This window comes from Ictidomys tridecemlineatus, chromosome 6, assembly GCF_052094955.1.
Source record: "Ictidomys tridecemlineatus isolate mIctTri1 chromosome 6, mIctTri1.hap1, whole genome shotgun sequence".
Classification (NCBI taxonomy): domain Eukaryota; kingdom Metazoa; phylum Chordata; class Mammalia; order Rodentia; family Sciuridae; genus Ictidomys; species Ictidomys tridecemlineatus.
In genome coordinates, this window is record NC_135482.1 from 61,536,410 (window position 1) to 61,817,692 (window position 281,283).

General features: G+C 40.8%; 9 protein-coding genes and 1 non-coding gene across 74 annotated transcripts in view; 4 read left to right on the forward strand and 6 right to left on the reverse strand.

The window, feature by feature from the left end:
- Atp5mc2 (ATP synthase membrane subunit c locus 2) overlaps window positions 1–3,714 on the forward strand; it is an 8,364-nt gene extending 4,650 nt beyond the window's left edge. For both annotated transcript variants that reach the window (XM_078014536.1, XM_040280535.2), the window contains exons 3-5: window positions 871–948; window positions 1,422–1,615; window positions 3,455–3,714. In XM_078014536.1, coding sequence (XP_077870662.1) covers window positions 871–948; window positions 1,422–1,615; window positions 3,455–3,569 — 387 coding nt within the window. In that variant the 3' untranslated portion in view covers window positions 3,570–3,714. The remainder of the gene's footprint in view (window positions 1–870; window positions 949–1,421; window positions 1,616–3,454) is intronic.
- A 23,590-nt stretch (window positions 3,715–27,304) lies between these two features.
- Window positions 27,305–130,933, forward strand: LOC101960773 (cyclic AMP-dependent transcription factor ATF-7). 8 transcript variants are annotated; one of them, XR_005731819.2, is made up of 14 exons: window positions 27,305–27,463; window positions 51,276–51,344; window positions 96,709–96,805; window positions 101,547–101,665; window positions 106,602–106,739; window positions 109,805–109,962; window positions 111,273–111,372; window positions 111,994–112,107; window positions 112,721–112,873; window positions 116,509–116,706; window positions 118,360–118,468; window positions 122,839–123,181; window positions 126,573–126,611; window positions 128,628–130,933. XR_005731819.2 is itself a non-coding variant. In XM_021726212.3 (12 exons), the coding sequence occupies exons 2-12, from the start codon at window positions 51,297–51,299 to the stop codon at window positions 128,720–128,722; spliced, it is 1,329 nt and encodes a 442-aa protein (XP_021581887.1). In that variant the 5' UTR covers window positions 27,305–27,463; window positions 51,276–51,296; the 3' UTR covers window positions 128,723–130,933. The 8 variants fall into 8 exon arrangements, 6 of the variants coding, with proteins under 6 accessions (XP_021581887.1, XP_005325115.1, XP_021581885.1 ...); XR_013422903.1 differs by lacking the exon at window positions 126,573–126,611; XM_021726212.3 differs by lacking the exons at window positions 122,839–123,181; window positions 126,573–126,611.
- Window positions 92,690–92,820, reverse strand: LOC120888779 (small nucleolar RNA SNORA38). Its single transcript, XR_005732466.1, has one exon. It is a non-coding gene; the product is annotated as a small nucleolar RNA SNORA38 (small nucleolar RNA).
- Npff (neuropeptide FF-amide peptide precursor) lies at window positions 129,856–131,933 on the forward strand. 2 transcript variants are annotated; one of them, XM_040280561.1, is made up of 4 exons: window positions 129,856–129,994; window positions 131,291–131,384; window positions 131,510–131,631; window positions 131,753–131,933. In XM_040280561.1, the coding sequence occupies exons 2-4, from the start codon at window positions 131,310–131,312 to the stop codon at window positions 131,853–131,855; spliced, it is 300 nt and encodes a 99-aa protein (XP_040136495.1). In that variant the 5' UTR covers window positions 129,856–129,994; window positions 131,291–131,309; the 3' UTR covers window positions 131,856–131,933. The 2 variants fall into 2 exon arrangements, with proteins under 2 accessions (XP_040136495.1, XP_005325114.1); XM_005325057.5 differs by lacking the exon at window positions 129,856–129,994 and having other exon boundaries at window positions 131,082–131,384.
- Window positions 131,934–132,168: 235 nt separating this feature from the next.
- Window positions 132,169–137,420, reverse strand: Tarbp2 (TARBP2 subunit of RISC loading complex). Of its 7 annotated transcripts, none has more exons than XM_005325053.5 (9): window positions 137,119–137,410; window positions 136,408–136,577; window positions 135,583–135,685; window positions 134,907–135,002; window positions 134,110–134,182; window positions 133,781–133,898; window positions 133,366–133,493; window positions 132,743–132,944; window positions 132,169–132,596 (listed from the first exon to the last, which is right to left on the reverse strand). In XM_005325053.5, the coding sequence occupies exons 1-9, from the start codon at window positions 137,169–137,171 to the stop codon at window positions 132,439–132,441; spliced, it is 1,101 nt and encodes a 366-aa protein (XP_005325110.1). In that variant the 5' UTR covers window positions 137,172–137,410; the 3' UTR covers window positions 132,169–132,438. The 7 variants fall into 7 exon arrangements, with proteins under 7 accessions (XP_005325110.1, XP_005325112.1, XP_040136492.1 ...); XM_005325055.4 differs by lacking the exon at window positions 137,119–137,410 and adding an exon at window positions 136,872–137,019; XM_040280558.2 differs by lacking the exon at window positions 135,583–135,685 and having other exon boundaries at window positions 134,907–134,985; window positions 137,119–137,412.
- A 1,110-nt stretch (window positions 137,421–138,530) lies between these two features.
- Window positions 138,531–156,726, forward strand: Map3k12 (mitogen-activated protein kinase kinase kinase 12). Of its 4 annotated transcripts, none has more exons than XM_005325050.5 (14): window positions 138,531–139,053; window positions 149,668–150,149; window positions 150,578–150,761; window positions 150,948–151,139; window positions 151,411–151,569; window positions 151,705–151,863; window positions 153,246–153,354; window positions 153,622–153,731; window positions 153,856–153,972; window positions 154,091–154,228; window positions 154,375–154,996; window positions 155,183–155,253; window positions 155,344–155,611; window positions 156,017–156,726. In XM_005325050.5, the coding sequence occupies exons 2-14, from the start codon at window positions 149,705–149,707 to the stop codon at window positions 156,113–156,115; spliced, it is 2,673 nt and encodes an 890-aa protein (XP_005325107.1). In that variant the 5' UTR covers window positions 138,531–139,053; window positions 149,668–149,704; the 3' UTR covers window positions 156,116–156,726. The 4 variants fall into 4 exon arrangements, with proteins under 4 accessions (XP_005325107.1, XP_077870663.1, XP_021581876.1 ...); XM_078014537.1 differs by lacking the exon at window positions 138,531–139,053 and adding an exon at window positions 143,198–143,214; XM_021726201.3 differs by lacking the exon at window positions 138,531–139,053 and having other exon boundaries at window positions 155,344–155,603.
- Window positions 156,727–157,122: 396 nt separating this feature from the next.
- On the reverse strand, window positions 157,123–182,587 carry Pcbp2 (poly(rC) binding protein 2). Of its 34 annotated transcripts, none has more exons than XM_078014570.1 (15): window positions 182,391–182,575; window positions 180,083–180,225; window positions 178,966–178,989; window positions 178,839–178,871; window positions 178,267–178,383; window positions 175,349–175,480; window positions 172,777–172,905; window positions 171,683–171,757; window positions 169,749–169,841; window positions 168,536–168,577; window positions 167,203–167,275; window positions 166,642–166,680; window positions 165,660–165,712; window positions 164,400–164,569; window positions 157,123–157,946 (listed from the first exon to the last, which is right to left on the reverse strand). In XM_078014570.1, the coding sequence occupies exons 2-15, from the start codon at window positions 180,149–180,151 to the stop codon at window positions 157,910–157,912; spliced, it is 1,086 nt and encodes a 361-aa protein (XP_077870696.1). In that variant the 5' UTR covers window positions 180,152–180,225; window positions 182,391–182,575; the 3' UTR covers window positions 157,123–157,909. The 34 variants fall into 34 exon arrangements, with proteins under 34 accessions (XP_077870696.1, XP_077870694.1, XP_077870695.1 ...); XM_078014568.1 differs by having other exon boundaries at window positions 171,683–171,769; XM_078014569.1 differs by having other exon boundaries at window positions 165,660–165,715; window positions 182,391–182,574.
- Window positions 182,588–190,888: 8,301 nt separating this feature from the next.
- Prr13 (proline rich 13) lies at window positions 190,889–194,311 on the reverse strand. 4 transcript variants are annotated; one of them, XM_005325037.5, is made up of 4 exons: window positions 194,164–194,311; window positions 193,568–193,606; window positions 192,819–193,192; window positions 190,889–191,530 (listed from the first exon to the last, which is right to left on the reverse strand). In XM_005325037.5, the coding sequence occupies exons 2-4, from the start codon at window positions 193,584–193,586 to the stop codon at window positions 191,489–191,491; spliced, it is 435 nt and encodes a 144-aa protein (XP_005325094.1). In that variant the 5' UTR covers window positions 193,587–193,606; window positions 194,164–194,311; the 3' UTR covers window positions 190,889–191,488. The 4 variants fall into 4 exon arrangements, with proteins under 4 accessions (XP_005325094.1, XP_005325095.1, XP_077870710.1 ...); XM_005325038.5 differs by having other exon boundaries at window positions 194,156–194,307; XM_078014584.1 differs by lacking the exon at window positions 194,164–194,311 and adding an exon at window positions 194,122–194,145.
- A 5,133-nt stretch (window positions 194,312–199,444) lies between these two features.
- Amhr2 (anti-Mullerian hormone receptor type 2) lies at window positions 199,445–206,930 on the reverse strand. 6 transcript variants are annotated; one of them, XM_021726199.3, is made up of 11 exons: window positions 206,422–206,930; window positions 205,953–206,135; window positions 205,540–205,731; window positions 205,205–205,282; window positions 204,892–205,004; window positions 204,546–204,776; window positions 201,901–202,015; window positions 201,596–201,768; window positions 201,245–201,392; window positions 200,963–201,099; window positions 199,445–199,933 (listed from the first exon to the last, which is right to left on the reverse strand). In XM_021726199.3, exons 1-11 carry the CDS (start codon window positions 206,468–206,470, stop codon window positions 199,715–199,717), a joined length of 1,638 nt encoding a protein of 545 aa, XP_021581874.2. In that variant the 5' UTR covers window positions 206,471–206,930; the 3' UTR covers window positions 199,445–199,714. The 6 variants fall into 6 exon arrangements, with proteins under 6 accessions (XP_021581874.2, XP_040136498.1, XP_077870669.1 ...); XM_040280564.2 differs by having other exon boundaries at window positions 204,892–205,022; XM_040280565.2 differs by lacking the exon at window positions 199,445–199,933 and adding an exon at window positions 200,304–200,487 and having other exon boundaries at window positions 204,892–205,022.
- A 131-nt stretch (window positions 206,931–207,061) lies between these two features.
- Window positions 207,062–258,083, reverse strand: Sp1 (Sp1 transcription factor). 6 transcript variants are annotated; one of them, XR_013422902.1, is made up of 7 exons: window positions 257,961–258,083; window positions 256,754–256,917; window positions 254,816–256,328; window positions 227,162–227,330; window positions 221,530–221,729; window positions 208,716–219,952; window positions 207,062–207,177 (listed from the first exon to the last, which is right to left on the reverse strand). XR_013422902.1 is itself a non-coding variant. In XM_078014542.1 (7 exons), exons 1-6 carry the CDS (start codon window positions 257,965–257,967, stop codon window positions 208,742–208,744), a joined length of 2,082 nt encoding a protein of 693 aa, XP_077870668.1. In that variant the 5' UTR covers window positions 257,968–258,083; the 3' UTR covers window positions 207,062–207,177; window positions 208,716–208,741. The 6 variants fall into 6 exon arrangements, 5 of the variants coding, with proteins under 5 accessions (XP_077870668.1, XP_077870665.1, XP_077870667.1 ...); XM_078014542.1 differs by having other exon boundaries at window positions 208,716–208,770; XM_078014539.1 differs by having other exon boundaries at window positions 207,062–219,952; window positions 254,816–256,184.
- Window positions 258,084–281,283: the final 23,200 nt, after the last annotated feature.

The following is a 281,283-nucleotide window of genomic DNA, read 5'->3' on the forward strand; positions in this document are numbered from 1 at the left end:
AGTGACTGATCCCAAGATTGCACAGCTGATAAAAGAGTTAAAATTGGAGTGTAGATCTATCTGACTTTAAAGACCTAGCTGTTACTTACTATGTGTGTTTTGAAGATATTGGGGTTAGTTAGTAAAGGCTACCAGGAAGAGGTAAATGTTGAGTGTGGATTTTTGAGTTTATTTTCCAGAGGATGTGAAAGATGCCCCAAACCTTGGCTTCCTTTTTGTGGGCTGGCCATTATCAGATAATTCCAAGGCTTAATTTTTTTCTTGTTCTTAAGGACTGTAAAAAGGTACAGCAAGGGTTTACAATAAAACTCTTTTAGCCCAAAAGGAAGTAGACTTTCTTAAAGACTAAGAACAAGAGATATGGTGATGTGTCTACCCCTACTGTTTGGTGGTACTAAGAATTCAGCCCAGGAGTACTCTTCCATTGAGCCACATTCCCAGCCCTTTTTATTTTTCATCTTGAGACAAGGTCCACGAAGTTGTCTGGACTGGCCTCAGTCTTGGAATTCTCTTGCCTCAGCCTCTGGAGTTGGTGGGATTATAGGTGATGCCACCACACCAGTGATGGGGGAATGTACAGTTTGCTAAAGCTGGGCATCTCTAGTCCCAGCTGCTTGAGAGGCTGAATCAGGATCACTGCTTGAGGTGAGGAATTCAGGGCCAGCCCAAGCTACACAGCAAGACCCTATCTCAAAAAAGCAGACAGAATTTGCTAAGACAAAGAGTAATCCAAAATTCTGACTAATTGTGAAAAGAATGGAAGGGGCACCAGAGAAAAAAGATTTTATCTATGAAGTAATAACTTGTATGGCTCTGAAAGTTCTCTCCACAGCCTTCCTGACCTTCCTGCCCTTGTGTCATTCCCACTAGGTCAGGAGCACCTCTCATCTGCTGAGCCGACCACTGTCTGCAGTGGTTCTGAACCGACCAGAGACACTGACATATGAGGTACCTTAACAGGTGGAGTTGGGACTGTGGTTTGGGGGTAAAAGGGTATGGAAGGTTACCCGCCAGAACCAGTAGAGGGAGTCCTGAGGACAGTCATCACAGAATAAAATTCTGGAAGAATCAAGGCCATTGGTTTAGGTGTAGGTGGAAGACAGGTAATACCTTGTATGTTTTTGTGTTTCGGTTTTTCTGGCAGTACATGCCTATATGTGCTACTGCTAACTGCTATTACTTAGCCTAGTCTAATTGACTTTAGGTCCCACATTACCAAGAAGAGGCCAGAGTCTCTGTCCTACACTTCTAAAATATTGAAGGCATTTGAAGTTCACCTCTGCTTGCCAGCATTTTCAGAAGTTTTCCAGGGAGACTGTAGGATTTGGCATCATAGAGGGCTTAAAGGGTAAAAAATGTTTCCAAAGCAAAAACGGGATTTCAAAAAAATCTTTTACCTTCTTCCTATCTCTTCTTCACAGAGCTTCAGCAGCTTGGCAGTCCCATGTCCCCTGACCTCACTTATCCCTCACCGCCGCTTCCAAACCAGCACCATTTCAAGGGACATTGACACAGCAGCCAAGTTCATTGGGGCTGGGGCTGCCACAGTTGGGGTGGCTGGCTCTGGGGCTGGGATTGGGACTGTATTTGGAAGCCTTATCATTGGTTATGCCAGGTAAGATAAGTTGGGCCCATTGTCTCTGATATGCTTGCCAAACTTCTAGGCAGAAATATTAGGTAGTCTAGAGTTGTACTATGCTAAACAGCAGCCACTATATAAAAAATACATTTCAGTTCCTCAGGTCATACCAGCATATTTCAAGTGTTCAGGAGCCACATGTAGGTAGGCACTACCATATTTGACAGTGCAGATATAGAAGAACATTTATATCACTGAAGAAAGTTCTGTTGAACATCTTTGGTATAGAACAGGGGTTGGCAAATTAAGGCCTGAAGGCAAAATTTGTACCAGTCTGGTTTTCGATGGTTGCGTTAAGAATGATTTTTTACTTTTTTAAAGTTTTTGTTTTTAAGCTAAAAGAAAAGATTTTTCAGTGGTCTTACTATAGGGAAGTGATAAATGTTTAAGGTACTGGATATGCCAATTATTCTGATTTGATATGTATCAAAACATCATATTGTACTCCGTAAATATGCACAATTATTAGGGATGGGGTTGAGGCCCAGCGGTAGAGTGCTCGCCTAGCATGTGCGAGGCGCTGGGTTCGATCCTCAGCACCACATAAAAATAAATGAATAAAAATAAAGATATTGTGTACAACTAAAAAATATTTTTTTATATGCACAATTACTATGTTTGCATCAAAATTTTTTTAAAAAAATTAAAAGGTAACAGAACCATATGTGGCCCACAAAGCCTTAAATATTTACTATTTGGTCCTTTATGGAAGAAGTTTGCAATCCCTGGTCTATAGCTCATTCAGTCATTCAGCATAGTGGCTTTACTGCTATCCCCACGCCCCTCACTCCTGGGAAAACTGCCTCTGCAGCTGGCCCTGTTGGTCCCTGACACTAGGGACTGTTTGATTCCTACCAGCTCCAAACAACTCACTGGTATAACTAAATTAATCCCTTAGAGACCAGCAAGTTCTCTTAATGTCTTTGGGGAAATAAAGTTATTTTTTAGGATTTGTGTTCAACAGAAAGCCTAACTGCTTCTGTGTCTATAATACTGTTAAAAGATGGTGTTGCTTTACCCATTAAGACTTCCCTAGGTTTCAAGAGTAAGAGAAATATAAATTTTCTGGCTATTTTGGATTGAAAGAAGGAAGTCAGTCCCCTGGCTCAGTGTTTTTCTAATTGTGTCTATAAAGCCCTGGGATCCTGAGGATGCCCCAGATTGTCTTAAAGAATGAAGGGGAGACCAGACAAGCATTTAAACTGTCCCACTTTTTTTTTTTTTTTTTTTTTTTTGCACTACTTCAGTTTGGTTTTTGTTTCTTATTGTGGTTCTGCTGCTTAAAGTTTGAAATACTGCTCTAGAAAGACCTTACCACTCTGGATACTTTTCTGTCCTATTCGGGCCATGGATTTTAACTTTTTAAGTTACAATGATACAGGGGTAATCCACTGGAGAAGGTAATGTTGGTACCTGGGTTGTGTTATAGGATTTTGGATTTTCCACTTCCCCCTCATTTAGTCCCTGCAGAGACATTGGTGAATCGGGGCAAGAATTTGGACATAATGGTGTCATCTGAATGGCTTCTTGCATAAGATAAGTTTAAAGGCCAGGCTTCATGGTGCATGCCTGTAATCCTAGCTGCTCAGGTGGTTTAGGGAGGAGGATTATAAATTCAAGGCCAGCCTCAGAAACTTAGCGAAACTCTGTCTCAAAACCAAATTTTAAAAAAGGTTGAGGATGTACCTTGGTGATAGAATGCCCAGTACCACCACCAAAAAAAAAAAAAAAGAATTTTCCCTGAGCCTACCTAGATGTTTATCCTTTTCTTTGTATGTACTAGAAATTCAGTATTTTCTTCTCCCCTTCTCCCAGGAACCCTTCTCTGAAGCAACAGCTCTTCTCCTACGCCATTCTGGGCTTTGCCCTCTCAGAGGCCATGGGGCTCTTTTGCCTGATGGTGGCCTTTCTCATCCTCTTCGCCATGTGAAGGAGCAGTCTCCGCCTCGAATTCTTTCTCCCATGTCTTGTCTGCCCTGTATGTCCCTTTTCCTATACTTCCTCAGGCAATCTGGGGAAAGTGGTTGGCTCAGGGTTTGACAGAGGGAAGACAAATAAATACTGTATTAATAAGATGTTTCTTGAGTCTCCTGTGTATATTTCTTTTCCACAGTTGGCTGAGTATCTTGGTGAGAGTACAAGGTATGCAAGGTGATGATGGTTCTAAAACTCAGCAGGGTCTGGCTGAGTTCAATTGCTCTTAATTGTGTTTCAGGGAAACCTCATTTGAAATAGCTCTCCTTTTTAATAATTACCACCTCACATGACCTCTTATTTGCCTTAAAGGATTGGGGTTAGTAGCAACTACAATCCTGGCTTAAAATGATGATGATTAATTCATTTTCTGTTAACCATCACTGTCACTGTCCTAACTCAGTCCCTTGTTGTCAGTCACCTGGTCTGTTGTAAGAATCTCTTATTGGACCACTTGCCTCCTGTTTCTGCCCTTTACTTTTTACTTGTACCCACTACTGCCAGGTTAATTCTGTAGGACTGGTTTTTGTTTACCAACTCAAAAACAACTTTCTTAGCTTTATATTTTTGGAGGTTTTATTTCTTTAAGATGGGGTCTTGTTTTATTGCCCAGACTGGCCTGAAAGTTCTGGCTCAAGGGATCCTACTGCCTGAGCCTCCTGAGCTGAGAGGAGACTATAGGCACATTCCATCATGTCGGGCTTATCTTTTTTTTTTTTTTTTTTTTTAGTTGTAGATGAACACACAGTATCTTTTCTTTATTTTTATTGGTGCTGAGGATCTAACCCAGTGCTTCATACATACAAGACAAACACTATACCACTGAGCTACAGCCCCAGTCCCCAGGACTATCTTTTATTCTTACCCACTTAACCCGAAGTGACTGTCATTTTTCAGATGCTTTCCCATCCTTACTTCTGCTCATCTTTGTTTTCTTTCTCAGAATCTTTGCTTACTTTCCTCTTTTTTTTTTTTTTTGTGGTGCTGGGGATTGAACCCAGGGCCTTGTGCATGCGAGGCAAGCACTTTGCCAACTGAGCTATATCCCCAGCCCTGCTTTCCTCTCTTAAAGACTTGCTTAAATGCTCTCTCTTCCTGCATGAAGCTATTATCTAATTTCTACCTACCCTCAGTCAAATGAGCATTAACCCCTATAAAGGGCTATAGAGCATATTGTATCTTGTTTATAATACTATGGTCTATAATCTATGGATTTATGTGCACGTGGACACTTAAATCTCCCAAATAAGGTTGTCGATTTTTTGAGGCTGAGACTCATGTTCATGTTCATATCCATAAAAGTATTTAATATAATTTATCTCAGCATGTACTTAGTCACTTTTTTTTTTTTTTTAATTTTCTCACCTGATTCATTCTCCCTTCACAAGTAAGGAACCAAACTTTGAGAGATTGAAATGTTTTATCAGAGGCATTCACTAACAGGGAACTCATACAATCCAAGGTATAAGACTACCATATTGTTGGTCTTATGGGACTCTTCCCAAGAAAAATGTTGCTGGTGACTATTAAAAATGTAGAAAGAAAAGGGCAGAGAAAACAAAGATAAACTTTTTTTCTGTTAAAAATGACTCATGAGGTCTGGGGTTGTGGCTCAGAAGTAGAGCGATCGCCTAGCATGCGTGAGGTACTGGGTTTAGTCCTCGGCACCACATTATAAAATAATAATAAAGATTGTGTCCACCTAAAAAATAAAAAAAATAAAAAGCCTCATGATCTGAGCACAACAATCAGGAGCAGTATTACATGCTTGTGATTCTAGTGACTCGGGAGGCTGAGGCAGGAGGATTACAATCAGGAAGAAAACACAGATACCTTCTTAGGGGGTGAGGATTGAGCTAGGGCCTTGTGCATGATATGCAAGCACTTTACCACAGACCTGTGGCCCCAGTGCTATTCTTAAAATAGATACCTGATGACTGAGGAAGGGGAAAGGCAGGAGAGCCTTCTACCAAAGGTTTAAATTCAAGTGAATTAAAACAAAGGGAGGCCCGGCCAATGCGTGCCTTTTGGGCTGGGGATGTGGTTCAAGCCATAGCGCACTCACCTGTCATGCGTGCGCCCGGGTTCGATCCTCAGCACCACATACAAAACGAAGATGTTGTGTCCACCGATAACTAAAAAATAAATATTAAAAAAATTCTCTCTCTCCCTCTAAAAAATAAATAAATAAATAAATAAATAAAACAAAGGGAGGGCTATTGCTTATTTCCAAATATGTATATACTTCCCATCACCTCTGGGTTGGAGGAAACACAAATCAGAATCTGTGCTCATGAGGTCCACACCCCAGATAATATAGCAGTCTGGAAGCAAACTGGAAAGATCCCTCTTGATCCTTAATCAAATTTCAAAGGGGCAAGGATAAATGATTTGGAGTGATCTGCCTGGGGACTTTTAGTTACTGCTTGAACCAAAAGTAAAACCACTAAAGTCAACTATGTTATAATTTCTGAAAAGATGTTAGCACATATCCAGTTATTTCAAGCTATGTAAGATAGAGCTTATTCAAAATTTAGCCTTTAGAAAATACAGGAAATTTGCCAGGAATGGTGGCACATCCCTGTAATCTCAGCAACTTGGGAGGCTGAGGCAGGAGGATACCAAGTTCAAGGTCAGCTTCAGTAATTTAGGGAAACCCTCAGCAACTTGGTGAGACCCTGTCTCAAAAATAAAATAAAAAGGGCTGGGGATGTAGTTCAGAGGTAGAGCAACCCTGGGTTCAATCTCCAGTATTTAAAAAAAACAAAAGTTATTTGCTTTTCTTGCAATTGTTCTTTTCCATGTTAATTTTAAAATCAGCTTAAGGGCTAGGGTTGTAGCTCAGTGATAGAGTGGGTTCAATCCCCAATAGCCCCATTCAAAAAACATTATATGTATGTGAAATTCTAACTTTGTCAACTCTGTGGCCCCAAGTACATCTTGAGGTTTTGGTGCTGAGAGTTGAACCCAAGGCCTGAAGCTTACTAGGCAAATGTTCTACTGGATTGAGATGTATCCCCAGACCTTTAAAAAACTTTGACTGTTATATGCATTTATGAGTGTCAAAATGAACCCCACTATTATGTATAACTATAATGTACTAATTAATAAAACAAACATGGGCTGGGGCTGTAGCTCAGTGGTAAAGAGCTTGCCTTGCATGTGTGAAACACTGGGTTCGATCCTCAGCACCACATAAAAACAAATAATGACATTGTGTGTCCATCTACAACTAAAATATATATATATTAAACAAACAAAAAAAAAACCTCTACAGTAAAAAACATGAGTTTGAGACAGAGTCTTGCGAAGTTGCTGAGGCTGGCCTTGGATTTGCATTCCTCCTGCCTCAGCCTCCCAAGTCACTGGAATCAAGCATGTGCTACTGCCCCTGGCTGCTGTGCCCAGATCAAAAGGCATTTCTAACAGAAAAGGTTTATCTTTGTTTACTCAGCCCTTTTCTTCCTTCATTTTTAATAGTTACCAGCAACATTTTGCTTGGGAAGAGTCCCACAAGACCAACAATGTGATAGTTTTATACCTAGGATTGCACGAGTTCCCTGTCAATGAATGCCTCTGATAAAACATTTCAACCTCTCAAAGTGTTAAAGTGTTTCTTTACTTGTGAAGGGAGAATGAATCAGGTGAGAAAATTAAAAAAAAAAAAAAAGTGACTAAGTACATGCTGAGATAAATTACATTAAATACTTTTAGGGATGTAAAGATGTGTTTTATTCTTCTTCTTTGTCCTTCCTTCAGAATTTAGTTTAGGTAACCACTTAACAACTTAGGTGTGTACAAGCAAAGCTTGGTGGCCCATGTGTTTTTGTTTTCTCTGAGGTAAATGACGAGATTGTTCTGCAAGAAGCTTGGAGGCAAATTTATTCAGGAGTCAAGGCAACCTGGATCCACTCGGCTTCAGGCCCCAAGAGACATCTATTGGCAACCCAAGTTGCCAACAACTTGGGGGTAGAGGAGAGCTGTGTTTAGTGGAGAAACAGGGTTCAAGAGCAAATTTCTGAAGAGCTCTCCAACTTTGATTTCAGTTCTAATTTCTCTAATAGCACTGGCTATTGAGACACTGGGCAGATCATTAACCAGGAACTTTCTAGGACCTCTGTTTCTGCACATTTACTAAATAGGGGTAATAATATTCATCCCAGGGATCAGCATGTGCCCACAAATGTGCCTTAAGTATTTAGAAATGATAGTGTCATTAAAATTCAACCTGTAATCCTACTTGCTCAGGAGGCTAAAACAGGAAGATCCCAAGTTCAAGGCCAGCCTCAGCAATTTAGCAAGGCCCTAAGCAAGTTGGTGAGACCCTGTAATAAAAATTTAAAAATTTAAAAAAAAAGAAAAAAGGGTGGGGATGTAGTTCAATGGTACACCTTGGTTCTAATGCCAGTAACCTGCCCTCGCAAAAATTCAATGTATACTGACTATAATTTGCTTTCTCTTTCTTCATGGCACTCCAAGCCTATAATAACCATTTTTAAAAAAATATTTATTTTTTTTCAGTTGTAGTTAGACACAATACCTTTATTCCATTCATTTTTATGTGGTGCTGAGGATTGAACCCAGGACCCTGTGCATGCAAGGTGAGCGCTCTACCACTGAGCCACAATCCCAGCCCCCCTATTATAACCATCTTATAGGCAGCTTCTCCCTCTTATGGTTGGCATAGAGAAGGGAACTGACCATTCAAATTTAATTCAGATGGGAAACATCCAAGGAGAGAACCCAGGTATGCTGAAGGCAGCGAGACCCACTTCCCTCTTCTTCTTCTTCTTCTTTTTTTTTTTTTTTGTTTTTTTAAACACTTATTCTTTTTAGTTGTAGGTGGACACAATACCTTTATTTAATTTTTATGTGGAGCTGAGGATCAAACTCAGTGCTTTATGCATGCTAGGTGAGCGCTTTTCCTTTGAGCCACAACCCAGCCCCCACTTCCTTCTTCTTAATCCTTAGTTATTTCAAGAGTTGATTGTGTGCAGGGATTAAACATCTGTAATCCCAGCAAGTCAGGAGTGGAAGCAGGAGGATCACAAATTCAAGGCCAGCCTGGACAATTTGGCAAAGCTCTAAGCAATGTAGTGAGACCCTATCTCAAACAAAATAAGAAGTTGTGGGTGCAGTGGCAGATACCTGTAATACCAGCAACTCAGAAGGCTAAGGCAGGAGGATCGTAGGTTCAAAGCCAGCCTCAGCAATTTAGCAAGGACCTGTCTCAAAATAAAAAGGGCTAGGGATGAGGCTCAGTGGCTTAATGCCCCTGGGTTTAATCCCTGATACGAAGAAGAAGAAGAAGAAGAAGAAGAAGAAGAAGAAGAGGAGGAGGAGGAGGAGGAGGAGGAGGAGGAGGAGGAGGAGGAGGAGCTGGGAATGTAACTCAGTGGCAAAGTACCTAGGGTTCAATCCAAAGAAAGAAAAGAAAGGAAAAAAAAAAAGGAAGCATGGGGCAGAAGATGTTGTATAGAATACTAAACATGAGGAAAGGCCTTTCATGTCAAATGTTTGACTTCTCTTATTAGTGTAAAATGGTTAGAGATAGTCTATTTCCACTTCCCCCCTTCCTTCCCCAAAGAGATACTTTCATGTTTTGAGTAAGTGCTATAATAGGCAGAATTTGTTTTTCAATGACCCCTAGGAGCTAGGGGTATAGCTCAGTGGTAGAATACATGTAAGAACCCTTAAGTTTTCAATCCCCAGCATTGCAAAATAAATAACTTTTTAAAAATGTCCTGCTCTAGGGATGGGGTTGTGGCTCAGTGGTAGAGCACTCGCCTAGCATGTGCAAGGCCCTGGGTTCTATCCTCAGCACCACATATAAATAAAGAAAATAAAGGTCGTAAAAAAATAGTCCTGCTCTATCTCCAAAACCTATGAATTTTCTTTCTTTTTTTTTTTTTTTTTTTTTTTGGTATCAGGGATTGAACCTAAGGGGGCTTACCCTTTTTAATATTTTCTTTTGAGGCAGGCTCTTGCCAAGTTGCTCAGGACCTCACTAAATTGCTAAGGATGGCTTTGAACTGCAATTCTCTTGCCTCAGCCTCCCAAGCCACCATACCTTACATATGTGCACCACCATACCCTGCCAAAGCCTGTGAATTTGATACCATTCCCCTGGTTATGTCATATGGCACTGTTAACTTAGGGAGGTTATGTGTATGGGCCTGATTTAATCATATTAGCCCTTAAAAGCAGAGAGCTTTCTAAAGCTCATGGCATTAGAGGAAATCACAGATTTGAAGACAGGATTTAATGCACTATTGCTGGCTTTGAAGATGGAGAAAACCATATGCAAGGACCAGAAGTGGCATTTCAGAGCTGAGAGTGACCCACTATCAAGGACCTAGAAAGGAAATGAGGGCTTCATTTTATAATTGCAAGGAACATAATTTTGTTAACAACTTGAAGGAGATTGGATGTGTGAGACTGGAAGTTCCTCCTCAGAACCTCCAGAGAAAAGCTGAGCACAGACAACTCCTTGACTTGGTTTGGTGAGATCCTAAATAGAGAATCCAGTCATTGCCCCCTGGATTTGTAATCTAGAGATAGTAAATAGATGTCATTTTAAACTGCTAAGTTTGTGGTAACTCGTCATGCAACAATAAAGTTAATACAAGTATAACTATTCCAATCTGCAGTAGAAGGAGTGAAATTTCATCTAGATCTTGAAAGGAAATGCTAAAAGTTATCTGCCTCCTAAATTCATTGAATCTTATCTAGCTCAGGGAGGCTAACCAGAAAAGACATTAAAACCAAAAATGGATGGCATGTTCCTTTATATAATTTTTTCTTCTTTTTTTTTTTTTTAGTACCAGGGATTGAACTCAGGGGCACTTGACCACTGAGCCACATTCCCAGCCCTTTTTGTATTTTATTTAGAGACAGGGTCTTACTGAGTTGCTTAGCACTTTGCCTTGCTGAGGCTGGCTTTGAATTTACAATCCTCCTGATTCAGCCTGCAGAGCTGCTGGGATTACAGGCGTTAGCCACCATACCTGGCATTTTTACATAGTATTTCACTTGTGTAAAGTAGGGGGTTTTGTCTTTCATGTTCAAGAATCATGACTTGTTTCTCCAGGTTATCTAAATAGGAAGTGATAGAACAGAATAGGAACCGGTGACCAAACTCTTTGCACTATACCACTCTGCCTCCTGGGGGCCAGGGTGTCATTGGAAGAGTGGGAAAGAAATCTGGACATATTCTGAGGTTTCTCAGTGAAGGGGATTGATCCATTTTTCTTATAATTATTATCCCTGCAGTTATCTAGCAAACAGGTAGTATTTTGCTTACTCCTGGTTTCATTTTACCCAACTGTTCATTTTCTGGGTTCCTGGGCAGGCTCATCTCAGTTGGCTCAGCTCTGCCCCTAAGATGGATATTTTTAACCATTGTATATTACAGCCTTCCAGGAACTGTGTAGCTACTTTTACAGAAAACTACTCTACATATCTTGCTGGTGGGGGATTGGGGGAGGCAGGATGGTTGGGTTTGTGTATATGTGTAGGGATGGTTTCTGAGCCCAAACAGACTTGCAGCCCCTCTACGCCTTCTCCATCCCAGTCTCCCAGCAGCTGGAACCAAAACTTTGAAGTTGTCAAAGCTAGCTGAAAAGCTACAAGTAGGTAGCTCACAACCCTCTTAGCAACAGAAGAACAGTCAATAGGGATTTAAGGTAGGGAGAAAGTTCAGCTCAGGGAAGGTTTGTACAGTACAGAAGACAAGATTTGCAGAAAGCAGCTTGGCCTTGGAGAGTTGACCAGATTCAAAGTCCCAGAATCCTGGGTTCAAGTTACTCACTGAATGGCTTTTGGTTAAAGCCTGTGCTACAAGTTCCTTCCCTTGTGTTGAATGGAAGATTATCTGCCTTCCTGAGATGGCAGAGAAATAAGTGAAATTAGGTTTTTAATTATGTTTTTTTTCTCTTTTCTTTTTCTTTTTTTTTTGGGGGGGGGGGAGAGGAGGTGCTGCGGGTTGAATTCAGGGCACCATCAAGCTACATTCCCTAGACCAAAATTAGGTTTTAAAACTACTTGTTGGAGGGCTAGGTTGTGTAAATTATCTCTGTCTCTGCTGTTTCTTAGTTACCAGTTTACCAGTAGTAACTTAACACTAGGATTCTCTGCCAGTGCTAAAATTAGACTCTACTACTCTTCCTTTTCTCCCTCTTGCTTTTGTTTTTGGGACTTAAGGGGCAGACATCTGCACTGCTGGAGTTAATAATAAACTAAATATCAGTTTTTTCTTTAAAACTCTTTTCTCACTAGTTGGGCATAGTGGAACATGCCTGTAATCCTGCAACTTGGGAGGCTGAGATGGGAGGATCACTAGTTCAAAGCCAAACTTAGTGAGGCCCTAGGCAACTTAGCGAGACCCTGTCTCAAAATTAAAAATAATTTTTAAAATTTTGGGGTAGGTCTGTGATTTAGTAGTAAAGCACCTCGGGGTTCAATCCCCAGTACTAAAAGAAAAAAGAAAAAAAATTTCCCATTAGAAAACACTGTTTCCTTTTCTTTTTTAATATTTATTTTTTCATTATAATTGAACACAATACCTTTATTTTATTTGTTTATTTTTATGTGGTGCTGGGGATTGAACCCAGGGCCTCACACATGCTGGGCAAGCACTTGACCACTGAGCCACAACTCCAGTTCCAGAAAACATTATTTCCATCCCACCCACTTCATTATCCTTTCAAAGAAGTAAGACAAATACATCCTGAATTTTTTTTTTTTCCTCAGCACTGGGGATTGAACCCAGGATTTAGCACATGCCAGGCAAGTATTATACCACTTATATTATACTACATCCACAGCCCTTCACATTTTATTTTTACACAGGACCTTGCTAAATTGCCTAGGCTGGCCTTGAGCTCGAAATCCTCCTGTTTCAGCCTACTGCATCGAAAAGATTATAGGAATACACCATTATACCTGAACTTCTCTATATTTTGATGATTTGATTCTCTTTTGGAAACAGAGCTGAGAAAGTCTAGGGAATGGGAGAGGATAGAATAGACAGAATTGGAATGATAGGAAGCTAGACTCCTGATTTCTCCAGCCTGACTTCACCTTCCTGGCTAGATAGGCTTTCAGCCTCTAAAACTGAGGTTCCCTATCATATCACCAAAGGGTCTGGAATTACTCCGAAGTGTGCTGACATCTTCTGTAAGAGTGGGAAGTTCAGGTATGGGGCACTTTTCCTGCCTGGTGAGGGATGGGGGGTGGATAGGCAGAAGGGACTCAGTCTTTTCCAGCTGCAACCTAGAAAGAAAAGGAAAAAAATTTTCACCAGGGAAGATTGTATAAACAGTGAGTTTGGCTGGAGCCATAGAGTTGGGGAAGCAAAGAAAGGGATCTTTGTTCTCCCCTACCCCAGCCAGAATACAATCATAGAGTTGAGATTGTTTGCTTTGGCAAGGGACTCCTTGCCTAAAAGAACTAGGCGTTCCAGAGACTAGTGAGGCCTCTGTTGGGTTCCCCTATGGAACTAGGGAGAGGACAACCCCCAGTTTAAACCCTTTACCTAAAGAAATAAGCTGGAGAGCTGCAGGCCTGAGGCATCTGGCACTTTCTTCTCTAGCTTTGTTTGCCTTTTTCCTTTCCTACCTTTGCCTTCTTAAAGTCTGTCAGTTTAGTTGACCTTAATCTTTCTGCCTTTGAGTGTGCTGTCTTGTATTAGAGAGTATTCTTGTATTTGAGTGTGGTTCTTGTATTAAAGTTCTGTCGCAAAAGAAGCTAAAATTTTTCACAGACAGCAATACAATGCCAGGGCTGCTCTCTAAGGAATCCAGCAGTAAAAAGGATTATGAGATAATCCTATCCATTCTTTGACTTTTAGGTTGTGTTCTATCTGACCCTGACAGTTACAGTCAGTCTGTCCCCAAATCTCCAAAGCTGTCCTACTTTTCTTGGTTAACATTAGTGTCTCACAAATGTAAAATAACATGTATATAGTGCCTGCCTGTGCCAGGTGCTTTGTAAATGCCATTTTATTTAGTTCACAAGACCTACTTATGATGTAGATATAATTACCCCCATTTTACAAATTAGGACACCAGGGGATTATCAAGATTAAATAATCTGTCCAAGGTCACACAGATGGTATATTAGTTTACTAGGACTGCCATAACAAAGCACTACAAGTTATTGTCTCGGTTCTGGAGGCCAGAAGTCCGAGATCAAAATGTCAGGAGGGTTAGTTCCTTCTGAGGGCTGTGAATGATCTATTCCATGCCTACCCGGAAGCTTGTGGTGGTTTCCTGGCAATCTTCGCCATCCCTTGGTTTGTAGATGTATGCTTTGATCTTCATGTGACATTATCCTTGTGTACATATCTGTGTCCAAATTTCCCCTTAAAGAAGGATCATACCGAATTACGACCTCCCCAAGGTGAGTATGACCTCATTTTAATGAATTACATCTGCAGTGATTCTATTTCCAAACAAGGTCACATATCAAGATACAATGAGTTAATACTTCAACATATGAATTTGGGGATGAACACAATTCAATCCATTAATGATGATAACTTGTTATGCCAAAATTTTAATTAATGTCCATCTGACTCAAAAGCATTTATGCTCTTTCTACTGTACCATACTGCCTCCTGAAAATCAGAAAGTTGTTTAGTATATCTGCTGGTGCCAGGTATGGTGGTGCATGCCAGTCTTCCCAACTACTCAGGAGACTGAAGCAGGAGGATCACAAACTCAAAGCCAACCTTGGCAATTTAATAAGACTCTGTCTTAATTTTTTTTAATGATTTTTTAAAAAAATTTTTTTTAGTTGTCAGTGGACCTTTGTTTTTTTATTTATTTACATGGGGTGCTGAGGATTGAACCCAGTGCCTCACACATTCCAGGCAAGTGTGCTACTGCTCAGCCATAGCCTTTGCCCTTAAATTTTTTTAATACATTTTTTTAGTTGTAGATAAACACAATACCTTTTTTTTAACCATACAGTTTATTTTTATTTTTTTTAGTTATACATGACAGCAGAATGTATTTTGACATATAATACATACATGGAATGTACATACATCAATCATATTGTCTATTCTATTCTGCTGCCCTTCCTATCCCCCCCTACTCCTCCCCTCCTCTCCCATCCTTTCTCTCTATCCAATCTAATGTGACACACTTTTTTTTTCTCATCACAACATCATATATGTATTCTGTATAACAATGAGGCTCTCCTTCCATCTTCCGTGCAACTCCCCTTCTCCTTCTTTTTCCCTCCCACCTCTCTTCCCTATTTAGTGGTAGTCTTCTTCTCATGCTCTTCCTCCTTATCCCATTTTGAGTCACCCCCTTATATCAGAGAAGAGATTTGGCATTTGTTTTTTAGGGATTGGCTAACTTCACTTAGCATAATCTGCTCTAATGCCATCCATTTGCTGCAAATGCCATGATCTTGTTATTTTTTAGTGCTGAGTAATATTCCATTGTGTATAAATGCCACATTTTTTTTTATCCATTCATCTATTGAAGGGCATCTAGGTTGGTTCCACATTCTAGCTATTGTGAATTGTGTTGCTATAAACATTAATGTGGCTGTGTCCCTGTAGTATGTTCTTTTTAGGTCTTTGGATATAGTCTGAGAAAGGGAATCTGGGTCAAATGGTGGTTCCATTCCCAGCTTTCCAAGGAATCTCCATACTGCTTTCCAAATTGGCTGCACCAATTTGCAGTCCCACCAGCAATGTATGAGTGTACCTCCCCCCCCCACCCGCATCCTTGCCAGCACTTATTGTTGTTTGACTTCATAATGACTTCCATTCTTATTGGAGTGAGATGGTATCTTAGAGTAGTTTTAATTTGCATTTCTCTGAAAACACAATACCTTTATTTTATTTTTTTAATGTGGTGCTGAGGATTGAATCCAGTGCCTCACATGTGCGAGGCAAGTGCTCCACCACTGAGCCACAACCCCAGCCCCTGTCTTAAATTTTTTTTTAACTATTTTTTAAAAATTTTTTTTAGTTGTAGATAGACACAATACCTTTATTTTATTTATTTGTTTTTATGTGGTGCTGAGGATTGAACCCAGTGCCTCACACATGCAAGGCAAACACTCTACAAACTGAGCTACAATTACAGCCCCTGAAAACTATTTTTACTTGTAGATGGACACTTTATTTTATTTATTTATTTTTATGTGGTACTGAGGATCAAACCCAGTACCTCACACATTGCTAGGCAAGTGCTCTACTACTGAGCTACAGCCCTAGCCCCTGTCTTAAAATATTTTAAAAATATTTATTTTTTAGTTATAGGTGGACACAATATCTTTATTTTTATGTGGTGCTGAGGATCGAACCCGGTGCCTCAAGCATGGTAGGTGAGCACTCTACCTCTGAGCCATAACCCCAGCCCCTCTGTCTTAAATTTTTAAAAAGAAAAAAAAAATAGAGAGGTCTTGGGGTATAGCTCAGTGGTAGAGCACCAATCCCTGGTGCCTGGGAGTGGGGGGAGGGTAGTCTTCTGGCTTCTTCAATCCAAACTCTATTACTGTTAACTAATTCTCTTTCTAAAATATGGATTTAATCAATCACCTTCAGACTTAAAATATTTCAGAGACTTCCAGGGGTTGAACAGACTTCAGATAAAGTCCAGACGCTTTTTGGAGGTAAACAAGGCCATTCTTTTTTTTTTTTAAATATTTTTTATTAGTTGTTGATGAATTATTTTTTACTTATTTGTATGTGGTGCTGAGAATTGAACCTAGGGCATCACACATGCTAGGCAAGCACTCTACTGCTGAGCCACAGCCCCAGCCCCAAACAAGGCCATTCTTAAGAAAAACCAAAGTATCACAAGGCTTTTTTTCCTGCCTGTCTTTTCAGTATACTTTCTCACACCACTTTCTTCCTCTGTCCAATCACTATAAACTCCCAATTGTACATGCTTGTTTGTAGTTTCTTCCTTTCATTTTCTGTACTGGGGATTAAACCCAGAGTTACTTAACCATTGAGCTACATCCTCAGCCCTTTTTATTTATTTTAAGACAGGATCCCATGAAGTTGCTTAGAGGCCTCACTAAGTTGCTGAGGCTAGCCTAGAACTTGAGATCCTCCTGCTTCAGCTTCCTGAGCTTGTGGTATTAAACTGGTATGCACTACTTTGCCTGGCTGTTTGCAGTTTCTTTGTTTATACACTCCTTCTAGTCTTGCTTTCCTCCCTCATGTCTCCTAATCTGTTCCTTTCACAGCTATCCTCATTTCAACTAGTCAAACAAAACCCAAGGCTCATCCTTGATTCCTCTACTTCTTTTCCTCTACTCATCTATCTCTACTGTCACCTCCCAGTGTCAAGCCACCATAGTGTCTCACTAGTGTAATAGCTTCCTAACTATACAGATGTGTGCCACTATGCTCTTTAGCGATGTGAGTTTCTTCCTCTATGAATTCTCCTTTTTATCTTTTGCCCAGTCTTTTACATTATTTTCTTTTGTAGTGCTGGAGAGCCAACCCAGGGCCTCACACCTGCTAGGTAAGCACTCTACCACAGAGCTGTACCCTAGCCCAGCCCGTTTTTATATTTTTATTTGTGCTTTTCTTTTTCTTTCTTTCTTTCTTAGCACCTTGCCATTGCTGAGGCTGGCTTTGAACTGGTGATCTTCCTGCCTCAGCCTCCCAAATGACTGGGATTATAGGCGTGCACCACCACACCTGGCTGTGCTTTTCATATAGATTTCATAATGAGTTCTTTACATATTCTATGTATCAATCCTTTGTTATATGAGTTGCAAATACCTTCTAATCTGATTTATCTCTTCAGTTTGTTTATAATATGGTATCTCCACTCCCCCCCATTACACCCCCACCCATCTCTTGAACTTGGAATAGAAGTCTGGGCCTTGCACGTGCTAGACAAGCCTCCTACCACTGAGCTAGATTCTTGGCCTTGGTGGGTTTTTCTTTTCTTTTCTTTTTTTCTTTTTTTTTGTACCAGGAATTGAATTCAGGGACACTCAACCTCTGAGCCACATCCCTAGCCCTATTTTGTACTTTATTTAGAGACATGTTCTCCTTGAGTTGCTTAGCACTTCGCCATTGCTGAGGCTCGCATTGAACTCATGATTTTCCTGTCTTAGGCTCCTGAGCCACTAGGATTACAGGCATGTGCCCAACTCTAGCCCTGTTTTTGATACAGGGCCTTGCTTAGTTGCTGGGGCTGTCCTTGAACTTGTGGTTCTCCTACCTCAGCCTCCTTAGTCACTTAGATGACAGGCATGCACAATTATGCCCAACATTTATATTATTTTTATTTTTTTGGTGCAGTACTGGGGATTGAACTTTGGGTGCTTTACCACTGAGATAGGATCTTATCTGAATTGTCCAGAGAGGCCTCAAACTTGTGATCTTTGTGCCTCAGCCTCCCAAGCCAAGGATTTTATGTGTGTATCCCCGCATCTACTTTATACTCTTTTTAATTTTTTTTTTTTTAGAGAGAGAGAAAGAGAGAGAGAGAGAATTTTAATATTTATTTTTTAGTTTTCGGCGGATGCTGAGGGCCATTGCCAAGTAGGAATGACGCATTGAAATTTCCTTGCCAGCGTACCCCATGTTAAATGGAAATTTGCTGTGACATTGCATGTGTCTTTGAGAAAGGTGACCCTGCTCAAGGACCAGGGTGGATCCAGGTTTAAGGTGTATCCTGCAGGTTTTAGGAAGTATCCCAGTTTAAGATAATTTGGGTTTAAGGCATTCCCGGTTTAAGACAATCTGGGTTTAGGGAAGTTCCAGGTTTAAGGTTATTGCTGCTGGGAATAGGGCATTCCTGATGCCTGAGTTCCCGTTGAGTTCTCGTGGAATTAAAAAAGTATTTTAGGACGTGAATTGTGCGGCGGCAGAACTGGGATTTCCCCAGAACGTGTGTAGAGGCCGGTGTGAGTTCGGGAATAAAGAATTGCTGTTTGTATCTACAAGGTGTGTGGTGGCTCGTGATCTTGTGCCCAGCCAAGACTGTGGCAGGCGGACACAACATCTTTGTTTGTATGTGGTGCTGAGGATCAAACCCAGGCCGCACGTATGCCAGGTGAGCGCAACCGCTTGAGCCACATCCCCAGCCCAACACTTTATACTCTTTTGACATAGAGAATTTCAGTTCTTTCAATCTTTTCCTTTATGAGCATGCTTTTTTATTCTTATGTAGGAATCCTCCCCTATCTTGATATTATAAAACTATCCTTCCATTTTTTTTCCCCTAACAATAAACCCTGGCTTTATTACTAACTAGCTGTAAAATGTTGAGAAAGTTTCTTAACCTTTCTGGTCCTCACAGTTCTCTTCTATAAAATGAGAATAGTAATAGTGTCTATTCATAGAGTTATTCTTAGGATTATTCATTTGTATCAGGCATTATCCCAAATTAAACAGATATCACTCAGAAATTAGGATAATTTGAAAAAATCTACCTATAAAGATATGGATGTGGGGCCTGGGGTTGTGGCTCAGAGGTACAGCACTCACCTAGCATGTGTGAGGCACTGAGTTTGATCCTCAGCATACATAAACTATAACTAAAAAGTAAATATTTATTAAATAAATATTTATTAAATTTATTGAATATTTATTAAATAACTATAACTAAAAAATAAATATTTTTTAAAAATATCTAAAGAAGATACCACTCAAACTACCTATAAATTGCAGGAGAAATGCAGGCTCAAAATAATTCTTATAAGAGGAACACAAGTTACCCTGAAGGGTGAGACTTTTGTGACCCTTACACAGACAAGATCCTGGAATTCAGAGAGATAAGGATAATTCCCTACAACCATAAAATCTATATTCATTTCTTCCAAGGTGATGGTCAGGGGAGTATCTCTGAGAGGTACCATTTGAGTATGGATGGGGAATCACACAGATAGTACAATAATGTGCGGGTAGTAACAACAGATAAGCTATTCCAATCCTGAGGCCAAAATGCAAAAGAAGGGTAGGTTGGAGTTATTAGAAAGATTAGACTTCATGTAGATATGATCACCTTGGTAGAGGCAATGATCTTCCAGGGATCCAAGAACAGTGTAAACCTGAGGCAATTTGGCAGAGAAGAGCCTGGAAAATAAATACCTTGGCCTTACTGTCCTTCCTTCCTTCAAACTCTTACTGGGGCTCTGCATGAGCGGAAGCCAGAGGACAAAGGAATAACCTGATATTGTCCATACAGGATACTGGGAACCAATGGAGAGAGTGGATCTGGAAGAGCAAATGAAAAGTATTTGGTATACATTCTGTTAGAATGTACTGAGTGCAGGGCTGGGGATGTGGCTCAAGCAGTAGCGTGCTCGCCTGGCATGCCTCGGGCCCAGGTTCGATCCTCAGCACCATATACAAACAAAGATGTTGTGTCTGCCGAGAACTAAAAAATAAATATTAAAAAAATTCTCATTTTCTCTTTTTCATTCTTTAAAAAAAATAATGTACTGAGTGCAAATTTGAATTAGTACTATTTTAGGCTCTGAGGATACTATAAACACAACAAATGGGGTCCCTGTCTTGTTTTTTCTTTAATTTAATATACATTTTTTAAGTTGTCTATGGACCTTTATTTTATTTATTTGTATATGGTGCTGAGAATCAAACTCAGTGCCTCACATATATTAGGCAAGAGTCCCTGTCTTTATGATCTTATATTCTAATGTGAAAAGACAGATAATACATATTAGCAAATAGAACATGTCAGATACTATAAGTGCTAGAGAAAACAAGGTAAGATAAAGAAGATAGAGTGACAGGGTGTGAGGTGTAGGTTAGTTGGTCAGTATCTCTGAGTAGGTACCATTTGAGCAGTGACCTAAAGGAAGAAAGAGAATGAACCATGTGTATATCTGGTATTTAAAAAAAAAAAAAAAGGAAAGATTTGAACATGGGACTTAGTCCATTTTCTGAAGCTATAATAAAATATCTGAATCTGTGTGGTTATAAAAAAGTTTACTTATGGGTTGGGGATGTGGCTCAAGTGGTAGCGCGCTCGCCTGGCATGCATGCGGCCCGGGTTCGATCCTCAGCACCACATACAAACAAAGATGTTGTGTCCGCCGAAATCTAAACAATAAATATTAAAATTCTCTCTCTCTCTCTCTCTCTCTCTCTCTCCTAAAAAAATAATAAAATAAAATTCTCTCTCTCTCTCTCTCAAAAAAAAAATGTTAAAAAAAATTAAAAAATAAATAAATAAAAATAAAATAAATAAATAAATATTAAAAAAATTCTCTCTCTCTCTCTCTCTCTCTCTCTCTCTCTCTCTCTCTCTCTCTCTCTCTTTAAAAAAAAAAAAAAGCTTACTTAGTTCAGAGTTTTGGAGACAAAAAATGCAAGATCAGGAGGTCCCATCTGTTCAGCCTATACTTATGGTGTCATGGCAGATGGCACCACAATGGCAGAAACCATGCAGAAGAGATCATATGGTACAATAGAAAGCCAGAGAAATTCAGGGACCAGGCTTGCATTTTTATTTTTTTAATAACTTGCTGGGGTCCATAAGAACTATATTCATTTCTTCCAAAGTGATGCCCCCCAATGACCTAATCACCTCCCACTAAGCTGCCCCTCTGGAAGGTTTTTCCACCTCAGTACCACTATGCTGAGGATCAAGATTGTAGCACCAGAACTTTAAGGGACAACTCAAACCATATTGGACCATAGCAAAGTCCAGGCTTGGCAGTCTGAGGAAAAGTAAGGAGATAGTACTTTTAGAAAATAATGAGTGACAAGACAGCAGTGGCTTATATGAGTGATAACAAAGTGGTGAGGAGGGGTGGCATTCTGGGTGTATTTCAAAGGTAGAGGATCTGCTAATTCTAAAAGATTTGTAATGTTGGATGTTTGAGAAAGTGGATTTGCTTTTTGAGAGCTGTGAAAATTAAACAAAGGCCTGCAGCAATAAGGAGAGTGTTTATTCAGGAAAAATAGTTGAATCTCAATAAGAACAGTGAGTTTTATGGCATTTTACCTTATCTTTTCTCATCTTACCCCCTCTTTGATTCCACAGTAGCCTTGAAAACCAACTTCTTGCAGTCAGTGAAAGCTGGCAGCTTGGTAGCCACTAGAGAGTAGAATGGGGTTGAAGCAACTTCAAAGCCCAATTCATAAAAAAACTGCCATTACTTGACTAGTCTGGTGGGTCCCTGGAAGATCCCAAACTACCTATAAACTGCAGGAGAAATGCAGGCTCAAAATAATCCTTATAAGAGGAACACAAGTTACCCTGAAGGGTGAGACTTTTGTGACCCTTACACAGACAATTCAGAGGGAGAAGGATAATTTCCTACAACCTTAAAATCTGTAAGAGGGCTGGGGATGTGGCTCAAGCTGTAGCGTGCTCGCCTGGCATGCGCGGAACGCTAGGTTCGATCCTCAATACCACATAAAAATAAAATAAAGATATTGTGTCCACCTAAAAAAATAAAAAATAGATGTAAAAAGAAATAAAATCTGTAAGAACAGATTCCAGTTAGAACTGGTCAGTATGGGCCAAAGTGACCTAGAGTGGTCATGGCAGTAGGGAATCAAAAATCTGATGTCATCTTGCTGTCAAAAACCAAGAGGTGGGCCAGGGAGGTGGTGAACACCTGTATTCCCAGCAACTTGGGAGAATCACTAGTTCAAAGCCAGCCTGAGCAGCTTAGTGAGGCCCTAAGTAACTTAGCAAGATCCTGTCTCAAAATAAAAAATAAAAGGGCTGGGGACTGGGGTTGTGGCAAGTGGTAGAGTGCTTGCCCAGCACGTGTGAAGCACTGAGTTCAATCCTCAGCACCACATAAAAATAAAAAATACTAAAAAATAAATAAAATAAAATAAAAAGGGAGGGGGACATGGTTCAGTGGTAGAGTTCCCCTAGATTAAATTCCCAGTACCAAAAAAAAAAAAAAAAAAAAAAAAAACCAATTATCTTTATTTGATCTGACTGGAGCTTGCTGAGTACAAACAGGCTTTTCCCTTCAGGCATTTGTCTAAAATAATGAGAGGCAACTGTTTAACACTGCAGTTGTTTGTGATGGCAGGTAATAATTGGGGCCAACAACAGGCTAACTAAAAAGTCTAAAAAGAATACTGGGGAATTTGATATCCATAAGGGGCTTTGGAAAGTTCTAAGATATTCCTGGGAATCTAGAAGACCATTCATATGCCCAGGACTATGTGTACACTCAGAATTGTGTGCATGGTCAGGAAGTCTCAGTATTAAATACTATTGATTAAACTTGAGGCTCTATACCAGTACATAATGAAAAAAGAGTTGTAAACTGCCTGGCTGAGAGCTGAAATCATACCCCAATATGTACTCACAGTCCCGGAGCAAAGACCAATAGACTCATTGGTTCTAGGCACTTAAGAAAATCTTGGTCCAATAATTAGCTGAGCATGAAGACAACTGAACACAGACTTACATGGACATATATGTCAAAGAATATAGAAGTTACAGAATTATTTCAGAAAGGCCACTAAATAAACAACCACCATTAAAAACAAATAGCAGAGGCTGGGGTTGTGGCTCAGTGGTAAAGCCCTTACCTAGCATGTTTGAGGCACACTGGGTTCAATTCTTATCATCACATAAAAATAAATAAGCCTGGGCTGGGGCTGGGCTCAGCGGAATCGTACAAATCGCCCAAAGAACTTAGTGAGATCCTGCCTCAAAAAAAAAAAAAAAAAAAAAAGCCTGGGGTTTTAACTCAGTGGTAGTGTCCCTGTTACCACACATACACACAGATGAAATTTTTGAAAAGTAGAAATGAAACAAATATACACACACACACACACACTAAGTGAGGAAGACTGAGGAAAGGCCATTTGTTGGGGAGAAAGAAGGAATTCTGTTTGGACATAAGTTTGAAATGCTTATTAGACATCTAAGTGGATTGTGAAGTGGGCAGTTGGAAAAGATAATTTGCAGTTCAGAGGATATGGTCTGGGGATATAAAATTTGGGGGAAATTAATTAAATACATATTATAATATTATTTATATGTATGAATAGTACCTGGAACATAGGAAGATATATAAATGTTAGCCATTCCATGTCTATGATTTGTAGCATCCCTTCTCCATTTGTAATACCACCTCCATTACATACAAATTTTCCTTATATATTGGAAGTTGGCTTCTACCTTGCATTCTCTTATGCAGGAATTTTTTTGCAGGATGAGTACTGGGAATTAAACTCAGGGGCACTTTACCACTGAGCTACATTCCCAGTCCTAATTTATTTTGAGATAAGAGTTTCACTAAATTGCTGAGGCTGGCCTCAAACTTGGATCCTCCTGCCTCAACCTCCTGAGTCACTGGGATTACAGGCGTGTGCTATCATGTCCAGTTTATGTAGAAACTGTTTTAGAAGAGAGTAGATTGGAAGCCCAGACTCCTCTCAACTTTTCTCAAGTCTCAAGAATGTGATTCTAGGGGCTGGGGATGTGGCTCAAGCGGTAGCACGCTCGCTTCGGCCCGGGTTCGATCCTCAGCACCACATACCAACGAAGATGTTGTGTCCCCCGAGAACTAAAAAATAAATATTAAAAAAAAAATTCTCTCTCTCTCTCTCTCTCTCTCTCTCTCTCTCTCTCCTCTCTCACTCTCTCTCTCCTCTCTCACTCTCTCTTAAAAAAAAAAAAGAATGTGATTCTAGACCTGTTTTACATTTGCTATGTAGGGAGGAATCACCTAGAATCTTCCTCTCAGAAGGTTCTGGGAGGACACATGAGATCCTAGACAGGAAGTTCAGAAAGTTTAGTAATCTGGGACTGGGGTTGTGGCTCAGTGGCAGAGCGCTTGCCTTGCACATCTGAGGCCCTGGGTTAAATCCTCAGCACCAAATATAAATAAACAATTAAAAAATAAAGGTATTGTGTCCATCTACAACTACAAAAAACATTTTTTAAAAAGTTTAGTAATCTAAAGTGAAAAACAGAATAGAGATTCCATGGGTAATATTTTAAATCAACTCTCCTTATGAGGAAAATGTGTATGTAATGGAGGTGGCATTACAAATGGAGAAGGGATGCTACAAATCATACTAGAATAGGCTATTACTCTAGACATAGAAAGGCTAACATTTATAGATCTTCCTATGTTCCAGGTACTATTCATACATATAAATAATATTATAATATAAATATATATTTAATTCATTTTCCCTCAATTTGATCAATTTTAAAAAGTTTTTAATTATAAAATTTACCATGTTAACCATCATAATTTGGAGGCAGATACTGGGGATTGAACTCAGGGGCACTTAAGCACTGAGCCACACCCACAGCCCCATTCATTTTTTATTTTGAGACAGGGTCTCACTAAGCTGTTTAGGGCCTTGACAAATTACTGAGCAGGCCTCTATGCAATCTTCCTTTAAACTTTTGATCCTCCTGCCTCAGCCCACTGAGTGACTGGGATTATAGGCATGCACCACCAAGCATAGCTCATGATAAATTTTTGAATAGAGTCTTTGCATTTGATGTTTCCTTCAGAGAACTTTTAAAGAGTGTTTCCTGATATTTCAGCCCCTGGTCTAAATGGTACTTTCTCAAAAAGGCTGTTTCTCAACACTATGAATAGTTTCTTCCTCACTCCTAGTTACGTTGTCTCATTACTCAGAAGCACTCTTCACTTTTTGAAATAGATGTGGTTTTGGATTATTAACTATTAACTACCTCCCATCAACTCACACATACACACACACACACAAAAAAAAAAAAAAAAAAAAAAAAATTCCAATACAGGGTTGGGTCTGTCTGCTCTGCACCACAGTACTAATATAGTACTTTGCACATAGTCTGTCCTGTTAAGTTTTGTTAAAATACTTGGTGAATAATATAGTGCTTTTTGTTTTGAGGTACTGGTGATTAAACCCAGGGGTGCTCTACTGCTGAACTACATCCCTGGCCCTTTATTTTTTTCATTGAGACTGGATCTTCTAAATTGCTGAGATTGGCCTTGACTTTGTGATCCTCCTGCCTTAGCCTCCTGAGTAGCTGGGATTACTGGCCTGTATTACTGCACCAGGCATTGCTTTTTCATTTGTATGTGTGTGTGCTGTTGGGTATTAAACCCAGGGCATCACACATTCTAGGCAAGCTCTCTATTCCAGAGCTACACCCTTGGCTCTATAGTGCTTTTTAAAAATTGCCAAGCATTTTCATATATCTCACTTGATCATTACAACTCGGAGTAACTCAAAATGGGATTTCTATCTTTATTGTACAGTCTTAGAGAAGCATCTCACCCCAGGCCATAGGACTTGTAAAATGGCAGAGCTGGGATTGCTACACAGGTGGAATGCTTTTTCCAATGCATTCACTCCAGTTCTAGGGCTAAGGGTATTTTATATTACTGTGTTATTAAGGAAGTGCCTGGCTCTGGAGGGTAGTAGAAACGACCCAAACAATTTTTTACATGTAGACAGTTCCTGGAGTTGAACTCCTACTACCACCTCTTTCATTTCCTCACCCCATACAGTCACACACATAGTAGAAAACTGTGGCCACAGTGATGGTACTGTTCCCATTAAGAAGAAAATACTCAATACCTGTTTGAAACCGTGAATTCCCTTGTTTAACTTGTTCCTTCCTTGCCCGTTTTTAATAGCTTTATTGAGGTTTAGTCTTTTTTCCCACCAGTATGGAGTCTTTTTTTTAGCTTTATGTGGACACAATATCTTTATTTTGTTTTTATGTGATGCTGAGAATCCAACCCACTCGCGCATGAAAGGAGAGCGCGCTACCACTTGAGCCACATCCCCAGGCCCCCAGTATAGTCTTAAGTATAGTTTAGTAGTTCATCATTCTTTCTTTTTTCCACTTAATATTTACTTTTTCTTTTAGTTGTAGTTGGACACAATATCTTTATTTTATTTATTTTTATGTGGTGCTGAGGATTGAATCCAGGGCCTCGCAAGTGCTAGGTGAGTGTTCTACCGCTGAGCCACAATCCTAGCCCCTCATCATTCTTTCATTAGGTTTGTTTTTTCTTTATCGGTACTGACGATTGAACCCAAGGGTATTTTACCCCTGAGTTACATCCCCAGACCTTTTATTTTGTTTTTATTTTTTGAGACAGGGTCTTACTAATTTCCTTAGGTTCTCACTAAAATTCGGAGACTGGCCTCAAAATTGCAATCCTCCTGGCTCATTAGATTTCTAGACTACACCTTCACAAAAATCTTCTGAAGGCCGTCTCATAATTCAACTTCTGATTTAAATGTTAATTTCTCAAAGAGGCTTTCTTTCAACACTAAGAGCAGTTTCTTCCCCACTCCTAGTCTTTCTGGGATTGACCCCAAGCCTTCAGAGTAAGCCAGGTAAACTCTCTACCACCGAGTTTATCCCCAGCCCAGTAATCTAATTTTTTTTCATGACACCTTTATTCTATTTATTTAATTTTATATGGTGATCGAACCCGGGGCCTCATACGTGCTAGGCAAGCACTCTGCCACTGAGCTACTGCCCCAGCCAGTAATCTAGTTTTAAAGTGTGCTCCGTGAGATCATCTCATTCCTTAGAATATTTGCTTCATCTTTTGGATCTACATCACTACAGATACTACTTCCTCCTTTTTCCTTTCTTCCCTCCCGCTTCTACAGCCGAACACGTGTGACCTGTGTATACAGTCTGGCTCAGCCTTCCACCCAAGGCCTGCCCATAGTAAGCCCCTCCCCTCAGCTCTTTTCCAACTCAGCCCTCACGAATCTCGCCCTCCCCCCGCACCCCGACTTCTCGCGAGAAGAAAGCTCGCCTGGCCGGACGGGAGGAAAGTATCTGCTCCGCTGAGGGGGGAAAAGGAGGAGCTGGAAACAGATTGTGGGACCGAGCGCGGGCGGGCGGGAGGCGACGGAGCTACCAGCGGGTGAGTCCTGTTAACATTAGCTAGTCCATGGTCTGAGAGCAGTCTCCCCTTCAACTCTGGCCAGCCACAGCGTCACGGGCCGGGGTCTCCCCTCCCAGTCTGTGCTGGACGGGGGCGCTGAGGCGGTGGCTGGGCCCTGTCTGAGGAAGAGGGTGGGGCTTAGACTAAAGAAGACCAATAAGAGAGAAGGAAGCCACGATTGGCGTCGATGAGCGCTAATGGGAGGTCGCTTTTGCCTTACGGAGTGCCGCCCCACTTCTCTCCCTCCTCCCGCCTCCTTTTTGGGGGAAGGCGGGGCCAGAGGCCCGAAGTGTGGGGAGAACTTGGGGTAAGTAACCCCGGGGGGCACAGGGCGTGGCAAGGAGAGGGGAGTTGAATCTTGAGGGTAATGTAGTGTAATACAGCCTAAAGGAAGGATGGTTAAGTGAGAGAAAGAGGACTGCCAACTATATTGAAGACCTAGGACTTCTCAAAGAGTGGGGTTAGGGACTTGGCATTGGAAAAGGCAGGGGTAACCAGCAAGAAGTAGAATTAAGTAGATGAGAACAAGGCCTTTGATCAGGTGAAAACATAAATTGGATTTGGCTGGAAAAATAGGGGTAGATAATTGGAAATGCGGGTCATGGCATTTCTACTGAATTAATAAAAATATCAGAGAGAAAATATGGATTGGGAGAAAATGTAAGTGATTGAGTTTAGGAAGACAGTAGAGATCTGTTGAGTCTCCAGAAGGCTGCTTTGGGAATGGTATGGGAGTTGAAAAGGGATAAGGGAGATGTTTGCAAAGATATACAGGTCTTCAGCCTAGGTATACGAAGGAGGCTGGGATGCTGACTTAGGCCTTCTAGTGGATTTGGCACCCAGACTGGTGACCAGCCTGCAAGAATGCTGAGAAAGGGTCGGGAAGAAGAAAATAGAATACTCATCTTTACTCAGATTTTCTTTCTCTCTCTTTTGGCCTTCTCAAACTTCATCACTTCCAAAGCAGAGATGTGAGCTTGGGGCTTAAGTAGCCCCATAGGGACTTGTATGTAGCTTTGAATTGTTTGTTATGTTCTCTTCACTCCCGTGTTTACTACCCAGGGCACCTCCTACCCAGATTCCGCGTTGCAACTTGCCAAACTTTAAAAGTTTGTTTTCTACTTAACGGGGTTATTGAGTATATCTGAAGGTCCTGTTGTATTAAGGATAGGTTTGTGTGCAGATTTTCCTCAGCACTCTCACTTGATTTCTATATTTAAAATTTGGCAATAGTATAATTTGTATAGAAACATCAGTCTCTAAGCACAGATGTCTAAGCACAGATATATTAAATTGAATTTTGTTTTGTTAAATGTGGCTTCTCCACTCATTCTTTTTTTTTTTTTTTCTTTTTGTACTGGGGATTGAACCCAGAGGTATTTTAACACTGAGCCACATCCCCAGCCCTTTTTATTTTTTATTTTGAGACAGGGTCTCACTAAGTTGCATATGTCCTCACTAAGTTGCATCTGTCCTTGCTAAGTTGCTGAGGCTGGTCTTGAACTTGCTGTTCTCCTGCCTCAGCCTCCTGACCTGCTGGGAGCCCACATGCCCTGCCCCATTCTTGAAGTTATTAAATGGTTAGTTTTAATTAGCTTTTATTTATTTTATTTTTATTTTTTTTTTTGTGGTGCTGAGGATCGAACCCAGGGCCTTGTTGTGCACACTAGGCAAGCACTCTATCACTAAGCTACATCCCCAGCCCTATATTTTTTAAATGGCATAAATAAAATAGAAATATTTCGGAAAGTGAAAATTTTTCCTTCATATCTGAACTCAGAAACTAAAGAGTTGTCATAATATCTTAGAGCAAGAGTTGAGAAAATCAAACAATTTGTATATAAACATGGAAGATGTAAGGAAAGTGGAAAGTATTGCGAAATATAATGTCTGTAAGAAAAGAAGCTAAAGAAAAATTTGGCAGCTATGTAAGTAGTATTACCTGTTTGTTCTTAATTCTATGAAGAAATGGGACAGGCCTTTGCCCTTTGTTTAATAGTTACGTAGCATTTAATAATGAGTTGGATGAATACAGCCAATTAATATTTTCTTTGACATTGCCTGTTTCTTTTACATTCCTTTTCTTTCTTTCTTTTGTTTGGGAGTGGGTACTGAGGATTGAACTCAGGGGCACTCAATCACTGAGCCACATCCCAGCCCTATTTTCTTTTTTTTTTTTTTTTTTAACATTTATTTTTTAGATGTAGATGGACACAACACAATGCCTTTATTTTTATGTGGTGCTGAGGATTGAACCCGGGTCCCACCTGTGCTAGGCGAGCGCTCTATCACTGAGCCACAATCCCAGCCCCTCAGCCCTATTTTCTGTTTTATTTAGAGACAGGGTCTCACTGAGTTGCTTAGTACTTCACTGTTGCTGAGGCTGGCTTTGAACTCTCGATCCTCCTGTCTCAACCTCCCAAGCTGCTGGAATTATAGGTGTGTGCCACTGCACTCAGCTCTTACATTTCTTTTCTTTCTTTTTTTTTGGGGGGGGGGCGGGTACCAGGTTGAACCCAGGTATGTTTAACCACATCCCCAGGTCCCCTTTTTTTAAATTATTTTTTTAGTTGCCAATGGGCCTTTATATTAATTAATTAATTAATTAATTTATCTGCGATGCTGAGAATCAAACCCAGTGCCTCACACATGCTAGGCAAGTGCTCTACCACTGAGCCACAATCCCAGCCCTTTTTTTTTTTTTTTTTTTTTTAAAGAGAGTGAGAGAGGAGAGAGAGAGAGAGAGAGAGAGAGAATTTTTTTAATATTTATTTTTTAGTTCTCGGCGGACACAACATCTTTGTTGGTATGTGGTGCTGAGGATCGAACCCGGGCCACACGCATGCCAGGCGAGCACGCTACCACTTGAGCCACATCCCCAGCCCAATCCCAACCCTTTATGTTTTATTTTGAAACAGGGTCTTGTTGGAGGCCTTGCTAAGTTTCTGAGGCTGGCTTTGAACTACGATCCTCCTGCCTCAGCCTCCCAGGTAGCTGGAATTATAGGCATGCACCCCTGCATCTGCGCTGTTTTTTTTTTTTCTTCTCTTGAGAATGCGTTAATGTCTGAAATATCAGTAAAGCTAATGTGTGAAGATAAACCAAAGTATGTAATTTTGTTTGTTTGTTTGGTACAGGGGGTTAAACCCAAGAGCACTTACCATTGAGCCACATACCCTGTCCTTTTTTCTTTTTATTTCAAGACTGGGTCTCATTAAGTTGCTGAGGGTCTCACAAAATTGTTGAACTTGTGATCCATTAGCCTCAGTGTCCCCAATCTCTGGGATTGCAGGCATGTGCCACCACCCCTGGATCAATGTATGCAGTTTTGAATTAACCTTTGGTTTTTAGCAACCAGTTGAAAATTTTCTTCTTGGTCAAAAAGTTGCCCCTATAGTACATTGAGACTAATTAATTACTGATCTATTGTTGTTAATTACTGAGTTGGGTTTTTGTATTTCACATTAAGAGCATTGCTATTGGATATTCAGAACATTTTTCACATTTTGCCTGACTTTAACACAAAAAAATACCTAGTGAGAGAGCAAAAGTACCTTGTTTTGGTCTTCCAATGTAAATTTTTCTTTTTTCTTTTTTATTTTCTCCTCACTAATGTTACCACCTCACAGAAAACAAGAGTGCAATTTACGGATCAAAGTATACACCCTATACTAGTGTTGGTGTTGTGATTTTATACACACACACACACACACACACACACACACACACACACACACACATATATACTGGGAACTGAACCCAGGGGCACTTTACCACTGAGCTAAGTCCCCAACCATTTTTATTTTTTATTTTGAAATTTTGATATAGGGTCTCACAAAGTTCTTTAGGGCCTTGCTAAATTGCTGAGGCTGGCCTTGAACTTGTAATCCTTATCTCAAGCTGCTGGGATTATAGGCTTGTACCATCATGATCAGCCAGTGTTGTAATTTTTAAAATGATAAATAAATAAAAAATGTAATTTTTAATTTATTTATTATTTTTATGTGGTGCTGAGGATCGAGCCCAGTGCCTCATACATGCCAGGCAAGTACTCTACCACTGAGCCACAACCTCAGCCCCCTGTATTGTAATTTTTAAACACTATTATTTACTATGCCTCAATTACTCTATCTTGCTCTCTTTCTTCTCCTTACTTCTAACCCAAAATGAAAATTGTTTTTTTTAACCAACTTTTAAGCTACTACTTTGCCTCAAGTAAAGTCCTTGCTCACTCTGAACACAACTGTTCCAAAGTTCTAAAAGATATTGTTTTGGGAGCTGGGGTTGTGGCTCAGTGGTAGAGCACATGCCTGTCATGTGTGAGGCACTGGATTCTATCCTCAGCACCGCAATAAATAAATGAATAAAATAAAGGTTCATCAACATCTAAAAATATTTAAAAAAAAAAAAAAAGATACTGTTGGGGCTGGGGATGTGGCTCAAGCGGTGGCACGCTCGCCTGGCATGTGCGGCCCGGGTTCGATCCTCAGGACTGCATACAAACAAAGATGTTGTGTCTGCTGAAAAACTAAAAAAAAAAAAAAAAAAAAAATTAAAAAATTCTCTTTCTCTCTCTCTCTCTTAAAAAAAAAAAAAAGATACTGTTTTGTACATGTTAAGACTGAGTTTTTCCTAAATTGTAGTGAGAGGGTACAGTGTCATTACAGCTTTCTCATGTATCCATTTCTGATAAGGAGGAGCCTTATCCTTGCAAAGAAGTTTTAGTTGGAGCAAATAGCACTGCTCTGTAAGTGGACAATAAAGACAGCTCTCTTCTTGGGACTCGTTAACAGACTGGCAAGTAATTGCCACCTATCTGTTGGTAAAGGTACTCATGTTAATGTACAGCAGTTGTTTGAGAAAAACAAATGCAGCATTCATTAATACAGGAAAAAAATGTTCATTTCTTTTGTTGTTGTCTCTGAAAATGGTTCTTTGGTTTTGGAGTTCATTAAAAAGTCTATTATTTTAAAAACATGTCAAAGAAAACACTTTTTAAATGTTGTATTCTACCAGATACAGTGGCTCAGAAGGCTGAGTCAGGAGGATCGTGAATTCAAAGCCAGCCTCAGAGAAAGCGAGGTACTAAAGCGACTCAGTGAGACTCTATCTCTAAAATAGAGCTGGGGATGTGGGTTCATCGTTGAGTGCCCCGAGTTTAATCCCTGATACCAAAAAAATAAATTAAAAAAAAAAAAGTGGGCTGGGATTGTAGCTCAGTAGTAGAGAGCTTGCCTGACTTGTGTAAGGCACTATGTTCGATCCTTAGCACCACATAAACATAAATAAACAAAGGTATTGTGTCCATCTACAACTAATATATATATATATGTTATATATATATTAGTTGTAGAACTAATGGCTTCTTTTTACTTCATATATATGTTATATATATATATATATAAAACATATATATACACACACACACATACGTGTGTGTGTGTGTGTGTGTGTGTGTGTGTGTGTGTATAAAGCTAGGGCAAAGTGCCTCTGGTTTCAATCCCTAGTACCAAAACAAACAAGTTGTCTTCCCCACTAGGCCTCTTTTGGGATCAAGTATATCATGATATGTAAAAACACATGTTATAAGGAGGAGATCTGCATTTCACAGATACCCGTCTCCATTATTGGAGTTCTACTTTTAGAACATTCTCTACATTGTGATGAAGCTCTTTAGTTCTGTCATCTGACGCCACAATAAGTAAAACTAATTCCTTGTCAATGCAGTAGATAAATATTTGATGAAAGTATGCCCATTGAGGCATATTTTTCTGAGTAAACATCCCAAGTTCTTTCAGTTTCTTCTTAACTGACATTTTTAACATATTTAGGCTCTTTACCAATTTAGTTGCCTGAGTGTTTAGGATTATCTAGATCTTAATCAGATAAAATCTGATCAATACAAAATACGGGAGAAGGGTGTGGGGAGCATGGCTTCTTTTTACTTCACTCTGTACCTCTGTTCATAAAGCCTATGGTCACATTAGTTTGTTTGGTTTTTTTAAAAAATGTAATGGAAAATTTATCTGTGTTATTATCATCCTATTGACTTGGGCTGCTTATTTTAGCTTCAATAGCGTATTTTCACCTCTTGAGCATTCCTCATATATTTGTCTTATTGGCAAACTTGATAAAAGGATGCCATTGTAGGTCACTGGTAAAAATGTATAAGGGTAGAGAAATACTGTACATCAGTAGACTATCATTCTGTTAACATTAGTAACCTTCTAGGTGAAATAAGTTATGAATCCCACTTGCTGTTTTATATTATCTAATCTTTATTTTCTATGATGTATCAAGAAGTGTCCTATTGATTCAGGCGTGGTGGCGCACACCTGTAATTCTAGCAACTCAGGAGGCTGAGACAGGAGGATTGCAGTCTAAGTCAGTCTCAGCAATTTAGCAAGGCCCTAAGCAACTTAGCAAGACCCTGTTTCAAAATAAAAAATAAGAAGGGCTGGGGATGTAGTTCAGTGACAAAGTGCCCCTGGGTTCAATCTCCAGTACCACCACCACCATTACCCAAAAAAAGAATTAAAGAAGTATTCTATTGAAATCCAAAATATATTCTGTCTATAATATCCCTCATCTCCTAGCTGGTCTTGTCAAAAAAGAAAAAGAAATGAAAAGAAAATGAAGTTAAATATTAGTTGTTGTTTGGCTATCTTATACTAGTGTTTATAGAAACTGCATAACTTGCCAATTATTCAAAAAACAATTTGTTTAATTCCCTTTAGTGTCTTCCTGGGAAATAACATCTGTTTTACAATCTATAATTTCTGTTCTTTACCACTCATAATTTAAAAAAGTTATGATTTTTGTTCTCCATTTTCAGGACTTAAGTTCTGAGGTAGTACTACTTACTTTTCTTCTTTTTTTAATAATTATGAAATAATTAACAATATTTATAGTTGCTTTATTTTTGGTCATTAGATGACATTCTGTTTTGTAAATTTTTTTTTTTTTGGAAGAAGCTTCATTCTCTGAACATATTGAGATATCAGAGAATTAAAGTATTGCCCTTGGAACAGTTTTTATTGTAGCTTCCCCCATAATATTGTTTGGAATAAAAACCTATACCAACTGTAAGCGCGCGAGCGCGCGCACACACACACACACGCATATGCATGTACACCATTGACATTTATAATTATAGTTTATTAGTATGGTGGACTAAATTTGTCAGGCTATGTGCTAGAGCAATGGTGGTACAAATCAGATAGAGCATCAGAAGACATCTCTAGGGATGAAAAACTTTTAATGGGCAGCAAACAACCTTCCTGCATGTTAATTTTAGACCCTGACAGTTGAAGTTATGTTTGAGCAATTTTAGCTGATAAATACATTTTTAAAGCACCTTCCTCTTTTGGGGTTTTAATTTTTACTTTCATTTTTTAAAATTGAAAATTGTGAATGGAAATGTTTGTGCAGATATGTACCTTCTCATTGTTCTGATATTTTTAGTTATAAATTCTGGAAAGCAGGTGAATAAACTTAATAACCCCTCAAGGTCCTTTCTAATCTAAACATTCATAAGTAGGAACTCAGATCAAGGAACTTAAAATTGAAGAATCAGGAAGAAAAATAGACTGTAAAGAAAATGAAATGAAATGGTTCTACTGTCCCAGTGGCAATGGATAAACAAAAAGTAAGGAACATAAACAGTAAGAAATAATAACTCCTTTGAACTAAAAACAATAATCAACAACAAATATTTTGCATTGGGGTCATTTCATGTCTTAAAAATATTTTATCATGACATTTTCTCTTCAGGATTTCCCTGGTGGACACTTGTTTTGAAAGAATGTTGGTTGTTTCATTTTTCTGTTGAATCATAGTACTTTGTTTCCTTTCCTTCTCTAGTTGTTCTTTTGTTTAGTTTTTTCTTTTCTTTTTTTTTTTTTTTGTCTTCTGAATAACATTGTGATTGCCTGTATGCAATGAAATAAAATTCATTTCGATTTTAAAAGTGAGCATTTGCTATGTATCTTCCTTGGTGAGAAAGGATGAGTGTTACAACTCAGGAACATTTGTATGAAAAGATAAACTTGTTATTTGGTTCTTAAAACTTTGTAGGGCTGACATTTAGGAAAGATTCCTAACTAAACCAAAGGCAAGTTAGTATAGTAGTCTTTATTAAGGTCTTAAGTATTTTAGATATAAACTCATTATAAAATTCCAACTTTTGTTAGCTTTTTCTCATCTTTTGGTAATTTTTAATCCTAATTGTTCTCATATATTTGAAACCAGACTTCGCAAAAAAGTTTCTCTTTTCTATTCATTACTGAATTCCTCCTTAATATCAGTTTATGAAAGCCTAATGGGAGCCAAGATTTAGCTTACAAAGTTATTTTGTGAACTTGTGGTTTTGGTGTCTGTGGTTACAGTGTTGTTCTTTCATAGCCCCACTTTTTCACAAAACCCTATTTTCTTTCTTTCCTTCCTTTTCTTTTCTCCTGCAGGCCCCCCCACTTTTTTAAAATATATTTTTTTAGTTGTTGATGGACCTTTATTTTATTCATTTATTTATATGCAGTGCTAAGAATTGAACCCAGTGCCTCACACATGAGGCAGATGCTCTACCACTGAGCCACAACCCTAGCCCCTCAACCCCTTTTTCTGTTTCATTTTTTATTTTGAGACAGGACCTTGCTAAGTTGTTGATTGCCTCACTGAATTGCTGAGGCTGGCCTCAAATTTGTGATCTTCCTGTCTCAGCTTCTGGAGTCACTGGGATTACAGGCATGCGCCACCATACATATATATTTTTTAAACTCAGCAGTGCTTAACACTGAGTCACATTCCTAGCCCCCCTGCCTTTTTTTTTTTTTTTTCTATTTTGAGACAGGGTCTCTATAAATTGCTGAGGTTGGCTTTGAACTTGAGATCTTTCTGCCTCAGCTTCCAAGCTGCTGCTGCTGGGATTACAGGCATGCACTACCCCAGCTGGCCAGGTAAAGTGCTTTCTGATGTAAGCAGGGAGGGGTTATATGCCAGCCTGATCAAATTTTATTTGGAATTTAAAGCTTACATTGCAATAGAAAAAAAATTTTTCTTTTCAGATTAAAAAAAAAAACAATAACAACAAAATAGTACTGCTTGGGGTTATATCTCATTAGTAGAATACATACTTAGTATGTTCAGGGCCCTGGGTTTATTCTCCAGCCTCCATTCACCCTAAAAGCTCAGCCATTCCCCATTCCCTCGTTCTTACCCCCAACCCTCAGTACTGGGGGTTGAACTCAGGAGTGTTCTACTACTGAGCTATATCCCCAGCCCTTTTTATTTTGAAATAGGGTCTTGCTAAATTGCTGAGACTGGCCTTGAATTTGCAATCCTCCCTGCTCAGCCTCCAGAGTAGCTAGGATTACTGGTATATGCCACTATGCCCAAGTAGCATAGCCACTCTTTTTGAAAGAAGAGTGTACCTAATAAATAATATTATAAATAATAAATAATATTATAAAATTAAGATATTTATTCAATATAACATGATTACTATAAATGATTTATTTCAGCCAAGTTTCTTGCCAGTAATACTTATATAAGCTTTATCAAACTTAAATAAAACTATGTAAGTTTTATTTTAATATTATATTGTTAGTATCAACATACCCCTGTAGCACCATTTAAAAAAATATTTTATTAGTTGTTGATGAACCTTTATTTATATGTGGTTCTGAGAATCAAACCCAGTGCCTCACACATGCTAGACAAGCTCTCTACCATTGAGCCACAACTCCAGCCCCATATAGCACCATTTTTAAATGTATTTTTTAAAGTTATCCTTAAGCAGTAGTTTGATATTTTTACACTTGGGTTTGAGAGCATCAGTCAATGAGTGTTGGAATACCCTCAAATAGTTCACTTTGTTACAAATATCATAACAGACTTTGAAAATAGAAAATTTTCTTGACAAATTCTAGGCTTCCCTGTAATTATTATTGTGAAATATTGTCACTTTTTCCTATCCAGAACCAAATTCATACTGAGGTTTTAATATTAAAGTCTGTCCAGTTTGTTGTTTGTAGCCTAAGTCATGAGGACTTAAAACTGATACTTAAAGATCAATGTTTTCTGTTGATTGCTATTGGTTTATTGTTTTAGGGATAACATTTTATCTGAAAACAAGCAGAGAGAAAAAAAACCCAATTTTTTATTTGATTTTTGATAGATATCCTACCAGTTTCCAGAAAGTTTTCTACTCTAAAATACACATTGAAGGGGCTGGTGAAGTATATAGCTCTGTTAAAGTATTTGCTTAGTATGCTCCAGTCCCTGGGTTCAGCCCTCAGCACTGCAAACAATTAAAAGTTTAATTTCCAGTACTGCAATCATTCAATCAGTCAATCAAAACCAAAATGCACATTGAGGTCAAACATTGTTAGTTATAATGTTCTCTAGTTATTTCTAACTTTGCTTCCTGCTGTCATTTTACCAATTTGTAACTTCTTTGTTTTTGCTCTATTAACCTTTCTGGGGTTAGCTCAAAATAACTCTTTGAATCTTCCAAAGTCCTAAAGAATCTTAAACAAAACAAAACAAGCAGAAAACTTCTAGTTTCTAGTCAGGTAGTTGCTTATGTAAAACTACTTCAAGATAGGTTCTAAGCTTTGGCCAAGTGTTGCTTAACTTGTGATTCAGCGTAATTCTCACCCACATCTGTTTTCAGTCATTTGCTTGAAACTATTTGGTCTGTTTAGCTGGCTTCTTTCTTTGAAACCCATGCCTGTATGTCTGATCTTGAAATTTAGAAATTAATTTCAAACTTCTGTTTAATTGATTTATCTAGGTACTCCATTGCTCTTGTTATTTTTTGTTTGTTTTGGTACTGGAAATTGAAACAAGCGGTGCTCTACCGTGGAGCTTCACCCCCAGCTCTTTTAATTTAATTTTTTTATTTATTTATTTTTTTCTTTTTTAAAATTTATTTCTTACATAGATGACAATATGGAGTGCATTACATTCATAATTATCCATTCACAGCACAGTTTTTTGTAACTCTGTATATAAAGTATGTTTACACCAAATTATGCCATTACACATGAGCTCTCATTTTTTTTTTGCATACAATTCTTAATGCACCTTTATACCATCATTTATCATATCTCTGTATATAAGGTATGTCCTTTTAATTTTTTATTTTGTGTGTGACAGGGGATCACTAAGTTGCCAAGGCTAGCCTCAAACTTGCCGACCTCCCTGCTTCCATTTTCCAAGTCACTAGGATTACAGGCATGAACCACCATACTTAACTGTTCTTGTATTTCTTTCTTTCTTTTCAGTAGTTGTTATTACTGAGGATTGAACACAGGGGTACTTTACCACTGAGCTACATCCTCAGCCCTTTTAATTTTTGTTGTTGTTGTTGTTTTGAGACAGGGTCTCTGTAAGTTGCTTAGGGCTTTACTAATTTGTTGAGGATAATCTTCAACTTGAGATCCTCCTGCCTCAGCCATCCAAGTCTGTTCTTCTGTTTCTTAAAGTAGTGGATCTCCAACTTTTTGGTTTCAGTACTCACTCCTTTAAACTCTTAAAAATTATTGAGGACTTCAAAGAGATTTTTGTTTATATCTGTTCATATTTAGCATATTAGAAATTTAAAAGGAAGTTTAAAAATAGTGATTTATTTTAAAGTAATAGCAAATCGAATCCATGTTAACATAAATAACTTTATCTGTAGTTTCAAAATAAAGGGAAGAACTTCAAATCTCTGTAAAGTCTGACTTAACATGAGACAGCCAGTTTCTCATCTCTGCTTTGGTATTCAGTCTATTAGGATGTTTAAGTAAGGAAAACAAGGGTCATACAGATATGTTATAGAAAAGAGAAATATTACTGTCAGGTAAATATAGATAATCTTCTTCAGTCCCAAATCTGAAAAGTGATAGTTTTTAAAAGTGTAGAATCCGAAACCACATCTGTGAACTTTTGATACTATTACATTAAAATGCATTGGTCTGCCGGGAGTGGTGGTGAAAGCCTGTAATCCCAGAGACTCCTTCATAGGCTGAGGCAGAATTTGCAAGTTCAAGGCCAGCCTTGGCAATTTAGTGAGACCCTGTCTCAAAATAAAAAAGGCTGGGAATGTGGCTCAGTGGTTAAGTGCCCCTGGATTCAAACTTCAGTACCCCAAAATAAATACAGAAAATGTATTGGTCTGTCTTGCTCTTTAAATAGATCTTTTGCCCACAAGTGATTTTAACCCCCATAAACCCTCTAAAAGAGTTTGGGAAATCTGTCAGGATCCATGGAGCCCACTTTGAGAACTGTTGTCTTATAATGCCAAAGTTGAAAAATACAGCTATTTTCCATGTGGAATTTATGACCTTTCCAACCTTAGTGCCTCAAAAAGGGTGAATCACTGATCATTTGTATCAGAATTTCAAAGAATATTTTTTAAAGTGTAGATTCTTTGGGCCTAGTACCAAGAAAATCCAGGAGGCCTAGGAGTTTGTATTTTTACAAGGTGCCTAGGTAAATATGCAGAGTTTGAGAATTATTGAACTACCTTGACTTTATTTTAAGAAAATATAATTCTAAAATTTGAAAATCCACATAAAATTAATACTTGAGTAGTCACATTATAGATGAACATATTAAAGAGTAACATATAAATTCTGACATTCTTTATAATTAGGATATTCTAATTAACCCATGTATTTTGATAGCTATCATACATATGAAGAATTGGCAAATTAAAGCAAAGTAATAAATATGTTAGACCTTGCAGACATGAGGTTTCTTTGTACCTACTCAGCTTTACCATTCTAGCACAAATAGCCATGGATGAAATGTAAATGAATAAGCATGAATGTATTCTAATGTAACTTTAATTATGGACACTAATTTCATATAATTTTCATGTGTCACAAAATAGTCTTTGATTTTTTTTTTACAATCATTTAAAGTGTGAAATCCATTCTTATCTTGTAGGCTACACAAAAATAGATGGCAGGCTGGATTTGGCCAACCCTTGGTATATGTTGTAACTAGATTATGAATTTAAAAATAACCATAGTAAAATATGCTTAACATGAAAACTGAGCATTACATTTTCCCCATTGCCCCACCTGCAGTTCTATTTTTTGCAGTTTTAGTTAACTCATATAAACAGAGATCTGAACATGTTAAATGGAAAACTCTAAATAATTTGTAAGTTTTAAATTGTGCATTGCTGTGAGTAATGTGATGAAATCTGGTGCCATCCCACTCTGTCTCTTCCAGGACCCTGGGACGTGAATCATCCCTTTGTCTAGCCAGTCCATGAATCCATGTTGTATGTTGCCTTTTAGTCACTCGGCCGTCTCGAGTATCAGATTGACTGTCACAGTATTGCAGTGCTTGTGTTCAAGTAACCCTTATTTTACTTAATGATGGCCCCAAACCACAAAAGTACTGATGTAACAGATGCACTAGGGCATAAAACATGGAAGGACAGATTAACTCTAGTACTATGTGGCAATGCTGCAGGGTGTATAGGAAAAAACATACTACATACAGAATTTGGTACCATCTGTGGTTTTAGGCATGTACCTCAAGTCTTAGTATCTCCTGTGATAAGGAGGGATTATTATACTTAATTATTTTAGACAAAAATATACTCCAAGAACTTATAGTCCTTCAAATTCATGTTTCTGGATATTAATTTGTAAGTATATAAGGAACACCTGTTGTATCCCTAAATTGTTGGAAATGCATGATTCAATTATAAATAGTTACACAGTGTGCAATTTGTCTGCAACTTTTCCTGAGTTATAAAAAGATGTGTCCATTTTGCTCATTTTTGCATCTTTTCCCATTTCCACATTTTCTATTAGTGCATTTTAGTTGTATATAATGATGGTATTTAAGTTACATGTTAGTACATGCACATAATATAACAATACGATTTGGCCAATATCACTCTGTAGAACGTCCCCCTTCCTACCCTCCTCCCACTCCTTGGTTCCTTTCCTCTGTTGAGCTCCCTTTGATTTTTCACAAGATCCCTACCCTCCCTACCTTTCTTTTCCTTTTTCCTCTCTAGCTTCCACATACAAGAAGCCCTTCAGAGTTTGGCTTATTTTACTTAACATAATGGTCTAAAGTTCTATCCATTTTTCCTCAAATGATATAATGTCTTTGGTTTTTTTTTGGGGGGGAGGATTGGGGGGGTACCAGGGATTCAACTCAGAGGCACTCAACCACTGAGCCACAACCCCAGCCTTATTTTGTATTTTATTTAGAGACGGAGTCTCACTGAGTTGCTTAGCACCTCGCCATTGCTCGGGCTGGCTTTGAACTTGTGATCCTCCTCTCTCAGCCCTCTGGGCTGCTGGGATTACAGGTGTTTGCTACCTTGTCCAGCACATAATGTCATTTTTGAATAAAACTCATTGTGTATATACCACATTTTCTTTATCCATTCATTCATTGGTGGATACCTAGGCTGGCTCCATAATTTGGCCATTGTAAATTGTGCTGCTATTCACATGGGTAAGCAGGTATCACTGGAGCATACTGACTTCAGTTTTTTAGGATAAATACCAAGGAGTTTGTAGCTGGGTCTTTTTTTTTTGGCAGTGCTGGGGATTGAACCCAGGACCTTTGAGCATGCGAGGCAAGCACTCTACCAATTGAACCTAGTCTTTTGAAGAATCTTCATACGGATTTCCATAGTATTTGTACTAATTTACAGTCCCATCCTCTCCTGCATTTATTATTGTTTGCCATTCTGACTGCTATGAGATAAAATCTCAGTGTAGTTCTAATTTGTGTTTCCCTAACAGCTAATGATGTTGAACATTTTTTCATGTATTTCTTGGCCATTTGTATTTCTTCTTTTTGAGAAGTGTCTGTTTAATTCATTTAACTCATTATTATTTAATTTGTTATTTGAGTTATTTGTTCATTTTTTAAAATTTTTTTTAATATTTATTTTTTTTCAGTTCTCGGCAGACAGAACATCTTTGTTTGTATGTGGTGCTGAGGATCGAACCCAGGCTGCACGCATGTCAGGGGAGCGTGCTACCGCTTGAGCCACATCCCCAGCCCTTATTTGTTCATTTTTGTATCTTGTTTGGAGTATGTGGATAAGTAAGATTCAGACCAACCTCAACCTCTTGATTCCTTTTTTGCCAGTTTTTTTTTTTTTTTAACTCTTTGCCTCAGTTTTCTAGTCTGTTGGCAAAGTGCTTTACAAAACTTTGATTGAAGCCAGATGCAGTGGCACACATCTGTAATTCCAGTGTCTTAGGAGGCTGAGGCAGGAGGATCATAAGTTTGAGGCTAGTCTCAGCAATTTAGTGAGAGACCCTTAGCAATTTAGTGAAACCTTGACTCAAAATACACACACACACACACACACACACACACACAAAAAAAAAAAAGACTGAAGAATGTAGCTCAATGGGGATGGTAAAACGCCCTGGGTTCAATCCCCAGTACCAAAACAAACAACAACAAAACCTTAGTTATAAGACAATAGGCTAATTAGTTCAAGATTATAGTACTGTCCCTTTGAAACAATTGATTTACTTAATGAGATATTAGAGCTAAATTATTATAATGTCAAGTAATACAATGGAAAATTAATCAGAATTTCAGTTCCTAAATAATCTACTACAGCAGATGTTCTGGCATATTTCTGTAATCCCAGTGATTCAGGAGACTGAAGCAGGAGGATTGCAACTTGAGTCCAGCAAGACCCTGCCTCAAAATAGAATAAAAAGGGCTTGGGATGTACCTCAGTGGTAGAGCACCTCTGGGTTCAATTCCCAGTGCTACACCCACTTCCCCTCCCTCCCCCCCAAAAAAAAACCTGTTGCCTAGCAAAACTTGAGTTTACTCTGTTTTCTGGAGTTCACATAATCTGTATTATAGTCTCATGTTCATATTTTTACTGAAATATTTTCCCTTAGTCAGTTTTCTAGATTTAATGCAAATCAGAATAGCACTGAGTATCCTATGGAGAGTAAAATGTTGAAACTACCGTGACAAAGAATTTTAGCATTTGTAGTCTTTGCTCAGGAGCAGCAAAATTTTCTTAGAGTCTGAAAATTGATATCCTAAGTTATATTTTTGTAAAAAGAACTGTTTGTATATCATTCCCTCACTCAATGTTGGGGATTGAACCTAGTGGCTCTCTATCACTGAAATAAGATCCCCAACTCTTTTTATTTTTTATTTTGAGACAGAATCTTGCCAAATTGCCATAGTTAGCCTCAAACTTGTGATTCTCAGCCTCCCAAGTAGCTGGAATTACAGGCATATGCCACTACCCCAGCTTCCTTCCTTATTATTTATTCATTCATTCACTCATTTACTGGTACTGGGATTGATTACGGGGGTGTTAAACTTCTGAGCCACACCTTAAGCCCTTTTAATTTTGGGGGGCATGGTCTCACTAAATTGCTTAGGGCCTTACCTTCTGGAGTAACAGATTACAAGTGTGAACCACCATGCCTGCCTGGTATTTATATATTTATTTATTTATTTTTGGTATTGAAGATTGACTCAGGAGCACTCAACCATTGAGCCACACCCTACATCCCCAGTCCTATTGTATTTCATTTAGAGATAGGGTTTCACTGAATTGCTCAGCACCTTGCCCTCACTATTGCTGAGGTTGGCTTTGAACTCGAGATCCTCCTGTCTCAACCTCCTGAGCTGCTGAGATTACAGGTGTGTGCCACTGCACCTGGCTCATTCTATCAGTTTTTGGTACTGGGAATTGAACCTAGAGTGCTCTGTCACTGAGCTACATCCCCAGCCCTTTTTATTTTTTTATTTTGAGGCGGAGTCTCACTAAGTTGCTTAGGGCCTTGCTAAGTTTGCTGAGGCTGACTTTGAACTTTCAATCTGTAATCTTAGTTACTCAGGAGGCTAAGGTTCTTCCTTAGCCTCCTGAGTAACTAGGATTACAGGTGAGTACTACCTTTTACAGATTTTTTTGTTTTTTATTTTGAGACAGGGTCTTGCTAAATTGCTGAGGCAGATCTTTTTGTGGTGCTGGGGATTGAACCTAGGGTCTTGTGCATGCAAGGCAAGCACTCTACCAACTGAGCTATATCCCCAGCCCACTGATGCAGATTTTGAACTTGCAGTTCTCCTGCCTGAGCCTCCCAAGTCTATGGGATTTTAGGTATATATCACCATACATAGCATGGTTTTTATTTCATTCATTGATTCATTCATTCACTTTTCTGGTATTGGGGATTGAACCCAGTGGTGCTCTACCACTGAGCTACATCCCAAGCCTTTTTGTTTTTTATTTTGAGGCAGGGTCTCACTAAATTCCTAAGGCAGATCTTGAACTTGGTGATTTTTCTGCCTCAGCTTCCCAAGTTGATGGAATTATAGGCATATGCCACCACACCAGGCTCTGGTGGTGGTGGTGGTGGCAGTGGCTGCTGCTGCTGCTATTACTACTTCTTCTTCTTTTTAATATTTATTTGATAGTTGAAAATTAACCCAGGGTCACTTTCTCAGTAAGCTATATCCCCAGTCCTTTTTTTTTTTTTTTTTTTTTTGAGAGAGATTCTTACTAAGTTTCTTAGGGCCTTGCTAAATTGCTGAGGCTGGCCTTGAACTTGAAATCATTGTGTCTTAGCCTCTTGAGTCACTGGGATTACAGGTGAGCACTACCAAATCTGGCTTCTTTTTAATATCATAAAGGAACAAGGCCCATGTGTGCCTGTCTACATTTTTCAGCATGGTTATAGTTGAGCTAAATAGCATTTAGTACAATCTTGGTTTCAGCTATCTGAATTCCCTTTGTGGTAATGGCTGGGTTAATTTCTAATTATTTATCATTGACATTATTTATTACCACAAGTATTACTTGTTGTCAGGGAGCATTCATGGGATTCTGAAAATCAGTCCTTAAGGGTAACAAAGGACTGTGTTGAACTGCTTGGTTTGTTCTGTGTATGGATGTAAGCTGAAGTTTTTACCATATTTATTTTCTGTATGAAACTTAGTTTATAATTTTAGAAAGACTTTTGATGGTTCATTTTTTTTTTCCTTTTTGGTACCAGAGATTGAACCCAGGGCCGCTTAAATACTGAGCAATATCCCTAGCCCTTTCTTATATTTTATTTAGAGACAAGGTCTTGCTGAGTTGCTTAGGTCTTCAATAAGTTGCTGAAGCACAGTCTTCCTGCCTAAGTCTCCCGAGCTGCTGGTATTACAGGTGTATACCACTGTGCCCAGCTGATGGTCCTTTTTTAAAAAAAATTTTTAGTTGTAGATGGATACAATACCTTTATTTTATTTATTTTTATGTGGTGCTGAGTATTGAACTCAGTGCCTCATGTGTGCTAGGCAAGCACTATACCCCTGAGCTATAACCTCAGCCCAGATGGTCCATTTTTTATTTAATGTATATATTTTTTAGTTGTAAGTAGACACAGTACCTTTATTTTATTTTTATGTGGTGCAGAGGATTGAACCCAGTGCCTCATGCTAGGTGAGCGTTCTACCATTGAGCCACAATCTCAGCCCCTGTTCATCCGTTTTGAACTTAATTTGCCAGTTGGTTCTGTTGCTTTGTAGTAGAGAATGAGCAACTTGTTATGATTTAAATTTTAGAGCTTTAGACCTGTCTGACAAGTACATACACCCTGCCCCCACCCCTCCAACACTTAATTTAAAGACATTTTTTTTCCAATCATTCAGATAGGCATTCTTAGCTGACATTATAATTTATTTATTAAAAGCAGTTCGTGGTGGGGCTGGGGTTATGGCTCAGCGGTAGAACGTTTGCCTAGCACGTGCAAGGCCCTGGGTTCGATCCTCAGCACCACGTAAAAATAATAAATAGATAAAATAAAGTTATAAAAAAAAATGTAGTCCGTAGGGCTGAGGCTGTAGCTCAGTGGCAGAGCGCTTGCCTAGCACGTGTGAGGCACTAGGTTTGATCCTTAGCACCATATAAAAATAAACAAATACAATAAAGGCATTCTGTCCATCTATAACTACAAAAACAATTTTTAAAAAAAAGCAATCTGATAGTTGTAGAGCTTTTAAGAAATAATAAAGGTACAAGAAGAATATAAAAATCATGTAGAATATGATTATTATTATCCAGAGATAACCCTTTTTAATATTTTGTTGTTAATTCATCTTTTTCCATACTTATTATTTGTTTTCTATCCTATAGATTTGGAATTATGGATGTATGCAATCTTTTATTGTGCTTTTCTCATTTAATGTATTAGCATTTTCTCATGTCATTAAATAGTTTTCAAATTGTTTTCTTAACATTTTAAATAGTATCTTGTGAGGCAATACCTTAATTTATATTTATCAATTTCTCTTAAAAATTTAATTCCTATCGTTTTGGATTATAATGAACATTTTAATTCGTAAAAGGGTCTGTGTTTCTGGTTTTATTCTTAGAATAGAATCCCAAGAGAAGAATGATTTGTTCAAAGGTATCAAATATTTGGGTAAGACAGTTTACAAATATTGTCAAACTGCTTTTCAGAAAAATTGCCCAAATATGTATTCCTAAAAGTTGCCTCTTCTGCTATATTTGTGATTGACATGCTGTTGTGCCAGAACATATATCTTTTTTTAATACTTTTATTTTATTTATTTATTTTTATGTGGTGCTAAGGATTGAATCCAGTGCCTCACATGTGCTAGGCAAGTGCTCTACCACTGAGCCACAACTTCAGCCCCTGGAATGTGTATCTTGACAGTTCTGGCTGAGGTTTTGTTAAAGGTTTAATTAAGCGTTAACTTTTCTATGTCTGTGTGTGTGTGTGTGTGTGTGTGTGCGCGTGTGTGCGTGTGTGCGCCACACTCACATGTAAGATGATGGTGGGAATTGAATCCAGGGATGCTCTACCACTGAGCTCCATTACCAGCCCTTTTTATTTTTTATTTTGAGACAGGGTCTTGCTGACTTGCTAAGGCTGGCCTCAAACTTGTGATTCTCCTGCCTTAGCTTCCTGGTTTTTTTTTTTAGGTTCATTTTACTTGGCACTTAATAGTTCCATAGTAGTGTTTTTTGAATGAAGGAAGAAAGGATAATCTAATCCCCTTTTAGATTTCTATGAATCTATGATATTTATGGTATATATGCCCTGTCGTTATACCTAGTGATGTTTACTTTTGTCATTAGAACAGGCCCTTGGTTGTATTTGTATGGGGCTTGGATTCCATATTTAAGAATTGGGCCATCTTATTAACACCAATTTGTTACTAAAGAAATTATCACATCGTAACCAGATTCAGAGAATTAACTTTGTAACCCTTAGTTACAGACTCTATCCTCAATTCTATTAAAAGCAAAAACTAAAAGAGATAGATAGATCTATATATACAAAGAAAGAGAATCTGTTTTTTCATTTGTATGTTGACAAATTAGGATCTACTTCTACCTCTGACAAAACTATTAGACATAGGCTTTTGGAAATTATCTCAGTTATTAAAAAGTTATCCTCTAAACATTTTGGGTTTTTTAAAACTTTTTTTCACAGCAATCCTATAACTTTCTCTTTTTAATAAATCCTAAATTTTATCATTTTTGCCTTGTGGCTTCACTGAGTACCTGAGCCTTTCCTCTATACACCTTGATCTCTTGGACGGCCTTTCAGTGCATCTTTGTTTTCCAGTTCTTCCATCCTTGCTGAAGGCATTTCACTTACCCTTGGCAGTACCTCTTAATGTATGTGTATCCCTGTCCTGTTATTTATTGTTTAGTTCTATAAAATGCTTGTGTTTCATCCTAAAGAAATAGATTGAGATGACAACACACTGTGAGTGCTATACCCAGATACATAATCTACTTTGTCAAGCAGTAGTGTTAGCGTCATTATTGAAGATTTCATTTTTTGTCTCCTGTTTATCCTACAGAAATGCGTAGCTTTTTGTTTTTGAAAGAGCATCAGTTTGACCTAACAATTAAAAATTTGTTTTCAGTATCAGATAGAAATAAACCAACAAGATTCTTTATATTAACAAATTGATGCAGGAGAAATTTTAAAAATAGAAATGTTTGTTGGATTTATTTATTTTTTAATGGATGGACAGATCATTCTGATTGTTAAGTATTTAAACTTTCCTTGAAACAAGAAATATGGAAATTACATAGGGCAAAAAATTAAGGGAATGATTTAAGAATAACTGTGGGTATTTAAGAAAAAAAGCCTTCTTCCTCCCATTGTTATCTCCCTTTGGTGAAAACCGTAAAACAAAGGCCAGCAAATTGGGAAGGAAGCAGGAAATCCTAGTTAGTGAATGTCAGTTGAATATTTAAGACCAGTGAAAATGCTAACTTCTGTTAGATTTTAATGCTTTTTTCCCCCCAAAGTGTTTTTTTCTCTCCCCCTGCCCTTTTTTTTCTTTTCAAAAGACATATTTGTTTGTTTCTTTCTTTTTTCCTTCTTTTTGGCTGGGGATGGAAGGACTCAATTTTCTCATCTCTATTTCCTAATAATGATGCTATTAAGTAAAATCCAGAATCCATATATTGTGGTGTGATTGTGAAAAGCCAAGTTAAGTTTGAATTTTGTGGTTCTATGGAAATCATTCCAAAATTTATTTAATCACTTTGTATGCCAGTGCTGTCCCCTTCTCAGCCAGAACCCATTTCTTCCTCTAAGTAAATAGAAAAATGAGAACATTTAGGTCCAAATATCAGAACCAAGATAAAAAATAAAGCATTTTGCGTGGTTCTTGTGTCTACTCTAGCCCTTGTAGTTTACTTCCTGGTTGGAAAATACGTTGGAGGCTCTTTTTGAAATAAAATTTCATTTTGTGATTATATTAGGAAAACAGGTTCTAGGACTAGAAAGTGAAATTATCTGTAGCATAGCATTTAGGACTTTTTCCAGAGATGAATTGCTTTTTAGAAATTATCTGAATTTTCAGACATAAAGTTCTTGGTCTTTATATTTATCTGCTTTTGTTTACCTTTTTTTTTTTGTACAATGTTGTGTTTCCAAAAAGTACTAAAAAATCATCATATATTTTAAATAAACAACTCCCCAAAAAACTCCCTTGTCCTGGGGCTATGTGGAGAAGAATGAAGCTCTCATTTCCCAGTACCCAATCATCAGCTTGAGCTGGCCTCTCCTAGGAACAGAATTTATTGAAGCAATTTATCCTGGCTAAATGTGATATAAATCTGTGTACATGTATGTACATACAGGGTCTCTTCCATTACAGCAATGCTGCAGCATCAGTTTCCTTCATGGTTAGACCATATTCCTATCACATTGAAAGATGACCAAGAAGCCCCTTCTATTTTATTGAGCACCCCACAATTTTAAGCGCTGATTAGTTGTGGAATTGCTGATTAGACAACCAGAAATACTCGTTTCTAACCCCAGAGTGAGCCCTAAGAGAATAGGAGAGATGTTACCTACCCACTCTATGTTTTAAGCATGGTTTTCTGGTTACCAGATTGATTTTAGCATGTTAACATTTTAATTTAATATAGGCCTGACTGAGATTGACATTTTTGTTTATCTCTTAAGATAAAATTTGAAATTTGGTTACAGTTCTGAAATTATTTCCAATCATATTCAAATAATTGAATGTGATTCAATTATTTCAGCTTCTATTATCTTTTCTGTTCATTTGTTTGTATACGTTTCTCTCTTATGGAGAGATGTTTGGAAATGTCCTTTAAGAGTTTAATCTATAAGGGTATTTTCATCCCTTTCCCCGTTTTCTCTTCCACTTTTCCAAAATACTGTTTATCTTTTGGGAATATTTTTACTGTGATTTGCATTTCTAATATTTATTCATCTATACCTCTATTTTTATTCCTAGTTGGAATATGAGAAATTTTCCCAACCCAATGAGATTGGAATTATTGTTCATTGACAAAGGATGTTAATCAATATTTTGAGAATTTAGCTTCAGTATTAAAATATATATATATACACACACACACACATAAATAATTATAAATTCTGTTAAATTCTTCAGAGAAATAGAGGAGATGGATGGTGATGCTTTTTAGTGTCATTTCTTTTATCCCCTGCAGCAGTACACATCTGTTGGCTGCAACAGAGCAGCCTAAGAACTCTGGGCGAGAGCCGCACAAACAGCCGGAACATATTCACCCAGTAAACCCCCAAAGAGTCGACATTTGTTTTATTGCTGCTTTTAAAAACCTCACCATAAATAGAATCAGAGGGGGGGAAGGGTACCGATATTTCTCCATTTGCCACAGTCGATTGGTGGGGGGGAGGAGGAGGTTCCCAGTGGGGAAAGAAGGCTTTTATTTTTATTTTTTTATTAATGAAAATCATTTCCCATGTAGCCCAATAGGATGGGTGCTTTGTTTTCTTTGGCAATAATCTGGGATAAACGACTCTTGCCAACAGTCTCGTAGTTTATACACCAGGGAGCCAGATTATGGCCCTGTAAAACGGAGCACCCCTCCTATAATCCCTTAATTAATTAAATGACAAATTTTGGTCTTCTCTAGTTCAAAAATATGGCTTCCACATCGAACATTCAGTGGATTTATTGACATAGGGAACTGCACTGTTGTAATTCAGCAGACTAGAGAAGTGTGTTATGTACTGTAGCAGAAAGGGAAAATCTAGCAAAGGTTTGAAATTCCTTGACTATTTAAGTCTAAATTTTTCTAATTAAAAATTTAAATTGAGGCACAGTAGATCACATGCCACCTGTCTAATGGGTCTCCTTAAAGTAGCCTGTGTTTACAGCTTTGATAGCTAGCATTCTTGGAACACCTGTTTCTAGGCTTGATATTTTTGAAGCACATTTTTTTTGCTCCAGCGTATTTAACATAACTTTTCCCCTACCTCCCCCTCCTCAGCTCCGCTCAGCTATATGAAATATGGGAGACGACAGACCGTTTGTGTGCAATGCCCCGGGCTGTGGACAGGTACGTTTACAATATACTTTATTGTGAATGTCTTGTTGTGAATCAAAGTGGCTGTTTTATCACTAAGGCAAAGAGTTTAAAGCCGGTATTTTACGTGATCACTGGAGGTAATCAGATCAGAGGATTTGCAGTGTGTAAATCCAAGTTATGAGGAAGTGTAGGCACTCTACCGTAATGAAATCTGCCTTGCTCTCTTCCATATTGTTATTCTACTGGTGTTTGTTTTCCAACACAGTGTTGAAGAATACATGTTGCTCTCTCCTCTTTTGTAAAGCTATCCATCTAAATACAAAGCAAGTTTAGAAATATCTTCATGGATATAAAAGTCTACTTAACATATTTGGAGAGATAGCTGACAAGGTACCCTTCATGTGAACCCCAATTTCAGATTCTTTTTTTTTTTTTTAATAAGAAAAAGTGTTTCTTCTGTTGATCCAGAAAATCATGTTTAATAGGTAAGGAAGAGATTTATCTAGGAAAGACAAATCTAATATAGAACCTGAGATATTATAGCAGTATATAAACATTTCCCTTGTCTGATACTATGAAATGCATTGTTCTGTGAGCTGACATGTAATTTTTGTGTATATATGTATAAGTCAGACATTTCTCATCATATGCCTTTTTAATAAAGCAATTTTGATGTAATTGCCTTTTTCAAACTTCTTAATTCTTAATACTCTGTGCCAATACCATGTTCCACAAAAAAAAGAAAAAGAATACAAAAAAAAGTTTTTATCTGTCTTTATTAATTCATTTTACAGACCCTGAAGGGTGACTTTCTGTTCATTTAGAAGTAAGTCATAGGCCTGTCCAGTGACACTTACTGGTAGTATGTAAGATTGCAGACTAGTTCTAGTAAACATTATAAATATTTAGACAAAAAGAAGAGTTTAGTTCTAGAGATTAGTAAGAATTGGCTGGGCACAGTGGTGCATGCCTGTGATCCTAGCAGCTTGGGAGGCTGAGGCAGGAGGATTGCTAGTTCAAAACCAGTCTCAGCAACAGTGAGGTGCTAAGCAACTCAGTGAGACCCTGTCTTTAAATAAAATAGAAAATAGGGCTGGGGATGTGGGTCAGTGGTCGAGTTCCCCTGAGTTCAATCCCTGGTACCAAAACAAAACAAAACAAAACAAAAAAACCCCAGACTACTAATAACTGGAATTTGAGTAGTAGAAGAGATGAGGATGGTAACAAGAAATGGACAGAGGGAAGAGTCCAAATTTCAGTAAATGCTGAAAATTTCAGATAAGACACTAACAAAGCTATTGTATTCTGCAATATTCAGCATCCTAAGATGCATTTTCTTTTTCTTGTCAAAACATTCTACTTTATTACTGACTGCTTGTTTCCCCATGTGGTCTATATTTAATTTTTTTAACAATAGAAGACAGTTAGAAATATAGGGTAAATTTGTTTTCACTTCTCAAACAGCTTTATTAAAGAACATACCTAAAAATGATCCCTCCAACTTTCTGTGTGTGAATTTAATAATACTATTTACTATGACTCTTGACAACTGATAACTTTGTACCCTTTTTACTTCTCTACTGGAAAAATCTGCTTTTTTGGTGAAAGCATTTATTTTTCTGATATTTACCATTATTTTCTTTATTTATTGCTTAAACTACTCAATTTCTATGTCTTACATTAAGTATACTTATTATACATACAGTATACATAAAACCATCCAAACAAGGATTTCTCAAAGAAATAAGAATGGATGATAAAAATAAGGAAATACATGAGAAAAACATCTCTTAAGCTTTTTGAGCAAAACAGTGTAAATAACATCTCTTCAGGCTGTCTTGTTAAAAAAGAGTAGTATTCACTAATATTGGTGTTTGTTTCCTTGTTTTCATTTTCTCTTTAAAAATTTTTAAAAAAATTTTTCCTAGATGGAGGAAAACAGTAAGGATTTTTGCTTTGATTCTTCCCTGAGTTGTTAGGTTTCATTTCATCATAATCCTTTCCTTCCCCTGTTTTTCTTTCTCACTTCTGAATTGTGTAGTGGTATTTTGGTTATTAGGATTCATTATAACCACTGACTTACATTCTCAAAGCTTCCTCCAACCCCAAGGAAAAGGTGGGTGTGACACTTGGGGGAATTGCTACCTTCTTGAGAATTCTAGTTACTTGATCCATAGTAAAAGGATAGCTGAGTGTAGTGGTGAATACTTGTAATCCTAGTGACTTGGGAGGCTGAGATAGGAGGATTACAAGTTTGAGGCCAGCCTTGGCAACTAAGTGAGACCCTGTCTCAAAATAAAAAAGAGCTGGGTATGTAGCTCAATGATAAATCACCCCTGGATTCAATCCCCAGTACAAAAAAAAAGGGGGGGGGCGATAAAGGAAAAGGATAGAAAGCAACAACTTAAGACTTTGAAGCCAGCATGATTCATTCCTTTATTTTCTTTGCATATCAAACTATTTTCTGGTGAGATTATAGTTCTGAAGTTATATTTAGTCTCCTTCCAAGTTTTCCCCCCAATATTTAGTAACAGATAGCTTTAGAGTGGAATTTCTACAAGATGTACTGTGATTGCTTTATGTTACATGAATGTTATACATTAGAGAAAATCTGGCAGAGAAGATAAATTTAGTTGTTAGCTACCCTTGGCCTGTCATTCAAATTCCTTATATCCCTTGAGAATAATTGCATTCTTGAGCCACCTGGAGGTCTTAAAGTTATTTGTAATCCACTTGTCATTGGCTCAAATTATTTATTCCAGAATATATAGAATACTAAAAAAACTATATAAGCTCCAGGAGGGTAATAAGGACCATGATAGCCAGACATAGTGGTGTACACCTGTAATCCCACTGTCTGGGAAGGCTGAGGCAGGAGGATGGCGATTTCAAGGCCAGTCTAAGCAACTTAGCAAGACTCTAGGCAACTTAGTGAGACCCTGTCTCACAAAATGAAAAGGCTGGGGATGTAGCTCTGTGGTACAGTGCCTCTGAATTCAATCCCCCAATACAAAAAAAGAAAGAAAGAAAATAAGAACCAAGATACATTTTAGAAGGCATAGTTTAGAACCTACTATGAGAGAAGTCTCAAAAAGCAGTGGTTTGGGCTAGGATTGTGGTTCAGTGGTAGAATTTCGTCTAACACATGTGAGGCACTGAGTTCGATCCTCAGCACCAAATAAAAATAAAATAAAGATATTGTGTCCACTTAAAACTAAAAATTAAATATTTTAAAAAAGCAATGGCTTTTACCAGGTAGAGAAAACAGGAGTGAAAGCAAATTTATAATTCAAGAGGCTGATTGTTAAAAGCAAGCAAATAAAACTATAGGAATCTTGCTGTGCACAGTGGCATATACCTGCAATCTCAGCAACTTAAGGCAGGATGATCACAAGTGTTTGCTCAGCCTCAACATCTTATTAAGACTCTCAGCAACTTAGTGAGACCCTGTCTCAAAATAAAAATTTAAAACAACAACTATAGGAATCTTGAATTATTTCTATAACTGTTCCCTGCTCAGAGTTTACCCTGTATTTGCCTAAATTAATGTCATCCTACACTTTAATATTAAGGGAAGGTGAAAGGAAAATTCACCTAAAATAGACTGGTGGATTATGCTCTCCACTATATAATCAAAACCACCAGGCTTTCAATGGATACATAAACATGTTTTGGTTGCTAGGTCTTTAATGGCTGTTATTTTTGGATTCTGTTCATGATCCACTTTCCAACAGTACGTCTGATGTGACACAGCTGAGTTCTAAATATGCTGCATGTACTTAAAAAAAAAAAAAAAGATGGCAGCTAAAGGTTGTACTGTCTGCATTCTTATCTGAAAAAAACAGGTGATAAAGAGTTTTTTAGCCCTATTATTTCTGTTCTCCTGTTGAGATACTTTGTTTCTCTTGAAGTAGTGTCACTTTCATGAGGAGGAACGGTAGGAAAAAGTTTTCCTGCTAAAACCTCTTTGTGGAATATGGTAGAAGGAGTCATTAATAGAGCTGCTTCCTGAGAGAGGACCAGTTAGTGTTAATAGTGCCCCCAGACATTCTGTTGAATCAAGTTATATGGGTTTTTGAAATGTTTATTAGATAGCATCTCTTTATAAACATAAAATGGCTTTGTCGGGTTTTTTCTTTTCTTTTTTTTTGTGATGGGGTCTCACTATATTGCCAAAGCTGGCCTCAAACTTGTGGGTTCAAGTAATCCTGATTCACCTTCTTAAGTAGCTGAGTTTACAGGTGTGAAATACCATACCTGGCTTAATTTGTAATTTTTAACACTTTTGGGGGACACTTTCACTTAAAGATGGAATATAAAATTATTATATGTGGAAGCAGGTATAAATACTATGTTGGTAATCTTGAATTTCAGATATTATTTCATGTGTACATAGTTAAATAATATACCTCTTTTTTGTTTTATTTTTACCCAGTTTTTATTCCTAGGAGTCTACACATTCCATAATCCTGTACCTCCCTCATAGGCATATAACAGTGGTTTATAGTACAAATTATGTAGATTTAAATGGCCCCTCTGGATACCATCATCAAGTCTTTGAGCAAAAGCTGGTCATATCAGCTTATTACTTTAGAACAGGAGCACATTTCCTCTGAGGAAATACCACTCCAGGAACAGATAGTAAAATCCCATTATCAGCCACTGAGAAAAGTTTCTGTCATAACCACTCTGTATCATCTCTGTCCTTTTAAGGGAAAGTCATCTGTACAGTATGATCCTGAGAGTCTGAAGATACCTACTTTATCCCAGAGGACTTCTAGATAGAGGTTGAGATTTTCTTCATATTTTTCTGAGACATGAAAAATACAACTAACTCATAGACCTCCAGGGCCTCTTTTTCTCTTCAAAGGCCAAGAATAGCAATGGAGCCCTAGTTGTGGTGAGGTTGAGGGCAGCTTCTTGCACCTCCTTATCTTGTCATAGTAGAAATAATGTTTATGGTACTGTAGTCCTGGCTTCACTTGGCGTTTAACCAGCCTCCAAAGCTGTTTATTGCTTCATATCCTCTACCTCCATGAACATTATCCCTTAAATCTCTATTTCTCTGTAATATATGAGGCAACAAATAGCTCCTAAGATTGGTTAAATGCTGGCATGCTGCAAAGGTATATGTTTTATTGCCTGTATAACACAAATCTATAGAGGTTACTCCTGTTATCCCAGTGTTCCATTAAAAGGACCATACTGGTACTGTGGGAATCTGGATCTTACATTGTATCCCTTTGACACGTTTTTCCTATTACTTGGCATGAATACAAAATAAAAGCAAGGAATAATGAGTTGGTGCTGATTACTAATTCTTTATGTTAGGGAAGCATCTTGAATTGGAAAATAACGGGAAGAAATAGCTCTGGTAGATAAATGCCATTTGTGGTGGTATATGCTGTATTTACATGCTATGACAGGTGAAGGTAATTTCAGGCAAATAGATAAGCTTTCTTCCTCACTCTTTGCCAAGAGTTTAAAAAAATTTAAATTTTTATTTAATAATTCATATTTCATTCAATAATTCATCCAGTTCCCATCTGGTAAGAGTGCCTGCATGCTGTCACGCAGCTGAAAATACACTGCATTATACACAATTAGGCCAAATGCTAACCTTATTTTTTGTAATATGTTGATTTTGCAATTACTTTCAGCTCACTCTGAGTGCACTGCAGTTTTATGTAACCCTGTAATGAAAATAGACTACTGTTACTCATTGTATAGGCAAGACTGGGACTGGGGTTTTAAAAATGGAGGTGTTAAGAACAAGGAAAAACTTACATTGCTTTATGTCAGATATGGCACTCTTCTTTTTTTTAAAATTTTTTAGTTGATGATGAACCTTTATTTTATTTATATATGGTGTGAGAATTGAACCTAGAGCCTCGCACATGCTAGGCAAGTGCTCTACCATGGAGCCACAACCCCCACCCAGATCTGGCACTCTTGACACTTGTCCTTAGAAACATTTAGTTGGTTGTTTATTTTTTTTCTTTTATTCTTTTTCCCCTCTCTTTTCACTTTTTTTTTATTGGTATATTATAGTTGCACATAATGATAGGATTTGTTGTTATATATTTGTGCATGAACATGAAATAACAATATAATTTGGTCAATATCACTTCCCAGGACTACCCCCTTTCTCCTCCCCTTCTATTCTTTAGTTTCTTTCCTCTACTGATCTCCCTTTGATTTTTAAATTAATTAACTTATTTATTCTAATGAGGTACATATGACAGCAGAATGCATTTTGATTCATTGTACATAGTTGCAACACAACTTTTCATTTTTCTGATTGTGCACCATATGTGCAGTCATACATGTACCTAGGGGAATGATATTCCCTGTGGTTTTCATGAGACCCCCCCCCACACATCTTTCCTTTTGGTTGTTTAATTTTTTATGTTAGGTTTATTATGCTGTTACTAAAAGCATAGCATATTAAAAGCATCCTTGCTCCTGTCTATCTCCTCCATTGAAAAAGAATACCTATGTAAACCTAATTGGAGCTATACCCAGAAAAATTCTTGATTTCCTTGGATACAGCTTAATATTCAAAATGGGAGCCCAGAAACTGTTCTTAGAGTATTTTTGGTAGGAAAAAATAAAGTTCTGAATCTTTTTATTTCAGTTCTTCCCAAGTCAGGAGTGGGTTTCTTTCCCAGTCCCTTCTTTTCCATACTGCTGAGGTTACAAAGTGCCTTCCTGATCTGAGAGCCTGTCCTTCCTTTATCCCTCTTTGCCACCCTTGCAAAACCATATATAGCCAGGTTTTGACTTACAAGATATTGTCATTATATAGAATTTTTCATTCTTTTGTCAAATAATCTTCCAGCTAATGCAGCAGATTAAACAGCAAGTATACTCCCTCTTCTGGTTACTGTATTTCTTTAATGCAGATTGACTTGCTCAGCACTTGCATTCTGAAGTCCTTGTTAGGGCTTCTCTGTATGTGGATTCATAACACATCTGTTTGTACATCCACAGTGCTGTATAAATAATAATAAGTAATCACCAGATGGCCTATAACTGCTCCTCTGGACCCTCTGGGTCTCTTGAAGCTGTTAGTAAAGTCTTCTGGCGTTTTGCTGGGGAAAACTTGTCATAGATTTATTTCTAAAACAACTCAAACTCACAACTGGGTGTTTAGGACTAGATATTGCTGTCTGTGTTGTAAATATTTAACAGGCTTTGTACAATGACAAGTAAAAGCGCCATTACTAACCACACACTGTGGCTTTGGAGCTCTTCTTCCCTCCCGGCCATTTAGAAAGGAAAAGAAATGCCAATAAATTGTGCATTATGAACAAGGTGCAAGAGATGCTCTCTGGAAGATCTTTCTGAAGAGAAGAAAGAGAACTTCAACATTGTGCTTGAAGGATTATAATTGGGCAAACAAGGTTTTTAACTGTATGCCAGTGACTTAAATAATACACAATGCTTCTATAAAGTTGGGCTTTAATACTTTAAGAAAAAGCTCCTAACGATAGAATTTAGTCAGATCTTAGTTTCGACCCTTTTTGAATCTTCATAGCCAAATGATAAACCCTTTGAAAAGGGTAATTTCTCAATACAACAATGTATATTTTTAAAAATTAAAGTAGAACTCATTACCACTAAATTTTACTGGTTTCTTTTTATTTCTTTGTTTCCCATAAGATAACCCAAATATTTTAGACAGAAATTGAGTGTCATCTCTCAAATCTAGGTTTCTTTTCTCTGTTGAGGGATGAATCTTTATAACTTCAAAGAGACTATCCTTTAAATTGCAACACATGCCTGTTACTATTGAGTTAGGATGTGTAAAAAGCTTTTCATTTTCAAAATACTGTTTTGAAGAGATGTTGAGATGATGTTTAAATTGTGAGGAAGACATGCTATTAATAATTAATTATAGAGAGATATTGCCTTTTAAATTTTCTTTCACAAAATTATGTTGAGGATTTTATTTATTTTATTTTATTTTTTTGTACCAGGAACTAAATGCAGGGATGCTTAACCTCTGAGCCACATCCCCAACCCTTTTTATTTTTATTTCGCTAAGTTAACTAGGCCTTGCTAAGTTGCTGAGGCTGACTTTGAACTTGCAGTCCTCCTTTCTTAGCCTCCCAAGTCACTGGGATTATAGGCATGTGCTACTATGCCTGGCTAAGGATCAGATTTTAAAAAGGAAAACATCACAGAGAAAAAATGGAAGCTTTGAGGTTTATCTCAAATTAGCTTATTCGTAGTCTGGCATACCATGTGCTATGTGTGGCTGCTGATTCTGCCAGCAGATTGAAGTGCTGAACCAACTTCTGCTCTAAAGGCTAAAATTGCCAGCCATCATTCCAGCTTTTAAATCTTGATGTTCCCATCAGTGATGCCAGATTTTGAGCAAACATAGCTTTGTCTGTAGATGCCAGATGGAATTTACAATTCCCTGGGTTGGAAGGAAAGAGTTCTTTCTTTTCGCCTTTGAAAAACTTGAGTGGCTCTGCAGGGAAAGTAGTAGAATAAATCTGTAGCTTTGGTGTGTCTTTTGAGTCATTGTAGAAGGCTGAGTGCTTTATTCAGCATTCAGCTGATTGGCTGTCAGATTTGCAGCTCTGCTTATCGAAGATGTGGCCTCTGGAAGAGCCACTTATGTTATTTTGAAGAGAATAATCCTGTGGCAAAAGGAACACTTTCTACTTTCTCCTAAGGGTCAGATCTTCTTTTGATACTGGGTAATATCCCTTGATTTTCCTGAAAAATCTGTCATAAAGATTGGCACCAGCATAGGTTGCAGATGTGGTTACAATGACAAATCCTGATTCCTTAGCCACAGAGCAAGGTATCAGAGTGATACTCATAAGTATGCCAGCGGCTTAATGATGGTGATTTTTCTGCTGAGACTCTCAATATCCCTTATAAGCCTCTTGGCTTCTTTTTTCTCTGAGAGAAATAAATTTGTTTTAGTTGTTTGCACACCAGTCGCCATAAAATGCCATACAGAGAGTTGTCTTTATCTCCTTCACTTCCTCAAGCTTCTTTGTCTTTAGTAAATTGACCTCTCCAGATTGAGATCAAGTCCTACAGTTTAAGCTTTCACCTTTTGCCTTTCGTTTATACAACTTGTCTTGGCTCATTGTCCTTATACCTGGTGGGGATTATGGTTTTTGGGGTTTTTTTTGTGATGCTAGAGATTGAACCCAGGGCCTTAGATGTGCAAGGCAAGCACTCTACCAACTGAGCTATATCCCCAGCCCCCTGGTGGGGGTTATTAACAGCATTTTCTCTCTCTTTTTTTTTAATAATTAATAGACTTTGCCACACATAATTTTTCCTTTTTTTCTTTATTATTATTATTGCATACTGAGGATTGAACACAGGAGCATTCTGCTTCTGAACTACATCCATGACCCTTTTAAAAAAATCGTTGTTGTTGTTGTTATTGTTGTTATTATTATAGTACTGGGGATCAAACCCAGGAGCATTCTACCCCTGAGATAGGTCCCTAGCTATTTTTATTTATTTTATTTTGATTCAGGGTCTAAGTTCCAGGTCTGGCTTTGAACTTGTGATTCTCTTATTTCAGCCTCCTAAGTAGCCATAGCACCTAGCAGTTTTCCCTATTATTTAACATTTTAGTGTTTTATATTTGTTACAATTGGTTAGTAAATATCAATACATTATTGTTGATTAAAGTCCATGTTTTAAAATTTTTTTTTGTTGTTGTTGTTCATAGACATTTATTTATCTTTATGTGGTACTGAAGATCGAACCCAATGCCTCACACACACTAGGCAAGCACTCTATCACTGAGCTACAGCCCCAGCCCTAAAGTCTATGTTTTTTATTATGGTTCATTCTGTGTGTGCATTCTATGGATTTTGATAAATATATGATATTTATCTACCTTATAATGTCCAGAATAGTTTCACTGATGTAAAATAGATGGGCCTGTGCTCTACCCATTTATATCTCCTTCCCCTCCTCTTTCTGATCCCCTGGTAATATCTGTATCTCTTCTCTTCTCTCCCCGCCACCTCTTTCTCTTTCTCTCATTGGGGATCAAATCCAGGACCCATGTTTGCTAAGTAGGCCCTCTACCACTGAGCTATACCCCCATTTTTTTATATGAGGGGAAGGGGGAAGTACTGGGGATTGAACCCACAGGTACTCTACCACTGAGCTAGAGCCCTAGACTTCTATTTTTATTTTGAGACAGGGTCTTGCTAGTTGCTGAGGGGTCCTCAAACTTGGGATCCTCCTGCCTCAGCCTTCTGAGTGTCTGGGATTATAAGCATGTGCCACTGCACCTGGCCTTACCAGTGATCTTTTTACTATCTCCATAGTTTTGCCTTTTAAGAATATCATGTACTTTTTTTGTTTGTTTAAGACACTGTCTTGTTGTGTTGCCCAGCCTGACAAAAATTCCTAGGCTCAAATGATTTTCCTGCCTTAGTCTTCCAAGAAGCTAGAAATATAGGCATGCTCCATTACACCTGGCCCTCCAGATTTTTAAAGTTGTAGCAGATAATAATGTGATTGGAGATAGAGGAGAAGAAAAATAGATGTGGAAGGCACCTCAGCTTGAAGTTTTCTCCAGGAGTTTATCTAGGAAGATTTAGGTGACAAGCCTTTCTGCTCTCTGGGAGCCTCTCTGATGTTATAGGAATTGGCTTGCCTAGAGTTAGCTTTACTGGTTCTAGGTGTTAGGAGCAAGAACAGGATGAACACTGTGTGAGCTTATATGGGAATTAAGGTATTAGGGCTGGGCAATACAAAAGGATATAGAGCATGTGATCCCTTTTCCTTTGATGAGGTCAGTGACAATGAAACCTCCTTTTCCCACTTTCTCATGGGCAGCCTTATATAATTGAACAAAAAAATACAATTTAAAGGTCATTAGAAAAGACACACCATCCAGAAATAAACCCCTTTACTTTTATTTAAATGAAAGATTCATAAAATTAACAATTTGGGGGGAAATGATGGAGAAATGTATTGAGGCCATCATTTACACTTTAGTATAAATTAGCTTAATGACAGCCATAATCTCGTCTACATAAAGCAATGGAAACTTTAATTTGGTGTTAGGGGACAGTAGATGAGAACTGGCTTAGATGGAATGGTCCCTGAGAAAAGATACCACTATTTATGAGGATGTCAAAGATAAACAGATCTACTTTTTTTTTTTTAATGATGCTGAAGATTAAACCAAGCCCTTGTATATGCTAAGCAAGCATTCTACTGCTAAACAGCAACCCCAGCACCATATCTACTTGGTTCTGTTTTGGGATATCTCAGTTTCCTTTCCCAGATGTTAGTTGAGAAGTCGAAATCTTAAGGGCTCCAGTAAACACTGAAACCAGTTTAGTTGTCTTTTTAAGTTTATTTTTATTTTTATTTTTTGTAGTTGTAGATGGACACAGTGTCTTTATTTTATTTATATTTTATGTGGTGCTGAGGATCAAACCTAGTGCCTCACGTGTGTTAGGCTCTACCACTGAGCCACAACCCCAGTCCCAGTTTAATTGTCTTTTTTTTTTTAAGTCATATCTTCCTTTTTCTATCTGTAAAATATGGATTGATAAAACATGAAGGAAGGAGAAATAATTCTCTAATTCTAGGACTTAAACTTCCTATTTACCTAGACTTCTAGCCCCTTTAGTAGGCAAAAGGTGTGTTAGGCAAACTGTCTCCTGTTGAGTTATATCTCCAGCCCAAGATCTCTTTGTATAGAGATATTGTCTTCTTTTGTTTGTTGAGACAGCTTCTTGCTATGTTGCCCAGGCTGGCCTCCGAATCCTAGGTTCAAGCAATCCTTCTGCTTCAGCATTCCACATAACTGGGACCAAAGACCTTGCTACTTTCCCTGGCTTCAGATACTGTCTCTTTATCATCTAGGTTTAACTGTTTATGAGACTCTTATAGTCTTTCCCTCAATACTAATTTCCTTATTTATTAAGCTAAAATAATGCTGGTAAAATGAAAAGTAGCCTAAGGAAGATTCTTAGAATTATGTTGAGGATTAACAATAATTAGCTTATACTAACAGGTTGTGTATACATATACACATATACTATTTAGAGGAAATGTCATGTTTTTCTGTCTATTTTTTTGCACTGGAAATTGATTTTACGGTGCTTTAACCACTGAGATACGTTGCCAGCCCTTTTTATTTTGAGACAGTCTTGCTAAGTTACTTGGGACCTTGATAAATTGCCAACGCCTCGAACCTGTGATCCTGCTGTCTCAGCCTGCCAAAAATATGGTATTTATGTAGTATACAGGAAATTTATCCAGAGAACTAGGAAGAATGAAAGAACAAAATACAATGAAACTTGTTGAACTTTATGGATATAATAAACAGCTTCTGAAGCAACAATAACCATAGCTAACTGAGCTCTTATTGTGTTTTATATGAAAGTACTTTATAGGTATTATTTTGTTGAATCCTATCTGAGAATTTAGTGTCATCCTCATTTTACAGATGAGAAAACTAAGGCTTGGATATGTTAAGGGTACTGGTAGAAGAGTAAAGTACTTTGTGACAGAGATATGACTCAGATCCAGATAGACTACAGTCCAACACTCTTAAATACTAGGCCAAATCACTTCCTTACTATTTTCTAAACACATGTCAGAATTTACATCTAGCATAGACAAAAATGAATAAATAGTGGGTTTGGTAAATGGTGTAAATGCAATTAGTTAGGTCCAATGTGTAGTTTGTTACTGATCCAAGTTTCTGGCTGCCATACCAGTGAGAGATGAAGCTATAACTGAGCTCTGCCTGTGAAAAATAAGATAGGATTTCTTACTAAAATGAATAGAATGCTCAGACACTACCTCCACCTTAATCTACAGTTTTGTTTTGTTTTGTTTTGTTTTTTAATCTCTCTGGGAATGTTTCTAATATATGTCAATTCTCTCTAAGGTAAGCCACTACCATTTTGAAGCAAGGATATATATTTTTTTCCCACAATACTAGGGATTGAACCTAAGGGTGCTCTACCCCTGGGCTACATCACCAGTCCTTTTTTATTATGAGACAGGGTCTAATTAAGTTACTTAAGGCCTCACTAAATTGCTGAGGCTGGCCTTAAACTTGTGATTCTCCTGCCTCAGCCTCTCAACTGACTGGAATTACAGGCAGGTACTACCATGCCCTGCTAAAAACGATTTTTTGACCAGCCAGAAATGTAAACAGAACTGGAAAACTAGGGCATGAATGTTGTGGATTTAGCATCCTCTACTCATAGGTCTAAAGAAGTGTTGTAGTATCATCTTAATGAATTCTAGGCTAGGTTACTTTCTTATTCATATTCTCTTCTTTCACACATTAGTTTTAAGCCTGTAAACTCCTAAATGCAAAGGATGGTGTCACTTTATCTTCTTTTGTGTAGTACCATGTATATGTAAAGGACCAGAAAAAGTCAGGGAGTCTTATAGTTGATATTTATACTAAAGGGGGTCTTGATATTTGTAGTAAAAGATTTCTTTATGTTTTGTCTGAATGTTTTTATCTTCCCCAGGAAAGTCACTTAAAATATACATTTTCCTTATTGATTCTGGTAATGATTCATTGTATAACTGTGGACTATGTGAAATTAACTGCATTCAGCTGTAGGAAATACCTGACTATAGTCTTATCTTTTCTATCTCAGACCATAAAGTTAAATTCTTGGCTTCAGAATTCAGAGTGCATCATTAGGCAGTGCAGTGTCACAACCTACGAAATTATCACTCTGGGTATCCAGAGATCTCATTTGTATTTTTTGCTAGGTGATTCTGATAGATCAGTTAGCTGTATGTGAGTGTGGACTACTGTGTGTGTGTGTGTGTGTGTGTGTGTGTGTGTGTGTGTGTGTGTGAAAAAGCGGGGGGCGAAAGAAAGCTATGCCAGAAGTTCCTATAAAAGTAAGTACAGGGCTGGGGTTGTGGCGTAGTGGTAGAGCGCCTACCTGGCACGTGTGAGGCACTGGGTTTGATTCTCAGCACCACATAAAAATAAATAAAGGTAATGTGTCAATCTACAGCTTAAAAAAAAAAAAAAGTACAAAGAAGAAAAGGTGATTCAGGGCAGTGACCAAAGCTGCAAGCTTGGCTCTTCAAGATTGTTAGACAATGATAGTTTAATGGAATGATTGAAGACTACAATATTTTAATGTTAAGCCTCAGTTATCTCCTTGGGTGTCTGTCTTTTTGTTTATAAACTCACAAGTGTTTTTCCCATTGTCATAGTTATTGGAATCAAATGAAAAGAAGTATTGGGATAATTTTTAAAATCTCAGTTGTGGGGGCTGGGGTTTGTGGTTCAGTGATAGAGTGCTCACCTAGTACGTGTGAGGCCCTGGGTTCGATCCTCAGCACCACATAAAAATAAATAAATAAAATAAAGGTATTGTGTCCAACTACAACTAAAAAGTACACATTAAAAAAAATCTCAGGGGCTGGGGATGTGGCTCAAGTGGTAGCATGCTCGCCTGGCATGCGTGCGGCCCAGGTTCGATCCTCAGCACCACATACCAACAAAGATGTTGTGTCCGCCGAGAACTAAAAAAAAATAAATATTAAAAATTCTCTCTCTCTCTCTCTCCTCTCTCACTCTCTTTTTTTTTAAAAAAAAGGAAAGAACCTGTTCTTTCTTTCTTTTAAAAAAAAAATCTCAGTTGTGGTATATACGTGTAGTTAGCTTTGTATATTAGAGTGGACAAATAGTATTACAAATATCTGTCACCTCAGTGAGTTTTTTTTTTCTTTTTATATAGTGGCAATCTGTGTGCATTAATTTTTTCATTTTATTATGTTCATAACTTTAGATATTCTTTATTTTACTTCAGTTTCAGGTATTTCTTAGGATTAAGGGACAAATTGTAGTCCCATATTGAGAGGGGACAATGAAAGTAGTTAACTAAAAATTTCAGGGATCCAGTTGTCTAAATATGTCTTATAAAACACTATATTAGATTTAACACTTAGATAGTCTCTTTTCAGTCTTTCCTTTGCTTCCTTTTCAGGCTTACTTTGATAATTGCACTAGTGGAAAGGGGAGACTTTATTTTGGCATTATTTCACTTTATTGCTTGTGTTTGAAACTCACAGACCTTTTGGAGGCTTGTACTTTCTAAGTATGATCATTTGACTGCCCAGAAGAGAGAGGATTGTATGCACATACACAGCAACTTTTGGCAGAGCAGTGGTTAAAGGTTTGAACATATTGTACCTTGTTGGCTATTCCTTTAGTCCTCAGGGAGGCATTTTTGCTCCTTCATAGACAGTAATCTGCTTGTCAGAGTGGAAATGGCTTTTTGTTTTTTCCTTTATCTAGTAAAATACAGTGGACTAAGGCTTTTGGGGAAGCAATTTCTTCCTCCACCACATGAACAGAAGGTTGTGGATAATGTCTTTGGAACAAAGGGGAGGTGGTGATAGAAAAACCAGTGGCTAATGTACAATTGGATTGGAACTTTTTCGAGAAGAAAATTATTTCTTGAAAAGCTGATTTTTTTGCCGTGCTGGTTTTTAATTTTGTTTTGTTTTAAACTTAGCATTAAAATAATAATGGATACTTTTCTTTAGGCTTACTTTTTCAGGCTCTTTTTCAAGCACTTTATGAGAATAAATATGCAACAAGCTATTTACTTTTACTTAATGATTTTTAATCTTTGTTCATTTCTGAATGATTCATTCTTGGTGTTGCATATTCAGTAGGTTTTAATAAACCTATGATGAGGTATACATAGCACTATAGATCTTACAGCTATTTTAGCAGATTTATACCTAAGTATTTCTCTTTGAGGGTGTTAATAAATGCTAATATTTTTTCTTTCAGTAATTCCCTTGTTTTATTTGAAAAAATAAAATATTATTTCTAAAATACCAGAACATTGCAAATATGTTATACAATGGATTTTGTCTAACTCCATTTTAACCTTCTTCTTTTTTCTTTTTTTTAAGTTCGAGCTTTATAATTATACATAGTAGTTGGGTTCATCCTGACAAACTCATTCATGCATGAAATTGCTAATGTAGTTTTTTTTGTACTGGAAATTGAACTCAGGGGCACTAAACCACTGAATCACATCCCCAGCCTTATTTTATATTTTATTTAGAGACAGGGTCTCACTGAGTTGCTTAGCACCTTGCTTTTGCTGAGGCTGGCTTTGAACTTGCAATCCTCCTGCCTCAGCCTCTTGAGCCATTGGGTGCCACTGCACCTGGCTATCTTTAGGGGTTTTGTAAATGTAATTTATCAAGTTGAGGAAATTCCCTTCTTTCTAGTTTACTAAGAGATTTTTTTTTTGTTCTGTTTGTTTGTTTGTTTGTTTTTTCATGCTGGGGATTAAACACAGTGCCTTGTGCATGCTAAGTACATACTCTACCACTGAACTGTCTACAGCTAACCCTAGTGTACTAAAGTTTTGGGGGGATTTTGTTTGTTTGTTTTGGTCCTGGGAATTGAACTCAGGCGTGCTCTACCACTGAGTTCAATTCCCAGTTCTTTTTATTTACTTATTTATTTATTTATTTATTTTTTAAAGAGAGAGAGAGAGAGGGAGGGAGAGAGAGAGAGAGAGAGAGAGAATTTTTAATATTTACTTTTTAGTTATTGGCGGACACAACATCTTTGTATGTGGTGCTGAGGATCGAACCTGGGCTGCACACATGCCAGGCGAGCGTGCTACCTCTTGAGCCACATCCCCAGCCCCTTTATTTTTTATTTTGAGACAGGGTCTTACTGAGTGGCTGAGGGTCTCCCTAAATTGCTGAGGCTAGTCTCAAACTTTTGATTCTCTGGCCTCAGCCTCTGAGTTGCTAGGATTATAGGCGTGGGTCACTTTATTTGTCTTTTGTTTTGCTTTGTTTTATCATGAATATGTATTGTATTTTTGTCAAATGATTTTTCTGCATCTGTTGATACGATCATGTGAATTTTTCTTAAGAAAAAATTGTTCTAATTTGTATTAATTGATAGTTATATGTTAAATCAGCCTTAAATATCTGGGATAAAACCTATTCAGTCATACAGTGTAGTTCTTTTTATGCATTATTGTGTTCAATTTGCCCATATTTTTTGTTGACTTTTATATTTTTGTTTATGAGAGACTTTGGTCTATAGTTTTCTTATAATGCCTTTGTCTAGTTTTTGTGTTAGGATAATTCTGACCTCATGGAATGAGTCAGGAAGTATTCCCTCTGCTTTTATTTTCTGGAAGAGACTGTAGAAATTTGGTATGATTTTATTTTTCAGTATTTAGTAGAATTGCTGGATGTGATGGTACATACCTATAATCCCAACAACTCAGGATATATCTCTACTTATATGTATAGAATGAGGAGAAAAGGAAGGGAGAAAGAGAGAAAATATGTGTGTGGTAAAGTATTAGTTACCAGTGAACCTTCTGGGCTGGTGCTGTGCAGTTTTGAAGGTTATTAATTACTTATTCAATTTCACATTGTTTATTTCTTGTGAATTTTGGCAGGTTGTTTTTCAAGGAATTGATACATTGCATATAGGTTATCAAATTTGTAGGCAGTTATTTATAATAGTCCTTCATTTTTTTAATGCCCATGGGATCTGTGGTTGTTGGCCCCTTTGCATTTTTTATTATTAGTAATTTATGTCTTTTCTCTTTTTTCTTATATAGTAGCCTAGAGAGAGGCTTGATTTTATTAATCTTCTCAAAAGAATCATACTTGTTTTTTTTCTCTTCCTTTTTCCTTTAGTTTCAGTGATTTCTGTTCTCATTTTTATTATTTTTTTTTTGCCACTTACTTTGAATTTAATTTGCTCTCTTCTCTTCCTAGCTTCTCAAGGTTGAAATTTAGATTATTGATTTTAGATCTTTCTTCTCTCTCTCTCTCTCTCTCTTTTTTTTTTTTTTTTGTTGTTGTTGTTGAGACAGGGTCTCTCTAAGGTGCTCTGAGGGTCTTGCTAAGTTGCTGAGGCTGGCCTCAAACTTGAAATTGTTCTATCTCACCCTCCTGAGTTGCAAGAATTTTACAGGCATGTGCCTCTATGTGTGATCTTCTTTTCTAATGTAGGCAATCAGTGCTATAAATTTCCCTCTGATCCCTGCTTTCACTGCATCTTACAAATTTTTATAAGTTGTATTTTCATACACTTAAAAAAAAATTTGGTGACAGGGACCAGGGATTGGACCCAGGAACACTTAACTACTGAGCCACATCCCCAGCTCTCTTTTATTTTTTAGTTTTGAGACAGGTCTCCTCAATTTGCTTAGGGCCTCACTAAGTTGCTGAGGCTGGTTTTGAACTTGCAATCCTCCTGCCTTAGTCTCCTGAGCTGCTGAGATTATAGGCATGTGCTATCACACCTGGCTCAAAATATTTTAAAATTTCTCTGGGGATTTCTCGTTTGATCCATGTGTTGCTTACAACATGTTTAATCTCTAGGTATTGGGCTGGAGATATAACTCCATGGTAGAATGCTCATCTGATAAGGACAAGGCCCTGGGTTTGATCCCAATGCCTCAAAAAAGGAAAGGAAAAAATAAATCTCGGTATTTTTGTATTTTCCAGCTATCTTTTTTATTTCTAGTTTAATTTCACTGTGGTCTGAGCATAAACACTGTATGATTTATGCTTTTTAAAATTTATTAAGGTGTGTTATAAGGACCAAATTGTGATCTATCTTAGTAAATGTTCCAAGCTAGCATGAGAATAATGTATAACCTGGGCTGGGAATATAGCTCAGTTGTAGAGAGCTTGAGGCCCTGGGTTCAATCCCTAACACCACCAAAAAAAAAAAAAAAAAAAAGAGGGTGGTGGTGGGGAGACAAATGTATAATCTGCTGTTGGATGAAGTAGTCTATAGATATAATACCCAGTTGATTCATAGCGCTATTGATTTTCTGCCCACTGGATATTTTCATTTCTGATAGAGGGGTGTTGAAATCTTCAACTATAAAAATGGATTCATCTGTTCTTTTATATAGTTTTTTGCCTAACATATTTTGAGTCTCTGCTGTTGGCATATACTCATTAAGGATTGTTAGGTCCTCTTGGAGTATTAACCATTTTATCATTATGTAATAATCCCTCTTTATGTCTGGTATCTTCCTTGCTTTGAAATCTGCTCTGTTTGAAATAAATGTAGATACTGTAGCTTTCTTTTTTTTTTTTTTCCCCCAGTACTGATGATTGATCCCAAGGGTGCTATACCACTGAGCTACATCCCTGTCCTTTTTATTTTTTATTTTGTGACAGGGTCTTGCTAAGTTGCCTAGGCTGGCCTTGAACTAACTTGCAATTCTCTTGCCTCAGCTTCCCAAGGCACTGGAAGTAAAGGTGTTTGTCACCATGGCTTACTTTCGCTTCTTTTTGATTTGTTTTAGTATGTTTTAGTATCTTTCTCCCCTAACCCCAAGGCCCAGGATCAAACCCAGAGTCTCACACAGGCTATTCAAGTGTTCTGAGCCATACCCCCGCCCCATGATTTTCTTTATTTCTTTTTTTCCTTTTTCTCTCTCTCAGCACTTTAAATATTTCACTCTATTCTTATTTACATCATTTCTGATGAAAAGTTACACGTATTTCTTGTTTTTATTTCTCTTTGGGTAATACGTCTTTTGCCTCTGTCCTTCAGGATTTTTTTTTCCTTTGATTTTTTTTTTTTAAGTTTGAATATGATATGCCTAGGTGTAGGGCTTTTATTTTGTTTTTGCTTCTTTTCCATTTATCCTATTTGGTGTTTTCTGAGCTTTCTGGATCTGTGGTTTGGTGTCTGACATTAATTTGGGGGAAATTCTTAGTCATTGTTTAAAATGTTGCTTCCTTTCTTGTATTCTATATGTGTATGTATATGTATACACAAATACGCATATACACACACACATATATATATATGCCCAATACACACATATATACACACATGTGTAAACATACACATTAGCATTTGTAGTTGTCTGACAGTTCCTAGATATGGATTTTTTAAGTCTTTTTATTCCTCTTTGCTTTTCAGAAAAGACATTTTTATTGTCATTCTCAAGCTTAGTGATTCTTTATTCAGCTGTATTTAAACTATTAATTAGCCTTATTTCTGTTACAGTGTTTTTAATTTCTAGCATTTTAAAAAATTTTTTATTCATTTTTTGGGGGGGGTTGTAGGTGGACATAATATATTTATTTATTTATTTTTATGTGGTGCTGAGGATTGAACCCAGTGCCTCACACATGTGAGGCTGGCGCTCTACCACTGAACTACAGCCCCAGCCCTAGCATTTCTTTTTGACTCTTAGAATTTCCATTTCACCTCTTAATATTTTCCATTTATTCTTGTATGTTGTCTATTTTTTTTTTCACTAAAGCCCTTAGAATGTTAATCTTTTTTTGTTTTGTTGCTTATTTGTTTTTAGAATCCTTGGTGTGATATTCATAACATTTCTACCATATCTGACTCTGGTTGTGATGCTTATTCAGTCTCTTCATAGTGTTTTTTGCCTTTAGTATGTGTTGTAATTTTTTTATTGAATGGTGAACAAAATGTACTACGCACAAGGAAGTGCAGTAAATAGCCTTTAGTAATGTAGCGGTGAGATGTGATGGAAAGGGTAAGTGTTCTACATCTTATTATTAGGTCTTAGTCTTTAAATGAGTCTGCACCCTGGACTATGAACTTTTATCAGTACTTCTCAGTTTTGTTTCTTTACCCCTATTAGATAGGACAGGCTAGAGGGGACTGATATTGGGTATTACCCATCCCCCAACTCACTTAGGCTCTGTTAAAAATCCAATAGGGTAGGCTCAAATAAAACAGTTTATAATGAAGGACAGGCTTTGTTAAGAAGAACAGAGTAGTTGTGATTCTCTGTATCCCTCAATTAGGAGGGTGGTAGTTTGCTATGTGCCCTTACTTTGCTGATGGAACTAAGAATTGTTGATTTTTCAGTTTGTTCAGCTTTTTACTTATTGTTAGGATGAAATGATGACTCCTCAGCTCCTTAGATGCTGAACCATAAACCAGAAGGCTCAATCCTTTTGGTTTGGGAACCATAATAAGACGAATTTAAAAAAAATTTTTTAGTTGTAGGTAGACACAATGCCTTTATTTTTATTTATTTTTATGTGGTGCTGAGGATTGAACCCAGTGCCTCACCCATGATAGGCAAGTGCTCTACCATGAGCCACAACCCCAGCCTCAAGAAATAGGTTTTATAACAACTTGGAAGGCTAAGGCAGGAAGATCACAGGTTTGAGGTCAGCCTCAGCAATTTAATGAGACCCTCGGTAATTTAGGGAGACCCTATCTCAAAGTAAAATATACAAAGGACTAGGGATGTAGCTCAGTAGCAATGTGTCCCTGGGTTCAATCCCCAATACGAAAAACGGAAGAAGAAGAACAGACTAGCTGGGTGTGGTGGTACATGTCTATAATCCCAGTGACTCGGGAGGCTCAGGTAGGAAGACTACAAATTCTAGACCAGCCTCAGTAATATAGTGAAGGCCTAAGCAATTTAGCAAGACCTTGTCTCAAAATAAAACCTAAAAAGGGCTGGGAAGGGCTGGGGTTGTGGCTCAGTGGTAGAGTGCTAGCCTACCACTCACCATGTGTGAGGCACTGGGTACGATCCTTAGTACCACATAAAAATGAAATAAAGATATTGTGTGTTCACCTACAACTAAAAAAAAAAATATTAAAAAAAATGGACTGGAGATGTGGCTCCATAGTGAAGCACTCCTGGATTCAGTCTGTGATACCAAAAAACAAAACAAAACAAAAAAACAACAGATTAGCTGTGTGGTATATGCCTGTGATCTCAGTTACTCAGGAGACTAAGGCAGGAGTATCACAAGTTCTGACTATCCCGGGGCATTTAGCCAGACCCTGTCTCAAAACTAAAAGGGCTGGGGATATAACTCAGTGGTAGAGCACCCCAGGGTACAATCCCTAGTACCACAAAAAAAAAAAAAAAAGTAAAAATTTAAAAATAAGTAAAGCAACCAGCTACGGGTTATTCTTCTGACAGAAAATAATATCCCAAATATATAAAGAACTCAATTCCAATTTTTTTTTTTTTTTTTTTGGTACCAGGAATTGAACTCGGGCACTGGACCTCTGAGCCACATTCCCAACCCTATTTTGAATTTCAGTTAGAGACAGGGTCTCACTGAGTTGCTTAGCACTTCCGCCGTTGCTGAGACTGGCTTTTAACTTACAATTCTCCTGTCTCAGCCTCCCAAGCCGCTGGATTATAGGAGTTCGCCACTGTGCCCAGCTATGGAGGTTCTTCAAAAAGCTAAAAGTAGAGTATCATATGATCAAGCTATACCACTTCTTGGTATTTATCCAAAAAAATTAAAGTTGGCATACTTTAGAGATACATGCATACCCATGGTTATTGCAACACAATTCATAATAGCCAAGTTATGGAATCAGCCTAGGTGTCTATCAACAGATGAATGGCTAAAGAAAATGTGGTTACATATGCACAATGGAATTTTATTCGCCCATAAAGAAGAACAAAATTATGTCATTTGCAGGAAAATGAATGGAACTGTAGACCATAATTTTGAGTGAAATGAGCCAGACCCATAAGTAAAAATAATCATATATTTTTCTTCATGTGAGGAAGGTAGAGGGAAAAAAGGGACATCATAAAAGTAGAAAAGCAACTAACAGTGTGTGGGGGTGGGTTGGGGATGGGCAGTATGAGAAAGAGTAATTCATCAAATTATTTTTACATATGTCTGAATATGGAATATGACCATTCTATATAATTGAGATGCACTAATAAAAAAGAAATAAAAACTCTTAGTTTAAAAAAAATAAATAAAAGAGATGGGGCTGTAGCTCAGTGATAGAGCACTTGCATAGCATATGTGAGGCAATGGATTTGATTCTCAGCACCACATATAAATAAATGAACAAAATAAAGGCCCATCAATGTCCAAAAAATACAAGTAAATAAAATAAATAAATAAAATTACTATCAGTATCTCATTGATTTCCCCTAGATTGATATCCTTTTTGTTTTTTTCTTTTTAAAAAATTTCTTTTTTTCAATATTTGATTATTTATTTATTTATTTATTTATTTTAGTTGTAGTTGGACACAACACCTTTATTTTACTTATTTATTTTTATGTGGTGCTGAGGATTGAACCCAGGGCCTTGCACGTGCTAGGTGAGCACTGTACTACTGAGCCACAACTCCAGCTCAATATTTGATATTTTAATCCATGTCTTGGTAATGATACCTGGAAGTGTAGAATTGATTAGGGTTCTGGTTAGTGGTTTATTTTCAAAGCAAATTCAAAGCAAATTCCAGTGGGGCAGGAAAAAAATCTTATTTTTCCTTTAATATTCCTTTTTGAGAGTTGCTTGTATGAAAGGCATTGTGTTATACTCTAGAAATGCAGCATTAAGTAGAATGCACATGGTCCCTGTCTCAAGGAAGTCATTAGCTCCTACAGTTAATGTCAACCTTAAATAACAGCAGAAATTTTCTAATCCCGCAAACTGTGAAAAGATTAATGTGATTTATGGTTCTTTTTCTACTCTCATGTGTGTGTGTGTGTGTGTGTGTGTGTGTGTGTGTGTTACCAGGGATTGATCCCAGGAGCACTCAACCCCTGAACCACATCCCCAACCCTTTTTTTTTTTTAATCTTTTTTGAAACAGGGTCTTGCTAAGTCCACTCTCCTTTTACATCTTTCTTTTTAAATATATTCAACCAAAATACCCATCCTGTAACTATAATCACCACCCTACACTTATATGTTCTATTGTATTAAAACATCTTAAAAATCAAATGTTCAGTGTAGGGAGTCAGGAGAAAAGGATAGACTGAAGGCCCAAAGTACATCTCAGACATGAACCAAGAGGCCTGTTTGATCACTCAAACAAGTCATGTATTATCTACTGAGATCACTCCCAGTATTGTAACTTATTCTACCCATTGTACAGAAAGTATTTTAGAAGAAAAGTAGTAGTAAATATCTTTAAGTGAAAATTCATAATTAGTCAGGTACAGTGGTGCCAGCCTGTATTTCCATTTATTTGGGATGATAAGACAGGAGGATTGAAAGTTTGAAGACAAGTGGTGGTGTACACCTGTAATCCCAGCAACTTGAAAGTCTGAGGCAGGAGGATCTCAAGTTTAAGGCCAGCCTCAGCAACTTATCGAGGTCCTAAGCAGCTTAGTGAGACCCTATCTCAAAATTAAAAAGAGCTAAGGGGCTAGGGATATAGCGCAATTGGTAGAGTGCTTGCTTTGCATGCACAAGGCCCCAGGTACAATCCCTAGTATCACACACACACACACACACACAAAAAAAAAAAAAAAAGAAAAAAAAGAAAGAAAGAAAGAAAGAAAAAAAAAAGAAAAAGAAAAAAATCTGGGGATGTAGCTCAGTGGTCAAGTGTCCTTGAGTTCAATTCCCAGTACCAAAAAAAGAGGGTCTGGTGTTATAGCTCAGTGGTAGAGCACCTGCCTTGCACATGTAGGGTACTATGTTCAATCCTCAGCACCACATAAAAAAAAAATAAATAGAATAAAGATGTTATGTCCATGTACAACAAAAACAAAACAAAAAATTGAAAAAGAAAAAGCTCAAAGCCAGCCTAGACAACTTAGCAAGACTGTCTCAAAATTTTAAAACTTCCAAAAGGGTGAGGGATATAGCTCAGAGGTAGACTACTTGTCTAGAATGTGATAGACTTGGGTTTCAGTCCCCAATACTTCTCCCCCAAAAAATCATAATTAGAAAATTCAGATGATGGAGGCTGGGGATATAGCTCAGTTGGTAAAGTGCTTGCTTCACATGCACAAGTCTCTGGGTTTAATCCCCAATGCTACCAAAAAAAGAGAGAGAGAGAGAGAGACACTTAGGAAATTCAGAAGGACTGGATGCATAAATATAGGGTAAGAGCTAGGCACAGTGGCACATGTCTATAATTCAACTCAGGAGGCTGAGGCAGGAGGATCACAGGTTTGAGGCCAGCCTCAGAAATTTAGGGAGACCCTGCCTCATAATATAAAAGGGGCTAGCCAGGCCTGTAATTCACTTGGGAGGCTGAAGCAGGAGGATGAGAGTTCAAACCCAACCTCAGCAACTGAGCAAGACAACTCAGTAAAACCCTGTCTCTAATAAAATATCAAAAGGGTATGGAGATGTGGGTAGGTGGTTAAGTACCCCTAGGTTTTATCCCTGATACCAAAAAAAAAAAAAAGAAAAGAAAGAAAGAAAATGTGGAGGAGGATGGGGTGGGGCTGGAGATGTAGCCCAGTGGTTACATCTTTGTAGCCTAGGTTCAATCTCCCATACTACAAATAAACATAAATAAATAAATGGTAAGAACCACATAGGCCATTCACCAACACATCTGACATTATGGAATTTAAAATTCTGTTTTATAAAGTGTTCTTAAAAAAAAACAATTTAGAGGTAGACATGATCTAAGTGACCGTCAATTATTTCAGAATATCTTAATTTGGTAGATAAGGGAAAGTTGATGGATATGAGGGATCCTCTCACAAATCTATATAAGTGAGGACATTTGTAAATGATAAATTAGATGCATTATTGATTGTATTGATTGATACCTTGTTCCTTTTCCATTTCCCTTTTTTTTTTTTTTTTGGTACAGGGGATTGAACCCAGGGCTTCGTTTATGTTAATTCGTATATGTTAAGCATATGATGCTCTACCATGGAGCTACACCTTTATTCCCTTTTTCCTGTTGAATGATATTTATTTTCAGGAACAAACATGTGAGGGATTTGCAGTATAATTGCTTGGAATGAAAGTGACACGTGTTGTTGTTGTCTTCTGTCTGCCACCTCCTTTGTGGCTTTTAAAATTGGGGATAATCATGTTTAAATTAAGAGACAATTGTATATGTATTACCACAAACTAAGAGGCTGAAAGCAATGTAACTGTTCTCTTGCAGTACAGGAAGTCAAAGTCTAAGCTCAAACAGTGAGGCAAGGCCTTACCTTTCTGAGGAGACTCTCTGGGTATATCATTTCCTGACCTCTTGTAGCATCTGGTTGCTGCCAGCATTTTTTTTTGTTTATGGCTATACCACTCCAGTTTCTACTTAAGTCATTCATTGCCTTCTCCTCTCTATGAATCTAATCTCTTTTTGGTCCTGGGTGGCTGAACCCAGGGGCACTTTACCACTGAGCTACATCCCTAGTCCTTTTTATTTTTTCAGACAGGGTCTCACTAAGTTGTTTAGGGTCTTGCTAAATTGCTGAGGCTGGCCTTGGACTTTCAGTCTTCCTGCCTCGGCCTCCTGAGCCAATGAGATTACAAGTATACAACACCTTTTTTTTTTTTTTTAAGGATACTTGTGCTGGTTTTTAGGGCCCACCTGGATATTCCAAAATATCCTCCTCATCTCAAGATTCTTAATCACCATAAAAAGTATCACTCACAGGGGGCCGGTGTTGTGGCTCAGTGGTAGAGCATTTGCCTAGCATGCATGAGGCACTGGATTTGATCTCCAGCACCACACAGAAATAAACAAATGAAATAAACATATTGTGTCCATCTACAACTTAAAGAATATTTAAAAAAAAAAAAGTGGGGCTCCAGTGAGACCCTGGGTTCAATTCTCAGCACCACATACAAATAAATAAATTAAATAAAGCAACCAGCACTCAAAACAAACAAACAAAAAGAATGTGAACATCTATTACATGTCAGGCACCATACTAGGCACTAGTGACAAAAAGACATATAAGACATCAAAATATTCACATCACATGAGATAATTAGACATGTAAAGACATAATCATGAGCCCATTGAAGGGGCACATGTCTGTAATTATAGCTATAAGATCAAGGCCAGCCTGGGCAGTGTGGTGAGAGCCTGGGCAGCATGGTGAGATCCTGTGTAAAAATAAATAAGAACTAAGGATGTAACTAAATGATAAAGTACTCACCTAGTATGCCTGAAGCCCTTGGTTAAAATCCCTAATGCTGTGGGGATGGGGAGATGAAATTACATTATAATATGATAAATGTAATTCTGTAAGTATTTGCAAGTACTGAGAAACCTGGTAGAAATCAGGAAAAGCTTCGTGGAGGAAATGATGCTTTTGAAGGATAAATAGAAGTTTGCTAGACAGACATTGGAGAAAAACAGTCCACACATAATAGAAAAGCAGATGTGACAGAATGAAACAGTGTACATTCAGAAACAATGTAAGTAGTTTAATATTGACAAAGTGTAAAGTAATGGAGAACAGCAGGAAATAGACTTCCAAGCTTCCCATGTTCTACTGCTTTTAATTGCTTTGAGTGTTCAAGAAGTATGTGGTTGCAAGTTACGTTGGGGAGCATTGATTCCATTCTTTTTCTCTGCCTGCCTTCTTTTAATGCAGACCTCTAGTCAGTGGCCGTCATTCTAAAAAATGTCTCTTATAGCCAAAACACAAGCCCCTAAAACCCATTTGCCTGGTTTTATAAATATGTAGGCTGGGGATGTAGCTTAGTGGTAGAGTACTTGCTTAGCATGTGCAAGGCCCTGGATTGGATCCCCAGCACTGCAAAGAGAAAAAAAAAAAAAAATTGTAGCTCATCAAAACTTTCCAGGTTAAGTAAACACAAATATAATCAACCAGGTGAATATGTCAACAAATCAAGATAAGAAATTTTTTTTTTTTTTATCGTTAAGTTAAGGTGGTAAGGCAGAACCCAGCGCACAGGAACAGTGGTTTATTCAAAAGACCTTCCAAACCATTTGAACCTCTGTCTTTGCCTATTTCTTTACCAACTATAATCTCTTCTATGGTTACTGAGTCTGCATTTAAACTTTGACAACTTGTTTAAAATAAAAGCTTATTGTTGCATATTGGAATTATTTAAAAATGTGTGTAATCTCCTTATAAACTTGAGCCAGCCATCTAAACACTGGTTTTATTTTTCAATTTTATTATTATTATTTTTTGAGACAAGGTCTTGCTATGTTGTCCAGGCTAGTGTTTGACATTCTGGGACCCAAAGGATCATCCTCCCACCTCAGTCTCCGATATGCTAGGACTAGTCTTGCAACACCACTTTAGCTTAAGCACTGGTTTTAGAGAGTGAGATTTCTCTCTCCCTGCCCTTAGCTTTGTATTTTCTATTGGCTTGACTGTTTCCTCAGAGATCAAGACAGAGTTTTGGTTACTATAGGTTCATGTACTGGCTTTTTGTATAAGTCCTGCTCAGCTTATTGTAAGCATTCAAAAACTCCTAGGGTTTTTTTTTGTTTGTTTGTTTGTTTGTTTGCAGAGCAGGGGATTGAACCCAGGGCATTCTGTACTGCTAGGCAAGGACTAGGCAATTATTATTTTTCCACAGTGAAATTTTTAGCCATTCAAGTGGCTAAAAATTTCAGAACACAGTGTGGTAGGTCTTCCTAACTTAAATGGTTAAATTCCACACTTTTCACACTGTATCTTTGTCCTTTCCATCCATTTGTGAGATCCAGGAATTGCAACACTTACTGTGTAGGAAATTAGAAGATATATTATTTGATGTGTTTTTCATTAACTCTGTACCTCATAACACCTTAGTAATAATCAGGGAAGAGAGGAGATGAAAATATAAATGCATAGTATTAATAAGAAATTTTATATGGTAATTATTTTGATTTTAAAGAAACTTTCCTTGTTTTGTCAAGAACTAGTTATCCCTTCAGGAACTTTAAAGGGACCTCAACTAAGTGATTACATCTGGAAAGTAGAGTACTAAAAGATCTACCATTAGGCAAGAGCTGTGGAGAAAGCAATTAGCCGCATAGTAATTAAGGCAGGATCAAGACCAGCTGATTTATTGCTGGGATTTCTCTGCTTCTAGGCACTGATCCTTTAAAGTTTGTTGAGCATTTAATTCATCCACAAAAGTAGGACACATAGCAAGATTATGTCCTTGTTAATATAAAAAAATTTTTTTTAGTTGTCAATGGACCTTTATTTTATTTATTTTTATGTGGTGCTGAGAATCGAACTCACTGCCTCACATATGTTAGGCAAGTTCTCTACCACTAAGCCATAACCCCAGCCCTCCTTGTTAATTCTTAAGCATAGATCATGGAGTTTAATAAAGAGTCAAACATTAGGGAGAGCGATAGCCAGGAAAAAGAAAAGAGATGACTCCAACCTAAAACTCCATCTATGATGAAGAGTGATCTTTAACTGCATCAGCTTCAAGAGTAACATAAGATATCTCTCTTTTACCATTTGTTTCTAAGGAAGCTTGGGGCAATAGGTGATGATAAAATAGAGTAATTTATTGGGTATACTATGTGAAAGTAAAATAGAATTCTTCATTTGTGTACAACTGATAAATATTCATGAAGATGCAGAATAAGATACATTCTCGCATATTCCATTTCCAAGTTCCTTAGATATAAAATGAAGAAGAATCTATACATCCTGAAAATCATCATATATTGATCAAGAATGTTTTCAGCTGCAGGTACCTAACAGTAGCTTAAAATGGTATGCACACTGTAATAAAAGAAATCCAGAATTAGGACTGTTTTAGCAGCTAAGCAAGTTTATCATTCTTTCCTCCTCCCTACTGTACCATTTTTAGGTATTACCTTTTTTTTTTAATTTATTTTTTAGCTGTAGTTGGACACAATACCTTTATTTATTTATTTATATTTATGTGGTACTGAGGATCGAACCCAGGGCCTCACATGCGCTAGGCAAGCACTCTGCCGCTGAGCCACACCCCAGCCCTAGGTTTCACCTTTTAATCCTCATCTGTATTGCCTCTCTATTAGGATGGAAAAGAAAAGAGAGATGGTTCTAGGTACTCAGCTGTTCTAGCTTTTCCTTTTGTAAGGAAACAAAAGCTTTCCCAGAAATACCATCCTCCATCTCACTTCTAGTGTATTTCTCAGTTTAACTGGCCAGAACTGTGGGCCAGATTGAATCTTGACTGCCTGAGAGTAACATAAGATGTCTTGAGAGGCTGAGAAAGTGTCTTGCTTTTCCACCTTTATAGTGAGGCAAATCAGAGAGAAGGGCCGGGAATGGGGATTAAGAAACCAATAGCATCTTCATCAGACCTAATGTCTCTTCCTTTTCTCTGCCTATCTCCCCCTCCCCACAAGCAGTCCAGTTATGCAACAGTCTTTTCAGAACTAGGGACCCATTCAGAATTTCAGTTTTACAGCCATTTTGACACATAACACTTTTAAGTTCTTACTGGGGGAAAAAAAAACTAAGAATATTATTGGCTGTGCACAGTGGTGCATATCTGTACTACCACACACTCAGGAGGCTAAGGCAGAAGAATCACAAGTTCGAGGCTATGCCCTCTTTTAAAAAGGACTGGGAGTGTAGCTCAGTGGTAGAGCATTTGCCTAGCATGCATGAAGCCCAGGGTTCTATCTCTGGTACTGCCCTCTCTCTGTGGTTGAATATATTAAAAAGAGAGAAAAGAAAGAAAAAATATTTGTTTTTACTTTTTTACTGCCATGCTTGGGAATTACAGAACAGAAGCTGAGATAACCAGGACTTTGATTGAGTAAATTTAAATCAGCTGTAAGATCATAGTTCTCAATGAAATAGTAAGCTATATTTAAAAAACAAAATTTTGGGCTGTGGGTATAGTTCAGTAATAAGGCCCTGGGTTCAATTCCCCACACCAAAACAAATAACTAAAAATTAAAATAAAAACAAAGTACCAGGCTAGGGTTGTGGCTCAGCAATAGAGTGCTCACCTAGCACGTGCAATGCCCTGGGTTCCATCCTCAGCACCACATAAAAGAAGATATTGAATCCATCTACAACTAAAATTATTGTGTCCAACTAAACTAAAAAAAAAGAAGAAGAAAAAGAAAACAAACAGTTGCACTTAAATTGATAAGGAGAGACTTTTTTATCTGTGGGCATATGTTTTATATGCCCCTGAAATCTATTAGTTTTTCCTATTTATACATAAATAATTGACATAAGATTAGTATGTTCAACTTCAACTAAATAAAAAAATAAATATTTTCCTATGTATACATATATTTTATGATAAAGTTTAATGTATAAATTAGGCACAGTAAGAGATTAACAATACATGATAAAATGGAACAATTATAACATTGCATTAATAAAAGTTATATGAATGTGGTCTCATAATATTGTACTCTAGAATCTTAGCAACCTCCCAGTTGTGTTTTCTTTTTCCCTTGAGACCTCTCCCCTTTTAATTAATTAATTTATTTATTGAATAGTTTTTAGTTGTAGATGGATTCAATATCTTTATTTTTATGTGGTGCTGAGGATCGAACCCAGGGCCTTGCACGTGCTAGGCGAGTGCTCTACCACTGAGCCACAACCCCAGCCCATCTCCTCTTTTTTATTTAAAGGAAGCACTTTACAGCTCCTTCAGCATATCCAAATTGATGGCATCACTACCCTTATCTTTGGGGCTATTAAGTAAAATGAGGGTTCCTTGAACACACATACTCTGTACTACCACTATAATACCAGTTATCAGTTGATCTAATAACTGATCATTGAGATAGCTACTAAGTGACAGTTGGGTGATATATACACCATGGTTATGCTGGACAAAGGGATGACTCATGCCCAGGGTGGGAGAGAGCAGGACAACATGATATTTCATCACACTACACAGAATGGACGCAATTTAAAACATTAGGGCTGGGGGTATAGTTCAATGATAAAGTGCTTGCCTAGCAAAAACAAGGCACTAGATTCAATTCCCAGCACTGCTAAGTAAATAAATAAAAGTAAGCTGGGTGTGGTGGTCCATGCTCTGGAGGCTAAGGCCAGCCTGAATAATTTAGCAAGACCCTATTTCAAGACAAAAAAATCCAAAGAGCTGGGGAGGTAACTCTGTGGTACAGTGCCCATGTGTTCAATCCCCAGGACTGCAAAAAATGAATAAAATAAAACTTATAAATTTATTTATTTATGGAATTTTCTATTTACTATTTTCACACTGAAGTTGACCACAGGTTAACTGACACTGAAGAAGGTGAAACCATGGGTAAAGGGGGACTACTGTACCATCCTTTTTCCTTGACTACCTAATCACCATAGGAGTTGGCCTGCATGGCCTTTGGAGCTCAGCTTCCTTTCTCCTGATTTATTGGGTATCTTTAACTCACTTGGCAAAAGACATCACCCAGTCTGACAAACATTTTCACATTTGTCATAAACGAAGAAACAAGAATTAAATTAAAAATGAGCAGTGAGATGTGGCTGAGTGCTTAAAACTTAAGCTACTTAGAGGAATACTTTTTATCATTGGCTCATATGACATAGAATAATGCATTGATATTAATCCCAGATAATAATGATGAAGAGTAAATTCAATGTTGACCACAGTTTTAATATTCTTTTTCTGTTCCCCTCTCATTAGCTTGTTGATTTAATACATACCTTTTCAGATACCCCAGGATATGTTTTATAAAAGGAGGCATACAGTTCTTGACACTGCTTGGCACCTGTGTGATGCTGATATTCTACCTATAAAATTCAAGTAATTAACATACAAGAGGAAGTGAGGGGTAAGGGAAGAATAATACAAGTGGAAGAAATGATTTACAGTAGAGGGGGTAGAGAGAGAAGAGGGGAGGGGAAGGGAGGGGAGGGGGGGATAGTAGAGGATAGGATAGACAGCAGAATACATCAGACACTAGAATGGCAATATGTAAATCAATGGAAGTGTAACTGATGTGATTCAGCAATCTGTATACGGGATAAAAATGGGAGTTCATAACCCACTTGAATCAAAGTGTGAAATATGATATATCAAGAACTATGTAATGTTTTGAACGACCAACAATTTAAAAAGAAAAAAAATTCAAGTAATTAAGATCCTAAAAGAAAGTTCTCAAAATGATGAATTAAAATTACCATTGGAGCTAGGCACGATGGTGTACACATATAATCCCAATGATTTAGGAGGCAGAGGCAAGAGGATTGCAAGTTTGAGGCCAGCCTCAGCAAATTATCTCTAAGCAACTTAAGTAAGACCCCGTCTCAAAATAAAAGTAAAAGGGCTGGGATGTAGCTCAGTGGTAAAGTGCCTCTGGGTTCAATCTTGATAGAAAAAAAATTTTTTTAATTAACAATGGAGGGATTGGAGTTGTAGCTCAACTGTAGAGCGCTCGCCTGGCACATGCAGGACCCTGGGTTCGATCCTCAGCACCACATAAAAATAAAAAAGTGAAATAAAGGCATTGTTGTCCAACTACAACTAAAAAATAAATATTTAAAAAAAATTACCACTATAGGTTTGAGAAATGAAGAAGGAACTTAAAGGGTACTGTTTACAAATTGCCATTGTTTTTTTTTAATATTTATTGTTTAATTATAGGTAGATACAATAACTTTATTTTATTTTACGTGGTGCTGAGGATCGAACCCAGTGCCTCACACATGCCAGACGAGTGCTCTGCCTCTGAACCCCAGCCCCAGCCCTTGCCATTGTTTTTAGTTGACATTTTTTTGCATAGACATTTTAGTTTGTAATAAAATAAAATTTAATTATGAAGTCAGATATCCTAAGAAAGTAAATTTACCTGAAAGGACATGACACCACTATCTTTTCATACTACAGCAGTATAACTCTGGCATGTTGAAATTGTCTTAGGTGCCTTTCTATAATAAAGGGAATCTTGTATCAAATAAAATAGGGAAGATGCATGAATTGTCATTTATTTGTGAAATGAAATTTACTTTGGAAGTAGAGATGGAAAGCCATGGGATGTTTCTGAAAGTATGCCCTGTTAAGATCTTAGAGCCAAAGAGTAAAAAAGTTTTTCAACAGTTATTCTTATAGCAATCATCTATGAAACTGTGCCCCATCACTAAAACAAGAATTTTATCTGCTGCCAGAATCTTCTCTTTAAGATATTTATATATCCCTCCCAAACAGAAAATCTTTCAATTCATAGCCAATTGAATTTACCTTAGGTACCATTTGTTGGGGAAATTTTTTCCTCCTCTGGTCTCATTCATTCCTCTAACAACATTTTCTCTTGAGAGTATTTTGGGAAGAAATTTCCTGTTCTTATTTTTCCCCTATAAATTACCTTGCACACACATGCAGCATATGAACTGCTGTTGCTGTGGTTGTATTTATTTGTTGAACAATCTTGTACTTTGAAATGATTCATTCAAGAGCCATGAAGCATTCAAAGCAGGATGTATGACTCACTTAGTAAACAGCAGCATCTTGAAGGAGAGAGCAGGAGCCTGGGTCTGACTGAGGTAGAAGTGAAAGTCACGTTGGCTTTGAGGTATGTGCATTTGTGTATTCACTTCCTTCCCTTCTTTCCTTTCCTTACTTTCTCAGATGAGTGATATTGTGCATTAGGAATAGAATCAGTGCAGTGAAGGTGAAAAATCCTTGCAAGACTCTTGCAGATGTCCCACTTTCTTCTTTCAGAATATGTGATCAGTTGAACTTCAAAGATCATTTGTGTTAAAAAAAAAAAAAAGGTTAGTTAGGCTTTTCACTACCTGCTCAACACTGATATTACTATATTCTAGAGCTTGCTGCCCATGGTTTCTCAAGTTTTCTGTGGCTTTTTCTTACTATTTTCTTTCATCAAAATATGCTCAGGTGGAAGAAGCAAAGATGGCAGAGTGAGGAGCGCCTCGGCCATCTGGCTGTTTGGTCTCTGGGCTGGGGGCAGGCAGGCCCCTGGGAAGTCAATTGGGTCTGATGGACCATGGGAGAATCCTTGTCACACAGGATGAACACTTTGCTGACATTTAGGTGCTTTTATTTTCATCTCAAAACCAAATTCTGAACTAGGATGTGGCAGGTATTTCTGTGTTCTCTTCTAGAGCAGGTAGTCCTGCTTCTTTTATCCAGCCACTTTCCCTACTGAAATATGGATACCTCTACACATTACCTCTGTGGTTTGGAATGGAGAAGACTGCTTTTCTTTTGTTCCACCTTTCAGATTCAACACAGAAAGAAGCCCTTAGGGTACAATTATCCTGCTGACTTCTCCAGGAAGAAAAAAAGCACCTGATGGGTCTTCTGCAATTTGCTTAATTATTTTGCAAGTTGAAGGCTGATGTTTAATTTGAAACAGGTGCTTAGGTTGTGGTATTTGTGAATTCTTAGCCTTTTGCTCCAAACAAGAAGACTTATAAATGGCAAGTATGGATGACTTCAGGGTTTTTTAAAAATGTCTTCCAGTTTTGGCCACTATTATGATAAGCACATTTGAGACTGCAGCAATAAATTCCAAATATTTGTTATAATTTGAAAAGAAAGAGATGTTAAAAAGTTACATATATCTCTTTAAATCCTGGTTCATCTTGTGACATAGATGACATAGATTTTTACTGGACAGATATGAAAGTCCAGTTTTGCAGTTAACCCTTTGATGTGATAAAGAAGCATAAAGACAAGATATCAAGATTGATTTCATATCTGATATACTAAAGAGATTCTGTACAAATACATAATTTTACTTGTGTAAATCCACATTTTTGGATGAAGGAAGGATTTTTCTCTTGGAGACAGAAGCTGTTGTTGACTTTTTCAAGCCTTGGAACATTGCTGTTTTTAAATTTTGTCATTCTTCTACAGAAGGACCAAATTGTGTCGCAGCTAACCCTGTGAGTGCATGCTTACATTTAGTTGAAAGAATGATAAAAGCGAACAACCCAGTTTGAGTCCATGATGGAACCCTGTTCACCTTCCTAAGATGAGAGGCTGCTGTATTACAGTTTTATTCATCCTGTTTTGTGGAGTCATATAGCACAGTAGAGTTAATTTTCCATGTGGCCAAAACTGGAAGAAAAGTAGCACAAGTAGTTTTTTAGTTAAGAAGGTGTGATGTACCCTATGGTATGACCTGCCTTCAACTTTGGACATAGATGAGTAGAAGAAAAACAATGAGAAGTTTCCATATAACTCCCTTTTCCTAAGAAAAAGAAACAAAAATGTCTTATGTAGCATCATTTGACTTTTTGGAATTTTACATTACATAATTACATTTTTAATTTTTACTTTTTAAAAAACATTTATTTTTTAGTTGTAGTTGGACACATACATTTATTTTATTTGTTTATTTTTATGTGGTGCCAAGGATGAGTCCAGGGCCTCACATGTACTAGGCAGGCACTCTACTGCTGAGCCACAACCCCAGCCCTCCATGTTTCCAATCCTATGATTTTTTTTGTTGTAGATTTAGAAGAAATTCAGGATCTGAAAAAACCTTAAATAAGAAAAATAGTTTCAATAAGGAAAAAAATAAAAAAGATATGCTCAGGTAAGCCAGGCATGGTGGCGTGAGCCTGTAATCCCCATGGCTCCAGAGGCTGAGGCAGAGGATTACAAGTTCAAAGCCAGCCTCATCAAAAAAGAAATGTTAAGCAACTCAGTGAGTGAGACCCTGACTCTAAATAAAATACAAAATATCTGGGGATGTGGCTCAGTGATCCGGTGCCTCTGAGTTTAATCCCTAATACCAAAATACACACACACACACACACACACTCAGTTGTAGATACCATAATAAAAAAGAAAGCTGTCCATGAAGCTCTGCCAAACCTAAAAACTTTAGAGAAAGGATAAAGAGGTTTCAGCATAAATGACTTTTCAGACTATCACAAATGTAAACTTCATTCCTTGTATTTTTCCTGGGTAGTTCAGGCAATCAGAGCTCATTTCCTAAAAACTAAAGAGTTCTGAATAGCTCCTTCCCTCAGTCTCCTCTTCTAAAATAAGGAAAGGGACTTGAATTCATCATAGGTCAGGATGTAAGAACAGTTCTAAATGTGAGGCAAATCCACACAGAAACTGGAACTGTTATAGCCAAAAACAACATTTCAGGAATGAACCTGGCTAGGAGTTGAGTGCATATTGCACAAAAATTTTACTGGTCACAATGCTTCACCAAGGATTTAGCTTAAAACTGTTAAATTCCTAATGCCCATATATTTATACCTGGCTCAGAGTCAAAAGGCAAAATTTAGCTTTAGTTTGACCTGAGCTCTCATTTGCTCTGAGACGTCTTTTTATTTCTGTTCAGTGCTGCTATTTAAAAATACTTCAAGAGAGAGTAGGTTAAATGAAAAGAACTATTTCTAAACATTGACTTATTTAGAATTATTCCTCGAAGAATAATTACCTTTTTTAGTACAATACCTGTCTATCTTGAGATTTCAAAAGGGAAAGACAAAGTTGAATATATGATGCATGCCAGGTACTGTACAATTTTATATAATTATTTCATTTAAAAGTGTAAGAGTCTGTACATAGTGGCTCATGCCTGGAATCTCAGCTACTTAGGATACTGAGGTAGGAATATCTCAAATTTAAGATCAGCCTGGGCAACTTAGTGAAATCCATCCCAAAATAAAATAAAAAAGGGCTGGGAGTACTCATACATGATGCCCTCAGTTCAAAGTTCTGGGATGCCTGAAATGTTTCATATCTGTTGTGGGTGGCAATTACTTACATACAAATTTATTGAGACGTATACTTAAGATTTGTGCATTTTCTATGTTATATCTGCATTAAAAAAAAAAACTTTGTAGTTGTTGATGGACAGCATGCCTTTATTGTATGTGGTACTGAGGATGGAACCCAGTGCCTCAGACATGCAAGGCAAGTGCTCTACCACTGAGCTACAGCCCCAGCCCTGTACCTGCATTTAAAAATGTAAAATAAGACTTCACTGAGATTTATTCCTGATTTATAGTTCTTCAGGTCATTTCTCTAACTCTTTTCATTTACCTTTGTTCATTTAGTCAGTTTGCTAGGAGGTTTCATTCTATATTCTCCTATTACATAAATGTAGGTGAAGGGAAAACAACTAGAAGTGCAAAAGGTTTTTACAAAGAAGTCTCATGGAATTAATTGTTAATAAGAAACTATACTTTCCCTATCCTTTCTGCAACTAATACCAGTTTTCTGATTGATTTCCTCATAGTACTGACATTCTGTTTTATGCTTCTTCACATTTCTTTTTATTTTATTTTATTTTTATCTTGGTAAACAGGGATTGAACCCAGGGGTACTTAACCACCAAGACACGTCCTCAGCCCTATTTATTTATTTATTTAGAGGCATAGTTTTGCTAAGTTGCTTACTTACTGCCTTGCTAAATTGCTGAGGCTGGCCTTGAACTTGCTATCCTCCTATCTTAGCCTCCCAAGCTGCTGGGATTACAGGAGTGTGCTACTGCACCCAGTTGACATTTCTTTTTCTTTCTTTCTTTTTTTTTTAGAGAGAGAGAGAGAGAGAGAGAGAGAATTTTTTTTAATATTTATTTTTTAGTTTTTGGTGGACACAACATCTTTGTTTGTATGTGGTGCTGAGGATCGAACCCGGGCTGCACGCATGCCAGGCAAGCGCGCTACCGCTTGAGCCACATCACCAGCCCCCAGTTGACATTTCTTAAGCTAACAAAAAAATTTTCCTTCTGCTGTTTTTTTTTCTTTCCTTCCATCAAGGAATGAAAATCAAAAGTAGGCAAAACTGCTTTGATTAGCTTCTTCTGTATTATCTCTTTGTTACTAACAAGACAGTACTTGAGAATTCTATTTAATCTATATCCCAATTACAGTGCTTTCTGTTTCCATCTTCCTAATTTTTCTGCCTTAAATATTTGCAGATCTGTAGGACATACTCCATTTTATAAAATGAGTTTGGGGGGCTGGGGATGTGGCTCAAGCGGTAGCGCGCTCGCCTGGCATGCGTGCGGCCCGGGTTCGATCCTCAGCACCACATACCAACAAAGATGTTGTGTCCGCCGAGAACTAAAAAATAAATATTAAAATTCTCTCTCTCTAAAAAAATAAAATAAAATGAGTTTGGGAGTTTTCTTCTGCCTGTGGTGTTTTTTTTTTTCCTTCCAAGTTTCAGGTCCAAAAACATGTGTTGGCAGTTTGGCAAAGAAAACTAAAAACAGCCTTTAAATTTTTATTCTGTCTTTTTCAGTTACTCTGTAGAAGGGTTTCTCAATAAAGACAAAAGAGAGATTTTGAGTTAAATAATTCTTTATGTTGAAGACTGCTTTAGTCAGCTTTTTCACTGCTGTGACCAAAAGACCTAAGAAGAACAGTTTTAGAGGAGGAAAAATTTGTTTGGCACTCTTAGTTTCTGAAGTCTCAGTCCAGAGACGGCTAATTCCATTCCTTAGTGCCTGAGTAAGACAGGACATCATGGTGGAAGAGTATAGTGGAAGAAAACAGGAATATGGTACCAGGAAGCAGAAGGAGAGAGAAACTGCTCCCCTGACCACTGACGAAATATAAACCCCAAAGGCATGCCCCCAGTGACCCACCTCCGTTGGCCCCACCCTTTCTACCTGTAGTTACTATCCAGTTAATCCTTATTAGGGGATTAATACACTGATTATGTTAAGGCTGTTCTAACTCAATCATCTCTAAGCTTTCTTGCATTATCTCACATAAGAGCTTTTGGGGAGCACCACATATCTAAACCACAGCAGAGGTTATCCTGTGCATTATACAGTATCTATAGCATCCTAGACCTCTACCCTCTAGAGGCCAGGTAGCATCCATTTGTGACAAGCAAAAATGTTTCCAAACATTGCCATATATTTTCCTAAGGAGCAGAGTTGCCCCTTATTGAGAACCACTGCCATATAGTATAAACCGCATTTAGAGAAAGTGGGCTTGAGAGACAAGATTCAAGATTGACATGTGATTAAAATCCCCCCTCCCCCTTTTTTAAAACAGGGATCTGAGTTTTATTCCAGCTGATCTCAAACTCCTGGACTCAAGTGATCCTCTTGCCTCAACCTCTCCCCAGTAACTGGGACTACAAGCAATCTTAGAATATATTGTCTAGATCAGAGCTATCCAAAAGAAATATGAAGTAAACCACAAATATGAGCCACATATATAATTTTGAGTTTTCTAGTAGCCACATTTAAAAATAAAAATAAAGAAGTGAAATTAATTTAATTAAGAATTAATTTATTTATTAATATTTAACCCAATATTTGTAAAATAATCATTCCAACATGTAATCAACATAAAAATTGAGATGTTTTATTTTATTTTTTTATTTCTGATATTGTCTTCAAAATCCAGTATATGGTTTGAGTAATAGTGCATCTCAATTCAGATTAGCCTACATTAAAGTGCTCAATAGCCATGTGTGGCTAGAGGCTGCCGTATTGGATAGTGCATACCTAAATGATTTTGGTTTCTGGATGGGGTGCAACATAGCACATAATACTTTTTCTCTCCTCTTTTATGCCAGGAAACTGTCCTGATTTCACTTACTTCAGTAAATAAGACTCCAAGTTTGTTATCATATAAATTATTTTCCAAGATATATAAACTGTCTTCTGCTTCCAAACTGATTCAGATTCTTCAGCCCCCATTTTGAATAACATCAGCCCACTGTTGCCTTGGAGATGGTTAACATTCACATTTATTGAATATTATGATTATGTGTCTTACAACCATATCAGTATTCCCTGAGTAGCTTGTTTGACACAACCATAGTTATAGATAAAATCAGAGAAAAAAGGAAGAGCCATTAAGGGTATTAACATGGGGGAGCTAGATTATTAGATGGTCAGTAATTTGTTGTTGTTGTTGTTTACTGAGGATTGAATCTAGAGACAACTTTTCCACTGAGATACATACCCAGCCCTTCTTACTTTTTATCTTATTTTTTGTTAATTTTTCTTAGATATTGATGGACCTTTATTTTGTTCATTTATTTATATGCGTTGCTGAGAATTGAAACCAGTGCCTCACACATGCTAGGCAAGCTCTATCACTGAGCCACAACACCAGCTCCTATTATTTTTATTTTGAGTCAGGGTCTTGCTAAATTGTTTAGGGCCTCTCACTAAGTTACTGAAGCTGGTCTCAAATTTGTTATTCTCCTGACTCAGCCTCCCTAGTTGCTGGGATTTCAAGTGTATACCACCACACCCAATAGGCAGAAATTTTCCAGGAACACTCTACTACTGATCTACCCTCCTGGTATTTTTTTAGTTTCTTTTTGACACAAGGTCTCAAAATTGCCTAGGCCAACCTCAAACTTGCAATCCTCCTGCCTCAGCCTCCTGAGTAGATGAGAATATAGGCATGTATCACCACACCTGGCCCTTCTACCTCTTTGATTCAAGAGAATATTCTGTATTTTACTAAGTTCAAAATTTTTATCAATTAATAATTTTGGCTATTTTAATTCAGAAATTGCTTTTAGAGGGATCATTCCCAAAGCATGAAATTCGAGACTGATTTTCTAGCATGCACAAGGCCCTGTGTTAATCCCTATCACCGTGAGTAGTGGGAGGGTGTGCTGATCTAGAGAAGATTTTTTTTTTTTCCAGTGCTGGAGATTGAACCCAGAGCCTTATACATGCTAGGCAAGTGCTTTACCACTCAGCTATACTCCCAGCCCCTGATCTAGAGAATTCTTTTTTTTTTCCTCCTGTTCTATGTGATTGATCCTGAGCCTACACTGAACAAGCTGGCCCCAGACTTCTCCAAATCCACAAAATTTCTTTTCCTCCAATGCTTACATGTCCAAAGATAGAGAACCAAAGAAATGCCTTTGTAAGACAAAAGTTCCAGAGAATTCTTAAGATATTAACTTCTAATAAACAGAAAAAAAAGTAAGGAATATTCAAAACAATAGCCAACAATAATGTTGGCTTTTTTTGGGTACTGGAGATTGAACCTAGGGATGCTCAACAACTGAGCCACATCCTCATCCCTTTTTTATGTTTTATTTACAGATAGGATCTTGTTAAGTTGCCCAGGGCCTCATTAAGTTGCTGTGGCTGGCTTTGAACTTGAAATCCTCCTGCCTCAGCCTCCCGAGCCACTGGGATTACAGGCATGCTCCGGCATGCCCCGCTTGGCCTTCACTTTGACCAAAGCTTCAGTAAGCTTTCATTCTCCCCCCCCTACTCAAGATTACAAGAATTACATTATAAATAGCAGGTACAGATGACTGGGGCCAAGACTAGGATAGTGCCCTGCTTCTTAAAAGTATGCCCTTTTGATTCCTCCTCCCCTGAAATATACTACATTGTTTACTCAGAGGTCATTGTTATTAGTAGTAGTGGTGTCACGGACCTCCTTTAGCAGTTTGGTGAAGCCAGTGAACCATTTCCTAAAGTAATGCTTTTAAATTCATAAAATACATAGGATTTTAAAGGAAATTATATGGAATTATATAGAATTTTAAAGTTATCAAATGTATGAAAAAATATATGATAATATATGTGCTTTTTAATTAGTGCATTAAATAAGCTCTAGTGGTGGGTATGGTAGCTACTATAACTTCAAAATAGTGATGAGTGTAAAGATTATTTTCCCTGGGTATGGTGGTACAGGCCTATAATTCCAGTGACTCCCTAGGCTGAGGCAGAAGGATTACAAATTTAAGTCCAGCCTTGGCAACTTAGTGAGACCCTGTTTGAAAACAAAAAGGTCTAGGGATGTGACTCAGTGGTAGAGCACCCTAGATTTAATCCCCAGTACTGCAAAACAATAATACAAAAACCCAGAATATTTTCAGGCATGATGGGGTGAGGCTCAGTAATAGAGTGTGTGCTTAGCATGCAAAGGCCTAGAAACAATCCCCAGAGGAAAAAAGAATTGCAGTATCTTGTAATAACTACAAGGTGCTGTAAAAAAATGTGTAATTTCTGTTATGAATTAGAAATGCTAAATTTCAGCTAGAGTTTAGTTCAACTAGAGTTTTGGATTCATCAAACCCTCTGACATGCTAGTAGGTGGTAAATCCCTTCTGCCACCTACATTTCTCTTCAGGCCCAGCTTTTGATTTGGAAAAAATAAATAGCTCATGGGTGACTTGAAAGGGGTTTGGAGAACCCGGGGTATGGAGCAAAGAGGAACAAGAACTAGACAAATGAAACATGTCAGGCCTATGCAGAGAGTTGTAGCCAAAGGGAGGAACTGCCTTTTAAAATACTGATAAGGGGGGCGGGGTTGTGGCTCAAGCGGTAGCGTGCTCGACTGGCATGCGTGCGGCCCGGGTTCCATCACATACCAACAAAGATGTTGTGTCCGCCGAGAACTAAAAAATAAATATTAAAAATTCTCTCTCTCTCTCTCTCTCTCTCCTCTCTCACTCTCTCTCTCTTTTTTTTTTTTTTTTAAAAAAAAGACAACTATTATAAAAAAAATATACTGATAAGGGTCTGGGGATATAGCTCAGTGGTAGAGTGATTGACTACCGTGCTTAAGACCTTGGACTCAATCAACAGTTTCAAATAATAAAATACTGAACAATCTTAACTAGACCCAAACCTGATAGAGATTTAAAATCTTACTATCAGCTTATTTTAAAGCAAACTAGATTTCTGATAGTAGAGGAGGATTTCTTGCTTAAAAGTCAATTATTTGGCTAGAGCTGTAGCTCAGTGGCAGAGCGCTTGCCTAGTATGTGTGACGCGCTGGGTTCAATTCTTAGCACCACATTTAAAAAAATAAAAACAAAGGCATTCTGTCCATCTACAACTACAAAATTCGTTTTAAAGTCAATTCTTTTAGGCTCGAGAACATTGTTCAAAGTTTTTCAAACTACCTGCATGAAATTTCCTTGAAGTGCCTATAAACATATTTTTGAAAAAGATTCCTGAACTTACCAGAATCAACAAGTCTGTTTAATCCACTACCTTTGTCTCCCCTTAAAAGGATGTTTTTGATGGGTTTTTTTATGTTGTTGTTTTTCTCCCCTTGTAGACAATTCTACTTATTTCCTTTTATCAAATACAAAGCAATCACAGACCCTGTATAGTAACTTGTTTAACCTACAGATATACCCCTGGTTCACAGACTGTCACCTATCTTTCCACTCCCACCATCCCTTAGGGAAAATCTGTAACTGAAAAAGTTGGTGTATGGGGTTTACCAATAATAGAGAAAACTATAGTTCTTGATGAAATTTTCCTGTATTTTGTTTGTCTTAGATCCATCAGAAACCACTAAGGTAGTTTTCTTTTGACTTGACTTCTTGGATCTTCACTTTTAATTGAAAATTCCCTATGCCCTTTAGGCCACGTCTGCCTTTCTTGGAAAGAATGTGGATCTTAACTTGGCTTTAGAAGTGAATTTGGAAAAAAGCTACTTCGGGGTAAAATAAGGAGCTGAAACAGTTTAGTGTTGTTTTCTGGATGGGGATGGGAACTAGAATGGGACCAACTCCTGTGTATTTGTTTTGCAGATGAGTTGTGGAAAGGAGGGTTGAAAGTGTAGTGTTTTGTGGGGGGTATATATCTATATAGATATGTATATAGAAGAAAGAGAAAGGTGGATTAAGCCATCAATCACTATTTTTAGAAACAAAAAGACAAATAGAATCATGTTTCAGAGCCTCCCTATTGAAGAAGCTGTGGAAAGCTGCAGCATCCCGGCAGTTACTGTGTTGTAGGCATGTTTTAATGAAGGAACATGACCGGCAGCCACAAAGGGACGTTTGAGAGTACTGTTCTTTTGAATTACTGCTGTTCATCTGTTCCTTTCACCTCCTCCTTTTAAAGAGGTGGAAGTATAAATTATTGTCCAGTAACCCTGTCTTACTTAGTCATAATCTGGGGTGGACTTTGTTGCACCTCTTCATTGTTCTTTCATCCATGCCCCTGAACAAATAAAATCTCTGTGCTTTCTCCTTTTCTCTTCCCTCATCCTGCCTACAGGCTCCTCCCTACCCTTAATTTTTTTTTTCCTTACATTTTTATTCTTCCATTATACAGCTAGGCAGCATTGTACCAGCCCCTTTATGGCTGATGGAGCCCAGGCAGGCTGCCCGATGAGGGGAGACAACATTTGGCCGATGGGGCTGTGTATGCCATTATTGCTGGCCATTGGTCCTCTGTCCTCTATAGCTCCGTCCTGGCTCATTAAAACCCTGAGCCAAATAGCCACGCAGGCGCCTGCTGCAGCACTGTGGGGGCCAGGAAGTTAAACGATTCTCCTAATCCTGCATAATTTATCTCCCTGTTAGTCCCCTCATAAAATAGTCCAATTCAGCTCCACCATGGAGAGCTTTGTTCTGAAATGTCCTATTTTTGTGATGACCAAGTGCCCAGCCTTTCCCTTCTTCTCTCTTTATTATTATTAATAAAAATTGTTTTCCCCTTGTTCACTGCAAGTTTGTCTTAATGGTTTTTTTCATTTGGAGCCTCCTCCTGGACCCCACTCCACCAACAATCTGTCCATTTCTATCATTTGGACCTGATATTACAGAGCAGTTGGTGCTATGCTCTTTTCCCTTTCCTCTCTTCCCTGCCTCCCAGCACCTTTTTTCTCCATCTCTTCTCCTTTTCCATCACTTCCAATATTTTCTCTCTTCCATTCCCTCTTTCTAGGGACCAATCTCTTTGCAGCATGTTTGGTTTAGGATATTTTAAAAGGTCATTGAATTGGTGGAGTTTTTTGTTTGTTTGTTTGTTCCACATCTCTATTTCCATTTCATTTCAGAGATTTACAAATGAGGACCACCTGGCAGTTCATAAACACAAGCATGAGATGACATTGAAATTTGGCCCAGCCCGAACTGACTCAGTCATCATCGCAGGTATTTGCTGCCCCAAAAGCCACGAGCCTTGCTATCACCAGATAGTTAAGATTAATACCAGGGACCAGATGTACTGGGAGCTGTTCTCCCCTTCTCCCATCAAGAGCCCTTATGTGATCTGCATTTAATCAGGAAAAAGGAACACTAAAAGCTCCCAAATTTCTATTATGCTTTCCACTGTTTTTAATAATGAGATTGTGTTCTGTGGTTTTTTGAGAATAAATGTATTGAGGCTTTGCCTAGCTTTTTTCAGTCTATTCCCTTCTTGCTTTCTATTTATTAAGCCTTTAGAAGATTTACAGACAAGAGATGGCTTTGACATTTCCCCCTACCCACAGTGAAGGGGTAGAAAAAAGGCAAAAAAGCCCCCTTAGGCTGGCTGTTTCTCTTCCACTGGGTGTCAGTTTTCTTCCAGCAGGCTGATTATCAGTTCGTAAATTCAACTTCCCTTGTGAACCCAGACACTGTTTAGGGCACATTTCCAGAACCCAAACAAGACATTTAGTCAGTGGGACTTTTCCAAGCCAATTTGGGTGACCTGGAACCTCTCGCCAGTTGTTTTAGATACTGTCTTGCTTCCATGCAACGTTCTCAAGGGAGCACTCTTTGTAACCACTCTCAAATCTTACAGTAGTTCTTTTGTACCATTTACAGCTAGACAGACATACAAAAACCAAAGTGGACTTTTTCTTTGGATACCAAGAAAGGTTCTGATTTAACCCAAGCTAATATTTAATCAATAGTGTATTTAGTTGGAGATTATCACATCAATTAATAAATCAATTAAAGCACAATTTCTCTAAGTATATTATTAGCCAACATGCTATCCTAGACATGGAGAAGGACAGAACCTCTTATAAATCCCATATTCTATATTAGTTCAGCAAATATTTATTGAATATCTACTGAGTACTTTTCCAGGAGTTTGTAGATTCATAATCCCTGAGAAAAGGATACGAATAGAAACAGTGTCATCAGTAATTCTTAAAACCTGAAGATTTTAGGGAAGAGTGGGTAGGATGTTATCTCTGTAGGTAAAACATACTTAATTAAAGCAGAACATATATATATGAAAAACATATAATATTTGCACAAAAAAATACAAGTGAACAATACAAACAACATGAATACCGAGAGAATTAACATTAAGTGGAATCCAAATCATAGCATTCCTGTTCTTCCTGCCACTGTCCTCATTATATTTAGATTTCCTCTAAACTCTCCTAGTTGTCCTCTTTGACTAGTCTATCTACTATACTACTGAAAAGTCAGTCTATCTTAAATTCTACTCTTGTGGTCAAAATCTGTCATTATTTTATGTTAACCCATTTTTGTCTCATTGTCCCAGATACCATAGTTGCCCTTTGTCCTACTTGCCTATATGAACAATATGTTCTCATTTCTTTTGTTTGTTTGTTTGTTTATTTGTTTGGTACTAGGAATTGAACCCAGAAGTGCTTAACTACTGAGCCATATCTCAGCCCTTTTTATTTTTCTTTTTGAGACAGGGTTTCGCTAAGTTGCTCAGTGCTTCACTCAGTTGCTGAGACTGGCTTTGAACTTTCAATCGTCTTTCGGTGCTGGGATTACAGGCATGTACCACCACACCCACCTGTATTCTCATTCTTAATAATAAAGGATAGGGGCTGAGGTTATGGCTCTGGTAGAGCACTTGCCTAGCATGTGTTCGGCACTGGATTAGATTCTCAGCACCACCTAAATAAATAAATAAAGGCATTGTGTCCATCTATAACTAAAAATATTTTTCAAAAAAAATAATAATAAAGGATATATAAGCTCTAGATTATGATTTCTAACCTATCTTAATGCATTGGTTTCAATTTACTTGAAATATTTGCAGAATTGGAAAGATGGGACATAATGGGTTAAAACTGTTTATACCTGGGATTTCAGCTGTCCATAACCTAGCCCTGTGTTATTCACCCAACTTTCTATAGAATTTATTTATTACAAAATGATTATCTGGGGCTGGGGTTATGGCTCAGAGGTAGAGCACTTGCCTCACACGTTCAAGTCCCTGGGTTCAATTCTCAGCACCACATATAAATAAATAAAATAAAGTTATTGTGTCCAACTACAACTACAAAAAATAAATATTAAAAAAATAATTATCTTAATTAGACATACCTTCTCCTCATCCATAATCATGGTAACCATACTCTGCCTTTCTCTGGGCAGAGTATGGTTACTATTCTCCTTAGCCTCCAGATGTGGTGAGTAATTAGTGCTTTGAATGCTAAGAGACAACTTGGACAATGCAAGAGCACATGGGAGATTATTCTCTAAGGCCTGGCTCAAATCCTACTTCTTTAAATTTTTTTCTAACAACTTCATGTATTATTATGTCATTAATGTGTCTGTATTTAATTTCTGTGACAATTTTATTCCTCAGTATACATAGCACTGATTTTGTACACTGCCATGCTATCACAGTGTGATGCTATCCGTGAATATTCATTTTATTTTTTCAACTAGAAAACTTTCTCTTAGTTCTCTAGGATAAGACCCAGGTCTTATATTTGGTCTATACTCCCATCCCTCCCCCAGTTTATACCCAAGTGTATGCACTGAAGCACCAAAACACAAAAGACAATATTCAGTAAATACTTATTTATATTTTAGGAATCATCAGGGCAGGCTAAGGGTTTTCTTACATGTTTTTAGTCCATTTGTTCAGGAACCACATCCCCTGAAGGTTAGAGGCACCTGGAAAGTGAGGAATTAAGTTTAACATAAAGGAACCTTTAAAATAAAAATTATAAATGAGCATGAACAGCAGGGTGTGGGAAAAGTTTGTATGAGTCTCAGATCATAAGTCCAGAGTTCCTCTTCTGTCATCACCAGGCCTTTAGCTGCCCCTTCTGAACACTTGAGTTATAATTTCGAAATTTTGTTGTGTGCCCTTTCTGAAGCATTCTAAGTATAAAAGATGATACTACCTCTACTTGCTCTGGGGTGGAAGGAAATTGTTAGCCAACCAAAGCTGCCAGAGAACCTTTTAAAACTATTTTGGGAAGTAGTGGTAACTTTTCTAAACACACTGATTCAGAAGAGCTTTTCTAAGTTTAAAAATAAAAAATGTTGTTTCCATGGAAAATCCTGTGGGATTATTTCTAAGTGATCCTGCTAGAATGGTCAAGTTTGACCCCAGGTCTCATTGTTTAAAATATAATTTAAACAATTGTCCTATTTATCATTCAGTCTAGTTTTTTGGGGATAGGAGATTAATCACTGAGGGGACTAGCATTGTAGCAAGTAAAACCATTGTAGAGTTTTGAGATGAAGGAATAGGATCTTTTCTTTTCCAGAGAAGCAGGGTAGGGAGAGGGAAGCTCAAATCTGAAATTCAAGTTGCTTGAAAAGTTCCCATGGATTACCAAGACCCTTCCTCTCCCTAAGAGCAGAGGCATTCTGTTAAGGAAAAGATTTGCATTGCCCTGTGGGGATATTTTGGCTGGCAAGTCTAAATCCAAATATCCTGGTTTCCGGAATTCGCTCTGGGCCCTGGTCTCTGTGAAATGAGCCCTATTGTTTGCAGTTTCCTTTTCTAGCTCATGGTATTACTCTCTTGCTCCCCAGTGCCTAGATTTGCCTGGAACGCCTTCAGAAGGCAACAGATCCATAACTTGGTAACCACTGAAAGACTAGGCACCATTCCTTTTTCTTCGTTTTAAATTTTTATTATTATTATTTTTGGTACTGGGGATAGAATCTAGGAGTGTTTTACCTCTGAGCTACATCCCCAGTCCTTTTATTTGTGTTGGTGGGTGGGTACTAGGAATTGAACCAAGGGGCATGCTACCACTGATCTATACCCCAACCCTTTTCATTTTTGAGACAGGCTCTCATTAACTTGCCCAGGCTGGCCTTGAATTTGCAATCCTTCTGATTCCACCTCCTAAATCCCTGGCACAGTCTTGTGCCACCATGCCTGGCTCCAGCCCTTTTTTTTTTTTTTTTTTTTCCATTTTGAGACAGGGCCTAAGTTGTCCACGGTGGTTCTGGACTTGCAATTCTCCTTCCTCAACCTCCTGAGTAGCTAGGATTATAGTTGTTTACTACCACATCTTTCACTATTTCTTTTTTGGTAGCTTTAGCAGGCAAGCTCAACCATATGATCCTCAGTTTCTTTTCTTCATCAGATTTTTATATAAATTTGCTTATACCTACTTAATTCAACACTTGCAGGGAAGCTGGGTATAGTGAGAACATGTCTGTGTGTAGTCCAAGCTACTCAGGAGGCTGAAGTGGGAAAATCACTTGAATTCATGAGTTCCAGACCAGCCTGGGCAACATAGTGAAAGGTATCCCATCTCAAATACAAACAAACAGGCCTAGCAGGTTTAAAAAGAAAACACCGCTTAACTGTACCTACTTTTCGAAGCTAGAGGCTTCACAAAACTTCACCTGTGTTGGTTGTTTTGTTTTGTTGTAAAAGATGCAAAAAAAAAAAAAAAAAAAAAAAAAGCGTAGTGAAAGGTGGGTACATGGATAATCAACCACAAAACATTGTCCTGTGTTCCCCCTGCTGGTCTTGAGGCAATACAACACAGACACCCTCTGGTGGCCTAGCACCAGTCTTCACCTATTAGAGCTCTATAAAAGCAAATTTGCCCTAAAACAAACTCCCTGTCTCCAAGCAAAATAAAAACATATTTTCTATGTACTCTCAAGTTCTAATTTTAGGTCAAAAGTAAGTTTCTTTTTTTCATGTTTACAGATCAAACTCCTACTCCAACTAGATTCCTGAAGAACTGTGAGGAGGTGGGACTCTTCAATGAACTAGCTAGCTCCTTTGAACATGAATTCAAGAAAGCTACAGATGAGGATGAGAAAAAGGCAAGAGGCGGGACTTGTGAAAAAAATAAATAACTACTCATGTTCCAGTTTAGTCTGTTATGGTACCTTGGGAAAATATGCTTAATTGGTTAAAGCACAAAATCATGGGGTTGGTTCTATAGAACCAAATAATACTCACTAGTCCTAGTCTTCCATCCAGGATTTTAGATAGAGTTCAGATGGTGGATCAGCACAGTTCTGTCTTCATCAAAAATCAATCTTCCTACCCCTCCAGTGGAGTATAACAATATTTTTTTAAAAAATATTTGTTATTTGGGCTGGGGATATAGGTCAGTTGGTAGAGTGCTTGCCTTACATGCACATAGCCCTAGGTTCAATCTCCAGCATCACCAAAACAATAACAACAACAACAACAACAAAATTTGTTATGACTATGTTTTTTTTTTTTTTTTTTTTTTTTTAAGAGAGAGTGAGAGAGGATAGAGAGAGAGAGAATGTTTTTAATATTTATTTTTTAGTTCTTGGCGGACACAACATCTTTGTTGGTATGTGGTGCTGAGGATCGAACCCGGGCCGCACGCATGCCAGGCGAGTGCGCTACCGCTTGAGCCACATCCCCAGCCCTGTTATGACTATGTTGATGTTAAAAGACTATCAGTTGGCCAAGCACAGTGGCACATTCCTGTAATTTTAGATGCTTGGGAGGCTGAGGGAGGAGAATCACAAGTTTGAGGCCAGCCTTTGCAACTTAGCAAGACCCTGTCTCAAAATAAAAAGGATTGATTGTATATGCCCATGGGTTTTTTCCCAGCACCAAAAAAATAAATAAATAGATAGATAGATAAAATTAAAAAGGGGTAGTATGAATTTCTCAAATTTTGTTAAATGTTTTTATTGTAAATCCCACTTTTTTCTAAACTAAAAAAGACTTCTCTTCTGGACCATTCTTACTCAGTCAGCTAATCAATAAACATATATTGAATTTCTATTTTTTATTTCTGTATACGTGGTTCTTGCCTTCAAATAGCTTTCTAGTACCATTCAGGGCATTAAAATTAAAGAAGGCTGTTCTTTTAAAATTTTTTTTCAAATTATAGATGAACACACAGTATCTTTATTTATTTTATGTGGTGCTGAGGATCAAACCCAGTGCCTCATATGCGAGGCAAGTGCTTTATCAGTGAGCTACAGCCCCAGCCCCACAAAGGATGTTCTTAATGTCTTTTTAAGGAGATCAGCCAGGATAGTGAAGAATTAGAAGTTATGTCTCTTTAGAAACATTTAAAGAAATTAAGAAAGTTTTGCTTGAAAAAGAGATTTAGTACAAATAAAATTGTTGTCTTGAAATACTTGAAGAATTTTTAGGTAAAAAAAGAATTAAATTTATTCTTTGTGACCCAAGAATAGAAGCAGGATCACTGGGTAGATGCTATCACACAATATATACAGATGTATAGAGCAGTTAGTGGAAGATGCTGCAGTAAGGATTAAAAATGTTGGAATTCCTTCTAATCCTGAGGTTCTGTGATTCTGGTTTTAACCTTTTTATACTCCAGATTCATGAGGACCCCTTAGTTTGGAATACCAGAGGAAAATGTCAAAGAAGCAGAGTCAAAGAAATATAGTTCCCATGAAATAAGGAGTTTGGGAAAAAAAGAAAAATGGAAAGGTCAAAGTTTACTTTAGAATTCAGAGGTTTTAGTCACTGCTTAAAATCAGGTCTGGCTGGGCACAGTGGCTCACATCTGTAATTTCAGGATTAGGAGCCCGAGGCAGGAGGATTGCAAGTTTGAGACCAACCTCAGCAACATAGTGAGGCCCTAAGCAACTTAGTGAGACCCTGTCTGAAAATAAAAAATAAAAAAAGCTGGGGACGTAGCTCAGTGGTAGTGTCCCTTGGTATGATACTTAGCACCAAAATAAATTAATTAAAATAAAAAGGGCTGGGATGTGGCTTAGCTGTTAAGCACCCTTGGGTTCACTTCTCATTACCAAAAAATAAATAAATAAGTAACATAAAATCAGGTTTGTATTGCAAAATAATTCAGAAGAGATGCCAATATCTGTGTCCCCAAACATATTTATTAACACATGAACCTCATAATTGCATGGTTTAGAGAGGCATGGAATCAAATCAGAATATAGAAAACACAGAATGTAAGAAAATTTTTCAGTGAAACTCTTTTTAAGAGGAGGACAGCAAGTAAATGAAGATAGCTATGCCTGATTTTTCCATCCAGCTTAAATTGTAAAAATGCTAGATAAAGTGTTTTTATCACCAGGGATATCTCAAAAGTTTCACAGCTTTCTATGAGCTTCATTTCATGCTGTCTCCCTCTAACTTAAAATAAAAAAAAAAAAGGCATGGAAAAATAATGGCATATATATGTAGCTCTTCTTTCAAATGGGAGAATTAGCCACAGTCTTCTGAAACCTTTACTTTAGAGACCCAGGTCTCTTATCTCTCTGCTACCTCAACTTATGTGATATAATTTACAGCATCCCTACCTCATCTCCCCTGCCATTTTCCCCTTCTCTCAAAACAAAGTAAGTAGTCAGATTATTTCTACCAGGATATAAGAAATTTTTATACCAAGTTCTTAATAGGAAAATTCAAGAAAAATGGCTTCCCTTAAAAAACTGCAAGTCTTTCCCACTGTCATTTCAGCTTGGTTGACACTTCTGGGAGGCCAGTTCATAGTTGGAATATTTCCTCGAAGGACATCCCTTGATATTTCTTTTTTTTTTTTTCTTAGTATTTATTTTTTAGTTGTAGTAGGACACAATCAATACCTTTATGTTATTTATTTATTTTTATGTGGTGCTGAGGATCAAACCCAGGGCCTCACACTTGCTAGGTAAGTGTTCTACCCCTGAGCCACAACCCAGCCCTTCCCTTAATATTTCTACCTGTCTGTCCAAGGTGGTCTTTACCTACCCTTGATGAAAAACACATGATCTCCAGGAGTGTTTAATGAGCCTGAAACTTTCTTGAACCATAGCTTTTTTTGGAGATGCCCCTGGGATTTTAAACCAATGGTTGTATTTACTTAGAGGCCTCACCTTCCCACCAAGCTCTGACTTCATTGTTCTGAAAATTAGCCAAATTGGACCTGATATCTTAGCAATATAGAAAGAATGAGGCAGAAATTAAACCATTTTTTCTGTTCCTCAGCCTCAATCAGACTGGGGAGAAAGAACCATTACTACCTTCTTTAATGTAGTAGATACAGATTATCTTTAGTTTATTCAGCTAGCTACCTAGAAGACTTCTAGGGACTAAGGTACAAGGTAAGACAGAAACAAGCTCCTGTTTCACCAAGAAGTGCAGGATATGAATGGAACAAAAAAAAAATCTACTTTGTCATGAAACTGAACTGAAATCAGCCCTCTTTTTGTGGTACAGTGTCAGAGACTGGACCATTTATCTCAAATAGTTTACTGTTCCCTGCAGAGCCACTTAAAGCTCCAGAGTTCTGTGAGGTGATCACACTACTCCCAGGAAAGCACTCTACTTTCTCAATTTTTCATTCCCGTTCCTAAAAACAATTTCTAATTTCTTTCACTGATCAGATGATCAGACTCTCCTTTCTTTCTTTCTTTTTTTTTTTTTGAGGGGTGGGGTGGGGGTGGTACCAGAGGTTGAACTCAGGAGCATTTAACCACTGAGCCACATCCCCAGCCCTATATTATATTTTATTTAGAGACGGGGTCTTATTGAGTTGCTTGGTGCCTCGCCATTGCTGAGGCTGGCTTTAAACTCGGCAATCCTCCTGCCTCAGCCCCTGGAGTTGCTGGTATTATAGGCATGTACCACCATACCCAGCCTCTCCTTTCTTTTTTTACCCCAAAACCATTATCTTCCTGAAACTTCTAGCCTTCTGCTCCAGATTTTGGGGTGAGATCACTATCAAGCATGGTGAGTTCCCCAGAAAGCATTTCCTGTCTTGTTTGTAGTATGTTAATATCCATTTTGTCTTCATTTGCCTTTTTTTTTTTTTTTGTCTTTTTGTAGAAGACTTCTAGGGGGGACTAAGGTACAAGGTAAGACAGAAACAAGCTCCTGTTTCACCAAGAAGTGCAGGATATGAATGGAACAAAAAAATCCACTTTGTCATGAAACTGAACTGAAATCAGACAGAATGCCTTTATTTTTTATGTGGTGCTAAGGATAAACCCAGTACCTCACACATGCTAGGCAAGCACTCTACCCACTGAGCTACAGCCCCAGCCCCCCAGCCCTTTTTTATATTTTATTAGAGAAAGGGTCTTGCTGAGTTGCTTAGGGCCTCACTATGTTGCTTAGGCTGGCTTTGAACTCAGGATCCTCCTGCCTAAGCCTCCCAAGTCACTGGGATTATAGGCATGCACCACTGTGCCCGGCATCTCCATTTGTTTTTGATAATTGGGTAACTTAGTCATTCTGGTTGGCACAGAGGGTATTCACAGCCTTTTTTTTTTTTTTTTTTTTAGTTGTAGACGAACACAATACATTTATCATTTTATCTTTATGTGGTGCTGAGGATCGAACCCAGGGCCTCACACATGCCAGGCGAGTGCTCTACCACTAAGCCACAACCCTAGCCCCAGTATTCATAGCTTTTTAATGGCCAACAGAGTTGGTTGGGAATAGGCAGGCACTTGATTCAGGAAATCATTTTACTTTCCTGAAAAGGATTATAATCATAACATTTACATGGATTTAAGTAATTTGTTTTCCGGTCTTTGTAAGTATTGGCTTACCATCGGTCTTATCTTCATTTTAGAGTTAGGGAAATAGAATCTCTGAGAAGATAAAATGATTTAACCAATTATACATAAAGCATAGGACCCATACTTTAACTTGCAGTTCAGTTCTTTGACCAAGGACTGAACTTCTTAGAAGCATATGCCTCTCATCTTGTAACTGGAAAGATATAGATTCAACCTAAAGGGATTCATGAAATTGAACTCTATTCATTCTCTTTCATCACAGGGTGCTGCTGGGCCCCTTGACATGTCTCTGCCTTCCACACCAGACGTCAAAATCAAAGAAGAAGAGCCAGTAGAGGTAGACTCATCCCCACCAGAAAGTCCTGCCTCTAGCTCCTGCTCCCCACCCCTGAAGGAGAAGGTAAAATTCTCTATTAGGAGTCATCCCAAATATTAATTGATAGATTAAGTTTTTTTTTTTCTAGTTGTTGATGGACCTTTATTTAATTTATTTATATGTGGTGCTGAGAATCGAACCCAGTGTCTCTGACATGCTAGGAAAGCACCCTACCACTGAGCTACAAACCCAGCCCAGACAGATTAAGTTTTTTTTTGTTTTTTGTTTTTAAAGAGAGAGAGAAAAAAAAATTATAATATTTGTTTTTTAGTTTTCGGTGGACACAACATCTTTATTTTTTATTTTTATGTGGTGCTGAGGATCTAACCCAGCGCCCTATGCATGCCAGGTGAGCACGTTACCGCTTGAGCCACATCACCAGCCCAAGATTAAGTTTTGATTCACAAATAACGTAAGATATAGGAAGGATGGCTGGATGCAATGGGTTGATTCTATTTAAAGGAATATTAATCATTTAGAAAATTTATATAAATTTTGCCTATTCTCTTGCACAGAAATTCCATTACTAACTAGGAGAGAAGTTAATATCTGCCTGACAAAAGAAATATGTAAGACTGCTCATAGTAATTTTATTCATAAGAGCCAAAAAAGCTAAAAACATTGTGAATATCCATCAACCAAAGGATAAATAAATTGTGGGAGTCTAGAAGATGTAACTCAGTGATAGAGTACTTGCTTAGCATGTGTAAGGTCTTGGGTTCAGTTCTGGCACCATCAATCAATAGTGTTATATTTCTAAAATGGAATACTACATAGCAAAGAAAAAAGAATGAATTGGGCTGGGCTGGGCATGGTGGTGCATGCCTGTAATCCTAGCAACTTGGGAGGCTGAGGCAGGAGGATCACGAGTTTAAAGCCAGCCTTTTATTAAGACCCTGTCTCTAAATAAGATATTAAAAGGGCTGGGGATATGATTCCATGATTAAGTGCCCTTGGGTTCAACTCCTGGTACAAAAAAAAAAAACTAGGCTATAGCTATAGTTCAGTGGTAGAGTGCTTGCCTAGCATGTGTGAGGCTCTTAGTTTGATCTCCAGCACTACAAAAGAAGAATAAAGAACTAATGATCATACAGCAGTATGTATAAATCTCAAAACATATTGAACAACAACAAAAGAATCAGACACAAAGGTATATAATTTGATTCCATTCATATAGGGTGCCAGAAGAGGCAAAAGTATTTGATGATAGAACCAGAATAGTGTGTGTTAAACCGGTGTGATAGTGCACATTCCTTAGTCCCAGCTACTCAGAATGCTAAGATGAGAAGATCAGTTGAGCCCAGGAGTTCGAGACCAGCCTGGGAAACATAGCAAGACCCTGTCTTAACAAAACAATAACAAAAGATAGTGCATACCTCACATGAAAGAAAGACATGGATTGGGAAGAGACAAGAGAACCTTCTGGGTGCTAGAAACGGTCTCTATTCTGATTTTATATGTGTAAAAAGTCATTTTATTATAATAACTTTAGATGAATATACTTTATGTTTATAATATACTTTAATGAATAAATGAAAAAGAAAAGTCACATCCAGGTGCAGTGACTCAGGAGGATGAGGCAGGAGCATCGCAGATTTGAAGCTAGTCTGAGCAATTTAGTAAGGCCTAAGCAACTTAATAAGACCCTGTCTCTGTCTCAAAAAAAAAAATAAAAAGATTTGGAGATGTGGCTCAGTGATTAAGTGTCCCTGGGTTTAATCTCTGGTACCTAAATAATACTCCCATAGGGAAGTAAATCAAAGGGAGTATCCACTAGGTTTCTATTATGTTTTTTATTATCTTGATACTTTTTATGAAGTTTTTTATAAACTTACTGAAGATAGTATATGTACAGAAAAGTACATAAACAGTAAGTATATAGCTGACTGAATTTTCACAAAGTAAATTGCCTGTTGTAGCTCACACCCAAATAAAAAAAGAAAATATATATTATTAGAACTTCAAAAGCCCCTCTATGTCTCCTCCTCATCCATACTGCACTACCATTGGTTAACTTTAATATCTACTGTTGGTGAACTGTCTGTACCTCATCTTACTCTCTTCTAAATTTAGTTTGGTAACTTCTCAAAATTACCTTCTCTCTAAATATCACAGGCATCCTACCCCCTCCCCTTTCATAAGCAACCAACTACTACAAACTGTCTGGAGATGTTTTCAAGGCCAATATGGCCACCAGCAGCCTAAGATCCTAGCAAGTTAACAATGAGAATCAGTATTTTTATTGCAGTATGATCATTGTTTAAGCATTTTGGGTTTTTTGTTTGTTTGTTTTTGTGGTGCTGGGGATTGAACCCAGGGCCTTATGCATGTGAGGCAAGCACTCTACCAACTGAGCTATATCCCCAGCCCAGCATTTTGGGTTTTTTTTTGTTTGTTTGTTTGTTTACTTGGGTTATTTTGTTTTTTGGTTTTTTTTTTTTTTTTTTTTTTTTGATACAGAGGATTGATCCCAGGAGTGCTTACTACTAAGCGAAGTCCCTAGCTCTCTTTTTATTTTTTGTTTTAAGACAGGTTCTCAATAATTTGCTGAGGCTCTCATTAAGTTGCTGAGATTGGTCTCAAACTTGTGATCCTCCTGCCTCAGCCTCTTGAGTCACTGGGATTACAGGCATGGGCCACCACACCCAGCTCCACAGCCCTTTTTTGTAAGGGTTCTATAGGAGATAATGAGTTGCCCTATTACCAGTGAATCTGCCTTTCCCCCTTGGAGGTCAGAAGATGCTTGAAAATCAAGCTTAGAATGAAAATATCTGAATTGTGAAAAGTTGTAACAATCCCTTGAATTTATATGGTATTATAGTGCATCTACAAAAATTCCAAGCGATTTTCCAATTATCATTTATTTAACCATTGTCCCTGAAGGGAGATGGCTAAGGGATCTTAACTTAGCATTCCTACCGAATGGGTGAATGGGGTATGAGTGTATGATCATGATGGAATCAGATCATGATTTATATAAGTGACTGTAGTGCTCTTTCCAATAAATTTGTTCTAGATTTTACCGATTATGCATTTCCCTATATGCAGCCCTTAAAGCCTTTTGTGATATGTTGGTCTCTTCTCCCCAGGAAGTTGCCCCAAAGCCTGTTGTGATCTCTACCCCTACGCCCACCATCGTCCGTCCTGGTTCCTTGCCTCTCCACTTAGGCTATGATCCACTTCATCCAACCCTTCCTTCCCCAACCTCAGTCATCACACAGGCTCCACCATCCAACAGGCAAATGGGGTAAGTAGAGAGAAGGGAGAAACAGTGAAGCCTGAATCTTTACACTCTATGAAATTCTACAACAGGAAGTATTTTTGAATATCTAAGAAAAAGGAGTAACTAAGATTATTTCTCAAATTTTAGGGCTGGGGAAGTAGCGCAATAGTAGAGTGGCTTGTCTATCATGTATGGGTTCCTGGTTTTGATCTCTAACACCACAAAAGTAAGATTTTAAAATAAATCTTTCTTACTCTACTTTGTATACAACCAGAGATATGAAAAATTGTGCTCTATATGTGTAATATGAATTGTAATGCATTCTGTTTTCATATATGACATTAAAATTTTTTAAATGAAAAAAAGAAAGAAGTCTTTCTCCCATAAATAGAATCTCCTTTACCCTTTTTAATAGACAAGCAAGTATTTATTTGGAGGTTTCATACTTCTTTAATCTTAAAAAAAAAAAGAATCCATAAAACTTTAGAAAGTTTATCATAGTGGTGGAGGCCAGATAACAAAGTATATTTAGTTCTCAGCCTCACACCTATAAAGTAAATGAAAGGTTGAAACCCATCAAGTCATCTTCCTTGAGTCTAGTGGTCCTCTCAGTCCCATTTAGGGTCTTTGGTCTTTCCTACCCCTAATTGTGTTTGTCTAATTCTCTTTATTCCTTGCATGGCCCAGACAATTTTTCTGATGGGATGACCCATTAAGGACCCATGGGTTAAGAGGGTGTTGTCAGGATTCAGCTTATTTAAAGACTATTCTTCTCTGGACTCACTAGGAAAAATTAAAGACAGCTTCTTTTGGGGGCGGGGGAGCAAAACATGGAAAGAAAGAAGGGAAATTTATTCAAATTTGACCATTAAATGACATAATTCATCTTTGCAAATTGACAACTTTAATCCAACTCCCTCTTGCCTAAGGCAAGACAGAATTTATTTATGTCATTGGTAGGGATGTTAATTTAATTGTTCTAAAGCCTTAATGGGATTAGCTTTCTACCATTGAGTTTGTTTAATTTTTAAGATATAAGGATTTCACTGGGCTGAGGGTATAACTCTGTGATAGAGCATGTGCCAGGCCCCTGGGTTCCATTTCTAGCCTACAAAAAGAAAAAAGGAAAAAAAAAAAAATACTTGGTCATTTTTCTCCATCTGTAAACTTAGTAGCATCCCTGCTTTTCCCCATTTTGAGAAGGTGTCAAGATTTTGAAATCCTGCTCTGCCCCTTCCCTAACTAGAAAAGATTCAAAAATCTGCTCATTATTGGAGGAAGATCCATAGGCAAAAGATCTATATTGTGAGCATTTCACTTCATGTCTCTTGAAGGTCTCCCACTGGCTCCCTTCCTCTTGTCATGCATCTTGCTAATGGACAGACCATGCCTGTGCTGCCGGGACCTCCAGTACAGATGCCTTCTGTTATATCGGTGAGCTCTATAGTTGAGTCATCCAACCTTACCAACACACTAATCCCTCCTTTCCACCTGAATAGTCATAATCACAGAGGGGCCCCAGGGAAATACCGCCTCTGGACTGTATTTGTTGAGCATGGCAGGCTGCCCAAACTCTTCACTAACCACTGCCAGTCAAGCACTGTGAAATGCTAGACAGAGCCTCATCTGGACAACTGGCTCCTGGTTTTAGGATTGATCTTGCCAGTCCACTGATTGTTCATTTCACTTGGCACATTCCATCTCCCAAATTGCCTACTGTTTTCCTGAAGATATAGCCCCAGGCCAGGATTATAGCTCAGTGGTAGATCTCTTTATAGTGCATGTAAGGTCCTGGATTTGATCCCACACACAAAAGGGGGGGAAAAAAAAGGTATAGCTCCACCCTGCCTTTCTCACAAAAATTGCCCCAACACTGAAGGATTAGATTCCCTCAAGCTATTCCTACATGCCCTATGGGCAGGTCACTTAGAACAGACCCTAAAATGCCAATCTCAAAATCACCTCTTTTTAGGAAAACCAATGGTATTGCTTCCTTCTATGGTTTTTGGTTTTTTTTTTTTTGGGTTTTTTTTTTTGGTTCTTATCTTGATATAGCTGGCCAGACCTGTGTCCATGGTGCCCAACATTCCTGGTATCCCTGGCCCACCAGTTAATAGCAGTGGCTCCATTTCTCCCTCTGGCCATCCTGTACCATCAGAAGCTAAAATGGTGAGTACATACCAGCCTTGGTAATATTGGCCCTCTGAAAGGAGTAGTATCAGTTAGGTTTTTCAAGTGAGCTGAGTAAAGGAACCTTCTGGGGCTTACAAAGCTAAGGAAACCCTGCTGTGGGATTTGGAAAAGAAAAGACCCTGATTCATGACTCTCATCTACTCTCCCCACCGTTGGAGCCTGGTACATAGACCATGGCAGTGAAAAGAGGCAGCACAGATTGTTTGGAATGGAACACTTGCCGTTTTAGTTACAGGGTGACAGATGGAGGGTGGGTGAGTGGGCAGGGGAGCTGGCCAAGAGGTGAATAGCTGCATAACCAGCATCTGGCCAGGTTCCATGAGAGAGCTTTCATCTGGACTCTATTGCTTCAACAACCTCCAGCCCCCAACTGTGCCCAGGATGACAGCCAGGGAACAGAGTAGGTATTTTAAGGATCCAGGTGCACATTTTCTCTCCCTGTCATTTTCTTTTAATTTTTCTGGTAAGGGAAAGTTGGAATAGAATTTTTAACTATCTATGAAGTCAGTGATAAAATTTAAGCCCATCTTTTTCATCTTTGACAGAATCTCACCCTTGACAAGCTCTCTTTTCTTACCTTTACCCATAGAGACTAAAAGCCACCCTAACCCACCAAGTCTCCTCAATCAATGGTGGTTGTGGAATGGTGGTAGGTACTGCCAGTACCATGGTAACCTCCCGTCCAGAGCAGAGCCAGATTCTCATCCAGCATCCTGATGCCCCATCCCCAGCCCAGCCACAGGTCAGTTGGGCCTTTGGATTGGGGGGAACCACCTGTATTACACTTACTCTTGATATCACATCTATTTTTCAAGGAACAACCAACTAGAGAAGAATGGATTTCAGCTTTCTGGACATCTTCCTGCTACTTTTGTTTTTGTTGACAATTTGACTGCAGCAAAACACACCATTCTTCCTGAGCAAGTGACACACGCTTATAATTCCAGATCTAAGGATTACCAAGTTTGAGGCCAGCCTCAGCAACTTAGTGAGAACCAGTCTCAAAAAGGGGGCTGGGGATATAGCTCAGTTGGTAGGGTGCTTACCTTGCATGCACAAGGCCCTGGGTTTAATCCTCAGCAGCACAAAAATAAATAAACAAACAAACAAACAAATAAATAAATAGGACTGGGAATGTAGTTAATTGGTAGCACATCCTTAGGTTCAGTCCCTAGTACTACCAAAAAAAAAAAAAAAACCCACACCATTCTTTACCCACCTTTGTGTTAGGAGTATATGCAGACTGAATACTGCAGAGCTGTTGTAAAGGAGGACTCTGTTTTTTCATATGTGAATGGTTTAATGTATCTGTATCTCAAAATCATCTGAAATGTGACAGAACCTTCACCCCAAGCCACATTAGGTTATGCACTATTACAGGAGTCTCCTCTAATATATTTCCCACCTATTAAAGCTTACCAAAAACCAAAATGACTAGCCAGGCATAGTGGTACACACCTGTTAATCTCAGGTTAATCTAATCTTAGGAGGCTGAGGCTGAAGGATTGCATTTGAGGTCAGCCTGTGCAATTTAGCAAAACCCCTGTCTCCTTTTTTTGGCGGGGGGCTGGGGTGGTACTGAAGATTGGGTGCTCTACCACTAAGTTACACTCCTGAGTCCTTTTTTTATTTTGATCACTAAGTTGCCTAGGCTGGCCTTGAACTTGCAGTCCTCCTGCCTCAGCCTCCAGGGTTACTGGTATACAAAATGCTGTTTCAACAAAACCTGAAAAGGGCTTCAAAGGGGTAGGATATAGCTCAGTGATAAGGCACCCCTGGGTTCAATCCCCAGAAAACACACACAAAAAAAAAAAAAAAAAAACTTACTGGATTAGGTGTTTATAACAAAAAACATGTAATAATAATATATGAATATAATATGATGTTTCAGGAGTACGATAGCTCAGTAGAAAATAAATAAATAAGAAAACACACACAAAAAAAAATACCTTCTTATTACCAAGTCAGTCTTTTTTTTTTTATCACAAATAAAAATCCTTAAAAAAATCCAGAGAGATCCCTTTTTTAAAAATGCCTGATTCAGAGGTATGTTTTAAAAAGATTCTTTGAAAACCGATTAGTCCTCAGTTTTCATAATTGTGTGAACTGGACAGGTGACAGTGACCTGAGATTGGTTTCTAGAGTTAACAGCCATTGCCCAGTCCCTCTTTTCCCGATGTCACCACCTGCTTCATTGGTTACCACCACATGTCCAAACATTTCATGGCCATATGCTGTCTTAAAACTTGGCCGCCAACACAAGCTTTCATTTGAATTTTCTTGTTGGAAGCTAAACCTGCCCACCCTGCTGTACCCTTCCATCCTAAAAAGCCAGCTAGTCCTGGAGATGCTAAAGCAGTAGCTCCCTGCCAGAGCTGTGCTGCTTTCCCTCCCAAGGAAAGGACATACCTTCCTTTCTAATTACTTTTTCCTTTCTTTCTTGGCCTGTCCTTTCACATCCATCCTTTGCATGAGTTTCTTAGTTGCCTATGAGAAAAGAGGAACTTAGCCTTCCCTTTCCCCCATCCTCCTTAAAAAGCACATTTTTTAAAAAAATATTTATTTATTTATTTTTTAGTTTCGGTGGACACAACACCTTTGTTTGTATGTGGTGCTGAGGATCGAACCCGGGCCGCACGCATGCCAGGCGAGCACTATACCGCTTGAGCCACATCCCCGCCCTAAAAAGCACATATTGATAAGTGCTCTGATGAGCTCAAGACAAAGAAAAATTTGAAATTCTCAAGAGAATATTTGTAAATTTTTTGAAGACAGGTCTTCCCTTAATACAGTGACCAAGGCCTATAATTCATTAAATGTCTTTGAAATTTTCTCTTCACTTTTTTCTTTAAGAGAATTAGCCAGGCATGGTAACACACACCTATAATCCCAGTGACTCAGGAATCTGATGCAGGAGGATTACAAATTCAAGGCCACTACCAGCAATTTAGCAAGACCCTAAGCAACTTAGTGAGATCCTATCTCAAAATTACAAAAACAAAAAGTGCTGGGGATGTGATTCAGTGTCCTGGGTTCAATCCCTGGTACCAAAAAAACAAAAAAGAGGGAGAGATAGTATTAGTCTGAACAATGAAATCATCTCTTAATTACCTATCTTAATGGAGACCATAATTCAAAAGGTCTTGGAGTGGAGTACAAGATTCTGTGTTTTGTAATCTCATTCTTATCTTCATGAAACTGATAGGATTTCTGGGATTATAGAAATAGTTGCTACTAGCAACATATCCAAGACAAATTTACCTTGGGCTTGTTTTATAGCATATAGTTTCTTTTCTACAGATGACTGACCTTTCTATATTTGTTTAATTTTAGCTGCTATTATGAAATTGATTTGGTTTCTCTTATGTGTACCAGCTAACTGAAAGAGAAGATGATCCATAAGTGCCTTAGAGATAATACACTTCAGCCTGAAGTTTAAAAAACAAAAGACAGTCCTATATCATTTCATAAAGAAATTAAACGTTTCTTAAAAGCAAACAAAAGGTGTGAGCTTGCTGAGGGTGATTAATTACTGGTTATAAATTTTTTTAAAATACTAATTCATGTCTCCCTATGAAAGCCCGTATCTTACTCATAGTGAGATGAATAGAAGCATTTTCTTTCTCCTTTCCTGAAACCTGTTAGAGCATACAATTTTTTTGTACATATTGCTTGTCCAAATCAATGATTCTCAAAATTTTATTTCCATCTCCCTAAAAGTTGCCAGGCAGAGTGGTACATACCTGTAATCCCAGCCACTTGAGGCAGGAGAATCTCAAGTTTGAAGCCAGTCTTAGCAGTTTAGCAAAGCACTAAGCAACTTATTGAGACCTTGTCTCAAAATAAATAATAAAAAGGACTGGGGATGTAGATGTGTTAAAGTGCCTTTGGGTTTAAACCTGGGAAGAAAAAAAGGATACCCTATTGTTGCCAGGGGCAGTGACTCACACCTATAATCCCAACAGCTCAGGAGGCTGAGGCAGGAGGATTGTGAGTTCAAAGCCAGCCTTTTACAGTTTAGCAAGAGAAACCCTGCCTTAAAAAGTGAAAAGGGTTGGGATGTGGCTTAGTGATTGAGCGCCCCTGGTACCAAAAAAGAAAAAGAAACAAAATATGATCCTAGTTTCATTTTCTGTCTCAAAAACTGAACTGTGGTTTGTCTGAGTATAATACTAAGAAGACTAGAAGGAAATGGGAAGCAGAATAAGGAAATAATTACTATAAAAGAGCAGCAAAGGGACATAGTGACAAGACTTGCTAAGGTTACCAGGTTGGTACATATCTTTACCAGAACTTACTACTCTACCTAATATCAGGTTTGATTTGGAAAGGATTGATGTTCCCATCAAGTAACTCCTCTTCCTTCTTGGGCAACAGGTCTCTCCAGCCCAGCCTACTCCTAGTACTGGGGGGCGGCGGCGGCGCACAGTAGATGAAGATCCAGACGAACGGCGGCAACGTTTTCTGGAGCGCAACCGGGCTGCAGCCTCCCGCTGCCGCCAGAAGCGGAAGCTATGGGTGTCTTCCCTAGAGAAAAAGGCAGAAGAACTCACTTCTCAGAATATTCAGCTGAGTGTAAGTGGCACCGAACAATTATTGGGGTCAAATCTGGAAAGTGGTTATTGAATCAGATAAAAGTGGAACAATATAATACATGATGGTAATTCTTTAATTAGGAGAGATCCAGAAATTGTACCAGGAAGAATGCAGAAAAAGATCTCTTATTAGTCAGTATTGAGGGGCTAGGGATGTGGCTCAAGCGGTAGCACGCTAGCCTGGCATGTGTGCGGCCCGGGTTCGATCCTCAGCACCACATACAAAAACAAAGATTTTTTTTTTAGTCTGCCGAGAACTAAAAAAAAATAAATATTTTTTTTAAAAAAATAGTAAGTATTGAGATCTCTTCCCTAATTGGGAAAGACTCACTATCTACCCCTCAATCTGCTACTAGAACCAGTAGTTCATAGACCCATTAGGGTGGAGAAAATTAAATACTCCAGCATGTTTTTTTTTAATCATTACTAAAATCTGATTGGGGTCATAGAACACCCAATGGGAAATGTTTTTGCCCCAGAAAATGTAGCTTAATGAAAGAAAAAAAGAAACCACACAAGCACAAATAGAACAATTATATCCATTCTCTTAAATGTTATTTTCCCTTTTTCTGATTATTAAAACATTTAATTGCAAAGATAATATGAATAATTTTTTATTCTCTCTCTCAAACACACACACAATGAAAACAAGGTCCTTTTTTTTTTTTTGAAGAGAGAGAGAGAATTTTTTAATATTTGTTTTTCAGTTTTCAGTGGACACAACATCTTTATTTTATGTGGTGCTGAGGATCGAACCCAGCGCCCCATACATGCCAGGCAAACGAGTTACCGCTTGAGCGCTTGAGCCATATCCCCAGCCCCAACAAGGTCCCTTTTTTTTTTTTTTTTAAAGAGAGAGAGAATTTTAATATTTATTTTTTAGTTTTTGGCGGACACAACATCTTTGTATGTAGTGCTAAGGATCGAACCCAGGCCGCACGCATGCCAGGCAAGCATGCTACCACTTGAGCCACATCCCCAGCCCAACTAGGTCCCTTTTTAATTTACCTTTCCCAGTCCCATTCTCTTCCATGAAAATAAATTTGATATGTACCTTTCAGAGATAATCATATTTCTAAATGTTTTTTTCATTTATAGTTTTTAAATGGGAGTTGGGGGGAATGTGAGTTGATTCAAACATAAATAGGTTAACAATATCTCCTAGAAACCTAGCCATGATAGCCTCGTTCTTTTAAATACCTAGCTATATATTAGTATATTCTGTAGTATGGTTATATTATATGGTATGAATTTTGATATTGTTCAGTTTTTATAAGAAGAATAATGCTGCAGTGAACATTGCAAGCACTTTAGTAAATAGTCCTGTTAAACAGACTCCTAGATGTACTCTTTTTTTAGTCAAAGAATATATATATTATTAATTTCAGCATAATCATATTAATCTCAAATAGAAGTAATTTTTTCTATTATGAATCTCTACTTTTAATTCTAGGCAACTGTGGTCATTGAATTCCTGGCCCTGGCTATTTTAAATCTTACTGGATCAGGAGTCTTATCCAAATTGGGGAGGAAAATCCAAGCAGATTCTATCCACAGTCTGGGGATAACCATTGGGAATCCAAAAATGGAGGATGAATTTTCTTGATACTTTTTTTCTTCCCTACCCTCTCAGAATGAAGTCACATTACTACGCAATGAAGTGGCTCAGTTGAAACAGCTACTATTAGCTCATAAAGACTGCCCAGTAACTGCACTACAGAAAAAGACTCAAGGCTATTTAGGTGAGTAGCTCACAACAAAACAAAATCAGCCAGTCAGAAGCTGCATGTATTGAGTGTCTTTATAGTTTATAACTCCATTCTAAATGTGCTAGAAACTCTCAGACTGATGATGAGGGACCCTATGGACAGCCAGTCTGACCAAAAAACAGGTTTTGACAACAATATAGAGTTATCCTAATAATTCACAATAGTTGATATTTATTGGACATCTTTTTTTGTACGGGATTGAACCCACGGGCACTTAACCACTGAGTCACATCCCCGCCCTTTTTTATATTTTATTAAAGACAGGGTCTTGCTGAGTTGCTCAGGGCCTCACTAAGTTGCTGATCCTGGGTTTGAACTCAAAATCTTCCTGCCTCAGCCTCCCAGATCCCTGGGATTATAGGCATGTGCCACCATGCCTGACTATTTTTTGTTTTTTTAAGGTATGGGGACTTGAATCCAGGACTTCACCCATGTTAGGCAAGCACTCTACCACTGAACACCCTCAGCTCTTTTTTTTCTTTTCTCTCTTTTAATTTATGAGAAGGGTCTAAGTTGCCAAAGCTGGCCTTGAATTTGTGATTTTCCTGCCTCAACTTCCCAAGTAGCTGGGATTGCAGAGCCACCATGCCTGGCTGGATGCCTATTTTGTTTATGCACTGTACCATCTTCCCAATACTCTCATTAAATAGATATTACCTCTATTTATAGTCGAGAAAACTGTACTCAGAATAGATCAATTACCTGAAGTTATACAGCTAGTAAAGTAGTAAAAACAAGATTTACATCCAGATATTTCTTATTCTAAAGACACTAGAGACTTCCAGAAAAAAGAAATAGCAGAAGATACTTTAAGATTAAATCATTGTGATTTGGGGGTATATTTTATTTTTCTTATTATAGACCAGTGTTGGTTTCTATTTATAATCTTATGATTACACATAAAATAGTGATAGAAAGATAGCCATAGAGTTGTTCTGAGCATAAACACAATTCTGAAGTTAATATTATTGTGAATAATTTGCTTGTGGATAGTAAAAGCTAACAAATGCTCATTTTCATTACAAATTAGATAAATTTATAGAAATGTTTGCTATATATGTTGATATATTGAATTATTTTTTCAAAACCATCCTTATCATTTCAAGATATATTCTCATAGAAAAAGAGTAACCACATCGCCAATTGTAAACATCTCTATTTAAATTTTAATATGTGCTTCAGGGTATGTTCATTTATTAAGCAGCTATTGATTGAGTGCCTGTTCTGTACCAGGCACTGTTTTACATGCTGGGAATATAGTAGAAAATCAAATAGATTAGATTAAATCCCTGCCCTTGAGGAGCTTATATTTAGTAGGTGAGACAGATAATAAATAAGATAAATAGGCAAAATGTATAGTTTGTTAGATAGTAGTAAATGCTAAAAGAAAAAGTAAAAAAGGAAAGGGTGATGGGAAATGCTGGTAGCAAGATTAAAATTTTAGATGAAGTGGCTTTTGAATAAAGACCTAAAGGAAATGAGGGACCTGGCTCTGCATTTTTGTGGAAGAAAAGTACTGTAGAGTAGCTCAGTGGTTGAGTGCTTGCCTAGCATGCATGAGGCACAGGTTCAATTCTCAGCACTATAAATGAATGAATGAAACATAAGGGGTGCAATGGCAGAAGTAGGCAGTCCACCTAAGGTTACAATAATATGAACAAGAGATGATGGAGTCTTGACCAAGGTGGAAATAATCAAAGTGGAGAACAGGGATTGAATTCAGAATATATTTTGTAATTAGAGTGACAGATTTTGATGACAGGCTACATGCAGAGGTATATATGAAAAAAAGAAGAATCAATGGGCTTGGGATATTTCTCAGTTGGTAGAGTGCTTGTCTCGTCTGCTCAAGGCTCTGGGTTCAATCCCCAGCTCCAAAAAAAAAAAAAAGAATAATCAAAAATTGCACCAAAGTTTGTGGCTCGAGTGACTGCAAAAGTGAAGTTGTCACTGGGCATGGTGGTGCACACCTATAATCCCACCATTCAGGAGGCTGAGGCAGGAGGATCACATGTTTAAAGCCAGCCACAGCAATTTAGAGAGATTCTTTCTCAAAATAAAAAATTAAAAAGGACTGAGGATGTAACTCAATGGTTAAATACCCTTGGGTTCAATCCCTGGTACCCACCCACCCCCATCAAAAAAAAAAAAAACAAAGTTGTCATTTTACTTAAGATAGAGAAAAGTCTGGGAGGTTTATCAGGAGATCAGTTTTGAACAAACTGAGGTTAACAAGCATATTAAGCTTGGCGATGTCAGGCAAGCAGTTGGTTATATGGGTCTGTAGTTCAGAGAAAAGGCTAAAGATACCCTTTAGGAGTCAGTAGCATATAGTTAGTTTTGAAATCCAGGAACCTGGATGAAGTTCCTAGCTAGAAAAAGAGAAGTTATTCCAAGACTCAACTCTGAGGTTCTTCAACATTTAGAGGTCAAAGAGATGAGAAGGAACCCGCATGAAACTGAGAAGCTGCAGCCAGGAAGTTAGCTGAGTAGCTAAATGTGGTGGTCTATAAATCAAGATAAGAAAGCATTTCAAGAAGTTTAGTGATGGGCTGGGGATGTGGCTCAAGCGGTAGCACGCTCGCCTGGCATGCGTGCGGCCCGGGTTCGATCCTCAGCACCACATACAAACAAAGATGTTGTGTCCGCCAAAAACTAAAAAAAAAATAAATTAAAAAAAAAAAAGAAGTTTAGTGATCAACAATTTCAAATCCTGTTGATGAGCTAAGGAGACCAGAATTGAACATTTTTTCAGTATGTGGCCTATAGGTAGAAGTTTCTATTCATTTCCTGCAAACACTCCGACAGTAGACAATCCATTAAACTACTTATTTGTTACAGCAAAGCCGTTTAGTTCCTGTGTGTGGTATTAACATTATGGTATGTACTTGACACAAACAGATAAGATACTTTCCCTACCTCCCTGACTCATATAGAGTCATGTGTGTGGTATTAACATTATGGTATGTACTTGACACAAACAGATAAGATACTTTCCCTACCTCCCTGACTCATATAGAGTCATCATAAACCCATGAAAGAGGTAAGAACAGGTATCCCACTCAAGGAGCCCCAAACTTCCTAAAGGTAACAAAGAAGGCCTCACAGAGGCCTGAAAAACGACTAAGGCCATTTATCAAGAGATCAAAAATATAACCACCTTTTGGAAGTTGGTCCTAATTCCCACATATCTGTTTAAGGAGCCATTCAGACTGTCTGATGTTTGATAAAATTCTTTGACCAGTAAGCATCATGGAAGATACCTTCGTATGCTGTTCAGATATTGTATTTAGTAGTAAAATGTTATTTTCACCTTAGGTGGAATAGTGTACTTCAAAATATGTTTGTTTATTATTATTAATTTGGTACAGGGGATTGAACCCAGGGGGTGCTTAACCACTGAGCAATATCCCCAGCCCTCTTCCCACCCTAACCTCTCATTTTTTATTTTGTTTTTGTTTTTAATGAGACAGGGTCTCACTAAGTTGCTTAGGGCTTAAGACCTTGCTAAGTTGCTGAGGTTGCCTTTGTACTTGTGATCCTCCTGCCTCAGCCTACCAAGTCATGGGATTATAGGCATGTGCCACTGAGCCTGGCTTATAATAAATATTTTAAGTCATTAATGGCTAGCTAATACCTAGCTAATTGATAGTCAGGTATCCAACAGATTCCTTTTAATTTTGCATGTCATTTGAACCTTGGCCAAGTACTGGCCATTCATAACATCATTTGATTGTAGCTTTATATTTATCAGATTTACCTAGAGTAATCTACCTGCTAAAGAACATTAAAAATAATGGAATGGTTTGGTTCCTTTGGAAATTAATACAAGAAGATAGCTAAAAAAAAGATCGATCTTAAATCATCTTTAAAGAGGAAAATATTCCAAATAGCATTTTGAACTATACAGAGACTCAAAAGTCAGTATAATTAATATGTTGGGGATTCGCGTTATTGGGATAGTCAGGTTAATTTTGGCTTAGTTCTTGTTTCCCTTCTCACAACTTCCCATTTCCTTGCCCCACTGATGACTTATAAGCCATCTGGGGTTTCCCCAAAAAGAGATGAGTTTCATTTTTCTTTAGACTTCTTTGGAATTATGGCAAAAGGTATAGTCCTGTCTGTTTCCCTGTTCTGTTTTCTTTCTTTTTTAATTATATTTTTATTAGATGTTGATAGACCTTGATTTTTGTTCACTTCTTTATATATGGTGCTGAGAATTGAACCCAGTGCCTCAAACATGCTAGGCAAACGCTCTACCACAGAGCCACAAATACACCCCCCCCCCCCCCGTTCTGTTTTCTAACCACTTGCTCTCTGCTCTTTGCCTTCCTTCCTGGCAGAAAGCCCCAAGGAAAGCTCAGAGCCAACGGGTTCTCCAGCCCCTGTGATTCAACACAGCTCAGCAACAGCCCCTAGCAATGGCCTCAGTGTTCGCTCTGCAGCTGAAGCTGTGGCCACCTCAGTCCTCACTCAGATGGCCAGCCAAAGGACAGAACTGAGCATGCCGATACAGTCGCATGTGATCATGACCCCACAGTCCCAGTCTGCAGGCAGATGATGCCTCCCCTGGTGGAGAGGTTCCCCAGCCAGAGCTCGCCCGCTCAAGAGCCAAGAGAGATGTCATCTTATCCTCTGCCATCTGCCTTGGATATGGCAATATGTAGCGGGGGGACATTGTATGTTGTGAGTATGGACAGATGTGGGGTTTTTCTCTTTAGCAGCATGGTCATGTAAGTTTGACATCTGTACTAGGGGTCTCCCAGCCCTGGAACCACATAGATCATCATCCAAGAGTGGGGTTTCTGATGTACCCACAGCCAAAGGCTTTTCCAAATGGTCCGAGCAATCATCCTTGCTCCATGCACGTGTACCTGTCTCTTTTAACACTAACCCTTGCACTTCTAGATTTGGGGTTTCTTAGTTTCCTCTCTTCCCACTAAGCTATGGCTCTTATCTTCTTGTTCCTTACCAGCATGCCACTTCTTGCTTGATAGAGGGGCTAGATCTGATGGCATATCACCTGCCATTCTATCCCCAGCCCCACCACAGACTCAGGACTTGGTCTCCCAGTAGCCGCTTACGTATGCCTTTCCCCTTCCAAAATACTAGTGAAAGCATTCACTTATGGAGAATGTAAGGTTACCTTTGACTTATGAAGCAGCAGTATTTTCTAGCTCTTCTGTAAGCTTTATTCCTCTACCTACCAAGAAAACAAACAAAAAAGGCAAAAAGAAAGCCCAAAATTTCTAGTCCTTTTTCATCTATTTCCAGAGCTGTATGGGTACCTCTTTTTGTCTCTTGACTTTTCCTAGGTCTTTCCCACCTCCCACTAAGCCTTGGCAAATTCATCTTGTGGCCTTATTGATTGATATTGCATGGCAGTGAAAAGGGAAAGAGCCTGGGATCCAATTGGTGTTTCCCTCTCACCCTTCATCCTCCTGTAGTTCCAGTCACCAGGGCAAACAGGAACAATGCAATTTAAAGCTTTTTCCATCAGGTTACTGGATTAACTGATTCTTTTGTTTTACCAGTTTACTGGCCAAAATATGTATATTGTCACCTTTGGTCATGTTTTTGCTCCTGCTCTCCTTCTTGGTTCCCCTGTCCTTCTGCTATAACTAGTTCAGATCATGCCTCCTAGAGGTGTCATGTATGGGGACTCTTGTATTCCCTTGCTGTTGTTCTTCCTCCATCTCTTAGCCTCACAGATTTCTTTTCTGAGCTGTCTTGTATTCACCAGAGCCCATTACCCTCTGGACTACCTTCTCTCACTGGTTTCCTAGCCTAGCCACTAGGTCTCCCTGGTCCTCCAGAGTTATTCTTTAACTCATTTCTATTCTATGCCCCTTAAATGCGATGCCTCTCCATAGTACAAGTTCCAGGACCCTGACACATCATGGCAAATGTCCTCAGTGGCTTTTCTTGAATATAATATTAGGTGGAAGGAGGAAGGACAGAGGGAAGAAGCAGCAGAGGGGCCCAGGGTCTGGCCTGCCTGGGAAGTTGTTGACTGTGACTCTCATCAATTATTACTTTGAAGAGTTGAGTTGCAGGGGAAGAAATTCATCCCTCTTGATCCTCTTTCTTCACCAGTAGCCTCCTCATCTCCCTTGGCTCTTGAACTATGCAATATTTACCAGGGCCATAGGAAGCAATCCAAAGCCAGAAGCCTACTGATAGATAGGTCAGTTTTAATAGCCTTTCAGTATGAAACCCTTCTAGTTGTCCCAGAGCCACCTCTGCCATCTGCCAAAGCCAAGAATGTCCTTTTCTTCATCTTAAATACGTATGCAAAATAACTGCCAGCCTCCTTTTTTATTTTGTCTTCCAAAACTGGCTGCCAGAGAGGAATGAGAAAATGTTTTAAGCTACAAGATTCCCATTTCCTCAGTGATACACTGGTGAACCCATCAGGTGACATGTTCTGCTGCATTTATTTTAAATCTCCCCTCCTGCTTTTCAGTGTCAGTGCTGAACAAACCACACCTGGTGAAGACGAAGGAGAAAAAAATATGATTTTCTCATCCACTACCACCAGGGACCCAACAGGAACTGCCCCTGAGGTGATCAGACTAGCAAATGTCATGGCAGATGGTCAGGATACAGGTTACCACCTGCAGGGACTTTGCTTGCCTTTAAAGATTCACAGCTATAACTTGTTCTCAGGACTTCTCTTTTAGATGGCTGCTCCCTGGGAGTTTTTTCCTGTTTTTGAGTCTTGTTTCATTTTTTATTGCCTTGATTTCCCAGTAGCAGCCTTGCCCTAAAGCATGACTGAGTTTATGGCTCCTAAGGAGCTTTCATCAGACCCTTGACTATTTTTCTTCCCCCTTCAGTCAAGTGTTTTTAAAGTTAAGAATCAGTTTGTCATTGCACACATGCCCCACCAATCTGTCCCTGTGTTGGATGGCTGTTTAATGCAGAGGGCCTTTTTTAGTTTCTTAGCCCCCATGTCTAATTCTCTTGAGTCTCTTAATTCATTTTTTGTCAGTGAAGAGGCTAGCATTGGGGACCTAAATGAGGGGCATTGCCAGAACTATAGTAGTGAAATGGCACTAAAAGGAGGAAGGGGAAAGACAGAACCCCAGACAGCAATTCAGTTGGTCCTTGGTCTCACTAAGAAGACAAAGCACCTGCTCATCCTGAAGCTTTCTCTTATAGTCAAGGGGAGACACTTACCTTGTTATTGCTGCCAGCCATGTGGTCACTGTCCCCTGATCTTTGCCTTCCAGACTTACCTGGACCAGAACCAGATATCATGGAGGTGTCACTTAGCCCTTCTTAAGTACTGTGGCCTTTCTAGGACCTAGCAAGGACACTTTCAGAAAGGAACTGAGAATGTGGATGGCTTGGGACTCTTCCAAGTGAACCCAAGACTCAGGCCTCCCACCTCACTCCGGGCTAGGGAGTGGTGAGAGCTGGTTTGGTCTGCCCTGCTCCCTTCAAAATAGCTTGCTCAGAGAAAACCTCCCACATGACAGGGGAGGACCAGAAAGAGTATAGCTCCTTTACTTATTATTTCCTGTTGGTCAGGCATCCCAAATCTGGCTTCCCTCTGCCTCCACTCTTCTCCTTGGCCCTAGACCACATACTATATGGGATGGTTAAGAGTAGCTGGGCCAGCTGAACTTCACCTTGCTGCCTTCCTTTCCTATCCCTGTTCTGTAGCTGTTGTTCCTTTCCTGACTCACCAATCCATCTTCTCAAGGACCTGCTTCCAGCACCACCATCCTGGGAGATGGAGTGCTTCACCATATCTGTGCACCATTTACAGCCTGAATCACCAAGCAGATGCCAAGAAATCTTTCCTGTTTCTGAGGCTCTCCTGCTTCACACTGAGAGGCTCGGGAAAGGTGCTAGCCCCAAGGTAGCTCTCCCCAACAAAAAAATAAGTCCCCTTTTCATAATTTCCTTCCCATCCCCAAATTATTATTTCCATTAATATTGTACATTGTGTACACAGGAAAGAAATGATTTTGTTTTTGTTTTTTATTTCATAACCAGTCTGTTTAGAGTCCAGTCCTCCTAGCTGTGTCACATATGCCTTTGCTAATGTGTTCTCTCCTTTCTTTAGACTTATGTTTGGAGTGGAAGGCGTGGAGGAACAGAATAGGTGAGGCTCCTAAGGCAGATTAGAGCCTACAGCCTCCCTAATCATCTCTTTCATGAAATAGAACTGATTTCTCTGTTTCTGTATGCACACATGAATGTGCATACAAACATAAATCCCCATGCACTCACTCTGGGGTGGTGCCCCAACAGGAATGAATATAGGTGGCAGCTGGCCAACATTCCCATCCTCTGCACCAGTTGAATTACTTCTCTTTGGGGTAAAATCCTACCCCAGAATGAGAAAAGGATGGAGAGAGTAGGGCAGATTAAGGCAATTTATGTCTTTCTTAGATGCAGGTTTGCATTGTAGCTACAAGGGTTTATTTTTTTAATGGGGAGCTAGAAGCACAGAAATGTCTCATCCCAGCTACTGATGAGTTGATGCACTAGCTGTAAGTGGCCACAAATAGTAGTCACAATGACTTTACATTAAGTTTGTGGTTCTCAGAGTATGACCCAGGACCAGCAGCAGGAGTATCACTGTCACCTGGAACTTGCTAGAAATGCCCATTCTCAGCCCAACTGAGATCTACCAAATCAGAATCAGAAACTGGGAGTGGGTTTCAGTAAGCACTCCAAGCCCTTCTAATGTGCACTAATGTTTGAGAACCTGACGGGCAATTTGGGAGCTTCTTACAGGACATGGAGAATTATTTTAAATATCGTCCTCTGCCTTAGCACTAACATATTTTTCCATTTCTTCCAGTCCCTCCCTCAACTCCCATTAAAACAGTCACCATCACCACCACCACCACCACCACCACATCACTCATCTCAAACTAGGTTTTCTTCCTTTTAGTCTTTTCTGTAAAACCTGTACCTATATTGGTCTAGATAAGAGTTGTCCCTGTTCCCTTGCAGACTGGTCACTCTGCATTCTTGATTACATTAAGGACCAGATGGAGCTTTAGCTGCCTGTTCCTCCCATATACATGCATACCTTGCAGGCAGGAAGGAGTTGAGCCTCCAGCCCCATCAGTGGAGGCTGCTGCATCCTGATAATAGTATCTATGGAGAAGAAAGTTTGTATCTATGATTATATCTCTGTTCATCTATATATTTTTGACATGTAGCAACACCTCTCTATCTTATCAAGGAACTCAACTTGATCTGGGTCTCCCCAGTCTCTAGTGGTGGACCCTGACAGGTGGGAGGATGCAGTGCTACAGGCAATTTTGTTACAAAACTATCTTTCCCCCTTCCCCTCCATCTAATTCAGCATGACCCTGTGAGCAGGCTCTCACACTCTTTGGGACTGGGCTGAGGTGGGGCTTTGCTCTCTTCTCTGTGACCGTCCCTTTGCCACTTAGCAGTTATTCCCCAGCCATGCCTTCTCCCTCCTCCCTCCCTCCCTTGCCCTGACATATATTGTGCCTTATTTATGCTGCAAATATAACATTAAACTATCAAGAGAACCACTGGTTTGTCTGATGCTTCACTACTCTGACCTACAAATCCCATTGACCGTCTGGGTGGTGCACACCTGTAATCCCAGAGGTTCAGGAGGCTGAGGCAAGAGGATCATAAATTCAAAGCCAGCCTTAGCAAAAGTGAGATGCTAAGCAACTCAATGAGATCCTGTCTCTAAATCAAATACAAAATGGGGCTGGGAGTGTGGCTCAGTGGTGGAGTGCCTCTGAGTTCAATCCCCGGTACCAAAAAAAAAAAGAAAACAAATCCCACTGACCACTCTTCTGGGGACTCACTGGGCTTTCATATTTGCAAGTCTCTTCTCCCTCCCACTTCTTGGGACAGAAGGAGCAGGGATTCTTGTCCCTACATTTAATACAGGAGCGGTGCAGCCTCCAGAAGGCTGTAGATTTATATAAATTACACAGCATGACCAAGGACACAGAGCTTAGATCTGTGGAGTGGCTCAAAGATAAGGGCCCTTGGCATCACAGAAACATTCCCCTGTGAACTTAGTGTTTGCTTTATGTGAATGGAGGATGGGAATATCTGAAGGCAATTGACCTTATCTTTCTCTTTTGTGCCCACCTTGCCCTACCCCCAACAGTTGGTAAGTTTTCAGCATGGCTGGGGAGTGTACACACAGAAAGTGAACCTTTCTATGGCAGAGGGGCAGTATGGAAGGGGTTGGTCTGGAGATGAAGGGAGATTTGCTTAGAAGCTGCTGAAAGCTCCCAAGAAGACAGATAATGCTAAGAGAATAGGGGTTGAGGAGGAGGAACGGGGAAAATCACTAACAATTCCATGCATCTGTCTGTTCCTGATAATTTTCATTGGTAATAAGAATAGTGCCAGGATGACAAAAGAGATAGCAGGTGCTGCTGAGATTTCCCTTAGGAAAAGAATGATGTATGAAGCTGTTTGTGGCTGTTGTTTGGTAGACAGTTGGCATATACAGGCCTCCATAGGAGAGTGGGAACAGCAGCAAAGGCCTTCACTGTATTGTGGTCAGAAGCACATGAGAGACTAGGGAAAGGTGAGAGGAAATTGCTGAAAGTAAAATACCGGGACCCAAATTGCAATGTCCTGGAGGTAGGAATGTGACCCTGAAGGAAGGGCAGTGTACTAGTCTAGGATTAACCCATTCTGACTTCTAAACAGAGATCAGTCTCCTCCATCACAGATTAGGAAAGCAGCTAGACCAGCCCCTTTTTGAAGGAGCTCGGACCCACTTGTAATTTGCACTCAGGAATATTAGGAGGGGAAGCAGCAGCATGGTGGGTATTAAGTGCCTGCTCTGTGCTAGGTAGAAATGGTAGCATGCTTTGCACTCAAGTCATTTCCTGTTCACAACAGCCTTTTAATAACCGAAGGAGTTGCTTCATTTTTATTATTGATGAACTAAAGTTTAGGTAAGTCAAACAACAAAGAGCAAGAGCAAAGATAAAAACAGTTCTGTCTGGCCCAGAGCCAGTTTGCAAGTTTGCAGTGCCCCACCCAGCCTTGCCCCCCTACACCTTTGGATCTGTCACATAGGAACAAACAAGGACTGTGACAGAATACAGAACCAACCACCCATGGATTTGATATTCCCTTTTAAGAAATGAACTACAAAATGTAATTATGATGTCAGCTTGGTATTTAGAACCAACCATGAGACAAAGCTTACAAAAATGTTTACCTGAATTTAGACTACATTAATAGGAATATTAATGTGTCCTATATAAAACATCCAGATCAGAACCTGCTCTAATATACAAATGTATAAGTTCCAAGATGCCTTGCTTCAAAGAGGGGAGCACTTCCCATTGGGCAAAAAAGATTAGAATGGAAGAATGAAATGTCTTTAGACACTAAAGATATTCTGTGAGGCCTAATGGAGCAAACTAAGATACCCACCCGGTGGATGCCACAGGGAGACTGAAGCCAGCTCAGCATAAGGATAAATTTATCCAAAGACTCTCTCAGGAAATGGTAAGTTCCCTGGGTCTGGGGTGTGAAAGTAATCACAGCTAATGTTTTGAGGATACCTGCTGCTTGCCAGATCCTGTGCTGGATGGATTATAAAAGATATCTTGAATAATGCTTACCCTAGGAAGTAATTCCTTTTAATGTTCCCATGTTAGAAACCTGAAATTTATAGAGGTAGATAGTTGGACCAGGGCTGAGTCAGAGACCCATTATGCCATTCACCATAGGCTGGAACCCCAAACTGGAACCCGTGCTCAGGAAGGGATTCTACAATTAGCAGGAAACTGCACCACATAATAAAAGTGCCTCCCTGAATAGCTGTTTTTCTGATGCTTCCTAAGGCAAGATTCATGTTGCCTTGCCTCAGTAGGGCAGAGCCAGGTTGAAGCTGTACTGGCCACAGGGAGGTGAAATAATGACAGTCCAGCTCCACAGTATCCTTCTGCTGCCATTAAGAGTGGGGGCTTCAGGACCTCTCACCCTCCTAGGTTCCTCCTTGAAAGAGCTATGTAGAAAAAGAAAATGACTGGACCTGGTAGTAAGGAACAGTAGCCACAGGGTGGCAGCAGAGCTATAGCTGCAAAGGTCAGTTCCCAGGAAGAGTGGAGAGGCAGCACTGTCTAGTGAAGATGGGTCTGTCCACAAAGATGTGAAGCCATCTCTGCTCTTTGGGCTCCAAAACCCCATCAGTCTCCTGTATCTCACTTTTCTGTCCACAGTCAACTCTGAGAGTAGTGATTCCAGATTTAACCTTCCCAAAGGCAGGGGTGTGACTAGGCTGTATGATTCTGACTGACTGCTGACCCAGGCAGGGAAGGGACCAGGCTATCTCACCCTGTCCAACTCTGACCTGGGTCCTTCCCACTCTCCCTCCCATCCAGGACATAACATCTAACCTTCTTGACAGGAGTCTGTCTATGCTTAAGTCTACAAGTTAGGAAAGGAATGATCAATTGAAGCTCTCCAACCTGTTGAGGGATTGGGGATTCTTAAGGCCCCGTAGGGCCTGGCTCTGACAAAACATCTGCAATAAATGATGTTTCTTGAGCTCTGGAGACAGGATTTATGCATCTAATAAAGTCTATAACTCCAGGCTTAGGGGCTGGGGGTGGGAGATTGAAAGCAGGGAGCCCCAGGGGACACACGAGAGGGGATCCCAGGTGGCCCTTAATAGAGCCGTGCATTTCCATTGCCTGTCTAGATTCCCCCTCAGGCTGCTGTTGGGGGTGGGGGATAGGGTACAGCAGGTATAAGAGGCTGGTGTAGCTGTAGGAGGGCTGATGGCAGCATGGATTCCAGGCGGGTGATAGTGCTGCTGATGTTGCTACTGTTAACGGACTGGGGCCATGCTGAAGTACCAAGAGGCCAGGATGGAGGAGACCAGGTCTTTGTGGTAAGTGAGCACCCCATCCCCACCAGCCTCCTTCAATTTGCTCTTAGAAGCTACTCCTTTCCCCTTGTATCTTTAGTGTCCAGGGCATTTGCCCATCTTCCCTCCCTGCCACCCTCTTGCTGCAGAAAGAAGACAATGGACCCAGCTCACTGCAGCATGCCCAGACCCCTGGGTCCCTCTTGCGCTCCCTGCTCCAGGCCATGGAGAGACCTGGCCGGAGTCCAGCCTTCCTGTTTCAGCCCCAGAGGTGAGTCTGAAAAGTAGAGGAGCATAGCAGGGTCTGGGAAGGGCAGAAAAAGAAAAGGGAAGGGCTTACTCAATGAGGGAGACTAGAAGGAGCTATATCTGAGGATGAATCTCTCCCTTAGGTTTGGCAGAAATACCTGGGGACCCTGGAGCAACGAGCAACTGAATCCCCGTGCTGGAGAGTTCTGGAGCCTGGCTGCCCCTCAGCGCTTTGGGAAAAAATAAGTGTCATCCCTTGATGTGTTTGCATGCAAGGCCCAAAGTGCCATGTGTCCCCCCAAATAAAGTGGTTTGGCTTCTGAATCCATGTGTATCTAGATAAGACTTTACAGGGCTGGGAAAGAACCTGAGGCAAGGACCACCAACCTCTATCTCCACCAAACCAAACTCCAGCCATTGCAGCTGACAAGGCTCCCAAGGCCACTACACCACTACTTACTTCCTGCAAGACCATGAGAATGGGGGCGGGGGGCAGTAGAAGAAGGATGTGGTGCTGACCCCCACCATCCACATTACTCAGGGCACAGAAAGAGCAGGGTTTAAGAAACCTAGGAGCAGCATGTTTATTCTGGACTCTAATATAGCCCCCTTCCCACTTGTCATCACCTATAGGTAGACACTCTGGGCTGGCTGAGGCCCAGTGGTCCCTGGCTCCTTGCCCTGTGCCTTCTTCAGCTCAAGGCAGGCAGTCTTGTGTCAGAGGTAGAGATGGCACCTCCAGAAGGTACCAGAGCTGAGTGGATACGTGGGCCCAAAGGCAGAATATGCAGGGAGCAAAGAGTACACATCCATGAGTCCATCTGAGGCTCTACTTGCTGCCTGCCATGATCTTGAGGTACTGCAGGGCACGGCGAGCGGCCTCACCTCGGGCTGCCTCCCTGGTGGTTGCAGAGCCATGACATACAGTGGCTGGCTGGGTGGACAGTTCCACTAGGCACTGGCAGAGACCACTCAGGCTCAGTTCCTCTGTAGACCGAAAGGAAGGGAGGCAGTGTTGGATGGGGAGAAGCACTGGGCTGGGGTACATCCACATCATCATCATCCCCTCCTGATCCCCTTATACTAGCTCTGATTCAGTCCCCACCATCCCCTGGCTCCCCAACTAGTCATACCAATATCCAGGTAGCTGACATGGAAGGCCTGCTCCTCAGAGAGCTCACTGAGAACACTGCAGCAGGCAGAGCCCAAAGCACCTAGGGAGCCCAGGGAGCAACTGCGAAGAGACAGGATCTTCTCTCCCACAGAATTTCGCAGAGAATCCCAGGTGCAGCCTGGGCCCCGGTTGCGAAGTCCATCCAGGCGGGAGCCCACACCCTGACAAGATGGGAAAAGTGAAAAAGATGTAGCCAGGGGCTGTGGAACCCAGGCATTCAGACAGTGTTCAAGAAAAGAAAAGCCCTCTTCTTCCAGCTGTCCTTCCCCCAGTCAGTCCCTACATAGCATCCTCTAACTTCTAGACTCTGGACATGATGGCCAGGCAGCTTTCTTCATCCCAGAAATGGAAGCCTGCAGTTCCCCACCCCAAGCCAGCTCCCCCACAGCACTCACCAGTGAACCACGAGTCGAGGCTGAGGGGGCCTCAGAGACCCAAAGAGCCCTAGGTCTGGTAGGAAAATTAGAGCGTAAGCACACCCAGGACTGAGAAAGGCTTACTCCAGAGTCACAGAACCAATGCCTGGTGCCCTGCTGAATCATGGAAAGTCGACCATGTCCCCGGCCCACGCAAGACACTCACAATGGAGAAGTGATCGTCATCAGGCTCCGCCTCATTGCCGTCCCGGGCATCCAGAGGCACTGTGTGCACTCGAAGCAGCATTTTAGCCGCTGCATTACGCTTGGCCAGCTTTTTAGAAGTGCCACTGCCTGTGCATGGGAAGAGGGTTGCTCGATTCTAACTCCCAACAGAGCTGTGCTTTCCACCCACATGAATGTCAGTGAGAAAGGGGAGCTCAGAACCTGCCCATGCACCCAAGAACCTGGTCAGCTGAAGATGGGGGAAAGAGGGTACGAAGAAGGTAGGAGAAAGAAGCTGAGTCAGCAACTATGGAGCAAAAAGAGGCAGGGTGCAGCAAACTAAAGCCAGGAACTGCCTTGTGACAGGGTTGGAGGGCTGTGGAATAGGAGCTAAGAACCCCTTTCTGTCCAGTTACCAATCTCAATGAAACGCTCCACTCGGCAGGTCATAGTGAACTCTTTGCGGTGGGCTGGCCCGGATTCCTGGGTCACCGTGTACTCTGGCAATCTCCAGCCTTTCTGCACCACCAGCTCCTTGGAGAGGAGACACAGGGAGCACAAGGCCAAGTGAGAAGAGACTCCCTATATCCACACTGGCCCTTACCCAAAAGCCTCAAACTCTAGATGACAGGAAGGAGGGGTGTGGAAAGGCCTTAGTACAAGGTAACTGCCCCACCCACAAACTCTTGCAGCCCCTGGTTCAAGGGAAGACAGGCATGCATGGAAAATGAGGATGGGGGCACACCTGCAGCGCACCAACGGGGTTGCACTCAGACTGCTGAGGGGAGACAGGGGGTTGCATCTCCATGGGGGGGCTCCTGAAGGAAAAAGGGCCCAGGCCAAAGCTGAGAATGGTTCCTTCTGGGCTACCCACAAGCCCAAGTCTTAACCACTGCTTGGTTTTCCCATGCCATCTCCCTATTTCTGGCCTGCTTCCTCCCACTCCCCCACAAAAGAAGTGCCCTCTAGGCCCAGGTGCATTTAGATTAAAAAATATTTGGTTATCATCTCCCCAGGACGGTGGAAGAAGGGCTGAATAGCTAGTCCCAGAGCAGTTAATGGATCTCAAACAGAATCATCAAATGGTCAACCCAGAAGAAACTGTAGACTACAAGACCATTAAATATCATCAGACTTCATCCATATTGCTATTTAAGAATCATAAATTAAGCCAGGCATGGTGGTGAATGCCTGTAATCCCAGTGACTTTGGAAGCTGAGGCAGGATGATAGCCAAATTCAAGGCCAGCCTCAGCAACTTAGCAAAAACCAGTCTCAAAAAATTTAAAAAACGGATGTAGCTCAGTGGTAGTATACCCCTTGTTTCAATCCCCTGTATCCCCCCACCAAAAAAAAAAAATCATAAATTACCTCCTGTCCCAAAAGCTTACCAATTGGTGCAAATTCTGCAAGCTCTTGTCCCCAACTATTCCATTCTTTGCTCACTGTCAGGCTTCCTCACGCCTGACTAGCCTAGCTGAGGAGCCAGGAGTCAGGACCTTCTCCTCCCCACCCTTTACAGCAGTCAGGGAACACAAGATACCTGATTAAGACAGTGGATGGAACAGGAGCAGCAACTGCCACAGCAGCAAAAACCGGAACCTCCTCAGGCAGTGAAGAGTCTGGGGGAGAAAAAGAACTTCCCGAGGGGAAGGGGGTCTTGGATTCACGCCCAGGTGCAGGGAGAATAGAGGGGTGGGGACTCAGGTCTCCTGACCTGCCCATGCCTTAAGAGAACTTCTCAACTGAGCCAGACTCAAGAGACCCAACATCTTCCTCCTGGGATGCTTTGCTGCCCCTACTGGCTCAAAAAGACTGAGAAAATGTCATCTTAGAAAAGAAGTCTCTTCCTACCCAAGAACCATGGGAACAACAAATTCCAACCTGAGCATAGAAGAGGGAAGGACATATTTGCTAATAAGAGGAAGCATGTAAGGGAGCAACTCCTGTCAACCTCAGCCTCCTCTCCCCACCCCCTCCCTCCCTAAACCCAACCCCAATTACAGCTATAATCCTGCAAAGGGGCTGGCTATTCCCCAGAGAATTCTTCACAGCAGCAGAAGCCCTGGAAACACTCTGTTTGGGTCCAGAGGAAACTCTTGGAAGGGGAAAGGTCAGGGTGGTAAAGGTCACCAGGCCAGGCTCAAGGAGAGTGGAAGGTGGTACAGGGCCTGGGTTCCTGGCAGGACTTCTAGGTGCCTTGGCTGTTCCTCCCTCACCTGCTGTCCTCCAGGGCCGGTTCCAGCATGCTCCCCCCTTTGAGGTGTTTGAGGGCCACCTCAGCTGCCTTGTGCTTGGCTGCTTTCTTGCTGGGGCCCTGACCTGAGAGAGGGGGTGTGGGCAATACTGGAGGTCACTGGAAGAACAGAAGAGAAACCAGCATCCCAGTCTCTTTCCTCACAGCCAGAGGGAGTCAATCAAGTTCCTCTGACCCATCCTCCCCCTGCCCAAGACTAGAACGGGTTCACTAACTGCTGGAAAGAAAGGCCCTTATCTTTCTATTAGCTCCTAGAACTATGCCATGCCAAGCAGGAATTCTGAGCTCCCTTTAGGTGGAGACTCATTCACTGCCTTACTTCCCTCTGCAAAGTACTTTCTTTTCCCTCAATAAACAGCTGGAACAATAGAGTAGGCTCTACAAAGCCCTACTGTGCCACTTACTAGACATATGACAGTGTCCCAGCCATTCAATTTGATACTCAGTTTACTGATATTCAGATATAGAGCCTGGCATGGTAGCTCTCACTCCCCCAAATATCCAATGAAAATGTAAAGTATTCTCTCCTTTTCCTCTGGGGTGATGGGGACCTGCCAGATCCCCAAGACAGTCCTACTCACTCCTCTGACTTCCCCAAGTCTACCCACTTCTCATAGTCCTGTTCTGCCACTACAGTCAGTGGCTTTTCCCCTGGAATCTCTGTAATCTTGAAATACCCTGAAATCTTACTGGCCTTGGAAAAGAGGACTGTGAAGAGAGACTCCACGATACAAAGCAATGGGCCCTTAAATGCACACCCCAGCCAGGCCGCCCAAGCCTTCCTCACCAGTGCAGCTGGTGTCGCCAACGGTGACCCGGAAGGTGAAATTAGGCTGGTGGGCTTGGCCCTCGGCTTTGAGAAGGTCGTACACAGGCGTCTTCCCTATTCTGGTCCCATACTCCTGAAGAAGGCTGATCGGGGTCTTGCCGGGGTTGGCGGCCAGCATTTGCTCTATACTGGGGTAAGGGGTACAGACCCACATCACACCTCTCCTCTGCACCCACCTGGCCAAGCACTGCCACACGACACCTAGGCACGTTATGGGGGACACAGGGTCCAGGGGACCCCACGCAGAGTGTCCATTGGCTGGGTTCAAATTAGGGATGCAGCTGGGAAAACAGGGTCCACTACCCCAAGGCAAGTGGGAAATGCACTGTTCCTGTCTCACTTAAAGCGAGGGAGCCTGTGCCCCGTGCTGATTGGAAGTGCAGGGACCCTGACACGGTGCAGGCCAAGAATCCAGTACCCACCAAATGCACTGAATGTGGGGGGCATAAAGCCCAGTGCTCCAGTGTAGTCTGGGAACCGAGCCAACCCCTAACTATTTAGGGCTGGAGGCGGTGGCCACTGCCCCGGTGCATGCCGGGAACCACTGCCCACTACCCCAGTGCTTGCCGGGAACAACCCTCAGGCCAGGTGCATGCTGGGGCCGCGGCAATACCCTTCCGCACCGCCAGACACTTTTCGCTCTGCGGTGATGAGGACAAGGCGGCTCACCTGGGCAGCCTGCAGCCCGTGGTAGTGCCGGAGCCTTGCTCCTCTTCGCTCATTCCCTCCTCCGTCCCTACAGGCGCCACCGTGACTACAGCTTCCACGCGCCCCAGTATTCCGCCGACGAGCTAGGGCCGGGGCCGAGCCCGGAATCGCGGCCGGTAGGGCCCGCCGCGGGGCATGCTGGGAAATGGAGTCCTCCGCCTATCCTACTTCATGAGTCTCCATCTAGAGGGGAGCTACCCGCCCCACAACCCTCCGCGAGGCTCGCTCTGGCTGGCTGCACCGCCTTCTGGGAGGAGCGGACGCTTCCCGAGCAGTGGGCGGGCTGCACCGCCTCGCCCCCGGGCTGTGAGCATGCGTAGTAGCCGAGAGGAAGCGGCTGGGGGCGGGACAGTGAGGGCTAACTTGCCTTGGGGCCTTTTGAACCCCTAGAAAACTACAAAACCCAGCAACTCGCGCGTCACTCTGTCGCAGCTGTACAGGCAGGGTCAAGCACGCAAAAGATTCAACGGCATCATTGGCTATTCCTATTGCGTTTACTTCTCCTAGGCGACTTTCGATTGGCTACTTGGCCCAGAGGGGCGGAGACAAGGGAAGAGAACCCGCCTCCTCGAGGAAAGGTTGTGATTGGCCTGGGAGGCTGCTGGCAGATCCTCCCTCTTCGTGGTCTCGGAGGGTAGGCCTTACCTGGACGCTAGAGGGGGCTGTTCCACCACCACCCCCTTCCCCCAGAGCAGTGGGGTTGTTGTAGGTTCAAGTTCATCTCAGACAGTTCTCCCTTAAGTCGCAGCCTAAGCCTAAACCCCTGACCCTCAGGCCACAGTGTCACAGAACCTGCTTCATTTTCCTAGGTTGTCTTTAATCTCCTTACCCTCTACTCTCTAAGCAACTTGTCAGATTTTGTTTCTCTCCGAAAGCCTCAGTAGATCCACCCTAGTGAATATTTCCTTAACTGGCCAGGAATCTGGGACCCGAGAATCAGGCTGTAGTGGGACAAGAAGAACTATGGTGCCTGGTATTATTCCCTCTGCCCTGAGATTTGAGTCTCTGGATGCAGAGCAGAAAATATACTTTTGGCTCCCAAAGTCTTCGCAAGCACTGACTGAAAGATACAGGGGAAATCTTGTGACCTTGGAGAAAGAGGTATCACAAAAAATGTCTGATTCCGATGAGCGTTTTGAGAATAGGTCAGGGAATGGTTGTCTTGCTCTAAGGTTGGAGGCGGGGGCGAGGAGGAATGCACAGAGGAATCTTGGAATGATGAGGGGTCATCCAGGAACACTGAGGGGGATGGGGCCTATAGCTGAGTGGATTCCAATTGGGTGAAATTGGAAAATGAGCGGTGACAATCAAGGGAAGCAGAACTGGCAAGATCGGTATGACGGGGGGGGGGGGGGAGCGGGGGAGAGCAATGTCAGAGTGCTGAGAATACCATTTGAGGGGCTGCTCTCTCAGGGAACAGGAAGGAGTCCATAAGACGGACCATAGGGCGTTCCTACGGAATCAACATAAGGCCCGAAGTGTAACTGCTGTAAGACACCGTCAGCAAGGAGGCGTGGGGCCCAGGCGGTCCAGGGACGGGCCTGGAGCGCGCCGGATGGCAGCAGCGGGCTCCTTTAAGAGGCCGGCGGCTCCAGCGCAGCATCCCCCGCTCAGGGCGTGTCCGTCCCGGGGGGCCAGGGGCGGGGGCCTTGAAGGAGCGGGAGTTCAAGCCGAGTGGGGACCGGGCTAAGGGTAGGAGATGGGGGCGGAAAACTGACGCTGACACCGGTACACCTGGACACCACACGAGCATCGCTTGTGACAGCGCCCCCGGTCCGGTCGAGGGCAGCGGGGGGAGGAGGGAAGGAGGTGGAGAAGGAGGAGGAGGCGGGAGCAGCATCCGGAGCGGAGCTGCAGCAGCGCCGCCTTTTGTGCTGCGGCCGCGGAGCCCCCGAGGTGAGAGCCTGGCCGAGTTGGGGGGGGGGGTGGGGTGCAAGGATGGGTCCGGGTCCTGGGACTCGGGTGTGGAGGGAGGGTAGGGATGCAGATGTGGCATGGTGGGGGAGGAGGTGACGCGGAGATGGTGAGGCTGTGGGGATGGAGAACTGGGGACCTGGACCCGACGCCAGTGGGGATGGGAAGGAGGAGAACGGAGCTGAGGGATGCCGCGGCCCAGCTTGGAGAGGAAGGGCCTCCAGGGCTGTGAAGGATGTATGGGGGTGGAGGGACAGACTTAAAGGACTGCAGGCAAGAGAACAGCCTCTTCTCTCACTCACCCTCAAGATGGGAGAAGGAAGGCGGAGGGGGAGTTTGGCTCCCTCCAGGGAAGAGAAGGAAGGGCAAGGCTGGTGTGCCCACCGTATTTCCCCTCCCCCACACGTACAACTAGCAGGCTCCACCTGAAGATTACAGGCAGCACCTGTTCCTGATGGCCTGGCAATGGACCTCCTTACCTTCCACCTGTGATGCCCCTAGTCCCCTCCAGCTGTAGCATTCCTCTCCATCCAGCTGTTGCATCCTTCCCTCCCCTACTCATATGTGGCTTTCTCTTTCCTCTCTCTCCCCATCCTCTGGCTCCCCTAACTCATTTCCCCAGGTCAGGCCCATGGAGAAACTCCTTTTCCCTCCTACACCCCTCAAATTCCTTGGCTTAAGAATGAGCAAAAATTCTCTCTATAGAGTTAAAACTTGCTTGAATGATCAGAGGGAAAAAAAGAGATCAAGACCCCATAGGCAATGGGAGGAAATAGCTGTCCCTTTGAATTAAGGGAGGAGTCCCACCTTTTAGCTCCCTTCTCTGCTACCTCTTTGACTTTCAGTCAAAGAGGGAATGCACACTAGGTCTCTTCACCCAACCCAGAGTCCTCTTCAGCCACAGTTGCTGCCTCCCTCTAAATACTCTTTCCCTTCCAACTCTCAGGGAAGTCTCTATCACCCTGGGAGCTCTGGTTTTCAGCCAGAGGGTCATACCAAGTTAAAACCAGAAGGGATTCAAAAAGGTATGGTCCCAAATGCCCCCTGAGCCTTCCTATCAGGACACTGAAGTTTCTCTGAGCTAAAGACCTTGCTCCCTCATGTCTCAACACTCAAGGGTGAAGAGGTGGCTGCCCTCTCCAGCCTCCTACTCATCTGTTCACTTACATTGTTGACCCCAGCAAACATGAAAACACGCAAATAAGTGGTCATCCCTTTATGAAACTAGTTATGGGGACAGGGGACAAGAAGTTTCTGGAAGTAGCTTGGGATTTCCTAAACTTCCTCACAATTGAGGATGGCAGAACCCTTATAAAAACCCTTTGCTGTTCCCTAGTTCTTCTGGTGGTAGTGAGGTGGTAGAGTCTGGCATTGCCAGGAAGAGAGCACTAAGTTCTAGTACCCATCACCCTAAGTCAGTCCCTTCATGGGGAAGAAGAAGGGGTTAGGATTAGTGAGCCAGCTGTTTGAGGAGTCTTTGCTGGGACAGGAGGAAGACAGTGTTAAACTGCAGCAGAGAGGACTCTGGGGCTTCAGGAGGGATTGGCCACTAACCATCTGTCTGGATCATTTGCTCCCAATAGGATTGGAGTCCTGTGTGTGTATTGAGGAAGTAGTGACACTATTCCAGGGGGATAGTAAGGACCTTTGAGGAGAAAACCTTTGCCCTTTGGGTTTTGTTGTTGTTGTTTGTGTTTGTTTGTACTGGGGATTGAACCCAGAGGTGCTTAACCCTGAGCCACATACTCAGCCCTTTTTTACATTTTCCTTAGAGACAAGGTCTCACTGAATTGCTAAGTGTCTCACTAAGTTGCTGAGGCTGGCTTTGAACTCGCAATCCTCTGCCTTAGCCTCCTAAGCTGCTGGAATATCAGACCTGTGCCACCAGTCCTGGCTGATTCTTTTTTTTACGCTTCTTTTTTTCCCCTCGTTTCTATACCACCCTTTCCACCTGTACCATCTCTACTGCCTCTTTTTGAGAAATAAAAGAAGGAAAAAAGGGAAGGAAATCACATTGATTTTAAAAACCCACTACTTCATTTTAAACCTGTCCACATGACTGCTGTTTATAGAGAGCTTCCATATACTAAGTACTGAGCCAACAACTTGATTACCTCAATAATGCTCACAAAAAGATAGTGTTATTGTCATCTCTACTTTAGGGAAAAGGAAACAAACTTTTTTATTCAAAGTCAAAAGGCTGTGTGTAGGAGCTAAGGATATAGCTCAGTTGGTAGAGTGATTGCCTCACATGCACAAGGCCCTGCCTGGGTTCAATCCCAAGCACTTCCAAAAAAAAAAAAAAAATGCTGGTGTGTTGGTGTGTGGCAAAACCTAGGATTTGAACCCAGGTCTGTCTGGCTCAGAGCCTGTGTTCACACCCATCACCAGTGTGTAACATAGGTACCCTGTCTCAATCTAGAGATGAAGAAATAGACTTCTTAAAAAATCTCATACTCCTGGGCTGAGGTTGTAGGCTGGGCTGAGGCTGTAGCTCAGTGGTAGAGTGCTTGCCTCACACACATGAGGCCCTGGGTTCAAACCTCAGCATCACATAAAAAATAAATAAAGAAAGAAAGAATTTTTTTTTTTTTTTTTTTTAAGAAAGTCTCGGGCTGGGCATGTGGCTCAAGCGGTAGCGCGCTCGCCTGGCGTGCGTGCGGCCCGGGTTCGATCCTCAGCACCACATACCAACAAAGATGTTGTGTCCGCCGAGAACTAAACAATAAATGTTAAAAATTCTCTCTCTCTCACTCTCTCTCTCTCTCTCACTCTCTCTCTCTCTCTCTCTTTCTCTCTCTCTCTCTCCCCTCTCTCAAAAAAAAAAAAAAAAAAAAAGAAAGTCTCATACTCTAGCACTTGGGAGGGTGAGGCAGGAGAATTGTGAGTTCAAAGCCAGCCTCCGCATCTTAGGGAGGCCCTGAGCAACATAGCAAGACCCTGTCTCTAATAAAATGTAAAAAGGGCAGGGGATGCAGCTCAGTGGTTAAGCACCCCTGGTACAAAAATAATAATAAAACAATAACGTCTCATAGAATAGGTCACCCAACTGGTCAAGAGCAGAGGTAAAATCTCAGCAGACCTCTGTTTCTGAGGTTTGCCATATCTCTCTCGATAGCACAATGTTCCTAAGCAAGGGGATAGAAGTGAATGAGCACTCTATCAATTTTATTTTATTTTTCATTTTGCAATTTAGAATAAAGTTTGTCTCATTTTAAAAGCAATTCAAAAGTTATTCCTGAAATACTAGAAAACCCAGATAATCTAAAAGAAGAAAATTAAAATATCCATGATTCTACCTACCTTGTGTTAAACCTCAATATCTATCTTTTAGTTTGTTTTCTGTTTTGGGTTTTATATTGCTAGGAATCAAACCCAAGGCCTCACAAATACTAAAAAAGCACTCTACCACTGAGTTTTACCCCCAGCCCAGATTTTTTTTTTTTTTAATGCACTTCCAGCTCAGGAACAGTGTGTTGAAATGAAATGCACTTCTGCTGGGTGCACATCCCTGAAATCCCACCTTCTGGGAAGCTAAGGCAGGAAGATCTCAAGTTCAAGGCTAGCCTCAGTACCTTAGGGAAACAAGCTCAAAAAAAAAAAAAAAAAAAAAAAAGAACAAAGGACTGGGGATGTAGTTCAGTCATAAAGTGCCCCTGAGTTGAATCACCAGTACCAAAAAATAAAATATACTCAGCTTCTTCTAGGTCTACCAGAAATCCTGAAGGAGGGACCCTGTGGCTCATCCCACCCTGCCCCTACCCTCCCCTACCCCTCAGATCTCCGTGTGTAAGGCTGAGGGGTGATCCTGGCACACCATCAATGGAAGGGAGGGTCTTCCTGGTACAGCTTCTTAGGAGAACAGATCCCTAAGAGACCTGGCTAGAGAGTAAAGATGGGTGCAGAACACCAGGCCTCCCTGACAGTGTGCAAGAAGGGAAAAGGACCTAGCAGTGGCAAAACTGGGGGGTTTAGCACAATGGCTGACATTGTGACGTTGTTCCACTGGATCCTGAAATCATGATTGATCCTGGGATGCGAAGGATCAGAGACCAAGTCTCCCTTTTTCTGGTCATACAGAAGACATGGCTTCTCAAGAATCCAAAGAGAAAGACATGGTATCCAGTCAACCAGGAAGACAAGGTCAGGAGGCTGCACCAGCTCACTGTACTCTTGCCATCCCTTAAGGTGGGGTTGGGAGTCCAGAGACCACATTCTTTAAGCATTCAGTAGCAGAAGTAGAGTTCTAGCTCTGAGCTCTCCAAATCCAAAGTCAGTTCTTTTGTCCTAAACAGTACTGTTCTCCCTCAGCACCTTCACTGCCACCTTACTAGGAGAAGTGTACCAGCAAGGATCTGAGGGGCTTGACTTGTAAAAGGCTGAGGACCTGGATATAGGGGTGAGCTTATTTTTATCAGCATCTCAAGAAGGCATTTAAAGGGGCTGGAGTCGTAGCTCAGTAGTAGAGCACTCCTCTAGCACATGCGAAGCCCTGGGTTCAATCCTCACCACTACATAAAAATAAATAAAACAAAGGTATTGTGTCCAACTACAACTAAAAAATAAATATTAAAATAAAGAAGGCATTTACATTTCATGAGGTTGCTTAGAAAAGCTGGACTTCTTTCCATCTAAGAACTCTAGGGCCATGGATCCTGTCAAAAGGAAAATAAAAAGCTGCAGCCAGGTAGATAGGAGGCATGACTGGGATCCATCAGGCCTTTATCTTGTCAGGGTCTCAAAGGCTTTAGGGCAGAACGAGGATTCCAAAGCCACTGGTCTCCTCTCCCCTTGAAGACCCCTCTTCTCACTCCCACTCAAGAGAGAAGTGGAAGCTTCCTCCTTTTCCTAAGTGGAAAATGAGGTCTGGGACAGTAGAAAGTGTCTAGGGTGACAAGACTTAAGCAGAGGGCTGGGGATGTGGCTCAAGCGGTAGCGCGCTCGTCTGGCATGCGTGCGGCCCGGGTTCGATCCTCAGCACCACGTACCAACAAAGATGTTGTGTCCGCCGAGAACTAAAAACAAATAAATATTAAAAAATTCTCTCTCTCTCTCTCCTCTCTCTCCTCTCTCACTCTCTCTTTAAAAAAAAAAAAAAAAAAAAAAAAAAAAAAAAAAAAAAAAAAAAAAAAAAAAAAAGACTTAAGCAGATGGCCATGCCTCTGAAGTAAGCCCCCAAGAATCCCAGTAAGCAGCTGTGTTGTTTCTTCTGTTAGAAAAAGAAGCTAGAGAGAATTTGAAAAACTCACAATAGGCCTCCTTCATCTCAGAGAACCCTGGAGGACCTGGTGGTCACACCCTGTGGCCTCCGTATGGGGCACTCTAGGGACCACCATCAAAGCAGAGACCTCCCACCTGATCCTGAATGAAGGCCTGTGGAGGTATCCACAGAGCTGCCTTCTCTGGCAGAAGTATAGCCCAGAGATCACTCTCTCTCCTTAGTCTGCAGCAGATGCACAAGTCAACACTTAGTAAATATGGTTGATAGGATGACTGACAGGGATACTACCCCTCCTATCACATCTCTACCCTGCTCCCCATGCTCTGCATAATTGATGGCCAGAGAGATAAGTCCCTTCCCCTATGGTGACCAAATGTCTAGGCTAGGAGCTCCAAGTCATAATATCCCCCCTAAGCCCTGGTGCCAAGGCCCAGCTCAGAGACAGTGGGACACAGCTGGCAGATCAGGAATAAAGGAAACGGCAAGGAAGGGGCAGTTTACTGGGAGAAATCTCCAGTTTACTATGGCCCCTTGGGGCCTCAACTTTACCCCTTCTGCAAATCATCTGGAAGAGTTGTCATTATCCTGAGAAAGGGGATGGGGTGGATTGAACTTGGCTAGATTCCCTATCTTTCTCTCATACCATCTCCTACTCCTACAGTGCCCTAAAAGACAAACAGGTGAAATGGTTTCTCTCTTCTCCCCAGCTGCTGGCCATGGATACCAAAGGGGCCTCTGGGGAAGCCTGGTGAATTGGAGGGAGGCCTGGCTGCAAGTGTCTCTGAGCATGTCACCTTCTCTAGGCTTAAACTTAGTTACCAAACAACCAGATGAAGGGTGAAAAATTCCTTCAAAAAGCCAGCTCTTGTGTTACTCAAAAGCTCAGCTTCTAAATAGGAAACTAAGTAGGAAGGGACCCATTATCTCTGGGTTTTGGTGCCATCTCATCTCCATTTTGGCGCCTTTGGGTGGGCACTCGGACCTGCAATTCCAGCTACTTGGAAGGCTGAGGCAGGAGGATCCCAAGTTCGAGGTCAGCCACAGCAACTTAGACCCTGCCTCAAATTTTTATTAAAAAGGATTTGGGAGTGTAGCTCAGAAGTAGAGCATTTGCTTAGCATGCCTGCGGCCCTGGGTTGATCCTTAGTGGAGAGGAAGCCTGAGGGCAGACAGCTTTTCAGTTTGTCCACCTTGAACTTCACGCTTTTGGTCTCGGCATCTCTTGGCTACTCCCTCTGGCTGTGCCTTTCACCCTGTGTCCTGTCATCTCTCCATTTCCTGTTTTCCTTCTATGTGCCACTGCACCCCAGTGCCAACCACAGGAATCCTTTCCCTTCAACCAACCTCTTTCCCTCCACCCGTTGCCCAGCTGAAGATCTTAAAGCAGACGAGGTCGGAGGAGGGGAACACAGGCTGCAGACCGCAGGGTCCAGGTCCGCACCTGCAGTGCCTGCAGCCATCCGGGCAACCAGCCACTTGCGCTTGCCCAGGTCAGGGGCGGGGCTCAGACGCGCGGTTCCGCCCTGTGTCGCTTTCACGTGACCCTGGGCTAATCTTGTCCTGGTGACTTCACGAGCCGCCTGGAGCCCAGTCGTCATGGTTACGCCGCAGCGCCCAGCGCTTCCCTCAGTCCGTGGTCCCCCTCTCCCCACCCGGACCCTGGCCCCCGCCACCAGCCACAAGCCACGTGACAACCGGGAAAGAGGTCGGGAGGGGGAAGGGTCCGTGGTCGTAACCCCTTCCTCTCCGACTTGGGCTTCGGGAATCTGTCACCGGTGGCCTGATTGTCCAGCGGGTGGGCCCTGCACTTCCCCGAGATCCCCAGCCCTGGTTCTGGGTAGTCCAGAAGCGAAGCCCAGGCGTGGGAGGTGAAAGCCCTCGGATCCTCCAGGGCCCGATTCTCGGGTGTATTGGCACAAGCCCGGCCTGCGCTTGACTGTAACTTGCATTACATTACAATCACCTTCGCCCTTGAACTGCAGATATCTCGTGGGATGCGTAGGCGATTCAGAAGCCGAATGTGACAATAATTTCCACATTCTGGACCTCATGTTTTCTCAAGAAAATAAGAGGACCATAGTACCTTCTTTGATGAGCCAATGTGACCATTAAGGGAGCATCACCTTATGGCATTAGTGCGTGTGATAGCCTTAAAGGGTCCTGGAGTAGGTGGAGCAGTTGTTCCACCTTACTCTGTCCCGGGCTGAAGAATACAGGGAAGTCGTTGCTTTACAACAGTCCAGGCTCTCAAAGGAACTAGGCGTCTGACCATGGAATGCTTTCACATGGGAGCCATGATGGAGGAAGCACACGGGGCTGTGCTAGCCCACAAGAGGCATTCACTTAAGAGGGTCTGGTCGTACAGACTTCCAGGATGACCTGAGACTCAAAAAAAGTCAAAAGAGGTGATGACAAACACCTTCTGGGCAGAATAAGCCTCAGGCAGAGTTTGAGCTTCTTATTGGCTGTGGCTTCTCTAGCAGGTCATGGAATATTTCTATCACTTAGTCTGTAGAGTCGGAACTAATATGCCCACCTTACTTACAGTTTGGGGAATTGAAAAGTACTACTTCATATCGGAGTTAATGTACATAGTAAACCTTTCATAATAGTAGCCATTTTAATTGGGTGCCCTGGATCAAAAGTTTGATGTAACATGGTGTCAGGTTGGTTCTACATTATTTGGGTACCAACATCATTAGTAGTGGTGAGGTGGGAGAGAGGTGCTTGGGTATAGCATGGTGTGTATGTTCTAGATATTTCTTAGATCCTTCTGGAGAAAGGACAGGGAGGAATTTGAGCCAACTTAAGAGTTAGGCCAGGTGATGTCAGTTAATGAAGCTTGAACTAAGGCAACAGTGGGAATAGAGAGAATAGAATGACATTGTGGCAGCTTTTCAAAGGTACTAGTTAAAAAGAATGACCTGAGCCAGGAATGGTGGTGCAGACCTGAAATCCCAGGGACTCAGGTGGCTGAGGCAAGAGGAGCATGATCAACTTCAAGACCAGTCTCAGCAACTTAGCTCTTGTGTTAAAAAAAAAAAAAAAAAAAAAAAAGGAGGAGAGAGGCTGGGGCTGTAGCCCACTGGCAAAGTGCCTCTAAATTGGGTAAAATTCCCAGTCTCCCCTTAAAAAGAGAGGCCTGAAAATTGTGCTGGAAGAGCTAAGACTATCATTCTCCCTGGGCTCCCCCATCCCCCACAAATACCTTCCTTATATATCTGCAACTTCATCCCTGAGTCCTTTTGCATGTGTAGATCCCTGCCACTCCCCTCCACTGTGATTCAGAATGTTAGATAGTTATTTCTAGGAGACTACCACAGGGGCTCCTGGAAAGACCTAGGTGAGGGATAGTGGAATTCTTGTTCTCAACAGTCTCAGGATTTGATGACTAGATGTGGAGATAGGAGACCAGGATGACTCCTGGTATCCTTAAGGGGTCCTGGAGTGGGTGGAGTGGGTGTAGGACAATTCTGGTAAAGGCTGGAGAGTTTGCTGTGCCCGGGTGATAGCCAATTCACCCTTCTGTGTAATTGGAGAAACTAAGGCCCAACTATAGCTTCCCTGAGGTCATAATGAGCTACATCCCCAGTAATTTTTTTTTTTAGTCTTGAGATAGGGTCTCCATAAGTTGCCTAGGCTGTCCTTGAACTCAGAGCCCTCCTGCCTTAGCCTCCTTAAATTGCTGGGAATACACCCATGTGCCACTGCTCCTGGCAATGATTTGGGGGCGGGATGGTACTAGATATTGAATTCAGGGGCCCTCAGTCCACTGAGCCACATCTCCAACCCTATTTTGTATTTTATTTAGAGACAGGGTGTCACTGAACTGCTAAGCACTTCACCTTTGTTGAGGCTGGCTTTGAACTCGCGATCCTCCTGCCTCAGCCTCCCGAGCTACTGAGATTGGAGGCGTGGACCACTGCACCCGGCTTCGCAGTGATTGGTTTTTAAATAACAGCCAGCTATAAATTGGGATAAATCTCCTTGGCCTGGAAAATTGGATCTTGGTTTGAAGAGCTGAGGATGGGGAAACAAGGAAGAGATAAGACAGTGTCCTTTGAGCCCTGGAGAGCAGCTGGTGATGGGAATGGCTCAAGATGATTCTGCAACAGGCCATAGCTTGTCCTAACACAGCTCGTGCCTCTCTACTGGATGGTTCTACCTTTTTTTGCCAGTTGTGCTGGGTGATAGTGGAGCTGTTAGCTTTCACTTACCTTGGAGATCTTGGTTGTATACCTGTAAACACCTAGGCAGAGGGTTCAGTTGTGAGCCCTTAATGTGTCTTAGGCTAAGGCTTTTATCTGAGCTAATGTTCCTGAGGGGGCCTCATTGGTATTGTCTGAAAGTTCTTGATCATGAGGTCTAGAAACATTTTCTGAGGGTGCCCAATTAGAAGGTCTATCAATCTCACGTGTGTACACTTCAACATGAAGGAAGTCTAGTTATGTTACCACTGCAGGCCTGAGATTGAGAATCAAGGTAAAGGTGACTTAGAGACCCTCATATCTGTTGGCACCAGTGAGCCTAAGGTGAAATAGGTACTGCAGGAGTGAATTCCAATAGTTGTATAGGGAGAAGGGAAACTAGACTTGTTACTTGTGATTCCTAAGGATTTTTGTTTTCATTTCTGTGGTTCTGGGTTTGAATCCAGCTAAGCATTCTAGTAGAGCAGTAACCTAGTCTTATACTTGAATTTGAGATCTTATTTATTTATTTATGGTACCAGGGATTGAATTCAGGAGGTACTTAACCACTGAGCCACATCCTTATATATATATATATTTATTTATATGTGGTGCTGAGGATCGAACCCAGGGCCTCGCACATGCTAGGCGAGCACTCTACTGCTGAGCCGCAACCCCAGCCCTGCCACATCCCTTTTTATTTTTTATTTTGAGACAGGGCCTAGCTAAGTTACCTAGGGTTTCACTAAGTTTCTGAGGCTGACTTTGAACTTGTGATCCTCCTGCCACTTGGATTACAGGTGTGTACCACCCAGCAAGTTTGAGACATATTTTAAGGGGCTGGGGATGTGGCTCAGTGATCAAGTGTTTGCTTAACATGTACAAAGGCCTGGAGTTCAATCCCCAGCACCACAAAAATAAATAAATAAATATTGCCAGTGTGTGGGTGGGTCTGTTACTTGTGTCTACCTGAAAATGATACTCAAGTGTGTTACCCATATATCACAGTATTGCTTGCACTACTGATACCCAAGAGGAAGCCCAAGCGTGTTGGGTGTCCTCTGATGGGTACCTCAGGGAAAACTCAAGTGTTGCCTTCAGTGAGCTATTGCTAGCTCAGCTTCTTAGCCCAAGCTTTTGGAGCTGCGCCTGTGGCTTTGATAGTCCCTTCCTCCTTCATTCCCACAGGGCCCGCTGCTCAGCACCACATCGGGGCCCAGAGGCTATGGCCTGCCTCCATGAGACCCGCACACCCTCCCCTTCTTTTGGGGGCTTCGTGTCTACCCTAAGTGAGGCTTCCATGCGCAAGTTGGACCCAGACACTTCAGACTGCACCCCTGAGAAGGACCTGACACCCACCCAGTGTGTACTTCGTGATGTAGTGCCTCTTGGTGGACAGGGCGCAGGTGGGCCCAGCCCCTCCCCAGGTGGAGAGCCACCTCCTGAGCCTTTTGCCAATAGTGTCCTGCAGCTACATGAGCAGGAAACAGGGGGTTCAGGAGGAGCCACTGGATCACCTGAGAGTCGGGCATCTAGAGTCCGAGCTGACGAGGTGAGGCTACAGTGCCAGAGTGGCAGTGGCTTCCTTGAAGGCCTCTTCGGCTGCCTGCGCCCAGTCTGGACCATGATTGGCAAAGCCTACTCCACGGAACACAAGCAGCAGCAGGAAGGTAGGCCAGGTTCCTGTCTGAGCTCTCTCCGAGTCTCCCTAAGTCTGAGATCTGTTGGACAGCCCCACACTTCAGTCATCATCCAGTGATCCCTTCCCTCCCCACTGCCCAGCCCTAGTCCCCCACCCATCTATTAGCCTAACTTCCCAACTTTTTGTGTGTCTGTGGTGCTGTGGAACCCAGGGCCCACATGCTGGGCAACTGCTCTATCATTGAGCTGCACCCCAAACCCCCAGCTGCTTTCAAAGCCACCCCATCATTTCCTTCTCTGTCCCCTAGACCTAATGTCTTTTCAGCCTGATTTGTTACCCTTCTGCCTTGCCCTTGACTCATTTTAGCCAACTCAATGATGTCCCCCATCCCTGGCCTTGTCATAAAGCCTTGAGTGCAGCTTCTGAGCCTTGTGGCACTGTGCCTCCTGCCCACAGACCTTTGGGAGGTTCCTTTTGAGGAAATCCTGGACCTGCAGTGGGTAGGCTCCGGGGCCCAGGGAGCTGTCTTCCTGGGGCGCTTCCATGGGGAGGAGGTAGCTGTGAAGAAAGTACGAGACCTCAAGGAGACCGACATCAAGCACCTGCGAAAGCTGAAGCACCCCAACATCATCACTTTCAAGTGAGGTCCAGGGAAGGGGCTGGGAGTATTATGCCGAGGCCTGCGATCCTCATGGGGCAGTGGGACCTAAAGCATCCTTCCCAAAGGAGACCCCCAAACAGCATGGGTGGGAATGAGGGTTCCAAGTGCAAGTGAGGTAAATGTTGGGCTGCCTGAGGCCTTCACATTATGGTGTTCGGCCCCCAGGGGTGTGTGTACCCAGGCGCCCTGCTACTGCATCCTCATGGAGTTCTGCGCCCAGGGCCAGCTATATGAGGTGCTGCGGGCTGGCCGCCCTGTCACCCCGTCCTTGCTGGTTGACTGGTCCATGGGCATTGCCGGAGGCATGAACTACCTGCACCTGCACAAGATCATCCACAGAGACCTCAAGTCCCCCAAGTGAGTATGCCTGCAAGCAAGCAGAAATTGCTGCACATGCAGGGGACCATCCAAGGCTGTGTGGCCCTCTCCCTCCTTCTAGATCCTGCCCTATGTGCATGTGGCCATTTCAGAAACTTTTTTCAAGTGACAGTTCTATCTTGGAAGGACTGTGGTGAACCTTTCACCTTTGGGTGTCCCTTATGATGTTCAACAGAAAGGCAAAGTTGCTAGAGAGTTAGTTGGGATATGTGGAAGGACATGGATCCCAGCTGACTACACTTTTTACCAGCATGCTAATCACATATGACGACGTGGTGAAGATCTCAGATTTTGGCACTTCCAAGGAGCTGAGTGACAAGAGCACCAAGATGTCCTTTGCAGGGACGGTAGCCTGGATGGCCCCTGAGGTGATCCGCAATGAGCCTGTGTCTGAGAAGGTTGACATCTGGTGAGGGCCAGAATGAGGACTGAGGAGGGTGGGTGGCCAACAAAGTGGGGCAGTGCCACCAGGGCTTGGGCATTCTTTGGCAACCAGGGCCTCTGAAGGGAGACTTTCACAAATGATACACCCTCTTATCTCCAGGTCCTTTGGTGTGGTGCTATGGGAACTCCTGACTGGTGAGATCCCTTACAAAGATGTAGATTCCTCAGCCATCATCTGGGGTGTAGGAAGCAACAGTCTCCATCTGCCCGTACCCTCCAGCTGCCCAGATGGCTTCAAAATCTTACTTCGTCAGTGCTGGTAAGGATGGCTGGGTTTGGGCTAAACTGGACTCTAGTTGAGAAGCCAGAGAGCTTTGCTAAATAGCTAAGGAATAGCTATTCTATAAGGAATAGCTAAGGAATAATTCTTTGTAGGAATAGCTAGTTCCTAGAACCCAGGCATCCAGGCCCAGAATCCTTAATAGAGAAAGGAGGCCAAAGCTACCCAATGATGCTCTCAAGTATCTGAAATGTGGATTAAGGGACTCATAACTGAGGGATACTGGACTGACTAGTAATCTGCAGGGGAACATTAAATTCAAAGAGTAATTTGCATCTGAATTGGGCTTCTACTGCCTTCTAAGCAGAGTGACCTTTGGGGTACTTGATCTTATGTGGTGAGACCCTTTCTCAAAATAAAAATGGCTGGGTTTAATTCCTAGTACCAAAATTGATAGATTAGATATAGTAAATGCTGGGGATACAGCTCAGTGGTTAAACACCTCTGGATTAAACCCAGTACCACAAAAACAACATAGATGACCATAGAAGCCAGAGGATAAGCTGAATCTTTTATTGTGGTGGTGGTACTAGAGATTGAACTTGGGCATTCTAAAACTGAAAGACAGTCCCAGGTGTTTTTTTAATTAATTTATTTTTGGATACCAGGGATTGATCCAGGGGCACTTAACCACTAAACCACACCCCCAGTCCTTTTTTTTTTTTTTTTTTTGGTATCAGGGATTGAACTCAGGAGCACAACCATTGAGCCAAGTCTCCAGCCATATTTTGTAGTCCCCCTGACCCCCCAGTAGCTGGGATTACAGGTGTGCACCACCACACCCGGCTCCCAGCCCTTTTTTTAATGTATTTTGAGATTGAGCCTAAGTTGCTGAGGCTAACTTTGAACTTAAATCCTCCTACCTCAACCTCCTGAGCCACTGGGATTACAAGCATGCGCCACCATGCATAGCTTATTTTGAGATGAGGTCTTCAAGTTTCCCAGGCTGGTCTCAGCCTCCCAAGTCACAAGGATAACAGATGTGCATTACCATGTACTAACCTGAAGATTCTTGGCATTTACCAAATTGTTTTTCATTGGTGTTTCTCAGAAAAATGTTTTTACTGGGGTAGACAACTGGAAAATATGAGGTTAAACAGGTTTCCTTATATCACAGTACATTTATTTGTCTATCTGTATCCATCCATCCATCCATCCATTTATTTATTTTCTGTGGTGCTGGGTATTGAACCCAGGGCCTTGATTGCAAGGCAAGCACTTTGCCAACTGAGCTATATCCCCAGCCCTATCACAGTACATTCTAAGACTGGGTTCTCCAGGACACACCTTAGGAAAGGATGTTCTAGTTCCTATCTGGTCCTCCCTGAAATTCCCTTCTTCCCCAACTTCATTCCCTTCAGGAACAGCAAACCAAGAAATCGTCCATCATTCCGACAGATCCTGCTGCATCTGGACATTGCCTCAGCTGACGTACTCTCCACACCCCAGGAGACTTACTTTAAGTCCCAGGTGTGCTGTGGATAGGGAAATGAATATCCAAGTCCCCTTTGCAGAAATAATGATGCCCTTTGGGTGGAGTGGGGAGGCTAAGCAAAAGGGTTGGCTGGACACAATATATTAGTCCTTACAGAGGACTGGGACCCCATCTTGGTTAGTCTTGTGCCCCCCTCTTTTGCTCTGAAAACACAATTTGCAGTGGCACAGGCAACCTCTAGAGACCTCAGGTCAACTGGGTGAAGAGATGGCTCTTAACCTTCACTGTCTCTCCACCCCCAGGCAGAGTGGAGGGAAGAGGTAAAGCTGCACTTTGAGAAGATCAAGTCTGAAGGAACCTGTCTGCACCGCCTAGAAGAGGAGCTGGTAATGAGGAGGAGGGAGGAGCTCAGGTATGTGACTGAGGGGATTTTACCAGCAGCAGGAACTGGATACCACCAGCTCCCAGAGACTGAGATGCACCATAAAATCACATGAACTCAAGTTTACCATGGGGAACCCATCTGCCCATTTCAGACATGCCCTGGATATCAGGGAGCACTATGAACGGAAATTGGAGAGAGCTAACAACCTATACATGGAACTAAATGCCCTCATGTTGCAGCTGGAACTCAAGGAGCGGGAGCTGCTCAGGTAACCTTGCCCACCTTTATACACCAAGGGCCTGACCTCTGCTGAGCTGCCTTACTTGTAGACCCTACAGATCCCTCATTATTCAGATTCCCAACTGAGGAATTATCTGAATCTTTAGGCGAGAACAAGCTTTAGAGCGGAGATGCCCAGGGCTGCTAAAGCCACACCCTTCTCGGGGCCTCCTTCATGGGAACACAATGGAGAAACTCATCAAGAAGAGGAATGTGCCACAGAAACTGTCACCCCATAGCAAAAGGTAAGGCACGAGTTCATTAAGATTGAGGTTCTAAGAGTTCTGACAGGATTGATGCTGAAAAGGCTGCAGATGCTTAGAAGGGTGGAAATGCTCAGGCTTTGGGTGGGTAAATACATTAATCTCAACCTTGTATTCTCCCCTACCAGGCCAGATATCCTGAAGACAGAGTCCTTGCTACCTAAACTAGATGCAGCACTAAGTGGCGTGGGGCTTCCAGGGTGTCCTAAGGGTCCCCCCTCACCAGGACGGAGTCGCCGTGGCAAGACACGTCACCGCAAGTCCAGCGCCAAGGGCAGCTGTGGGGACCTCCCTGGGCTTCGTGCAGCTGTGCCACCCCATGAACCTGGAGGACCAGGAAGCCCAGGGGGCCTAGGAGCAGGACCCTCAGCTTGGGAGGCTTGTCCTCCTGCCCTCCGTGGGCTCCACCATGACCTTCTGCTCCGCAAGATGTCTTCTTCATCCCCAGACCTGCTGTCAGCAGCACTGGGAGCTCGGGGTCGGGGGTCCACAGGAGCTGGGGATCCTGGCTCACCACCTCCAGCCCGCGGTGACACCCCCCCAAGTGAAGGCTCAGCCCCTGGTTCCACCAGCCCTGAGTCACCTGGGGGGGCCAAAGGGGAGCCGCCTCCACCAGTAGGGCCTGGCGAAGGTGTAGGGCTGCTGGGAACTGGAAGGGAAGGGACAGCGGGCCGGGGAGGAAGCCGGGCTGGGTCCCAGCACTTGACTCCAGCTGCACTGCTCTACAGGGCTGCTGTCACTCGGAGTCAGGTAAAGTATGGGGAGATTTCTATAATTCCCCTTTCCTTGTTCTACCCTGGTTCTAGGTCTCATTGCCCATTCTGAGCTCTCAATCTTAGGCGACTCCCTATATAATCTTTTGTAACTAAATTCCCTTATCCTGGATTCAAGACTTTTTCCCTTTTCTGATCACAGTCCCTCATTTCTCCCACACAGAAACGAGGAATCTCTTCAGAAGAGGAAGAAGGAGAAGTAGACAGTGAAGTAGAGCTGACATCAAGCCAGAGGTGAGCGATAATCATGTGGCAAAGGCCTATGTGTTTCAGGGCTGCAAAGGGCAGAACAAGTCTTTAACACCCACCCTTTTAACATTTTAGGTGGCCTCAGGGCATGAATATGCGCCAGTCACTATCTACCTTCAGCTCAGAGAATCCATCAGATGGGGAGGAGGGCACAGCTAGTGAGCCTTCCCCCAGTGGCACACCTGAAGTTGGCAGCACCAACACTGATGAACGGCCAGATGAACGGTCTGACGACATGTGTTCCCAGGGTTCAGAAATCCCACTGGACCCACCTGCCTCAGAGGCTGTTCCTGACCCTTCCTCCCAGCCCATACCACATCAGGACCTACTCAGAGGTGAGCAGGTAAGTTAAGAACAGAACCTACCAGATATCAGACAAGAACCAGGAGCCTGATTTTTGACAGCTTCCGGTGATATATGTACAGGCCAGAAAGATAGGTATTTAGACTCCATCAGTTTCTGAGCCAGTTTCTTCCCCTCCCAAAAGCAAACATTCATATGGTAAGTGAGGCCTATGATACAGAGCCTGTATAATATGGTGTCTGTGACAACTCATGTGGCCACTATTAACTGCAGCCAGGGAAGGATCCTGAAAATAGCAGTCTGGTGCCTTGCAGAATGACCTGAGCAACTAAAACCTGGAAGCAATAAAATCAGTAAGCCACTGGCTATTAGATTCTGCCCTTACTGGGATCATTATAATGCCAAGAGCTGTTCCACCTCACTGCATTTCTACTCTTCCTCACAGGGCCCTCCTAATTCTGAGGACTCAGACTGTGACAGCACTGAATTGGACAACTCCAACAGCGTTGATGCCTTGCGGCCCCCATCCTCACTCCCTCCATGAAAGCCACTCTAATTCCCTGTATATAGAGAAATATTTATATAAATAATATATATGCGCCACATAATCAGAGGAAGATGGGGCTGTCCCAAGCTTAAGTCAGGCTTGTGGGGAACTGACCCCCTGATAAAAGTCAAGTGATACAGGCAGCTGTGGAGATGAATGACAAGTACCGCCCTAGAGCTGTGTGGAAACTGGCCCCTTCTTGCTTCACCCCATTCCTTATGTTCAGCAAGCAATGCTTGTCACTAGGATCTTTACCCCCAACATTGGGAGGCAGAAGGAACCATGTAGACTGCACTTTTCTGTTTTCCGTTTACTCTGTTTACACATTTTGCACTTGGGAGGAGGGAGACTAAGGCTGGGTCCTCCCTTCTGAGGTTTCTCAGGTGGCAATGTAACTCGTTTCTTTGTCCCTCCCTTTCTCTGCCAACCCCTGGCTTAGGGCCCAGGGTGAGGTTGAGAGACTTGATAGCATGTGATGATGGCTCAGGCTGAAGAACTGGGGTGCTGTTTAAGTCCCTGCTTTTATCCTGGTGCCTGATTGGGGTGGGGACTGTCAATATTGTATCCCTGTGAAAAACCTTGAAATATAACCACTCCATGCAGGCCCAGCTGTTGAGGGTTTTTCTTGATGAATGAATGGGATATCAAACCTGGTGAGGTTAACTATCTTTTCTCACTAAATGATCACGTTAAACTTTGTACAATTACTGGCACAAATAGCAACAGGTACAATCTTCTAAGTGATTTTATGACAAAAACAGAAGTAGCTCTTCTTATTGGCCAGGAACGGTGGCACACACCTATAATCCCAGCAACTCAGGAGGTTAAGGCAGGAACATTGTAAATTCAAGGCCAGCCTGGGCAATTTTGCAAGGCCCTGTCTCAAAAAAAGTAACTGGAATGTAGCTCCGTAGTAAAGACCCCTTCAGTTCAAACTCCAGTCCCCCCAAACAAAAAAAAGGAAAAACCTCATTAAGGAAAAAGGACTATAAATGAACACTTACTAAAAACAAGAGACTTAAGTTTTCATTTAAAATATGCAAGCTTGAACAAGGACAAATATTCCCATGAAGGTGAATCCCAGATACAGGTCAACTGCTTCCATGTATATTCATGTGTGCACCATCCAACCATGGAACTGCACACCTATTCTACAGTTAGGTCCTAGCAAAGTCTGATCCTCAAACTGGGCATAAGGTTTCACAAGGGGCAACTAAATACAGGGTTGTAGGAATAAAGGATCGAGGGTGAATAAAAAACATGGGAGTGGTGAACAGGAGAAAATATCTTAATTACAATAAAGGCTTCTATTCAAAACCCAATCAGGGTCCTGTAAGGAATAAAAGGTACAAAAATAACAGGAAGACAACAGGAATAAAACCCACATGAATCACTGTGGCATCCAGTTTCTATTCACAAAGAAAAAGCTCCAGTCCATCTTTTAATTTTTTTGAAAAATTCCTGACATTACAGAACTAAACTGAAATGTATTAATAGTCCACTCTTACATTTCCATGACAAACAGAAAAATTCATGAGCCAAAAAAAACAAAAAACAAAAAAAAAGGGAGAAGCTTATAAAACTAAATATGGATCTCAGCATTAACAGCTGAACAGAGAAAGGAATTAAAACGCTTTAATTAAAAAATCACGAGTGGATGATAAAGTGTGTAGAAACTGAAAATTTACAAACTATTTAAAACCTGGAATCGCTGACTGTTCAGAAACTACACAGATGGATCATGGGTGGTGGTGAACAGCAGAAAGGGATTATGGATGAATCTGCATTGTTCTAGCTGCTCCCCATGCCACCCGTCTCCGAGGAAAGCCTGTAACATAGAAACAAAACAAGAACTCAAAGTTAGTTTTCCCAGTGCCCAGTTGCACCTCGCCTCTAGAATGTTCAGCCTGGCTGACTGAGGAGGAAGGGGAAGGTAATCACACTTCAGTTTCTTGGATTAACCAGAACCATAATACTTTTTTTTTAAGGTGGGGTGGGGATATACAGGGGCTTGAACCCAGAGGTTCTAAACACTGAGCTACATCTGAGTCCTTTTTAAATTAAGACAGCCTCAGTAAATTGCTTGGGACCCACTAAACTGCCCAGGCTGGCCTCAATCTTGTGATCTTCCTGTCTTAGCTTCCTGAGTTGGGGGATTACGGGCGTGCACCACCATGCCCAGCCCATGACCTTTTTTAATGGACTTTCAATCTAAGCTTCCTCAGGCAAACTACCTCAGAACAGAAACAATGTTGGTGTAGTTCCTCAAGCTATGCCCTCTAGAACTTCTAGATTTTCTGAAGATATGCTCCTCCACAAAGATTGTTCTTGGAGGACATGGATACACAGAAGTAATGTTTCTTTATTGCTCATATTTACCTCCTCCCAAACTGCTAAGTAAAATATAGCCATTTGGGAAACAAACATTATCTGAAAGTAGCCTCATTAGGTTATTGCTTAGACACATAGCTTACACTATGAACAGAACTAAATATGTAAGAATTAGTGATCTTAACTCTCAAAAATAATTTCATAAAAGGTTCTAAATTGACTAGCATGACCTACTGGTAGTGTCTGGTCAAGAAAGTTTGCAAACTCACATCTATAACCCTTCTACAACAAGGCATAGCCAAAAGTAGCCAGAAGGAAAAACCAAAGGTCAGGAAATTAGAGAGTCCTTCAACTACAAACTATTTTTAAAATCAGAAATTATCTCTTCACCTCATCAAGAATAATATGTAATTCTTGAAAAGATCTAGGGAAAGGTCAACAATAAGCCCTGAATAAAAGGGTTTTATGGGAACCAAAGGCCCACAGTTTAAATCTAGGACCATTTAAAAAAAAAAAAAGTTGTAGCACTCTGGCCCTACAGTGATCAAAAAGAATTGTCCAGTACTTACACCAAACCTAAGCAGGACTCTGCAGGGATGGGGATGTAGGAGACAGGGACAGGAAAAAATTGAACAGGAAATACACAGCGGGCTGGGGATGTAGCTCAGTGGTAGGGTGTTGCCTAGCATGCAGGCAGTGTGGGGCTCTGGGTTCAATCTTCAGCACTGCAAAGAATATATTAAGATCTGGAACCACATGGGGGAGCTCTAAGCTTTTAAAAAATTTAACACCCAGTATCTTTAGAGGCCCCTTAATTGAACTGGTGCTCAGAAATCTTAAGAAAATTCATTAGGTTAAATGGCCTTCCTATTTAAAACAACAAAAAAAGACCAAGCCCTCATGATATAAGTATGCTAATTCCCTAACTATAGAGGAAGGGCAACTAACACAAAAACTTCTTCCTGGACAATTAAGCACAAGTTTGTCCCTCCAAACCTTCATCATGCTGATATGGGCATATAATGCTAATTCATATTCCCAATCTGGGATAACATCAGAGGAAAATACTGGAATACTTGTGAACAGCTAGGTTTCTTGTCTCTTTTAAGCAATGTCAACCAAAGGTAATGTAGAAAATGGTTATCAAGGAGAAATCTCTCATCATCAAGTTCTTTTCTCTAATGCTCTGGGTAAGAACATTATATATTCAAAACCCTGGCAATATGTAGAACATTGGAAGCCTTCTGCCTTTACATTTAGAGTTCTGTTTTTTGTTTGTGTAGAGCTGGGAATTGAACCTAGGGCCTAGCACATGCCAAGCTAGCATTCTAACACTGAGCTACCTGCAGCCCATCATTTCAGACTTGTGTGCATCCTGGAATAAGGAAATGAAAAAGCAACTAGGAATGCAGCTCAGTGATAGAATACATCCCCTGTGTTCAAATCCAAGCTCCAAAAAACAATGAGTTAACCTCAGGGAAGTACACTGAGTAAAGGTCAGGCACAAATCTAAATGCTCAGGGACTTTCTTTTTCCCGTTATTTGAGAGTACTAATGAGTTACAAATTAGTTGATCCCCAAGGGTGCTTCAAATTTAAGCTTATAATTTCCTACTTATCATAGTGTTGGGGATAGGGAAGGGCAGGCAGAGACCAGAAGGTACAGGAACTTAGATCACTAACTGAAGTTGGTTTAGGATTAGTCAGCATCCTATTCAAGTTCTAGACAATGTCATAGATTGGTTATTCAAGATCTTTCAAATGTCACAGGAAGAAGGGTAATGCTCATTCACAGGAACTAGATAGTAGCTGCCTGCCTTTGATTTACTCCACCTTGTCCCACCATTCTGCGTGAAGAAGTTAAGTGATTTGTATATATATGCCTTGGAAGAGATCTTCACTACCTCAGACACCCTTGTTACCTGCTGTTGGCAAGGTATGGGATATGAAACTCTTCTTCACTAATGAAGATCCTTGCTAATTATGAAGAACCCTCAGCACCTAAAATGCCACAAGCCCTTTCCTCTTTGTGGCAATATTGTCAAAGATTTATATAATTAACCTGGGACACAAAAGTCCAATGCAGTTGTAGAGACTTCCTAGTGGATTAGCCACAGGTCACAAGTTCCCACCCCTTTACACGTCACAGCACACGGTGAACTAAGGTTGTTACTGTGGCAACTTTATTACAGCTAGAAACACAAATTTGGCCAAAGGCCTGCTGATAGCTTAACCATTTAATAATTAAAAAAGGGTGGGGGGGTAACGGAGAAGCCTTTATTCATTAACACAGAGCCTAACACATTATTATATTGCAAGGCAGAATAAAGCTACAAAAAAGGTAACAGAATGAGAAAGAGCAAAAACTATGGCTCTAGATAAAGAATTCAACAAGTCAGACTCTGAAACAGGCACTCAGCTGAAATGGCCTAAACCTAAACAAGAGTTATCATTGCCCCCACCCCCACCCAGATATACCCCAAAGTAGTAAAAGGAAAACGGTCACAAGCTCACAATAATTTGGTTCTCACCAGTGTTAACAAAATAAAACAAAATGAACCAATACACACTTGAGGGAGGTACCTCAAGATATGCACTCAGTAGGGGGAGAACCTCTGTTTCTCCCCTTTCAGTTTGTTAGTTACACATGGCACTGCAGAGGTGGTGGTGGTGGCAGCTGAAGCCCCGGTACCCTTAGCAGCAGACACAACATTTAGAGCCAGGAGAGGGATGGGTTTCATGCCAAGCAGACTGGAGACACAAGGGGCGGTCGGAAGAGGGTTGGGGAGGCTGGAGGGTGCGTCGGAGGTCCCCGCTGTGGCGAGCGAGGGGGTGGTGGTGGAGGAGGAAGAAGAAGAAGAAGGGGTGGAGGGTTGAGAGAGGTTGATGCTGAGGTGATCAGGGATCGTGACGGAGGCTGCCTGGGAGGAGGGTTTAGCGTTTTCTAAACTGTAACAGAGGAAAAAAGGAACAAAAAAAAAGGGTGGGTGGAAGGGAAGACCACAAAAGGGAAAAAGTACAGGACAAAAACCGCTTCAGTTATATCAGTAAGTGTCTTTGGTTGCCAATTAGGAAGATTTACATCAATTTCTGACAAACTGTATTTTAGCCTGTGTCCCACCCTCTAAATATGTACACTTTGCCATTTTCTATTCCACAATGCTATTTAAAACTGCTTTGGTGAAGAAAAAACTAACAAACTAAAAAAGGAATCATACAAGGCACATATTTCCAAATATCCTTTATCCAAATAACAGGAAAGAAATACTTTCAGGTAGAAAATGAAAAAGTATTCAACCTCCAAACAAGAAGGAATGTTTCAAATACAAATCAAATGTTAATTTCCCCTTCCAAAGGAAAATTACCCAACAATTGCTTATAAAGCTGAATGTTACACAGAATTCTCTAAATTGTATGTATGTGTAGTCTGTTTACATCTCCACAAAAAACTCGTGTTTAAGATGGAAAGGGACAAGAATCCAAAATAGGTCACTAATTTCAAACTTTAAGAAATGTAGCATTTTCAAGGAAAATGCTAAGAACTGAAGTATAGATAAGAACTGGGGAAGCTTTTCTAGTGGGAGGTGGTAGAGTATCAAAAGGCTCTTTGTTTTGACTGACCACACATCTAATGTAGACTTTACAGAAAGAAACTCACTCCCCAAACACTCAGGTTTTAAAAAAAAGCAAAAATAATGCTGTTTTTACAGCAAGTTAACAGTAAACATCTACATCTCCCAAATGCCTACATGTGTTTAAAAGCCAAAACTACAGGTTATTAGCTGAAGTTTATCCAGAAAATCTACCCTCCAAAAATAACTTGAGGAGCAGGGAGGTTCCTTTTAAAGATTCTATTTTATTTACCTTTGTTCACTGTCAGCTTCAATCCATAAAGGATGATGACAGAGTAATCAACTAACTACAGAAAGTACTGAATGTCACCATGAAAACCAAAAGAGGCAAAGCAGAAATACTCAGAATTCACTAATGAAAGTAGAAAAATTCTTCCTAAAATAAAACATTCCCAAATAATCAAACAGTTGATTTTTGCATTCAAATTGGCCAAGATGAGAAAGTGAACAGCAAGTACTGTGCATGCACAATCCTTGCTTTAGTAGTAAATGAGGCTTAATCCCAGTGGCTCAGGAGGCTAGGCAAGAGAACTTTTTTTAGTTCTAAGCCAGCCTTCAGCAACTTAGGGAAGCCCTAAATAACACTGTAAAACTCTGACTCAAAATAAAACACAAAAAGGGGTGGGGATATGGCTCAGGGGTTAAGTGCCCTGGGTTCAATCCCTGGTACCAAAAATAAAAAATAAAAAATCCATACACTGTAGCCACTGACCTACTACACTACTACAGGGGCCAAGCAAACAGGCCACATTGAAAAATAGTCATAATCGAAACTCTCTTGACAGGATAATCCTACCAAAAACCCAAGAAAAAATTTTCCAGATTCTAATAACATGATTTTTGCCACTTGAAACTCCCCTCAAATACCTACTTAGAACAAGAAAATGAATCTTTGCCAACAGTCTCAGTGTCTAGTTTTCTACCGCTTTGACTATTAAAGACTTGATGTGCTTGGCAGCTGAAGAAACAAACATCTAGATATAGGAAAGTGTTTTCTATGTAAAAATTAATAGTGCCTCAAAGAAAACTTAAGGGAAATGTCAAGACCACTACTAGGGAACTTAAGACATCTCTGATCAGGGATAGAAGACCATGGTATAAAGACTGGTCTATACAACGACAAGAATACAGACTTCGTACTTATGAAAGCCTTTCCCATGTACCACATTTAAGAACTCATAAAACTTTCATGCTACAGAGGCCAAATAGGTAGGAGATAAGTACATAATAACTGGATAACACTCCCCATAAAAAGGATCCCTAAGCCCTTGGGAAATGTACTAACACAATGGCTTTAAAATGTTTGTCTGCAAGCAATTAACAATGGGACCTTAGCACATGAGCTAAAAACTATTTCCTAAGGGAAAGTTTTTTAGACTATTAACAGCTACCCTACAACTGTATGTAGTAACATTACCTTGGTACGGGATAAGCAAAAAAAAAAAAAAAAAACAAAACAAAACCTCAGGTGGTCATTAAAGAATGAGAATGAGACAGGAAATACTCCTGGCATTTCTGCAACATTCCCAAATAATCAAACACTTATAATCTGAGAAAAAAAGGATTTTTTAAAAACAAGTGAAGGGATGGGGTAGTGGCTCAATGGTAGAACACTTGCCTAGCATGTGTGCAGCACTGGGTTCAATTCTCAGCACCATATATAAATAAAGGTTCATCCACAACTATATTTAAAAAAAAAAAAAAGAAGAAATGGGGGCTGGGGATGTGGCTCAAGCAGTAGCGCGCTCGCCTGGCATGCGTGAGGCCTGGGTTTGATCCTCAGCACCACATACAAAGATGTTGTGACCGCCAATAATTAAAAAATAAATATTAAAATTCTCTCACTCTCTCTTAAAAAAAAAAAGAAAAAATGGTAATGGCTGCCTCTAAGAGAATGCTTTGATGTGCATTTCTCCATTATTATTTAAGGGTGCTTTTTAAATTCAATTAAAGATGCTCTGGATGTCAAGAAATATTGGTCTATGTGACATGAATAAAACAAGAAACGTGGTTTTTTTGGGGGTTTTGTCAGTATGGCTGATCTTGACAGAGCACTGTCCTACTAGAAGCCATACACACTCTCTTCCAACTCCAAAGTCATCAAAAGTTAAATGCAACCAATCTATGTCACCCCATGCAAAGTTACTGGAATGATTTTTTTTAATCTAATGATGAAAGAAAGCAGGGCTATATTTTTTAAAAAATTATTTTTGCCATCTCTACCCATCCCCAAGTAGTCCTATAATAGTAAAGTATTACAATGTTCCCCAACATACCCCTACTATGTTGGAATTAAGGTAAAAGGTAGGGCAATCTTACCTGACGTTGATTAGATACTGAGCCAGGCTAATGCTGGCAGCAGATCCAGTGATGGTAACCTGCCTATCGGTAGATCCTTCCACTGGGTTCGCAATTTTGATCTGCGCCCCAGACATCTGACGGATCTCATTGATTTTGGCGCCTTGACGCCCGATTATGCAGCCAATCAACTTAAAAGAAAAAAAGACAACAAATAAAAGACTTGTATGGCCAGGTCCAAGAATTCTATACTGTCTCTTCTACAACTTGGATCTAAGAACTAAGTAATGGAAACTATTATCCACAATCTACACTCTTTCTCATATATTCTTTAAAAACAAAAAAAAAAATTATTTTTATTGATCCCATTTCAATTCCTGACCCAACTTTCGTCTTACCACTATGGGTCACAGTTATCTGCAAACAAACTGCTACTCCAAACACCAGCTCTTCATTATTCCTTTCCTCAGAGTATTAACTCCGAAGAAAAAACAGATCAGAAATAAGATGTTACTAAAACCTAGTCAGATGGCTAGGAATCAATAAAGGCATCTTCAGTTCTGGGTAGCAATGATGCTTAAAATTCATTTGCCATGAGGGGCTGGGGTTGTAGCTTGGTGGTAGAGCATTTGCCTAGCATGTGTGAGGTACTGGGTTCAACCCTCAGCACTAAATAAATAAAATAAAATAAAATTACTGTTTCCATCTACAACTAAAAATATTTCTTTTTTTTAAAAATCATCTGCCATGGATACCGTCTTACTACAATGATAAAAATTCTAGATAATTTTGAAAGCTTTTCTCTTAGGAAAAGAAAAAATAATTACCTACATTTGAACAGTCCAATACTATAAACAGTAATGAGACAATAATTTGTTCTTACTGAACATCTGAACTGTGGCTAATCAAACTGAGAAATTGAATTTAAAATATTTTATTTTTCTCAACCTAAATAGCCACAGTGTCTGTAGCTACCATGTTAGAAAGCACAGATTTAACATTCAAGATCATTTCACCCAATGCTTTAAGGATAAAAATTCTACAAGATTCTACGAGAGACAAAGGGAAATGGAATTTCTACCTGGGGGGGGGGGGAATGTTCATTCTGCCTCACAATAAGTTTTCCACGTCAATAAATTTTTTCTAGGATTGTTTGTACCCCGAATTTTCTTTAGTTTAAAAAAACTTAATTTGTGGGCTACGCATGTAGCTTAGTGGTAGAGTGCTTGCTTACAAGTATGGGCACTTATATTCTTGGAAACCAATGCCTAGTACACTTACATCGTTTGGAATGGTGAGTTCATGAGAAGTAGTCTGAGCAGATGCATCCAAACCTGCTAAAAGACAGAAGAGAGCAAGAAAGTTCAATGCACAGCATTCAAAACCACACTGAACTGCACATTAAACTAACAGAAAGAAATTAAACTGGAAACCCAGCATTGGCTGTTGGGATTCATCACTAACTTGGAAGCCTCCAAGGAGGAAAGAGGGGGAGAGGGATGTAGAAATAATGCTGGAAAGGTTCTTCTGTACACTCAGAAGAGCTGATTTCATGCCATTTCCTGCAAAGCCCCGCCTATTGGGGTAGGGGGATGGAAGCAAGGGGCAAGGGAGCATGGTATCCTCAAACAGGACAAAATCTGAACCGAAATCTAAACATCAAGTCCTTCACTTCTTCCCCTTTTCTGGTTAGAATTTCCTGCTGTTGTGTTCCAATTTTATCTCACAAAATGCTCACTAACACCAATGCCAATATCATGCCTATTATTTGGTACCATGGACTTTTGGCACACATGCAGAGTTGACTTAAATATACCCATGTCAGATTAACACCCTATGCCTTTATCCTCCTAAACTAAACTTTAAGGTCAGGTACAATGAAATGGCAGTCATGTGAGGGGTATTCATTTCTCCAGATTAATCCCTGTCTTTTGCTCAATTTGCTCTGGCTATTGTTTGGTTTTCCAATGAAAAAAGGAAAAAAACAAAAACCCATACCCATCAATAATGACACCTGGACTGGGCCAGGTCAACTGGCTAATCTTCACAATCCTAGTCTTGCTCAATTGCATTTTTAAAAGGGGGTTGGCCAGATCCATCAAGGGACCCTGAGGGGCACCAGGCCCACCCCCTTTGCTCTCTCAGCTTCCTCTCTGCCATGTGCATGTTGCTGATATGGTTCATGGGCAGTGAAACAAGACTCCCACCAGTTTATTATTAATATAACAGTAGAATACTACAGATTTTTTTTTTTAATCATTACCCCAATAGCCTTTCACCTCTGGAGAGCTGGATTCAATGCCTGTTAAGATACAAGTGAAAATGAGTTTGGTGGTCTCATCCTAACCCTATCGGACAAGTTATTCCTTATACAGAAAAAAAAAAAGCCCAAAAAACAAAATAAAAACAAAAACAGAAATTAAAAAAAAAAAAACAAAAAAAAAAACACTACACAATTTGGCACAAATGGATTGTTTCTACCCAAGTCTGAATAGCTGGTGGAGAGAAAGGGGATGCTGATCAGATCAAGGGGGCAACAGTCAGAATGGTTCTAAGAAATATCATCCTACCCTTTGCCTGACAAGCATCCCCAAACCTCACCCCCAAACCTTCTAGGACCTTTATTTTTCTTTTCAAATAACTCACCCCAAATGAAAACCAAGTTAACAAACACATTACCTCCTTGGGTTTAGCCATAGTAGGCCAAGTTTAAACCAGCAGGATGCTGGGTAATGAAGTTTTAAACAGATGTCAAGCTGAGACCTTGGGACTGGTCTCTGTCTTGCACTACACCTTACAGAAATAAATACTGAGGTTTCCATACCACTGAATCCGGTGTTGCCATGCGTCATAGGAAAATGAGACTGTTGCATTGCCAACTGGTGCAGCTTGGTCAACTGCAGGAAGCAAACAAGAGAGGCTGGCATTAGAAAAGTAACACAGTCAAGGCTCAAACACACTCACATGTTAAAATGTAGAGTTCCTGAATCCCCCAAGTTGACTCTACTACTCCAAATACAACACAGGGGAATGACTGGGCTTCTAAATACAATCCAGGGAATGGGCAGAATATGAAAGGAAAGGAAAAGAAATACAGAGGGTATCAGTATAAGAGAATGAATGCATTTTGGGTACATGAAAAGAAAAGCAACAGTTACCCGCCCAATAACCATCCCTTTGTGGGCTACTTAATGAAGGTGTTTGCAGCCATTGCAACAGTTGCCCCAGGGACAAGCACAGACAGGCTAGGTAAACAAACTGTGCAGTGGTGCTAGGGAAAACACACCATGCAGGGTTCCACCAGTACTGGGAAAAGGGAAGGAAATGATGGGGGCAGGGAGACTGCAAGGAGAGGGCTTTGAGAAGAAACCAAACTGTGTTTAATCCCCACCACCAACAACTTCTACAGCTGTTTTTGTTGTTGTTGTTTTAAAATCTCAATTAAACCACCCTAGCTCATGTAAAGTAATCCCACTTCAAGTCTAATTCCCTCTCCTAAGTCCTGCCACTAACCAAGAACCAAACTCGACTATCCAAGTCTAATGCTCAGCACCTGAAAAGGTTAGTAAGGATAAAGGAAGAGTGCAGAAGAAAACACCCTTAAACAAAGTCTAAATATTAGCACTTCAAAACAGGTTTTGTTTTTTGTTTTTTTTAGTGGCAAGGAAAGTTTTGAGTTGAATTCCCACATGTTCAGCTTCCTATCCTTCCCTGTGTTTAAGTCCTTCCACCCTCCCCCATATATGTTTTAAGTTGTCACCTCAGAAGAAGGAGTACCCAACAGCAAACCTTCCTCCCACTCCTCCCATGGAAAGGAGAATGTTATTCAAGGAAGCACAGTCCACTATCAATTTAAATAAAAATGACAGTATAGCATGGAACATTTCACTTTTAGAGTAATCTGAAACACAGGGGAAAGAAGCTAATGACCTATTGAAATATAATTTCCAGGGGTTAAATGTCAAAAGGCAAACAAGGTTCTATATGTCCTGGTTATAATTTTTTAAGAGCCAAAATGTGGTTCACTCTGTGAGGGTAACAATACTATAAATGTTTAAAAACCCAACTCACTTCGGGATACTTGGGAGGAAGGAGTCACAGACAATATTGGATGGGAGAAGGAGCTTTTCAGAAAAAGAAGTGAAAACAAAACTTACATCTGGCTGTGGAATGGCATACTGTCCTTGAATGGTATAGGCCTACAAAAGGAGGAAAACAATTCCTATTAAAAACCAATCACGGACAGCCACCCAGTTCGGGGAATGGGGCAACAGATTTCAACTAGCTGGAAGTCAGAACTGAACTAGACAAAGGGGAGGTGAGGCACCGAGGCAATAGATGGAGTCTCACAAATATAGTCAGACCTGAGCTGGCCTTCTTTGAACCCTATATATATTTCAGGGATCCTATGGAAGCAGCCAAGTTCTCTGTAATTAAGGCAAAATATACATATTTGTTTTTTAGTAACTTTGTTTATTTTTTATGTGGTGCTGAGGATTGAACCCAAGGCCTCACATGTACGAGGCAAGTGTTCTACCACTGACCCACAACCCCAGCCCGCTTATCTGCTTTAATGAAAAAGTGGAAGTGCAATTAAGCACTGCCTCGACTGACCAAGCCCCTGCTTCTTCCCTGTACACAAGACAGTCTAGAAGGAAAATGGTGTCTTCCAACCAGTACCATCCCAGTCCTCTACCAATTGTGGTGCCATGAATGATTTATACCTAAACAAAACTACATGACATGTTTTCAAACATTTCCCTAACTTGTTTTTCTCTACATCTACCTAAAAACCTTAAGCTGGGTCACTAACACTATACAGTTGAAGAGAGAACACAAAAATCGCTGTATTCTAAGTCCTACCTTTTCCCACCTCCCCTCCATAAAAGACACTTGCAGCTCCCACTACACCCTCCTCCCACCACACAATAACTTCCCAAAAGGGAGCTGGGTCTTGGGGCAAAGGGGGTAGGAGGCAAGGAGGAATAGGGAGGGAGGGAAGGAAGAAATGGCTTGTTAACAGGATGTGAAGCTTCTCACATCACTGTGGCTAGTATCCCCAAAAGTGCACCCAGGTAGGGGTGGGAGAAAGGTGAAAATGGGGCGGGAGGAATAGGAGAGGGAGAAAAGGGGTTGAACCAAAAATAAAAAAATAAAAAATAAAAAAAAAAAAAAAGAAGAGTTGGTGTTACCATCTGGTGGGCTACGCGGCCTGTGTGAAATGAGGTGGGGGGGTCAAGTCCAGGTCCCCGTGGACAGGTGGTGTCCACAGCACAAAAATCACCAGCGCCATTGGCCCCCCGTGTGTTGGCAGTCTCGGCTGAGGCGGAAGGATTGAGTGAGCCTTGGAGACTGAACATCCCCTCTCACCTCTAGAGGTGGTCCCTCCAGGTCAGGGTTGAGGCACATGGACGGGGTGGTGTGGGGAAAGCTCGCACTGTCGCTGCCTGTGCTGTACCTGTCCTGTGGATAAATAGAGGATTTCAGTCTCCAGGGCTGTCAATCCGGCACCTTGTCACCAGCATGAAATTCACACAAAAAAAAGTTGTTTATTTTTTTCATTTTTCCTTTAAAAGGGAGCTCACGGCACAAATTTGAAACGAGCTGTAATCAGTGAATTAAAAAAAATGTTACCTAGTGGCAGATTTCACAATGCACAATTGGGCTACTTTGAATAATGAAGGGGTGGGACAACAGAGCTGATAACAGCTCCTGGTCAATATGGGATTAAAATGAACCCCTACAGAGCCCACTTTGCCACAAAGGAACAAAAGACAGGTCCATCTGTGGACACTGTTATGAACTGGTCCATTTTAAAAAGGCCCATGGGAATGACCCACGAAAGGGCAACTCATTGAAAGAAGCTGCAAGCTGTTTAGAGGGTAGTCAACTGAATAAGGGGAAGGGAGGGGAAAAGGGAGGAAGGAAGAGGAGGAAAGCCAAGAGGTATGAAGGGGGTAAGAGGGACAGGAGAGAAGGGAAAAAAAGGGTAGTTTTGAGAGGATTGCTGCCACACAGCATAGGACCCCCTTATAATTCCAAATGGGAGTGGGAGAATCCAGAAGAACAGGAACCTGGAGCTCTAAGGAGAACGGAAAACCCTTAAGGCTAACCCTCCTGTCTCAATACTGACTGAGCCTGCCTTTGCTTATCCTGCCCAACAATCCAGACTAACAGCCCTTTGACTAATCCAGTTTATACAATAGCAGTGCTAAAGGTACTCAAGATTATACTGTGACATGATTAACTTCTTGTGAAAGTTCTTAGAACTATATAACAAACTGAGCCCCTGAAACTTGTTTGATTTCATGCCACTTCAGTATAGTTATCAATGTGATGAACTCCAAGCCTACACTCTCCCTTCAAATGACTTCCAAATCAAATACAGGTAAGATGCTTATTAACAGGCCAGACCCAAGTGGGGATAGGCATATTTTGCTTACACAGCTACCAAAACGAACACCACTATTTCAATCTTAATCCCAGTATTTTAAAAACTGGCCTAGCAATTTCTTAAATACTAACAAACGCATAAAACTACCATGGTGCTTTATCAATGCTCTCGTCATACACATCTAACTTTAGAATAAACCATGTGTAAAAGATGAAGAATTTAGATTGGTAAGGAAGGAGTAGAGAGAGGCCCAAAGGGTGCTTTGGTGTTCTTGCTCTAACACCAAAGGTCACAGCACCACAGCCCAACATGCTCTCCCCCTCCTATTCTTGTAGGCTGAACTCTTACCCCAGCCGATTTCAATTATGCCATGTGGTTCAAACCAGTATTTATGAGGTTAAGAGTCTGGGATATTGACAATACACTGGAGTTTGGAGGTGAAGGGGTAGGAGCAGGGGAGGTGAGGTGGAGGGAAGGGGAAGTTTGTAGGACACTCAAGTTCAGAATTCCCCAATTTTGAGACCAGCATCCAGAACTCTCCTTCAGAGGTCCGATTCTTTTCTACCTTTACTCAGACCTCTAAAGATCACCCCACACATACAAAAGCATGGATGGGGTGGGAAAGAGAGAAGTAGTGACACAGAGGCAATTTAACTCTCCTAACCCATCCCACATTAAATTACAAAATAAATTACCTCTTCCGAGTGCCTACAAAACTTCCTTTGCCTGTTAAAAATTAAATACGGGCTTGGCATTCAAGGCTTTTTCCCAGTACAAAAATAAAACTAAAAGCAAGTCAAACTATGGCCAGAGTAATCGGCAAGCATGCAGAGTGGCTTGGTGTGCTGCTGGCGTAGTTGACATTTCAAATATTATGTTAATTCTAGCCAATCAATAACAACTGTCTTACCTGACCACCTGCAAAGATGACTGGAGAACTTGACGGCTTGGGCCGGTACGGGATGGTCACGCCCTTCGGGGGGGACTGGGAGAGAGTCAGAGGGGAAAAAAACAAAAAGAGATAAGGTTTCAAAGCTGCTTCAGCTGTGTGGCTTTAGCACACACAGTTCAGTTAAAAACTATTATTTCCATCCCCTTACCTACAGCAAGTTATCATTAGGTAGATCTAATCTCAAATCTGCAATTATTTGTCTTAAAGCAGTAAGATAGTCATGGACTACTCCCAGCTCACATTAATCATTAAAGAAGATATCCCTAAAAATAATTTTATGCACTATTTCCATGTATTTAATGACACACACAAAAAAACTCTGCATACATTTTAGCTATTAATTTTTAGGATTTCATATTTTAATCTGAAGAGAAAATAAAGCCAAGTTTGAAATAAAGTACCCAAAAGATGAGATTAGGATAATATAGAAGTATCTGCACTGCACACTATTCAGAATTCCAATTAAAATTTTAACTCCACTTGGAAATCACACTTTCTGATAAAGTATGGGACAAATTACATATAACTTAAAAAAAGGTTTAATTACCCCATAATTTTCCTCTTTAATAGAATACTAGTGTATTAGCCAGACATATAAGTCATTCAAATACTACCACAAATTCACCATTCTGTTCTATATTCACTATCCTTTAGAATATATCCTGCTTGAAAGCCAGAAATTAAAGAATGTGCTCAAGTTCCATGTTAACAAAGTATAGCATTCCAAAAGGTAATTTAGCTTCTCAGGAACTCAAATGAATATTTGGTCCACTCAGTTCACATAGTGAATCTTCCCATCTACCCTTGTAAACTGTGCTAAAACTGTCCTAAACCAAAAGATCACTGCCAGTTAGCAGGTTCTATTTTTGTTCACAGACCATAGGAAAAGTCAAAAGCTGGGGGAAGGAAAATATGAACTCAGGGAACCTTTGTACCCACCCCCATTGAAGGCTACTAACAGCTTCACCTAATTCCAGTGTTACTAAATATAGATCAGTTCCTGTCCCCAGAATTGCCCTTCCCCCACTCTCAGCATGAGCCTGAGGGCTTACCTCCAACATGACCACGCAGATCTGTTTGACACACTCAATGATGGATTGCGGAATGCCAGCAATAGTGATGGCCCGCTCAGTTGAATTGGGGAGCATATCCCCTGCCACCTGGACTTGAGCCCCTGTACTCTTTTGGGGTAAAAAGAAATTTAAAAATCAGAAAAAAAATTTTTTTTCTTTCAAATACAGTATTTATTTTAGATTTTATAGCTCAGTGGATACTTATCCTGTCCATCTTCCCCTTTCTTTGTCCCTTCCCATTCCTCCCTTTTCATAGATAGTACTGTTTAAAGGGAGTTAAAAATAAAATATCCTTTAAGATAAGAATAAGCCTGAGGGCTGGGGATGTGGCTCAAGCGGTATCGCGCTTGGCTGGCATGCGTGTGGCTCGGGTTCAATCCTCAGCACCACAAACAAAGATGTTGTGTCCGCCAAAAAACTAAATATTAAAAAAAAATTCTCCCCCCCTTAAAAAAAAAAAAAAAAAAAAAGAAAGAAAGAATAAGCCTGAACAACAGCCTAAATTTAACCTGCTCAAAAAAGATCCTCTAAAGTTTCCTCTCAGCTTTTGTGAGCCCCAAAAAAACCAATTATCACCCACCCACCTTTCATTCTATGGACCAGTTACCATTTCTAGGGCTTACCATACATTAACACATTAACACACACGGCCCAGTATCTTTGTTCTGGTAGCATTTACAAAAGGCTCTCCAACTCAATTCTTTCTTTAGGAACCATTTCAAGTTTCATTCCAACACCAAATTCAGTAATCCCTAGATACAACTAAAAGCTTCCATAACCTAATTTAACTTCATTATTAAACAGTGATCCAGATTACAACTGTATCTGAACATACATTCCCCGTTTTCCCTTGCTACATGGAAATCTGGCCAAGAAAAACATTGCTACTCTAACATATCAAAACTGGGGATGTCAAGTGGCCCTGGGTTCAATTCCAGGTATCAATAAAACAAAACAAAACAAAACCACTAATCCCAGGGGCATGGTGACACATGCCTCTAATCCTAGCTATTTAGGAGGCTAAAGCAAGAGGACTGCAACTTCAAGGCCAGACTCAGCAATTTAGTAAAGAGGTCTTTAAAATAAAATAAAGTTCCTGGGTACGGTGATGTGGGAGGCTGAGGCAAAAGAATTTTGAGTTCAAAGCCAGCCCAAGGGGCTGGGGATGTGGCTCAAGTGGTAGCACGCTCACCTAGCATGCATGAGGCACTGGGTTAGATTCTCAGCACCACATAAAAACAAAATAAAGATACTGTGTCCACCTGAAACTAAAAAATAAATATTTAAAAAAAAAAAAAAAGCCAGACTAAGCAACTTAAAGAAACCCTATCTCCAAATAAAATATAAAAAGAGTTGGAGAATGTGGCTGGGTAGTTAAGTGTACCTAGGTTCAATCCCAGGTACCAAACAAAAAGTTACTGGAAATGTAGCTCAGTGGAAGAGTGTCCCTGGGCTTAATCCCCAGTACTAAAAAAATAAAATTAAATTAAATTAAAATTAAAATTAAAAGCTAGCCAGGAAAACTCGACAGGAACCCATCTTAAAATAAAAACAAGCCAGGCATGATGGTGCACACTTGTAATGCCAATATCTCAGGAGGATAAGAAGATTCCAAGTGGGAAGCCAGTCTCAGGAATTCAACAAGCCCTAAGCAACATAGCAAGACCTGTCTTAAAATAAAAAATCAAATAAATTCGGGCTGGGGATATAACTGTGTTAAGCACCCCACTTCCAGAAGCAAAAACGTAAATAGGGCTGGGGTTGTGGCTCAGGGTAGAGTGCGTGCCTAGCACATGCAGGGCCCTGGATTTGATCCTCAGCACCACATACAATAAATAAAAGTATTATGTCCAACTATAACTAAAAAATATATATATATTAAAAAAAAAACAGAAATAAAGAGCTGGGGTTTTGGCTCAGTGGCAAAGCACTTGCCAAGCATGTGTGAGGCTTCAGGTTCAATCCTCAGCACCACATATAAATAAATAAAAAAATAAAGGTATACCAATGACTAAAAAATTTATTTTAAAAAAGATATATATATATAAATGAAATAAAAACAATATACGGGGGCTTGGGTTGTGGCTCAGAGGTAGAGCATTTGCCTAGCCATGTGTGAGGCACTGGGTTCCATCCTTGGGACCACATAAAAATAAAGGTATTGTGTCCACCTACACCTAAAAAATAAATGCTTAAAAAATTAATTATACCCACACACACACACAGCCTAGGATAAGAGTATCACAGTCCTAATGGGAAAAACAGAAACAAAAAGGGACAGGGATACAACTCAATGAGAAAGCAAGCACTTGTGTAGTATAAATAAAACCCTGGATTCAATTCCTAGAACCACTAAATAATGATATAAAATCTGAGTTTTGTAAAAAAGGAAAAAAAAATTACATAGTACTTTTACTCTCAGTTTAATCATTGTAGTCCTTTAATACCATTATTTTAGTCAGTCTTCATTAAGTGCTAACATTTCCTAATTATACCACGAGCTAACAGAACCACATTTAGAATAGTTAACATTAAGTATAGTATAACCAACCTCTCGTATTTCCTTAATCTTGCAACCACCTTTTCCAATGAGAGAGCCACACTGACTAGCAGGGACCACCAGCCTCAGAGTGACCGGGGGTCTACTGGCAGCTGTGCTATTGGTCATAGAGCTGCTGATGTCCTACAAAAAGAAAAAAGCTGGTCAGAATATTAAAAAGATACACATTTAAGAAGATCCTTAGGAACCTGTAACTTCCATAAAAGAACCATTTACTCTTGTGTGTATGTGGGGGTAGGGATGTGTGAGACCTATGGGCATGTGTCTTTTGTTGTTCTTGTTGTTGGGGGTGTACTAGGGAGTGAACTCAGGAGCACTTGACCACTGAGCCACATCCCCAGCTCTATTTTTGTATTTTATTTAGAGACTGGGTCTCACTGAAAAACATCCCCAGTCCTATTTTTTTCATTTTGAGAAAGTTGACCAGGCTAGCCTCAAACTTGCAATCCACCTGCCTCAACCTCCTGAATCCTTAAGGATTACAACCATTTGGCACCACACCTAGCAAAAACCATTTATTCTTATAACATGTCATGCCATAACCATCCCAAAAAAGGTTCAAATTCCATGCCTTGCACCAAAGTAAATGAAGATTACAACTTCTACAAACTTGCTCAGAAGTAGCCATAATTCTTTCACCCTCAGAGAAAGTATTCTATAAGTAGGAAGAAAAGCAATTGTTTTATAAATTGGAGTTAACAAGCAACAGGAAAAGAATCTTGAGGTTAAAATTAAATAATAAAGAGATGAGCCAGGTGCAGTGGTGAATGCCTGTAACCCCAGGAGTTCTGGAGGCTGAGATAGGAGGATTGTGAGTTCTACGTCAGCCTCAGTCAGCCTTAGCAAAAGCGAGGTGCGAAGCAACCAGTGAGACCCTGTCTCCAAATAAAATACCAAGTAGGGCTGGAGAACTAGCTCAGTGGTTGAGTGCCCCTAAGTTCAATCCCCAGCATACCCCCCTCCCCCAAAAAAGTACCATTACATAGATGATGAAACAGAGGCTCAAGAGTATTTTCTCTGATCACATCTAAAAAGCTCTGTAGGGCTGGGGTTGTGGCTCAATGAAAGAGTGCTTGCCTCGCACATATGAGGCACTGGGTTCAATCCTCAGCACCACATAAAAATAAATAAAGACGTTCTGTCAATCTACAACTAAAAAAAATGATATTTAAAAAATAAATAAATAAAAAATAAAAAGCTCTGAAATATAAAGGATACTACCGGAGCTTCAGAGTACAGGTCAGTGAGACAACATAGGTTTAGAATGCATAAGACCCTCAGTTCAATCCCTTAGAACCAAAAACAAAACCTGTACTGGCTCAAAGCCTACAATCTTTCCTATAACATCCCACATCCAAAAGTCATGGTTTTAACCTAGTTAAGTTTAGCCTTTGAAGATTAAGTGGTTTAAATGTCATTTCTCAGACCACCTCTATTAGTACTGAGACCTTGGAAATGCTTAAGCTTAAACCCCTGAAATCAAGGACGTTTCTTATGTGGTTAAAGAATGGACAGTATGCCAAGCATTGTGGCACATGCCTATACTCCCAGAGACTCTGAAGACAGAGGCAGGGGAATCCTAAATTTGAGGCCAGCCTTGGCAACTTAGTGAGGCCCTAAGAAACTCTGCAACACTGCCTCAAAATAACAAGGGATGGGGATGTGACTCAGTGGTTAAGCACCCTGGTTTCAAACCCCCTACCCCCCAAAAAATAGATGTTTCCTGATTTTTTTTTAAATACAAGTAACCCCAGAAGAATTAACAGGGCCATGATACTCAAAAAAAAAAAAAATGTTTTGGTGGGGTGGGGCACCAGGGATTAAACTCAGGAGCACTTGACTACTGAGCCACATCCCAACCCTATTTTGAACTTTCAATCCTCCAGTCTCAGCCTCCTAAACTGCTGGGATGACAGGCATGTGTCACCATGCACCAACATTTTTTTTTTTTTTTGAGAGAGAATTTTTAATACTTATTTTTTAGTTTTCGGCGGACACAACATCTTTGCTTGTATGTGGTGCTGAGGATCCAACCCGGGACGCACGCATGCCAGGCGAGCGTGGTATCACTTAAGCCACATCCCCAGCCCCTGCACCAACATTTTTAATGCTGAGGATATAACTCAGTGGTACAGCAATTGTCTAGCATGCAAAAGACTCTGGGTTTGATCCCTAGCACACACACACACATACACACACACACAAAAGATAACATTTCTAATGTGGGCAAGGATAGGTTTTCAGGCACCATTAAGTACCAACCACCAACCAAGCAGCACTTTTCTGTGGTATCAATTGCACAATTAGCAGCATTACTGCAGCAGGCAGAGGGAGGGCAAGCGGGGAGCTGAACACATGACCTAGGACAATGGTTGCTTGGCCTCTGAAGATTGAGAGTTAAAACAACAACTCCCTTATAACAAAACCTCCGATATGGTTATTTTGCTTCTGATTACCTAGGGCTCGCCCTCCAAGTACAACTTTAACATTTTTACCAGTATCTGTATACTTTTTAAATCTAAACAACACGCAGACTGGAAAACATCTGTAATCAATGAAATATATTAGTTTCAATAGAGCTCCTAACAAAAAGTACATTAATTTAGTTCAATCAACTGGAAGAGGACAACAATATATTCTTAAGGCTTAGCAATAAATGTAAAACAGAGCTGGGGATATAGTTCAGTGGTACAGTACTTAATTAGCATACTTGAGGCTCTGGGTTTGGGCCCCAACACTTTTTTTTTTTTTGCTGGGTATAGTGATACAAACATGCAGTCCCATCTATTAGACAATCTGACAGGTAGACAACTTCAACCCAGAATTTCAAAAGCAGCCTGGGCAACATAGCAAGATCTTGTCTCGAACAAACAAAAAAACCAGGAGGTGGGGGAGAAAAAACAACGAACCTCTTCCAGTTTGTCAATGATCATAGCAAAGGCTTTGAAGATGGCATTAGTGGGTCCAGCCAAAGTGATAATTCTCTCAGGACAATTCCCTTCTGAGATATTGATACGTGCACCACTCTGAAAAAGGAGGAGAAACAAAAGTAGTTAAGAGACAAAAAAGATCAGAACATATATAGGATGTGTATAGCCTCTCTTTAACATAGGCAAGAAGCTACCTACCTACACTGGGGGGTGGGGGAGAAATCAAACACTGACCCATGTTTGTCAAACAAAGCTTATACCAGCTGTCCTGAATAAACTCCAAGATCTCTCTGAAAAGCATACACTCCTGCATATATCTGTCATTACAAATAACTGAAACAGAACTGGGGATGAAGCTTAGTGATACAGAACTTGTCTTAAGAATGGTGAGGCCCTGAGTTCAAGTCTCACACCAATAAAATAATCAAGCTAAAAAAAATAGAGACTTTCCCTATAGAGCTCTCCCCCATCTAATCTCTCAAACAGAACTTTCAGATGTTTTAAGATTTTCACTTTCCAAAGCTAACAAAACTCAAAAGCCCCTAACTTACCTCCTCGCGCATCTTCTTAACCGATTCTCCTTTCTGTAAGAGGAAAAGTCAATGATGAGCTCCAACTGCTTTTTCAACTCAGACTGACTAAATAGTAATTAGCGTTGAAGTGAAATTGTCTTCTTACCTTTCCGATGATACTGCCAACTTCCTGCAATGGAAGAAACTAGTGTAAATAAGAGGAAATTCAGAAGTGTTCATCATTATGAAAAATAAACTCTAACTATCCAGCTGTCCAACTGCTATTATGATAAGTACTACTCCAAAGAAATGGAGAGCTGGGTATGATGGTACATGCATATAATATTATCTACTCAGGGGGCTGAGACAGGAGGATCATAAGTTTGATGCCAGCCTCAGCAACTTATGGAGAATTTGTCAAAAATAAAAAGGGCTAGGGGGTGGGGGCTGGGTTTGTGGCTCAGCAATAGAGTGCACACCTTGCACATGTGATACCCTGGTTTTGATCCTCAACACCACATAAAAAATAAAAAAGATATTGTGTCCCTGTATAACTAAAAAAAATTTTAAAAAAAAAAAGGGCTTTTTTGAGGAGGGGGCTCAGGTTGTGGCTCAACGGTAGAGTGCTCACCTAGCATGTGCAAGGCCCTGGGTTCGATCCTCAGCACCACATAAAAGTAAATACAATAAAGGTACTGTGTCCAACTATAACTAAAAATAGAAAAAAGGGCTGGGAATATAGCTGAGTGGCAAAGTTCCCCTGGATTCAATCCCCAAAAACCCCAACCCCCACCAAAAAAGGAGAGATTTAAAGATTTACTGAGGGTTGAGGAGATAAAGGTTTATTCTTTAATCAGAATTTAAGAGTAAAGCTATCAATGAATTTCAAATGAATAACCACATAGTGGTGGCTAAATAATACATTTGTATTTATATAAATTATCTTTTATAAAACTAAATGTTTACCACCCACTTAAATTTCCCTAAAATTATTTGTGAAATCTACCTATTACAACCTATAGCAACATCCATTAGAAAAATCTTACTCTCCAGGTATGAGACAGTCTTTGGCTCTAACCTCTAGTTAAGCATTTCCTGCTCAGTGGAGCTTCCTAGTCAAATCTGTCCACTTTCCCACTATATTCACATCTATTCCATTAGAGAAGAGTACTAAAGCCAGACGCCCCACAGTGTTAATCTGATGAGCTCCAAGATGCATGTCTGCTCTTCCTGGCCCCTCCCCTAGCAGTTACTATGACCCAATTTCCCAAGCTGGTGCATACCTTTCCATGCATAAGTAGCCGAATGGTGAGAGTGACATTTAATCCACCTTCAATCACACCGGTGTCCATGTCGAGCAGTGTTATGGGGAGCTGGACTTTGAGTGGTCAAGTCTTTGGTCACTGGTGGGGGTGAAAGCCAAAAACTGAAATGCAAACATGATTAAAATCAGAGGAAGAAAACAATAGAATATTTCCCAAAGTTATTTCTGCCGTTATCAATGTTTTCTAAATGATTCTTTTCCTATCCAATTTGTACACACACCCAGCACAACTGCTTAACATTTAAAACTCTGGTTGTTACAGAGTATAGAAGGCAACTTTCCAATTTGCTCTCATAAATGATAGGTTTTCCGCTGACTCTCAGGATGAGGAAGATTCCTTCTACTGGCAGTGGTTCTAAAGGAATTGCTGAACTTGCACCAAATTGTCCTTCAACAAAGTAAGCTTCAAAAAGGTTCAAACACCTGAGCAAACCCCATACTAACCAACTTACATTAAGGGCAAATGACCTTTTGATTCCCTGTGGAGTAACAATTGGAACTACAAGCTAGAGAACACAAGTAAATTTTCTTCATAGTAGCAATTTCTAGATAAAGAAATTGAGAATATCCCTCATTAAAAATTTCAAATGTTGATAGATGACATCAAATGATTTTTAAATTATGTCAACAACCTAAATGAAAGAGGCATCTATCCCAGATGCCGCCATGCAACATGCAAACAGGAGTTCCACATTCCCCTTTGGAATGACTCCATACATTTAGTCCAATCAAGTCCTTTTCTCTTCCCCCTAACCTGTTTTGTTTGCACAAAACTTTTATTGCCACTCAGTTTTTATTCACACCTATTAAATCTTAGATTTCTTCCCAAAAAAGACAATATAAAACTAATACACCTAAAAACTTATTCTGTAATTGTTTTCAAGACGTCCCCTTCTTCACTCATCCCCTCAAACAATGTGCTTAGTGATATGTAGAAAAAAATTTGCTTGTGGATATGTGTTTGCCTTCAATACTTCCTTAGGACCAATTTTAAAAGTGCCTCTCACAAGTTCTGTTAAATTTCTTTAATGACATAATTCAGTATCCATCCCTTCAAAACTCCTCCTATAGCTAGTTTTCTCCCTTCACTAAACCAGACACCCTTTTAATTTTGTTGTTAACAAAGGTCAGACTCTAAATACTTTCAGAAGTGTTTTAGTGATTGCCACACCATTCTGTACATGGCAAATTTGTCTCCTGTCTACTTCAGAATGTAAGTGATTATATAAGTGCGTTCCCAATGTACATTATTTTCCTATTTTCAGAATATAGCCAATTGCTGCCCAAATCCCACAAGTCAACACTTTTCACTCATGGGGAAAAATGGCTTGGTAGAAATAGTTGAGTCTATCAGAATGATTTCCTTTTTTAAATTAATTATGGTAAAAAATCTTAATTTCCTAGCTAAGATGTAATAGGAAGTACTTTACAAATACCACAATAATCACAAGGGCACGAAATGAAACATTTGAAGTTATTCCTTCAGGTGAGGCACAAATATGCATTTTTTAACTCCAAACCATCAAAGCAATCCAAGAAATCTGTCATACTTCTCTCATGTCAGTATAAGTGTACCCCATCCCAGGAATCCAGCTGTTAATCGTGCAGTCAATTACCCCTCTATAAATAGCTCGGTCTGGGTTTATATCGGCAGGCATTTTGTAATTTTAAAATTCGTTACCCTGAGAGAACGTCCTGAATAACTCGGTAACTGGGAGCCCGCCTACCCTTTCTTTAACTCCGCAGCCCCCCTCCCCTCGGTCATCCAAGCATTTTTCCACTTAGCCCCCCCTTCCCTCAATTAGAAAAGAGAGGAAAAATAAACGGTTCGGTCGGGGGGGGGCGCTGCGATCCAGGGGGAGGGGCCGGACTAGTAGCGCCTCCTCGTGTGGCTGCGCCAGCGCCTGACCCCCGCGGGGAGCCGCGCTCACCCGCACGGCCAGCAAGCCGGCCATCGCCTCCCCCACCCCCCTCAACCAACAAATCCACCGCCGCCCCCCCTACCGCGCGCGCGCCCTCCTTGACTCCTGCGCAGCCGCCACCGGGAAAAGGCGGGGGGAGGGGGTAGGCCTTGCGCGAGGCCTACTAGGCCGCGCCAGAGCCAGGTCCTCGCGTGAGTGGCCGGCCGGAGAGACTGAGGTGGTAGGCGCTCACGCGGGACTACGAGAGACCGGGGCTCGTGACTAGGACCGGAGACCTCTAAGAAAGATGGCATGAGTGGAAACAGAAGCTACAGTCGGGGGAGGAGGGGAAATTTTTAAGCTTACCTGCAGGCGCGAGACGACTGAGGGGAAAAGGGGAGCGGGCGGGAAGGGGAAGGGCGGGAGGCCGGGGGCGGAACAATAGGGGCGGGCGGGAAGGCAAGGGGGGCCCCGCGGGCGGGCGGAGGAGGAAGGGGGGGGTGGAGGAGGAGGAGGAGGAAGGGGGAAAGAGACCCCGGGGCGGGTGGAGGGCGGCGGAGGGCGGGCGGGCGGGCGGAGGGCGGGCGGGCGGGAGAGGGCGCAGGCTGCGGCTGCTCCGGCTGCTGCCTCTGCTGGTCTGGGAGGGGGACGGGGCGGAGCGGCCCGCTTTCAACCCCGCGCACCCTTCGACCCCGGAAGCGCTAACCGCCCCAGGGCCGGCGAGGCGACGCGTAGTCCAGACTTTCTCCACACAATGCTAACGGCCTCCCGAGAGCCTAGAGCGGCTCCTTGAATCGAGTCAACACCAGCGAGATGGTCAGTTGCGAAAAGCGAGATGTGCGATAGAGCGGCAGTGTAAGGACGCAAGAGAAACCAGTGACACCTAGAGGACTAACTGGAAAGTTCAGGTGTAGTGCCGAAAAAGGTGGCAATCGCCATGGATCAAAAAGTGGAGTGGATGAAGGAATAGGTGGAGAGAATATGAGAAGAGACAAGGAAAACCCAATAGTCTATACTGACACTAAAAAAAATAAAAGTAAAAAATGTAATTCGCCACACTGAAAGCGATTATTACACGAACTCCTTATTCTGAAATTGTTAACTAAAAGAAGCATTTACCGTCCGTTTTCATCAGTAATTTATATGGGAAAGCCCGATTTTATAAAGAATCCCATCCAATAAATGTAGAAGAAATGGAAGAATTAGGAAATCACTATTTTGCAACCCAGAATGATCCTGTCAAACTTTTAAGAGAAACGTTGTTAAAGAACATGTCAAATGTCACCACACAGATAATTTGCAAATTGCACAAAACTAAAAGTAATTTCAATGGAAAGGTCTGGCAGTCAAACCTTACTCAAGTAAATGATCACACTTTACATCACTAGTAATAGGACAACTTTGATGTTGTGTGGTCCTCAATGAGATGCAATAAGTACACAACATCATCTATTAAGTATTCCTGTCAAAAGTGTTTAGTATTAATCTTATCAAGCCATTATACCTAATTTGCAGTTTACAGAAAATTTACAGGGGAAAAGGAACAAATTAAATCCCAATATTATAAAATAAGATATTTGTAACCCCAGAATATGAGATATTTCACAGGTCAAGTGGCCAGATCATTACAAAATGACAAATGTTAAAAAAAAATGATGAAGGCACAGGAAGAAAAAAATTTTTTTTTTTAATATTTATTTTTTAGTTGGCGGACACAACATCTTTGTTGGTATGTGGTGCTGAGGATCGAACCCGGGCCGCACGCATGCCAGGAGAGCGCGCTACCGCTTGAGCCACATCCCCAGCCCAGAAAGAAAAATTTAAAGGCACTAATAACCAAATGTAATGTATGGACCGACCTTCCTTGGATCCTGGTTTGGAGATGGAGGGAACAAAAAAGACATTTTGGGGACAAGTAGGAAAATTCAAAGATAGATAAAATTAGGAAATATTGTTAACATTTTGTGATAATATAACTGTGGTTACAAAGGAAAATCCTTTTTAGGAAATGCACAATGAAATATTTAAGGGTAAGGGTCATGAAATATGAAACAGATGTTAAAATGGTTTACAGGCATATGACAAAACATTAACAAATGTGAGTGAAAGCAGTATTTTATGGGTGATCCCCCTACCCCGTATTGGGAACTGAACCCAGGAGCACTTTCTACTGAGCTACATCCTGGCTAGGGTTTTTTTATTTTATTTTGACACAGGATCTCACCCAATTGCCCAGGCTGGCCTCAGCTTGTGATCCTCCTGCCTCAGCCTCCCAAGTAAGTGGGATTATAGACATGCTCCACCATGCCCCCCTATAGATGATAAAGTCTTTCTTGTTTTCTAATAAAACCTAGAAAAAATTATGTGAAATAGAACAAGTTGGCAAAATATTGATAATTACTAAACTAGTGTTTACCTAGGGAATGTAGGAGTTTATTAAAATATTTTCTCTATCTTTCTATCTATAAATTTCCACATTAAAAAGTTAAAAAAAAAAAAAACAGCCAGGCACAGCGAATCATGCCTGTAAATCCCCTTGACTCAGGAGACCGAAGCAGAAAGATCACAAGTTTGAGTCCAGCCTCAGCTACTTACCATGACCCTAAGCAACTTAGTGAGACCTTGTCTCAAAATAAAAAATAAAAATGACTAGAGAGATGTGTCTCAGTAATAAAGTACCCCTGAGACAGCAAATACTGGACTACTATTAAACCTTGTTCAAGTAATTTGAGCATCGATTCTGGTTTCAATATCAGCCAAGTTTTATTGGGTAGCCCCAAATTAGTGGAGTCTTCTGAAAAGAGATCACTTCCTAAAGTGGAAAATAATTCTTGAGGACTAAAATGTCTTTCCTCCCAACCCCCAAAGGAGGTACTGGATATTAAGCACAATTAAAACAGAAAAATAAGTTTATCATTTGGCAAAGATGAAAGACAGACCAAGTACTGAAAGGAAAGAAGTAGGAAAATGTCAGGACACTCAGGAAAAAAAGCAAACCAAAGAGCAGATTTACTGTGTGAACTGAGTTGAAAGTCAGAACAATCTCAAGATTTTGCAGTTGAATCATATATACTCCTGAGGCTCTGAGACAAATGGTGAAAGTGATTATTATAGAATCATTATTAAAACATTATTATAGAATCATCTATAATATGGCTGGGATGGCATAAAACAAAGATCAAATGCTATATTGAGCTGGCCAAGAGTTGCAGCCATCTTTGAAAGAGAGAGATAGGAGGATGAGGGTGTAGCTCCCCAAAAATAAAATAAAAACATTTGAGAACCACCATCTTTGGAGACTTGTACTGACCAACAAAGCAGAGGATGCAAAACTAATGTTCTCAGGAGACCAGCAAGCAACTAATTGGGAGAAAGAACTCACTAGGGCATGGGAAGGACTACAGGAAGGACTAGAGTCAGGACTGGTTCTACAGAATTCCTGTCTTAAGGAATACAGGCCCACTCTTGCCAGAGTTTCAGTTTGAAATCTGAATCTTTATTAAATGCCTAATATTTAACAGAGTAGTCCCTCCAGAATCAGATATTGCTCTCAAAATCAGATATAACATGGTTTTCCAGTTTTTTGGTACCTAGGATTGAACCCAGTGGCACTTAAGCACCATCCCCATCCCTTTTTTTTTTTTTTTTTTTTTTAATTTTGAGACAGGGTCTCATTTTGTTGCTGAAGCTGGCTTTGAACTTAAGATCATCCTGCCTCAGCCTTCCAAGTCACTGAGATTACAGGTGTGCACCACTGTGCCCAGGGTAATTTTATTTATTTATTTATTTATTTATTTAATTGGTACTGGGGATTGAACTCAGAGGCACTTAGACACTGAACCACATCCCCAGCCCTATTTTGAATTTTTATTTAGAGACAGGGTCTCACCGAGTTGCTTAGAGCCTCACAACTGCTGAGGCTGGCTTTGAACTCGTGATCCTCCTGCCTCGGCCTCCTGAGCCACTGGGATTACAGTGTGAGCCACCATGCCCGGCCCAGTGCAAATTTTTTTTTTTTTAGTATTTATTTTTTTAGTTTTCAGCAAACACAACATCTTTGTTTGTATGTGGTGCTGAGGATCGAACCCGGGCCGCACGCATGCCAGGCGAGCACGCTACTGCTTGACCACATCCCCAGCCCCCAGTGCAATTTTTAAAGCTCTATGCACTATAGCAGTTAAGTGTATTTAAGACAAAATGGCCAGGCATAGTAATGAGCACCTATAATCATATGAAAATATACACACACATATATAATACACATACATAAACAGACAAACCAACTCAGGTACAAATGAGAACCAATAATATGCTCTCATTTGATATAAAACGGGAGAAGAATGGAATGATAGGAACAATGTAAGGTAGAAATAAAGAGAGAAGATTTGACTATGCATACAATAACTAGCTCTAGAGGTTTAAAAAAGAATCTGGTAGTCAGGGTTGTCTTGTGGGAATCTGGAATGAGATGATTTTTTTTCACCAAACATCCTATTAAAAATGTTGCAGGGCAGGGCCGGGGTTGTGGCTCAGTGGCAGAGCGCTTGCCTCGCACATGTGAGGCAGTGGGTTCAATCCTCAGCACCACATAAAAATAAATAAATAAAATAAAGGTATTGTGTCCATCGACAACTAAAAAAGAATATTAAAAAAAAAAATGTTGCAAGGCCAGGCACGATGATGCACACCTGTAATCCAATGGGCTAGGGAGGCTGAGACAGGAGAAATGCAAGTTCAAAGCTAGCCTCAGCAACTTAGCGGGACCCTGTCTCAAAAATAAAACAAAAAGGGCATGGTGGCACACACCTGTAATTCCAGCAACTTGGGAGACTGAAGCAGGAGGACTGCAAGTTCCAGGCTTGCTTCAGCAATTTATCAGGGCCCTAAGCAATTTGGTGAGACCCAGTCTCAAAATAAAAAGGGCAAAAACATAGTTCAATGGTAAACAGCCCTGGGTTCAATTCCCAGTATATATATATAAAAGGTGTAGGACCAGGTGTAGTGATGCATACCTGTAATCCCAGAAATTTTGGAAGCTGAGGCCAGCTTCAAAATATACAAAGGGCTGGGGATGTAGCTGATCAGTGATAGAGTACCCCTGGGCTCAATCCCCCATACCAAATACATACATACATATCAAATTGTAGGGCTGAAAGTGTAGGTCAGTGGGAAAACATGTGCCTAACATGGACAGGGTCCTGGGCTCAATCTCCAGTGGGGGGAAAAAATGCCAGGAAGGGGAGATGCATTTTCCCCAGTTAGAAATAGGGAAAAGAGGGTTAGTTAATTTTCTTCCCAATTTCTTTATTTCTTATTTATTTTGCATGGTGCCAGGGACTGATCCCAGGGCTTTGTGCCTGCTAGGTGAATACTCTATGACTGACCTATACCCCCAGCCCCTCTGTATTTCTCTTTGTATTTTCTCCCCCCATTTCCCTCTCACTGTCTCTCCTTTATTTCTGGTTTATTTATCAATGTCTGTTTCTCTTCAATTTACAATCCTCTCAGGCCCACATCTCCCTTCTTCTCAAAAAAGGAGTTGAACCTGGGCATGGTGGGCACATGCCTGTAATCCTAGTGGCTCTGGAGGCTGAGTCAGGAAGATGGTGAGTTCCAAGCCAGCCTCAGCAAGTCAGCAAGACTCTAAGCAACTTAGTAATACCCTGTCTTAAAATATAGAAAAGGGCTGTGGGGGCTGGGGATATAGCTCTGGTAGTAGAGTGCTTGCCTCACATGCACAAGGCCCTGGGTTCAATCCCCAATCCGAAAAAAAGAAAAAAAAAAAGAAAGAAAAGGGCTGCGGATGTGGTTCAGTAGTTAAGTGCCCCTGAGTTCAATCCCTGGTACCAAAAAAAAAAAAAAAAAAGGAAGAAAGAATTGATAAAGGAAAACATTGAGTAAGGAAAAAAAAAAATTGGTGGGTGGTACTGGGGATAGAACCCAGGCCTCACACATGCTAGGCAAGTGCTCTACAACTCAGTTTTATCCCCAGCCCTGAAAAAAACTTTATAATCTTAGAATGGCCCCCATTCCAGGACAATGGAAAAGTGAGTCTTGGCTTTGGATGTTCTAATAAAATTAAAACCTCGCTATAAAATACAGGAACATCTCAAACATCTTTTACATAACTCTCTGCAGGAACAAGCTATAGATACAGCCAACAGAACATTCCCTCCCTCTGCTTCTTCAAGAACAGCACTCGGTTCCAGGCTGGTTGTTCCACCTCTAAGACATCCCTCAAGTCCACTCCTCCAGCCACATTCCTTCTGGCAAGTGCCTATGCAGTAACATGGGTGTGGAAGCTACTGAACTTCATTCTACACCTTCTTACAACTCTGTGACTTTGTGAAGCTCCTTATTCTGCCTAAACTCATTAGGTTAAAAGTCCACACTCAAGAGCCACACTGCTTGAGCTCTAATCCACCTGAACCATTACTACCACCTGATCTTGAACAAGTTATCTAATTTTATTTTCCAAGGTGGGAGGCAACACTGGGGATGAAATCCAGGGGTTTTTACCACTGAGCTACATTCTCAGTCCTTTTTTATTTTTATTGTGCTGGAGATTGAACCCAGGCACACTTTTTCACTGAGCTAGGTCCCCAACCTTTTTATTTCTTTATCTCACTAAGTTGCATAAGCTGGCCTGGAACTTGCAATCCTCCTGCCTCAGCCTTGCAAGTTGTTGAGATTAAAGGCATGTGCCACCATGCTGGGCAGTTATTAAGTACTTCAGCTTGCCTAATATACAAAAATAGAAACAATAATACCAAATTCACAGTTGCCATGAATATTTACAGAAGTTATAAAGAAAAGCACCGAGTGCGTGGCACATCAGAAATGCTTTGTAAATGGTTACTGATATTTACTAGGAACTAGGAAACTCCTGTCATCTGGAGTCCCAAACCAGCCCTAGTTCATTTTTCCAGTCAGACTGTCACTCCTCCCTTTGCTCCCTCACTGCTTAATTCCCTGTCTCCATTGCTTTCCTTGTTCAGTATTTTCATTCTATTCATGTCTCCATCAGCTCTATTAGATCTCGCGGGTCATGAAAGGCAGTGACTGACTTATTCCTCTTTGTAGCTTATCACCTACAACACAGTATTTTCCTCAGTAAACTTTCCAGAATATCAGTCTAATCCCGCTGGGATACTTGTGATTCCCAACATGCCATGGAGCTTTATGACTCTACACTAAGCACAGGCTATTCCTAGCTCTTTACCCTCCACATGGTAAATTCATCGTTTTATCTTTTCTACCCTCTCAAGTCCCAAGAGATAGTTCATATGTCCCCTTTTTTTTTTTTTTGTGATGTCATCTTTGACTCCTCTCCCCTCCCAATGATAATTATTTCAATGTTTTTATCCCTCTGGTACTCTAGGAATTGAGCCCAGGGGCACTCTATTTCTGAGCTAATTCATTTTTATTATTTTGAGACACGATCCTGCTAAGTTGCCAAGGCTAACCTCAAACTTGCATTCCTCCTGCCTCAGCCTCCTAAGTATAGTATACACCATACATCTGGCATTTATCTTTATTAATTACTTTTCTTAAATGCCTCTTCTTCCACTCAATTTATCTTTAAATACCCAGTGTATTACACATTTAATCCCAGTGGCTCCGGAAGCTGAGGTAGGAGGATCACAAGTTCAAAGCCAGTCAGCAACTTAGCAAGGCCCTGTCTCTAAATAAAAAAATAAAAAATAAATGTTTATGTTTTAGTTATACGTGGACACAATATCTCTATTTTTTTTTTTTTAATGTGGTGCCAAGGATTGAACCCAGTGCCCTCATGCATGTCAGGCAAATGCACTACCTCTGAACCACAACCCCAGCCCCCCAATTTTTTTTTTTTAAGATTTTTTTGGTGAGGAGGTATAGCAGGGATTAAACCCGGAAGTGCTTTACCACTGAGCTAAGTTCCCAGCCCTATTTATCTATTTATTTTGTGGTGCTGGAGATCGAACCCAGGGACTTGTGCATGCAAGGCAAGTACTCTACTGACTAAGCTATATCCCCAGCCCCTAAATAAAGTATTTTTAAAAAGGGCTAAGGAGCCTGAGGTTGTAGCTCAGTGGTAGAGTGCTTACCTGGCATGTATGAGGCACTGGGTTCAATTCTTAACACTGCATATGAATAAATAAGTAAAATAAAGGTCCATCAACAACTGGAAAAGAAATTTAAAAAAAAAAAAAAAAGGGCTAGGGATGTGACTCAGTGGTTAAGCACCCCTGGGCTCAATCTCTGGTACCAATAAATAAATAATTTGAAATTAATTAAAAAAAAAGTGTGTAGTACTGTGCATGGCATATATATAGTAAAGACAGTGGCCCTCAATTTTTGCATGCATCAGTTTCACCCAGTTTCATAAAATTATTGATTTGTAAGGCCACATCCATAAAGAATCTTTTTTTCTCTTTTAATATTTTTTTAGTTGTCAATTGACCTTTATTTTATTTATTGATATTCGGTGCTGAGAATTGAACCCAGGGCCTCACATGTTCTAGGCAAATGCTCTAACACTGAGCCACAACCCCAAGCCCCATAAAGAATCTTATTGAGACTATTTGGGCTCTGTCTCTCTCTCATAGCTAGTGGTTGAAAACCTCTGCAGCCAGGTACAAAAACATGCTAAAGGCTTATATCCATTCATCCAAGGGAACACAATAAAGATTCATTCTGCTAAGACTGAACCAGTTTAAGGTTCCTCCCACTTATGAAACATAGCAATAGTATAGTGTCTTCTTTGCTGATGCTCTGGTCCCTTACTACAGAACTGAAAAAACTGAAAGGGACTGCAGAGGGTAGCAAAAGTAGTCCAATGTGCTGAGCCCAGCCAAGGTAATGGCACAGGTGAACAGAGATCAGGAGAAATAGTTTTATTTGGACCCAGAGTTGAAGAATGAGAGTAGGACCTGAGATAGCATATTTTGTTAAGGAGTAGAGATTAGCTTACAAAAGGGCAGTCAGAGATCATCAGCCAAGTGGACTCTACTTCCCAGCAGCCTTGCTGTTAGCACAATCAATAAAAGAACTGCTGGGAAATATATTTGCCACTAATTCACCCCAGTGTGCCATCATTACAAAAGTGTACAGGTTTTTCATCATAGTGAAATTTCCACAAACCCCCTTTTAAAAGGAAATTTTAAAAGATCACATTTTACAGAACTTAAACTTGTCTTCAGCATTTAGCTCAGAGGTCTCACCATCTTCAAAAAACCAGCTTCCCTGCTAAACTTTTCAGCTATAAAATCTATCAAGCAGTGAGAAGACTGCCTTTGCTAGCCCATTGCAATCCTCTTCCCATTTTCCCTAGCCCGTCAGGACTGAACAGCAGGGTAAGGCTCAGGTGGGGACAGGATGGAGGGGCACAAGGGCTAAATTCCCCCAGTACAACACGGCAGCTGAAGCTTGATGGGACAGCAGAACTGGTGAGACTTGAGGGGAGGGTCCAGGCCCTGTATTCAGTCAGAATCACTGCTGGAAGAGGAGGAAGAGGAGGAATGCTGCAAGGGGAAAGGACATAGCATCAGATCCAAATGACCTTTGATAAATGCATGGGTCATTCTTTGGTATCCCACCCCACCACCCAAGTTTTCAAAGGGCAGGAATCTTGAATCAGATTGTCCTTTAAACAACAAAAGCAAGGAATTCCTTCAGCAGTGAGCATCCCAGAAAGGATTAAGTCATCCTAAATAATGGCACAGAACTTAATATGATGTCTTTGGAGCAAGTTTACAACTTTCCATACCAGAGCCAATGTCCAGGTAAGGAATACATTATAGGCACAAGCACAGTACCAAGCCAGGAAACAGCTGCTACCTTATAAATGCGAATTGGTTAGCTGCATTCAAAGTCCCTACAAATCTAAGAAATTGGATTCTGTGACTCTTAAGAAAAGAAAGTAGAAATATATATATGCAGGTGCATGTGCATATATATCTACTTTTTTCCTAAGCCCCAAAAGGGAGGAAGTGGGGAAGATGGGAGAGAAGGCTGGGGAAGTCCTACTGAAAGTGCCTTATAGGGATACTCCCATCAACACTACCATTAAAAACATTTTTTAATCTCTCCAGGGTAATTTCTTCCTCATTAATCTCACCTTTTCTTCTCTTCAGATTTTTCTACAAAAGACCCAAATCCACAAAGCAAACAAATAAAATGTAATTTGAGTCCTCTTTAGGATCCAGGTTAGTTTACTCCTTCTAAGTCCTCAGAGCTGCTTCTACCCTTGCTAATTAGCACTCCTGTAGAAGGAAGATTCTTTGCCATGAAGCTAAGCATGAAACCCCCTTAGCCCTACGCTTTGTCTGAGATGAGTCACAGAAAGCACCTATGTAATTAACATAACACCCTAAGAATACTGACAGAGAGAAAGAAACTCCAGGAACTAGGACCAGATTATTATTCTGTTAATTATTATATAACACTGCTTTGTCAAAGGGCTGACTCAATTAATTGACATTGTACAACTTCAGTGGGTGTGTCCAACTTGCTAAAGTGTACACCTGAGGGGCAGGGAGCAAAAGTTCTGGGAAAGAGTAAGGTAGAAAAGAGGGACTTTTGATTCTGATATTCATTCTAAGGCTCACCTTTGCCCTTTTCAGATGGGAGGGACCGGAAACCTCAAGATTATCTGATTCTTACCAGTAGGATTCCTTTACAAAAAGCAAGAATCATCTTCCAGAGCAACCAGGAGTCCATCCAGACTCTGAAACCCCCTCATCCAACCACTGCCCACCTAGTCCCTTTCAAGGACAACCCTTTACTAGCAGGGCTCCAGAGGACACTGACCTTGCCATGCTTGTGGTGTTTGTGCATCTTTTTATGAGCTTTCTTCATTTTCTTCCGCATCTTCTTGTCCATTATCATTCCTGGGCCTACCATGCCAGGAGCCATGGGGTTCACAGGAGGCATACCAGGGGCGGGTGGTGGGTATGGAGGAGGGTAGGGACCTGAGGGTTGATGTCCTGGATATCCTGGTTGTGGAACAGGATAAGGGGACACACCTGGAGGAAAACCTGGCATCCCCTGGGGAGGTCCTGGGGGAGTAGGACAGGGACCAGGAGGAAAAGCCGGATTGACAGGTGGTGGATGTGGTGGATACCCAGGATTGGAACCTCCAGGGTACCCCAAGTTGGGGGGATGTGGATTTGGCCCTGGGTGCCCTGGTGGAAGAACCAGAGAACAAATAAATATTAGTATAACCCAAAACCTCTGACAAAAAAAAAAAAAAAAGAAAAAAGATCGACTTTCTTACCTAGTACTTAAAGGAAAATAAAAGGCAAGGGGATGGGAGGTTAAGCGAGAGAAACGTGAGTTGGGGAGAAAAAGGAAAACGTCCTGGCAGGGCTGGGAAGAAAGAGACAATGAACTCTGGGAAGCCAAAATTTTGGTAGCAGTGGGCCAAGGAGAACTTTGCTTTTGCAGGTGAACCAACAGGCAGAGGGGGGGGGGGGGGCTGTTAATACAAGAAAACTTCCTGTTGTGCGGCCCATTGGAAAGTGAGTGGGCTGGGAGAGGATATTCCCCCAAACACCTACCGGCGCTGGGATTCCACATATTCAGGTGTTTCCTCAAGCCTGAGGAGAAAGAAAAGAGGCAAAAAGATGACGGCTCTAAGGTGGATACTAAGGCGATTTAGAGCTGGAGCCCAACCTCCGTGTCCCCGCCTCGCCTAGGTTCGCCCACTTCGAAAACCACCGTAGCCCCGCGTAAATGTTTCTTTTCAGTCGTTCCTTCGCCCCCAATATCTACCGTATTCCCAGTTCCCTGATCTGATTTCCAGGGCCCCTCCACCTTCACCTTCACCACCTGCGACCGCTCCTGGAGATGTCTAACTCTCCGGAAGGAGAAACCGCGTCTGTCAGATCACCATCACCCTTTCTCTGGGCCTGAGTGCAGAGGACTTTAACCACCCAACCTTACAGGCCCCCGCAGAGATCCCCACTTCAGGCTAAGAGAAGGATCTGCTCCGAGGCAAAGTAAGAGGAAAGAATCTCAAGATCCTCCAAGGCTTCAATAAGTTGACACACCCCCTTCCCCCAAAGAAAGGGCAAATGGAGATCCGAGCTACCAACTGCAAAGGGACACCTGCCCCGGGAAAAGAGAAAATTGGAGAATCCAGATACCGGGTCACCTTCTCACAGTCGCCTGGGCTTGATCCGTCCTCCTCCAGTCTCAGCTCACACTTCCTGGTCACCCCCATCCCATGCTTCGGCACCCGCCTCTATTATCACCTAATTGGTCACTCGGCATGATGATTGGAGAGCAGACTCGTCAATCGCTGCGGTCCTTTCAGACTAGGAGGAAACGGTTGCTCTCGAGGCGGGGCGGAGCCCCTTGGGGCGAGGCGGGCGGCTGGGCGAGCGGGGGAAGGCGGAGCCAGTTGCGGGTCAAAGTCCCGGCCAGGAAGAGCAGGAGTTCTGTCATTGTTTTCTGAGTTCATATCAGTGGTGCAATACATTGTAATGTGACCACATCTTGCTAAGTGTTATCATATAGAAATATTGAGAGCTCTAGAAAAGGACGAGAAGCTGTTGAATCCCAACCCCAAATCCCAATATTGCCAGCTCCCTCTTCTCCACTATGTGAAGCAAAAAAACATACTTGGGGAAAAAACAGATCCTAATCTCTCCCAGGTTTCCTGTCTCACTTGCATAGCTCCCCCACCGCCCCCCACCCCCGTCTCTCCAGTTTACCATGCCTCCTCTCCTTCAATTTTCTCTCTCCCACCGACCCCCAAGACAACTTCACTATCCCTTTTGTCTCCCAAATACATCTAGAATCCTTCCACTTCAATCTTCCTCTCTCCCAACCAGCCATCATCTCTCCTGGATTGCTGCAATAGCCTTTTCTTTGTTTGTTTGTTTTTTAAACAACACAATCAACAAACTTGATCTAATAAATATATAGAACCATAGATCCAAAACTTAAGGACTGTTCTTTTTTTTTTTTTGCAGTATTTGGGGTTGAACCCAGGACATCACATATACTAAACAAGCACTCTATCACTGAGCTATATCCCAGCCTTATCCTCTTATCCTTCATTTTTTTTTTTTTAAAGTAGGGATTGAATCTGAGGGCATTTTACTACTGAGCTACATTCCCAACCACCACCCACTTCTCTCTCTCTAAGAGGATCACAACTTCAAGCCCAACAGGGCAGGGTGGAGGGAGGGGGAGGGGAAGAGAGGGAGAGAAGGTCTTGCTAAATTGCTGAGTCTGGCCTCAAACTTGCAATCCTCTTGCCTCAGCCTCCTGAGTCACTGGGATTACAGGCATGTGCCACAGTCCTGATAACCTGTTCAGTCTCCCCACACACAAACTTATTTTTGTACCAGGGATTGAATCCAAGGGGGCACTTTACCACAGAGCTACATCCTCAGTCCCAATTTGTTTTCTTTTTTAATTTGCGACAGGATCACATTAATTTTTTGAGGCTGGCCTTGAATTTGAGATCCTCCTGTCTCAGCCTCCCAAATTGTTGGGGTTATAGGCCTACATCATCTTGCCAGCTAGGCTCATTCTTGTTAAGCACACCGAGATCATAAATAAAAAATCATTCACATTCTAAGGCAAGCATTTCTCAACTGAGGTAATTCAAATTTTGAAGAATTGTATAATACATACCATACTCTCTGACCAAAACAAACATTAAGCCCAGGGCCTTGAACATACTACACAAGCTCTCTAGTACTGAGCTACATCCTCAGCCCTTTTTTATTATGCTTGTTAATTTTATTTTGAGAGATTCTCACTAAATTGTCCAAGATGGCCTTGAATTTGCTATCTATCCTTCTGCATCAGCTTCCAAGTAGCTGGAATTACATATATGGGGCCCTGCACTCTCATATGTTTTGTTTTGTGATATTGTTGTTTTGTTTTGTTGGTACTAGGAATTGAACCCAGAGAGAACTCTATCACTGAGCAACTACATTCTCAGCCCTTTGCATCTTTTGAGTCACAGTCTTGCTGTGTTGCCCAGGCTGGCCTCAACATGTGATCATCCTGCTTCATCCTCCAAAGTTGCTGAGATTACAGATATGCATCACCAATTTTTTTTTTTTTGTTGTTGTTGTTGTTTATTTGCACCTGGAATTGAATCCAGGGAGATTTTATCATTGAGCTATGTCCCCAAACCTTTATATGTTGAGACAGGGTCTCACTAAATTGCTAACAGTTTTGTTAAATTGCCAAGCCTGGTCTTAAATTTGCAATCCTCCCAACTCAGCCTCTGGGATTACAGGCATATGTCACTAAACCCAGCACTCCCATGTATTTTATTTTTGTTTTTGTTTTTAAATTTTTTTTTGTTTTGTTTTAGTAGTCAATGGACCTTTATTTTATTTATTTATATGCGGTGCTGGTGCTGAGAATCAAACCCAGTGCCTCACAACATGCTAGCCAAGCACTCTACCACTGAGCTACAACCCAGCCTACTACCATATGTTTTTAGATGAATTTTATTTTTATAATCATCTCAGATTTTCAGAAAAATTATGACAATAGTACAGAGAGTTTCCATACAATTCCCCTATTATAAACATCTTACAGGAGTAAAGATATGTTTGCTAGAAAATTAGTAAACTGGTTTCATGCATGTGTTGTGCCAGTGAGTATATGGGGTGGTGCTGGAGATTGAACCCAGGACTTCACACATTCTAGGGACACACTAAGATACACCCAAGCCCCAATGAATCAATATTGATTAATGAAATTCCATGCTTTATTCAGATTTATTTAGTTTTGGCTCCATTTCCGTGTTCCAGAACAATCCAATCCTAGTGTATCAGGACTGCCTCAATGTACAGTTGGGTGCCCACAATTTGGATCATGGGACATGTCTATGAACTTTATAATAGAAGTGACTCATTCCAGCTGGAGTACCTGATTTATCTTAAGTTAATATCAAAGAGTCAGACATATTCCCAGAGCCAGGATCAGGTTGTAAAGTTCCACATACCACACTAATAATTCTATTTATAGTGTGCTTGAAAACTATGCAGGAGGCTAGGCTAGTGGTGCAGGCCTGTAAGCCCAGAGACTCTGGAAACTGAGGTAGGAGGATCACAACTTCAAACCCAACCTCAGCAATTTAGCAAGGCCCTAAGCAATTCAGCAAGATCCTGTCTCAAAAAATGGCTGGGGATGTAGCACAGTGGTAAAATGCCCCTTGGTTCAATCCCCAGTACCAAACCAAAAAAAAAAAAAAAAAAAAAGAACAAAAACTATGCAGGAAAAACCAGGTAGAACCAGGCATGGTGGCACATGCCTGTAATCCCAACAGCTTGGAGGCTGAGGCAGGAGGGTCTGGAGTTCAAAGCCAGCCTCAGCAATTTAGCAAGGCCCTAGGCAACTCAGTGAGACCCTATCTGTAAATAAAATATTTAAAAAGGGTTGGGGATGTGACTCAGTGGTTAAGCACCCCTTGGTTCAATCCCTTGTACCAAAAGAAAAAACAAAACAAAAAAAGTTATCTAGAATTACACTGAGGCAGTCATAGTAGTTATAGCTCAAAACGTCAGCAGTCATGTCAAGCTGAATCATACAATCATTTTGTTAATCAGTTGTAATAGTTTCTCAGATTTTTTGTATTTGATGACCTTGATGGTTTGAGTACCTGGTCAAGTATTTTGTAAAATGTCTGTCAATTGGAACTTGTCTGTTTCTCTTGTGACATAGGTGGATTTGTTTATCTAACATAGTCTATGCTCATCAACATGTTTGTACATTCCTTTGTACATTCATTTCTCATACTTTACAGGGTTTTCATAAAGATGATTTTTTTTTGAGACAGGTTCTCATTATATTGCTTAGGTTGGCCAAGAACTTCTAGATTCAAGATTCTCCTGCCTCAGCCTCCCAAGTAGCTAGGATTACAGATGTTTTTGCCACTGCACCCAGCTTTTAAGAGCCCCCTCCCCCCTCCCCCTACTGGGGATTAAACCCAGGGGCTTTAACCACTGAGCCATAAACTCAGCCCTACTTTACATTTAATTTAGAGACAGGATCTTACTGAGTTGCTTAGGTAGTTGCTAAATTGCTGAAGTTGGTTTTCAACTTGCAATCTTCCTGCCTCAGCCTCCTGAGCCACTGGGATTATAGATAAGCAAGTGTCACCACTCCCTGTAAAACATTTTTAATGACTTGCTTTGTTTTTTTAATTGTTGTTTTGTTTATTTTTATTTATTCATTCATTATTTTTCAGCACTGGGGATTGAACCCAGAAGCACTGTAGCACTGAGCCACATCCCCAGTCCTATGTAATTTTTTTTTAAATTTTGGGCAGGGTCTTACTAAATTGCTGAGGCTGGCCTCAAATTTATGATCCTTTTGCCTCCAACTTCTGAGTCACTGGGATTATCGAAGTGACTCAGAAGTGACTCACACCTGGCTCCCTTGCTTTGTTATCTAAAAGTTGTGTGATCTATGTGATCTTAGACACATTTCTGAACTTCTTAAGCCCTTGGTCTTCTCCTCTGTAAATGGTGTTAGCAGAATTATAATGGAAAATTAAAGAGGACTTTTAAGCAAAGGCAAGATGTAGTGTACATTATGTTTAAAGATTATCCAGAAAGTGGTGTTCAGCTTAGGTTGAAGTGGGAAAAGAGGTACAAAAATAAATAAATAAATAAATAAATAAATAAATAAATGGAGGAAGAACTTCTTATCAGGGCTCACAAAACATTACCCGCTATTCTTTGCATCCCACCCCTTGTCTCCCCACCATGCATCTTACATTTTTGCTATCCAAATTACCTGTGTTCTCTTTGTATACTGTATGCTACTACCCCTTATGGAGGCCAGGAATGCCCTATTGCCCCATGTTCTTGGGAAACTCCTGCTCAAGCAAGACCCAACTCGAGCATACCATGCTCTATGAAGTCCCCTGCTTAAGGCTTCCCTATTACTCCACCACCCTACACAGAGCCTACAATATGAGCTGCAGGCTACTGAGCACCTTCAGGTACAGTGACCTCATTGTGTTCACTCTTCTTTCCCCAGTGCCCAGAAGGAGATCCATCACTTATCTATCTATCTATCTATCTATCTATCTATCTATCTATCTATCTATTCATTCATTCATTCATTCATTTGGCACTGGGAATTGAACCCAGGGTGCTTTAACACTGAACTACATTCACAGCCCTTTATCTTTTTTTATTTTTATTTTTTATTTTTTGGTATTAGGAATTGAACCCAGGGGAACTTAACCACTGAGCTACATCTCCAGCCCTTATTTGCAATCCTCCTGCCTCAGTCAGATGAGTTGCTGGATTATAGGTGTGTACCACAGTACTCAGTGAGATACCACCACTAAAAAAATAAATAAATAAATAAATAAATAAAAAAGTTCTAGTGGAGAAAGGAGAGAGAAGGGAGGGCCCAGGGTCACATGAAAGGTGGAAGGCCAAAGATAAAAATCTGGAAAACTCACTTTATTCTTTTTCCTGTGCACATCTACCACTATTCACTGGTCAGAACTGCTGTGAACCAGATGCCACAGAATAATCCCAGATTCAGCAAGTGGGAAAGGTAGTCATGAGGCAGCCCAAACAGGCACATGATCACATTTATGTTTACATGAACATAGATTCCACATAAACTGCTCATTTACACATGAGAACTAAGATAAAACTAAGGATTCCTGGAATCAAGGCCTTAATGAATACTGAAGTGACAGGCCCTCAGCTGAGGCCACAGGGGAGAATGGCAGGGGTAGGAATGGAGGTACAGTCTTCTGGGCAGAGAGGTAGGCAGCCGTGTGTATAATTCTCTTGGAAGGGGTGGTCCTCCTGAGGATGGGCCAGGACAGCCAGGCGCTGCTGTACACACTCAGCTGTCAGTCGTGCTTCTGGATCAGCATCCCAGCAGTCTTCCAAGAGCTCCCTCAGTCCACCAGGGTCCTCGGAGGAATGACGGGGAAGCAGGCTTGACCCTGGGATCTTGAGTAGACCCCAAGGTTAAAAGGCATCTTCCATCTTCAATGTATACTACTCCTGTTTTTGTCTGTGTTTTGTTGTTGTTTCACTGGGCACTTTACCACTGAACTACACCCCCAGCCCTTTTTATATATTTATTTATTTTGAGACAGGGTCTCACTAAATTGCCAAGGTGGTCCTCAAACTTGTAACCCTTCTGCCTTAGCCTTCTAAGTTGCTTTACAGGAGTGCACCACTGCACCAGCCACTCCTATTTTCTGTTTCTTTCCTTTTTTTTTTTTTGCAGTGCTAGGTATTGAACCCAGGGTTTTGAACATGCTAAGCATGTGATCTATTACTGGGCTACCTAGAACTGACTTTTATTGGGTTGCATCAGAAATACAGATGTATGAGACACAACAAGAAGTCACTGGTTAGGGCTGGGGATGTGGCTCAAGCGGTAGTGCGCTCGCCTGGCATGCGTGTGGCTGGGGTTCGATCCTCAGCACCACATACAAAGATGTTGTGTCCGCCAAATACTAAAAAAAAAAAAAAAAAAAAAAAAAAAATTAAAAATATTCTCTCTCTCTCTCTCTCTCTCTTTAAAAAAAATCACACCATCATGAACTGAAAGTAGCAACTTTAAAAAAAAAAAAAAAAAAGAAGTCACTGGTTAGATTTTGGGTTCCAACATACCAGGGGAGGCACCTTCTTGGAAGCAGAGCCCAGAAAAGAAGCAAAGTCAGGGATGGTCTGCTGAAATGAGGAACAGGGCTAATTGATGGAGGAGAGTACAGAGAGACTTGAGCAGGAAAGTTGTGGATGGAATGGGGTGTATGAGACTTAGGGTGAAAGAGGGTCAACTGAGGACCTCTTTAGTTTTTCTAGTCTCAGAGGAACATGAACCAGGGAGTGGTGAGAGATGAGAGGAGACAGGAATAGATAGACTGGTCCTGGAAGAGAAGTCCTTGAAGCCCATACCCAGTCCCCAGCTGGCTAGAAATGGCCTCTTACTGTAACAAAGGATATCCAGGTAGATGGGATATAAGGGCGCCTCCTCTCCTCTACTACCAAGGCCCATAGCTCACAGGTGGTGGGAGTGTTGCCCAGTTCTGCCTCATAGGCCAGTTGGAAAGGTGATGGTCTGCCATCTGGGGGAAGGTACAAGGAATAGATGTAAGCTTGCCTTGAGGTGCCTCCCATGTAGTGAAGGCAGGGAAAGAAGGTCACAGCTTTCTGGAACCAAGTCAGTAAGCCTAGAAGGGGTGAGTGGGGCACCAGGAGTAAGAAATTTACCAGAGCTCAAATCGGGGCAGCGGCTCATGATCTCCCATAGAAGTAGAGCCAGAGAGTAAACATCTGCTCGCCGAAGAGCTGTGCCCCAGTCCTGGAGGTCCAGAGTCTTGTCCAAGAGTTCTGGCGCCATGTACCTTTGGGTGCCAGCCTAGAGAGCAACATGTGGAGGGCCAAGAATCATCTCTGTGGCAACCCTCATTGCATCCCTAATTCATGCACCATAATGCTCCCCACCATAGACTCAGCAATGTCCCTACCACTTCAGGCACTGCTGCATAGCACTATTGCCATAGTGATAGTCACAATGCTACCACCATCATCCTGTCCCTTACCCTTACCCATAGTACTCACCTCCATGATGGTAGCTGGGCCTTGGGATTGAGAAGGAGCCCAGGCAGGGGACCCACTGAAACCAGGGAGCGCCAAGGCTAGGCCTAGATCTCCAATTGCACATGACCTGTCTTCCCGAATGAGCACATTCTGGCTGCTCAGATCTCGGTGGGCAATACCTGGTTTATACTGGCCTGTGAGAAAATCCAAGGTTGAAGAGATATGGGTCTTCCTCACTCTTTTGATTCAATCTTTCCCTTCCAAGCTAAGGGAGAATTGGACACAGTAGTGTGATTCCTGACTCCCTTGGCAGCCGGTTCACCCACCATCCTGCCAGCGTTCCTCATGCAGAAATGCCAGGCCCCGGGCCAGGGAGAGTGCCATCCGCAAGGAACTTCCCCAGTCACTGGTGTGCTGGGTCAAGTAGTGGCACAGAGAGCCCTAAGGAAAAGCAGAGAGAAGAGGGGTAACTGATAAATCCCAGAGAGTAGGGATCAGTTGACAGATCTCTTTCCAAACCTGCCCTGCAGACAGACACCCTGACAGGTCCAGACCAAGACAACAACAGGCAGTGGAGGAGTAAGAATGAGCATCAGTGAGATTGATGTGAAAAATAGTAACTCCAGTAGTTGGGACTGTAGTTCAGTGGCAGAGCGCTTGCTTTGCATGTGTGAGGCCATGGGTTCTATCCTCAGCACCACATAAAAATAAACAAATAAAATAAAGGCATTCTGTCTATCCACAACTGAAGGAAGGAAGGAAGGAAGGAAGGAAGGAAGGAAGGAAGGAAGGAAGGAAGGAAGGAAGGAAGGAAGGAACTTCAAGTCAACATAACTGAGTGCATATTGTGGCCCAGGCCATGTGCACTGGCCTCTGAAATCTTTATGATGACCTTACAAGGGAAGTATTCTGATCACCTCTATTTTACAGAGGAAGAGCTTAGAGGAAGTTAAGTAAATTTGCTTAAGGTCAGTTGGTGAGAGACAAGTGGGGCACAGATCCAAGCAGTCTGACTCACGAATCACCCACTATTAACCACCACCTTATGCCAACTCAGAGAACTTGAAACAAAGAGAAGAGGAAAGTTATTCAGTGGCCCCTCTCATGAACTACCTTGCTTGAAGTGTCAGGTCTCTGTAGACATGGATAGGTAGACCTGGTGGATAGGAGCAGCAGATAAGGAACTGGAGGCAAAGGAGCAATAGAGCCCCCCATTCAACAAACATTTTTGAGCACCTTTGGTATACCAGCAACTGTATTGAGACACCAAGGTAGCTCAGGGACAGGTGAGACATAATGATAACATATAAGCATAGAATGCAATAAATACCACAATGGGGAAAAAAAAGTGTCATAGATGTGAAGCAAAAACCACTAACTGTCTATGGGAAGTCAGACACAGTTAAAGGAACAAAAAGTGATTTTTGAGCAGGGTCAGGAGGAATATGGTCAAAGGGAGGACTTTCCAGAATTCAAGATCTCAGAGATAGAGGAGCTGTAGGGGCTGATAAAATCCAGGAAAGGACTACTGCATTTGGGCACCGAAACAGGTTGAAGAGGTTGAACTACAAGAGGAAAAGGACTTGGGTCATGGAGCTCTTACACACAGGTGGAAGAGTCCTGCTGTTGGGGTGAACAGGAGAAAAGCAACTCTAGAGTCACACCGATCCTGGTAAAATGACTTTCTTTCCTGAGCCTCTGTGGATAGTAATTCCTACCTCATAGTATGTGAATATTAAGTATGAAAATGTGTCTAAAGTGCTTAATACAATGCCTATTAGATGGGAAATGCTATAGAAACAAAAAAAAAACAATCCCAACCTTTAGTAAACTGACAAGGCCCAGTGTGCTCTGGCCTCTGCCTACTTCCTCTCTTTATCCTGCAACTCATTGTTCTCCACCTCAGGGCCCTCCCTTTTAGATTTTAATACATTTGACATATGACACTTATACCTCCAGTCTTTTTATCCACCCCCATCCCCACCATACTGGGGATTGAACCCAGTAGCACTTTACCACTTTGCTATAGCCCCAGCCCTTTTTATTTTTTATTTTAAGACGGGGTCTTGCTAAATCGCCCAGGCTGGCCTCCAATTTGTGATCCCCCTGCCTCAGCTTCCCACCTGGCTGGGATTACAAGTTTTTGCCACTGTATTGGGTGAGCTATTTCTTTAACAATGGTTTTCTTTTTTTTTTCTTTTTTCTTTTTTTTAAGAGAGAGAGAGAGAGAGAGAGAGAAAGAGAGAGAGGATTTTAATATTTATTTTTTAGTTCTCGGCGGACACAACATCTTTGTTTGTATGTGGTGCTGAGGATCGAACCTGGGCTGCACGCATGCCAGGCGAGTGTGCTGCTACCACTTGAGCCACACCCCCAGCCCGACAATGGTTTTCTTTAAGGTTGGGAATATTAACTGTTTGGTTTCTCCCTTCCCTTATCTATATTTTAAGGGTTAAAAATATTAACATGAGCCAGGTGGGTGGTATACACCTGCAGTCCCAGCTACTTGGGCATTGAGACAGGAAAATCACTGTGCCCAAGAGTTCAGGGCCAGCCTGGGGAACATAGGGAGAGAAAAAAAAAAAAAGTGTGCATTACTTGTGTAATAAAAAAGAAAAAGACAAGCCACACATGTTGGTGTATGACTGTAATCCTAGTGAAGGCTGAGGCAGGAGGATCGCAAGTTTGAGGCAAGCCTCTTCAATTTAGCAAGACCCTAAGCAATTTAATGAGATCCTGTCTCAAAATAAAAAAATAAAAAGGTTTGGGGATATAGCTCAGTGGTAAAGTACTGTTCAATCCCCAGTTTTTTTTTTTTTTAATTGCTTTAAGGAAGAGAAAATCTAAAGCAGAAGAATAAGTGTATATAGCCAGCCCCCTGCCATGCAATCTCCCCCAACTACACACTCACACACACACACACACACACACACACACACACACACACACACACACACTCCTTAGTCCTCACCTTGGGATGCAATTCCAGTATCAGCAGGGGCCCAGAGGGCAAGGAGCCAGGGCCCCCCTGGCCAGCAGTAATAAAGCGGACAATGTGGTCATGCTGTAGGCCTGGCAGCTCATACACTGCTCTTTCAGCTCGGAACTGGGCCACAGCCCTTGGAGGGAAGGCCTTGATGGCTACCAGCTCTCCTTGCAGCCTTCCGGCCCACATCACTGCGTGACTTCCTTCTTGGATTACCTAGTGGGAACACTGTGCTGGGTGCAGGCCTCCGAACTAACACCAAGGCCAGATTTTCTCCCCAGTACAACCTCCAGGAATGCCCAGAGGAGCCCTTCCTCCCTCCAGGGGGCACCTGGGAGAAGCATAGCTCTGGCAGCTCCGGCAGCTCCTCACTCCAGTCCCTGCCTGAGTTTGGCTCTGGCTGTGGCCCACCTTGCACTCTGTAGGCTTTTCGCTGTAGCAGGGCTGGTTGCAGAGAAGAACCTGAAGGTCAGGGTGTATAGGCATGGGGACAAGGGAAGGGGACTTTGTAGGAAGGAGTTGTCTGTGGAGGTCATGAAAGACAGTGTATAGAGATCTCAGGAATGTGGGGTCAGTGGTGACAAGAGACTCAGAGCTTGAGGGCAGTATCTTGGTCATAAGGGAGAGATGGGGCAAATTAGTACCCAAGATGATGCTGCTCAGTAGAAGCAGGAGGAGGAGAAGCAGCCCCAACAGCACCAATGCCATCCAGTTGGACTCGCCTGGTCATTAAGGCAAGAACAGAGGTGGGTGAACATTGCCCCAAACTGCTCTCTGCACCTCTCCCCTGTTAAGAGAGCTTGCTTCTCAACCCACCCCCATCCTAGTCACAAGCCCCCTTATCTCTCTGTCACCAGGGCAACCAGCTTCCCAAGGCCAGGAGGAGGAAAGCTTAGGGAGGGGGTAGGGTGAGAACTAGACCTGGTTCTACCTCTCCTCCTTACCTGGGCCTCAGGATGGGGCTCTAGCCAGTAATTACCTGGGGTAGCCTGGGTACCTTGGGGGCCAGGAACCCCCAGGTTCCCTGGAGAAGGCAGATAGCTGTAATTGGCATTGCAAAAGTCAGTGCCACAGGAGCAGGTGAAGAGAGTGGAGCCAGGGCTGGGATGGGCTCGGGGACTCAGGTCACAGTGGAGGGATTCACAGCCTGGCTCATCACTGTCTCGGCATCCTGATGGGGTAGGATTAGGGGAAGAGTAGAATAGAAGGAACAAGGGAGAGGACAAAATGGGGTCTGGAATCAGAAAGGATAACTCCCTTCTCTGCGAGAAGCATCCTTCTATCTCACATAGGCTTTTCTTTTCCTCCACATATTTCCATCTCTCCCCTTCTCCCCCAGGACATTCCTGTCTCCCACCCTAACTATCACTTGCCATATACTTTGCCATTCACCTTGCATTTCCACCTGGGCCCGGCCTTGGGTCAGGTTCCAGATCCCAAAGCAGCAGTGACTGTAGAGGCAGCGAATAACCCTGGGAGGCCCTGGTCCTGCATCTAGCAGCTCCCCCAGTGTCTTTGTGCTTCCCCGCACTCCAGGGGCCTCAAAGAACACACAGGTCCTCCTGTTTGGTGGTGCTGAAACCCAGGATGGGGAAAGGGAAGGATTCAAGACGGGTGTGAATGTAGGGGCAAAAGGATACACAAAACATGATTTTCATTTCCCAGGGTCAGCAAAGCCACAGGGGAAACCCAGGTCAGCAGAGGCCTGGAACCTGATGCCACCACAGGGACACATGACTACCCTTCACCCTCACTCAACCAGCCCACTCACCACTCTTCCAAAGTGATGGCTTCTGCTTCAAGAGTCCTTTTTGCTCACTGAGTGGGTGGAAAGATCCTGCCCCTCCCTATAGACACTCACCTTGTACAGCTGTAGGAAGCAATGCCCAAAGTCCCAATCTCCCCAGCATCTTGTTGAAGGATGCCAGCAGCAGGAGGAGGACAGCATAAGCCAGCACAGCTGCCCCAGAGCAAAGCTCCCTTCAGATACAGGGCACTATGGAGCTTCCAAGCCTTGAGTCCCCAACTCCACCCCCTCTGTCCTATCCCAGTCTCGCTGTGGGGGAGAAGGCTGCTGTGGGGGAGAGAGTGGGTATGAGGAAAACAGGGAAAGAAAGGGAGGAGCAGAGAACCAATCTCATATCCTCCTCTCTTTAGCCACCTCCTATTTTCTCTGAAGAGCAGGAGGAGGGGGATTTGGAGGCCCAGCTGAGAATCCAGTGATACCTAACTACAAATCTCTGCCCTTTGCTGACCTTGGAAGAAGGTGCAGGATCCAGTCAGCCTTTCTCAGGCTAGAAATCAAAGCAAGGTCAAATACCTAGAGCCATTTAGCTTTGCCCAAGATCCCCTGTAACTCATGTATTCAGGGCTCAAATCTACAGCTTCCTGGGCAGAGGGAGGCCTTATACCCCATACTAGATTTTACCTCATTTTTCAAACTCATGGGTCAGAAAGTACATAAAATTTTTCAGAGTTAAAAAAAATGACACTGAAAATAGTTACAATGGTTAATTTTTTATGTGTATTTTACCATAATAATAAAACAGCTGGGGATATAACTTAGTAGTAGAGCACTTGCCTAGCATATGTGAGGTTGTGGGTTCAATCCCCAGCACTACAAAACAAAGAAAGAAACAAAAATCACATGGATTCACACACTGAGCAAATTACCATTATTGAAGCAATTACAACTTTTTATTGAGCACCTACTATGTGCTAGGGTAGTTGGGGCTATGCATTTTACAATCATCTAATTCCCCCGCTGAGATGTTTATTATATCTCCACTCTATAAACAAGAAAATTCAGTTTAGGTAAGTTGCCCAAGGTCAGTAGAAAACAGCAGAACTGTGATATGAACCTAGGCAATTCTGACTCAAAAGACCAGGTTCTATTCTTTGTATTATGTAATGCTGTCTAAAAATGAATACAAAATTCAGCAATGAAAAAATTTTCCATTAAATGCATACTTCAAAATTTGAATTTGGATTACTGAAAAAATATCCAGCATTATCTGCCAGCAGACCACTAATTAGAAGGTAGGTACAGTTCAAACTATCACCACCAGAGGACAGCAGACATAGGACAAAGTCTGCGCTGTGGCAAGAAGGCAGAAAGTAACTTCTCTGATGATTAATAAACACAGTACACCTCCTATATGTATTAAGTTCTACAAATATAAAATATGAAGGGAGAATATAGGGTATGTAAAGAGAATGTCAGCAGGAGCTGGAAGAAGGTCAATGGCTTGTGTTGCAACAGACAGAAGCCCAACTCCACCAGATTCTTCCCCAAAGTATCCACAGTCATAGGTAATTATTTCCACAACTACAAGCAGCTGGGTCCCATTAGATTTAGTCAGAGGGGATTGGTTCCCTATTTTTCAAGCTTTCTGCCCCCTAGTGGCTTCCTGGAAAGCTTGTCAGAATAAACTGGCTAGATGGGAAGGGGTGGGGTGGTGGTAAGTGTATGAGTACTCTCTGAGCATGCTGAGGCCTTTCAGGAGGGGGAGTAAAAGCTCCAATGATTGTGTAATAGAAGCTGGTAGAACGACTAGGACTAGAGACAGCTACTCATCCTTTCTTGGGCCCTTCTAAGAGCCTGTGGGGCTGTGCCAGTGAAGTCCATGAAATGTTGTGCTCAGTTCCAGCTATCTTCCTTCAGCTGCTCCAAGATGAGATAAGTCTAAGGTGGGGGTGGGAGTTGAAGATCAAATAACTTCTTTTGTCTGGTATGTCTCAGGAGGCTGTCTCCTCAGAGTGAGACAGGGTAAGGTTGAGACAAAAAGGTAGTCTCCTCAGTGAAAGCTTTAAATAACTACTCCTAAGGAAGAAACAATCGATCAGGTTGACGGGAATTACACCTGCTCTGGGTAGTTAGGTTTTAAGAGTTGAGACAAAAATAAAAAGTGTAATAATCTGCTAGGTGTAGTAACACATGCCTATAAGCCCAATCACTTGGGAGGCTAAGGCAGAAGGATAACAAGTTTGAGGTTAGCCTGGGCAACTTAGTGAGACGCTGTCGAAAAATAAAAATTTATAAACAGAATGTGAATGTAGTTCAGTGGTTGAGTGCTTGCCTAGCATGAGCAAGGCCCTGGGTTCAATCCCTAGTACCACAATTAAAAAAATAAAATAAAAGGGCTGGGAACATACTCAGTTGTCAAATCCTTGCTTAGCACTCAGGAGGTCCTACGTTCAATCACCAGTACTGTGGAAAAGAAAAAAAGAGGTAGGATGGTAGTGGTGGCAATAGTCTAACTGAGGAATTAGGAAGGTCTTAAAGGACTACCACATAGGAGTCAAGACTTTATAGATCCCACCAAACTTTTTAAAACATATTTTTTTAAGTTTCAGATGGACACAATACCTTTATTTTATTTATTTATTTTTATGTGTTGCTGAGGATGGAACCCAGTACCTCACATGTGCAAGTGCTCCACAACTGAGCTACAACCCCAGCCTCTACATAATCACTTTCATTAGGGCTCCCTGATTCAAGTCAGCAATGATCCAATAATTTATTTTTATTTTTTTTAGTTGTTGATAGACCTTTATTTTATTTATTTTTATGTGGTGCTGAGAATTGAACCCAGTGCCTCACACATGCTAGGCAAGTGTGCTTCCACTGAGCCACACCCCCAGCCCCCCAATTATTTACCTTTGATCCTATTGACTACAAAGTAAGCTGTTCCTTTATTTAATTCAGCAGGTAGCTATGGATTTCAGTCTAGAAAAGGTTTGTTAGGTGCTGGGCCTAATAATTTCAGACAGAAATTATTCCTGCCCTTCAGGAATTCATAGTCTAGAAAGTCAAGCAGCTATATCAATAAGAAGCCAGAAAATTACGTGTCACACTAGAGATATGCCCCAAAACTGTTTACAAGAAGAAAGATCAAGTAATTATGCCTAAGACATAGAAGATAAAGTAAGAAAGATGCCAAGAGGGTTTCAGAGAAAGGGACATTTAAATCATCTTAAAGGTCAACAAAGGGGTAAGGGGTATAGCTCAGTTGCTAGAGTGCTTGTCTCACAAGCCCAAAGCCCTGGGTTCAATCCCCAGCACCAAAAAAAAAAAAAAAAAAAAAAAAGGTCAACATAATGATTTTAAGAGAGTGGTTGTTTAAAGCAAAGAGTAGGAGTAAAGGGCTGGGGTTGTGACTCAGTGGTAGAGTGCTCGCCTAGCAAGTGTGAGGCACTGGGTTTGATCCTTACACCATATAAAAATGAAATAAAGGTATTGTGTCCACCTACAACTAAAAATTTTTTAAATTTTTTTTTTAAAAAGGTAGATATATAAACACAAAGCATGCTGGTCATGGTGCTGCACCCCTGTAATCCCAGGAGGCTCAGACAGGAAGATCACAAGTTTGAGGCCCGTCTCAGCAACTTTCCAAGACTCTATCTTACAGGGCCAAGGATATAGTTCAGTGGTAAAGTGCCCCAAGTTAGATCCCTGGTGCCAAACATACACAAGCATGTATATTTAGTGACAAGAAAGCAATGAGATTTGAGGCAGTAAATCAACATAGATATATACTGGGACCAGATTGGAAAGGTTTTCAATTTTATAACAAGGAGCTTAGACTTCTACTAAAAGCAAAGGATTTTAGGCAGGGGCCTTGTGGCAATGTGGAAGATGAATGACTGGGGCTTATGGAGATCAGTTATAAGACATAACCAGGGGCTGGGGATGTGGCTCAAGCGGTAGCATGCTCGCCTGGAATGCGTGCGGCCTGGGTTCAATCCTCAGCACCACATACCAACAAAGATGTTGTGTCCGCCGAGAACTAAAAATATTAAAATTCTCTTTTTCTCTCTCTAAAAAGAAAGATCTCTCTCTCATAAAAATTCTCTCTTAAAAAAAAAAAAAAAAAAAAGACGTAACCAGTAACCAGAGTGAGCACTGACTGGGTGCACCCAGTTAGGCAGAATTAAATTCCAGGCCAATCTTGGCAATTTAGTGAGTATTTGTCTCAAGATAAAAAAATAAAGGGCTGGGGATGTGGCTCAAGCAGTGGCGCGCTTGCCTGGCATGCGTGCAGCCCGGGTTCGATCCTCAGCACCACATACAAACAAAGATGTTGTGTCCGCCGAAAACTAAAAAATAAATATTATAAAAAGATTCTCTCTCTCTAAAAAAAATAAAATAAAAGAGAGCTGGGATTGTAGCAATACGCAAACAAAACAAACATGAAACAACAAAAAACACTATAGAGGTAAAATTGACTCCTAGGACTAGCAATTAATTGCATATGGGTAGACGAAAGGGAAAACTAAAAGATGATTCTGAAGTTTCAAGCATGAGTAATTAAGGGGCAGGTAATATTGTTAAGGGAGATGCAGAATACAAAGGATTATTTCCCCTTCTAATACACCAAGTTCATCTGCAGGATGTTTAGATAAAATTGTCCAATAAGTAGGTTTTCAGGTCAAGACAAAGTCAGGGCTTGAGATTTGGGAGTCGACAACATGTATGTTAAAACTAAAGAGTGGATAAGACTTGGGCTTGGGTTGTGGTTCAGCAGTAGAGCACTCAGGTAGAGCGCTGCACTGCTCTACCGCATGCAAGGCCCTGGGTTCGATCCTCAGCACCACATAAAAATAAACAAATAAAATAAAGGTTTTGTGTTCAACTACCAAAAAAAAAAAAAAAAGTGGATAAGACTCTTTCAATGAGAAAGATAAAGGGGCTGAGGCTGTAGCTCAGTGGCAGAGTGCTGGCATAGCATGTGTGAGGCACTGGTTTCTTAGCACTGCATGAAAATAAACAAATAAAATAAAGGTATGCTGTCCGTAACAACTACAAAAAAATAAAACAAAATAAAAAAGAAAGAACATAAGACAGGAAACATCAACATTTAAGGGACAGAGGCAAAAGTGACTATTAAAGAGACTAAAAAGAATATTCAGACATATTGAAAGAAAATCAAGAACAGTATCAGTGTCACACTCTATGTGACAAAAAGCTTTAAGGTGCAGTAGTCATAAAGAGGCTGATAATTGAAAGATCACTGGAGCTGCCATCAGGTCCTGATGTTAATGAGAAAAATTCTGGTTAAGTAATTGGTGCTAACAAAGTGGCCTGAGGATGAATAAAGAGGAAAATGAGTGTAAACTGATTTTGCTAACTGAAAAATAAAAGAACTAAATCAGTAGCTGGAAGAATAAGCAGAAGTTTTTCAAAATGGAACATGCATAAGAGGATGACAAAAGGAAACCAAAGGATAGCTTGAAAAGGAAAAAGGTATCATTGAAACAAAGAACAAAAAGTCAAAGAAATGAGGTTGACAGCACAAGTTGACAAGCAGGGCTGGTCTTGCAAAGGAAAAATAACACTTCTCTACTAGGAAGAGAGAAAAAGGTTAAATTAGTGAAAATACAGATGTTTTTAATGAGAAGGATAGGAAAGTTTGAAGAAATGCTTCCATTTCCTCAATGAACTAAGAGGCAAATCATCTAATATAAATTAGGTCAGGATCCAAAAACTAGCAATCAATAGTGTCTGTCTTACTTGCCAAACTATGAAATCCTTGATGACAAGGACCTCCTTAAGTTTTTTTTTATTAATACTTTTAACCTAACTTAGTACCTCACACATAGTAAAGGATCAATAGATGTTTACTAAATGAATAGATAAGACAACTATTATGAGCTCTCATCTAACTAAGGCTGCAAAACCAAACCCATAAATACACACTCCAAAACAGACAAGTGAACCCCCAATAAAGTCAAGTATTAAAATGTCATATAAGGAAAGCAAATGGCTGGGTTTACCCATGGTTGAGTGCTGACAAAGAAGACACAAATAGTAGAATAAGAAAATTAACTGAGAATCCTGGTAAACAACAGTTTAACAATTGACCAAATATTTGTTAGGTAATATAACAACACATTTCTTAGAAAGTAAAACTAGAGCCTGATGGAAAATTGGGAAAGTTGTCAGAATTTCTAACTTCAATTCAGAAGGGACCAGAGACCAGATTTAAACAATACAGGGTACAAGAAATGCAAAGTATACCAGGTCTAGATCTTGGTTTCCAAATGACATTCTCCAATACAAGGAACCTTAGAGGATTAGGTGATCAGAAGGCAGGGGCAGGAAAAATACAAGATAAGCCTGAAGCATCTTATGTATCTAAAAGCAATAAAGTGGCAGGCAATGTGGCACACACCTGTAATCTCAACAACTCTGTAGGATGAGGCATGAGAATCCCAAATTCAAAGCCAACCTCAGCAAGTTAGTGAGGCCCTGTCTCTATAAATAAAATATAAAAAAGGATTGAGGATGAGGCTTAGTGGTTAAGTGCCCCTGGGTTCAATCCCTGGTACAAAAAAATAAAAAGGAAAGGGAATGTAGCTCAGTGGTAAAAAAACCTTCAATTCAATCCCCAGTGCCCCCCCAAAAAAGCAATAAAATTAAAAAAAAAAACAAATTGTTTACAAAAAAATATGATCAACATGAATTCCCAGAGGCCAAAGTTGGGTTAATTGAGAAATTAAGTAATGTAGTATTAAATTATAATCCAAGTATAAGATAAATATACATGAATCCACACTAATATAAATGATGGTCTAATAAAAGAAGATGAAAATTCCTTACAGAATTCCAAATAACAGATACAGATTATGCCCCCTCTGAGGTAAAGCTTAATTTCCACCAACCCATTCAAGTTGGGCTAGTCTTAGTGATTCACTTACTAAGAGTAGGCAGAGAAAAAAGTTAACTTTATCATGCAGAAATCTGGCAAATATTAACATTGATAATGTTACTTGCATACCATAGACGCTATCATTGTGTTATGAGAATGGTATTTTACCTGTGGTATTCATTCAAAAACCATAAGCTGGGGCTGGGATTGTGGCTCAGTGATAGAGCACTTGCCTAGCACATGTGAAACACTAGGTTTAATCCTCAGCACCACATAAAAAAATAGCTATTGTGTCCATCAACAACTAAAACAAACCAACCCCCATAAGCTAACAATGAGCAAAACATCAGACAAACCCAGATTGGGGGCTACATATAGGCTATCTGGCCAATATTCCTCAAGACAGACCAAGTTATGAAAAACAAGGAAGGACTGTCACAGAGGATACAAAGGATATGTGATAAGTAAATGCAATGTGTTACCCTAGAATGGATCCTGGAATAGAAAGAGAGTATCAGTGGAAAAACTAATGAAACCCATAGTAAGAAGTTCAGTTCACATAATGTACCAATGTTAGCATCTAAGTTTTGACAACATACCATGGTAAAATGTCAGGAGGAGGAAAACTGGATAAGGGTAAAACTCTGTACTCCCTTTGCAATTTTTCTATATTTTTTTTATTCTTTCCAATACTGAGGATTTAACCCAGGGACATTTTACCACTGAGCTACAACCCCAGTGCTTTTTATTGAGATAGGGTCTCACTAAATTGCTGAGGCTAGCCTGGAACTTGCAATCTTCCTGCCTCAGCCTCCTCAGCTGCTGGGATTATTGGTGTGCACCACGTTCTGTAAAACTAAAATTACCCTTTCCCAATGAAAAGAAAATTGTTCCAAAATAAAGACCATATTAAAAAAAAAAAAAAAGGAGGAGGAAGAGTTGGGGCTGCCCCTGTTTCTTTTGGCTAGCCTTGTTTTCCTTTTTAGCTTTTTGGAGTACTGGGATCAAACCCAGGACCTGGCACAGGTGTTAGGCAAGAGCTTTAAAACTAAACTATACTCCCAGCCCTTAGTTCTCCACTCTTCTGGGAAGCTGTGGAACAGTGACCTGATCATGAAACTTTACCTGGGATTGAAGTAGGGTAAACTTCACTAATTAACACATTCAGGAACACAACTGTTGTATATCTGGAAACATTTGCAGAGTTCAAAATATGAAGTTGTAACCATATTCTCCCCATTCCCCACCCTCTCAATACACCAGAGACATGGCTTTTTTTTATTAAAAAAAACTTTTTTTAATTGGTTTACAAAGGAGCTACAGACTACATTGAAACTAATCTTTGTACAAAAGGAGGGGGAAGAGCCCCAAAACACCCAGACAAAAGGTAGGGGGAAAAACAAGAAAGAAGATACAAAAGGAGCAGGAAGAAACTGAAAAACAAGAAATTAGCATCATACATACACAAGAGTAGGCTGGAAAAGAGCAAGATGATAGACCATTAAAAGTATTTACCCACACAGCCCTGGTGATAATTGGTTTGGAATCAACAACGAACACACAGCATGAGATTATTAAGAAGTTTAAAAGGCAACAGTGGTATGGAGACTGGTTATTGCCAGTGTTAAGAGAGAGAAACTTGTTTTAGGCACCAGAGATTGAAGCACCATCCCTCGCCCCAGGATGATGACAGACTAGGGAAGAGGAGCAGGCCCTGGGACAGCTGCCACTGGTGTATAGAATATCAGATATTCTCCTCATATTCTTTTTCCCCTAGACTCTAGGTAAGGGCCATGCATGGGATGCCACTGGGAGAAAGGGATGATCAGAAATATGAATAGCTGCCCCTGTTGACATTGTTCAAGAGCAGTTAGTTACTGGCAAAGCTGGGGAGAGGAAGCCCAATCCTCCTCTGTGGAGAAGGCACAGAGTGATTCCTGAAGGCAAGAAATAGGAAAGCACATACCCCAAAACAGTGCCAGCTGGGAGGTCCCAAGGGGAGGTATCAACAAAGTCCTCACTACCTGCACCCCCAGCCAAACCCGACTTTTTTATTTTTTATACTGAGCTGGGACTTCAGAGAATTAAAGGACAGATCATGGTTGACTAAATGAAGGCTAATCCCTACACTTAGACAAGGAAAGCTGGGCTGTTTGAAGGAGCAAATGGGAAAATACTCCTTTCCTGCAAATGAATGTTGTGGAGAAAATCTTTTTGGGTTTGTTAAAATCAAAGTGGAGGAGGCCTAGGGGAGGAATGAAGCCAGGAACTTCCCTTCTTTTCCTTTCCTGGTCTTCAATCTAAGGCAAGTGAGCCAAGTGTGGAAGAGGGAGTATAAATTTAAGCTTAAGGCTGCTTAATGTCTTCCTGGGGGCTGGTATTTACGGAAGGCAGACAAAGAAAAGAAATAGGTCAACCTCAAAGCTGGTCTGCTCATCCTCCTAGGTCTGCACCCCCGGAGTAGAGCCAAGACAGGCACCAGAAAGAACACAGTCTCCCAAACAAAAGTAATAACATGCCCATATTTTATCAGCAGTTCTCAAAAACAATGTTTTCCGGGGTTGGAGAAGTGCCATATCCTCCTCCCTTCCCCCAAAGCTACTGCTGCCACCTTTCATCATTGCACATAAATTACTGGCTCTCTTCTACGGGAAGATGAACTCTGAGATTTCACATTTCTCCTCCCAACCCCAAGAGGCTACACAGCTTTGGCTAAGGGGAAGAAAAGTTATGCAAAGAGCCCCTTATCATTTGAGGCAGCCAAACTGTCCTCATTTCCTTGGTACCTGATCTCCAAAACTCTTTTGATCTGATCCCAAGGTCCAAAAGGCATCAGGGTACTTACAACTGAATGAAAACTTTAAGCATGTAGCACCAGGGCTCCCCCCAAAGCATAATAGGGGCCTGATTAGCACCCCAGGAAAAAACCCTCAAAAAGTGTATAAATTTATTGCGTCCTAGCAAAGATCTGCAGCTTCCAGTATTCACACAATGTGAAGATATTTAACAATACAAAATATATTCTGAAAGTCAAACACCTGCAGTTCATAGTGCTTTCTCAGATTTGTTAAAAAAATACAATGCTTAGTTTCCTATATAGGATATACAAAAGCAAAAAATATATATATGTATATAGTAGAAATAAATCAGCCATAGTAATTTACAGCTTTTGTCTCCAACCCTCCCCCAATCATAATCTTTACCCCATACTTCAGTCTATACTTTTGGGGATCAAAGGTTCTATTTATTCTGAAACTAGGCTGAGAAATATCCATTAAACTACATTCTGCATAGCACCCAAAAACAAGAGTGCCAGCTGGGAGGTCCCTGAAGGAAGATGGTGTGGGTTGTTACTTCTCTGGGTAAAAAGTGAGACAGTTAAGTGATAAGCAGATGAATGTGAATGGGCAACCTGAAAGAACAAGACAATGAGTGCTTTCATTTTACTAGTCCTGGTATGCCCAACCCTGCAAGGTTTGGTCATCAAAAAAAATTTTTTTTAAATCATGAAAATATGTTCGGAATATGCATGTCAGTTACATTAATTTCTGCTGGCCTAAAGTTCAGGAAAGGGGAATTTTCACTAAAGAGCTCCTGACTCAAGGAATGTAACCACCTAACTTCTCCTGGAAAAGACTAAATGGCTTGCTGCTGCTGGGAGACAGAAGCAGAAGTTAATTCCATTTGTGGGCCAAACAAGATGCTGGATCTAAAGCTTCCTCTGTGGGAAAGAAATAGGATAAGTACAATGAATTGGATATAAATTCACTCATGGTAATGATAATGAACCAGCAACTTTTCACCCAAGAGAGAAACACCATCAAATAACCTCATCTAAAAGCTTGTAGTTCTCAGCATCAGTAAGCTAGTTTGCAGCTAATAATTTCATACTGGAGAAGATTCCATTCCTGGAAATGCTCTATGGAGTAAAATACTGTATACTCCAGCATGTTAATTTGTCCCTTTCCTCCAAAAGATGCCAAAGAACATGATTACAGACATAAAATAACCGACTCTAAGTTCTGCCTTTCAGTGGGAATAAAGTGTGTGATGATGAACAGTCATGGATGACTTTTACTTCAGGATTCTTAATCCGATCTGGGTAAAGTTCCTTGCAATAGTTCCTGAGGGTTGATAACAGTATTGTCTTCAGAGAAAGGACCAAATGGAGTGAACTATTGTTTAGAGTATTAACAGGTATTATATTTCAATTTAACAACAGCATAAAGTTACCCAAAACTTAATTTGAATGGATTTTATATAAAATGTATAGTAGAATCATAGCATCATCTATTGATAGCCAAGATAAAAAGATTTAAGTACAAGGACTCTGCCATAGAGCTGGATGATGGGTTTCACTTTCACACAAAAATAGTTTCTTCTTTAGAAAGTGCAGAATATCCCCCAGTCATAATTATAACTGATTTAGCAAAAGCAGAGAAATGACTTCAGGAACATACCCAGGTTTTAAGACAGATTTCTAGGTAATGGGCCTGAAAGGCATTTTGATCTGAATTTATTTTCCAACAATTTCAAATATAATTTCTCCTCTGTATGTAGATATATACAGGCACAAACACACAGTCATACACACAGTCATACACAAACACTTCTCTATCAGATCAGGGTAATTTTTTATTGTAGGTCTCTTTTAATATTGGCTAACAGAAAACCTATCCCCAACCTAACAGATAACACTCATACACACAGCCATTTCCACACTTCCTCACAGTGAAAAGCTCTCTAACAAGATACCAGAAGGTCAAGAGAGACAATGCTTTAATGGCTGGGCTTTGAGGACAATTCTGGTTGCATTTAAATCTCAGTGCCAAATGCACCAAGAGTTCCCTGCCGCTATAATTTTTGGATCAGTCTCTTCTGGAATCAGTCCATGGAGAAAGCAGGATGATTTCTCCCAATCTCTCCTATAAACCACAGTGGTAAGACAAGATTTCTTTTTGTTCTGGGCTATCATTCCCATGATCATGTGCTTCCCTTTCCCTTAGGAACCACCCAAGTACATATAAGGAAGAATTAAGGGAAAAAAATCATAAGAGCCACTGTCTTGCCACTAGCACATGCTCTGGAGTTCTGCAGAATGGAAACCTGAACAGATTTATTGGCTGATGTTCTTTAACAACACAAAGGGAAAGAAACTACAGGAATGTTCAGAAGAGGAAGTGTACTTCCTTTCAGAGTATGAACTCAGAAGCCCATACATCAAGGCTTAGAGCTACCTTGGAAGACAATGGTATCAAAGTCCAAATAACTCCCAACTATTCATCACTTCCTCTTCTGAGCACATCTTTTTCCTATTGGAATTCCCTATTTATTTATTTATTTGACTACTTTTTGACAATTTATATAAACAGATCACAGATTATCCTGTTTAAATGGTCTCTTGTACAATTCCACAGAAAGACTTGCTTGATTCTTGATGCTTAGAGGAGCTAATGAAGGGAGATGCCTTTGACTCTCCAGCACCATGAAGGTGCCTGCGTCAGGAGTATTTTGAACATGCCCTCCATAGCTATCTCAAGCATCATACTAGGCTTCAAGTTTTTCCATTCTGCTGCTGGGACTAAGGCTTTTAAAAGATTGACAGAAGTGCCTCATCCAGGGACCATTACCAAAAACAAAACATGAAGTGATTAGGTGAGAGAAGGGGAGATAGAAAGGGTTGAGTCAAGAAAGGAGTGCAAGAAGCTGATCCCAAATAAAAAGATAAAATTAAGAAAGGAAAAACATTATGTATGTATATATAAACTAAAAGCAGAGCATATAAATGCTTACTCTGGTGGGAAGCCAAGACAACATCTACAGAAAAGCTTGATGTGTCACAATAAGGCTCAGCCCTAAGGAAATAAGGCAATATATAAAAAAAAAAAAAAAAAAAAAATGACCAAGGTATTTTGGTCACAGAATGGTCTCCTTCCTCCTCCCAGCCAACCCCTGTGAATGCATCTCTATATATCTTTATATATATATGCATATATATATATATATAATATAGAATCTGTTTTTTGTTAAAAAGTATTTCAATGATCATATATATTTATCAAGGCATGATGGCTTTAGGTAAGGGGGGGGGATCCATCATGGGAGAGCTGAGAAGGGGAAACGAAGGAATGGGAGACTGGGGTAAGAAGTATAAGAAGAAACTGGGATCAAACAAATGCTCATCAAAGGGTGGCACCAACAGAATTTTCACTGATGTTTCCCACCTGTAAGGAGGCACTGATGATACGGGTGGGTGTCAGAACCCCATCTCTTCTTTGTATACATCCCCAAACTCTTCCCACCACCATGCATTTTAATGCCTCATGGCTCTCTCTCTCCCACATGTCTCTTGGACCCATGCTAACTTGCATCCCGGGGGTTGATGGGTATTATTGGCCCATAGGTCTCTTGCCCCGGGTGCCTGATCTCAGAAGCCATTGCCACTGATATTAATGGACTGCAGATCCGCCACCTGCATGACGTTGATGCCACTGTTGGCAAGACGGGCAATACCCTCAGGACAGATGGCCTCCATGGCTACCATATTGGTGGTAATAAGGGCTGAAGGGGTGGCAGTGCCGCTGCCTTCTGAACCTGCCCCACTGTCCAGGGGCAAAGTGCCCACACTCAGGGCTACACCTGGGCCTCCCTTCTTATTCTGGTGGGTCTTGATATGCTTTGACAGGTGATCACTCCTCATGAAGCGCTTAGGACACTCAGGGCAGGCAAATTTCTTCTCACCTAGATAAAGGGAGAGACAAAAGGTAAGAAGCTGACATGTCAGGAAGTGGAGATATCTTGCCTAATTTACCACCTTCAAATTACATCAGGTGCGGTGGCTCACACTGACAATTCAAGTAACTCAGGGGGCTGAGGCAGGAGGATTAAGTTCAAGGTCAGCCTCAGCAATTCAGGCCCTAAGCAACTTAGCAAAAGCCTGTCTCAAAATAAAAAACAAGCTGAGCATGGTGGGGCACACCTGTAATTCCAGGTGCTAGGGAGGCTGAGGCAGGAGGATCCCAGGTTCAAAGCCAGCCTCCATTAACAGTGAGGGGCTAAGCATCTTGGTGAGACCCTGTCTCTAAAAATACAAAACAGGGCTGGAGATGTGGTTTGGAAGTTGAGTGCCCCTAATTTCTTTTTTTTTTTTTTTTTTTTTTAAAGAGAGAGTGAGAGAGGAGGGGGAGAGAGAGAGAGAGAGAATTTTTCATATTTATTTTTTAGTTCTCGGCGGACACAACATCTTTTTTTTTTTTTTTTTTTTTTTTAAAGAGAAAGTGAGAGAGGGGGACAGAGAGAGAGAGAGAGAGAGAGAGAGAGAATTTTAACATTTATTTATTTTTTCTTAGTTCTCGGCGGACACAACATCTTTGTTGGTATGTGGTGCTGCTGAGGATCGAACCCGGGCCGCACGCATGCTAGGCGAGCGCGCTACCGCTTGAGCCACATCCCAGCCCCGACACAACATCTTTGTTGGTATGTGGTGCTGAGGATTGAACCCGGGCCGCACGCATGCCAGGTGAGCGCGCTACCGCTTGAGCCACATCCCCAGCCCCCCTAATTTCAATACCTAGTACCCATTCCAAAATTAAATAAATAACAAAAGGACTGGAGATGCAGCTGCATGGTAAAATGCTCCTGGGGTGATCCTCAGAACCATAAATATGTAAATAAACAAACAGATAAATAAATAATTACATGAGATAGAATAAAGTCAGCCTTGGAAGGTGACAAGAACATGAGCAACCTAGCAAGTATAGATTCCTTTCTTGGGGAAGAAAAATAGATAAAGGTTGGTTAATACTGAGTAAAGCAAGGCAGAACTTAGCAGGAAAGTAGCTAGCAAGTATAGTTTCCTTTCTTGGGGAAGAAAAATAGATAAAGGTTGGTTAATACAGAGTAAAGCAAGGCAGAATTTAGCAGGAAAGTAGGCAGGACAAAGACCAAGAAGAGCAATGGGGGGGGTGTTGAGGTTGTGGCTCAATGGCAGAGTGCTTGCCTAGCATGCAGGATGCACTGGGTTTGATCCTCAGCCCCACATAGAAATAAAATAAAGACATCATGTTCACCTAAAACTAAAAAATAATTATTAAAAAGAAAAAAAACAAGAGTGATGGGGGCAGTGCTTCTCTTCAAAGTCAACTTGAAATCTAGTTTCTTCCATCTTCAAATTTTTTAGATCAATTCCAATTCCATTTATAGTCTACATATTCACTTCCACACATAAGTTGCTTGGAAATTTTAGCTATTTCACAGACATATCTTCTGTCTTTCCATTCTGTCCTATTACTATTTTTTTTCCCTAGGCTCTAGCTTACCTGTGTGAGTGCGTTTATGTCTCTGCAGCTCATCCGAACGTGTAAAACGTTTCCCACAATATGACCAGGTACACATGAATGGCCTCTCGCCTGTGTGCCAGCGCAAATGTGCCCGTAGGTGTGAGGTCTTGCCATATACTTTGCCACAGCCTTGAATGTGGCAAATATGCTGTTTCTTTTTGCCAGGATCACCAGAACCCCTGAAATTGAGAACACAACTATTATCATTCACTCTGAAGACTGAAATTAAAGAAGCATAAAATATTAACAGCAATAGCTATATTGCAAACCCCTTTTTTTCATTTTCTTTTAAGTATGCGGATTGAACCCAGGGCACTTAACTCCTGAGCCACAACCCCAGCCCATTTTATATTTTATTTAGAGATAGGATTCTGATTAGTTGTTTAGAGCCTTGCTAAATTGCTGAGGCTGGTTTTGAATTCTCAATCCTCCTGCCTCAGCCTTCTGAGCCACTAGGATTATAGGCATGTGCCACCATACCTAGCCCCAAGCCCTTTTATTTATTTTATTTATTTTTATTTCTTTTAATATTTATTTTTTAGTTGTAGTTGAACAGATTACCTTTATTTTTATTTATTTATTTTTATGTGGTGCTGAGGATCAAACCCAGCACCTTACACATGCTAGGCAAGTGCTCTACCACTGAGCCACAACCCCAGCGCCCCTTTTATTTATTTTTTATTTATTTATTTTTTGGTACCAGGGATTAAACTCAAGGGCACTTAATCACTGAACCACATCCCCAGTCCTTTTTTGAATTTTTTTTTTAGAGACGGGGTCTCACTGAGTTGCTTAGAGCCTTGCTAAATTGCTGAAGCTAGCTTTGAACTTGGGAACCTCCTGCCTCAGCATCCAGAGCCACTGAGATTATAGGCATTCACCACCATGCCTGGCCCTTTTTATTTTTTGAGATGGGATCTCACTAGGTTGCCCAGGCTGGCCTCAAACTTGTAACCCTCCTGCTTCTGTCTCCAAAGTCCCTGAGGTTATAGGCATGCAACAGGACATCTGGTTTTAACCCAAACTTTTCTTCCTTCCTTCCTTTCTTTCTCTCTTTTGCAGTGCTGGGGCTTGAACCTAGAGCCTCCTGCATGCTCCACAGGTACTTAGTACTGAGCTTTAACCCCAACCTCTAAACTTTTATTTTTAAAAAAGATAAATCTAGACAGGTATAGCAGAGCATGCACGTAATCCCAGCTACTGGGGAGGCTGAGGCAGAAGGATCACAAGTTCAAGACCAGACTGGGCAACCCAAAGAGACCCTATCTCAGGAAAAAAAAAGGGGGGGGGCGGTGCTGGGGATGTAGTTTAGTGGTAAAGCATGCCTATGTTCAATCTCCAGTATTTAAAAAATAATCAATCTAGCAGATTCTGCTTCTTTTTGTTGTTATTTATTTTTTGGTACTGGAGATTGAAGCCAGAGGTGCTTTACAAATGATCTACATTTCCAGTCCCTTTCTTTTCTTTTCTTTTTTTTTTTTAAATTTTTTAAATATTTATTTCTTTTTTAGTTCTTGGCAGACACAACATCTTTGTTTGTATGTGGTGCAGAGGATCGAACCAGGCCGCACGCATGCCAGGCAAGCGTGCTACCACTTGAGCCACATCCCCAGCCCCTTATTTTCTTATTTTAAGACAGTGTCTAGCTAAGTTGCTTAGGGCCTCCCTAAGTTGCTGAGTTTGGCCTTGAACTTGTAATCCTCCTGCCTCAGTCCCCTTTAGGAATATAGGTGTGTGCACAGTTGATTCTGGTTCTTCATTGCCAAAATTCAAGTTTCCTCTACTGAATATTTGTTCTTTCCTGCTTTCTTGTTCCTTAATCAACTTTGTTGTCTATATATTTTTTGAAAGAGATGATCGTTTGCTTGATGCAGCTGAGTCAGAAGGATTACAAACTCCAGGCCAGCCTCTATAATTTAATGAGACCCTGTCTCAAAATAGAGTTGGGGGTGTAGTTCAGTGGTAGCTCCTAGGTTAAACCCTCAGTACCACCAAAAAAAGAGAGATAGATGATCACTATTACAGTGATTTGTGATGTCTGAAGACATTTTCTTGTCTTCCAGAACTTAAGTCTCAGACCAAGCATTACCCATGGGAAATATTATTATAGTGGTATTTTTGGTTATGGACTCACCTAATGAGCAAAAAAGGGCCTGCCCATTTAAACACTTGGAGGGAACTTTAAAGAAAATGTATGGTTGGAGGCTAGGGATATGGCTCAGTTGGTAGAGTGCTTGCCTTGCATGCATAAGGGCCTGGGTTCAATCCCCAGAACCATACACAAAAAAAGAAAATGTAATAACCGGACACAGTGGCCCACATCTGTCATCCCAACAGTTGGGGAGGCTGAGGCAAAAAGCTGAGGCAAGTTCAAAGCCAGCCTTAGCAACTTAGTAAGACCCTATCTCAAAATAAAATACAAAAGTAGAACTAGAATTGTGACTCAGCGGTTGAGCACCCCTAGGTTCAAACTCCAGTACCAAAAAAAAGTAGTATTTTACAATTACAAAATTTTTCTCGTAGAACAAGAATCAAGAGCCAAATGGTAAAAAAATGAAACCCCAAAAAGGTAACACAATATCACAGACTCAGCGGAAAAGGTGGATAGACTGAATAAAAGTTAAAACACAAGAGAAGAGCCAGATGTAGTACCATGTACCTATAGTCTTATCTACTTAGAAGCCTGGAGTAGGAGGACTGCTTGAGCCCTGAAGTTTGAGGCCAGACTGGGCAATATAAGAAGACCCTATCTTAAAAAAGGGGAGGGCAGGAATAGTGACACATACCTGTAATCCTATTGGCTTGGGAGAGTTCAAAGCAAGCCTCAGTAACTTAGCGAGGCCCTAGCTCTAAACAAAAACTTTAAAAAGGACTGGGGATGTGGCTCTGTGGTTAAACGTCCCTTGTTTCAATCCTTGGTAACAAATAATTTAAAATTTTTTTTAAAAGAGGGGGAGGCATGAGGGATCAATGATCCCAATTAGTGCAATGTATGTTAAAACAAAAATGTAATTTTTCCTCCTATATGAAGTAGATCCCATGTTCCTCTCAGGAAACAGTTCTGAGGCATTTTTTCCCCAAAATCAATTTATGACATATGTGATCCATTAGTGGGCACTGAGGAGATTTTCAAGAGGGAATTTTCTTGTGTTTTAACAGCACATATTATTACTAACAAAGGAAAAAAAAACATAACAGAAATAAAATCACATTTAGGAGCAAATCAGAGAATTTCCTTCAAAAAATGTAAGTAAGCCATGTGAAACTTTGTTAGAAGAAAACTGTGCTCTACTCAGTGCTTCTGACTTAGGCACATATGGCCCACTTTTCTATAATGCAGGATAAATAAGAAAAAATTTATTTTCTGTTTTGGTACTTTCTTATTTTTATATTTTTGTGCTTGCTTTTTTAATGGAATAAAACTTTAAAACAGTTTTTGCTTAGAAAAAGAAAAAAAAAAAGAAGTTTTATTGCTTTGCTAGCAAAGGAGAAACACAGGGACTCCTGTCCCAGAGGCTGTGATTCTCCCCATCAGGGGCTAACAGATTTTTAATTTGTTAATTTATTTTTTTACTTTAATACTAGGGATTGAACCCAGGGGCACTCGAGACCTAAGCCACATCCCTAGCCCTTTTTATTTATTTTTATTTTTATTTTTTTAAAGAGAGAGAGAGAGAGAGAATTTTTTTAATATTTATTTTTTAGTTTTCGGCGGACACAACATCTTTGTTTGTATGTGGTGCTGAGGATGGAACCCAGGCCACACTCGTGCCAGGCTTGAGCCACATCTCCAGCCCACCCTTTTTATTTTTTATTTTGATGCAGGATCTCACTATGTTGCTGAGGCTAGCTTTGAACTTTCGATCTTCCTGCCTCAGCTTTTCTTTTTTTCTTTTTTTTTTTTTAAAGAGAGAGTGAGAGAGGAGAGAGAGAGAGAGAATTTTTAATATTTATTTATTTTTTAGTTCTCGGTGGACACAACATCTTTGTTGGTATGTGGTGCTGAGGATCGAACCTGGGCCGCACGCATGCCAGGTGAGCGCGCTACCACCTGAGCCACGTCCCCAGCCACATCCCCAGCCCCCTGCCTCAGCTTTTCAAGCTGCTGAGATTACAGACATGTGCCACCACACCTGGTTGGGAATAGAATTTTAAAGAGCATTTAAAAGATACCACATTCTGGGCTGGGGTTGTGGCTCAGTGGTAGAGCACTCGCCTCACACATGCAAGACTCTGGGTTCGATCCTCAGCACCACATAAAAATAAATAAGTGAAATAAAGGTATTGTGTCCAACTATAACTAAAAAATAAATTAAAAAAAAAAGAGAAAGAGATACTACTTTCTGTTCTTTTTCAAAAACATTGACTTCGGGCTGGGAATGTGGCTCAGGCGGTAGCGCGCTCGTTTGGCTTGCGTGTGGCCCGGGTTCGATTCTCAGCACCACATACCAACAAAGATGTTGTGTCCGCCGAGAACTAAAAAGAAATAAATATTAAAAAAAAAAATTCTCTCTCTCTCTCTCTCTCTCCTCTCTCACTCTCTCTTTAAAAAAAAAAAAACAAACAAAAAAAAAACCAGTGACTTCAAGGAAAAGAATAGTACTTAGAACTCACCAGAGGTAAATAATAGGTGCTACTGATGAAAAAAATTTGTCAGAACTTTGCAGGATCTTTTAGATTCCCTGATGGAAGAATTTTCTATCTGAAGTAAGCATTTTTTATTTTCAGTGAAAGCAATAGTCTGGGAATCTCATGATATTCACAAAACCACTGTAAGAAATCATTACAGGGTTGGGGTTGTGGCTCAGTGGTAGAGCGCTTGCCTAGCATGCGTGAGGCACTGGGTTTGAGCCCCCATATCACATAAAAATAAGTAAACAAATAAATAAAGGTACTGTATCCACCTACAACTAAAAATGTTTTTAAAAAAAGAAATCATTACAGAAGGTAGGTTTTTCTTTGCTTTTCTACAAGCAATCTTGTTAAAATCATCTTAAAATAGACATTTGATGGTAATTATTATACCAGTTAAATCCATCTGATTTCCTTAACTCTGGGTGGAAGTGGAAACCTTTAAATCCCTAAATTGTAAGAGTGAAGAATGAAAGATTAGAGCTGGAATCAAAGTCCCATAATATGGCTGGGTGTGATGGCACACATCTGAAATCCCAGAGACTCAGGAGACTGAGGCAGGAGAATCCCAAATTCAAGGCCAGCCTCGGCAATTCAGAGAGGCCCTAATCGACTTAGTGAGACGCTGTCTCAAATTGTATAAAGGGCTGAGGATGTGGCTCAGTGGTAAAGTGCCCTAGGGCTCATTCCCCAGTACAAAAAACAAAACAAGGACTGGGGTTGTGGCTCAGTGGTAGAGCACTTGCCTAGCATGTGTGAGATCCTGGGTTCCATTCTCAGCACCACATATAAATAAGTAAATAAATAAAGGTCCATCAACAACTAAAAAAATAAATAAATAAAAGGAGAGAGAAAAGAAATCAAGGTGTTTAAAAAAAACATTGCTGAGTCTTAAATATTAAAAAATTAACTCTCTTCATTTTACTTTCTAGTCCATTAATTTTTCTTTATATTCAAAAGAGTGAACTGATAAACTTACCTTCCTTCACTGTCTTTACAGTAAGGGCAGGTGCATGCTTCTCGCCGGGTCCTCCGACCAGCTTGGGGTTGGGGATCTGGGCTGTTCTCTCCTTCTTCTCCACCTGCTGTGTCATCATGTATCCCATCACCACCAGCCCCATGGAGGCCAAGCTGAGCTCCATGATCACCTGAAATTAAGAGAGACCAGGGTCAACATGGGTAATTGATAGGTAATGACAGACACAGGCATCTCAATGATATCTCACATTCACTCACAACACTGTTTATTCAAGGATTTTTTGTTTTCCACCATTACTGGGGATTGAACCCAGGGACACTTTATCATAAAGCTACATCCTGAACCCTACTATTTTTTTATTTTGAGATAGGGTTTCCCTAAATTGCCCAGGTTGGCCTCAAACTTATGATCCTTCTGCCTTAGCCTCCTGAATAGCTGGGACTGAAGGTATAGTCCACTAAGCCTGAATCTCTTCAAGGTTTTGTTTTGTCTTCAGTACTGGGAATTAAACTATGATTTCAAAGGTGTGTGTGTGTATGTATGTGTGCGTATGTGTGTGCATGCTTGCATGCTTAGTGCTAGGGTTGACCCCAGAGGTGCTTTATCACTCAGCTACACTGGCAGTCCATTCTGTTTTTTTTATTTTAAGACAGGGTCATACTACGTTGTTGAGGCTGAACTACAACTTGTGATCTTCCATTCTCAGCCTCCAAGTTGCTGGAACTGTAGGCATGCAAAACTGTGTCCAACTCAAATACAAAAGTTAGGTATGAGAGGCTGGGGCTGTAGCTCAGTGGTAAAGTGCTTGCCTTGCATGTGTGAGGCACTAGGTTCAATCCTCAGCACCACATAAAAATAAATAAAGATACTGTGTGTTCATCTACAACTAAATAAATATTTTTTTTTAAAAATTGGATAAGAGTGCCGGGCAAGGTGGTGCACACCTATAATCCCAGTGGCTTGGGAGGCTGAGACTCTAAGAAACCCAGTGAAATCCTGTCTCTAAATAAAATATAAAAAGGGCTGTGGATGTGACTCAGTGGTTGAGTGTCCCTGAGTTCAATGCCTGGTACCAAAAAAAAAAAAAGAGTATGAGGGCTGAGGTTGTAGCTCAGTGATAGAGTGTGTGCCTAGTATGTTGAGTCACTGGGTTCAATCCTCAACACCACATAAAAACAAATAAAATAAAGAATGTATGTAGCATGATATTCCCTTTCAAAAAAATTGGGTATGAGGTTAGAAATAATAATTTCAAATTTCATTTAAAAGAGGGGGGGTTGGGCTGGGGATGTGGCTCAAGCGGTAGCGCGCTCTCTTGGCATGCATGCGGCCCGGGTTCGATCCTCAGCACCACATACAAACAAAGATGTTGTGTCCGCCGAAAACCAAAAAATAAATATTAAAAAAAAAAGAGGGGGGATTGGCATATCATCATGTGTCTGTATTAATCCCAGTGTCTAGGGAGGCTGAGGCAGGAGGATCACAAGTTCATGACCAGTCTTAGCAACTCAGTAAGACCCTGTCTCAAAATTGAAAATAAAAAGGGTAGAGTGACCCTGGGTTCAATCTCTATTACTTCAAATAAATAAATAAATGTTAATTTCACAAAGCAGGGGCTGGGTATGATGGCTTGTACCTATAGTTCCAGCTACATTGGAGGGCTTAAAGTAAGAGGTTTGCTTGAGCACAGAAGCTGGAGGCGAGCCTCAGTGGCATAGCAAGACCCTAACTCTAAAAAAAGAAAAAATAAATAAAAACATATTTTTAAAGAGAGATGAAATGCCAGCAAAGCTTCAATATCATACCAGAATTTGTTGCTTCCCCTTATTTCATTTTTTCTAGTACTGGGGACTGAACTCAGGACCACTCTACTATTGAGCTACATCCCCAGCCCTTTCGTTTATTTATTTTGAGACAGGGTCTCCCTAAAAATTGCCAGGGTTGGCCTTAAGCTTGATCCTCCCAAGTTACTCAGATTACAGGCATTAGCCACCACACAGGGCTTGCCTGTCTTTTTAATAACAGTTTTCTTTTTCTAAAAAAAAAAAAAAAAACAGTTTAATCTTAAAATGTGACATTGGTTAACTTATGAAATATATTAAAGACTTTACTTTCCAAGATGAAAGTAACTAGAAAATCAGAGGCACAGTTTAATAACAGTCTTGCCCAGGCCAATGATTGCCTCTAGAATCAGTTTCTAAAATAGCCATGGCTGTTAAACACTTCTTTTTCTTCAAAGGAAAGAGGTGTGCTGAAGTCATGATCTTCCAAGAAGACCACCATGATAAGTCAAAACCCTAATCTCCTATGAGAAAGAAAGAAAAAAGAAACTTGGGCAATACTAAAATAAACTGAAATAAGGCCTCCTTGGTAACTTTAAAAACAGCTAGTTCTCATATAGTTACAAAGACACTGTAGGGATTTTCCTTCCCGATTCATATGATCTCTGAAATAATTTTAAGAATGGTGCATTCTTTTTATGGATACTGGGGACTGAACCCAGGGGTACATAACCAGCCCTTTTCCTTTTTTTAAACTAAAAAAAGTTTTTTTAGTTGGAGATGGACACAATACCTTTATTTTTATATGGTGCTGAGGATTGAACCCAGTGCCTCACCCACACTAGGCAAGCACTCTATCACTGAGCCACAACCCAGCCCCCACCTTTTATTTTTAAAACTGATGATTTAAAACAGAATCAAGTATTTATTCTCTCTCCTACATTAGATTTACCTCACAGTAACCAAGTAGTTGATAGTGGGATGAATTTGGAGGCCATTCATGTAGTTTTATTGGCATTATATTTTATCATTTCTAGTTGTATGTTTCTCAGCAATTAATAGTACAATCTCTTCTATTCTCCGTTTTCCTTTCTAATTTGCTACCTCTAATTTACTTTGACTTTTCAGATTAATAAAACTACTATTATTTAAATAGATAAAATATTATGTATTATGAAAACAACTGTTTCTGTTACCTAGAGAGGAGACTTTTACTTCCTCATTTGGGGCTGTATCCAGATACCTGATGTTCTCTGGAATAAGTGATATGTTAATCAATACTACCTTTCAGCATGACTGAACACACAAATGCTTCATGATCTGAGATAGATTCATTGGATTAAATCTAATGTGTAAAATGAAACATGTCCAGAAAACGGTGTTTTTGATGAGATGTATTTTTCAAATTCAGCTTTACTTTATTAATACTTACTGAATTAATGTTAAAACAATGTTCCTGTGGGGCCTGGTGTGGCACATGCCTGTAATCCCAGCAATTTGGGAGGCTGAGAAAGAAGGACTGCAAGTTTGAGGTCAGCCTTGGCAACTTAGCAAGACTCTGTCTCAGCAGCACATAAAAACAAACAAATAAAAATAAAGGCATTGTGTCCAACAGAACTAAAAAAATATTTTAAAAAATAAATAAATAAAAGGTTGGTTTCCTAGACTCCTCTAAAGGTGACCAATAAGTTTCCTGAAAAATCAAGTTTGTTGAGATATATTTTACATATCATAAAATTTATCCATTACATAAGTTGAGAGTTCTCAACTGGGGCCATTTTGCTGTCTAGGAGACATCTGGTAGTATCTGAAGTCCTTTTTCATTTTCATGTCTGACATTCAGTGCTGCTAAACATTCTACAATGCTCAAGACTCCCACTCCTCCAATACAACAAAAAATTACCTGGCTTAAAAATGTTGATAATGCTGAGAGAAACCATAGTATAGACAAACACATAGTGTTGAGCAACCACTAATACAAACAAGATAAAACTTTTTGTTGTTGTTGTTACTAGGATTGAACAAAAGAGCTTAACAAACTGCAAACTACCACTGAGCTAGATTCCCAACCCTTTTTATTTTAAGACACAGTTCTGCTACATTGCCCAGGCTGGCCTTGAATTTGTAATCTTCCTGCCTCAGTCTCCCAAATCACTGGGATTACAGGTATCTGCCACCATGCGAAGTGAAGCAATATATAGAATATCTTTTTTTACTTGCATCATTCTAGGGATTGAACCCAGGGCCTCATGCACACTAAGTAAGTACTCAACCACTGAGCCACATATTCCTAGCCCAAAATATAGAACACTTCTATAACTTCAAATAGTTCTCTCATGACTCCTTGTATCAATTTATTTTCTTTCTTGTATCAATATGACACAGATTTAAATTTATTTGATGCTTCCATCCATTGTATTCATCCATGAGTTACTAACTTTATCAGATGCTCAAATTGTTCCACACTTGGTCATAGATACATAAAATTGGCTGTGGAGTTCTTCTGACAAGACATTTCACATTTGATATTTATTATGTACTCTATATCTAGAATTAGGGTTTTGGTTTTTTTTTTAAGATTTTTGAAAAGAATTATTTTTAACTTTATTTATTTATTTTTATGGGACGCTGAGGCTGGAACCTGGTGCTTCACAGGTGTCAAGCAAGCACTCTAACAGTGAGCCACAACCCTAACCCCAGCTTTTTTTCTTAAGACTGGTTCTTACTATGTTCCCTGGCTGATCTCTATAATCCCACCTCAGCCTTTCAAGTAGCTTCAATTACAGGTATGCACCACCATACCTAGCTTTTAGAATCAGCTATTTCCTCAAGTATTCCCAATAATCCTAGTTTGTTTTCATAAGAAATTAGAGTTTTGATAACACATTTTCGTTCTGGGGTCATTTTTGTTACCTGATGATCCAGTAGATTCCACAGAACAGTGAACACACCATAGGAACAGTAAACAAATGCTATCTGCTGAATTTTTTTTTTGGGGGGGGGGAGTGGCAGGGCTGGGGATTGAACCCAGGGCCTTGTATATGTGAGGCAATCACTCTACCAACTGAGCTGTATCTCCAACCCCCTGAATTCTTCCATGTAGATTGTTGGCTAGTATTTAAGTGTCTTACATGTTAATCCAATGACTTTGGCATTTAACAAACTGCCAAAATGTCTCAACATTGATCCATTTTTCCTTTCCTTCCTGATTGATTAGGTTTTTTTTGTTCGTTTGTTTGTCCCAGGGGTGCTTAACCACTGAGCTACAACCCCAGCCCTTTTTACATTTTATTTTGAGACAAAGTTTTGCTAAACTGCTTAAGGCCTCACTAAGTTGCTGAAGCTGGCTTTGAACTTTTTTTTTTTTTTAAGAGAGAGTGAGAGAGGACAGAGTGAGAGAGGAGAGAGAGAGAGGGAGAGAGAATTTTAAATATTTATTTTTTAGCTCTCGGCGGACACAACATCTTTGTTGGTATGTGGTGCTGAGGATCGAACCCGGGCCGCACGCATGCCAGGCGAGCGCGCTACCGCTTGAGCCACATCCCCAGCCCGGCTTTGAACTTTGATCCTCCTGCCTTAGCCTCCCAAGTTGCTGGGATTACAGGTGTGTGCCACCACACCAGGCTTGAGTCACATCCCCAGCCCTTCTTATTTTATGAGACAGGAGGGTCTAAGTTGTTTTGGGTCTCAATAAATTGCTGAGACTGGCTTTGAACTTGCAATCTTCCTGCCTCAGCCTCCAGAGCTACTGGGATTACGGGCATTACCCCACTTATTTAATTTTACTGGACTATCTCAGTGTAGGCTGCTTTGGTTAATTTCTGCAGGAACACTTTGGGAAAGTTTTCTTTATCCCATGATGTTGATTTGATTCCTTGGAGAGACTGTTCACTTGAATTCTAGTTTTGTTTTTTTTTTTGCCTACATTTTTCAATTTTCCCTCTGTTTCTTTTATTTTCAAGCTCCCTTCTCTTCTACTATATGTAAATGTTTTTGTCTTTTTATTTTATTGAGGCATTATCTGTTTAGTTTCATCTTTAATACAGATACACAGATATCATTATCTACATATTCATATCTATTTCTCTATACATCTATGTCTTTTTATATATAAATTTTTGCAGTACTAGAAACTAAATCCAGGGCTTTGCATACATAAGGGTGCTACTACTCTACTACACAGCTATATTCCCAGGATCTTTTTATATTGTATTATGATACATGGGCTTATTAAGTTGCAGGCAAGGCTCCAATTTATAATCCTCCTGACTCAATTCTTTGGAGTAGCTGGGATTACAGGTATGTAACACCATATTCATTAATTTTCATCTTTATAATCAAAATGACTTTTTTTTTTTTTCAAACTTTGGGAGTAAACCCAGGGATGCTCCACTGCTGAGCTATGTCCCCATCCCTTTTTTCTTTTCTTAAGTATTTTTTGTTTTAGTTGTCAATAAACCTTTATTTTATATGAGGTACTGAGAATCGAACCCAGTGCCTCACACCTCACACATAGGTTCTACCACTGAGCTATAACCTCAGCCCCCCCCAGCCTTTTTTATTTTTAATTTTAAGAAAGGTCTTGCTTTTGCCCATGCTGACCTTGATCTCGAAAACCTCCTGCCTCAGCCTCCCACGTCAACTGGATTACAGGTATGTACCACTGAAAGTATGACTATACTGGGCCTACCAAATATTCTTTTCTTTCTTTCTTTCTTTCTTTCTTTTTTATGTGGGGGCCATACCAAGGATTGAATTTAGAGGCATTTAATCACTGAGGCACATCCCCAGCCCTTTTTTGTATTTTATTTATGAGATAGGGTCTCATTGAATTTCTTAGTGCCTCACTTTTTCTGAGCCTGGCTTTGAACTCATGATCCTCCTGCCTCAGCCTTCCAAGCCGCTGGAATTATAGGTGTGTGCCATTGCATGGGACTACCAAACATTCTTTTTTTTAGTTCTTAATGGACTTTTTTTTTTTTTTAAGAGAGAGTGAGAGAGGAGAGAGGGGGGGGGGAGGATTTTTTTTTTTAATATTTATTTTTTAGTTCTCGGCAGACACAACATCTTTATTGGTATGTGGTGCTGAGGATCGAACCTGGGCCGCACGCATGCCAGGCGAGCGCACTACCGCTTGAGCCACAACCCCAGCCCCTCTTAATGGACTTTTATTTTATTCATTTATTTTTATGCAGTGCTGAACCAAGGGCCTCACACATGCTAGCATTCTACCAATGAGCCACAACGCCAGCCCTGACCAAATATTCTTTTTTGTGTGTGCTGGGGATTGAATCCAGGGCCTTGTGCATGCAAAGCAAGCACTCTACCAAATGAGCTATATCCCCAGCCCTCAACCAAATATTCTTGACTAAGCAGTTTACATCTCAATATGCCCTACTGATATTTGTGTCCTGATGTGTGTTGTGTGTTTTTCATTTTGTTTGTCCAACTGCCAGAACTATGCTGTAAGGAGACAAGCATCTAAAAGAGTCTGATGATAATATTTAAAATCAGACCACATAAGAACAGAGAATGGGTACCAAAGACATTTCCTCTGTTAAACAATGTAAGCCCTTATTCATTAGTAATGCATACGCTATATAAATATATATAACTGGTTTCTAAATTTGCTTCTTGTACATTATTCCTAATTACAGAGAGAATTATCAAAGCATTATATATTACACAGGTAATGTCTTTCTATATTCACATTTCAATAATCTTGGCCCCCTGAAATTAATAACCCTTTAAACCTTATCCCAAACAGCACCCTGTATGATGCGGATTTCATAAATGAAGGCCAGAGAAATACCTGTCAATTATTTACTGACTTTTTCCAGGTACATATACTAGGATCTGAAGTTTCAAATATACCATTCTCACTATTGAAGAATTTATAGTTTACTAGACAAGAGAAAAACATAAAATCTCAACATAATGTGATAAATATTAACAAAGAAGGTATTCAAAGGATATTCTAGAACTGAAAGGGAAATGTCCCCAGTCAGGAAATTTAGAGGCTTCCTAGAGGAGCTGACATTTGGGCCGAACATAGGAGTTAGCTGGATGAAGAATGATGGCAAGGAAAGGATGGTCCAGGCAGAGGCAATATTTTGAGTGGAGTAATGGACTAGGTCTTGTAGGGCATGATGCATAGGGATGCACTTAAAGTAGAAGAAGAAAATGATAACAGAGATGAATGCCAAAGAGTTACCATTAGGGCTAGAGATATAGTTCAGTGGTAGAATGCTAAACCAACATGAGCAAGGCCCTAGGTTCAATTCCTAATGCTACCCCTAAAAAGAAAAAATTAGCAGTAGATAGAAGACAAATAAAGAATTAACCTTTTTTTGGTAGTACTGGAAATTGAACCCAGAGCACTCTACCATTGAACTACCTCCCTAGCTTTTTTTTTTTTTTTTTTTTTTGGTACTGGGGACCAAACTCAGAGGTACTCAATCACTGAGCCACATCCCTAGCCCTATTTTGTATCTTTATTTAGAGACAGGGTCTCATTGAGTTTCTCAGCTCTAATAAAAGAAGCATAAGAAAGGCTGGAGCTGGGATTGTGCCTCAGTGGAAGAGCGCCTGCCTAGCATGTTTGAGGGACTGGGTTCAATTCTCAGCACTGCATATAGATAAATAAAATAAAAGTCCACTGGCAATACACACACACACACACACACACACACACACACGTAAATAAAAGAATATTAAAAAAAAAAAAAACATAAGAGATGAGGCAGGGGGCAATGGTTCATGTCTGTAATCCTGAAACACAGGAGGCTGATGCCAGAGAATAGAAAATTTGAAGCCAGCCTCGACAATTTAGCAAGACCCTGTCTCACAAAAAATTTAAAAGGCCTGGGGGTGTAATTCAGTGGTAGAGCACCTCTGGGCTCAATACCCAGTACTAAAAAAAAAAAAAAAGAAAAAGAAAACTACACAACAACAGCAAAAATTTACCCTGTGCACCTCCTTTTGGTAAATTAACAGTACTTTATAAATGTAAGAACTGGTTCATGTTGCTATAAAGGAGGGTACAGCCTAGGTCCTTGACAGGTGTAATTCTCATCCAAGTCAAATTCAGTGTTTTGGTTTAAAAAAAAAAAAGGAAGAAAGAAAGAAAAAGAAAACTGGTTCAAAAATGGTTAGTTTTCCTCAAGTACAAGGAAAACAACACAAAGGTAAAAAAGACTCCTACCAGTAGGTGTCAGTGTAACTAAGGGATAGATGCGACTTTTGAAACTCCACTTACTTCCCAGGCAAGAAGTTTAAGACATGCCCCACGCCCAAAAAATTCCTAAATACTTCAGAGGTTGATATAAGAAGATTCCAAGTTCCAGACTAGTTTAGTGAGACCCTGTATCAAAACAGAATAGACTGGGGATGTACTCAGTGGTAAAGTACCCCTGCGTTCAATCATAGGTACCCCGCCACAAGAAAAAAACAGAATGAGAGGGACACAAATTTAAAATTTTAAAAGTTTTTTTCCGGCGGACACAGCATCTTTATTTTATTTGTATGTGGTGCTGAGGATCGAACCCAGCACCGAGAGCATGCCAGGCAAGCGTGCTACCGCTTGAGCCACATCCCCAGCCCTTAAATGGTACCATTTAAGAAAGTATAAGACATTTCAGATGTCTCTCCATGAAAGCTAGATTTTCCCCCCAGTTTTGGTAATGTATCTTTACTAAATAGTATCTAAATTATTATTCATCCTGAAACTAAAGACACAGACTGGTGTGATACAAAGTCATTTAAATAAATAAATGCACACACACAAACTACAGAGAAAAAAATAGGAGAGGCAAAATAGAAAAACACAGTCATATTGCTTTAATAAACTCAATACAGAGTAAAATAAACGGGAAGTGATAAATATCTTGAACTTATTTCACACTTCCATTATTTCCCTGAATCAAAGGTGAGATAAAGCCAGGCATAATGAAGCACACCTGTAATCACAGTGGCTTGGGAGGTTGTGGCAGAAAGATCATGAGTTCAAAGCCAACCTCAGCAGCTTAGCAAGGCCCTAAGCAACTCAGCAAGACCCTAAGCAACTCAGCAAGACCCTGTCTCTAAATAAAATACAAAAAAGGGATGGGGACAGACCTCAGTGGTTAAGTATCCCTGAGTTCAATCCCTGGTACCAAAAAAAAAAAGAGAGAGAGAGAGAGAGAGAGAGATGAACACAATTAGGGTTTGTTTTTGGTTCTGGGGATTGAACTCAGGGAAATTCTACTACTGAGCTACAATCCCTAGTCTTTTTTTTTTTTTTTAATTTTTATTTTATTTTTATGTGGTGCTGAGGATCAAACCCAGTGCCTCAGGCATGCTAGACAAGCACTCTGCTTCTTGAGCCACAACCTCAGGCCCTCCCTAGTCCTTTTATTTTTTATTTTGAGACAGGATCTCAGTAAATTGCTGAGACTGGCCTTGAAGTTGGGATCCTTTTGCCTCAGCTTCCTGCACTGCTGGGATTATAGGTTTACTCCACCTCACCTAGCTTTATAAAAAGGTTAATTTAACAAATATCTGGATTGTTCATATCCATCAAGTCACATTTTAAAATTACCAAGAGCCTCTGATGTTTAAAACTAATAATAAGAGAAATTACATATGCTGTAATTAAAATAGCACTATTGGACATATCTAGGTTTGAACTCTGATTTACTACTTAGCTAAGTAACCTCTCTGAGTTTTAGTTTCCTCATTAGCAAAGAGGATATAATTATATTTCATAATAAAATTAATGTTAGCCAGGTGCAGTGGCCCACGCATGTAATCCCAGTGGCTAGGGAGGCTGAGGCAGGAGGATTTCAAGTTCAAAGTCAGCCTCAGCAAGATCCTGTCAATAAATAAAATACACTGAGAATGTGGCTCAGTGGTCGAGTGCCCCCGAGTTCAATCTCCAGTACCCCCAAAATAAATAAATAAATAAATAACAAATAAAAATATAAAGGGCTAAGGATGTGGCTAATCGGTAGAGTACCCCTGCATTCAGTCCCCAGTAATGAAAAAGAAAACAGCCAGATGCAGTGGCACAAGCCTGTAATCCCAGCTACTAGTGAGGCTGAGAGGCAGGAGGACCACAAGTTCAAGACCAGCCTGGGAAACTTAGATAATCAAAATATAAAGGCCTGGGAAAATAGCTCAATGGTAAAGCAATCCACTATCCCACAAATAATAAACAAATAAATAGAAAATTTGACAACTACCTAAATTTTGACAAAGGAGAAATAATAAAATGTGGTAATATGTGTTCTGAGTATACAATGTTGTCTGGAAAAAAGAAGAAAAAATGTAGCTGTGCATAGTAACACAGGCCTGTAATTCCAGTGGCCTAGGAGGTTGAGGCAGGAGAATCACAGGTTCAAAGCCAGCTTCACAAATTTAGCAAGGCCCTAAACAATTTAGCAGAGACCTGTTTCAAAAAAATTAAAAGGTCTGGGGGTGTGGCTCAGTGATTAAACACCCCTGGGTTCAAAAAATAAAGAAAAAAATGTAATTAAATTTATGTTTTCAGAGATTTTTTTTCAGGATAAAATATAGCAATTAGATGCTGTGTGATTTTAAAAAATGAGAAAATACTGGCGGAAAGTACAGAAGTTCATAATTTTAATTTTATTTTATCATGATTTTTATTTCTATCTTTTATACAAGCTCATAAGAAAGAAAAATATGGACTGGGGATGTAGCTCAAAGGTAAAGTTCTTACCTAGCACACATGAGGCCCTGGGTGGTGGTGGTGGAGGGGTGGAGGGTTAGAGTGGGAGGAAAGGGGAGGAAAGGGGAGGAGGACAAGAAGAAAGAAAAATACTGAAAAACCAAGAATCCTAAGGCTAGGGTTGTGGCTCAGTGGTAGGGTGCTCACCTAGCATGCATGAGGCATTGGGTTCGATTCTCAGCACCACAGAAAAAATAAATAAAGCAAAGGTATTATGTCCATCTACAACTAAAACTAATAAAAAACAAAACAAAACAAAAAACAAGTATCCTACAGATTGCCTCACACTAACAATAGTAAGAAAATTAGTTTCTAAAGTAGGGCCTAAAGAAAAATCAAAAATAGCAGCCATCTATGAATAAAGTTCTATGAAGGTTCTCAAAAACATTTAACACTTATTAACATTTATATAAATCAAAATAGAGCAAACAAAATCTATCAGTCTAATACATTATGTTTTCATCTTCACTTTGTTTATAATTTGTACTCAATAAACTTTAGCTATTTGTATTCATAATAGTTACATCTTCCACAGAAATCTGAATATTAAAGAAGCAATTTTTCCATCCATGCCATCCTGAGACCCACTGAAACGACAATTCAAATAGGCACTTAGATGCTGAATACCCCTTGATAATAGGCCTATTTAAGTCTATACATGAGTAATGCTGCTAGAACAATTATATAAACAGATATACAACAGGTGATATTTCAAACCCTGGCTATGTAAATTAGAACTTTTTTTTTTTTTTTTTTTTTTTTTGGCATTCGACCACTGAGGCACATCCCCAGCCCTATTTTGTTATTTTTTTTTAGAGTTAGGGTCTCACTGAGTTGCTTAGTGCCTCCCCATTGCTGAGGCTGGCTTTGAACTTGCAATTCTCCTGTCTCAGCCTCCCAAGCTGCTGGAATTACAGGCGTGGGCCACCACACCGGGCTAGAGGATAACTTTCTTAATGTGAATGCTAAACTTCACTTTGTCTTTTTTTCCTAGTGCTGCTGGGGATTGGTCATGCTAAGCTCACTCTCTACCACTGTTCTATGCCCCCATATTTCATCTAAATTTGTTCATATATTAATACAAAAATACTAAAAGTAGATACTCTCATTCATGCCTAGCACTGCAAAAACATGACTTTAAACTGCCAAGGACAACGTGACAAAAGGATAAATGATGTAAATGCTACTATAAAATATGTATGGGTGCAGCTTGGTGTGGTGGTACACACTGTGATCTTAGCAACTTGGGAGTCTGAGGCAGTAGGACAGAAAGTTGGAGGCCAAACTCTGCGGTTTAGCGCAGTGGCACACACCTAAAATACTGGCAGATTGGGTGGCTGAGGCGGAGGAGCCCAAGTTCAAAGCCAGCCTCAGCAACTTAGTGAGGCCCTAAGCAACTTAACGAGATGGAGACCCATTTCAATTAAAAATTAAAAAGGGGTGGGGATGTGGCTTAATGGTTAATCACCCTCTGGGTTCAATCCCTGGTACAAAAAAAAAAAGAGAGAATGGGCTGAGGATATAGCTCTATGGCAGAGAACCCTTCAGTTCAATTCCCACTAAGGAAAAAAATATTTTCAGTAATTTAAGTCTGAATGCATCTGAATTTGCTGCACCTTTCCATTAAAAATAATACAATGTGGGGCTGGGGTTGTGGCTCAGCAGTAGAGCACTAGCCTAGCACATGTGGGGAACTGGGTTCAATCCTCAGCATCATATTTAAAAAAATAAAATAAAGGTATTGTGTCCAACTACAAGTAAACAAAATATTTTTAAACAACAACAACAAAAAAACTCCAATACAATGTAATATGTCAGTATATTTACTAAGACAGCTCTTAGTATTTATTAAGACAGCTCTGAGTAGCCATTTGACTAAAGTAGATTAATTGCTACTATACCAAGTTGCTTGGTTGGCTACCTTGCAGTTTCCAAACCATCTACATGAAGTAGAAATGAAAATATACATTGTCAGGCTGGGGATGTGGCTCAAGCGGTAGCGCGATCGCCTGGGTTCGATCCTCAGCACCACATACCAACAAAGATGTTGTGTCCGCAGAGAACTAAAAAATAAATATTAAAAAATTTTCTCTCTCTCTCTCTCTCTCTCTCTCTCCTCTCACTCTCTCTTTAAAAAAAAAAAAAAGAAAGAAAAAGAAAATATACATTGTCTGGGGTGAAACAACTGTCATTTTCTGAGTTTCAGATTATCACTGAATAACTCCAACAAAGGGAAACACTCTAAAAACAAGCCAATAAATAAAATAAAGATATCGTGTCCAATTACAACTAAAAAATAAATATTTTTTTAAAAAATTTCAACTTTCTAGCTCCATCTTGAGCATATTTTACAATTAGACAAGACAAGAAAAGTCACCTGGATATCAGCTATAACAACATACTTATGATTTTGTCCCATTAGGTTAAGAATAGAAGACTCATAAAAAAACCTCTTCAAGTAAAAAAAATAGCTGGGTGTGGTGGTTCATGCCTGTAATCCTAACAGTTTGGGAGGCTAAGGTAGCAGGATACCAAATTCAAAGCCAACTCCAGGAATTTAGCAAGGTCCTAAGCAATTTAGGGAGACCCTGTGGTAAATTAATAAATAAAAAGGGCTGGGAATGTAGCTCAGTAGTTAAGTTATATGCTCCTGGGTTCAATCCCTGGTACCAAGAGAAAGAAAGAAGAAAGAAAAACTTAAATGGTGGCATTTGCCTGCAATTCCAGCTAGTCTGTAATCTAAACTACTGGGGAGGCTAAGGCAGTAGAATCACAAATTCTAAGTCCAGTATGCGTGATTTAGCAAGACCCTCTCAAAAAAAAGGTGGGGATCGTGGTTGGAGATGTATTATCTAGTCACAGAGTACTTGCCTACCATGGATAAGGACCTGAGTTTGATCCTCAATAATGGGGGGGGGGGGCGGAGAAGGAAAATTAAATGGATAATGGGAGCTGGGCAGGGCAGTGCATGCCTGTTATCACAGCAACTCAAGAGGATAGCAAATTTTAGGTCAGCCTCAGCAACTTAGTAATACCTTGACTCAAAATGAAAACTCAAAGACCACAGAAGTGAATGTTGCTCAGTGATAAGGCACTCCTGGGTTTAATCCCCAGTTTAAAAAAAAAAAAAAGAAGCAGCAGCCAGGTGCGGTGGCACACACCTATAATCCCAGCAGCTCAGAAGGCTAAGGCAGAAGATCTCAAGTTCAAATCCAGCCTCAGCAAAATCGAGGTGCTAAGGAATTCAGTGAAACTCTGTCTCTAAATAAAATACAAAACAGGATTGTGGATGTGGCTCAGTGGTCAAGTGGCCCTGAGGTCAAACCCTGGTACTGACCCCCCCCCCAAAAAAAAAATTTAAAGTGGGAGGTGGGGATGTATCTCAGTGATAGGAACCAAGTGCTTAGTCTGAATAAGGCCCTGGGTTCCACATACACATACAAAAAGCTTAAAATTTTAATTTTGACTAAGAACACAATATGAAAACATGAAGGGTTTTGTTTTGGTTTTTGTTTGTTTTCTTTTGCAGTGCTGAGGATGGAATCCAGGGCTTCATGCATGCTAAGGCAAGCACTCTACCACTGAGCTTCACCCTAAGCTCTGGGATACATTTTTAATATTTATTTATTTATTTATTTTTTTAGTTTTCGGCAGACACAACATCTTTGTTGGTATGTGGTGCTGAGGATCGAACCCAGGTTGCACGCATGCCAGGCAAGCGCGCTACTGCTTGAGCCACATCCCCAGCCCTGGGATACATTTTTAAAGATATCAGAAATATAGTGGTGGGGGGGGTGGGGATGTGGCTCAAGTGGTAGCGCGCTCGCCTGGCATGTGTGGGGCCCGGGTTCGATCCTCAGCACCACATACAAACAAAATGTTGTGTCTGCTGAAAACTAAAAAAAAAGAAATATTAAAAAAAATTCTCTCGCTCTCTCTTTATTAAAAAAAAAAGAAAGAAAGAAAATAAATATAGTGGGTAGGGAAGGTAGGCACTGAAGGCAATTTCCAGTAAAACATGGAAAAAAAGATGAGAATAAAAAGAGAATCAAATTTGCTATTACAATATCTCAAACTGGGTTTGATCCTCAGCACCACATTAAAAAAAATAATAATAAAAATAAAAGGTATTGTGTCCAATATTTTTTTTAAAGAGAGAATTTTTAATATTTATTTTTTAGTTGGCGGACACAACATCTTTGTTGGTATGTGTTGCTGAGGATCGAACCCGGGCCGCACGCATGCCAGGCGAGCACACTACCGCTTGAGCCACATCCCCAGCCCTGTGTCCAATATTTTTAAAAAAGAAAAAAAAACCCACAATGTAATGTCAGTAGACAGCTCTTAGTATTTATTAAGACAGGAACTCTCAGAAAAACAGATTCTATCTTCCTAAGTGTAAAAAAAAAAAAGGGGGGGGGGGAGGTAACCTCCCCTACAGACACCAGATGGCACAAACTGACCTTCAGGTTTTCAAAGTCTGATTATACAATTTTATTTCTCTTTTAACATCTTGCTTCTCTTTTCCTATGTTTTTATGACTCACTGATTAAATACTTCATTTGATTACAAATTAAATAAATTCAAATTGACCAATTTGGCTGTTACAAATTCAAATTCATAAAAAAGTTTATAAAGGGGCTGGGGGGGTGGGGGCACACGCCTATAATCCCAGTGGCTTGAGAGGCTGAGGCAGGAGAATCAGGAGTTAAAAGCCAGTATCAGCAACTTAGCGAGGCCCTAAGTAACTCAGTGAGACCTTGTCTCTAAATAAAATATAAAAAAAGGCTGAGAATGTGGCTCAGTGGTTAAGTGCTCATGGCTTCACTCCCCAGGACCAAAAAAAAAAAAAGTTTATAAAGTGACTGGAATTGTAGCTCAGTGGAAGAGTGCTTGCATAACACTTGTGAGACACTGTTTTGTTTCTCAGCATTGTATATGAATAATAAATAAATAAAATAAAGGCATTGTGTCCATCTACAACTAAAAAAATTTTTAAATCCTTACAAAAAATGTTTATAAAGAAGGTGTTGATTAACCTTATCATTTGCGCTTCCTTTTCTTCTTATTTTTTTCAAATATTCACTTTTAGTTATAGATGGATACAATATCTTTATTTTATTTTTTATGTGGTGCTGAAGATCGAACCCAGTGCTTCACGCATGCTAGGCAAGTGCTCTACCTCTAAGCCACAACCCCAGCCCCTTTTCTTACTATCTTAGGCTAAAAATATTAGTAACACTTCAAAATAAATGAACTATGTAGTAGACAAAATCTATACGAATACTTGAAAAAGGCCTGATAAAACAGACCAATATAATAATATAAGGATACTGACCCTAAAAGTCAAAAGACCTTTAACTTTTTTTTTTTTTTTTTTGGTAACTGTGGCTGACCCCAGGGATACTTTATCACTGAGCTACATCCCAATTTTCACTTTTTTTTTTTTTTGACAGTCTCCCTAAATTGCGGAAGCTTGCCTCAAACTCTCAAACTTGCAATTCTTCTGTTGGAGAATTTCTGCCTACAAAACTGCTGCGATTAAGGTGTGAACCACTGTGCCAGGATCTCAGTCACTCTTGGAAGCATCAGTGACCTTGTAGGTAGGCTTAATAGTCCATGCTACTCAAGAGACTAAGGCAGAAGGACTGCAAACTGGAAGCCAGCCAGGGCATTGTGATGTTGTTCAGTGGTAGAGCACCTGCCTAGCATGTGTAGACCCTATGTTCCAATTGCACTACTGCAAAATAAAAAATATGTTCCCAGGCCCAGTGACACGTCTGTAATCCCAGTGACTCAGCACTGCATATAAATAATAAATAAATAAAATAAAGGTATTGTGTACATCTACAACTAAAAAAAATTTTTTTTAAATCCTTAAAAAAATTTGATTTTTAAATCCTTAAAAATTTGTGATCCTCCTGTCTCAGGAGGCTGAGACAGGAGGATCACAAATTTCAGGCCAGTCTCAGCAACTTGTCCACACCCTAAACAATTAGGTGAGACCCTATCTCAAAATAAAAAATAGAAAAAGGGGCTGGGGATGTGGCTCAAGCGGTAGCGCACTAGCCTAGCATGCGTGCGTCCTGGGTTTGATCCTCAGCACCACATACAAAGATGTTGTGTCTGCCAAAAACTAAAAACTAAATATTAAAAAAATAAAAAATTTTAAAAATTAAAAGATAAATAAAAATAAAAATAAAATAAAAAAGGCCTGAAATATAACTAGTATACCTCTGTAACCTAAAGTGGCCCTGGATTTAATCCCCATTACCATACAAAAAAGTAATTGAATTTTTAAAAAGTAATTGAATTTAAAGAGTAACTGAATTTTTCTCTACCTTATGCTCTGTCAAATGAGAATAGTGGAGAGGAGGACTCCTCTAGCTTAAGCAACCTTCACTCTAAGAGCTACTACCATGGATGGTATGGTTGAATTGTACCAAGTTTGCAAAAAAACTTTAAAAAAAAAAAAATTTAAGTTGTAGATGCACAAAATATCTTTATTTTTATGTGGTGCTGAGGATAGAACCCAGGTCCTCACGTGTGCAAAGCAAGTGCTCTACCACAGAGCTACAATCCCAGTGTGCAAAAAAACTTCTTAAGCCATCAAACCAAGATCACATTCAATGAGAATGCACTGAATAATTTGAGAAGAGCCATCTTAATAGCATTTAACTTAATTTAGATTATTTGTCTTTAAATGTATTTTCCTATGAAAACCAGTGTTGTGCTCTTTTTAATTTTCAAATACTTACAGACTTAACTGTTTTTTCTCTCATCTCTTAAAGGGTCTTGATCTTGGTATTTTATATTTTAACTCCTTCAAAGTAAATATTACTTATTTTGTATATAAGTGAGAGGCAGATCCACAGAAAATGAAACATGCAGATCCAAACTTGTCAAACAAGTAATACTGCTCAGTTTCTATAAGTTGTTCAGAATGTAAACAATGTTGAAGCAAAAGTACAAATTCAAATTACAGTCAGCTTTGCCCCAATTCTAAAAGATTCACTTAAGGGCTGGGGTTGTGGCTCAGAGGTAGAGCACTTGCCTAGGATGCATGAGGCACTGAGTTCGATTCTCAGGACCACATAAAAATAAAATAAAGGTATTTGTCACCCCACAACTAAAAAATAAATGTTTTAAAAATAAATAAATAAAAGATTTACTTAAAAACTTTCTACAGAACCAGACATAGTACCACACACCTATATCCCAGCAACATGGAAGGCTGAGGCAGGAAGGATCACAGGTTCAAAGCTTGCCTCAGCAATTTAGCAAGACCCTGTCTCTAAATAAAAATATTAAATAAGGGCTGGGAGGCTGGGGTTGTGGCTCAGTGGTAGAGCATTTGCCTACCTTGGCACTGGCACGAGTGAGACACTGGGTTCAATCCTCAGCACCACATAAAAATAAATAAAATAAAGGTATTGTCTGTGTACAATAAATAAATAAATAAATAAACAAAGAGGGAGGGGATGTAGCTCAAGCGGTAGTGCGCTCGCCTGGCATGCGTGTGGCCTGGGTTCAATCCTCCGCGCCACATACAAAGATGTTGTGTCCGCCAAAAACTAAAAAATAAATATTTTTTAAAAATAAAAATAAATAAATAAATACATAGATAGATTAGGGCTAGGGAAGTGGTTCAGAAGTTAATCACCTCTGGGTTCAATTCCAGATACAAAAAAAAAAAAACTTTCTACAGAAATGTCTTTGAGGGCTTCTAAAGGAACCAATTCTTAAAATCAAGCATAGCATTAACAATATAATCAACACATGACTAGATAAATTTTCTTCTTTTTGTGATACTGGGATTGAACCCCTGGCCTAACTGGATTTGAGCATGCTAGACAATTACTCTACCCACTGAGCTATATACATAGCCCTTAAAAAAAAAAATTCATTTTGAAACAGTCTCTTTAAGTTGCCTAGGTAGGCCTGGAACTTTCAATCCTGTCCCAGCCTCCTAAATAGCTGGGACTAGAGGTATGAGCCATGGTACCCAGCTAAATAAATATATTTTTAAATAATCCTTCAGCATACCAAGCCCTTCTATAAACTGCTAAATGTTAAGAGAAAAGGGGGCTGGAGTTGTGGCTCAGTGGTAGAACATTTGCCTAGCACATGTGAGGCACTGGGTTCAATCCTCAACACCACATTGAACAAATAAATAAATAAAGTTATACAATCAAGGGGCTGGGGATGTGGCTCAAGAGGTAGCGCGCTCGGCTTGCATGCGAGCAGCCCGGGTTCGATCCTCAGCACCACATACAAACAAAGATGTTGTTTCCACTGAAAACTAAAAAATAAATATTAAATTCTCTCTCTCTCTGTCTCTCTCTTTTAAAAAAAAAATGGAGTCACTTAAAAAAAAAAAAGTTATACAATCAACAAAAAATATATTTTAAAAAGAGAAAAGGATAGCATGAAAAATGATGTGCTTATTTTTCAAACAACAAAAGGGAAAAAAATCAATTAACTAGCAATGTTTTTTTTAATTAATTATTTATTTAGGTTTTTTTTTTTTTGGCAGACACAACATCTTTGTTTGTATGTGGTGCTGAGGATCGAACCCGGGCCGAAAGCATGCCAGGCAAGCGCGCTACCGCTTGAACCACATCCCCAGCCCCTAGTAATGCTGACAGATATGCAACATGTAACTTCCAAAGCATTATATATTATAACCTTTCTACATAAGTTCACCTTACATTTCATAATATTTCCAAGGTAGGAAAGCAAAACAATTAGAAGCAAGGAAAGAACAGAACTAAATTAGTGGCACATTTATATGCTACTTTATAAAACGGAACAATTAAAAGGAAAGGTGATTGGGCTGGGGATGTGGCTCAAGCGGTAGCACGCTCGCCTGGCATGCGTGCCCAATTCTCAGCACCATATACCAACAAAGATGTTATGTCTGCCAACTAAAAAATAAATATTAAAAAAAAAAATTCTCTCTCTCTCTCTCCTCTCTCACTCTCTTTAAAAAAAAAAAAAAAGGGGGCTGGGGATATGGCTCAAGCGGTAGCGCGCTCGCCTGGCATGCGTGCGGCCCGGGTTCGATCCTCAGCACCACATACCAACAAAGATGTTGTGTCCGCCGAGAACTAAAAAAAAAATAAATATTAAAAATTCTCTCTCTCTCTCCCCTCTCTCACTCTCTCTTAAAAAAAAAAAAAAAAAAAAAGGAAAGGTGATTAAAAAATTGGGGGGGGGGGGGCTGGGGGTATAGCTCAGTTGGTAGCATGCCTCCCCTGCACCACAAAAAAAGGAAAAAAAAGGGGTAGCACAGTGTGATGGTACATGCCTACAATCCCAGGTCAGCCTCAGCACCTTACACCCCATCTCAAAAGAAAAAATGAAATGGCCTAGGAATGTAACTCAGAGGTAGAGTGCTCCTGGTTCAATTCAATCTCCAGTATTAAAAAAAAAAGGTGGGATAAGAAGGCTGAGGCCTGAGGATCAGACAAGTTGAGGAGTTACATCCAGGTCAGCCTGGATGATGGAGAGATCCTATCCCCCACCCAAAAAAAAAAAAAAAGAAAAGAAAGAAAGAAAGAAAAAGGAAATATGAGATCAGAAGATAACTACAGTCTTCTGAAACACTAGGCATCCTTGTACTCTTGTTATTTAATTAAGAACTAAAATGTCCACAGTGCACAAGGCAATGTTATTTAACAATGACGTCATTCAGAAAAAGTCAATGGAATGAATAAATAGGCGCAACTGAAAATGTCTAAAGACTGTCTTCTTATATTCCACTGAATTTTTTTTTTTTTTTTTTTTTGGTACGGAAAATTGAACTCAGAGGCACTTAACCACTAAGCTACATCCCCTGTCCTTTTTATTTTTTGAGACAAGGTCTAGTTAAGTTGCTTAGGGCTCACTAAATTGCTCAGGCTGGCCTGGAACTTTTGATCCTCCTGCCTCAGCCTCAGCCTCCACTCTGTAATTGTGGATTACAGATGTGCTTCACCAATTTTCAAATGAATAGACACCAAGGTTTTAAAAAAAGATGTTTTCTATTTAAACTGAAACTTACCATTTAAAAAACACTACTATCACCCTAAGAAACAAGTATAATATTAGAAAACAAAGAAACATAAAAACTTGATGCTATATTTGATAAAGTATATTTCTCTAAAAAACAAAAGTCTCACATGTTGAGTTTTTGCAATAAAATTATAATTTTGAGTACATTTTAATCATCTAAACCTTACTTATTACTAATGTTCATAAGCACTAGTCTAAAGAAAACTTTTTAAAAAATGAGATCCCAGCAATCTGACCCTAAGTTTAGTGACACTGTTGGCAAACCAATCCTGGTATCACACTCAACTCAACTTCTAAGAGAAGACATTTTCCTGACCCCAATAAAATCAAGCAGATGTGAAATTCTTACTTTTAGTGCCTGAAATTTGCTTCTTGAGTGAATTATAGCCACCAAGGAAATATGTTCTAGTCTCCTGCCAAAGCCCAGCCCTTCATTCTTTATTAAGCAGAACTCCCAAGAAGTCATCCAAATTTAAGTCTTTCAAAGCTACTACCCTTCAACCTAGGGCAAAAGTTTTTTAGTACTTCGCAGTGACTGAGAGAAAAAGATCTAAAGCTTTAAACCCAGGAGAAAGTTTATAAGAGTAAGACTACAAAATGAGAAGGAGAAAGTCTAGTAAGACTACAAAATGAGAGGAAAGGATGCTAATAAAGACGAATAGGTGTGGTTTTTTTTAATATTTATTTTTTGGTTGTAACTGGACACAATATCTTTATTTTATTTATTTATTTTTATGTGGTGCTGAGGATCGAACCCAGGGCCTCCCACGTGCTAGGTGAGCGCTCTACAGCTGAGCCACAACCCCAGCCCCAAATAGGTGTTGTTTTTTTAAAAAAAAAAAAAAAAAAAAAAAAGCCAGATATGGTGGCACATACCTGTAATCTCAGTGGCTCCTGAGGTTGAGGCAGGAGGATAGCAAGTTCAAAGGCAGCCGCAGCAAAAGCAAGGTGCTAAATAACTCAGTGAAACCCTGTCTCTAAATAAAATACAAAATAGGGCTGGGGATATGGCTCAGTGATTGAGTGCCCCTGAGTTCAATCCCTGGTACAAGAAAAAAAAAAAAAAAGCTACTGATGACTTAAAAAAAAAAAATACAACTAAGAGCATAGATCATTTCACTCTCTGGAAACTAAGTTCAGTTAACTAGGTGGTCCTATCCTTACTACCAACCACCAGGGACAAAGCCATGAAAAACACAGGAACACAGAGATAGCTGATTTGTTTTGGTTCTAACTTTGTGCCTTTACTCACGTATTCCACAAACAGAAAACAGGATAAAAGTCGAAAGGAAGGATTAAAGGTTTTTAAAAGATGATTTCTTTTTCTTTTTTTTTCTTATTTTATTTTTTTTAATATTTATTTTTTAATTTTTTGGCGGACACAACATCTTTGTATGTGGTGCTGAGGATCGAACCCGGGCGGCACGCATGCCAGGCGAGCGCGCTACAGCTTGAGCCACATCCCCAGCCCTAAAAGATGATTTCTAAAAATAATAAATGTATCCTCATGCAGTGGCACATGCCTATAATCCCAGCTACATGGGAGGCTGATGCATAAGAATCAAAAAGTTCAAGACCAACCTGGGCAACTTAGATCCTGCCTCAAAATTAAAAAAAAAAAAAAATGTAAACAGACTAAGTGAACCCCATAAAGGCTGAAGTCTTCCACAACCATATAATAATACCTCATTTTGTAAAGTGATTATCTCATTTCACATTATTTCATATTTCATGTGCCTTTTTTTATTTTTATTTTTGGGCGAGTACCAGGGATTGAACTCAGGGGCATTCAACCACTGAGCCACATCACCAGACCTATTTTGTATTTAATTTAGAGACAGGGTCTCTCTGAGTTGCATAGCACTTCACTGTTGCTAAAGCTGGCTTTGAACTCGAGATCCTTCTGCCTCTACCTCTTGAGACACTGGTATTACAGGTGTGTGCACCCAGCTATTCATGGCCTTTTATTGTCAAGAGATTTAATTTGTCCCTGTAAAATAACAATATATCACAGAAGTGGGTAAAATGTGATACTTTGTAGCAGTCCAGCAAGAGTAGAAAAGTTTGATTTCAGGGACTTTTTTTTTTCCATTAAGAAACAGACATTAGGGGTGGGGCTGGAGCTCAGCGGCAAAGGGCAAAGCACTTGCCCCGCAAGTATAAGGCACTAGGTTCAATCCTCAGCACCACATAAAAAAAATAGATAAATAACTAAATAAAATAAAGGTATTATGTCCATCTACAACTAAAACTATTAAAAAAACTTTAAAAAAATAAAAGAATAAATTCATTCCCTGGGGGCTGGGGTTGTGGCTTGGAGGTAGAGCACTTGCCTAGCATGTGTGAGGGACTGGGTGGATCCTCAACACCACATAAAAATAAAATAAAGATGGCTGGGGATGTGGCTCAAGCGATAGCGCGCTTGCCTGCCATGGGTGCGACCCGGGTTCGATCCTCAGTACCACATACCAACAAAGATGTTGTGTCCGCCGAGAACTAAAAAACAAATATTAAAAAAAAAAATTCTCTCTCTCTCTCTCCTCTCCTCTCTCACTCTCTCTTAAAAAAAAAAAAAAAATCCAGAGGCAAAAATAAAATAAAGATATTGGGTCCACCTATAACTAAAAAATAGAAAAAATAAAAAGAGTAAAAGTCCCTGGGGACTGGGATTGTGGCTCAGTGGCAGAGCACTTGCATAGCATGTGTGAGGTACTAGATTCGATATTCAGCACCACATATAAATAAATAAATAAAGGCCTGTTGACAACTAAAAAAATTTTTTTAAATAAATAAATAAATAGAATAGAATAGTCCGACAACCACTAGGGAGGCTGAGACAGGAGGATCCTGAGTGCAAAAACTCAGCAAAAGTAAGGTGCTAAGCAATTAATTCAGTGAGACCCTGTCTCAAAATAAAAAGGGCTAGGGATGTGCCTCAGTAGTTAATCGCCCCAGCATTCAATCCGCAGTACCAAAAAAAAAAAAAAAAGACAAGACAGTTAGTTGTAATAGATAAATTCTTAGGTCCCTTTCAGCTCTAACTTTCTACTCCAAGATCTCCAACTCACTAAGAAAATTTTATTGTCTCATTAAAGCTCAAAATGTAGTCATTTTAAATATACCACATGAACTGAAAAAAGCTAGAGAACTCATGCAGACTTTTCCTCTCAAGAGTTTCCAAAATTGCAGCAGACAGGAAACATGATTGCTTAATTTGTTAACCCGACTTATATAAGAACCAATCCTTGAAAAAAAACGAACCAGTCTAAATGGAACACTATAACAAATACAAACAATTCACAAGCACACAAATATTCCAAAGTAAGTAGAATTTTGGTGGTATTAAACTGTTTTCCAAAATAATTTTTATTTATCATAGGAGAATATAAAAATGTATATGGTCTGGGCCGGGGTTGTAGCTCACTGGTAGAGCACTCACCTAGCACATGTTAGGCCCTGGGTTAGTTAGATCCTCAGCACCACATAAAAATTAAAAAATAAATAAAATAAAGGTATTATGTTCAACTACAACTAAAAAAGATTCAGTAAAAATATATATGGTCTAAGCCCAGTGCAGTGGCACATACCTATACTCCCAGCTATTTGGGAGGCTGAGGCAGGATCACAAATGGCCAGCCTAGGCAATTCTCCCGTCTCAAAATAAAACTAAAAAGGGCTCAATGGTAGCTCATAGGTACAGTGCCCCGGAGTTTAATCCTCAATATATTAAAAAAAAAAAAAGTGGGGAGGGACCTGGATACAGTGTACATGCCTATAATCCCAGTGACTCAGGAAGCTAAGGCAGGAAGATCACAAGTTCAAAGCCAGCCTCAGCAATTTAGTCAGGCCCTAAGCAACTTATCGAGATGCTGTCTCAAAAATAAAAATCAAAAGGGGGGCGTGGAGGGACACTGAAAATGTGGCTCTTGGATTACAGGAGTGCACCACAGGGCCCAGTGGTAGAGTGCTTGCATGGTACGAATGAGGTCCTGGGTTTGATCCCCAGCACCACAGAAAAGAAAGAAAAAGATAAATTCTCAATAGACTTTAATCTTATTTTGTGTGTATGTTTTTAATTTCAAACTAACCAACAGTGCAACAATTCAAAATGAAAAGACTTAACTATTAAGCCAGGTGCAGTGGTACACACCTGTAACCCCAATGACTCTTGGAGACTGAAGTAGAAGAATTGCAAATTCAAGGTAAGCCTCAAAAATTTAGCAAAGTCCTAAGCAACTTAGTGAGACCTTATCTCAAAATTTAAAAAAGGACTGGGAATGTAGCCTTAGGTTCAATCCCCAGTACCAAAAGATAAAATGAGAAAGACTAAATATTGTGGTCAACTGATTTAATATACATTACAATATATATCTCTTTCTTTTAATGCTGTTATTCCTAACCCCTCTCAACCCTACCTCCCTACTCCATTCCTGACCTCACTCCTTTTCTTTCTCCTCCCTCTCCAAACATACATGATATTTTCAAAGCAGTCTAAGAAGTTATTCCCTATCTAGGAAATCAGTAGATTAAATCTAGGAAGCTTATTTAAAATATATTTTAGTGTGAGGAGACACAGTTCTTTTTGTTGTTTTGGTATGAAGGATTGAACCCAGAGGTGCTCAACCACTAAGCCACATCCCCAGCCCCACCACTTTTTTTTTTTCATACAGGGGATTAAACTCAGAGGCACACACCACTGAGCCACATCCCCAGCTCTATTTTGAATTTTTTTAGAGACAGGGTCTCACTAAATTGCTTACTGCCTCACTTTTGCCAAGGCTGGCTTTGAACTTGCAAACCTCCTGCTGCAGCCTCCCAAGCCACTGTGATTACAGGTGTGCACCACTGCACGTGGTCCCAGCCTTTTTTTATTTTTACTTTGAGATAAGTCTCACTGGGGCTGGGGATGTGGCTCAAGTGGTAGCGCGCTCGCCTGGCATGCGTGTGGCCCAGGTTCGATCCTCAGCACCACATACAAACAAAGATGTTGTGTCCACCAATAACTAAAATAAATAAATATTAAAATTCTCCCTCTCTCTTTAAAAAAAAATAAAATAAAAAAGAGATAAGTCTCACTAAATTGCATAGGGCCTCACTAAATTGCTGAGGCTGGCTTCTAACTTTTGATCCTCCTGACTCAAGTCTCCCCTAGTCTCTTGGATTACAGGAATGTACCACAGGGCCCAGACATTGTTACTTTTCTAATTCATTTGCCTAAATGATTAGTCCTTGAGAAAGTGTTACCCCCAGAAGGTTCTATTCTCCCCCTACCTTGTTTTTTTTGGTATCAGGGACTGAACCCAGGGGTGCTTAACCATTAAACAATATACACAGCCTTTTTGTTTACTTTGTATTTGGAGATAAGGTTCTTGATAAATTGCTTAGGATGTCACAAAGCTAACACTGGCTTTGAATTGGCTATCCTCCTGCCTCAGCCTCCCAAACCGCTGGGATCACAAGTGTGCATCACTGTATCCGGATTCTATTCCCTTCTTTAACTCAACAGTTTCAATTAAGCCGAGAATTACTTCCTAATAAGTGCAAAAGATTGCCTGACATAGTGATACATGCCTACAATCTCAGCTACTCAGGAGATTGAGGCAGGAGAATCACAAGTTTGAGGTCAGCATGGGTAACTTGGTAAGTTTGTCTCAAATGAAAAATAAAAAGGAGAGTTGGGGGTGTAGCTCAGTGGTAAAGTGCTTGCCTAGCCAGCACAAGGCTCTAGACTCAACCCCTAGCACTACAAAAGTAAGTAAATAAGTTAGAGTGGTTTTTCAAGGCCACCATCACCTATCGCCCTTGTAATGGTCCTTAGTTGGGTACAACAGTGCATACCTTAAGCCCATCAAGACCCCCAGTAATGTTATCCAGACCCTGTTTCAAAATAAAAAATAAATATTTTTACCACTGGGATATAGCCCAGTGGTAAAGTGCCCAAGGTTTAATCCCCAATACCAACAAGAAAAAATAAAATGAAAATAAAAAGGGCTGGGCATGCAGCTCAATGGTAGAATGCCCCTGGGTTCAATTCCAAGTGACACAAAAACAGATAGACAGATGAACGCAAAAGACTGAAAACCTTACCTGGGGCATTTGCTATAGCCAATGGCAGGCCTGGAAGTTGGTGCACTTGAATTCCTGAAGTACCCAGTGCACTGAGGTTAATGGTTTGGAGGCCCGGCATGGAGGAGAGCTGAGCAGCATTCACAGTGACAGTGCCGGCAGGGATGGAGGCAGCTGAGGCAATGGGTGTAAGGGTGGTGTTGCTGCTGCTGGTCTGCCCCAAGGAAACACCCTGCATTGGGGCCAAAGTGATTGTCTGGGCCTGTGGGTTCTGAACTTGGAGATTCTGCAGCTGAAGAGTTTGCCAACTGACCTGTCCATTGGGCCCCACTGTTGGTGTCCGGATGATGATGGGGCCAGAGTTTGGAACAGCCTGAAGCTGGAGGTTCTGGAGGGTTTCCTGGGAGATAGCTTGAGTTGTAAAGGTCTGCCCTGACAATGGTGCTGCTTGGAGGGCCTGAAGAGCCTGTCCCCCTTGAACTAACTGAGGCTGAATAAGAATTTGTTGTTGCTGTGTCTGCTGGTTTTGTTCTCCCTCTTTTTGCTGACTTGCTTGCAGTGAGCCTCCAGATGTCTGGTTCTGTTGGATATTCAAGGCATCAGATCCCTGTAGCCCACTAACCCTCTGGGGTGTCTGGCCTTGAGAATTGGTCCCGGATGATCCGCTGGTGGTAAAGTTCATAATTCCCATGTTGCTGGTGGTAGTAGTTGTTGAGTAGCTATTGGCATTGGTAAAAAAGGAGCTGGAACTGGCTTGTGATGACACCAAGCTAGCAGAACTGATGGCAGTCCCTGAGGTGACAGGCTGTGAGCCACTCTCCTGGGACCCAGAGCTGCTAATCGTGACGGCCTGAGAGCTGGGAGTCAAGGTAGCTGCAGAAACACTGTTGACAGGTAGCAAGGTGATATTTCCATTCAAGGCCACTGGTACATTGGTCACATACTGAGTCTGTCCTGAGAGCACATTATTAGCCAGGCCTTGGAGGGGTACAGCCTGCTGGAGTAAGTTTGGCATAGCAGCAATGATGTTGCCTCCACTTCCTCGATTTGTGATGATCTGCTGGTTTGCACCTGGTATGATCTGTATTTGACCAGAACCATCCTGCTGCACTTGTGCCCCTGTTGCAGCAAATTGCAGCTGCTGCCCATCAACTGTTTGGAACTGTGGGATTACTTGATATTGAATGTTAGGCATCACTCCAGGTAGTCCTGTCAGAACTTGCTGGTTCTGTAAGTTGGAGGTGGCAGCCACAACATACTGCCCACCAGAAACCGTGCGATTCTTAGAAGACTCACTGCCACCGCTGCCATTGGTATTGTTTCCACTCTGTTCCTTTGAGGTAGGAGTAGCCCCAGAGGAGGAAGAGATGATCTGCCAGCCATTGGCACCCTGTGAAAGTTGTGTGGCTGTGAGGTCAAGCTCACCTGTGCCCCCTGACTGGCTTGGACCCTGGGAGTTGTTGCTGTTTTCATTGGGTGACTCAATTCTGCTGCAGGTTGCTGCCAGCAGAGCCAAAGGGGATGGCTGGGATTCCTGGCCAGAAAATAGGAGAGGAAAGGAGTTAGTGACACCTAGCTGCTAGCCTAGGGGGCAATATACAAAAAATAAACAGCAATGCAGCGCAATATTTAAAAAAAAAAAAAAAAAAACTGGCCTATATTTGGGGATGGGGGTATAGTTCAGTGGTAGATTGCATGCCCAGCATGTCTGAGGCCCTGGATTCAATCCCAGCAATGCAAAAAAATAAAAAAGAAAAAAGGAAAAAAATCCAAAAAACCCTGACCTATAGGTATTTCTAAAATTCTCATCCTTAGGGAATCTCCAACTCACTTTCCTCCCTAAGCTTACTTCTTTCAATAAAATTAGTTTTTTTCCTAAAATGTTTTCTATGAAGATTAAAGCAATATCTAAGAATATTTAGATCCGCTCAATACCTTCCCCATTTGATGATCACTCACCTGCCCTCCTCCTCCTCCTCCTCCACTGCTGCTGCTACTGCCTGTGCTGCTGCTTCGAGTCTGAGAAAAGGCACCACCACTATTTCCATTGCCCCCATTATTGCCACCAACTCCTTTTTCAATCTTCACCACTGCTGTCATTTCATCCATGGAGTGATCTTGATCTAAAGATAAAAGATAAAAAACTTAAAGTGGGGAGAGGGAATTAAAAAGGGTAAAGCCTATTAAACTATGATGAAATCAGTAATGACTAATAGGAAGATGAAAGTCACCAGTACAAATAAAATGGATCTGGAAAGGGGAATCCTAGAGCCTACAGGACATGAACTAGGTTCAGTGATGCCAAAAGCAAGTCTCAATTTCCCCATGAACAAAATTAAACTCAGAAAATACTCATAAAGTGCTTTGGGGATGGGAAATGTGAAGAGTGGTAGAGGATGCTGAAAGAGTTTCAAAATAATGAAAAGTATCCTGGGGAAAAAAGGAGAATAGGTAAGGCAAAAATCAATATGTGGGTGGATGGAAAGCTTGCTAAAATTAGAGTTAAAAGAGATGGAGAAAGAAAAATACAAGTATAAAAAGTAAGAGGGGAAAAAGGAAAAGTGGGAAAGAGGAAGCAAAAACTCCAAGTGGGGAAACATTTGTGAATACTAGCAATAGGCTAAAGGGGTCTAAGGGTTAGAAATCAGAAGGTTTCAGGACTAGAGGGCGGACCCTAGAAAAAAAGGGCGGTTTCGGGGTGAGGGGCGTGGAAAGGGCGGGACCGCGAGGGGGGGAGGGGAACTTACCGGGTGTGGGGGGGAGGGCCTTGGGGCAGGCAGCGACCAGAGGGCGGACCAGGGAGGCGGTTGGCTCGGGCGGGGCCTGCACTGCTCGGGCCGCCCCCGCGGCGCCAGCCCCTGGCGGGAGGAGCCTCAGGCGGGCGGCCCAGAAGTGGGGGGTAAAGCCCGTCCCCCGTGGCCGGGGCGGGCAGGGGGCGGGCGAGGCCACGCTGCCCCCTCCCCCGGGGCGGGCGGCCCATCCCCCTCCTCCTCGGAGGCCCCGCCACTGCCCCTTCTCCCTCCCTTCCCTCCGCCCCGGGCGGGACCAAGGCCGCCGCCGCCGCCTCCCGCCCGCCCCCCCTCACGGCGGGGACCGCCCGGTCGGCCCTCGCGCGCGCCCCCTCACTACCCTTCCACCCCTAAGCTTGGAGTGGACTCATCCTTACCGCTCATGGTGGCAGCTGAGGGGCGAGCTCAAGGGGGTCCTGTCCGGGGGGGTGGGGGGGGCCAGGAAAAACGCGGACGCTGACGAGGCAAGCGAACCTGGACCGGACAGGGAGGGGGGGGGTAAAGAGGAGGGAGTAGCGCGCCACAAGCCCGGCCTTGGCCCCGCCCCTTCGGTACTGCCCCGCCCAATGAGGGAGGGGGAAGGGAGGGACTAGCAGAAGAAAGGCGGGCAGATTCCCCAATGGTAAGACTCGTTCCTTCTCTAAGGCGTGTAAGACAAAGTTGCGTGTCTGGTGTCCGCCCAAAAGAACCGCCCCCTCAGTTTGAAAAACCAATGAAAGAGGCAGGAAGTGAGGATGGGTGGAAGCTAGAGATGATAGGCTTAGAAAGAAACCAGTTAATTACCAGGCGGGCTCCCTGAGAGATAGGGATAGGGAGAGCATTGATAGAAATGACAGAATAACGACCAACCAGAATCTTGGACGTGCCTGGGCAAAGTCCTGGTTGGGAGGAGAGTAAAAAGTAGGTAGCAATAGCACAGGATGGAGCTGATCTAAACCAATCAGAAATCAGGCGGGCAGTCAGGAATGTTATGATTGGATTAACACTGAAAAGTGACGGAATACGACGCATATTGACATAAACTAAAAACCAATTGAAAGCCGAATCAACTCTGAGGGTAGGAACTTGGAAAGAGCAAAGGAGAATTGGCCTCTCCCTCAGTTATTCAGCCCAATGAAGGAGCAAAGTAAGTCTGGTACCGCCTCCAAAAGGCCTAATGGGCGTTACTAGAGACGCCCATCATGAGGGAGGGAACAGGGCTGTGCCAAGAGGATCCCGTCGCCATATTGACTCTCCTTAAGGGAAGTCTTTACAGTCATTATGTGGTACCCTTCACCAGGGTTCTGCAACTCAACAAGTGTCAGAGCCAAGACCTTCGGCGCGTGCAGTCCTGCTTCACCGCTCGGGCTCATTTAAGTATTCACTTAACCGCTGCCAAAAAGTACCTCTCGAGTCTTAACCTCCTCCTTGGGTAGGCAGACAGGCTGGCAGATACCTTCCAATGTGGGTGTAAGCCCTGCGATTGCGGGCGGGATCAGATGTGGTGACAGCGCTCACAAACTGAGTTAATACTGAAATGCCTAGTATGCAAGGTTATTGTAAGACTCCAACTAACGCCATTTTATTAAGCTCTCCCAGACTACAGGCGCTAAACACTAAACTTCTCGCTACTTAACTTTTCAAGAGCTTGTGTTTGAGGCTACAGTGCATTGGAGAACCTCCTGGAGTCAAGATCTCCTGAGCCACTTCCTCCCCCACCCCTAGTTGCAAATACCGCCTAAGTATGAAGCAACAGAACCCGAGTTCCTGCTTTTTGCAATCACAGAGATTAAAGGAGATTTTGCCGGAGGCATCTGAATCTCTGGTTTCCATCTTGCCTCCTTTATGCTTGTTTTAGTGGAGGCAGCCTTGAAGTCTTGTCAAATGACAGTGTCACTCCCATTACCATTTGTACCTTATATGCTGTTTCTTCATTACCTACAGTTCGCTTCATTATATGTTCTCATGTTTTAAAATCTGGATTTCCTTCTAAAACTTTTTATAACCCTTTGAAGGTAGGAACTGAGACCTCTGCCTCTTTGGGCAGGGCCTAGAAAAAATTAAGTGAAGCCAGCACAATGGTGCACACCAGCAATCCCAGCAACTAGGGAAGTCAAGGCAGGAGGATCCCAAATTCCAGCTCTAGCTAAGCAATTTAGTAGGACCCTGACTCAAAATTAAAAGATAAAAATAGCCAGGCACAGCACCTATAATCCCACCCTCCCGGAAGACAGAGGCAGGAAGGTCACAAGTTCAATTCCAGCCTCAGCAATTTAGCCAGACCTTGTGACATTATGTAAAATAAAAAGGCTGAGCATTTAGCTCAGTGGTAAATCTCCTCAGTGTTCAATCCACAGGACTGGGGGAAAACTCAATTTCTTAGACTCCCACCCCAAACCTAATAAATCAATCAAAAACTGGGGTGGGGTTTGAGAATATACATTTTTAAGTAGCCCAAGTGATTAGTCCTTAAGCAAGTTTAAGAAACACTAGGGAAGAAACTGGAGAAAAGAAACTTCCTGCAAAGAAGAAACTGTATTACTCATCTTTGTAAACCAAGCTTTGAAGATACTAACAGCTGTTGGTGTATTCAGCAATAGACCACACCTAAACTTGCTAGGGGGTGTAGGGGAAAGGAGCCAACTCTGGAATAGTACTCTAAACATTTCATATATATTGTCTAACTTAATTCTTTCTACAGATTTAGGAGATTTATGAGACTGGGAATATAGCTAAGTAGTAGAGCACTTACTTGCCTAGCATGTACAAAGCCTTCTATTCAATCCCCATTGCAAACAACAACAAATGGGGTGGGGGGGTCATCCCTTGTACAGAGGAGAAAATAGGCTAGACACTTTAAACTATGATTGATCTATATTTATTTCCAAAGCTTGTAATTTTTCTATGGTTCAGTGCTAGTCTATGACTGAATGGGAACTATAGTTTTGATTTTATTCCAGGTACTGAGAAAAAAAGCCTAGATTTAGACTAAAAAATTCAATAGCCATCGTCCTATTTACAATCCTTTCCCTTCACTCCTTCAGAAAAAAAATTCAGCCCCTGACCACTGAAGGATATCCTACACATAGGCTAACTTATTGATAGGTCATGAGAGCATATGAATAATGTGCTCTCTCTTGCTCAATTCTTCGGTAAAAATATGAACAAGAGCTGGGCACAGTGGCACACAGCTGTACCAGCGGCATGAGAGGCTGAAACAGGAGGATCAAGAGTTCAAAGCCAGCCTCAGCAACAGGCACTAAGCAACTCAGTGGGACCCTATCTCTAAATAAAATACAAAACGCCAGTAACATTTTCATTTTGTATTCTCAAAGCCTGGCATATAGTTGATAGTCAGTAAATACTTGCTTTTTTGTTTTTGTTTTGTGGTGCTGGAGATTTAACCCATGGCTTCACACAAGCTAGGCAAACACTACTGCTGAGCCATAACCCCAGTCCTCTCCATTCCCAGTAAACACTGCTACCATTCAAAGGAAAGCCTAGTCTTAACATTCCTGAATAGGTCTGCAGGCATTACAATACTAACAACTGATTCTCAGCATTCATTTGATTGCATATACAAGTTAAATATTCCTAATTCCTAACTTTGAAGCTTTTCTTCAGCTGTCATCACTTTCCCAGTTAGCAATCTGATAAATTAGCATATACTGAGAAGGTTGAGGTAGGATCACTGCTTGAGCCCAGGAGTTCAAGACCAGTCTAGATAATATAACAAGACTGACCTCACCTCAAAAAAGTGAAAAGTAGGACTGGGGCTGTAGCTCAAGAGTAGAGTGCTTGCTTAGCACTTGTGAGGCACTGGGCTCCATCCTCAGCACCGCATAAAAATTAATAAAATAAAAGTATTGTAAAAAAGTTGTTTTTTAGATTTTGATGGACCTTTATTTTATTCATTTATTTATATGAGGTGCTGAGAATCAAACCCAGTGCCCTACACATGCTAGGCAACTGCTCTACCACTGAGCCACAATCCCAACCCCATGGGAAAAAAAATCTTAAAAAAAAAAGAAGTAAAATATAAGGGCAGGGGATGTAGATCAGTGGTAATGTTCATCTAGCATGGACAAGAATCTGGGTTCCAGCTGGGCACACTGGCGCATGCCTGTAATTTCTCCGGAGGCTGAGGCAGGAGGATCACAAATTCAAAGCCAGCCTCAGCAATGGCAGGGTGCTTCGCAATTCAGTGAATCCCTGTCTCTAAATAATATATAAAAAAAGGACTAGGAATTTGGCGCAGTGATTAAGCAACCCTGAATTCATTCTCCGGTACCAAAAATAGGAAGAACCTGGATTTCATTCCCAGCATCACAAAAATAAATAAATTGTAAAAAATAAAAATATAATAAAATATACAGATGATCATCCCAAACCATTCTACACTGTCATTCTCATCATTGTAATCTTTCTTGTTCATAAACTCTCCACTACAGCTATTAAGTCCAAAGTAGACTGAAATTTCTTACCTGTCCTACTTACTATAGGATAAAGGTTAGAAAAGAAAATCCTTTTTTTTTAAAGAGAGAGAGAGGGGGGGGGGAGGGAGGGAGGGAGGGAGGAGAGAAAGAATTTTAATTTTTAATTTAATTTTTTAGTTTTCGGTGGACACAACATCTTTGTTTGTATGTGGTGCTGAGGATCGAACCTGGGCCACACACATGCCAGGCGAGCGTGCTACCGCTTGAGCCACATCCCCAGCCCCAGAAAAATCCTTAAAAAAGAGTAAAAGAAAAGAAAGTCCTTGCAGAAGCAGTGGTGCACTGCCTGCAATCCCAGCTAATCAAAAGGCTGAGGTAGAATTCAAGGCCAGCCTGGGTAATTTAGACTGTGTCTCCAAATAAAAAGGCTGGGGATATAGCTCAATGGTAGTGCACCATGGGCTTAATCACCAGTATGGCAAAAAAAAAATTGAAGGGAGGCCAGGGCACACACCTCTAATCTCAGCAGCTCTAGAGGCCTGGAGGCTGAGACAGGAGGATCACAAGTTCAAAGCCAGCCATCAGCAATGGCAAAGTACTTAGCAACTCAGTGAGACCCTGTCTCTAAATACAATACAAAATTGGGCTGGGGATGTGGCTCAGTGGTTGAGTGCCCCTGAGTTCAATCCCCAGTACCAAAACAAACAAACAAAAAAACCTGAAGCAATCTGAGTTTCTTTCTATTTGAGAAGCCCAGAACTTGTGAGGAAATCCAGGACTTGGGGCAGATAGTCTTTATAACTTTTATTTATTTATTTTGTGCCAAGGATTAAATACAGGGGCACTTAACCACTGAGCCACATCTCTAGCCTGTTTTTTTTTTTAATTTAATTAATTTATTTTTTTGCGTGTTGCTGGGAGATTATGTGTTTGCCTTATGTAAGGCAAGTACTCTATCATCGTGAGCTATATCCCCAGCCCTGTTTTTTTTTTTTTATTTTGAGACAGGGTCTCGCTAAATTACAGAGGCTGGCTTTGAATTTGCAATCCTCCTCCCTCAGTCTTGGGAGTTGCTAGGATTACAGGGGAGCCTCACAGTGTCTGGCTATAATATATAAATATATAGCATTTTAAGTTGTTGATGGACCTTTATTTTATTAATTTATTTTTATGTGGTGCTGACAATCGAACTCAGTGCCTCACACATGCTAGGCAAGCACTCTACCACTGAGCCACAACTCCAGCCCCCTGGCTATAACTTTTGTTGTGTGTGGCTAGGGATTTGAGCTAGCTCCCAGCCCTTTTTCTTTTTTATTTGGAAACAGTGTATGGCTAACCTGCGGAAGCTGGGCTTGAACTTGTGCTCCCTCTGGTATCAGTCTCCCAAGTCACTGGAATAACAGGTGTGCACCACTGGGTTACAGTGGCTGGATTAGTCTTTATAATTATTATCATTATATAAGTGACTCAGTTGGTACTTTTGTTTCCTTATCTGAGAAGCATTGTGATTTATGCCTACCTAGACTCTACCTAGCACTAGAAAGGCATTCCATTCTTCTGTAACCAGCTTGTGGCTCTGGTGAACTTGAAGTTCCTAGAGGAAGAAAAAGGTGGGAGAGTAGGGCACTGTTGTGCAGGCCTATCATCCCAGTGGCTCCAGAGGCTGAGGGAGAAGGATCTTGAGTTCAAAGCCAGCCTCTGTAAAAAGCAAAACAGTAAGCAACTGAGACCCTGTCTCTAAATAAAATACAAAATAGAATACAACCAGAGATATGAAAAATTGTGCTCTATATGTGTAATATGAATTGTAATGCATTCCACTGTCATATAAATTTTAAAAATTAATAAGCTTTCTTTAAAAAGAAAAAAATACAAAATAGGGCTGGGGATGTGTCTCAGAGGCGAAGTGTCCCTGAGTTCCATCCCTATTCCCCCCCACCCCCCCCAAAAAAAAAGGTGGGAGAGGGGGAATAAAAGTTGGGTTTTATTTATTTATTTTTTATGGTGCTAGGGATTGAACCTTATGCAAGGCAAGCACTCTATCAACTGAGCTATATCCCCACCCCAAATTAGAGGTTTTGTGTGAAGACTGGGTAGCATGGTCTAGAATACAATTTAGAAAAAAAAAATAAAAACACAATTTAGTTATTGTGGGAGATTAACTGTGACCCAAAATTCTCCAATATTCTCTCTTCTGAAGAGGGATGTCCAGGGGCTGGGGATGTGTCTCAAGTCGTAGCACGCTCACCTGGCATGCGTGCCGCCTGGGTTTGATCCTCAGCACCACAAACAAAGATGTTGTGTCCGCTGAAAAAATATTAAAATTCTCTCTCTCTTTCTCTCTCTTAAAAAAAAAAAAAAAAGAAGTCTGTCCTGACTATAAACCCAACCAAATCTTCCAAGCTTGAAGACCTTTTGCCTAATAAAAGCAAGGGTAGTCTAAGGCAGGTGAGAAAGAAATTTGGGGGTTCCACTGTCTGCGTTCTTGAGAACTAGGAAAAACAAGCTCAAGGAATCTGGTCTAGGCCCCCAACAGAGCAAAATGAGAAGTTCTCTGAACATTTAAATCTGACTCCTAGGGATTCCAGTTTGGAACAAATACATAAACAAAACATTTCTCTTCCCCAAACACCCAACCCCCACCCCCACCCCCGCAGGCTTCTCAGGGGTCGCCGGCTCACCACACCTGGGAGGAAAGGGGTGCTTAATGTCAATTTAACCCTCACGGCACACGCACCCGGACTCCCACACTCCAAGGGTGACCGGGTTCCTGACTAGGAAACCTAGTTAAAAAAAAAAAAAAATCTTCTTTTAACCAAAGTTGAAGCAGTTTGTTTCTCCTGCCCCTCCTGAGACAAGTAGCCCTGAGTTCTCCCCAGATCCCAGGGTTGACAGAACGAACGACACCACCCCAACTCCCAATTCCCACTAAAGGAGAAAGGCCCCCACAGGTCTGGACACCCACGGCACAGGTTGCAGGAAGAAAGACAAGCGCAGTGCGCCGGGGGCAGCCGGGTTTCCCTCTCCTCCTGGGCCACCCTGGGGGCGGGCGGAGGGCCGGGCTGCGGGAGGAGGGAGCCGGATTCGTAAACAAACCCGCCCGGGCCACGAGGTGCCCAGAGGAATGGGGTGGGGTTTGCCCGCCTCTGAGGCCCAGCAGGAGCTGGATGACGCGGGTAGGCTGGGCCCGGCCTCTCCACCCCCAGTTTCCGGTCGGGGTGGGCCATCTGGCTGTCCCCAACCGCAAACCCCTCCTTCCTGCTTTGCCCTCCCTCGCTGGAGCCCGCGAAGCCAGCTGAACTTCGTAGAGGCCTAACACCTGACTTTTCATCTCTTCTTCCTCTCACTGCCCCGGGGAGAAAGTTCTCACTGCCCCGGGGAGAAAGGCTGGGCGGGTGGGTGGTTCCTCTGAGGGAAAGGCCTTGAAACACCACCTCGATTTCGGCTAGGAAGCTGGTGGAGAGAGAAAGGTGGGAGAGGGCAGGAGCATCACAGAATTAGGCGACCTAGAGACACCGGGTTTCCCCGGCGCCACGTCTGCCTAGATTGTTGAGAGAGGTGACTCTCCCTGCCGGCTTGCTGGGCGCTTAGCTCCCTTCCCCGCAGCTGCTGCCAGAGGTGCTGGACAAAGGTCCCTGGGATTCTTCCAGGAAGACTGGCTCACTCACAAGAACAATAACCAATGCCTGTAAACATTATGTCATCCTCTTCTTATGATTAGGAAATAAATTCGGAATTTACGAAGTGTGCCCGAACAAGATCTCAAGACTTCCCGCCTCCATTCCTTCTCTGTAGTATTTCCGCAAGTGTGGGGCACACACCATCGTTAGAATTGGAATATTTCTGATGTGTAGAGTTTGTGTATATTTGTGTGTGTGTGTGTGTGTGTGTCTGCGCACACTGTTTGATTTTATTTTCCTGGCCCAGAGGATCTCCAAACTAAAGCCTCACACATAGTAGACAAGCTCTCAGTTACTGACCTACACCCCCAGCCCTTGTTTTGTAATGTTTTAGGAGCAGGCTCTTGTTATGTTGTCCAGGCTGGCCTTGAAGTCCTTCATGGCCACACTGTGACCATCAAGTTCTCTTCAACCAATGCTCAAGGAATCTTCATGCCTCAGACTCCAGAGTAGGTGGAACTTCAGGCACTGGCCACTGTACCCAGCATGTTTGTGTTTTTTCAATTACTTTTAAAAATAGAACTACATATTCAACCTGTAATTTTACAGAGATTATTGTTAGGATGAAGAAAAATAATAGTATACTATGGAACAAGCTGATATGGTAAAGAAAAAATTATGAAGACAGAATGTGAATGATTAAACTTTGAGGAACTACCACACTACACCATCTTATATGTCATTAAGTCTCAGAAAGGATGAGAGGGAAGGAAAATTCCTCCATGAGGGACCTAATCTTGAAGTTCCTTTCTGCTCTAACATTTGGAAGTTTTAGAGCAATCAAAAAGTATTTTGAGGGAGAGAAAAGGGAAATTGCATGGAAATGGAGGGAGACCCTCATTGTTATACAAAATTACATATAAGAGGTTGTGAGGGGAATGGGAAAATAAACAAGAAGAGAAATGAATTACAGTAGATGGGGTAGAGAGAGAAGATGGGAGGGGAGGGGAGGGGAGATAGTAGAGGATAGGAAAGGTAGCAGAATACAACAGTTACTAATAGGGCATTATGTAAAAATGTGGATGTGTAACCGATGTGATTCTGCAATATGTATTTGGGGTAAAAATGGGAGTTCATAACCCACTTGAATCTAATGTATGAAATATGATATGTCAAGAGCTTTGTAATGTTTTGAACAACCAATAAGAAAAAAAAAAGTATTTTGAGGGGCTGGGGATGTGGCTCAAGCGGTAGCGCGCTTGCCTGGCATGTGTGCCGCCCGGGTTTGATCCTTAGCACCACATATAAATAAAGATGTTGTGTCCGCCGAGAACTAAAAAAAAATAAATATTAAAAAATTCTCTCTCTAAAAAAAAAAAAAGTATTTTGAACCCGTTACAGTAGCCAACACCAGTAATTCCAGTGGCTGGGGAGGCTGAGGCAGGAGGATCATGAGTTCAAAGCTAGCTTCAGCAAGGTATTAAGCAACTCAGTGAGATCCTGTCTCTAAACAAAATACAAAACAGGGCTGGAGATGTGGCACAGTGGTCAAGAGCCCTGAGTTCAAAAAATTAAAAAAAAAAAAAATAGCTGGGTGCAGTAATACACTCCTGTAATCCCAGCGGCTTGGGAGGCTGAGGCAGGAGGATCACAAGCTCAAAGCCAGCCTCAGCAATCGAGAAGCACTTAGCAACTCAGTGAGACCCTGTTTCTAAATAATACACAAAATTGGACTGGGGATGTGACTCAGTGGTTGAGTGTTCCTTAGTTCAATCCCTGGTACCAAAAAAAAAAAAAAAAAAGTATTTTGGTGGGGTGTAGCTCAGCCCTTTTTGCCCAGCAAGGCAAAAAACAAAAATAAGATTTTAAAGTGGGAACCAGAACCCAGAGAACAAGAAAAACAATTCATAAAGAATTTTCCCCATCCCATACTATAACCAGAAACACAAGATCCAGAGATGAAGAGGAAAACATCTTGCTTTCTACAGTGGAAAGTTCAGGATAGGGTGAACAGGTCTAGTAAGGGTCCCCCCCACTGCCCGCCAACTCCCTACCCCAATCTAGGTACTCAACCAGCGGGATTAAAGGAGGACTCACCTTTTGCCACCCTGCACCACCCTATGAATAGAGATAATTGGTATCTCTATCCCTAGGACTCTGCTCAATCCTGCCCAGAATCTGAACCAGTCCACACTGTGGACATCAAGTTCTTTCAACTAATACGTCTCTGAATGCTGACCTTAACCCTAACCTCAGCCCACTCTTTCCTACAAAAGCCAGCAGTATCAGAAGTCAGATGAAGTCAGAGCTCCACTTCCAGGCTTATAGGTGGTTGCTGTGTAGGCCCCTCAGTCTTAACCTCCTCCACAGCTTCAGAAACTGAATCAGACAACCTGACATTATATGTATTATGTGGTCCTGATGTAGTACAATAGGAAGAACACTGCCTCCCTCACCTGACAAATGTTCTTTCCAAAAATATTGAGCCTAAATCTAGGCAAGTCTTTAGATCTAATAGCCAGTTTTCAGAAAATACAGGGACCAGAGGAACAAGATAAGTGAAAACACAGAGGCAAATCAGAAAAATCTGAAAGGTGGAAGATTCTACAGGGAAACTGTCTGTTTCTTCAACAAATCAATAGCATAGAAAAAGGGAAGGAAGAACTGTCTTCATTTGTAGTGGGGGAGGTGTGGAGGGCAGTAGTGGGGTTGGAACCCAGGGATCTTTACAGTAAACTACATCCCCAGGATTTTTATTTTTTTATTTTGAGGCAGGATCAGGTTAACTTGCTCAATTGGCCTCAAACTTGGATCTTTCTGCCTCTGCCTCCCAAGTCACTGATTTTACAGGCAAACACCACTGCTCACATTTTTGTTATTTCCATACTGGGGATTGAGCCCAGGATCTCACATATAGTAAGAGCTACATCCCCAGCGCTCGCTCTCTCTCTCTCTCTCTCTCTCTCTCTCTCTCTCTCTCTCTCTCTTTCTCTCTCTCTCTCTTCTCTCTCTCTCTCTCTCTTTAGTTATTGATTTGTTGATGGAACTTTATCTTATTTATTTATATATGATGATGAGAACTGAACCCAGTGTCTCACACATGCTAGGCAAGTGCTCTTCCATTGAACTAGGACCCCAGCCCTTTTTCTTTTCTTTCTTTTTTGTTTTGTTTTGTTTTTGGAGGGGGGGGATGTACCAGGGATTGAAATCAGGGGCACTCAAATCACTGAGCCATATCCCCCAGCCCTATTTTGACTCTTTTTAGAGACAGGGTCTCACTGAGTTGCTTAGCACCTCGCCTTTGCTGAGGCTGGCTTTGAACTCACCATACTCTTCTCTCAGCTGGGATTACAGGAGTGAGCCACCACGCAGGACCTCAGTTCTTTTTATTTTATTATGAGAGAAATTCTCCCTAAATTGCCCAGACTGGCCCATGAATTTGAGATCTCCTGCCTCAGCCTCCAGAATAGCTGGGACTACAGGTGTGCACCACCACCTTCCTGTAGCTCTGTGGTAGAACACTTGCCAGGTATTTGTGAGGCCCTAGGTTTGATCTGTAGCACTGCAAAAATAAATAAGACATAAGAGATAAAATAATCACATGAATTTTAATCCCATTTTGAACAGATTGTAAAAAGATTTTTGAGACGGTGGGAAAATGTGAACACAAAATGGGTATTAGATGATATTAATAAATTATTGTTGACTGGGTGCAGTGGCACACATGTAATCCCAGCAGTTTAGGAAGCTGAGGCAGGAGAATTGCAATTTCAAAGCCAGCCTCAGCAACTTAGCAAGGCCCTACCTAAGCAACTTAGTGAGACCCTGTCTCTAAATAAAAAATAAAAAGGACCGGGGATGTGGCACAGTGGATAAGCAGCCCTGGGTTCTATAGCACCAAAGGACTGTGTCAGAAACAAACTTCATGGATTAGCTCTGCATAGCTTTTTATTCAAGAACAAAGTGATGCTTCTGATGGACCCACTTTCCTGGTGGAAAATGAGCCTCTGGCCAAAGGAGAAGTATGGGCTTATATAGGTTACACTGAGAGGTGACTTAATTAATGAGCGTGTCAGTATGGGCACTCAGGAATTTGGGGTCTGTTTTATTGGGCAAGATGGGAGGAGATCTGGGGTCAGTGGTCAGTATCTGGGATTTATCTTACTGGGCCAGATGGAGGGCCTGGGAGTCAGTGGTCAGTATCTGGGATTTATCTTTTACAGATCCAGATGGAGGGTCTGGGGTCAGTGGTTGGTATCTAGGGAATGGATTTGTTTAGAGAAGGATCAATGCTTTGTTCTCTTCACAGAAACTGTCATTTTAGACTTGATGGATATCTCCTCCCTGGGGGCCTGTTTTGTCACTGGGAAGGAATGTACTGGGAAAGAATACATGTATTGCCTTCTCCCTCATTCCCTCTCATGGGCCACACTATTTTGGGGTTTGTTATTTTTCATATCCAATAGGTTCAATTCTTGGTACAAAAAAAAAAAAGAAAGAAAGAAGGAAAAAAGAAAAGGAAAGAAAGGAATTATTGTTAATACAGGGAGCATAATAGTATTGATACTATATAAGAAAATGTTTTTCTTATTAATACATATTAAAACATTTAGGGCTGGGATTGTGGCTCAGAGGTAGAGCACTCGCCTAGAAGGTGTGAGGCCTTAGGTTGGATCCTCAGCACTACATAAAAATAAAATAAATATATTGTGTCCACCTATAACTAAAAAACAAATCATTTTTTTAAAAATTAATTTTTATGTCATAATGTCTCTAAATTATTTTTAAATACATCAGAAAAGAATAACTGACCTAAACATGACATACAATAATAACTGTTAAGTCTAGTTGATAGGCATTTCAGGTTCATTTTCTCATCAGGATATATTGGGAGGTGATATCCAGGGACTTCACTTAACAATTTTTTTTTTTTTTTGGCAGTGCTGGGGATTGAACCCAGGGCCTTGTGCATGTGAGGCAATCACTCTACAAACTGAGCTATATCCCAGCCCCAGTTAACAATTTTTAATTTACAGTTAACAATTTTTAATTTTAACTAATAATTAAAGTTCCCACTGGCTCCATTCTTCTTCCACACCCCCATTGTGAGGCCTATGGTCTCCTTCCTTTCTACTGAAATTCAACTCCTTCTCAGATTCTTTCCTCTTTCCTCTTGCCACATCAGCCTTTGGCACAATGCCAAAGACATGCCACTTCTTGCCCTACATTTTAAGGTTTGGTGGTTCGAGGAGGGAAGTAGAAGCTGGCTTCACCCCCACAGTGCCTTTTATTTTATTTTATTTTTGCCTGTTTTACCCTGGACGGGCTCTTCATTATTTTTTTCCACTTTTTATTGGTGCATAATAGTTGTACATATGGATGGGATTTGCTGTCACATATTTGTACATGCACACAATATAACAATATAATTTGTCCAATATCACTCCCCAGCACTTCCACCTTCCTACCTGCCTCCAACCCCTTGGTCCCTTTCCTCTACTGATCTCCCTTTGATTTCCATTAGATCCACCCCCACCTTCCTTTTCCTTTTTCTTCTCTAGCTTCTGCATATGAGAGAAAACATAAGACCTTTAAACTTAAAAGTTTGGGGCCTGGGGTTGTGGCTCAGCGGTAGAGTACTCCCCTGCATGTGGGAGGCCCTGGGTTCAATCCTCAGCACACATAAAAGTGAATAAATCAAGTAAAGGTATTGTGTCCAACTACAACTAAAAAATAAATATTTAAAAAAAGGCTTAAGTCTGACTTTATTTCACTTAACATGAGAGTCTCTAGTTCTAGGCATTTTCTTGCAAATGCCATAATTTCATTTTTCTTTATCACTGAATAAAACTCTATTGTGTATAATACCACATTTTCGGTGTCCATTCATCCATTGATGGACACTTAGGCTGGTTCCATTGTGAATTGGGATGCTATAAACATGGGTATGTAGATATCACTGTAGTAAGATTCTTCAGAGTAAATACCAAAAAGAACATAGCTAGGTCATATGGTGTTGGTGTTTCCATGCCTAGTTGTGGCTTTTGTTGTTGTTGTTTTTGTGGTACTGGGATTGAACCCAGGGACACTTAACCATTGAGCCCCATCCCTAGCCTTTTTGAATTTTATTTAGAGACAGGTCTCTGAATTGCTTAGGGCCTGCTAAATTGCTGAGGCTGACTTTGAACTCTCATCCTCCTGTCCAGGGGCACTTAACCATTGAGCCACATCTCTAGCCCTTTTTTGTATTTTACTTAGAGACAGATCTCACTGAATTGCTTAGGGCCTTGCTAAATTGCTGAGACTGACTTTGAACTCTCAACCTTCTGCCTTAGCCTCTGGAGCCATCTGGCCCATGCATCTTTTTTTTTTTTTTTTTTTTTTTTTTAATATCTGTAGTGCTGAGGATGAACCCAGTGCCTCAGGCATGCAAGGCAAGCACTCTACTACTGGGCTACAACCCCAGCCCTCATGCCTAATCTTTTAAGGAGCCTCCAATTGATTTCCATAGTGGTTGTACTAATTTAGAGTCCCATCCAGTGTAAAAGTTTCCTTTTCTCCACATCCTCTCCAGCACTTATTATTATTTGTATTCTTTTTTGTTTGTTTTTTGAATTTTTTTGGTGCCAGGGATAAAACCCAGTGGGGATTAGCCACTTAGCCACATTCCCAGCCTTTTTTATTTTGAGAGAATCTTGCTAAATTGCTTAGGGATTCACTAAGTTGCCATGGCTGGCTTTATTGTTTTGGTTTTTTGTACTAGGGATGAACACAGGGGCATTTAACAACTGAGCTACATTCCCAATCCTTTTTATTTTTTATTTTGAGACAGAATCTTGCTAAATTGCTTAGGTCCTCCCTAAATTGCTTAGGCTGGCTTCAAAGGCTCCTCCTGCCTCAGCCTCCCCCAAACGGCTGGGATTACAGACATGCACCACTGGTGTCACCCAGTTTAGTATACTTGATGACTGACATTCTTTTTTTTTTTTTTTTGTACCTGAGATTGAACTCAGGGGTACTCACTATTGAGCTACATCCCCAGCCCTATTTTGTATTTAGAGACAGGCTCTCACTGAGTTGCTTAGTGCCTTGCCATTGCTGAGGCTGTCTTTGAAATTGTGATCCTCCTGTCTCAGCCTTCCCACCTGCTGGGATTACAGGAGTGTCCCATTGTGCCCAGCATTACTGCCATTCTGATTGGTGTGAGATGAAATGTCAGTGTGGTTTTGATTAGCATTTCCCTAATTGCTAGTGATGTTGAACATTTTTCATGTATTTGTTGGCCATTTGTATTTCTTTCTTCTGAGAAGTGTCCATTTAATTCATTTGCCCATTTATTAATTGGGTTACTTTTTTTTTTTTTTTTTGGTGAAAATTTCTTGAGCTCTTTATATGTTCTAGATAGTAATCCTCTCTCAGAAGAGTAACTAGCAAAGATTTTCTCCCATTCTGTGGGTTGTCTCTTCATAATCTAATTGTTTCTTTTGCTGTGCAGAAGCTTTTTAATTTGATGCTGTCCTAGTTCTTAACCCTTGGCATTATTTCCTGAGCTTTAGGGTTCCTATTGAGAAAGTTATTGCCTGTCACTGTATTCTGAAGAATACAGCGACCCTATGTTTTCTTCTAGGAGGTGCATATTTTCTGGTTGAAGTCTTAGATCTTTGATCTATTTGGAGTTGATTTTTGTACAGGGTGAGAAATAAAGATTTAGTTTCATTCTACATATGGATTACCACTTGTGCTAGCATCATTTGCTAGAAAGGCTGTCTTTTCTCAAATATTTTTTTTTTTGGCACCTTTGTCAAGGACCAGATGACTGTATCTATGTGGGTTTGTCTCTGTGTTTTCTATTCTGTACCAATGGCCTATTTGTCTGTTTGAATGCCAGTACCATGCAGTTTTTGTTATTACAGCTCTGTAGTATAATTGGAAGTACAGTGCCTTCTTAGAATATTTCTGAGTAGTGGTAATAGGACTTGGATGAGACCCTTCCCCTGTCTTATATATAGCATGTTCAATACTGAATGAAAGAAAGTCAGCATTTTTATACTTTGGCCAATTCAGAAAAAGAAAGGACTCAAGAAAAGCCAAGTAATCCTCCCTGGAGCAGGTTTCCTACCAAGGATGGAGAACTTAATAACTTCCAACCTATGTGACTGTTTCCACCCCCAGCATTCTCTACTTTTTTTTTTTTAAGAGAGAGAGAGAGAGAGAGAGAGAGAGAGAGAGAGAGAGAGAGAATTTTTTTTTAATATTTTATTTTTTGGCAGACACAACATGTTTGTTTGTATGCGGTGGTGCTGAGGATCGAACCCTGGCCGCATGCATGCCAGGTGAGCGTGAGCGCACTACCACTTGAGCCACATCCCCAGTCCCCATTGTCTACTTTTCCTACCTACATCCCAGACCAAAACCAGTCTCTCCACTGATGTTTATTCTTTCTTTTCTCTTTGCACTAGGGATTGAAACCAGGGGTGCTTAACCACTGAGTCACCTTCCAGACTTTTAATTTTTATTTTGAGACAGAGTCTTGCTAAGTTGCATAGGGTCTCACTAAGTTGCCAAGGCTGGCTTTGTGGCTTTGAACTTGCAAGACTCCTGCCTCAGTCTCCTGAGTTGCTAGGATTACAGGTATGCACCACCATACCTGTAATCCTAGGATTTCAAAAGGATCTTACTTTTCCTTTTTTTCTGGTACTGGGGTTGGAAGCTAGGGGCACTATATAAGAGAACTAAGCCTCTAGCTCTTTTATATATATATATATATTTGTTGATTTTTGCAGTACTGGAGATTAAAACCAAAGGTGATTCACCACTGAGCTACATCCCTTGTCCTTCTTATTTTCTTTGCAGACAGGGTCTCACTAAGTTGTCCAGGCTTATCTTAAACATGTGATCTAACTGTGCCAGCCCCCTGAGGTGCTGGAATTAAAGGTGTGCACCACTGTGCCTGGTCACTGACTTTCTTTCATTCAGTATTGAACATGCTATATATAAGAGCACTGGACATAGAGGAAGATGAAATGAGGGAGATATGGTTCTGCTTTAAGGGGATCATGGCCTAATGGAGGAGAAGATTCATACATAGCTGATTATTAATATCCTGTTTTACCTGCAGGGAAGGAGATGCATATACCAGTGAACACGTTTTCAGGGAAATTATATCCAGTTTTCTCCCCAGCAAACTTCAGCTCCATCTTCTAACTGCCTCCACCCCCCTCACAGCATATGTAATTAGTCATCAGGTTCCATCAATTTTATTCCATAAATATCTCTCAGATCCATCCCCTCATCTTTCTCCATGTCACTAGTCACTGTATTAGCATCATTGCCCCCCCACCCCCCCACCCCCATTGCTAAAATGCATTCCTAAGCTCCAGTTTGATCCTCTTTATGTTAGGGTCTATACTGTGGCCTCAGGGAGTCTTTTGTTTTGTTTCTTCTTCTTCTTCTTTTTTTTTTTTTTTTTTGAAGGAGGTGGGGACCAGGGATTGAACTCAAGTGCATTTAACCTCCTAGCCATATCCCCGTTTTTATTTTTTATTTTGAGATAGGATCTCAATAAGTTGCTGAGGCTGGCTTTGAATGCAAGATCCTCCTACCTCAGCCTCTGACTGCTGGAATTACAGGTGTGAGCTGTGGCTCAAGGTAATGCTTCTGAAATAAAAACATGGCCATTTCATCTCCTTGCTTCACATCCTTCAGTGACTCTCCACTTATTCTTCATATATATATATCACATATATATGTTTAGTTGTAGATGGACACTTTTTTTTTCTTTTTTCTTTCTCTCTCTCTCTTTTTTTTTTTTTTTTTTTTAATGGAGCTGGGGATAGAACCTAGGGCCTTGTGCACGCAAGGCAATTATTCTACCAACTGAGCTATAATCCCAGCCCCTTAGATGGACACTTATTTTTTATTTTTTTAGTTGTATATAGACTCAATGCCTTTATTTGTTTTTATGTGGTGCTAGGATTGAACCCAGTGCTTCCCACATGCTAGGCAAGCACTTTATCACTGAGCCACAACCCCAGCACCCCCATTTATTCTTCTCAATTTCTTTCTTTCTTTCTTTTTTTTTTTTTTTTAAGAGAGAGTGAGAGAGGAGAGAGAGATAGAGAGAGAACTTTTAATATTTATTCTTTTTAGTTCTCGGCGGACACAACATCTTTGTTGGTATGTGGTGCTGAGGATCGAACCCGGGCCGCATGCATGCCAGGCGAGCGCGCTACCACTTGAGCCACATCCCCAGCCCCTCTTCTCAATTTCTGTAGGCTTCCAGAAAACAAAAAGTGAGGTCTTTGTTTTTTTTTTCACTTATCTTTATTACCTCTTATTTTGTTTCTGTTCTTTTATTGCTTGAGATGGAGTCTTACTATGTTGCCCAGGATAACCTTAAACTTCTGGGCTCATGGAATTCTCCTGCTTCAGCTTCCAAAATTATCTGGAGAAACTGGAGATTTAGCTCAGTTGTAGAGTGCTTGCCTCACATGTGTGAAACCCTGAGTTTAATCCCTAGGACTACAAAAAAAAAAAAAAAAAAAGGGGGGAAAAAAAGCCGGAAGCACATAATGGGTCACTACATCGGTCTTATCTTTATTATCTCTTACAACTCCTTGTGTATGTATTTGCTGGGATTGAACTCAGGGTTTCTCATGTGCTAAGCATGCATATACACCACTGCTGAGCTATTCTCCTAGCACTGTCTTTCACAATTCTTGAAAGAAGCTCATAGCAGGTGCTCACTAAATGTGTGTTAATTTATGGAAAGAATCCAGACCATGCAGCCTCCCATCTGGGAAGCTAGGTTTATTCTTTGTTTCTTTCCTCTTCTGGAACTGGAGATTGAATTCAGAGTTGCTCTACCACAGAGCTACATCCCCAACCCTTTTTATTTTTTATTTTGAGACGGGTCTCCCATGTTGCTGAGGCTGGTCTTGAATTTGTGATCATCCTACCTAAGCCTCCCTAGTATGCATGTACCACCATGTCCAGCAAAACTTATTCTTGTTGATGGTGAAGGAGGTACTACGCATCCATGTTCTCCAAAGTATATCTGCCTTACTCCTTTCCTCTCCACCTTCTCCCATCTTTTCCTTCCCCCACCTCATTTCCTGTATATCTCCTATCTCCTTAAAATTTCTTTTCCTTCTTCCTTCCTTCCTCCTTCCCTCCCCCCTTCCCTTCCTGCCTTCCTTCTTTTCTTTTTTGGCACTGGGGCTCTTTACCACTGAGATACAACCTTAGCCCTTTTTTATTTTTATTTTTTAGGGGTACTCAGGGGCACTCAATCACTGAAGTACATTCCCAGCCCTATTTTGTATTTTATTTAGAGACAAAGTCTCACTGATTTGCTTAGCCTCACCATTGCTGAGGCTGGCTTTGAACTTAGGGTCTTCCTGCCTAAGCCTCCTGAGCCAGGATTCCAGATGTATGCCACCATGCCTGGCTTTTTTTTTTTTTTTTTTTTTTTTTTTTTTGAGACAGGATCTTGCAAAGTGGCTGAGGCTGGCCTGGAATTTATGATCCTCCTGCTTGAGCCTCCCAGTTGCTAGGAAAACAGCTGTATGCCACCATGCCTGTCTTGATCCTTCAAATTTCGATGCAATGGTTACCTTCTCTGGGAAGTCTCCTGAGGATTGAGCTGGGTGTTGCTTCCCTGGTGTTCAGCATTTATAACTGCCATGTGGCAAGAGGTGAATTTTATTTATTTATTTTTATGTATTGAATTTTTATGTATCATCTTGCTGTTATTCTGTGGTCATTTACCTTTGTCATTTTTATGGACAAAGAATTTAGGGAGGGGGGATGGGAATAGGAAAGACAGTAGAATGAATCGGACATAACTTTCCTATGTTCATATATGAATATACCATCAGTGAAACTCCACATCATGTACAACCACAAGAATAGGATCCTAATAGATCTTAAGTTATACTCTATGTATGTATAATATATCAAAATGCAGTCTACTGTCATGTATACCTAATAAAAACAAGCAAACAAAAACCCCTAAAGCTCAAAAAAATTGCTCAACTAGCAAGGGATGTAGCATGAATTCACACCCTAGTCTCTCTGACTTCCCAGGTGGTATGCTTAAGTGTCTCCAAGTGTCATAAAAACATAATCATTTACCAGGCTCTATTCCACAAAATTGCACACTTCTGTTCAGTATAGTATGCTTCTAGCACATCTCTGGCTCACAGTAAGGGTGCAGGAAATTCTTTGGAAAGCAGGCAGACAGGTGGAGCAGGAAATACACAGGCACTGATGAATTCGGGCCTGAGAGCAGGATACCTTTGGACCTTTGATAAGTGCTTTGCTTCTCTAGGCCAAGATTGTGGGAAGGGCTAGAATCAGTACCATAACCCTGGGACTTTTCCTTATCCCAGCCCTTGCATCAGCCCTTAGAGTTGTGTGAACTGCCAGATGTAGAAAGGTACTGCTCTGGCACTAAGTTGGGAGCCCCAGGGTAATAGGTGAAGTCCTGAGTAGCTCACTGCTTCCACCTGCTGGTACTGAGAAGTATTGTTCATTCTCATTTCTCCAAGCTGTGGATCTAGGGAAGATCTCTTTTGGAAAAGGCTAGAAGCTCTTTGCATACTGTCCTTAGGCAGAAGGATTTCTTTTTCTGGAATTCCTTCTCATTCTCAGCAGATCCTGACATTCCTACTATTCCAACACACTGAGCTGAGCCATCAAAGACCATCAAAGATTCTAAGCTTTTAAAAGACTGAAGGGGCAGTTGGATTGTAGCTCACTGGGCTCGATCCTCAGCACCACATAAAAATAAAATGTTTATGCTTCTAGAATAAATAAAAATAAAAAAGGCATTGTATCCATCAACAACTAAAAAAGATTAAAAAAGATAAAAAAAAAGACTGAAGGGATGAGTAGGGGCAACTAGCTCAGTGGTAAAGCATTCACCCAGCACGTGGGAGGTCAATCCCCAACACCACAAAAAAAGAAAAGTTATGGCACACACCTCTACCAGAATGGCTTTGAGACAGAAACAGTACTGTGAGCCAGTTGTGGTGGTACATGCCTGTAATCCCAGGGACTCACTCAGGAGGCTAAAGTAGGAGGATCCTAAATTCAAATTTGTACTGAGCAATTTAGGGAGAATCTGTCTTAAAATTAAAGGGGCTAAGGCTGGGTGCAGTGGTGCACGCCTGAAATCCCAGCAGCTATGGGCGCTGAGGGAGGGGGATTTTGAATTCAAGGCCAGCCTTAGCAAAAGCAAGGCACTAAGCAACTCAGTGAGATCCAGTCTCTAAATAAAATATAAAATAGGGCTGGGGATGTGGCTCAGTGGCCCCCTGAGTTCAGTCCTCAGTAACCCCCTTAAAAAAAAAAAAACAAAAAAAACATTACAGAGGCTAGGAATGTAGCTCAGTGATAGAGCTACCATGTGGAAGCCCTGGGTTCAATGCCCAGTTCTTGGAGGGGGAAAAAATATCAGTGTTTGTGTTTAAGTTTTTATCTGAAACAAAGGGCTGGATGGCTGATGTTAGGATGCTGGGGAAACCATCTCTTCCATGTCACAGCTTTGCTGAGTGCCTAATGTCTATGCCCCAACCTCTCTGCATCTTTAGTTTTCCTCTTTGCAAATCAAAACAGTTCTCATTCTCACTCTAAGAAACAACCCCAAGGAAGGATCTCAAAATGGATGTGACACTGTCTGTTTTTCTCTTTCCCAGACTGTTCTTGAACTCCTTTCATGGACTCAAGGGATCCTCAGGCCTCAGCCTCCCCAGTGCTGGGGACCACAGGGAGGCCACTATACCTCATTCTATCTTGTTCTTGTTCTTCTTCTTCTTTTTTTTTTTTTAGTGAAGTTTAAAAATTGGGGAGTGGTGAGCTGTTATCAATGAGACCACAAGTCTCCATGGTCCCTGGCTCTCAAGTTTTCTCCCAAGTTAGCTTGGTATTCTTATTCCTCCTCCAGGCTCTCAGAACTCCCTGCAGCTCACATTCTTGCCCTCTTTGTCCCTCTCTTTGGCTGCCATTAGTGAATCCGCTGGATACCATATACTTCTCTAAAAATCTGGAAGTAACTAGAAAGTGCTCTAAATGTAGCACCCAAGGAGAAGCATCCTATACTTTCTTCTACCCTGCTGCCCAGGATCCTGGAGAGGGGAGTCAGGCTTGACTGTCAATCAGAAGAGGAACAGGGCAGTTGGTGTTGTGTGGTAGGGCACTTTAGATGTACTCTGTCCCTTCTGTTAAGGCCTCCTTAACAGAGGAATGCCTGTCCTCTCTAAGGCCTCCTTTCTGCCCTACCCCAGTTCCAAAGAAGACCAGGGCCCAAGGAGACTTTGAAGGGGTAAGGTGTTGGGTGGAGAGAGTATGATCATATCTATGTATATGATGACTTTGATTCCTAAAACCTGGCCCTCATGGTTCCTGTGTCCCCAAGAATGCCCATGGTTGTCTGACTGGCATGTGGTGTATGCCTGTGTCAGCCTTTGTGTGACAGGGCAGGGGCTCCCTATGGTGTGCATATGTGTTGGGAGGGGGTGATGATGAGAGCCTGGCTCCCTCTTCTCCTCCCCCATCCCATCCCTGCTCCCATCTGGCCTTGATCAGCCTGTCCCTGGGGAGGGAGCCGCGGTTTCGGATACAGGAAAATGTTCCAGGAAGCGGCCACTGTGCTGAGCCCTGCTCAGGCTCCCCCAGCGGAAATTGTTCCAGGAGGGAGGGGGGAAGGGAGTATGGAGATAGGATTAAGGGAGGAGGGGGTGGCTCTTGGCTCCCCTCACCACAGAATAAAGATGCAAAAATTGATGGGAAGCTCAGGTCAGCCAGGACCCTGGATGCGGCTGACTAAATAATTTAATGCAGGATAACTGATAGCCAGAAAAAGAGGGTTCCCTCCTCTATTCTCCTCTCTCTCTCTGTTTCTCTCTTTCTCAGACTGGTCTTGAACTCCTTTCGTGGGCGCAAGGGAATCTCAGGCCTCAGCCTCACCAGTGCTGGGGATCACAGGCAGGCCACTATACCCCATTCTATCTTGTTCGTTTTTTTTAGTGAAGTTTAAAGATTGGGATTTGGGTGGTCCTTGAGTGTTCTTTTTCTAGCTCTATTATCATATAGACAAGTTAGGGACCAGGACACCTGGGTCTTGTCTGAAAGTGGTGTGGCTTGGGGAAGAACGACGTTGGATTCAGACCCTTCTCCCCACTGAGGGGGCTTTGAAGCTTGGATCCAGGACTGGGAGGGCTGCCTAATTGGGATAATGGAGGTTAATGGGGCGCCTGGAGGGGGTGGCCATGCTCCTAGATCAAAGAGGCCAGCTCTTCCCAACCACCACAGCTGGAGGTCACAGCTGGAGGGGGAGGGGCAAGGACTTGGGGCCAGCCAGCAGGGGGTGCTCTGGCCCGGGAATGCCATCACGCGTCTCTGACCCCTTCTCCTCTTGGAGCTGCTTTTGACTAGAGAGCGCTTCTGGGGAACGTGGGATAAAAGAACCGAGGAGTCTTGCGATTCAGATTCCTCTGTGTGGAACGATGGGACAGAAAAGGAACACGAGAGGCTGGCAGCCTGAGGTCAAGAGAAAGTCAGCACCGTCGGGACCTCGGGAATTGCAGGGCCCAAAGGCGGAAGCCTTAGATCCAGTCTCTAGAAAACCAGGACTGGGGAGGCAGGACTCCCATCCTGGGTTC

Bases quoted from the DNA above. Each gene is read 5' to 3' on its own strand.
- LOC101960773 (XM_005325058.5), top strand. From the start codon at position 51,297: ATGGGAGACGACAGACCGTTTGTGTGCAATGCCCCGGGCTGTGGACAG. The intron at 96,806-101,546 runs GTATTTGCTGCC...TCATGTTTACAG, and splicing joins TGACTCAGTCATCATCGCAG to ATCAAACTCCTACTCCAACT. The intron at 116,707-118,359 runs GTAAGTGGCACC...CTACCCTCTCAG, and splicing joins CTCAGAATATTCAGCTGAGT to AATGAAGTCACATTACTACG.
- Npff (XM_005325057.5), top strand. From the start codon at position 131,280: ATGGATTCCAGGCGGGTGATAGTGCTGCTGATGTTGCTACTGTTAACG. The intron at 131,385-131,509 runs GTAAGTGAGCAC...CTCTTGCTGCAG, and splicing joins GAGGAGACCAGGTCTTTGTG to AAAGAAGACAATGGACCCAG. The intron at 131,632-131,752 runs GTGAGTCTGAAA...TCTCTCCCTTAG, and splicing joins TTCCTGTTTCAGCCCCAGAG to GTTTGGCAGAAATACCTGGG.
- Tarbp2 (XM_005325053.5), bottom strand. From the start codon at position 137,171: ATGAGCGAAGAGGAGCAAGGCTCCGGCACTACCACGGGCTGCAGGCTG. The intron at 133,899-134,109 runs GTGTGCCCCCAT...CTCCTCTCCAAG, and splicing joins ACCCCGTTGGTGCGCTGCAG to GAGCTGGTGGTGCAGAAAGG. The intron at 133,494-133,780 runs GTAACTGGACAG...TCCCATGCACAG, and splicing joins GGAGCGTTTCATTGAGATTG to GCAGTGGCACTTCTAAAAAG.
- Map3k12 (XM_005325050.5), top strand. From the start codon at position 149,705: ATGGCCTGCCTCCATGAGACCCGCACACCCTCCCCTTCTTTTGGGGGC. The intron at 153,732-153,855 runs GTATGTGACTGA...TGCCCATTTCAG, and splicing joins AGGAGGAGGGAGGAGCTCAG to ACATGCCCTGGATATCAGGG. The intron at 153,973-154,090 runs GTAACCTTGCCC...CTGAATCTTTAG, and splicing joins AAGGAGCGGGAGCTGCTCAG to GCGAGAACAAGCTTTAGAGC.
- Pcbp2 (XM_078014545.1), bottom strand. From the start codon at position 180,151: ATGGACACCGGTGTGATTGAAGGTGGATTAAATGTCACTCTCACCATT. The intron at 167,276-168,535 runs GTAAGTTTTGTT...TGCTTCCTGCAG, and splicing joins ATGCCATTCCACAGCCAGAT to TTGACCAAGCTGCACCAGTT. The intron at 166,681-167,202 runs GTATGGAAACCT...GTATCTTAACAG, and splicing joins TGGCAACACCGGATTCAGTG to GCATTGAATCCAGCTCTCCA.
- Prr13 (XM_005325037.5), bottom strand. The intron at 191,531-192,818 runs GTCAGTGTCCTC...TTCCCCTTGCAG, and splicing joins AACACCACAAGCATGGCAAG to CATTCCTCCTCTTCCTCCTC.
- Amhr2 (XM_040280564.2), bottom strand. From the start codon at position 206,470: ATGCTGGGGAGATTGGGACTTTGGGCATTGCTTCCTACAGCTGTACAA. The intron at 205,023-205,204 runs GTACTAATTTGC...CCTGACCTTCAG, and splicing joins ACTGAGCAGCATCATCTTGG to GTTCTTCTCTGCAACCAGCC. The intron at 204,777-204,891 runs GTGCCCCCTGGA...TGTTCCCACTAG, and splicing joins CAGAGCTATGCTTCTCCCAG to GTAATCCAAGAAGGAAGTCA.
- Sp1 (XM_078014538.1), bottom strand. The intron at 256,329-256,753 runs GTGAGTGATCAT...TTTTCTGGCCAG, and splicing joins GAGGAGGAGGAGGAGGGCAG to GAATCCCAGCCATCCCCTTT. The intron at 227,331-254,815 runs GTAAGGTTTTCA...TCTTAATTTCAG, and splicing joins GGCTATAGCAAATGCCCCAG to GTGATCATGGAGCTCAGCTT.